Raw genomic sequence first — 288358 nt, 5'->3', positions numbered from 1 at the left:
TACAAGAGTGTATCTATTGTAGGAAAGCATAAGAGATCGTCAAGGGAAAATACTTCAAGCTATGCTAAGAGTTAAGGAATGTTTATTGAAATGGAAGTATGCTACAAGAAAAAGTTATCACAAAGCCTCAAGATGTAGATGTATGAGAGGAGGTATTACTAAAAGCTTTCTATGAGATAAATATTATAGTAAAATGAAGCTTTTAAGAAACTGGAGTTGTAAATCAACAACAAAATATATCTCAACTTCAATTTTAACATCTGCAATTATGACATGAAAAGAGGAAGTCATTTCAAACCAATAAGATGGACTGTTGGTAGTAAAAAATGCATTAGCAGCAAAAGCATTTTTGGATTATGGAATAAATTCAAATGCAATGATAAACACAATATCATTGTATTGTCATAAGCATGAGAAATTGAGAATTATCTGATGATAACAGATGCACAGATTTGGGTTCCTAACAATCTATGGTGTTTTTTTTAAACAAAATGCCACTTCAACTTATGTAGATTTGAAGAACTTGGAATTGAAGCAATTAGTTCTACATGAATTATAGAATTGCAATTATCATTCAATGATCAATTCAATTGCCATTTATGCTAAATAAAGCAATATATAACTTTCAATTGCTAAATGGAAAGCTTGTTAATAATAAACTTCTCATCATAGTGACCAAACTGTAGTTAGGGGCCAGCGACAAGAGTTATATTGATGTCACGAAAGGTATGTTGGAAGAATGAAGATCTTACAAGAAAAGGATGTCATGTAGTGATTGCAGCCAATGGAGGACTAATAAAGAACTGAAATAACAGATACAGTGGTGACTTTGAAGATGTATGCATCTGACCAGCAAACCCAGAATGAAGTTCCAGCTTCAATCAAGTAAATGTTATTTAAAAACTGACACCCATGTAATGAAAAGGAAAAGCAATTGTGCTTGCTGTTCAAACATCAGATTATACAGGTTTGGAACAAAATCTTCAGCCCATGGATATCAGCATGAGAACTTCTCACGAGATTATGCAAATAGTCCATTTTACCTGTGTTACTCTAGTATTGAAAGCAAAGGAGTACTCACAAGTGTTATATTCAACAACATACGAAGGGTTCCATCTTCAACTAGGTCAGTCGAGCAAACCAGATTGACAAGAAAAATTGAGTCATTTGTATTGCTTGGCGTCACAAATGGTTTTGTTATTATTTAAAAGCTTTCAGTACATGCTCCTCATGCTGAAGTGAAATTGAAGCTAATGAAGGAAATAGCTGAAGAACATGAAGTAGAGTGGGACTCATCTAACACAAAAGATGAATTTTTCAAGTTGCATGAAGATTTGCTAGATGGACCCAATCATTTTCTTAGTGGGTCAAAAATACCACTTTCAGATTAAAAAGATCAATCTTAGTTATCAGTTCAACATACAAGCAAGGGTTCCAACTCAGAGACAGCTTCTGATGAATTAGAACTTCCAAAAATTCCTATCCAAGGAGTTGTGAAGGGTACAGAAGCAGAACTATCTGGAGGAACATTGCCTTCCAAGGAATCCTCTCCTATGCTATTTAAATCAAATGATAACAAGGGTAGGAATGACTTTGTTGTGCACTTATCACCCCTTGGTTCAAATGTTCCAGTTCTAAATATAGAATCACCAGTTGGATCGCCTACACCTCCCAACATGTCTGAGGGTTCATTCAAGAAGAAGTATTTTGTGCCATTTATCTCTTCATCTCCCACCACTACATTTTTAGAGAAATCGGTGATGAGTAGAGAGCCAGATTCAAGAGCAACAAGTGAAGGAAACATGGACTTGCAAGATGTTTTGGCAACTGCACAAGAAGATGCAAAATCTGTTGATCTTGCAGCAGCAGTTGCTCACACAACAGCTAATCTCACAAAGGTAAATATTTCTGAGTTGAGTGCAAGATCAGGTTCTAAAAGTTTCAGAAGTGATGATAATGATCATATTCTAGCAGATGACAGCAAGGAAACTATTTATTCTGGTGAGCATACAACTAGTGACTTGAACCTACCACTAGACACTCAATCTGAGTAGATTTCAAAAATTGGACAAAGGAAAACTGATATATTTGATCTGAATTTGGAAAGTTCTGGAAAGAGAGGAGAAGGTGAGTTGGATGAATTTAATCCAATTTACAATAAGAGAAACACCATTCAGGTTGATAACACTCCAGCTCCAAGTCATCCTGAAAAAAATATGGACCTTAATCCAAAACCAATTAGAAGAAACCCTGACAACCGCAAGTGTTCAAGTTGGAAAGCAATGACTTCAACACCTTGGTGGATTCATCTTGAACCTACAAGCTTAACCATTCATGAGCCAATAACAGTTAATGGTGGTTCCATTTTAAAGTTTCTAGTAGATTATCAAACTCACCAATAGCAGCTTTGTTGAAAAGGTCCAGCACATGTTTTCATGGCAAACCAGTGGATTCCTCAACAATGGCGGTGCACAGAAGAATTGAAACCCTTGATTCTCCCTTCACATAAAATGTGAAAAATGAAAGCTTTTAGGGTTCTTTTAACATTTTATGCCCTTTATCTACCCTTTGTTGTTTTGAAAGCTTGTTTGAAGTCCGCAGGTAGAGCATTATATGGGGTTTTATGTTAAAAACAAAAAAAAACATTTGTGTTTTAAATGTGGGGTTAGGCTTTGTGTTTCCTTGCCTTAGGAAACATTTATTCTTATTTGCATATAGTTTTTTTCCTAAATGCAATTGAAGAGGAGGTTTTATTTTTATTTTTACTTTACTTTGCATAGACTTTATAATGTAAAGAATTAATATTTAATGATGTATTATAAATCATTAAATGTTAATTTCTATTTTATTATGCAAAGAGAAAGTATATGGTTTGACCATATGTTTAATGGTTCTTTAAGGAGAGTTATTTTTGTAAACACTAGGAATCCTTCTAGGAAAGAATATAGGCTTTGGGGTCAAATTTGACTTTGCCTTGGTAGTTGGAGGAGATTTATTGGCTGTTAGAGTGTTTTTAGGGCAGTTATTAGTGACTCATTGGGTTCATTATGGGTTAGTAAAGTCTTAGAAGTGATGAGACTTCATTATGTGAGTTATTAAGTCCTCTTTTGGGGCTATCATTCTACATATTACCCAAGGAGTTGGGCATTGTCCTTAATGAGTTTTCTAACTCATTTGGGGGAGTTCTGATTTTATGACAGAGTTTTGGGACATCTTTTGAGTCCTAAGCTTTGTTATAGGGTCTGTAATTCAACATTTTGAAGAAATAATACCAGTGATAGCAGTGTGATTATTCTTTATGATTTAAATTGTTAAGCTCTTTTCCTTTCTATAAATTTTGTGTGTGTTTTTGAATGATTTGATAAGTTAACCTGTGAATGTTTACATTATTCCCTATTTTCTATCTCATTCCAGCACCTTTTTGTGGAAAAGTAAGTCTGCTTTCAGGTTATGATATGTGTTTATAGGTGAAATTAGTCAAAGTGAGGTAGTAATTTATCCTCTTTTTGTAGTTTCAGTATTGAAACCTTATCATAAATCACTTGTGCAAGCCTTTATAGGAAAATATGCCTTATCTCTATTACATAGAACTATATAATCCTCTCTGTTATGTGTGTGTTACATCTTCATATTAAATTCTTGTGTATCACCTCCTTAATTGAAACCTTAGGTTTTAGGTTTGTTTTTCAATCATTTCTTACCTTTTTCCTACAAGTTTTCATTGAGTTGTAGAGATTACCACTAAAAATCCAATAGGAGCCAGCCTAGAATCTAGAGGTTTCATTTCATTATCTAGTTTCACATAGTGAAATGACTCCCATGTTAATTAAGGGTTATTGAACATTACTAGTTCAGTAGGGTGCAAATCCTAAAACTTAACAATAACTTACACTACGCCTACCAAGGATAATCTAGATATTTCATACAATGACACCATATAGAGGTGTAAGCAGAGGCATTTGTAAAAGGTTATTTACTATTCACATGGGATTTTGGCTTATCCACTATCATGTACAACCCGATCTTAGAGAATGCCTTGCTCATTAATATGCATATTTTTATAGTTCATCTTTTTTTAACTTGAGCACCTAAGAATTTTTTTAGCTTGAGCAGTCAAGCCCCTTTGCTCTAGTCAGAAGAGGTCCTTTCTTCTCCAATGGTAGCTCCATTATTTGGGTTACTAATTGCAAGCTTGATATTATGCATTGAAACTAGAGGATTCTCCATTTCACATTTCTAAGTCTTTTGGTTAATAGTAAAGATGGAGATATATATAGCTTATGTTAAGCTTCATTCTCTCATCATATAATATTTCACAGATGCCATTGACACTGAATTCATTACTCACATGGTCCTGTGTCTCCATCTAGTGTAAATGTGACCTATATATATATATATATCACATATTCTATTTAATCATTTGTACCTTTTCACTTTTTCAAAGCTATTGAATTGGAAGAACCTGAGCTTAAATAACAAGATTCTAAACTTGTTGAACTGAACCTGTGGAATGAACAATTTGGACTATCGAACTATTTTGAACTAATTTGAACTTTAGTTCAAAGAGGTTCAAAAACTCTGCACTGACTCTGAATCATGAACTAAGGTTGGACTTTAAACTTTTCTAAATTGACAAATCAGCATTTTGTATTTTTGGAATGGTTAACTTGAACCCCTAAATCTGCATTCCTTCAGATGAATTACTTGAACCATTGAAACCAAGCCACTGAAACATACATGTGAACTTCTTAGAATAGATCATCGAACCTGCATGATCACATTGAACTGTTTTGAACCGCTTTGAACTACTTTGAAATTCAGTTCGAAGTGGTTCAAACTCTACACTTGAAGTTTTAAAATTGTGTCCATATCATGTGCTAACACCATTGTAGCAATGATCTAAATCTCTTAACTAAGTTGGCTTAAGAGCTATTTTTAAATCCTCTAACAAGGTGGCATTTCTAATTGAATTGTCTAAAGACCTCTAACAAGGGCATTCCTAATAGGGTGATTAAATCCTCTAATAGGATCACACCTAAGAGTGTGTTTTGTAACCTTTAATAGGGTTGGCTCCTAAAAGAGCTCACTTCAGAAGAGTGAAAATTAGTAACTAGTTACAATTGGTGATTTTTCACAAATTGGGTTTCCATATTAAATCTTCGTGTTAATTGTGTTCATGATATTTCTTTCATGTGTATGAAACTAAGATAAGTAAGTTTAATCATAGATAATATCTTAAAGATTTTCATGCTTAGCAATGACCAAGTTATTTTAGTATTTATCGAGTTACAAGATTTGCTAGTGTATACTGAGTGAATGTGTGTTGTCGAGTTACAACAGATTATAGTTTAATCAGAGTTTTTATTTTGTATTGACATCTAAGGGATCTAGGATTTATTTTAGTAGTACTAATTCACCCCTCCCCTCTTAGTAACTCCTCTTATATTTCCAACAGAATTATCCACTAGTGTTACCAAGCTAGAGACCATTGTGGAAAATGTTAAAATATTGCTCCACAAGTAATGCGATATACCATTCCTCACAAGTGAAGTTCAAAATAAATTCCAAAAGGTGAGTGAAGACATGAAAGAAAGTTCTAATGCATAAAAGATGATCCTAGTACCACATCATTGCATTACTCCTGACTAATATTTCTTATAGGAATTCAACATGAATTTTTAAGATAAGAGAGAAGATCATGCGAGGAGATAAAGGACATACAAGCATTTCTACTACCTCATCTTTAGTTCATTCAAAAGTATATTCAGATTGCCAAGGACTTAGTTGCTTCCCTAAGCTTTTCCATTGCAGATCATATGATTGATCTGGCAACCAAATTGCAAATAGAGAAGAAAATTTGAATTGATAAAGAAGAATTTGGACAATAAAATGGACATTACAATGAAACATCATAAATATTTTCTTAATAACTTTGGATTACATCCAAAGTAAGTATTTCCATTTTTCAAGTTGTTTGACATAAGTGTCAAAAAAGGGGGACTATTATATGTTTGCATTTGTAAGGAGTTATAAGGGTAGATAAGAAAGATATATTAAAGGATAAAACAAGGAAAATTGAAGAAAAAAATTGAAAATCACATGTCGTATTGAGGAACTATGTGTATAGGGGGAGTTGTAAAAATCTTCAAGTTATTTCTATGCATAATGTTTTTGTCACTCATGTCAAAGGGGAAGAATGTTACTCCCATAAACATTCATGTTACCAATTAGTGCAAAAAATATATTGAAGGAAATAGTTAATGTGTTAGTCAGTGAATACCATAGAATCACTATATTTCCTTAAAAAATAAGAAAGAGAAGTATGTGTTGGCCAGTTATTACCAATTTTTAGTTCATACCAAATTATATATATTGGTTGAGCACTGAAACCATGTGTGTCATGTAAATTTTATTAAGTTGATCAAGGTTAGTAAGAAGAAAATACTAAGAGGTTTATCGAGGTTGAGAAAGTCTAAAAAAGTTATGTGTGAGGAATGTTAGATTGGTAAGATGAAAAAATCAAAATTTTCAAGAAATTGTTGCTCATCTAATTTTATATTAAATTTGGTCCATATTGATCTCTCTAGTCCTACAAGAGTACAAATTAATTATGGTGATTGGCTATTTTTATTATTATTACTCAAGGATGATGTCTATAATGTTTCTAAAAGAAAAGTTGGATGCATTCCATATGTTTAAATGGTACAAGGAAAGAGTTGAGAAGGAAACATGTAAGCAACTGAAGTGTTTAAGAGGAGGTGAATTTGTTGTCTTCTGGAATCAAAATAAAACTCACTGCATTGAGAACTCCACAATAGAATGACATAGATGAAAGAAGGAACATATCAATAGTTGATTCTACAAGAACATTGTAAATTGAGAAAGAAGTTGTATTCACATTTTGGAGAACTAGGTGTTACATTTTGAAAGATGCTACGAATTGAAATTTTGACTCTAAATTAAGGAGATGAAAAAATATTTTTAGGATATTTCACACAGAGAAGAGCTTATAAATGTCTAAATAAGGCTACTAATAAGATTGTGGAAAGTGAAAATGTAAGGATTGATAATTTTGTCGATAAAGATGAAGGAAATAGAAAAAAGGAACCTAAAGATTATCAAACATTTTTATATGTTCGAGAAGGAGTTCCTAACACTTTACCTGAGAATCAAGAAGAAATCAAGGAACCACTAGTTGAACCCCCACCAAGTGAAGAAAGTGTTGAAGAACAAGTAACTGAGTCAGTACTAGCAAAGTATATCAGAAGGAACCATTGATCGAATCAAATAATTGGAGATAAGGATGTAAGAGACATGACAAGAAGTAAGTTAAGAGATAATGAATATTTGATTTATGAATTTGAACCTAGATTAGTTAAGGACACACTAGAAAATGATGATTGGGTTACTACAATGAAAGAATACATTGATCAAATTGAAAAGAACAAAACTTGGATATTCGTACCAAGACCAAAAGATAAAAATGTTGCTAGTACAAAATGGATTTTAGAAAATAAGATAAATGGGAATGAAGATGTAACAAGGAACAAAGCAAGTCTAGTGTGTAAAGGATATGTTCAGGAGGATGGTATTGACTATGGTGATATATTTTATTCTGTTTCTAGACTAGAAGGTGTGAGAATTCTACTCCCATCTTCTTTTCTTAATGGGAATACTAGAAGAAGTGTTCATTAAACAACCATAAGGATTTTTTGTCTAATGTAACAAAATATAGTATGTAAATTGAATAAGCAACTGTTCAATTTGAAACAAACATCTTGAGCATGGTATGAAAGATTCCACTCATATCTAATGAGAATAGGTTCCATTAGAACTAGTGATAACTGTAATCTATACTTGAAAAGTTAATATGAAGATAAGGTGTTAATAGCTTATGAAATATTTTTTGATGATATCATATATGGAAGAAATGAGCTAATGTGTAGATCATTTGTTGATGAAATGAGGAAAGAATTTGAAATGTCTATAATTGGAGAGATCAAAATTTTCATTGAATTGAAAGTACAATAAATCAAGAATGGGCTATACATAACATAGTCAAAGTACATCAAAGAGATCCTAATTTTTTGGGGGGGGCATGGAAGAATCAAGACTAGTTGGTACATTGATGATAACTAGATGCAAATTATCAAAGGAAGATAATTGTATCGAGGTAAATGAGGCATTGTACCAATTAATGATTGGAAAGATACAATTTGTTATTCATAGTAGGCCACACATTTCTCGTGTTGTTGGTATTGTGGCTAGATTTTCTTTTAATCCTAAAGAGACACATATGACTGCTATGAAGAGAATATTTAGATATTTGAAAGGAATCAAGGGCTATAAATTTTGGTACAAAAAGGATGGAGATTTTGAATTGAAAGTATATAATATTGACATTAAGTTTAATTTTTCTATTAGTGACTCAACACTTAGTCAAAATGGTTACATTGCTACCGAGCTCTATAGTTTCTACCAAGCTTATTATTCACTCTACAATGTTAACCAAGTGTTTCATATACTCCCAAGCCAAAGATTTAGTTTGCAATAATTACCAAGTTACATGGTGTTTAACAAGCTTCACAAACAATGTACAATGCTAACTAAGCATAATAGAGGCTACTGAGCTATTCAGTGAAAGTGAAGAAGATCATAGTGTTAGTTGACCTATGGTATGTTAATCAAGTTATATTGTATCTACTAAGCTCGCTATGTTAACAATATGAATCTAGTGTTGACCAAGTCATGCAGTGTCAACTGAGTGATTTAGCAGCCACCGAGTTTCTCAGTGTTCACTGAGTCACATAGTGTTGACTGAGTTTGAGCTACTTGGAAGTAATTAGTATAGAAAAAGCTTCAAGTTCAACCAAGTGCCAAAGATTTTCAAGCATTGGCAGTATTTTTTGTGTATCAAAACATCACTGAGTTTGTCTTCAGAACCTAAGTTATAGTAGTTGGCTTGACTTTGTGAATTATGATAAAATTTGTATTGTAGCCAACTCCAATAAGTTGTGATTTGGACTGGTATTTATGTAATACATTGTATCATACTCATATATAAGAAAAAGAATATATGATGAGTAGAAGTGTGAATTAAAAAAGGCTACAAGTAGTATAAGGAACAACATAGATTTATCTATCACAGTCATGTGATCATTGCAATACAAGGAATGTTAACCACTAAATCAAAGTTGTAGATTAGATATCAGCCACTGGTTCATCTTAATAGGTGCATCAATCAAATCCTTTAATAAGGTAGACTTAACAGTATTTGCTAAATCTCCTCACCAAGTGCATATTTCATTGTATGTTTGTAAACCTTATACTATAGTACTAAATATTGTGGGTATCATCCCCACCCTAGTTTTACTTTCTACTTGAAAGGTTTCTGGGTCATCATATCTTGTGTCAAAGTGTTATGAATGTTTTAAATTCTTTCATTATTTCATGCATGCAATTAGATTAGAATATTATATGAAGGATTGATTGGTGAAGTAAGATTATTTTTTACTGGTTCCTAATTCACCCCTCCCCTCTCAATTACCTTTCCTACCTTATATTTCCAATAAATGGTATCAGACCTATTTGGTTCTCAAATCATAAGTTAAACATCTTGAGATAAAGATCAAAGGAAATGGAGGTATACAAGCTAGATAAGGCTACTGACAATAAAAAGTTGGATCTGGAATTAGCCATTGGACAACTCAAGAAAGCAAAGGAGCAACTCTCTCAGTCATTGAAAAGAAGGAAAGATCTTGTAGTTCAAATGAATGACAATCTCTATACTAAAGAAAGAATTGAAGACATATGTCCACAAATAAATTTAGATGAAGCTAATGAAGCAATCAAAGACCTATTAGAAAAGAATTCCAATCTTTAAGAAGCAATCAGAAAGATGAAAAGAGAACAAGAAATCCACCCAATCAGATTATGTAAAGTCATGGAAGAAAAATACCAAGCCAAAGAAGAGATGGAAGAAAAGAACAATGAAATTCAACAAGTATCTCTTTAGCAAGAAGACTTTATTGATCAACTCACCAATGTAAATGAAGAGCTTATGAATCTAAGATCAGAAATGAAAAACTATAGAATGATCTTAGCATTAAAAAGAAAACCTATGAAAGAATGATGAAATCTCAAGAAAGCATGAATCAATTGAATGAACAAAGTTAGTACAGATATAAAGGCAAAGCTGGAATAGGCTACACTAAAGAAGGTGAATTATCTCAATAAAAATCTCAAAAGATTAAAATGCCTACTTGCAATCATTGTGGTAAGATAGGTCATACATCAAAAAAATGCTAGAGAAATTGAAAAGAAAAATTCAATGGAATGTGTTATAGTTGCAACAAGCATGGTCATAGAACAAGTGAATGCAAAGAGAAACCTAGTTTTGAAGGTAAATGTCACAATTGCAAGAAACAAGGACACAAATCTTCATAGTGCAAAATCAAGAAGTGGAACCCAATAGAAAAAATTGTGAAAAAAATATTTGGATGGGATTACAATACATAGTGTAGATGTCACTACTATGGTGAAATTGGGCATATTGGAACAAATTGTGTGAAACATCACTTGAGCAAAAGAGATACTACAAAAAGATGTTTTATTTGTACATAACTTGAACATCTTGCCAACAACTATATAAATATAGGTAGAATTTAAGCTAAAAAGAAAGCGAATGATGACAATATCATAAAACAAATGAGGCAACAATGGGTACCAAAATCTCCAAAGATGGCAAACCAAAATCATGAAGCGAATGACACCTAAGTCAATGACTTGGGTGGCTCAATCATTTAACTTAGTTCCTTATGGAGATCACTGGAACTATAATTCAAAAGAAGTAATCTAACATCAGTTCTAGCTAGCAAGAAGAAAGATCCAAATCATCATTCAAGATGCAAAGGGATCACTGAGCATAATGAAAGCAAAAGACCTTACTGAGCTAGGCTGAGTCACAAGACCTTAACGAGTAAGGTTAGGTTGCATATTATTTTAGGTTGTAGACAAAGAGTTGATGGTTCCTATCGAGTGATGGTGACTCTACCGAGTTGAAGATATCTCCTCGGCATTAAAGACTGAGCCAAGTGGAGGACATGCTATCACTGAGCAAGTATAAAGTATGAAGAATTAATGGCTATTAGAAAGAGGAAATTCATTAAAAAGAAGAACTTGAATGCATTATCTCACCACAAATTTCCAAAGCTATTTGTGAAGAGAGAATTCAGATCCCCCAAGTGATTCAAGTGTCTACTGTTGAAGAATTTGTGAGTTTTCAGAAACCCTACCGAGCGTGGCATCTTCAAGAAGCAAAACAAAGAAAGGTTCTAAAATTTTGGTTCGTGGAATCGACTACAAGGCACCTAATTTCAAGTTGAGTCTAGCAACTATAGAGGCACTCGACCCAGATAGTGCACAGTCTCAAATTCTACCCAAGGTATTACTCATGCATGAAATCCATTCATTTTACCACTATTTTATTTAGGAACTCAAAACCCTAGAGATGAATTAAGCATACAATGAATTTTGTGTGGATGGTGCATTGAAACCCTAGCATCAAGATTTGGAAACCAAGGGTTTGACCCACATTTCACATATGCTAAGAGAATTTTAGGTCAATTGGATTAGATTTATTCTAAGTTGTGTTCACAATGGGCAGTTATGGTTGGACCACTCCACTCTAATTACAAAGAAAATGATTCATAGAATTACTAGGTTTCCAGTGCTAAACAAAGCTAAGATAATCAAAACCCTAGTTAGGTCAAATTGGCTAAGCAGATTCTTGCTAAGTCAGACAAAAAAGACATGAAGCCTAATGGTGTAACATACATGGAGCTGAAATTTGGCACATGTGTAATTGTACACAAAATATACATCTCTAGTCAGTTAAATGGTGTGTCATGTGAATCTTTCAATCTTTCATACAAGGTTGTGAAGAATAACCTAGCCTTCAACCTTGTTGAGTTGTTGTTGAATCAATTCAACAAGAACATGGAGAGCATCAAATGATAAAAGAATAACCCATGTAAGTTTGGATCTCTTTTGACATGCTTATTCTTCTTTGTTTAGAATTTTTTCCCTTCCAAAAGTACTATATTATGGAGGAAGGATGTTCTTATTTTATATCATATCAATGAGCATATAGCAAAAATAGGTGAAAATTTCCATAGCATCATGGATAATTATTTTGAATCATTCAAAGAGAAGATGTATAATAGATTTAGGAGCCCTAAGAAACTTGTAGAAGATCACAAGGATGATATATGTTGCATGGTGGACTATGAAAAAGTATATTATTAGGTAGTCAGACCTAAATTGGCATGGGTTAAGCCTCTAGAGTATGAGATTAGCATTGATGACAGTAAGGATATCATAGAGGCTCTGTTGAATGAGCATGTAGATCCCAAAGCTACCTATTTTGGTACATATGATGAGGAAAAGGAAAGAATTGAACTTGATATCAAGCTACCTCAAGCAGTGAATAAAGGAAGGAAAAAAGTAGAGAACCTATTGAAAATCACAAAGCAATAAAATTCTCCTCTAATTCTTACTAAGAGAAAAGGTGATGATATAGAAGATGATGATGACGAAGATGAAGAAGAGGATGCAAAATCTGAGGAAGAAGAGCATCTCAGGAAGAAAGGTAAGGTTAACATAACCAAACCTACCAAATCCTCCCCTTCTATATTCACAAGAAGGGCAACTAAGTCCAAGAAGAAGTTCAAGCTAGGTGAAGATGAAGCTGAGAAAATTATCTTCAAAAGAGATGCACCTACACTTCAAGAAAAAATGAAAAGAATGGAAGAAGGATCAGGCATGGAAAATTTCATTTCTCTTAAGTATGAGACCAAGAATGTAGAAGAGAAAAAGTAGATTGAGGATATGCTTATTTCTAAATTAAGAAAATGGAAGTACTTACTAGATGAGCTTGCACAACAAATTCCTAATGAACTTCTATAGGAAATAAAACCTAGATGGGAAAGTGCAACAAAGACTATCAAAGACATCTTTGAACAAACCTTGAGGCAACTCATGTTGAATCTTAATGAGAAGGAAGTTAAGGAATCCTTGAAGAAAAATGAGAAGAAGTTCACTCTTAAATTAATCACATGAATCATATTTCTTAAGGACATTGAATATGTGGTGAAGATAGATACAACAAAGTGGAAAAACATCTATAAGTTTCACCAACCCAGTGACTTTGTTGTATATGTTGATAACAGGGATGATGAAGATGAGGAAGAAGATGTAGAAACAAAGGATGATGAAGAGGAAGAGTAGAAAGCTACTGGAGGAAGCCTTCTAGAGATTCAAAGCATTAAGAAAACTAATGTAGAGAAAATTGTAGCAGCAATCATGGCCTCATTTGCTCACTCTTCAAGAAAATCCTTAGTGCAATCAGGCTCAAAGATAGCTTCTACCAATTTGGTTATATATACCACTAATATAATAAGCACCCAACCAAGATTTGGATATGTTAGTTGAGTGTTACATTGATTAAAGTGTCCAACACTTCATTTTTCAAGAAACAAGGTCATCCATCTTCAGGCTTGACTAAGCAACATCAAGGAATTCCTAGTGTTAGTGTCATTCCTACATTTGTTTCTAGTCCATCAATTTCCACAATTGTTTCTATTCCAAATGTATCCATAGCTAGTACAATGATAGTTGAGAACTAATCTCAACCGAGTACTAAAGTCTTAGAGAAGGGTAAATAAATTGTTTATACCATTCTGAAAGAAAAGGGTAAAGAATTAAATTAAAGCAATTGATTTGGATGAGGATATGGTTATTCCAAATTGGGATATCTCTAGCCTCACCCCTGATCAAATAGATACCATGGGTGAACTACTAAATAAGAGAGCTAAGATATATAAGCTTAGAGAAGAAAAGAACAAAGAAAATCTAGTTCTTAAAGAAATAAAGAGCATATTTATTGATGCTTTGAGTATTGAAGTTGATGGAAAACTGTCCATTCTGGACTAGTTAGTAGAAATTTTTCACAAATACAATGAAGACTTGAATGGATAGGATAAATTGCTACAAAGAGCTAAAACAAAATTTGAGAATAGAGTGTTGGAACAAACTGCATAGAGAATTATAGTAGCTCAAGTAGAGTTAGCTACTATTCTTGGTTCAATGGAAACCTTTGTTAATAATGTATTTTCATTATTTGTCAAGTGATACATCTATCTTCACAAAGGATATCAAGGATAAAATATTCAAGATAGATGAAGATATGAAGGCAAGTTCACACTAGCTATTACTTGACCCAAACCATAGTTCTACATATTACACAATGATTAGATATCTGACAAATTTGTAGGCAGAATTATTGAAGGAAGAAGCCAAGATCTGGGCCACACTTGCAAAAATATGGGGCATGATTCTTCCAAACATGGATGCATTGCAGAAACACATTGCACATGAAAAGAGAATCATCCATGATAACAACTTCTCCAAAGTTGATCAAATGATGTAGTGTCCCCACTTTAACATATAACTTAAATAATAAATAAGTAATATATATTAATGTTTATATTAAAATAATAATATTTTACAAGTAATTTTATATTATAATCATGTAATAATATCATATTATATCATATTATAATGGTAATATGAAAATACGAATTAAATAATAATCTAATACAAAATTAATGATATAATCATTATTATATTTTAATATAGTAATACTATATTAATACAATATAATATAAATATAGTTGATATATTAATTGTAATATAACTATTAAATTAATATAGTATATTATGAAAGGATATGTCCCTTAGACATTCAAGAGATGCAACCTCTTTGATATGGCAAGATATATAATGGACATCAAATTCATTCTTTCAATCATCAATTATTTTCTTATTCCCCTTTACATCCTTAATGGTTTAATAATTTGAGCAAATTGCCATTGGCATAAACTGGCTGGATATATATCAAGTTCAAAATTAGGAAGAACACCATGGTTGTGAGTTTACAAAGACAAAGCAGAACATCACCTCATCACTATAAGCGATATCAATGATATTTAAATATCCATCAAGATAAATCAGGAGCAGCAAATCATCCATTTCTATAAGCAATTGGAAAATATGGCCAAAAGAATATAAATAAAAGGAAAATCATAAATAAAAGATGGACCCCCAAAAAGGGTTCATTACAAGTGGTATCAGAGCAGAAATCCTGCCAACCTATAAAGAAATGTTTATGCAAATCAATCAGAGGATTTATTACAATGAGCGCGGCAAGTTTTAACTTCCTTCTTCCTTTGTTCATTTGAAAGGTCTGTGGCTCTGACTAGAAGTTTTTCAAACGCATAGATATTATTTCAAAATGACAAATTGGAGATGCTTCTTCTAAATGGTCACCATTTATACATCAACTACTAAAGTTTAATCTTGGGCCATGCTAGATAAGTTTTCCACCTTTTTATTAGACCATATCACAATAGGGGTTGATTCAGTAGCTTTGGGAAGATCTGTGATTGGACCCATTGCACTATGCTATCACGGAAGGATGTCGTTTAGTTATTCTCTTCTATGTTATCAGTTATCTTAAGTGGTTGAAGGAAGATGAAAGGATCTTCGCTTGTACTTGCACGTTATGTCTGCAATATGATCAGGCAATCTTATTTTTCCTTCGACTATCTTAGAGAAATCATGTGATTCCTATTATATCAGTTGTGCAACTTATATTTAGCAGAGATCATGTGATTCCTATGATACTAGCAGGGGTTGTGTGTTGCATGTAACATTAGTGAAGGATGTGATAGTTATATTATGTTTTGTGAGTTCTAGATAATAATCACAAGAAGTTGTGTGTATCAGAGTTGGTATATTGTTCTTGGTGTGTTCATATGAGCTCTTCTGAGGTCTTGTGCATTGATTATATTTTGTAGAATATCTCTGTTCAGTTTACCTATTTTAGATCTATATTGCTTGGTACTATAATTACAAAGGAAATTCCATACCAGACACTGTATATGCTCTCGCAGCAAAGGAAATTCTTTATAAGATGTAGCACACTAAGAGTGAAAAATAAAATCTTTTAAAAAGGCGATCATCATGCATACAACTCCCATTGCTAATAATGATATCTTTATTTGATAAATTATATCTCCATTTAGTAGAGTTCATGTGGGAAATAAAGAAGGAAAATAGAATCAGACTCCACCATATTGTGCATTAAGGGAAGTGAGGTAAGAAAGAATATTAAATAGACTATTACCAAAGGAAACTATCAATGAATGAAAGTAAAAGCACAAGGAACATCATCCAATCATAATTATGAACAGAGATACTCCAAGTGGCATCAAAAATGGAAAAAGGTTATTTGCATTCAATATATTCACTTGAAGTTCTGAAATGATACGATGGGAAGAATAGACCACATGGCATCGCATGGTAATAGGGATTTCCAACAGGTTGTACAAAAGATGACATTTCCACATTTTGATGGAGGAGATTAGTGTAACATTTGAGCATGGTATTGAAACTAGACAATTATGTTTCTTTGAAATCCATGACAAAGGAAAAGGAAATTGAGTTTGCTACTCTACACCTGGATGACATAGCAAATGAGTAGTGGTAGCACGGTTTGATTACTTCGGGAAATGCTATATTACCTCCTACAATGTAATGTAAATGACACGCCAACTATATGGATACATCCACAACTCTCGCACAACAAAAGGAAGGAAAAGCTTTACGTGAAACTCTAAAATTAAGAAGATGAGATATGATCAAGGGAACATCAATAACATTCAGTCAATGAACAAAGAGGGAAGACAAGGGAGCTTCGAGGAAGTTCAACCATAGTTAAAATATGAAATTGTAAGTTTTTGTAATTAATGTAATCATAAAGGTGTAAAATTGATTATTTGAGGAATGATTTAGGGATTTCGAGTAGCTTTCCTATGGATTCTACAATCAAGGAAGGTCTATAAGATGCCTTATTGTAGTACTAGTTAAGGGAAAGACTATATAGAAACCCTACCGTATACAACTTTAAAATGGAGTCTACAATTAAGAGAGGTCTATTAAGACACTTTATTGTAATAATAGTTAAGGAAAAGGCCATATTTAACTTTCCTACAGAGTCTGCAATTAAGGGAGGTCTGTTAAGACACCTTATTGTAGTACTAGTTAAGGGAAAGGCCATATTTAACTTTTCTATGGAGTCTGCAATTAAGGGAGGTCTGCTAAGACACCTTATTGTAGTACTAGTTAAGGGAAATGCCACATTTAACTTTCCTATGGAGTCTGCAATTAAGGGAGGTCTGTTAAGACACCTTATTGTAGTACTAGTTAAGGGAAAGACTATAAGGGCATATATCCTTCCTATGGAGTCTACAATCAGGAAAGAGCTACTATGATACCCTATTGCAATACTAGTTAAGGGGAAGATAGTAAGGGAACCCTACCACTTCCCTATGGAGTCTGCAATCAGGGGAGAACACCTTATTGTAGTACTAGTTAAGGGGAAGATAGTAAGGGCACCCTACCAACTTTTCTATGGAGTCTGCAATCAAGGGAGAATAGTTAGGACACCCTATTGTAGTGCTAGTTAAGGGAAAGATAGTAATGGCTCCTTTTCACAAGAACCTTTCTAGCCAAACAAGCAATCAACTAAGTAGACCATCTTGTGTGAATGCCTAACACCACCACCAGGGCCAAGGGGGCCAAAGTTTTGCTCTTGGGCTTAGTATGGAATTGGCTTGGATTAACTTATTATCATTTGAATTTCTTTGAAGTTTATATATATTTACATGCATGTATCGATGCTTATTTTGTGGTTGTAGGGTTCATAAGCCTAATGAAGAAGTATAGTCATTGTACATTGTTATTTTTAGAATCTAATCAAGGCTATGTATGATGTGTCTACATCGTGTCTACTTCATGTTTTCATCTGTCTACATCATGTTTGCTTCGTGTTTTTATTCATTAAAGATGTATGTTTTATAAACCTTCTAGGTCTTTCATATGCAAATATGTGTGTATCTATGACAAAGCTTGTGTATGAAAGATTTTTCTTGAGGGTAAGCAAATTCGAGAGGGGAGGACTATAATGTCCCCACTTTAACATATAACTTAAATAATAAATAAGTATTATATATTAATATTAATATTAAAATAATAATATTTTACAAGTAATATTATATTATAATCATGTAATAATATCATATTATAATGGTAATATGAAAATACAAATTAAATAATAATCTAATACAAAAATAATGATACAATCATTATGATATATTTTAATATAGGAATACTATATTAAAATAATATAATATAAATATAGTTGATATATTAATTGTAATATAATTATTAATATAATATATCTTATTATATTAATTGTTATAACTAAGCTTTAAAATATATAATTATATAATATAACTATTAAATTAATATAACATATTATGAAAGGATGTGTCCCTTAGACATTCAAGAGATGCAACCTCTTTGATATGGCAAGATATATAATGGATATCAAATTTGTTCTTTCAATCATCAATTATTTTCTTATTCCCCTTTACATCCTTAATGGTTTAATAATTTGAGCAAATTGCCATTGGCATAAACTGGTTGGATACATATCAAGTTCAAAATTAGGAAGAACACCATGGTTGTAAGTTTACAAAGACAAAGTAGAAACATCACCTCATCACTATAAGCAATATCAATTATATTTGCATATCCATCAAGATAAATCAGGAGCAGCAAATCACCCATTTCTATAAGCAATTGGAAAATATGGCCAAAAGAATATAAATAAAAGGAAATTCATAAATAAATGATGGACCCCTAAAAAGGGTTCATTACAATAAAATATTCAAGATAGATGAAGATATGAAGGCAAGTGCACACTAGCTATTAATTGACCCAAACCATAGTTCTACATATTACACAAAGATTAGATATCTGACAAATTTGTAGGCAGAATTATTGAAGGAAGAAGCCAAGATCCAAGCCACACTTGCAGAAATATGGGGTATGATTCTTCCAAACATGGATGCATTGCAGAAACACATTGCACATGAAAAGAGAATCATCCATGATAACAACTTCTCCATAGTTGATCAAATGATGGAATTATCAGTAGAAGTTCAGATTGCATTGCATGTAAGTAAGGTACTATAGGAGAATTGGGACAAGACAATGGTACTTATTCTGAAAGTACACTTTGATTTCTTATCACATTTTGGTATTAACATATAGATATTATATGCACCTTTGGCATTTATGTCAAAAAGGGAGACTAGTAATATGTAAAGAGGAAGAAAGTATACTATACTCTAGTTGTATGTATATAGGAGAGATATATGTATGGGGGAGTAATATAGTATTATGAAGACACTTGTACAGTCAAGTAGAAAATATCTTTACAAAAGAAATTTTGAAAAATCAAAAAAATAGAGTATGTTATTGAGCTATAACTTTAGGAAGTCAAAATCGAGTTGAAGACTCAAAATGATCGTAAATGAAGTTTTTGACTTATAGTTTTCAAGTTCAGCTTTTTGGTTTGAAAAGTGTTTTTTTTCATTAATGCCAAAGGGGGAGATTGTTGACATTAAGGTCAATTTGTCTATTAGTACTGAGCTTTGCAGTTTCTACCAAGCTTATCATTCACTCTACAGTGTTAACCAAGTGTTTTAGATACTCTTGAGCCAAGGAGTTAGTTTGTAGTAGTTGTCAAGCTATACATTGTTTACCAAGCTTTATAAACAATGTACAATGAAAACTGAGCGTAGCAGAGGCTACTGAGCTATTCAGTGGAACTAAAGAAGATCGTAGTGTTAACTAAGCTATGGTATGTTAACCAAGTTATAATATATCTACCAAGATCAATATATTTATAATATGAATCTTGTGTTGACCGAGTCATGTAGTGTCAACTGAGTGATTTAGCAGGCACTAAATTTCTCAATGTTCACTGAGTCACATAGTGTTGACTGAGTTCAAGCTACGTGGAAGTGATTAGTATGGATCAAGCTTCAAGTTCAACTGAGTGCCAAAGATTGTCAAGCATTGACAGTGTTTTTAGTGTATCAGAACATCACTAAGTTTGTCTTTAGAACCTGAGTTACAGTAGTTGTGTTGACTTTGTGAATTATGATGAAATTGGTATTGTAGCCAACTCCAATAAGGTGTGATTTGGATTGGTAGATATGTAATGCATTGTATCATATCTGAAAACAAGAAAATAGAGTATATGATAAGAAAAATTTTGATTAAAGAAGGCTACAAGTAGCATAAGGGACATGAGAGATTCATCTATCATAGTCAGGTGATCATTACAATACAAGGAATCTCAACTAGGAAATCAAAGTTGTAGATCAAAGATCAACCGCTGGTATGATGGAAGGGGGAGAGAAATAAATGAAAAATATATCCAAGTGAGAGAATTTTTGAAGTAATACATGATACTCCAGGGGGGGGTGATTTGCAAAATTGAATGGAAGGTGAGTCAAAAAGTCAAGAGAAAGTCTATGTGATGATCAAGAGAATAAAGACCACAAAAAAAGTACAATTGAATAACAAAAATTACTAGCATTGGATAGTATATTTCAGATGTGTTGTCATTTATGCCAAAGGAGGAGATTGTTACCCAACTAATAGTGATCCTCCAAATTGATATTATTTATGAATAAAGTTAGATAACCAAGCAATTATAGGTAGGTAGAAAAATTGGATCAATTGTTATGTTGTCATTGATGTAGAGCCTATTGACTTACCAATTTATGTAAGTTGCCAAATCATTTGAAGTATGCGATGATAAGTAAAGAATTGTTGGTAAAGATAGAAGATGAAATGAAGAAGTGATATTAAGTGTATGAGCTTGAATGAGCAATTGATGAATGTCTAATTGAAAAAATAATATTGGTTTGATTATTTTACATGATTTTATTAAGTGTTAGAATGATGTAAAAGTACTTATATTGGTCGGTAAAAAAGGATTTAATTTGTTAAGTGAAAAGATAAAGAATCAGTGTATTCTACCGAGTTAGAAATGGTGGTTGATAAGAAAATATATTATTTGGTGAAGGTTACTAACACGTGTTAGTAAATCAAGAATGTGGTAATTTCACTAAGCACAAGTATTACTAAGGAAATATCACAACCAAGGAGAAAGTGTTAATCGAGTAGATGGGGTTGTTCAGTTGAACAAGAACACATGCTAGTAAAGGAGAATAGTTTTTGGAAAATCAATTGTGAGATGACATCAAGTGAGAATCTGGATTGGTCTAGAAGATTGTGAGGAAGGAAAGAATTCTATTAGCAAAATCAATAAATAAAATTGATTAGGTAAGATGAAGTGGAGAAGATTTAAGGAAAAGGGTTGTGATGCAAGAAAATTTCAAGATCTAAGGTGAATATACAACTGGCACAATCTAATAAATGTTTACTTGAGTGACAAATTTAATGAATGTGAGTCGAGATTCAATCAAATGAATGAGAGAAAATTAAGGAAACCCTACTAAATGGTACTAAGTGGTAGATATCATCTTTATAAAGGATGAGCAAGAATGATACTATTGATGATAGCCAAATAAATACAAAAGAATATATTGAGAAGAACAAAGTTAAAGAAAAGTATGAATTAGGAGAAGGAAAGTGAATTAGATCAAGGGTGTGTGTTGATTAGCTAGCAAGGAAGATTTTGAAGAAGAGAAAATAGAAAAAATGAGATATGAATAGGCAAAGCTAGTTGTTATTTCAATAGATCATTTCATTTTTACTTTCTAACCACTATAGCAAAAAATATCTTAACCGATTGGATTTAACAATACTATTTATAATTTCTTTATAAGGTGGAATCCCAATGAATGTAATAAGCCCTCTAATTAGGTCACTCATTGTAGAGTCATAGAGCTAGTTGATTTTCGTGAAAATACCCTAGTGTGGTTACATCTAAAAATGTGTGTGTATCCTTTAATAGGGTTGGCTCTTAACCAAGATCACTTCCAAAGAGTGAATTTCTTTGTGGGTGATAATTCTTGTGATGTGTTTTACCCAAATTGGGTTCCATGTTAAAATATGTTGTTGATGTGTTTATGAATGTTTTGCATGTTGGTTATTATTCTCATATGCATAATGTTGTAAACAATTATTGATCGGTTGAATGATGGAATTGATTAGTAAGGATTATCTATGGATAAGTTTAAGAGGTGAAATTTTTCAAAAGGGACCTGAGATAGCTAATTCACCCCCCCTCTTAGTTATCCAACAATTTTCAATAAGATGACCATTTTTTAGGACTTTTTTGACTATTTTTGGATTTCTTTGGGATCAATATGTGTTGTAAAAGTTCTACCCCTAGAATCTCAAGCATAAAACTATTTGAAATGTAGAGTATTGATGGGATCTAGCACAATAACCCCTTCAAGTGTTTCTAGTTGATACAAACATGATCCAAAGGAAGTCGTGGTGGCTGATGGACCTAACCAAATGGGTTCAAATTTTTCCTTTTGTTCTCTATGTTGTTGATACTTTAAATTTTGTCTTTAGATAAGATCACCAACTTCAATTAGTCTTGGTTTCACTTTATTCTCATATACTCTTGACATCCTTTTCTAGTAGACTTTAAGGTGGTGAAACAATTGTTGTTTGCATTTTCAATATCTTTGGCATTGCCTTTGATCCATACATAAGTGCATATGGTGTAGCTTTAGTAGGTGTTATAATGCTAGTATTGTATACCCAAATGATGGATTAATTTGTAAATATCAGTCTCTTCTAATTTTTGTTCGTGGGTCCTTTGTAATATCCTGAATTTTTTGTGTTAGATGCCTCAGCTTGTATGTTATCTTGAACATAATAAATGGAAGAACAATTCTAAGTGGTTCTAAAATATTGACATGTAACTCATTCATAATTTTATTCTTGAATTTCCCTCCACTGTCAGTTAAAATTGAAGAGGGTACACCATGATATGTAGATGATGTAGTTAAGGATAGACAAATTCAACCCACTTAGTAAAGTACTTAATGGCAATGATAATTTAATTATATCCATTTGAAGAATTAGGATATATTTGTCCCATGAGATCAAAGGTCCATTATTGAATTGGCCAATGTGCTATAAAAAAGAATAATCTCCTTGGTTGGAGCATGTATGAAATTATAGTTTTTACATGTTTTAGCACATTGGATTGCATATTTTTCCATAGTGGGCTAGTAGTATCCCACTCTCAACAATATCTTGGCTAATGAAAAATTGTTCAAATGAGGTCTACACACCTTCGTGGACTACATTTAATGCAAGATTATATTCTTCTCGCTCCAGTAATGTAAGTAACATATTGTAAAGAGATCAATTACACAAGTCATTAACAAAATTAAGTAATGCAATGCTACTCTTACAGGAAAATGTTTCTCATTTTTTGAGTAATCTTTAGGGATGGTTTGAGATTTTAAATAATTCTAGGGGTTTTAGGGCACAAACTATCTAAGAATATGGTGAATCATAAGTATGAAAAGGTAGTTCTTCCACCAACAAGTCATAGAGAAATTAGTGTTCTTCTAATTGTAATATTGATGCTATAGTAGTCATTGCATTAGCTACTATTTTTTGTGATATAGGAACCTTCTTATTAGTGTTATAAACAAAATATTTATTGAGATCACCAACCATCCTCTTGAATGACACAATCTTGTTATCTACAATTTGATACTTATTATTCACCTGATTAATGATCATCTACAAGTTTCTATAGATATGTGATTCAACTATCATCCACTTGATTGCAATCTTGAGTCTAATCACTAAGGCTTCATATCCTGCTATGTTGTTAGTACAAGGAAACACCATCTTGTATGGCTTAGGTATTTTGTATCCTTATGGAGTAATAAAGAGAAAATCTACTCTAGATCCTTTTTGTGTGAAGGAACAATCAAAGTACATTTTCTATAGGTGTTCAGTTAAGTGCAAGATTGTTGCATCCAAATAATCTAGTGTAAAGGTTCATCATCTTGCATTGGTGCTTCAATCAACTTGTCTTATAACACTTGTCCTTTTATGGATTTTATGTCAACACATTCAATATCAAATTCACTTAATATAAGGACCCTCTTTTCCAATCTTCTTGTTAAGGTGTCTTTATCAACTAATTGAAAAATGAACCTTCTAATTGATCGAAGTTTTTCTTGCAACATCCTCATTTGACTTATGTTCCTTAGTGTTGCATTTTAATTATTGTCTTTACTTTTTCTTGATTTACTTCAATGCCCTTTTTCGAGAAAATGAAGCATGGCAACTTACCTAATGATATGCCAAATGCACATTTATTTGGATTAAATCTTCAATGTAATTATTCTATTCCATCAAAGATTTTTCCAAGGTCTTTTATGAGGGCATTCCTTTCTCTTGACTTTGTGAGTGTATCATCCACATAGTTTTCCATGTTCTTATGCATCATATCATGGAAGATTTCTTTTTATTTCTCTTTAGTATGTTGCTTTTGCATTCTTAAGCCCAAATGGCATTATGTTCTAGTAGAATGCTCCACATGCACATGTGAATGTAACTTTTTTTTGACCTTCAAGAGTAATTTTAATTTTTTTATACCTCAAGAAGCCATCCATTAGTGAGTACATCTCATAACCTGTTGTAAGGTCATCAATCATGTCAACGTTTGGAATTGTGAAGTCATATTTAGAACAAGCTTTGATTAGATCTATAAAATCAATACACTCTTATGGATTCATCTTCCCTAGAAACTAGAATAATGTTAGATATCCATGCAAATATATTACTTGAATAAATCCAACTTTGAGTAGTTTCTTGAGTTCAAACTTACCTAGTAACGCATTATGAAGATGCATCATTCTGAGTTTTTGTTTTACTAGATTCACTCCTAGAGAAATAGAAAAGTCATACATTATTAATTTTTTGTTAAGTTATGGCATGTCAAAATATAGCCAAGTAAATTTTATCTTCCTTTATTTAAAAAAATATGTAAATTGTTCTTCTACTTCATCATAAAGTGATTGAGAAATATGTATCAATTGAGGATTCTCCATTGTACCCAAGTTTCTAGGTTCTGTAGGTTCAATCATGTTAGAATTAGTAATATTTCCTTGGTTGTATATATTAAATGGGATAAACCAAGGTATCCCTTATGTATTTTTCATTTTTTCCATGTGTAAGGAAAAGTCTTTTTTTGTAATTCCTTTATTAAGGAAAATGGTTTATCCCTCCTTAAGAGGATTATGCCACTTATTATGCACATACATATGAATGTGGCAATCATTCACATAGGAGTTACTAAATAACTCCTCTTCTCATTTCTATATAAGAGATGCTCCTCTCTCATTTTGTACACGAAACACACTGACTATTTAGTGCTTGTAATGAGCTTATGGCTCCATTTCTCTCTCTTTCATTCTTTAGGATTTTACCTTATTCATATTTTACACAAGGGGTTTTCTTTGCTTTCACCTTCCAAAATATTTGTCTCTTCTTGTTGATTCATTGGTGGTTGTTTCTTGGATTTTGATTATTCCATGCTCTCTTTGGCCTTGATTTTATGGTAACTATTTTTATAACAAGCTCTCTTTGATTATTTCATTTCATCTTGTTCTTAATCTTCTCTCATGGTATCAGAGCTACCTAATCCTTATTTAAGTTTGTGTGAAAGTTACCAAATTGGAGATTTTTTTTGAGAGGAGAAGAGAAGCTTGGGCTTCATTACTAATTCTTTTGTATTTTAGTTTTAAATTTATATATATATAATTTTTTTTACTAATTCTCTTTGGATGGCTTACTGCCAGAGACCTATGGTTTGGTTCAAACCACTTTTATTTGTAGTTTTCTTCTTTCATTTTCCTTGCAATTTTTTGGGAAATGGTTTTTTTTAATAGGCTAGATTATCTCTTTTAATGTTTTTATCGTCATTCATTCATATTGGTTTGATATAAATCATTTGAAACCTTTTAGATTTAAATTATTTAAATTTTTTTACAAATTGATTTATAGATCTAATTTGTTTTCTCTTAAAGTTCCAATATCACTATTTTTGTTTATCTTTATACTCAAAGATTAAATTAGGTGATTTATTTTGCATGTTTAATCATCTTACCTGCAAGTTCATGTATGTCATGCCCAAAATACAAGGCAAAAGCACACGTAAATTTTATTTTTATTTTTATTTTAAACTAATACCACTAAGATTAATATGTTTTCTTTCACAAGTTAAAGTATAGGTACCTAGAACACAGATACAGGTTCTCCTAACAATGTCCTAACAATACATTTAGTTCATAATCGTCATCCTAGAATACATCATTAAATTAAACTTTCATTATTAAATTGAATAATTAATTAAACAATCTAATTTCACTTAATTAATAGGTTTAACTCATTAACACCTTTATTTACTTTAGACTATTTGTATCATTCGGATAACCTTTTAAATAATTACCAATCTAATAAATTAATTTCATTAATTTTAATATTTAAAATTTAAAACTTTAACTTTACTACTTTAAAATATATAAAAAATATATACTAAACTAACAAAACATAATAATTACTTAGACTATAAAAAAAAACTAATTTAAAAACTTTATTTAACTAAATTCTAAAATCATTAAACACTAATAACAACTTTACTAACCAATTCCATAAAAATATTTAATTAAAAACAAAATAAACTAAAACTAATTTAATTAAAACTAAATTCTAAATAAACAAATTACTAACACTACTTTAAAAAAATCTAATCCTCAACTACATTAATAAAAATAAAACTAAAACTAAAATTTAAAAAACTAAAATATACTAACTACACTTTAGTTAATACTAATTTCTAACTTTGCAAATTACTACCTAAACTAATTTAATAGAACTAAAACTAATTCATAAATTAAAACATACAATTTGAAATTACTAACAACTAAAATTAACCAAATCTTTAAAAACTTTAATTTAAAACTACTTACTAATCTACTAATCTAAACTAACCCAAACCTACACATCCTACTATTGGATACAATTGTTCAATTATGTGTTTTCTTTGATGTCACACAAATGTCATATCAGTCATTAGATAGAGTCTACTGAGCTCAGAAGGTTAGCAAGGCAAAGGATAGTGTCTAATGAGCTCAGAAAGTCAACAAGGCAAAGGACAATGTCTACCGAGCTCAAATGATCAGCAAGACAAAAGGATAGAATCTACCAAGCCCAGGAGGTTAGTAAAGAAAACTTGCAGTATCTACAGAGTAAACAGTTCTTATTGAGCTAACTCGGTCATCAAAGGAAATGTGGCAGAAATAGTTCTTACCAAGCTCACTTGGTCATCAAAGGAAATGTGGCAAAAGCAGTTCTTACCGAGTAAACTCGGCAGCTAAAGGATTTTATGGATATTGCAATGTTAACCGAGTCAAGAAGGTTAACTTAGGAAATTTTTGGAAGCAGTATTTACTGAGCAGGGTCAACCAATAAAAGATTTCATTGTTTTATGAAATAACTTTTATTTTTTTAGAGTAATATTTGTAGCCTACTGATGTATGGTTTATTGGTAAATGTAACATGTAAATGGGCCGACTTGACAATTTAAATGGTATAATTAAGAGGTCAAGTTGTGAATTCTAAGTGTAAAGCAGAAGTGTGTGTGGAATTAATGTAATATGAAGACCGATTATTGTGGAAGCAAATTGGAAGGATGATCAGAGATCATTGAGGAGCAACAAAGCTATACTTGATCAAAGAGGATCTAATAATGCTAAACAGAGACCTGTAGTTAGTAAATTCAGTTGCATCTTGTTCAGGTCAATTCATTGTTGCTTTCTAACCATTGTAGTAGTGATTTCAAATCTCTTAACAGAGTTGGTTTAACAGCCATTTTGTAAATCCCCTAACAAGGTGACAGTTCAGTTGAATTGTTCTAAAGACCTCTAGCAAGGCCACTCCTAACAGGGTGATTAAATCTTCTAACAAGGTCACACCTAACAGTGTGTATTGTAACCTTTAACAGGGTTAGCTCCTAATAGGGCTCACTTCATAAGAGTGAAAAATTGGTGACTAGTTACTTGGTGGTTTTTCCCATATTGAGTTTTCACGTTAAATCTAGTGTCTCTTGTGTTCATTTTGTTTTCAATTGCATGCATGTTTGCTTGAAAATAAGTAACAATTTAATTTACTGAGTTACAACATTTTTGTTATGTTTACCGAGTATCAGCAGTAACTGGATCTTTAAGACATCTAAGGGATCTATGGATTAATTTTTGTGAGTAACTGATTCACCCTCCCTCTCAATTACTCTACCTTAAATTCCAACACCTACCCCCCTCCTAACACTAAGTGCATTAAGATACCTACACAAGCTTTTCCTATGCAAGTTGCACGCTAACCCAAGCAACATGACCAAACAATAAATACCCTCTCATCTATCTTACTCACCTACCCAAGGGAAAAATTATGGATTAAAGGTTGTCAAATCATCTATATCCCAAGTCTATGCATTTACAACCAAGCCTACACCAATACAAATTTGTCCCTCAAATCTTATTGGTAAATGCACATGGGGGTACATGATCCCAAAGATTTTTTTGCTGGAAAAAATTCACATGGGGTGGAGGGAAATGAAGATTAGTGTTCCCAGGTCAAATCAAGGGCATTTAAGACATTAACTTAAGTTTTTGTTTTAAACACTATGTTTCCTATAACTTCAAACTAATGCTTAGAACAAGCACGGACAGTTATTGTTAAAAGTTTATTTGGTGGGATTGGGATATACTTAAGCAGATATTTTAATTTATAAATTTAGTTATTTGTTTATATATCCTTTTTGGTATTAAATACATTTAGAAATTCAAAATCTCCAAGGAAATCAATTTGGAATATTCTTTGTTCCCAAAAGGGAATTTTATTTGTTTCCCCATACAAATTATAGAGAGTTTTTTTTGCTCTTAAGGGGATTTTTTTTCAAGTGCATAATTTTTCTAAGTGTAAACTCTTTTTTATGAAATTTTTTTTTTTTTATAAGGGTGGTGTATTTTTCTTTTCTAATTGAACTTACTAAATACCTAGTTAAACCAAGGGGTTAAATAATTCGTTTTAACAACAATATAAGATTATTTTAATCTCCTAATAAGCACAAAATTGAATTGAAGTTCAACCATATCAAATTTTTCCTTAACATCATTGAAATCAAAATTGCATAAACTGCATGTCACCATTTTATCTTTTTTTTCCAATACACACATGCATAAACTGAAATACTATAAGACTACAATGCACAAATATTACTTAATCTCTTTTTCAATTAAACCACCTGATTCAAAGGCTCCGCCAGGAAAGAACCAATAGGAAAACCCGACATCATTGCCACTTCAACAATAAGTTTAAGTGTAATATTTTTACATAGGATATCATCCAGAGGGAAAAACTCCCAACATACTTGAAATCCAATACAATTCTGAATTTCCTTCCTGGCCCTTAACAAGGGATCCATTATGAATTTCACAATACATCACGGTGATCGTGGAGAGAACGAAAACTAACCAAGAGACAACCAATCATAACATGAAGACAAAATTAGACATTCACTCCCATCCCAGGTTTTCATAATAGATTCGACATTGAACTAGACTAGGGAGAAGGTGAGTTTTCCAACAGGAGACATCAGACATAACACCAAAATAGCTGCCCTTTCAGGGCTATAAACTCAAGAACTTATGTTCTTCCATTCTTACATTCCAAAACTCATACGTACATACATATGCAATAAAACTGAAACATGAAACACAACATGAACAAAATGCGGTGAAGTATTCCTACCTTCAAAAAAATAGGTTATGGCAAATGAGCAAATTTGAGATGAGCTTGCTTCACTCTCCTTCTCCTTCAATTATGAATTTCACTCTAAAACTAGAGGTTGGGTGAACACCCAAAACCCTCTTAAAATTGCCTCTAAATAAGATCCCAAACTCAACCATTTATAAAAAGAAATAACTCCCCCACTTTCCTAAGAGTTCTAGAGGCTTCTAACTCAACCAAACCTAAGGCTAACCTCATGGTGGAGTTAAAGTTATCCAACTCATGATGGAAACAATCAATTTTCGCAATAAAGTAAAAATGGGGTTTTTGAGTGACCATAAAAGTCAACAAAAGGGGCTAGGGGGGTGGAAAATGCCCCCAACCCATACCCATACCCCTTGGGTACTTAGATTTTATGATTTTAGGCCTTAAGGATTAACTAGAGAATATCAAAAGCTAGGAAAATTTAAGAATTACTAACAACCTTCAAAAAATGTAGATTACTCACTAATCTTGATTAGGGTAATTAACCTTGATTACTAACTAATTAGCAAAAAGGGTCACTAACCTAGTCCGACATAGATCTTAAGGTTACTTAGTTAACCCTAACTATCATGCTGGAATGCATATACAATTCACGAACGTCAAGCAACACTATAAAAACACTGTTGCAAAACATTAACATTTAAAGATTCCAAAATGATACATTCATTCATTCAAACCATGATACAAATAAAATACGAACAACGGGGTTTGCATCTTTCATCAGATTTAACACTAGTTTCCACAAATGGTACATAGGGTTCAGTTTCATTTCTCTGTTAGATTTCTCAGCTAAAATATCCTACACACTCATCACACACATCAGTAGCTCAAGAAAATCACATGCATATATGTATATAGCGTATCAAGGAAATCACATAAATTAAAACATCCATTTTTCAAATAATCAATTGTGTATCTCGTTCTACTCATATACTTAATCATTAAAATTGCATAATCAATGTGTTAATTATGCATTGACTTACTTCATCAATATACATGTTTATAAAGCATTAAATAATGAAATCAAATATCTGAAAGTAAAACATCACACAACATGAAATAATATAATATGTTAAGTCTATCCAATAGTGTCTCAACATATCAAGTCATGAGTATCAAAATAATAATGTAGTAGTTATGCTATGATGGGTCAAGGCGAGGCCTCACAATGTATTAGTTTATTTTTGGAGTTTGATAATAAGTTTTCTCTACTACTCTGATCTATCAATATTTTTTTAAAATCTATTAACTATATACATTTTTTTCAAATCTATCATTATATTTTTCTACTACTTTGAATATGCTCAAGAAGAAATATATCTATATCTGATCTATATGGTTCTAATATTCAACCACTTTGGACTCTGTAGATATCTTTCTTCCATCCAAGTCCTATCTGCTCATCCCTTTAATGACATCTTTGAGCATATTGTGTAATCATTTAATTAATTTTTTATTCAATTTATGATTGTAAACTCAAAACATTTCATTAATAGAAACCACATGCAAAGAACACAAATTTTTAGATCTTGTGTCGTTATGTTGCTTATTTTTTTAGTTCTTCTATGCTAAGAGGTTGTTGCCCTCTTGGTTTGCCTTGTATGTGATTGATGCAGTGTTGATGTTGGTGGCATTAATTCACCTTTTCTATGGTCATTTTTCTATTAGTATATTACCTTCATGGGAGCATTGATAAACACTTTTCATATTTAACATTTTTTTGATATTTTGAGCATATGATTTATCTTAATATCATATTAGCTCCATTGCTTTGTGGTGACAAGTTACATTTACATTTACCACTCTATCCCAATTTACTCTATGACAGTGTCTTATGCTTATATAATTTCAAAAGGATTTATAATTTGAATATAAGATGAAGTTCTCCTTGTAGACAGTTGTCTTGCTCTTTCTTCTATTTTTCAAGTAATCCATCAAGGAACATACAAGACATTATTATTTATTGCACACATCTTATGCATTATGAATAAACTCTAAGATGTAACATATTCAAAGGACCTATCAACTTCTATTGGCTCTAAAAAGATGTACCCACACTAATAAGAGACCTCTTGCACAATTGAAGACATTTCAAAGATCAAACTATATTTTTTTCTATATTGGGTTTGATACCCCTTGTTGTAAATCCTCAAGTAAATATTAACAAGCTGTTAGAATTATTAATCTTTCCTTGGTTGTATTTATTAAATGTGATAAACTAAGGTATCCCTTATGTATTTTGTCCTCTTGTCCATGTGTGAGAACAAGTCTTTTTTTGTAATGCCTTTATTAAGGGAAATGGTTTATTCCTTGTTAAGAGGACTATGAAACTTGTTATGCACACATTTATGAATGTGGCAATCATTCACATGGGAATTACCAAATAACTCACTCCTCTTCTCATCTCTATATAAGAGATGCTCCCCTCTCATTCTTTACACCACACACACTTAGTGTGCTTGTAATGAGCTTATGGCTCTCTCTCTCTCTCTCTCTCTCTCTCTCTCTCTCTCTCTCTCTCTCTCTCTCATTCTTTAGGATTTGCCTCATTCATATTATACACAAGGGGTTTTCTTTTCTTTACCCTTTCAAAATCTTTGTCTCCTCTTGTTGATTCATTAGTGGTTGTTCCTTGGATTTTTCTTATTACATGATCTCCTTGGCTTTGAGTTTATTGTAGTTATTTTCATAACAAGCTCCCTTCAATTATTTCATTTCATTTTTTTCTTGATCTTCTTTCATGGTATGAACATTTGATTTTGTGTGAATGTTACCACATTAGAGATTATTTTTTAAAGAAGAGAAGCTTGACCTTCATTACTAACTCTTTTGTATTGTAGTTTTTATTTTATAGTTTTTTTTACTAATCCTATTTGGATGGCTTGCCTCCAAAGAGCTATGGTTTGGTTCTAACAAGTTTTATTTGCTTTGTCTCTTTTGAGTTTGATTAGTTTTCTCAAAATTTTCCTCTTCTCTAGCTTCCTCTTATTGTTCATTTGTTTTGTTCAACTGATGTTCAAAAGTTTTAGGCATATACAAATCTACTTGATAATCCAGATTTTTAATTTGTATGTTAAGAAATCTCTCATATGTCATGTGAAAGGTTTTTTCTTTCTTCTTCTTCTTCTTCATTGTCATCCTCATCAAAGATGGGTCATTCATTAGAAGGTATAGTTGAATTAAATTTGTGTTCTATAAAACCCACACCTATTTTTTCTTTGGTTTTCTCCCTTCAAAATTGATTATTTCAACTATAGCATCTTTGTGGGATCCAATAAGAAATTTTCCTAAACATCACATCCTTTTAAGGAATTCATACCCTTTTCTATACTTGTTTGGTGAAATTTCAACATGTTTGACATCTTTATAAGGATCACCTTTATAATCCAAGCCAAGCCAAAATGGATTTTTCTTCACTATCTTTCACTAAGGATATTTCCTCTTTTACCATGCCAATTGTTTCATGGTTCACAAGTGTTTTTTAAATTAATTTGATAATTTTCTATAAGATCTTGGTGATAGTTGGAAGTTATCCAAAGATGGCATTGTGTACTAAAATATGCAGAGAACTTATTCATAGCATGTGTGGAAGAACTCACTATCCCATAAGGGAGAAACCAGAAACAACTCTTTAGGAAAGAACTAGCTTCCCATAAATGACTTTCATCAACCTATAGGCAACCCAAAAACTAGAAATGACTTAGGATTTACAAGAAACAACTCATCTATTCTAGGGATACCAAAGGTGACTTAGCATTTTGTGGAAACCACTAAGCTCTTATGGGGATACAAAAAATGACTCTATGCAAGATTTGGATAAGTTCTCCACTATGTAAACATGGAAGGTCAAGTTTGTGATGTCTAGTTGATCTAATTGTCTAATGTGAATGTCTTAGTAGGTCTGATAGTGCTGAAAATGCTTGTGAGGTTGTTCATTGAGGTACATTATCTTAATTTCTAATTCAAGAACATCAAGAAAGTTATTAAACCATCAAACACATCTAACCTTCCTATTTGACCTATGTGGAGATTTAAAGCACTTGTTTGTTGACTTGAAAACACACAAAAAGACTCCTAAACAAATGGAAGACCAATAAACATGCAATGTATGATTGCATCCATATTACCAAGTAGTAACATCAATGGGGAATAAATATGATGAATTTCTCAAGGTGATTACTATTCACCTTGCACAAGTATAACTAACCTTTCAGAAGTGATCTAGGTGGAAATTTAGCTTAGATTCTTAATCAAAGGGAAATTCATTCATACCCATCCCCCATAGCCACACAAGAAGGATTAAGGCCTCTCATCTCTATGAGCACTTGAAAGTGTGTGGTATCACAAAGCAAGATTCAAGTGGCTCCACTTAGTTCAACATCCAAGCATTTCCAAGGAAAAGATCACATTAAGGTTCCTTGGCCAAAACGAATAAGTCTCCCAAGATTTTCATCTCAAGGGAGCATCTTGGTTATAGTGAGATGGAAGGGTTGACATCCACATATTCTCACTTGGGTTGAACCTAGGAGCTTTTAACCTTAGTTTCAAGATCCTCTAAAGGTAAAATAAAGATAGTGGATTAAATCCAAGGGACCGAGTTTATAATTCTCTAAAGATACAAGAACATACTCCTCTACCTTTTTACCTTTTCAAGACACATGAAGCAACGTTCAATTACCTTAGCTAACATGCTTATGAAAATGTCAAAACCTTCTAGCTTTTCTTTTATTGTTTCAAAAAGAGATCATAAACCCCCCACTTCTAACAATATCACTCACAATCAAGCCCTTGTTGCCTCTAGGAACGCGCCTCTCCTAACTTGGTCTAGGTTTTTTATTCACTCAAGGAGATCAACCCCAAGAGAGAAGAGCATACTCCCCTACAAGTTATCAAGAAAGACAAAGAGTGCAATGCTAATTACTAGACTCCTACTAAAATGCTAAGCAAGAAGAACATTTCAATTCTGCTTTTAAGACAACTTACAAGAGAAGCAATAGTAGTCACGATGTTTTGATTAGCAATCTTTGACAAGAATTTTTTTCAAGCATCCTACAAATACATGCTAGGGAATAAATATTGATCAAACAACATTGAATCAACCATTACTCACTATAAAATCTTCAAATATGCAAAATCAATAATAAGAAACAAATAATGAACTTTCCCAAAAACTACACTTCCCAAGAATGACTAAGGTATTCCCAACGGCAGGTCAGAATCCCTAAAGCAAACCAAGATTTACTAGAGGAGAACTTTCCTATAAATGGCTCAATTTTTCCTAGAAATGTCTCATCTTTTCTAGGAACAGACTTAGCTCTTATGGGAGAACTAGAAATGACTCAACTTTTCCTATAAACAAATCTATATCTACAAATCTAATGATTAGGCTATGAAAACAAGCTCAAAATTGATTAGGAAGATCTTGGGCTAGATCCCACGGTGGATGCTACAAATGTGTGTCTTTGAATTAGTGTACTTGCAATTGTAACACAAAACTTCAATAAGACATTAGCTTGTTAGTTCATAATCATTAAATCATACAAAGATATGCAAATGAACATAACAAAAGTTTCTTTTCTCAGTACTCTTTCCTTTGGCTGGGTTGTCACGCTTATTTTCAACCTTTGAACTTATACTTTTTTGGTTGGGCTATCACACTTATTATCAGCCTTCTTATGTACTAACTTTCAGGTTTCGGGTTCCCTGTAAAACTATTTATCTAATCAAAAACATAACAAAAGTGTCATATTGCTCTCTATCTAAGAAGAGTATGATCAAGATCTTTAGAGTGCTCTTAGTACGTAGATCCTAACCAGTGACATTATAATCCTAGAATGAGATATTCAAATTCCATTACAATGTAATTAACATGCACCTAATATGAGTAAATTAAAGCTAAATTCATTGATTCCATTATGTGATTGAAGTGTAAGCCAGTCAACTTAATGCAAATGCACAATTGAGTATGAATTTCTAAAATAATTACTTAATGCAAGTGAGTGGGATCATTTTGACAACATATGGATATGAAACAACTCAACTCTTCTAAGAGAACCATAAATGACTCATTTTTTTCCTAGAAAGGACCCTTTATCTATAAAATTGAGAATTGGGATATGAAAACAAGATCAAAATTGATTAGGAAGATCTAGGGCTAGGACCCATAGTGGGCACTAGAAATGTGTGTGAATTAGTGTACCAGCAAATGCAACACAACACTTCAATAATACATTAGCTTGTCACTTCAAAATCATTAAATCATGCAAAGATAAACAAATGAACATAACAAAACATCTCATTTCTCTCTATCTAAGAAAAGTATGATCAAGATCTTTAGATTTCTCTCATAATGTAGATCCTAACTTGTGGCATTATAATCCTAGAATGAGAGTTTCAATTCCATTACAATGCAATTAACATGCACCTAAATGAGTAAATGAAAGTTAGATTCATTTATTCCAATATGTAATTGAAGTGTGAGCTAATCAATTAAATACAAATGCAAATTGAGCATGAATTTCTACAACAATTACTTAATGCAAGTTAGTGGGATCATTTTGACAACAAATGGATATGAAATGACTTAGCTATTGTAGGAGAACTAGAAACAACTCAACTTTTCTTGGAAACAACTATGTATCAACAAAATTGAGAATTAAGATATGAAAAGAAGCTCAAAATTGATTAAGAAGATCCAAGGCTAGGCCCCACGATGTGCACTAGAAATGTGTGTTTGAATTAGTGTATTTGCAAATGCAACACAAAACTTCAATAAGACATTACCTTGTTAGTTTTTAATCATTGAATCATGTAAAGATAAGAAAATGAACATAACAAAAGTGTCTTGTTGTTCTCTATTTAACAAGAGTATGATCAATATCTTTAGAGTGCTCTCAAAATGTAGATCCTAACTGGTAACATTATAATCCTAGAATGGGAGATTCAAGTCTATTACAATGCAATTAACATGCACCTAAGATGATTAAATGAAAGCTAAATTCATTGGTTCCATTATGTAACTGAAGTGTGAGCTAATCAACTAAATGCAAATACACAATTGAGTGTGAATTTCTACAACAATTACTTAATGGAAGTTAGTAGGACCATTTTGACAACATATGGATATGAATGCAAAATGAGTGGATCAAATGAGCTTGGAAATTGTTCTTTTATATAAAGTGAGAGGAAATGAGTGATGTAGATTCAATCTTAAGGAGTGATTAGGATTAACCCTTGAGTGATCCATGTGAGGTGATCTATGTGTGTCAACTCCCATTGGTACATCTATAACTGATTTGTTTCCTTATGATGAGTTATAATTTAGGTTAATTTATTAATTCCTTTTGATTAATTACTTTAGCCAAAGGATTTAAAGGGTTTTCTTTAATTAAATAGGACAAGGTAATTAATGAGGGTTATTGATCATTTAATGATTATTGAAGGTTTGATTAGGGATTTTGATGAATATTGTTGATGATCAAATAATCATACTAGCATAATTGAGAGGTAGGTGCTGATTTAGAGTGAATAGGGCTCCTAGTTCACTACCCCATTTTAGGGAGATTACAATGGCTACTAGGGTGGAAGATGCTTGATTTATAGTCAAAAGTAAGAAAGCTAAATCTACTCAATCATGTTTTGATAGGGCCCTTTGTTTCCATAAGTGTAAGATGAAAGCGAAATATTAGTTGTGTTTGGTAGGTTTGGGTTGCATGATAGAATCTTGAGTTTTATTTCTTTCTTACACATCTTGTTTTGTTGGGGGAACTTATTGGTTTACCTCCTTTCCTTGGCTACATCCCATCTCATTTTGTGAGTAGTCTTGATTATCTCTAACTATAGGGTTTCAGGTCCCTCTTAAACATGTTTTGTATAGGGTTTCAAGGCCCCTTTAACATCTATTTTTCACTTGATAAAAAATTGAGAGTTTTCCCAAACAAAGTAACAAGTAACCAATCTAAAAATTGTCTTTTGTATTGCTATTTGCAACCATATCTATTGTTTATTTGGATCTTCTTTTTCAAATTTTACAAATCCATACCACTTGTCCTTTATAAACACTATGACTACATCGTGCCATTTATCTATTTCATTCCCTTTTTCCAAACTAATTTTTTTGTAACCTTCAAACTCTAGGACCATGCAACTGCCATGTATCAACAAGAATAATAATATCATCATCCTCTACTTTAAGCCCCAACCCAATACCTCTTCTCCATGGATAACTTCTGCAATTCTAGTTTATTACACGTAAGTGATCTTATAGGGCCTTTATTTCCTATTTCATATTCAAGAAATGATCATTGACTTGAGATTTCTAATTTTTCAACCAAGCCCACTTTCCCTCATTTCTTGTTGTCTTTACTTTTTTCCCACTCCTTGGTTCCTCTTGTTGAGGAAAAGTTAGATCTTCATCTAGATAGAATTGTGTTCCTCTAAGCCCTTGACTTTTAAAAGATGATAATTTTATCTTCTAGGAGTCTTAAGTAACTCTTATGTGTTTATCCCTTCCTCCATCTAACCTTTTACTTGTCCCTTGCTAGAATGTGTGTTCTTTATTTTTTCTCCAAAGTCTTTCAAGCCTTTGATAATGATATGTGCAACCTTTAGTTGTTTGTCATGTTCTTCCCTTATTTGAATTTTGATTTGATGTTCAACATTTCTCAATTTTATTTTTATTTTTTGGTTGAACCATTTACCAATTATGATCAAGATTTGGCCTCTTCTATCATTTCCCTTTAATTGAGGTTTTTTAAATTATGTCTGCTAAGGCTGATTAAATTTCATTCAAATGTGTGGTGCTTTTTTTTTCACCACTTCTTTTCCTTTACTACTTGTTCATCTTAATTGACCTAGGTCCTACATTACAAATTCAAGTTCTTCTTGTCCTATATCTATTTTGATATAAGATAAATAGGAGACACTATTGCCAAATGTAATGAATTTGCAAGGCCAATGCATGGAAATGACTCTGTTATCAATTTACCATGCCTCTTAAATTGTTATGTTTTACGCTAAACTGATTATGTTTTATCTGTTAACTAAGTGTGTTTAGCTATTGAGAGTATACAGTACAGAACAAAAAGAATGCAGAAAACAAAATACAGGAAGCATAAGAAAAAGAGAATTGATCATTTTTTCAGGATACAAGTACTGAAATAATATTCGAAGTATTCAAAAAATATTTTTTTTACAAAGTGTTCATGTTTACACAGTACTTGAATACAATGCATTCAGATATTATTAGTGCTCTCAAGTCCTAACATAAATATCTGAATTAAACACATTGTACAAACAGGAAAGTACTGAAAAAGAGATAGAAAGGAAAGGCATCCATTGCCTAAATGGAAAGTTGTTGCATTGAACGTTGGAGGGCTGATCCCGCATCTCCATCTGGGAGTAAAACATGCAAAAAATGAGTAAAGAAATGGATCAGTTCATACGAACTGAGCAATGGAAAACTTTCCTATCATCTATACTCTACTGTTTATACAACATGGTTATCCAGATAACTATGCTAAAAGGCGAGAAGGCAAGAACAATTCGAAGAAGATAAAACCTGTTTTCACTAATAAGTTTGTTCCATGTGCAGATATAGGTATGAAGACTTGAGGCTATGGAAGGATCATGTGTACATTACATGCATGAAGCCTTTTTGGCTGAGATTGTTCGGGCAAAGACAGAAGATATTGAGGAGGCTGTTGAGGGGGCATACATAAATTACAAGTATGGGACCTTCCAGTTAAACAAATGTAGCTGATTGAAGACTTTGAGGAGATCATTGAAAGGACGTGCATAAATACAAGCATGAAACTTTCTGGTAAAATCATACAGCGGCAAAGGAAAAAGACGAGAGGAGACTGTCGAAGGAGCATACATAAGTTCAGGTATGGAACCTTCCGATTGAATCATGGAGGACATGTTAGGTTGGCAGTCTTAGGCTAAAGGAGTTTCAATTATTTCTGCAAGTATATTTCAGCGTATATCAAGAAAAGTACAAGTGCAATCAGTCACAGGGTATATCAGAATTACTTTTCAATGCCAAATAAAATAAGAGAAATAGGAGTATCAACATCAGAAAATCATTAACTTATAGTGTTGAGTAGACTGTGAGATTTTTATTTTTTTTGGTAACAGAAAACAAGATGAAAATACAAATCCTGTTGAGTTTGATTCAGTCTTCAATAGGAGTAAGCACACGTACGCTACAGGGAGTCCATATATTTTTGCCTATTTTCTATGGAGGGTTAAACCACTGCATCTGGAGTTCTTATCCACATGAACATACACATGATATGCCTACACCCCCTGCATGGGACCTTAAAAGCATAGAGTGAGTAGATGTTAACCAGGCAGATATTTCTCCTCTTATGACAACTCTTATGGGCTTACCTTCTCCATTGAACTCTGTTGTCTTCATTATTTTCAGGCATATGTTTGGTTTGCTTTGATGACAACAATTACAATGGGTTACCTTGGCTGGATGGTTTATATTATTCTTCATGTGTTAAAATGATATACATCTTTCCTTGCAGCTTTGTATGAGACAAGACTAAAGATTGGAGCTAATGAAGTCAGAAATAAAAGATGACAGTAGTTTTATACAAGCATTATGGAGAGCTCTACAAGTTTCTAGATTGATTTTAATTGCAAAGCTTATGTCAGTGTGCATTGTGTCTTATCTTATTCTTGAACTTCTGATATCAAGTTTATTTGAAAGAACGATCAGAATAGAATAAAGTGTATCAACAGGTTGAATTTCACAAAGGATCACTTATATCCAAAGGCATCTTTGAGCAAGAAGTATAACTATAAAGTTTAAATGATTTATATGTTCATACAAGTCTAAATGTATAGATTTAGATGAAGCTTTACAGTTTAGGTACATATCAGAAGATTGTCACAATGATATGAAACTAGAGTTTGAATTTAAGAAAAAATTGGTGTCCAGCTATGGTAATGGGTGGAGGAAACAGTAACACCTTTTAGATATATATAGTAGGTTTACATCAAGAAAATCTTCTTGCTGGCAATCATTCAAAGAACATGGGGTTTGATTCATAAAGAGGAGCCACTTAACAAGTAAAAGGAAGATTTTCTTAGAACACAGCCAACAGATATCAATGAAGGTCGATCATCTACAATATAGATATTATCAACAAAGAGAAACCCTTATTTGCAGATCTAATAGCATTATCTCATATTTATGAGCTATTTTATGCATAAATCAAACTTATAAATGAAGGATACTTTTAGTAACTTATGGCTTGTATATGACCATGAATTTTTAGCAAACCCCAACAACAACAATAGAGCGCACAGCAAGTATGAATGCGCAAAAATGAAGATATGCCCAACAAAAGAACAAATCTTTGTATCAATATTGCTCAGTATCAACTAAAATCTGTTGTCAAATATCAAAATATGGCGTCACAGCAAGCTGTCCAACAATAGAACCAAGTGAATCTGATGTCTCAAAAAGTATGGAGTCGAGTCTATAGTATAGAAGCAAGACAAGAAAGAGCCCGCAACAAAAGGAGAAAAAATGAGGCCTAGAATAACATGAATCCGCTGTCAAAGAAAGCAGAATATGGCATCTCAACATTGCCTAGTACTAACCAGCAAACTCACTGATGGAAGAAAGAATGCCCACAAAAATCCGCGGCCAGGATGGTAAACTCGCCCATCAGCACATAAAAATAACCACTACTAACAGAGAAAGCAAAAAATGATGTCCAAAGCCCACCAGTAAGAAGAAAATCATAGCATACACCAGTCATGCGGCTAGGGTTGATAAAAACCCTTCATTCTTCCTCCACGCAAAGAGAGAACAATACACAAAACATGCCTTTTTCCATCACTTTGAGTGTACTTCAAAATCCGCCCTTTTCTATTTTTAATAGAGTTTCGGGTCCGGGCCATATAAGTTTGAGCATTTTTTAACTTCATATAGATTTTGGATAAATCTATTATATGTATTATGCCAAATCCATTAAGGCATATAGATACATTAAGAATAGTTAAGATACATATTATAAATATTATATATATTAAATAAATTATGACTCAATATTTATCTAATATATATAATACTATATATATATATATATATATATATATATATATATATATATATATATATATATATATATATATATATATATATATATATATATATATATATATATATATATATATATATAATATTCCCTTCGTTATTTTTAACTAATACTGATATGTTTTAAATAAGAAAAAAAAAGAAAAAAAGTTATTAAAACATATCAATACTAATTAAAAATAATAAAAGAACTTTTGTAAAATTAATAAATTAAAAGGCTATAATTATAAGGCCTTTAATTTTATTAATTAATTAAAGGGAATTAAAAAGAAGTTTTAAATGCCTAAAAACGGGGGAAAGAAGAGGTTCAGTTAACACTTGGAGATGGGATATTTATGAAGGTCAAGTGCGTTTCAAGATTCTCATGCATTAATGGGATTATTTAATGATATTTTTAGCATCCTATGGGGCAGTTGGCATCAGTTATGCATGCAGTTCAGATGGAGGGCTTATTTTATGCATATATTGCATAATTTGGAGCATTTTCACATGCTATTTTTGAGGGTTATTCAGTTTATCCGAGTTTGAGTTTTTGTGCATGATTTTGGAGAGTTAAAGGCAGTTTTGAGTTATCCAACAGTTGTGCAGGTGGTTGAGTGCAGTTTTTAGAGGCTCTTTCATTGTTTTCATCATTTTTTGGTGATTTTTCCTAGGCATGAGTTTGGAATCCGAGTTAGGGTTATTCTTCTATATATTGTACTTTCACCTCATTATGAGGGGCCTTCTTTTGGATTCGAATTTTTTGCAGATTGCAAATTTTGAGTTGATTGTAAGGGCACTTGTTACAAAGATTTTTCAGCATTGATTATAGAGATACAACAATTCCTTATCATAGATTCTTGTGCAAATTTTGTGAATTCCTTGCTTTAATGTTGTGTTCGCCTTCATTATAGTTACATTCCTAGTTGCAGATTTGAATCGTGATACATGTGATTGTAGGTATATGTTTGTGATTATTGTTTTCTTGCAGAAAATCGGTGAAACTTAGGTATCCCTTTGAAAGCAGGAGATCCCAATCCTTATATAGAAACACTATTGTGATTACGTGATTGTCTGATATTGTGAAACAATTGTCTTTTTTGTAGTTTGTGCTGAAGTAATCAAAATTACATTAATAACCATTGGTGTATCACCTCACTTAGATTAGTTTTAATCATTCATTCATTCATTTCTTACCCTTATTTCGAGTACAATTTAGGATTAGGTGATCACAACTTAGGAATCAGCCTAACTTTCGGAGATTCTTCTCTCATTTTAGGACAACCCACCACCGAGAGAGTTTTCGTTGTTTCACAGGATAGCTTGATTTTACATCTTGCTAAAGGCACAAATCCTAATTGACAACAGACTCTTTAACATTCAGCCAACCATTGATAAGTGGTAGTGTCCTTGTGTCCACACCTACACAACTCTCTAAAATCGTTCACCTATTTTTTCCTTTCATTGCAATGCTTGTAGATTCTAGAGATTATTTTGTATGCCAAGACATCACCTTTCGAAATATAAACAAGGAAATGTGTATGTTTGATTTGGGGGTTTGCCTTAGAGAAGACCCTCATTTGGCATGTTTTAGCTATTAAGTATTGGCAATATCTATGTGATTTGTATGGTTGTGAGTTAAATGTGATGCATGCATGGGATGTGAATGAACCCCTAGGAGGCTCAGTACAAAAATGGTGGTGTTTGTGGTTCTATGGGAGAAATATTAGGGTGGTGGAAAATCACAAGTTGTCAAGGAGCTTGATAATGAAGTGCGTGTGTGAGAGAGGGAGATGGGAGCAGTTGTAAGGTTTTGGTAATGTAGCATGAATAATATGCAAGAGGTACAAATTGGGGGAGAGAGAGGGAGAGAGAGAGAGAGAGAGAGAGAGAGGGAGAGAGAGGGAGTTAGGTGTGAAATTGTAAATCTCCAAAAAATATAGTAGCGTGCAAAATGTGCGAGATAGACTATATTAGTATTTCTTTTCATAACTATAAATTTAACTTTTGTCTTACACACCATTCACTCAATCCCTCATTAATATGATTTGGATTCATAGCTATAATAATCATAAATGATAGACATTTGATTTCATTTAAACAAATTTTTCACTACCCTGATATTCACTAATTGACATTTGTACATCATTAAATGTCTCCCCAATAACAAATAATAATAATAATAGATAAATCTGATCTAGAACAGAGTTGCAGATTGTTTGGCGAAGTGGGCTTCGGAGAACGTGGATAATTGGGATATTAATGGAAGGGATGAGTTACCTTGGGAATATCGTGAGATTGTTGATCAGCTACTTTTGGAAGATAGGAATATATAGTGTTGTTGTGGGCCTCTGGCCTTTGCTTTGTAATCTGGATTTGATTGAATAAATTTTTACCCCTTTTTTAAAATTTAAAAAAAAAAAAAAAAAAGATAAATTTTATCTAATCAAGTATCCTCTTAAATTAGATTTAAGATAATCAAATTGTACTTGTGAAGGCTCTAGGGGGCCTTCTTCTAGTTGTGACATCACAACACTAAAGATCTTGACTTGAATTTCAGGACGTAATCATATAGTGCTAATAACATCTCTAAATAATTCCCACATCACCTACCTTATTGGGAGAACAATCAATTGTTGCATAGTGAAACTAGGACACTTGATCAGGAGACTCTCTTGTTGAAGTATAGCATCAATCAAAGTGATATACTCATTACATTGATTATTTGTGTGTGTGTGTGTGTGTGTGTGTGTATGTGTGTGTGTGTGTGTGTGTTTATTTATAAATGAGTTTACTTAACTAATCGAGCTCTTATAATCAGAAGAGACTATTATGTTATTGGGTTCCTAAATGTAATTGTTTAACAACCGCATGATTGTCGATTGAGAGGCAAACTAATTGTATTTTCTTATACACTGACAATGATCAATTATGTCCATATAGGGACATGATCCTACGTGGGTCTTTGGCCACACAAAGTCATGTCTCTATGGGGAGATGACTATTGTTAAAGTTGTAGTTTCTGTCAAATTGATTTTATCATGAGATACCTTATTGATAGTAAATCATCTTTAAGCTAAATATCTTATATATATTATATATTATTTATTATTATATATAATATATTATACATTATATATTATTATATAATAACATATAATAATATATTACATATATGGTTAATAGATTAATATTACATAAATGCTTAAAGATATGTTATACATATGGTTATTTATTAACTAATGATGTTTAACTACAAGAGACATGTCTCCTCTCATATTTATGAGTCTTCAAAACTGCACTTGGAAATCATCAATCACATCAGCAACCTTAGTACATTTGTAGAAAACAATCCTAGAAAAACATGGTATCAAAGCTAGATTGCAAATATAAGAACAAATTCAACACACATATACATGCTATTATCATTATATGACATGGTTCAGTCATTAGCATTGTTGTTTGGCAGAGAATATTGTATAGTGACTAAAGAGGCATCGAAAGAGAACAGAATCAGGAGGAGATAATATTCACCTCAAACAATAATATCAGCCTTGGCAATAAGTTACTCGTAACTAATAGAAATGAGGAGATGATGTAGAGAAGTAACATGGGAACAACAAGTTCAAGCATACAGAGAACGAACATGAGTAATGGGAAAGGTAAAAATGACAGATGATGAAAGGACATAGCATAGAATTAATTGCCACAAAATTTGGGGACATATCATCTATTGCAAGTCAATACAAACAATATTGATAGGAAGTATAGGATATATCCTACACAGAATAGAGGAGAATATAATGGAGTTCATAATTGAGAAGACATACACATAACAGAATCCCTAAATTTATATTGGCTACTAGAGATGATAAGTCACGGGAGTACCGTTGCATTCCTAGATTGACTAAGGACAAGAAATGAACAATATTTCTAAATAGAAGACCAGTGGATGAAGCATAGTCAATAAACCAGCATACAAAAGTAAAGGTTGTGATGAATGTATTCAACAAATTGTCTCAATATCAACTACTACTTGTGTGTTGGATGACATATAAAGATATTAAAATTAAAATTGTTAATGTTGTATATATGGCAATGATATCTTAAAATAGAAATCATTGAATCATGTGAAGTGAAAGCCCAATAAAATGAATGACCTACGTAAAGAGAGATAGGTCCCCATTAATAAGGAAGTTGTATCGTGTATTATGCCCCATAGATTTTATTGTGCCTACTGGCAATAGTTATATGGCATTTGTCTTCCTTTATCTTCAGATGTTATTTTATTTTAAGCTAAAGGCTAAATAAAGACTGAGATGAAGTGGATAGAAATTGTCATGAAATGTAACTGTTGCCAAGTTTTTTTCAAGTCTCATGTGGTGTTTCTGTCTATCTTTGGTTTGGTCTTCTTCGATGGTGTCAAGCATTGGCAAATGTTGGATAGTGGTGTCTATCGAAGCATGCCAATAACCCTCCAAAGTACATAACCTATGGAATTATGTCTAATACCATTTAACACAGAAATCACAAGCCAACACAAGAAGGAAGAAATTCAATTAAGAGCAATGTGAGCAAGTAGACCAAGTGCCTTGGAACAGATAAGATGGCGTGAACGTAGGTCAAACACGAGCATAAGGAGATCTTAGAGCTCTTTGTGGATGACATTGAAAATCTCATGCTGCCAAATATTAGTGAAAGGAAGAAACTTATTTTGCATCATTTAAAACATGGATGCATCCTCGTGATTTTGAATGAAATCGATTATAAGGGACGAAGACCTTTGACCCAGGCATACCCACCAACAAGGATTGAAATGATATCGATAATATGTTAGGACCGCCTTCCTTCTATTTGACAAACTTTCGCTAAGAATGGAAGAAGAGTATGTCTGTAGAAGTATAATTGTCAAAATTATTTATATAGAATTTAGATTAGGATGTCACCTACATCGATGCCTCATTTCCTTGTAGAATGGACATGATTTATCACACCACCAAAAGGGTTACAAGTACCAAGTATACCTGTCACCTTAGTTTAGAAAGAAAAATGAGAGGTCGTGCCAAATAATGAGGGTATATTAAGAACAGAACAGGTATAGGGACCTTTCAAGGTAAAGTAATGATATATTAATTAAGTTTCTTTTACATTCTTATGAAATAGATTACATAAGCTTGTTTACCACACACACACACACACACACACACACACATATATATATATAAGAATGGTAGTTTTTAATATAATAATGATATTTGATAAATTTGACATGATTAAATTGATATGTAAATCAATATTTATCATCATTTAATATTTTATCTTAATTAAATGTAGTGTCTCTTATTTTTATTTGTTCTATATGAGCTATGTGCCTTGATCCTTTTTTAAGAATGTTCTTACAAGAAAAAGAGGGAGATTGAGATTAAGAGGGAGGTTGACATTTGAGGAGTATATAAAGGATATGATTCAATCAATTGTTGGCAATATTGATCATATTAATTCAAATGGAGTAAATGATGTTGAGATGGATTCTCTAGTATCGATAGCATAAGTTTAGTGATCAGGGAGGAAGTACGAAATGAGAATGTAAATTCAGTGAATGCACATTCACTGTCAAAATAACATATTTGATTTGATGCAAAATTGTTCAACAATATAGAACGAGTGGGAACTTTACATTGTGGGGGGAATAATAGTCAATGTTTCATTCCCACTTGAACCTTATTTAGAGGGCAGATGTTCCATTCTCAAATAATTTAAGAAGATAATTAATGAATCTTCATGTGTAGTAAGTAGTCTTATTTTTGACATTTGACTCTCTTATTTGTAATTTCTATGCATACTATAAAGGTTATTTAGCTTGATCTTTTCCTTTATGTTTGAGGATGTTCTGATAGGAAAAGAAAGTTGGTACTTTACACATGCTAGCAGATATTGCGTAGACTCAACCTAATGATAGTAACTCCAAAGACCCTAATGATCAAGATGGATAAAATAACGCTCTCGTCTTTGAGAATTGAGATTATAAGATTATTCTATATTAAGAGAGAGTATAACAGTTCTTCAAAGGCAATGTAGGAGCCCAGAAGTTTGATACTCAAAGGCATCTAGAAATACATGTGGGTGACTGCATGATGTTGATGGGCCTACTCCTACATATATCATGAGGGGTTGATGAGTTCGACAGGCATCCTTGGGTAAAGAGAGTTTTTGAGGAAGTAACTAAAAGAACTAAATTTTTAGGATCGATGTTCAAAGGGAGAAATTTTGAGATGCAATCCATTGTGGATGATATCTTCTCTATGAGAAGTTCTAAGAGAGATTCTTTATAATCAACCCTCCTCTATGAGAGAAGTATGAGGTGAAAACCCTTTGTACCACCCTCTAACTGAGTACATGGTGGTTACTATTTTACATATGATATGTAATGAAAGGTAACGATCTTTCATTGACATATAAACAAAAGGTAACCATTATAAGATGATCTTATAAATAGTAGACCTGTTATCATGACAAACTTTATTAGATTGTTGTTCCCAAGTGTTGGAAATCATGATAATGAACAGACAGAAAGTAATCTTTGTAAGATGACGATCTTGCAAATAATAGGCCTGTTATTATGACAATTTTGTTACAGATACGTCGGAAGTCATTGATAACAAAAGCATTATGATTACTCTAGATATTGTTTCAAACAATTTGAGATCATAATATATGTTATGATAGTGTTCATAACATTGTGATTGTAGTTATTTGACAAGTCATTATTTTAGAGTGTTAAGCCAGATAATGTGTTGTGTATAGATATCCTTGATAATAATATCTCATAAAAAAATTGTCACTCCTCCCTTGCTAAGTATAACATTAGTCGAAGTGATATACTCATTACATTGAGTATTTGTATTCATGCTTTATATGAACATTGTTTTATATCTTATATTATTGATAAGATATATATATATATATATATATATATATATTTTTTTTTTTTTTTAAATTTTAAATTTATTTATGACTTTAATTAACTAATCAGGCTCTTATAATCAAAAGAGACTATTGTGTTATCGAGTTCCTAAATGTAATTGTTTTACCACTGCATGATTGTCAATTGAGAAGCAAACTAATTGTATTTGCTTATACACTGACAGTGATCAGTTATGTCCATGTAGGGACATGATCCTACGTGGCCCTTTGGCCATGTAAAGTCATGTCTCTATAGGGACATGACTTTGTTGTTCAGGTTGTAGCTTCTGTCAGATTGATTTTATCATGAGATAAATTGTTGATGTTAAATCATCTTTGAGATAAATATCTTATATCTATTATATATATGATATATGCAATATAATAATATATTACATATATGCTTAATGTATTAATATTACATATATGCTTAAAGATGAGTTATACATATGGTTATTTATTAACTAATGATGTTTAACTATAAGAGACATGCCTCACTCCTCTCATATTTATGTCTTCAAATCTGCATTTGGAAATCATCAATCGCATTGGCAATGTTAGTTCATTTGCAAAAAACTATCCTAGAAAAACATCTCTTTCCATCTAAAACAGGGTGTTTGCGAGACCCATAAGAGGAGTAAAAAAAATTACTACTCTCGTCTCAAATACAATGATGGTAAAGATTTACTAGGATAAGAACTACATTAAATTGTAAGAAATAAAGAGCTCCTGAAACAGAAAAATATCTAGTTCATATATAGATGAAATGCCGATAAAGCCTTACAACCCTAATAAGTACAGCCATTCAAAGCTGGTTCCCTAAATACAATGTTACGAGATAGGGATACTAAAAGTTGTACTACAAAAACATGCAATTCTAAGAGTGAATCCTGCACAAGCTACAACAAAAAATAATATTACAGCTGAATTTACAAAAGATGAATCAAATCACCAAGGCATATTGTGACATACAGAGCATTCCTCTCTTCCTCTCTATAGATTTCAAACATTTCCAAACAACGATTAGATGCTGTATTCTCCAGTATTTATACAAAATTGAAAATAAATTATAACTGATGCTTAGGAAAACATAGTTGAAGAACCATCAAATTTGAAAAGTGGGAAATATTTTCCTCAACAAATGGCAGCATAAAATAATTATTCCAATAGATTCATATAATCATCTTCGACATGACTAGAACCTGCAATTGAACTTGAGGAAGATTCACTTGTTTTCCCATGGTATTCAGCCTGCATTTCAAGCATGGAAAGCTTTGTCAAGTACTCGTACAACCCTCAAAAGTAAGAAAACCAAGCAAACAAGATTGGAAAATTAGATAAATCAATTAAACTGACAATGCAAGTTAATAAGAGCATAAACTTTAAGATACTGGCCACCTTGAAACACAAAGCTTGGTATTCAGAAAAATCAATATATAAACATATTGCATAAGAGAGTAGATTTTTAAATGGAAACAAGTGTGAATGTTAATTAACAAATGGTAGCCAGTGTCTATGCAGCCATCAAAAACTTAGGCGAGTTGAAAAAAAAAAGCTATGTCCCTCTTTGGTAAGCTTTGAGTTTCTGATGCCTGCACAGATGATCCCAAATGGTAGAGGTTGGTAAACTCTTTGGTTCTAAACATATCGCATTAGAAAATGTAATGGCACTGCAAGTCCTTCTGGAGTCTTTGGACTAAAAAGGCAGAGCATCTGCACATAACTTATTATCTTGATTGACGCAAGGAATGAAACATGGCATAGTTTGACTGGTGTGCCCAAAAAGTCAGTATCTCCCTACTCTTCTATAATGAAATGATTTTTCCAGACCCGTGTTTAGAAATATTCCGGGGATTGTAAAATTTTTGTAGCCATTGAAAGAGCATATTACACTAAATATTAAGGGAAAGGGATCTATAGTGGACCTGGGTCCAATAAAGGTGATAGTAGCTGGAAAAAAATGACTCGTGGTGCATTAAAATATTTAAGTGTAATGTCAATGCTTATATCTAGAAAGATTACTCTAAAATAATTAAATAGCAATCAATTATCTGGTGCTGCATCAGCGCAGTGCACACCAATAACCATGACTTAGTAGACAACTATTGGTCTTTTTTTCTTTTGGGACCATTCCAGACACTCAACAAAAAAGCATATGCTAACACCATCATAGTTGACCATGTGGAGACGGAAAACAATTTTTTTTAAAGTAGGGTATTTGTACAAAATTGAGTGATTTAATAAATATCCACATTGGATTTTGTGGATTTCGAGAGACACAAAGTTCAACTCAAATGTGAGAGTTCATCCAAATTGACATGCTTGTAAACAGCCAAAGACATTTCACTAGAACTTAATGACATGAGAAAGTGGTCCTTACAACCAATGCATAGGTCTATTCTACAAAGATTGGATACGAATTAGATATTGATACATATGAGGAAAAGAAGAGAAACTTGGAAAGATAAAACAGTACCCTACTCTAGCAAACGAAAATAATGTCACGTGGATGTAATATCCCTTGCCCAAACTGACTGATTTTAGCTCAAGGAGTATTGTCAAACACTTGTATTACTGCCTTTCAATGCTAAGAAATTTAGAATGTTCGCAAATGATATTACAATGCCTCTTACAATGAACTAATATGCAAGTGCAGTTCTTTTGATATCTTCAATGCATATACATGGAAACTAGGTATGGAATGCATACCTACAGCCAACTGACATTTTGACAAACAATTGACATACAACTATTATGCTGATCATATATGCTATTAGATGGACATTTCGTCAAACTAATGGTATGCAACATGTTTTTCTTTTATTGAATTCATTCTCATGTACAATGTTGCTATGAGTTTGCCAATACAAATGGCTTACGATAATGACTACAATAATGCCAAAATCTGATTCTAAATTAGCACAGCAAAATCATATGCCCAAAAAACATTACAATGTTAACTACTAATAGCTGCAAGAGGAACCTAATAATAGTGATGCCAAGGATGAAAATGAATCAAGCATAACTACTGTAGAGTGGCATCACTCTTGCGTACTGTAGCAGCCAACAATAAATGTATTCTCCAATTTAAGCACAAATAGAACTCCTGAATTGAAGCTCTCCTGAATACCAAAATTTAGTGGACATCTCACCACCTCAAATGGTTGCAACATTCAAGAATTGACGTTCTCCAATGACTGACTGAAATTAGAAACCTTAGTTTCTTCTCCCATGTTCTTATCAAATGCAATTCACAATAATCAAGTGATTAACAATGAAGCTCTCACCTCTATTTATTCTTTTTCTTCACCCTTCTAGAAGGAAATAAAATATTATTTATTTGCATTCTCGAGAAGCTTCCCCCTTTCCTGAATAATTAGTTGTATTTCTAGAAAATGCACTCTTTAAAAGCTTCTCCCTTGCAATACAATAATCAATTGTACTTATATAGAATTAAATTAATTAAATATAGTCACCTTTTAATTTTAATTTATTTAATGACTTTATAAAAAACTAATCTAATCAATTTCTTCTCATTTCTCCACTTAGCCTTCAGAGAATGTAAAGGCTAAGAGCTCCACTGAGATGCTAAAAAGATGGGGACATTACAGTCCGCCCACCCTGAAATTGCTTGTCCTTAAGCAACTTCAAGTCCAGATACTGCAAAATCTCCTCATTCTCCCATGTCGCATCCTCTACTAGTGAGTCCTTCCATTTCACCAAATACTCTCTTATAGTATGCCACCTCAAGTTCCTTTCCCTGAAATCAGTGATAGCCTCTGGCACCAATACCAATTTTCCCTCATCATTCAAGGGTGGAAGCACTATAGAAGGAACAATATGATGTCCTAGCGCCTTCTTGAGGCATGACACATGAAAAACATTGTGCACCTTGCTCTTTGCCGGAAAATCTAACTCATAAGCCACCTCTCTCACTTTCCTAATAATCCTGAATGGACCAAGTATCGTGGCTTAAGTTTCTTGACACCACTCTTCTTGAGAGTGGATTGACGATAAGGTTCCAACATAAGATATACCATATCTCCAACCTCAAAAGTCCGCTCAGTCCTCTTCTGCTCTGCATACTGCTTCTGCTGATTCTATGCCTTGGTTATATTATCCTTGAGAGTCTTAACAATGTCCTGACTCTCCCATAACAAATCACCTGCACTGGGCACTCTGCTGTCACTCAAAAGCGGATCCATAAAATTCGGTGCCTCATACACACACAGGGCCATAAAGGGTGACATCTGAATAGACATGTGATAAGTGGTATTGTAACAATACTCACAAAGATAAATCCACCTTACCCATGCCTTCTGTTGCCCTACTATATAATTTCTGAGATATTCCTCCACCCATTTAATCCACCTTACCCATGCCTTCTATTGCCCTACTATATAATTTCTGAGATATTCCTCCACCCATTTATTCACTATCTTCGTCTGACCATCTGTCTAAGGGTGGTAGCTAGTACTCGGAGTGAGCTCTATCACACACAACCTGAATAGCTCCTACCAAAAGTGACTTGTAAACCCGTTGTCTCTGTCACTCACAGTGCTTCGAGGTAAGCCATGTAATCTAAATATCTCTTTGCAAAACAACTCTGCCACCTGTGTAGCAGTGTATGTAGCAATGATCGGAAAGAAGTGTGCAAACTTTGTAAGGTGATCCACAACCACATATATGCAGTCCTTGCCTTGGGCTCTAGGCAGTCCTGTGATGAAGTCCATAGATAAACACTCTCACTTCCTATCAAGAATTAGAAGTGGCTGAAGTAAACCGGCTGGATAGGAGTGTTTCTGCTTATTCTGTTGGCAAGTGGGACACTCCCTAACATACTGAAGTACCTCTGCTTTGAGCCCTTTCTATGTGAAGCGTTTTCTAATCTGTTAGTATGTCTTGTAGAAACCAAGATGTCCTGCCATAGCTAAATTATGAAAAGATTTCAAAACCATCCTTCTCACTATTGAGCCTAGAACCAAAAATATTCGCCCTTTGTAAATGATGCGCTCATTCACAAGGGTGTATCTGTTGTCCTGAATAGTTCCATCTATGAATCCGACTGTCCACGCATCCTTTGCATACTCTACAAGGATCAAGTGTCTCCAATCCTTCGATATATCTGCCAATAAGCTAAAATGGGGCCTATGTGATAAAGCATCAGCAACTACATTCTGTCCCCTTAAAATATGTAATATCAAAGTCATAGGACTGTAATTTGCTCACCCACTTCTACTGCCTATCATTAAGATCTCATTGCCCCAAAAAGTGTTTTAGGCTATTATGGTTGGTTTTGATACAAAATTTGCTACCTACCAAATATTGCCTGAATTTAGCCAAATCATGCATAATGGCTAACATCTACTTATCATATATACTGAAACTCCACTCTAGCCCTCTTAATTTCCTGCTCTCATAAGCAATAGGGTGTTTCTCTTGCATAAGCACCGCTCCAATGCCCTCTCCGGAAGCATCACAATGTAGCTCAAGAGGTTTGTTGAAATCTAGTAATGCTAATACTGGACAGGAAATCATCAACTCCTTAAATTTCTCAAAACACTCTTGTGCCTCAAAAGTCCACAAGAAAGCTCCCTTTCTCATCAAATCTGTCAACAGTGCTGCATGCCTGGAATATCCATCCACAAACCTCTTGTAGAAACCAATAATCCTAGAAAGCCCCTTAACTATATAAGGTTCACCGATGAAGGCCAGTCCACAACGGCACAAATCTTTTCAGGATTCATGCGTACGCCTTCTGCACTAATGATGTGACCCAAATACAACTCTATCATACCCAAATCACATTTCGACTCCTTCGCATACAAGGACTCTCTGCCCAATATATCCAACACTGTGTCAAGGTGAACCAAGTGCTCCTCCCAAGATCTACTGTACACCAAGATATCATCGAAGAAGATAAGTACAAATTTCCTCAACTAAGGATGGAAAACCCTATTCATTGTTGCCTGAAAAGCAGCAGGTGCATTAGTTAGCCCAAATGGCATAACTACAAACTCAAAATGGCTACAATGACATCTAAAGGTTGTCTTCTCAATGCCTTGCTCTCTAACTCTAATCTGGTGATAACCTGATCTCAAATCTATCTTTGAGAAGAAGCAAGCTCCATGAAGCTCATCTATCAACTCATCGATCCTAGAAATGGGGTACTTAGTTTTAATTGTCTTCCTATTAAGCACCCTATAATCAATGCACATCCTCAATGTCTCATCCTTCTTCTTTACCAACACCACTAAAGAAGCGAAAGGAGACTTACTTCGTCTAATGTGGCCCATAGCAAGTAACTCCTTTATGGTTTTTTCAATTTCATCCTTCAACCTCTTCGGATGCTTGTAAGGTGTAATCATGATGGGCTTAGCCCCCTCTTGTAACTCAATGATGTGCTCAATACTCCTGTCTGGTGGTCTACCTAGTGGAATGTCACTAAACACCTTAGAGTGTTTGAGCTCCTAAATATCAAGAGGATATTCAATCTTCTACTATCTTGCCCGTGATGGCATTAACATGCACTTTGCTGCCCACTCTACCTGATCTTGTCAAATCAATCCATCCTATGGAAAGAGACCATTTTGAAATCGTCCTTGTTTGCCTTAAGAATCTGTCTTCCCATTCACTTTAAACCTCATCTCCATCTCCTTGAGATTAAGAGTGAACACACCAAAATCATACAACCAACTCATCCCAAGGACTATATCTGTATCTCCCATTGGCACAATATAGAAATCTGCCTTAAAGGCATAATTATTAACTTCCAAAGAGAGTCCAGTGATCTTATGATCACAATTGAGGACATAGCCATCAACTACCCTCACTCTAATTCCCCCAAAATCCTCTATTTGTATGCCACGCTTCTCCACCAACCTAGCATCAATGAAATTATGAGTGGCACCAGTATCAACCAAAGTTATAACTCGTTGTCCAGCAAGTACTCTCATTTGAAATGATCCTTCCTACTTAATACTAGTGAGACGAGCTTCCCTAAGTTTCCCATCTCCTTCCCCATCCGTGGACTCCATTTTAGACAAATTTTCAACCTTGTCTTCTTTTTTTTCACCATCTATTTCCTCTATATCAAACTGCTGGTCTAAATTATCTGATTTTGATTCCTCATAGTATGCCCACATAATTCTGTTAGCTTTGCCCTTTGGTCTAAGAGGACAATCATAGTTTGCATCATAGGGTCCCTTACAGTAGAAACATAATTTTTTCTTTCTCAAATCATTTAATGTTTCCCTATCAAAAGGTGCTGGAGTTTTATCTTTAGAATTATTTTAAAAATAAGTCCTCTCTGATTTTTTATAAAAATGGTTTGTTATCCTTACTAGAAGATGCTCCTTTGGACTAAAATTTGTTTGTTGGGACTGCATGTTCCATACTTACTGCCTTTTTCATAGCTTCCTGTAAAGAAATGGGATCAAATGCCTTTATCCAACCTCTCAATGGTTTGAATAGGCCCTTAATGAAAGAACTATCAATCTACGCTCTGAAATGTTTGGCACCATGACTGCCAACCACTGAAATTCACCAATGAAATGCTCCAAGTTGCCTGTTTGTTTCAGTTGTGCTGATTCCCAGAAGTAAACTTCTAGATCTTTCTTGTCAAATCTTTCAACCAACCTATCCACGAAGTCCTAATACTCTATCACCTGATTATGCTGAAGTGTTACCACACCATGGTACCACTAATCATGTGCTACTCCCTCCAAATGCAAAGTGGCATATTTGATAGCTTCAATCTCTTTTATTGGCCTCAGTGCCAAGAATGTGTCAAGTTTATGAATCCAAGCTTGAGCTGTCATCTTACCACTCCCATCAAATGTGGGAATAGTAAGCTTGCCTGTAGCCCTCTTCAACTTACTATTTTGACCCCTAGGCCTCCTATCCTGTCTGAGTGACCTCTAATGTTCTCTCCTCTGATTTACAAAGCGCTCAAGGGTCATGCTCTACCGAACCTGCAGTGCCAATAATTCTCATTCATCATTTGTAGCCATAAGGATATCTGCAAATGTCTCATCCTCAACTTCCTCTGTTGGTTCTTGTATTGGTTCCTCTCTAACAAAAGTAGGACGTGTAGGCCTATCTGCTGTTCTAGAAAGAGTTTTATGAGTTCTAGGTGATCCCACTACACTCTTGTTATCCCCTTGTTCTCGATTTCGTCTGTCTTGTGGGTTCATGAGCTCAACCATGGTGGTGAGTGCTTACAAAGCCAGAGCCATTCGCTCTTGTCCTATAACCATTGCTCTGAAAAATTCCCTCGTTTCCTAATCCTCATTCCTATTGTCTCTTGGTGGGCTATGCTCTTGCCAATCACCCATGGTGTCTGGCTGACTGATAAAATCTTATTCCCTGTCAAACAAAGCTCGCCTGATAGTGAAAAATCTATGAGAGCCAACCCCAAGTGGTTTGTGATTGCTAAACCCTCAGGATGGTAGGATTTAACTCTGATACCAATGTAATATCCCTTGCCCAAACTAACTGATTTTAGCTCAAGGAATATTGTCAAACACTTGTATTGTTGTCTTTCAATGCTAAGAAATTTAAAATGTTCGCAAATTATACTACAATGCCTCTTACAATGAACTAATATGCAAGTTCAGTTCTTTTGATATTTTCAATGCATATACATGGAAACTAGGTATGGAATGCATACCTACAGCCAACTGACATTTTGACAAACAATTGACATACAACTATTATGCTAATCATATATGCTATTAGATGGGCATTTCGTCAAACAAATGGTATGCAACATGCATCTCCTTTTTTGAATTCATTCTCATGTACAATGTTGCTATGAGTTTGCCAAGACAAACGGCTTACAATAATGACTACAGTAATGCCAAAATCTGATTCTAAATTATCACTGCAAAATCATATACCCAGAAAAAATTACAATGTTAACTACTAATAGCTGCAAGAAGAACCTAATAATAGTGATGCCCAAGGATGGAAATGAATCAAGCATAAGTACTATAGTTCAGCATCATTCTTGCATACTGTAGCAGCCAACAATAAATGTATTCTCCAATTTAAGCACAAATAGAACTCTTGAATTGAAGTTCTCATGAATACCAAATTCAATGGATATTTCACCACCTCAAATGGTTGCAACACTGAAGAGTTGACATTCTCCAATGGCTGACTGAAATTAGAAACTTTAGTTTCTTCTCCCAAGTTCTTATCAAATGCAATTGACAATAATCGGATGATTAACAATGAAGCTCTCACCTCTATTTATTCTTTTCCTTCACCCTTTTAGAAGGAAATAAAATATTATTTAATTGCATTCTCTAGAAGGTTACCCCTTTCCAATACAATAATTAGTTGTATTTCTAGAAATTGCACTCTCTAGAAGTACAATAATTAATTGTGCTTCCAGAAAATTAAATTAATTAAATATAAAGTCACCGTTTAATTTTATATTATTTAATGACTTTATAAGAAATTAATTTAATCAATTTCTCCTTATTTCTCCACTTAGCCTTCGGAGAATGTAAAGGCTAAGAGCTCCATTTAGATGCTAAAAAGATGGGGACATGACAGTGGAGTCCAATATGTAAGAGTGTGAATCAATTACACAAAAATAACAATAGAAATTTACGCTTACAAATAATATAAAAGGTCTATTCACTACATTATGCAATTCAAAAGGTAGAAACATATCCATGCAAACATTTAATTCATTACATTATATCTCTACCTGTATAAAATACTAAGTTATTGGTTCGGGTTCAAGGATGGGTTCGGATACAAGAATCCGGTACATGGGTTCATGAAATTTTTTTCTCATTATGGTTCATCTGGGTTTGTGTACTACACACATATAAAATTGTAAAACTAAATCATTTCATAGTATGCTGCTTGATCATAGATCAATGCCAAATGCCAGAGATAAATATTAAAATACGATTCTATTGAAAATCATTACATTGAATTGCTGAATTATGAAAATGTAGTTCATGAAAGTTTGAATGCTGAAACATGATTCAATGTTTAATGTTCAACAATCAAAGTGTTCAATCATCAAATGGATTATCAAAATAATTATCGTCCATGGCATTTTCAGCAGGTGCAAGTAGATCCTCATCATCATTAGAGTAACCAAAGAGCAAAATGAGAGAGCAAATGTGAAATATAAGTGTTTGGAGGCTTCATAATGGGCTGCTTTAGAGTTTTAAAAAATTGATTTTTTTATGTTTTTGGAAACACTTTAGAAGCTGGATGCCAGGGGTTCTCATAGTCTGCGTGGATCCCTGCTTGGTCCTCTCAAGTTTGCATTGGGTCCGCACCTAGCCCTGCAGGTCTATGGACCCACAGACCTGGGCAGACCCATAGGACTAAGTGGGGATCCTGCCTTAACCGAGCTTGAACCCCCATCTGTACCCAAACCCAATTTGCACACAAATCCGCTTTGAGGACCAGAATGCAAACCCAATAACTTAGATAAAATGCTGTCACAGTCATTAACCGTACGTGATCCTAGCTTTGAAGAATTCATAAATTAAAAGTAAAAGCCCCTCATGGAGCGCAAGATTCCTAGTGTGCTTCTCCTGGTATTCATTTATATTCTCATTCATTGAAGAGTAAAGATAAAAGGGGATAGAAATTTGGCCCCATACCTCTCTTTGCAAGAGCTTTCTTCTCCTCTTGATCCTTAGTAAATTCCACCACCGCTTGGCTCAAGATTTTCCGGTCTTTGTAAAATTTCTTCCCCATGAGGGGAATACCAATGACCGCAAAAAATAACATCCTCCGTCACAATAAATTTAACTCCATCAATTTTCACGATGCCCTCATTCCAGCTTTTCACCATAGCCTTGGTGACTTGAGGGTTTCCATCCATGAAGCCTTTCTATAAAAGTCGTGAGATCCCCTTTTTTTAAAATTTCCAAGACCTTCAACCTCCTGCACCATTTCTGGGCTTCATCCTCCGGTTCCCTCCTGTGCCTTTCCCCAACCATCTTGCTCTTGTTGCTAACTTGAAACTCAATATCAAAACCCCTCAGAGTAAATGAGCTTCTTCTCATTTTCTTGAGTCTGTTATCAGTTTTATTGTCTAGCAATCTGTAGTCTATCATTGAATTAAGAGGATAGAGATGATTGATGTGAGAAGTACGAGTAATATTGCACTTCCACATTGCATTTCTGCACATTCCCATAAAGCACTATCATAATTAATTTATACATCAAATTTCTGACCCTCCCCCAAGTCGTATTATCTATCATAATGATTTTAAATTATACCCAATCTTCCTGGGATCCTTTCCCATTCAATCATATCTTTAATCTCTGATGGGAGATTATTGCCTTTTGTCCACTTAGTCATCCCATTGTACTTGATAGCCCAATTAGCCAAGCTGTCAGCCACTTGATTGGTCTCACAATACTCATGTGCCACATGAATTTCTTCAAAAGATTTGAGGAGAAGAATGCAATCTTCTATAATGTTCTCTGTTGTCCAGGTAGGTTTATTCTTCTCCTTAGGGTAATCAATAATGTTTTTTCGAATCACCTTCTAGCTATAGTTTTCACACCCATATCTTTAGCCAATTTAATGCTATAATGAGCCGCTATAGCCTCCACATAATGGTTGGTTTGAGTTCCAAGGGGAGCAGCCACCGCAGCAATACCTTTTCCAAAGTTGTTTCTAATAACACCACCTGCTCCAACCTTTCCTGGGTTGCTTTTGGCCTCCCCATCAAAGTTAGCTTTACACCATCCCTCAGGCGATATTAACCATATACACCCATCCCTCTTGCTTTTCTTATTTAAATTGGTGCCAATAGAGGGGATAGGACCTTTGATAGTAGAATAATTCTACATAAGAGAATTAAAGCATTTGTGGAAAACAACCTCAACCTTGATTTACTTGTCCCTGAAAATTCTATTGTTACACTCTTTCCTGACTCCCCAGCAAACATGGGGAAGAGTCCAATTCCACAAAACCCTATCATCACACCCAAATCTACCATGGATCAACTACTCAAACACATCAAGGATGTTGGAAGGAAAACACCAAGATATGTTAAAAAAAGACAGGAAAAGAGACCATATATTGTTAATGAAAGGGCAGTGGATGAAAAGGTGATCAACACTCTCACATTGATTTTTACAAAGAATGCATCTGTTAGGCATCATATTTCCCCTCTTTATGAGGTTATCCACCATCATGATGCGATTTTGAAGCATAATCCAGAAGAAGATGTCAATTTTTGGAGTGAGCCTCGAGAACCAGGCTTTGGCCCACACTGGGGAAGGACCAAAATTTTGAAGATTCTCATAGCCCTAGGCCACAGTGTAAATGCCATTAACAATCTCTCCCTAGATGATGGTGTCTTTCTTGTGAGATAAGGGAATATGCCTAATCAGGTCCATGAGTGCCTTGAGATCCAAGGATATCTCAACCAAGTCAATCCATTCATTTTGATTCCTGTAGTCTCTTACCCTGCTCCCAACCCTGTTAATGCAAACATTAGCCCATCTGCTGAAAGGTTCAATTTTGCAAATAGGGCCAACACTGAGCCAGTCATCATGCCAAAAGTTGATATCTTCTCCATTGCCAAGTTTCCATTTAGCTTTGTTGAAGGCAAAACTATTATTCCTCAGAATTCCATTCCAAATAATAGAACCCCTAGGATAATCAACTCTGTTAATGAATTGTATGAGAGTAAGGTTTGCCATGTACTTGAGCTCCATAATATCTCTCCATTCCCCTTTATAATTGAAGATTCTCCAAATTTGTTTTTCTTGGAGTGCACTGTTAATCTGTTTCAGCTTTCTAATCCCCAAGCCCCCTTTATTCTTGGGTCTACATATATTCTCCCAAGCCACCAGAGGGTATTTTTTGTTCTCATTGGTTCCAGACCACATGAAATGCCTCCAAATGCTCAGCAACCTTGGGAGGGATAGTAAAGAGACTGAAAGCATAAGTAGGAAGGTTTTGGAGGGTGCACTTGATCAATGAAACTTTACCAGCCTAGCTAAGAGTAACACCTTGCCAACCTACCAGTTTTCTATTAAACCTGTCAATGACATTGTCCCAAAACCAGTTAGGCAGTCTGGTACCCAAAGGAAGGCCTAAGTAAATGGAGGGAAGAGCCCCAATATTACAACCCAGGATGCTAGCAATTTTCCTTTGTATATCAGGGGGAGTATTGAAGAAAAAAACTGAGCTCTTATCCCTGTTAATGAGCTGACCAGAGGCCTTGGAATAGGTGTTGAGAATCCCTTTGACATTACAAGCTTCTCTAACGGAGGCCTCTCCTCCCAAAATCGTAGCATCCACAAATTGTTGATGAGTAAAGACCAGAGGACCTAAAGAAGGTTTTAGTCCCACCAAGTCCCCCCTACTTCTTTTGGAATTAATTAGTCTGAGCAGACATTTAGCAAGGATGATGAAAAGAATAAGAGATAAAGGGTCCCCTTGGTGAAGACCTCTAGAAGATTTGGAAAAATCTGAACGGGTACCATTAACAATAACCACAAAGGTAGGGGAGGAGATCAATTGAGAAATTAACTTTCTCACTCTGGAATTGAACCCAAAAGCTTCAAGCACCCTATCCAAAAACCCCCAATCCACCCTATCATAAGTTTTAGAAAGAGCAAGTTTAAGCAGGAAGCCCTCCTATTTACCAGCTTCCAGAGAATGAATAACTTCATGGACCTCCATGATAGAGTCAAGAATTTGTCTACCAGGCACAAACCCAGATTGTTGCAGAGCAATAATCCCAGGAAGTAATTTGATAACTTTGTTGGTTAAGATTTTAGCAAAATCCTTGTAGAGGGAATTGCAAAGGCTAATAGGCCTAAAAGATCCAAAAGAATCAGCCCCTGTGACTTTCGGAATCAAAACCAAAAAAGTAGCATTAATTTCTTTAAGCAGATTCTTAGCACCAAAGAATTCCTGAACAACTTTGACCAGGTCATAGTGGATAATATCCCAGTACATCTGGAAGAAAAAGGTAGGAGATCCATTAGGACTAGGGGTCTTTTCAATAAGCAAAGAAAAAATTGCCTCTTTAATTTCCTCCAATTTGGGGATGGCCAGTAAGGCCCTATTCTGAGCCTCATTGATAACCAAGGGGATAGTATCAATGATAATATTTTGATCCTCTTTAGCTAAATTGAGATCTTTAGAGAGAATAGAGGAAAAATACCTGATGGCCTCCTCAGCTATCTCATTATCTTCCCTAATCAAATCACCTCCCTTTTTAATCTAACTAATTCTGTTGGCCGCCCTATGTTTCATAGTGGAAAGGTGAAAGAACCTCGAGTTTTTGTCCCCTTCTTTGAGCCAAATCGACCGTGACCTCTGCCCTCCAAAACATTTCTTCCTTTCCAACAATATTGTGAAGATCAGCAAGGATATCCTTCTCTGTATTCATCTTAATTTCATCATACCCCCATGTCTGGATCTCTTCTTGAACCTCCGCAAGATCCTTCATAACCCTTTCTTTGGTTTGGAAAACATTTCCAAAGTCACTTTTGTTCCATATTCTAATTTCAAATTTAATGAATCTTAGTTTTTTGGCCACCTTCTACATAGCTGTTCCATCAACCTCTATCCCCCACCACCCCTTTATTTTATGATATAGGCTAGGGTGTGCCGACCACATCTTCTCAAATCTGAAACGGAAAGCTTTCTTTCTATTAATTCTATCAATCGAGAGAGAGAGATTGGGTAGTGATCCAAACCAAGCCGAATCAACAAGGAAAGCTTGCAATGAAACTGACACATCCAGTCCAAAGTTAAGAGAGCTCTATCCAGTCTCACCCGAATACAATCCAATCCTATTCTCTTGTTGGACCATGTGAACTTGTATCCACCAAGATCCACATCCACAAGAGCTAAGTCCCTTATTAGATCAGCTAAATGTTGCCTACTATCCACATCAAGTGGAAGACCTCCTTGCTTCTCAGTAGCCAAAAGGGGGGTGTTAAAATCTCCCATAATAATAAACAATGACCCTCCAAACTAAGAAACAAGGTTCAAAATTTTATGCTAAAAGTTTCTTCTGTCATTCTTAGTATTAGGGGCATATAGATTAAGAAGAAACCATCTCTCTTAAGTCTTTGGATCAAAAAAATTCATGAGTATGATATTATCTTCATCAAAAATGATATTAGCATCTAAGGGATCTTTCCATATAGTAAGAAGACCACCAGACGCCCCATCTGAGTTAGTGGCCGAGTTTCTCCACCCTTTACCAAAGGATATCTTATAAACTTTTTCCTTCTTCATTTTAGTTTCTTCAATTAGAAAAAGCTCTGGTCTATGTTCCCTAATCATATTCCTAACAATTTCCCGTTTGTGGATTCCATTAAGTCCACGAATGTTCCAAGATATAATCTTCATACTTTAAAATTCTGGCAAGCTTCTTGGATGGTCTTTTGAGATCCATCCAAAATATTCCTCCTTGCTTCTTCTTTTCTGATTTGTTTCAAGCTCTTCCTGCCTGGGTTACTTGAAGATCCTCCAGTATCCGCTTTGACCCTGCCCCTTGTTGTTGCTAGTGAGACTGGTGACGGTTCTCTGCTGTTTTTCTTTGTCTTACGGGTAACCTGGGTCCAAGAGTTCTCCTTGGAGTCCTTGCAACTATCAAAGAGTGATTCCAAACGAGATAAGTGCTCAGGTGAAGCAGCTGAGACCTTGTCTAGGAATCTACTTACCATCGATGGAGAGAACCCATTACCCTAAGAAGATTTATTCTCCCCTTCCACAAGAGTTCCATCTAGAGAGTTTGTGGATTCCACAACAATCTGATTCTCAATAGTATTGGCTACCTCCATTCCAACTTTGTCCTCCTTTAAAGATATATTTCCAGGAAGAACCTTTCCTGCATTTTCCTCCTCATTGTTGTTCTGCTTTGGCTCAAAGTCTTTCAGTTGCTTATTATTATCCCCCAAAGGGACAATAGGCTGTGATTACTTCATAGATGCAATATCCCTAGCGTTTGCATTTACATCCAATGTGTTGGGTTCCTTAGGTGGAGGCACGGAGTCCTTTCTCCCTTGGTCCTTTTCATGTGAGGTCTTTTCCTTCCATACCTTTCTTGGTGCCTCAACTGAGACCATTTGGTTGTGTTTTCCCTTTTTGAGATTTGCTTTTCGGTTCTTTTCTTTGTCTTTGAAAACTGGGCAAGCCTTGGTTTTGCTTCCAGCCTTTTTATAGTGGAAGCAAGCAAAAGCAACTGACTCAGTCGATCTGTTGCATTCTATTACCCAGACGAGACTGCAACTCAATCACCTAAGGCATATCCTATCCTTCAACCACACCCACACATATCCTAGCATATGTTAATCTCTTCTTGGTTGCAGTGACCGGATCTATAGACAAACATTCCCCAAAAGAGTTGGCAATGCCAACCAAAACATCTTCATGCCAATATTCTAGGGGAAGCTCTAGAAGCCTAATCCAAACCGGAGCCTAGGTAAGAAAATCATTGTTCAAATCCAGATTGGAAGTTCATTTTTGAAGAATGAGAATAGATTTACCCATTGCCCAATTCCTTGCACAAAGAACCCTAGAGTAATCCTCTTGACAAGAGAACTCAAAGGACATAAACCCTTTAGCCATAGCCGTAACTTCAACCTACCCTTTCAATTCCCATTTGTTTCTGGCAAAGGTCCTCACCAAATTTATATTAGGTCGGGGGCCAATGAATTTACCCACCAGGGTAGCCGCCATTCCCAAAATGTTATGGTCTATGATTTCAGAGGGAACCTCAACAGCAAAAACCCCTTTATCCTTATTTGTTTTATCAATGATCTTGGGAACAGATGACTTACTTGTGGGCTTAACACCAAAATGATTATTCCATTTACCCCAAGCTCGAGGGGTCCCTCCTCCAAATGCTCTATGTACCAAAACATGAGCAAGAATCTCGCCTGGGTGTGGCTGTAGGTCACGTAGGTCCCCATCTTCCACAGCTTCACCCTCCCTGTCGTCATTGACCTGCACAAAACCCGCAGACTGGGATCCTTGTGCCCCTATGGAGTTCCCACTCAAACAATTCAAACCCCCCACCCTACCCACTCCGCTCTCCCATACTTTGAATCTAACATACTCAAAATGTTGCTAAAGTCAATTCTCACCTTTGCTATAAGTACCTTGAACTGATAAAGAAAAAGAAAAAAAAACCTGAAGATTTTGCTCAATTTTACTCTTCAACATGGTCCTAGACAGACCCACAGTCCCAAATTTGAACCTTACCTGGACCCGCCACAAACCTAGGCACCAATCTGGACCTGCACAAACCCGAACCCAAATCCAGGCAACACGATTTGAACTCGATAACACAAGCTTTTTCTCTTGTAGAGTTTGCTTTACACCATGCAATGAAAATATAGTTCTAATCTTCAAACCTTTCCACTTCCAACTCAAACTTAAACAAGCTAAATTCTACTCCTAACTGTGAATGTGAGGAATCATGGACGACTTGGACTCTACTAGATGTAATCTCGCCAATGACTTCACCCACCTAGTGCAAGCTTCTAAGGATCACATGAATGGTTTTCAAATTAATATCTTCTCTCCAATACCATCAAATGGATGCAAAATAAAGATTCAACATCAATTAAAGTTAGGTGCATTCAATCACCAACTTACCACACAAGCCACTCCTACCATCAACAAGAGGCTAGTGGCCCGGATTTGTTCGACTCAAGCAAATAAACATCCCCAACAACTTCCATATAACTAAACTAGTTCAACATGAAAAAGAAATCTATTCCAAGTGAAAGATTGAGGAAATCATGTGACACTTCAAAGCAATATTAAGTAGTCCACCATGAAAAACCAACAATGAACTATCAATTACTTTAGAAACAACTTCAGCAACTCTCTCCCTTAATTAGCCTATTTTAGACTCACATACTAATAGCTCTCTCCTACTCTAATCTCCTACACTCATCAATTACAAATGAGAAGGCCTTGTCCTTTTATAGTAGTTTCATTACAATGAAGGCCAAGATTAGTTAAAGATCAAGGGCCGAGATTTCTTCCTGCAGACCCTAATTAAGATTGCCAAACGTGTCATTAATAACATGAAGGTACCAATTCTTGGTCCAATAAAAAAATTACAATGATTTTTCCAATCAATGAGAAAATAGGACAGTAGGTATATTGTGATTGACTATGTTTGAATTTGGAATTTTCTAATTGGAGGAGACAACCAACTGCCCCCTCATCATCCTTATCCTATGCTTGGAGTCTTGGCTTAAAGAAGGTGTTTGTTAAAACTGCAAATATTTCTTGCTTGACTCTTAGAAAGCAACTATTGATTAACTTTGCAACTCTTTGAGGATGTTGGTGATGGCATATGCTTTCAAATTGCTTCTCTCCAATCTATTCCATCCCTTTGAAATCCTTCCTCATGGCTTGACTTGAAATGGATTCTACATGATTGCATTTGTGGAATTGATAAGGTTGTCTTCATGTCCACCTCGATCTCCATTCACACTTGCATTTTAATTGTTCTAAAAGTTGATCTTTCCTTCTCACTTGCAACCTTGAGCTTGATCATCTCCTTGTAGTATCTTCTTTGAGGCCTTGATCATCACCTTGCCCTCTAAATTCTCTTTCTTGAATTTGCCTTGAAAAACTAAGGAGAAAATAATTAAATTACCAAAACTAATAAGAAAACATGAAAGTTTTCATAAAATTACATTGCATCAAATAAGGAGGCAAAAGTGGATATTCTCAAGTTTAAGATCTTTCTCTTTGCAAATTTTAATATTAAAACATGGGAAAACAAATGAATTCAACAATATTATATACCCAGATTTGGTTCTCACCCCTTATCTTTGATTGAAACAATGAAAAAATCCGGAAAATAAATTGGTTTTTTCATCCTTAACATGCCCTAGAATTATTGCCCTTCAAGAAGTTTTACTTTCCTTATGTTTATCGGTTGTTGCTATGGAGAAAATCACCTCCAATCCATGGAGAACTCACTACCAAATGGAGAAGTTTGTTGCTTATGATGCAAAGCTATTATTTCTTTGGAGGGACATTGAAATGACTTGCAAACACCCCCATTATATAGGCAGTCAAGGGCCCTAAAGGAGACGTCTCCCTAGGGAGGTGACCTAGGATCGCAATTTTTTGATTTCCAATCTTTGGACTGTGAAAATAACCAGTGTCTTGGGTATTTCTAGAAGCTTGGAAGAAAATTTTCCTTGGGTGTAAATCCAAAGGCGAGAGGATTTCTACAGTGGGAATTCTCTACTCAGAGGATTTCCACCAAGCATGATAAAAAAGTTCATCCCAATTTCAATCACTTAGCATTACAACTCCACTCTCACAACTTACCAATCTGCCTATTTGATTTGTCTTTCATTTTGCAGGAGGAAAATAAGGCTACAAGGAAAGTGGGACATTCCAAGATGGGAGAATAGGGGTGGAAATCCTGTGGAGAGAGGATTTCCATGGTGGGAATCCTTTGGTCAAAGGATTTCCACCATGACTTGACATCTCTTCTTTCATTTAAAACATATTATTGCTTTGTAGACTTTACCCCCACTTACCTTGTGGTCACTCGAATGACCTGCTTTGCACTAATTTAGCCATCCCAAGGATGCAGAGTCTTGGAGTTGGGGGGGTTTTCTAGGGTGAGAATCCTCTAATGAGAGGATTTCAATAGTGGGAATCCTCTAGAGTGAGGATTTCCACCAAATTTAGTCAGTACTTAATTGCCTTACAACTTTCCCAAACTTCATCATTATCAATCAGTTTCACTTCAACTCAACATCCCTCACCTCTAATACTTGCTTGAAATCAATTTTGGTGCAAAGCGAAAACGGGGAAATTTGTGTTTGAGAGGATTAAGGTAGTGGCAATTCTCTAGAGAGAGGATTTCCACGGTGGGAATTCTTTGAAGAGAGGATTTCCACCAAACATGATTTTGCCACTTAGACTTCCAAAGCTTTCCATTTCGCACCCCTCATGTTATTCATTTCCAAGTTTTCATGCCTTAGCATAATTTAGGATCAATTTTGAGTCCTTGAAGAGAAGGGTGGAAATCCTAAGGAGAGAGGATTCCCACCAAACATGATTTCAACAATTATCCTTAGGAAAATTGGTAATTTTCCTTCTCTTCATCGTTTTAAAGCGCAACCAAGTTTGTAGCCTTAGCAAGGATCCCCCACAACCAAGTTTGCACCATATCCCCTTTAACTAAAACTCTAAGGATAGCAGGTGGAAATCCTGAAGTTTTGAGGATTTCCAAGAGGGAAATTGTTTGATCAAAGGATTTCCATCACTTCCAAATTTGCTTAAAGCATATAAACATTTCTCACTTAAACTAAAACTCTACTCCTCCACCAGGACTTAGGCTACAAAAATCCCTCAAGAGGATATCAAAACGCTTGCACAAATCTCAGACAAATATTACTTCCTATTGGGCCAAAATTGCTCAAACTCATCCTTGGACTTGGAGACTTACACCACCTAGGACAACAACTCCTACTTGCTAAAGCAAAAGAGGGGGTCCCCATTCTCAATGGGGCGATTGTGTGAAAACACCACAACAAAACACCTATAGGTTCTAACTTTTAACTTGGAAGTTTGACATTTTGTCAAACACTTTGCATGCAAACTAATAGGTTGGTTTCACCAATAATCTGCTTTTCAATAAGATAAATTTGCAATCAGTTATGTAATATTACTCAACTTTTCTTAATATTCAACATGGCTTTTTGTCAAATACATGGCAATTATATCATTTGTAAAGAGCACCAAACTACTCGTAGGCAGTTTGTCATGCAATTTGCATACAACCAACTAATGCAACTATTTACAAGAATTCTTCTTTATTCAATTTCTGAAAATGAATTACATACAACAACCAACTAATACTTTGAGGTACAAATTTATTGCAATTAGAGAAACTTGGAACAAGATCACAGATTTGATTAATTGGCTCAGAATGGATCGCTGGATATGTCTGATAGCAATTAATCCTTACACACCAATGTGGAGTGAACAAATGGCACCCAAACCCTCAAAATGTGCCTTCTCAATGCTTGATGTCACCTTACAAAGGCTCAAGTGGCTCTTGGGAAAGAGTGTGGCTGCTTCGTTTAATGCCAAGCTGGTCTTTGGGCTGTGATTTGGATTACCAACTGACTCTTTTCTCTGCAAACATATCTTAATAATAACTATGAAATCAAACCCCAAGTCCTTCACCATTAAGCACAAACACGGCTTCTGTATAAAGCCATCACTGGATTGCACAATTAGTTGGTTGTTCCACCAATTCAAAGTGCTGAAACCTGTGAAGAATTCACAATTCCACCACATTGAAATTCTTCAAACCCTAGTTTCTTCACTTCAACCAAATCAACAAAAGCACTTGCACAAAAGATTAATCCATTTCTTCCTTTGAAGGTATTTATAAATCTCCAAATACCAATTGAGCTTGAAGCTTCGAGCTTACACCCCATATAACTTATCATATGATTCTTGCAGGTTTGAAAAATAATATTTTATTATATTTCCCTATATTCCTTCTCAATCCAAATCAACTCGTAGATCCAAATCAACTTCTAGCTTGAAGATCACATTTTACGTAGCTTTAAATTCCAAATGCATTTCAAAGTCTGAATTGTAATAAATTATTTTAATTCCCTCCAAAATATTGGTATCACAATAATTTCATTAAATAAACATCAAATGCTCATATCACACTTTATAATAAGCTTTAATTAATTAGTAATTAAGTGTAACACAATTACTTGTTATTAAACAAATAACAAGCTTATTAATTCCTTTAATGATCAACTCGAATTCCAATATATCCTGCCAAGGTCAAACATTCTAGTGCCTTTCCAAGAGTAGTAATTGGATGTAATTGACTCACTATAAAAAGTAAGTCCCTCAATCTGAGCCAACCAACGAATGAGTCAATAACCATGCATACCATAAGTTTAGGTGTCCCTATACAAAATAACTCTAACCATCATTTGACCTATTATAAATAGTAAGTCCCAAACTGGAAGCTCCGGCAAAGTCACCATTGCTCCATACAGCTAGCACACTATTCAGGTGCCCTGCTAAAGATGAAGACTGACTTACCCAAAATATACACTTCCTATAACTAACAAGTGTGTCGACCTGACTCAAACAAACAGCGATCCTGAACATCCTTGACTTCTGGAGTGAGAATTGGCCTCCAACTCTGCGAATTGGACCCTGCAAACAACTCCATTAGCCTATGAGGGTCACGAATATTATAGCCTAGCCCTCCAAAAGATGATACTCATGAAAAGGGGAACATTACAATTGGATCCTAGAGAACTGATTACATGCGATTAATTGTGCATTTAAGGCTACATTTTGGTCTTGGGAGGAAAATTATAAGCAAGGAGACATGCACGTGTTGCAAGAGTAATTGAGTCTTGAGGACCCAATTACAAGTAAATGGTATATGATATGCATGAATATGGAAAAATGAATAGAAAAAATCAGTTTCTAGGGATGTATTATAAGTGGGGAAGAACTTTGTTTTTGCTTGCAAATGGGTTTTGAGGACCCAACTACAAGTAACATACTTACAGTTTCAATTTGTAATGGAAACTCATTATAAACCTGGTTATTTTATAAAAAATGTGATGTGCAAGAGGAGGGTTTTGCAGACTGGCCACCAGTAATGCATTTGCACACAATTGCAAAGGAAATTTGCAAAAAGACTGTATAAACCCCAAAATGCAAGTCCAAGAAAAAGTTTGCCTATACCAGCTAAATTTCTTAATCAGATGTTTAAGAATCCAATGCAAAGATGAAATCCCATTACCAACATGAACGAATGTATTAAGACTAAGATTGGTCTTGGGGTGTGCCTTAGAAATAACTACTTCATCAATGCATTAGGAAATTAAAATGGTGCTTCAAGCTTAAATACAAAAGAAAAATCATCAATACAGTTGCAAGAAACTTGCAAATATCAACACAAAAACAAGAAACCCTAACAATAAAGGAAAAATATAATAAAAAAAGACAAACGAAAAAAACATACATGAGAAAAAACGGACGACTTGATAAAATGCTCAAAATGCATAGATATTTGCTTTAAAATGCAAAAGATGGCCTCCAAATCTGTTAATGCAAGTTTATCGAGTTGTTTGAAAGAGTTCCAATTTGATTATGAATCAAATATATAACAATAAATGTGATATTTCATTGTAATTGGCTTTCAAAGAGAAGATTACAACTTGTTCATGAGTTTCAAACTTGCAAGCAAAAAGACCAAGCACACTTGTAAGAGTGACTTTCAAACCCTCAATGACAAAAGACAAGAAACTAAATTTAAGTGAAACACAAATTGGTCCGGTTTCAAGGAACACATTGCAAGTTCTCATGAATTTCAAACTTGCATTTTGATTTTGATTTACAAGGCCCAATTTGCAAGTTTTCTATATATTAAAACTCAAACAAATATAAAACTTTTACTTGTAATTAGGTTCGAGAGACCCAATTACAAGTTACTTTACTTACTTGCAATGATGGTAATGCACTCATGACTTGTTAGCTAGAAGTCTTGTACGTCACTACGACTTACAAAATTGTGACTTTAGGCAACATTTCATGAGATTTCTCTCTCCTCTCAGCAATAGGGGAGGCTCCCTTCTTACCATACGTAGCTTCAATAGGAACTTAACTGAAATCACAAAAAAGATGGTTGTCTTCATTGATTCCTCTTTTTTCAGGAATGACTCGCATACAACTCTAACTTTCCAACTTAACAAAAAGTGTCTTATTGCTAGGATAATACCAGTGACCTTGGAATTGACGTAAAAATAACACCAGGAGCAGCAATTTACTTTTCATTGTGAAACAAAAAAAAGAACCAAAAGTCTCCTGCATTTGTCTCAAATAAAGGATTCAAGTAGAATCAACAGTAAGGCACAAAGTCTATTACTGATTAATCTCAAATTTAATAAAAACACTTACAACTAAAGCCCAAAGTCTTCAAGTCTAAGTAATCAGCCACTATTATATTTTACAATTTGTCCTTCTGCAGCACAAAGTCTTCAAAAGTTCAAATTGGCTTTTAATGCAATGTCTGTACGCACGATCAATTTCAAATCCTTTTTGATCGAAGCTCCATAACTCACAATCAATATCCAAAAAATGTCATCACATAACACCTTGAATCAACACAAAGTTTGAAAGAAATCTACCTCTTTTATTGATAGCAATTTAGATTTACATCCAAGCACAAAGTCTTAGAGTGCACACATAAACTAGCCGAATTTTCTTGCCTTGCCAAAAGACGATTATTTATAATGAACTCTCTCGTTTATATCGGAAAATAGGAGAGAGAAAGGTGGAGGAAAAAGTGGAACAACCTCAACCACCCTGACTTATATTTGACGTTATTCAAAGTTGCATGCCTAATGTGATTGGAACTTAACTACATGAGCTGGTTGTACAGGTGCATATTATCCTTTACTTACAACATAGATGCTCTTTACATGTAGCTTTCTTACTACTATTCTACTTAAACCACATGAAAATATTATTCGAAGTAGTCACGTGGTATCAACCAGCTCTTCAAACTTCCCTAGGGACTTGCGTACAACTGCAGCATCTGGTTCATCAATGTGTTGCGAGATCATTGTAACCTTCCTAAGTATGCTTGCTACTCTGGGATCTCATTGTTACAAATTTCCATTTGATTTTGTGGATTCTTCAATGAATACTTCCAGCTTGCAAATGTATCTAGCACACTGATGTTGAAGTCATCCACTTCGAGTTGTAAGCGAATGGCCTCTATGAACTTTGTGAGAACATCTTCTTGATTCTTGAGTCCATTATCTTCAGTGATGATTTTGCATGATAGCCCTCTAAATGCTTCTCTGATCATGCTTTCTTGGTTAGTAATCTTGGGTACCATTGCCTTTGCATCTTTTACAAGTCCTTGTAGAACTTTCTTTTGTTGGTCATCACATGTGCATAATCATTGTACATTTCAACAGACGTGATGACTTCATACTCACACAAGGCGTCCAAATAAATCTCCATCATGTTGTTTCAAGCACAAAGATCTCTATATAACAACTCGAGTTGAAGATTGAGTGACTTGAGAATGTCATTCAATCCAACAGTAGTCTCTTTCCCATTTGCTGATGTAGCTTCTCTTGACATTGCTGAATGGTGTGCATGTGCAACTATCACATGAAAGTTTCATAGTGTATGAACATCATCATGTGAGGGGTCCATGGCAAGCATTTAATGTAAAAACATGGATTTTAGGCAAGGTATGGATAGGTATAATGGATGAAATAATTGAGGTTAGCGAATGAGCAAATGGGTCAAACTCAGAATGGCTCAAAAATAGCTACAATAGAATATATGCGGACAGTGAGTTTTAAAATACGCAAATGAGGAATAATTTTTAATGGAATATAAAAAAGTCATACTTTAATAGGTGTAAGTCATACTTTGTATCCGGAGCATGTGGGAAATTCTTCTTCAACCATAGGGCAGCCATATGGAGATTCATGGAATGCATATTGGTGGGGTTTTATCTTGCATTCGCATGTAAGGAAAACGGCGAGCTTGCCTTCCTTTTGCGAACGGGATTTTACACCTGACTGCATATGCAAGTAAGATGAGACCTTGCATATGAAACTTGGAGAAGAAGACAGAAGATAGAAAGAACAACTTCAAGAATGAAAATCATACAAATCTGAAAATAGAAATGTCAGTGACTTGAATGAACATTCAACCAAAAATATATACAAATGCCTTCGAGAAAATAAGAAAGAAAAATTACCTCAACTCCACCAAAAATGAGAAAGACAAAAACCTTATCCAAATCTTGAGCAAATCTAAAAATATCCAAAGAGGTTCGAATTTTAGATTTGCCCAACCCAAAACATAAATAGATTTTGAAATCCTCAATACATGGTTCGGATTTGGACATGTGGATATAGTTAGAGAAATGCAACGCCCGAAATGTGGAACAACTTTGACCAAATCAATGCCATATGCAAATGCATTCAAAAATGGCGTCCAAAGCATATCAAATGATTTAGAAGACTTGAATGCAAGTTAGGAAGGATGGGAAATGCTTTCAAACTTACCTTGATCCAATCGCTTGTTGTTTTGGTGCAAATTGCTCAAAACTAGGGCACTTTTGAGAAAACACGTGCCCTAGATGGGTTGAGAAATGAAAAAAAACTCAATAAACTCCATTTTTTAGTAGCCCAATGCGATCTTTGGGTGATTTTAAGCAAAAACGACCCTTAGATCATCAAAAATGACCAAGAAATGTTCAAGCTATGAGCATTTGAAAGCTGCAAAATCTGTTTTTGGAGAATAACACCCAAAAAGTGAAGTTTTGGGAGCCAAAAACATGTGTTTTTAGGCTAAAAATTGCCACTTTTGGGTGTTTGATCAAAAAGTCTCATGTAATGAAGTAAAAATGCACTTTTTGGTTGCATTTGCATGTGAAAAATGTGCCCAAAACCCCTCTAAATGCAAGCTGCAAGTTTAAAACGGGATTTCTTTATGCAAATGCATATATTATAATGCATGCAATGTGCTCCAAAATCACCATTTTGTCTTATAAGGTTTTAAAAGTCACTTAAACGCACTTTTGGAGACCATTTACATGTTTTTGAAAGACATCCAATTGCGCAAAAAATCACCGCTTTGCCTTGGTGGAGTTTTAAAACATGAAAACACATTTTAAAATGCATGTAGTTGGGCCAAAAAATGCCACTTTGGCTTATGCTAAGTGAAATGTGTTTTTAAATATTTCATACACATGCAATTGGGTCCAAAATTGCCACCTAGTGGATTTACATGTTATTAAAACATGTATTTTAACTTTAAAAGTCCATTAAGTGGTAATTTTAAAAGATGCATATGCAATAGGTTAGAAAAACCCCATTTAAATGCATTAATATAATTAAAATAACTTATACATGCAACAACATATGTAAATGGGTTACATTTTTCCACTTACATTGATTTAATAAGTTTTAAGTAGAAAAATGCATTAAAATGTGTTATTGTATTGAAAAAGTTAATTTAAATTAATGCTAGGACTTATATTTTATTGGAAGCGGGTTTTCACACAGTGATTTGCATGTTGATGTATGCAATGTGTAATAAAAATCCCACTTTATGCATTTAAGTTGTCTTATATAATTATATTTAATCTTTCACTATAGCTTTTCATAAAATAACATGAAAAATAGTCTTGATAAAGGCTATTTTCATAAAACATAAAAAGCTATGGCCAAATCAACTTTTAGAATGAGCTGAAATTTCAAAATGGACCACAAAATCCACTTTAATTATCAAATATAATCTTATGTCGTGCAATTGCCAATAAAAAACCCACTTTCATGAGGTTTTTAATAAAAATATGCAGTTGACTCGAAAAACCCCACATTTTCCCTTATAACTTGAGCTAGACAACTCCAATTTGGACCTAAGTTAGCCCAAATCAAGCAGAATTCCAAGGGCTATTTGTAATAACCCTGACTTGGTTATACTTAAACCACATCAATTTCCTGCATTAATCAGTAATTTGGCATTTTATCAAACACTTGGCTAACAAACTTAATCTTTAAAGCATATGAATTCTAGATATAATTGATACATGGATGAATGCTAAAATAAACATCAACTCTGATATATAATTCTACCATAAGAATTTGTTCATTTAATTCTGAAATAATAATTGGCTCACAACAAATTCTAAGTTTATTCATTTACATAATATGCTGCAACAATTCATCAAACTTACATAAAGGATGGAGCTCGTTAATCTCAAAGATGATGCCCAATTTGCAAAACCATTCCCACTCAATACTGCCCAGAAATTGTAGATACATAATCCCAAATATATACACCCAGCACCAGTAAACATAGACACTCAAGTACAAGGGGAAATGATGTCTTATGATGCAGCAAACACACGCCAGAACATAGACACCTAGCACCCTTGGTAACAACAAATGAAGTGCCAAAATTGATGTGCAATATATGTGAAAAGATTGCCCAACTAGGCAATATATCAGACCCACGTTAGGATTTTAAATACGACCCAGAAATCAGTATTTTAGACGCTCACAAATCAAAGGCCAAGCGCCCTAATAAGCTGATACAATTTCTCAAAAAAAATGCAATGACAAACATTCAGCAATGTACCATTCTTTCTCACCAATTTGCTGATTGAAACTACGCCCGGTAGCAAAGATGATTGGCATGCACAAAGAGATTTCTCAATCACCATATTCTCAGAAATAATGAAAAACCAATTTGCAACAGCACCAAATTAATTCTCCAACAAACACCAAAGTCTTCCCTCCCCGAGATTGCTTGTCCTCAAGCAATCCAGCAATACAGTGAACTCCAACCTCCACCTGAATCCCAAATGAAGAAGTGCATGACATCCCTACAACACTGAACCAACTGCATGTCAATATCATCGTGACCGTCAACATCGCCTACAATGTAGCACCCACTACCTGTGCTAATAATGTAAAAGTCAAGGCATCACCAAAAGACAACTCCACAAAAAATCTCAGCATACCCTTCTTCCCAGTCACCACCCACATAATATATACTGGAGTGAAATCTTGATCATGTCCAACAATCCCAAGAAAGGACATAGCTACAGGAGATCCATATGCACTCATGCCAACTGTATCAAAAATAGGTGTAGCCACATCAAAATCTGTGGATGTAGAAACATCACCAACTGTTGAAACAAAAAACTAAACCGAATCTGAAGATTGTGAAAACGGAGTCCAACTCTACTCAGGTGAGTGATCATTATCAACCTCAAATAGTGAATTGTCATAAGATAATGCTACATCCATGTCAAACATAGGATTGTACACAAAGTGAACCTCGCCACTATGTTCATCTGAACTATAACATAACTCTACCTCGACACCTCTCACCTCATCATCATTGACATGTGTAGTATCATCACAACACACATCTACAACCTCTGCATGCATACTACTAAACTCCTCGCTAGATGGCTCAACCAACACAGATGTGGTTGTTGATATGACAATATACTCATATGCTCCTACTCCCACTATCACTGCATTGCCATCAAATACATGATCCTTGGAACTCATGCCAACAACTGCATCATCTGACTCAACCTAACATGAATTCTTACCACATTCCACCTCAACTATGCTTAGCTCATGTGGTGACTCATAAAAAATGTCCTGCACATTTGTAGCTGCAACTATATCACCACATTTAATTCTTCGAAAAAGCGATATCATGCTCAACTCAAATCTCGGATTTAAAATCAGTTGGGTCATCCATTCGTAATTTTGATTCAACTTATTCACTAGCACATCCAATTGTTTCACAATACCTTGTATGTTAGATTCTCCATCCCTAGGCAGACAAGTACGCCCTCTACAGGTATATTGAATACCAAACCTCGTGTAAACATCCATAACACTGAAAACCGAATCACAAAATTAATCTAACAATCTATGAAGTAAGCATTGACCAATAATATAACTGAGCCCAATTCATGCAGGCTGGTAGGAAACCACTTTGATAGCATTATAATAACCCCTGCTTGGTTATACTTAAACCACATCAATTTCCTTCATTAATCAATAATTTAGCATTTTGTCAAACACTTGGCTAACAAACTTAATCGTTAAAGCATATGAATTCTAGATATAATGGATAGATGGATGAATGTTAAAATAAACATCAACTCTGGTATATAATTCTGCCATAAGAATTTGTTCATTTAATTCTAAAATAATAATTGGCTCACAACAAATTATAAGTTTATTCATTTACATAATATGCTGCAACAATTCATCAAACTTGCATAAAAGATGAAGCTTGTTAAAGATGATGCCCAATTTGCAGAACCATTCCCACTCAATACTTCCCAAAAATTGTAGATACGTGACCCCAAATATATACACCCAGCAGCAGTAAGCATAGACGCTCAAGTATAAGGGGAAATGATGTCTTATGATGCAGCAAACACAAGCCAGAACAGAGATACCTGGCACCCTTGGTAACAGCAAATGAAGTGCCAAAATTGATGTGCAATATATATGAAATGATTGCCCAACTAGGCAATATATCAGACCCACGTTAGGATTTTAAATACCACCCAGAAATCAGTATTTCAGACACTCACAAATCAAAAGCCAGGGGCCCTAATAAGCTGATACAATTTATCAAAAAAATGCAATGACAAACATTCAGCAATGTACTATTCTTTCCCACCAATTTGCTAATTGAAACTGCACCCAGCAACAAAGATGATTGGCATGCACAAACAGATTTCTCAATCACCAAATTCTCAGAAATAATGAAGACCCAATTTGCAGCAGCACCAAATTAATTCTCCAACAGAAACCAAAGTCTTCCTAGCCACAATATGAGCAGTAAGGAAGATATCTAACAAATATCAAGTGCATTATACTTCAGCAGTGGAATGAAAATCACTTCTCAGCTTAAAAACCCTTATACCTCAGCAAGGGCATCAAAATTCAGGACCTCAAAAAAAGCCACAAAGGCAACAAAAGCAAATATATATCCAAGCATGCTTTTCTCAACAAGTGGGCTTGTATTTATAACCTCTTGATGCCCTTTTGTTGCCAAAATGTAATTTCACTCAAGAAGCTTCACCACACAACGTTAATTAGAAGCTTTCATTAGATTCTTTCACTTGACTTGGCTTAACTAATTAATAAATGGCTCTTTCCAATGATAACTCAACTCTCAACTTAAGTGAATTATAAACTTAAATTATAACTTTATAATAAGCCATTTAATAAACTAACAATAATTTGGCCACTAAAAATATAATATCTCTCAAAATACTTATAATTTAAATATGTTGTTTGAAATAGGAGTCATACCTATTATTTCTCCATGTGACCAAATGCACTTTCCAAAAATAGAAAGGGTCCATCTCAATCAACACCCAACTTACTACAAATAGTAAGTACACAAAACTAAGCCCAAACGAAGTCCAATCTGAGCCAAATGAAGACCAACCCATAGCTTACTAAATTGTGGAGAAGACAAAACCCTCTCAAGCCAAGCCACTACCTCAAAAGACCCTCTATCCACAATAATTAGCTTATGAGGATCACAATAATAGGCTAATCCCTAAAACTCCAATGCTGGAAAAAATGGGGACATTACACTATTCACCTAAGGCAAAAAACAAGACCAAAGATTATTTACAACACAGAGAAAAACAAAGAAACGAAATGGAAGTTTGCCAAAAATTGAGTGTTTGTAGTTAGAGAAGAAAAACTCTTACTAACAAACAATTTCGGATTCAACTCGATGGAAACCTTCAAAAGAACGCATAGATAGAGCAACATAAAGCACAATTCAGAGATACCAAAGTGTCTTTATGATACTTTATTGATGTGGTAAAACAAAGAGAATGCACCTACGAATCCATGAGAAAATTGTGTAGGGTTGCCTCAATTTTATGATGTCAAAATTGAGGACAACATGACTGCACTAACCAAGCTAAACAAATAAGAAAACTTAGTCAAAATCGGGTACTAAGAGAGTGAATGCAAGTGCAAGTAATGTGAATTTGCAATTGAAGTCTACAAACCCAATTTTGAACAAAAAGCTGAAAAATTTAACTTAAAATTGAAAACTAAGCAAAACAAAAGCTAAAGACTGACTATTGATGACAATAGAATCTCACACTTATGGGTGCTGGCCTTGTACCCCATAAAGCATTTCTAGAAAGGAAAAATTGTGGTTTTTATTAAAAATTTGTTTGGCTTGCTCTTTTGTCACCATCTGAAATCTGAGACAACAAAAGACTCCAAAATCGACTAATTGCAAATATGTCGACTCAAAGACAACAAAAAAAAAGAAAAACTATTACAAAATTAGACTGTTTGCAAATCATGAATCCAGGAAGCAATGGGTTCATAAATCATGATTTCCATTACGACTTTACAAATAGAAGCTTCTGTTACAGAAAATAGAGAACAGGAGTCAGCCTATGGATTAACTCTGTCATTCATATGCTTTTAAAGAGTATAAATTTGCAGATCTGATACACAGAATCCTTGCAGCTATTTGCTCAGACTGCATTACTAACCTAATGCAGATGTGGCCACAGTCCAATCCAAGAAAATGTAAATGGCCTCTTGTTTCTCTGCTACTTAGACAACTTTCCGTCATTCACCTTTTTGGTAACTTCCAAACGAAAAACTTGGCCAATGAAATTTTCTTTTCCTCCTCTTTAACACATACAATTGTTTTATAAAATAAATCTAATAAAAACAGTACCTTTGGAAGAAAATGAGCAGAATTTTTCACATAACATGGAGTATAAAACTTATGGCTTAATTTTTTTGAGGACTGCAGAATGAATTTCTCTCAATAAGGAATTTTTTTAAGCTATCTCATGTTTACATTCTAAAATACTTATCAAATATAAGGATAAGACTGTGCCAATAGGCTTCTTGTGAGAAGTTTCATATATCCTCATTTCTAGAACAAATATACAGAACTGTTATGTTCTATACAGTAATATTCAAAATAGGCAGTCAAATGATATAATGACCAACTACTAACATAGGTATTACAAAATTGAACAATAGTTAACCCTGATTTTGGTGTGTCACAGCTCCTAATTAAGGAATCTCAATATCTACAATATTAGAACCACATTTTTGAAGACTGCAGTCGCAAACGATCAGTATTTCTTTGCTTTGAATTCTAATACCAATTAAATTATGATAATAATATGATATTTTAAAGATGAACCATTCTGATTGCACCAAAAATTATTTATAAACAATGCATTTTTTTCTTTAATACATTCTTCAATGTTTGTACTCATCCACTTTTGGAAACTAACTTTTACATCAAATGGTCTAGTCAGTCTCGTCACTAGCAACATGGCATTCAGAAACGTAGCTATTATGTTAATGTAAACATGTCTAAAAAGCCTTTATTCTTCTTGCTTTGTCAAAAATCACAATAGAACAATACATTACCTTGACTTCTTGATATTTTTCAAGCATACGTCGATATTGGAGACGTGCTTCTGGAGAGTCAACCATGTGCAGTACACGTCCTACTGCTTCATCCAGTGCCAGTGTCACCTTTTGTTTCCTAAATACCTTCAGAATATCCTCATCTTCTTCTTCTTCATCCATCTCAGTTGCTTCTGGAAGATCTGGTTTGAAACCACGTAATCCAGTGCCCTTCCTGCGCCATCTTAATATGGCTTTATCCAGAACACCAACGGTCCAGAGAAGCATTTTGTACTTTTTGCGTACTTGGTGTCCACGAACATGAGCCTGTTACAGAATAAGGTCCATAAAATGAGTGTTACATCATAAAGGGTTTTTAATGTTTCAAACTTTCAGCACATGCTTTGTTAGCAAATTGAAATTCTCACTGGTTGTAAAATCAGAATCGCATTAGTACTAATGACATTTTCCATTTATTAGCTTTAACAAATGAATCCGATTTAACTCTATATAAGTTCATATACTTCTAATATATCTATGAATAGATGATCGAAGAAAAATGGTTTAGAATTGGGGGTACAGATATTAGTGGATATCCCAAAGGTAAAAAGACAATAAGATCTGGAAAGTTTTGAATAACTGCTGAAGTGCTAAAATATTCCTGAAATAAAGGATATCACGTCACGCATCTTTCCCACCAAAGAAGGAATATAGAGAGGGACCTCAGAACTCACAACAATGAATCCCACACTAGAATACTTGAAAGCTCCTGTATTGCATACTGGTCTAACTATTTCCTAGAAACTTTTTTCTATAATTCTTTCAAAAAAATTGATGGAACTGGATTAATAATGAGAGGTCACTGTGCTTCTCTTCCCTTCCACCCATGTTGATCCAGATGCTGTACATACTTTGCAACCTGCTGAGCCTTTACCCATGTTTATACCACCTAACAACTTTAGCACTCCCAGCTCTTCCCACTGATGTCAAAAAAGTTAAAAAACAAGCTCTTCTTCGATTTATAAAACTTCAAATAATGGGAATAATATGATCTTACATGCGTCCCACTCTCATAAAATTAATAACATTAATAATTTTTCTTCTGCACTACAGCACAATATCTCATCCTTATACCATTTGTTTTATATATGAATACATCATGCAGGAGATTACGAATCCTTCTATGAGGCGTTGAATGCTGCAACTAAATGGGAAAGCCCCTAAGAAATGTGAATGGGGTGTTGCAGGCCCTACTCTTGGACCTGGGACAATTTAATGGAAAGCAAAATGTGTTTGATGTTGTCCAAAATTTGAATTCTCCAATAATGCTATCTATGAGTGCAAGTGTCGTCCTGCTGCATAAGAATACTCAAGGGCTCAGATAGATGGTAATATTTGATAAAAAGTTTTTAAATCATAATCTCCTGTTTTTTAGACTGATAAAGCTGTCCAAAAATATGGAAGAAATTGTTTGTTCATTCAAATCTGAAGTTGTCTTAAGCAGTAATTGTATAGTATATAGATTGGTTCCCTTCTGGCTGACGAATCTGTGAAAAAGGTTATAGTTATGCTAATGTTAATTGTACGAAAAATTTGGAGAGGCATAAAAAAGTCTAATTAATTTGCCAGTCCAACCTCAAAAACCATCTGCTAGTGATACAGGAGAGAATTACGGTGATTTTCACCTTCTCATGGAAAAGCATATGGCTTTGACGGTCTGATAAATATCCTCAGCTTTCTATACAGAAAAAGGATTTGGGAGAGGGGCAGCCTATGTAATTTTCTGGACCTACCTCAAAACTATCTGCTAGTGAAATGGCTGAGGGACCCTGGTGATTTTGTCTTTCCCAAGGGGGAGGAACTCATGCCTGTGGATTTGATGGTTAGATGATATCATTATTTTTCTATATAGCAGAAAGATTTGTGGGCATTTGGAAGCAGTGCTGTAGTTTTTATAAATCAGAAAGATCCATGGGGTTTTTGTGCTTTGTTCAGTTGTGCTGTTCCTAAAAACAATGGAGCCTGTCAAGACTGTTAAAACCCTCTGTTTGGGGTTTGAAGAGCCTCTGTGGTTACAAGAATCCAGCATTTCAATGGCTACTTTTTGTGGATTCCGGGTTGCTTGCCCAAGTGATACTTTGAGAAAAACATAACACAAGGTGATGCATTTCTTTTGGCTCATTTCTTTTAACATATTTCTTCCCATTTATAATGGAGAGTTTTCTAGCAGTTCTTATAATCAGGTTTAACCCAACTTTGGTAATGCTGTTGTAAATAATGGTAAGGATGGATACTATCTTGAGAAAAAAATCTAGAAGCTTTCTGTTGCTCAAATCAGGCAAGGTGGACACCTCAGCTTACAATTCTTTCGGTTATTTCATCCTTTCATAATGCATGGAAATATAAGCTCCAGTTGCATCTGATGTCAAGGGATGTTCAACAGTTGAAAATGTTAACACTCCATTCTGTTCTTTTGGAAAAATAAAAACCACTGCAACTATGCATTTCTAGAAGCTTGTCCAAAATAATGTATGAGGTATCTGCTGCAATGTTCTGTCGAAGAGACTCTATTTCTTTATATATAGACACATATAAATGAGTCATATAGAGCTCATACTTGAATGTGTTGAACATCACATATAACCCCAGCCGCTTCCTTTCACGTTGAGGAAGAAATTGTAAAATTGAGTTGTGTACTGATTTCTTTGTCATACAGAATTCATACTTTTTCTTTCTCATTCTTAGAAGAAAAACATTCAAATTATCTAAACAAATATCTAGAAAAAATCAAATGTATGCCAACATTCAATAGACGAGCAAAATACAAATAAGTTTGATATCATACACCGGATTAACTAAGAATCAGTTGGAAAAAACATAAATGAATTGATCTACATCTGGGGAACTGACACAGTATCAAAACTTGTCTTTGGTAAACGCTTCTAGAAAAGGATATCTATACTTCTCAGAAAAGTATCTATACTTTAAGATTTTTAAACTGGTAACTAACATAGATAACAGCCGCACAGTGTGACAAAATTGAGATAACTGGAGAAAGTACAATAACTACAAAATGTTCATTTAATGCCTTTCTAAATATAGAACTTGACAATATTGACAATGAAGGGAAAAACATTAAGATGTAGCTAACAAATACACAAGATGGATAGAGGTAAATTGAGAGGTAAATACATACTTGAATCTTTACTACATGCTGACGCAGAGCAAGAAACTCTTTACGATTTTTCCAACCACGAAACTTTCGCTGAATACAAGTAGCTGCAGTATTTAGCTTTTGATCGCGATGATGGCGCAATGCCCTTTGAATCTTTGATACAGCGGAAATTTCCTGTATATCTGCCTCAGTTATACCATATTCATTGCATATGCCATCAGATTTTTGTTGCCGCTTTCTAAAAGAGTGAGCACGAAAAGCAGCTTGTATACGTGCTGCTGCTTGAGCAGAATTTCTAACTGCTGCTAAAGAATCTTTCAAAGAAAGTTGATCCTCTGTTACACCTACTGTTTGCTGGACACTACTCCTATCTGTCACAGATTCAATAGCTCTGTCAGCCTCTACAGCTGCAGATGCCTTTGAAATCTCATTCTCACCAAGAGTGAGAACAGATAGATGACTTGTCAGAGATGCCTCTGCTAGATAACCTGCAATCCCTCCATGTCCATTGGCTGCAGCAATGTCAGCTGCAGTTCTTCCGGATGGATATTGTGGCGTAGGATCTGTGACTGCTCCTGGTAATGCACCATTGGCTATAAGTGCTACCACAGTTTCTTCTCTATAAAAAAGAACAAAATCTTGTTCATTATTACACAAAAAAAAAAGAGATTCCAAAGTATTCATTTAAGCATGCCTGCATTTTTTGTTTAAAATGAAAGTAAGGCTAAAATTTAGTTCCTGTCAGGTAAGGACCTCTTAGCTTTTGAAGATAAAAGATATTAGAATATGCAAGTACTAGATGAAATCTTGCATTTCTTTATTAAAATAATCACAATGCATTTTCATTGCTGATTTTCCAAAAACCACAATTATTCCTTGAAAGATGGATTTACAAATAGTGAATGCTAAAACGATTGAAGAAGAAAAACAGAACATCAGGTGACAACAGTTTATGTTTCCAGTTAAAAAACAAAAAACCACCTGCCATAGCGTGCAGCCCAATGAAGAGCAGTCCATCCATGTGCATCTCGAAAGTTTATTCCAACGCCAGTATTCAGTATTGGACTTATTGCCCACTCGTACCCAAGTGCAGCCGTCATGTGCAAGACACTATGCCCATGTTTGTTGAGAACTGAAGTACCCTTCTCCCCCTCTTTAACTTTGTATCCAAGCCACTGACAGACCCTCTCTTTTAGGAAAGTTTGTAGAAGCCATTCCTTTGTGTAGGCAAGAGGCTCACCACAATCTTCAACTGCATACTCAATTTGTTCCCATTGGTCATCACTCACACCTTCCAACCATGAACTACAATCTTTGCAGTCTGAAAAATCTCTCTTCTCAATCGACAATGGCAAATCATAGCTCCTTTCAGAAAGAATCATGTGAGCAAGTCTGACTTGCAGCAAAATTTCTTCGTGGCCTGCCTTTGCATCTACTGATGCTGGAACACTTTCACTGTCATATTTTTGAGACTTATCACGGTATTCAAACTCTCTAATTTCACTGCATGCCTCTCGATTACCACATGTTACACAGAAAGGTAACTTTCCAGATGCATGTACAGGGGCCTTGCAGCGAAGGACACCTTGCTGAATGATCTCTGCAGGAACCTCAATGTCACCAAACATACAGTACCATGTCTTCTCTGATGGATTCCCAATAAATCTTCCTATTATCAGAACCTGTAACAAAGATTATATCAAATAATTTATTAGGATATCCAGTAACTTATGTTTTGTTGTAAATAAGGCTCTTCAGATCCAAAACAAAATCAGAGGAAGGTAGTGGCTTATAATTTATTCTCTTCAAACTAAAGCTGGAAGCCAGTAGATATTCTTATTTCCTACTTTGTTCAAAGTTCAAGAAGCCCGTGTCTGTATTTTCATGCAAAGCTTCTACTTCTTCAACAAAAAGCAACTGACATAATTATATGAGGAAAAAAAGAAATATTTAAAATGGACAGCTGATGGGAAACTCAACTATTTTAATAGCTGGTATATAGATGATTGTGTGCTATGCAAAGACTTTTTCTTCACATCAGTTAAGTCGCCTTCCCTCCTGTTTCATTATTTTTTTTCAAGTTCATTCTAATGTCATATTTTCAAACATAATTGGTTTGTGAACAGTTAGTATATTTCCATGTTTCCATGCGGACTAGTTAGTGAACAAGAGAGAACTCCAAAGTTCTTGGAGTTTATTGGAATAAGTCAAGCAGAGGTGATGTTCATGGTAGCGAGTTCAAATGATCTTTTTAAGCCTTGTAGTGTTTTCAGAATGCAATACCAGCCTTTTGGGAAATCCCCATACTTCTTGGAAAAGCATCCTATTTTCTAGAAAGGAGCCAAGATGCTTTAATTGTCATCATCCTAAATCCTCAAAAACATATTGCTAAGATCAAAATATGAATTTGTTTAATTTCAATGCTTTTAACAGCTTGGGTAATTTATTTCATTAATTATAAAATTATAACTTAAGGCATCCTAAGGAGGAAATATAAAAAAACGTAACTTAAGTATAATTATTTATTTAAAATTGGGTTAAGTTGCACCTATAGGAGGACATCTAAAAAATTTGAGAAAAGAGTTTGTACAAACACAAGGGAGAGTATTGTTTTATTATTAGTTTCTCTACAAAATGTTATAAAAAGAGTCTGAGACCTCATTGTTGGTTAGAATAGATATGATTTTTGCTTTGCTTTTAAAAGAACTTGTGCTCATCTTTGATTTTCTAGAGTACAAAAGCCTCTTGAAAATACTGGATTGGAAAATGAGAAAACTCCCTAGCTGGCCTTGGAAGTTTTATATGAGAGTCACAATTGTGCCAACAAGTGAACTTTCCAATCTTCTTTTTGACAATGTGTTTGTCTCAAAGAACCAAAAATAGGAATCAGATCGGAATCGGCAAGGCCTACTCGAATTGTGAATCGCCTATGAATCGCTATGAATCGGCAATAAATCGGCAAGGTGAAAAAAGCCTTGAAATACAAATATTTTAAAATTGGTGGTTTTTGGCAATTTGTTACCAACTTGCCGAGTTTTGGTGCCAATTTTGCTGATTTCTGGCAATTTTTGAAAAAAATTGCCGACTCAAGCGATTCAGGCAATTTTTGGCTCAAAAATCCACAAGCCAATTCTCACCATGAATGACATGCCTTAAGTCAGATCACGAAATCATGTGAATCACCTGAATTGCTGTGATTCACGTTACTCTGGTTTGTCTTGATGAGTTGATTTGCAAAGAGTATTTGATGTTTTGGCGAGATTCCTTTTTAGCAAGTTTTGCACTGACAGAGTCGTTGAGCTAGCCATTTTGTCCACTGTGCTAGTTGTACTCAATGGGTCATACCTACAAGAATTTTTTATCTTGTTTGAAGTGTTCCTATAAATCATCATTATTCCTTGGCTTTACAAATTGTTTTTTGTGCCTGAGCTATAGGGAGTGAATTTTGAAGTTCTAACAGGTTGTACCATTGTGTTGGTTGCCTATGCTAGCTCATGAAGTGACGGTTGCCTATATTACCTCGGCTTTTCGCAATGTAGCCTTCAATGGATAACTGTCATCCATGCTCTCCAACCAACTTTTGCATTTGCTTCCAAAGAAACTTTCAAATATGACATTTTCTGTTGTAATTGCTTCATCCTTGTCTTTGCCTTTGCTCCTCTTTTTACTGGAGGCCACCGTGCCTTGTGTTTGTAATTGTTTCCCTCTTGATGATAGCAAGTACGAGGCTATCAACATTCGTACATTTCATATAGCCCTCACCTACCATACAAGGTATAGTCTTCCTCTTGCTTGTACTATGGCTACTCATCCTTCGGCCCGTGATTATTTTTCTGCTTCATGTCACCCGTGCAAATGATTGTCTCGTCCTGCTTACAGTACATCATGTACTTCTGCACGGATTGTTGGCCAACCATGCAACTTTGCGTCCTCTGTCTTCTCGTACTCTGATCCGCATAGAGCAAGGTAAATATTGATTTGTACTCGTATGGGGTATACAAGAATGTTGGCATGGGAGCTCTCCACCCATACAGATTTCCCTCATACGGAGATGTCTTTGTATTCCTTTAGCGCCTTCACACTTTCCTCTGCTAGTTTGTAACTTCACACTTACTTTTGCCCATGATGCTCCTTCATATGGCTTGCTTCTGTATTGATGTATGGTGCCTTCTTAGTATGGCACCCAAACTCATCCCAATGATTTTCTACTTGTCGTGGGGGCTTTTTGTAATCTCCCTTTAGGGGTTAGGGTGGACATACCTGAACATATTCTACAATTCCTTTTTCCTTTTCTTCCATTATTTTTTTCCCTCTCTAGTTGTTTAATTATAAACTTCTTTTTTGCCTTTCCCCTTTTCTTCCCATTCTTTTTAATGTTTTTAACTTAACTTTTGCTCAAGTAATTTTTCGTCAAAGCCCTCCTTATACCTCTTGGTTTGTCTTGCTTTCATGCTCCAAGGTGGTGGTGTTTTACTTTTACACATACTTATTGTATATCATAATTCCTATCTTCTTCCTTACCTATCTGTTTTTCTTCCTATTTTGAGTTTCTTGGTGGATCTTTCCTTGTTTGTGTTTTCTTTCTGAACTTATTTCCTCCTTGTTGCAAACCTTTACTTCGAAGGCATACTATTATATGCAGGTGCTTGGAGGTGTCTTGTAACATTCATTCTGACCACATTTCCTCAAGTATTCTAAATCAAAAGATTTATCCACTAAGGGGGGCAGGTCCTATTCCTTTAAAACTTTAGTCTATATATCTGCTCCTATAGTTTTGGTACCAAACTACTTCCTCCCCTTGCATTGTTGGGGGTTCTGCTGGATTAGGTATTACCCTCCATAGAGCATTTGGTTTCTGTTTGTAGGGTGCCTCCTCCCCTTCCTTGGTGCATTTTCTAATTTACTCATCTGCATAACCATCTCCTTTGTAGATAAATAGATCATCTACCTTTACCACAACCTTTAGGCATGGTCCCAAGGTTTCCCCATTCTCCTCCAAGTTGATCTTTTCTCCTAAGTCTCACTCAAGAGTATCATTATTAGCCACTTGGCTCTTCTACTGTTTCGTCAATGTCATACACAATGAACCTTTCTCTTCCTCCTTCATAGGGTGCTTTCAATGTCCAGTACCCATTTATTCTCATCCAGAGGATTGGTGGACCAAATAGAGCATTAGTAAGATACTTGTGTACTCTAGGGACTACTACCCCTTATCCATCATGTTTTCTTACAAGTCATTCCTCGAAAACCATTATTCGCTTGGCCCACTCTCTATTTGGTCCATAAGGTTCTTGATTTATTATAGGATCCTCTTCTATCTTTATCTTGTGGATAATGGTCCACTCACCTTTGGTTATATACCCCAACATATTGATCCTAATAGTGTACACCTTCCTCTCCTAGTAAAATTTTAGCTTGGACCCATTTACAAGTTCCTTAATAGGTCGATCTTCCAATGTTACAAGTTTTACAACCCCATTATCGCCTACTTCTCTTTTATTTGATTGGGTCCTAGCCAGCGAACTTTAAACTTCCCCAATTTGATTTTGTCATGGTTGTTGTATTTTAGAACTAGTTGTCTTGGCTAACAGTTTATCTGGCAAAGATATTTATTGTGCCAAAAAATTCTTTGATGTTAGGCTACCTTTGTTGCCCACTGTGTTGTCAACCTCCTTTCCTCCAGTTTGACCTAGTTCATTAGCCATTCTTTTAGATTGGCTGCATCTCCCCATCTATTTTCTACGATCACCCTTAGACTTGGCATGATGCATTCCATTGGTACCACAGCCTCATGACCGTACATCAACAGAAACAATTTGTGCCCCGTTGTTGCTTTATAAGTTGTCCACTAGGTCCCAATCTCATGCCTCTGCTCCACATGTCTCATACAATACTAAGACCAATATTTTATTAGTGGCTTCTACTTGTCTACTAGCTCAGGGATAGCATGGTTTGACAAGTTGTGAAATATTCAAGACTTGTAGTCATGTTCCTAATTACTTGGTTGACAATGTGTACTCCCCAATTACTTGTGATGCATATGGGGATTCCAAATTTTGTCACAATCAGCTTGTAGAGAAAATAAGTCGTGCTTGTTGCAATATCGTATGGAAGTGCTATTGCCTCTGTTTATTTAGCAAGATACTTGTAGCAACCATAATGTATCTACAATGTTGAGTTGCTCTTGCTTTCAGGGGTCCCACAAAGTCTAGCCCCATTTTTCAAACAACTCTTGGGGTTATAAAGAAAATAATGGCATGAAATCCCTCTTGAGGGGTTTTCTCGTTCCCTAACAAGTGTCACACCCCATACTCATTCCCTTGTGTCCATGTGTAATGTTGGCCACCATAGACCAACTAGGAGGTATTTTTGTGCAATAGCATTAGGCCCTATGTGCCCACCTGTGAGACCTTCATGTGACTCTTGTAGTACATTGATGATCTCTTCCATAACGCACTTGCCAAGCACATGATAGGGTCCCATCTTGTAGAATAGTCCTTGGACGAGTTAGAATGTCCTTTTTAATGACAATTTCCTTTGCTCACTTTGTGGCATTCCTAAAGGGAATGAGGTTGTAGAGAGGTACCTGCCAATATGTTTGTACCATGAGGGTAGATGGCTATCTGAAATAGGTGAGTGTTTCGGAAGTCCTCATTCGTCCCTTTTGTTGGTTCACCTAATTTTACTCTCGACAATTGATCTACCATAAAATGGCCCTTTCCTAGCCATATAATGATAATAACAACAATTTGTTGGAGTAGAAGTAGCCATTTGCTTACCCTCCCTTGTATAATTGGCTTATTTATGAGATACATTAAGGCTTGATGATCTACATAGAAGGTGAAGGGTGCGGCTAGGAGATAATGTCAAAACGTTTGTACAACATAGACCATACTCAGTGCTTCCCTTTTAATAGTGTTGTAGTTCCTTTTGACCTTTGACAATAAATGTTGGCCACCATAGACCAACCGAGAGGAATTTTTGTGCAATAGCATCAGGCCCCGTGTGCCCACCTGCAAGACCTTCATGTATTGAGGATCTCTTCCATAACGCACTTGCCAAGTACATGATCGGATCCCATCTTGTAGAATAGTCCTTGGATGAGTTAGAATGTCCTTTTTAATGACAATTTCCTTTGCTCACTTTGTGGCATTCTTGAAGGGAATGAGGCTGTAGAGAGGTACCTGCCAATATGTTTGTACCATGAATGTAGATGGCTATCTGAAATAGGTGAGTGTCTTAGAAGTCCTCATTCACCCCTTTTGTTGGTTCACCTAATTTTATTCTCGACAATTGATCTACCATAACATGGCCCTTTCCTAGCCATATAATGATAGTAACAACAATTTGTTGGAGTAGAAGTAGCCATTTGCTTACCCTCCCTTGTATAATTGGCTTATTTAAGAGGTACATTAAAGCTTGATGATCTACACAGAAGGTGAAGGGTGTGGCTAGGAGATAATGTCAAAATGTTTGTACGACATAGACCATACTCAGTGCTTCCCTTTTAATAGTGTTGTAGTTCCTTTTGACCTTTGACAATAACTGATTGGCAAAATATATTGGATGGTGCAATCCCCTTGCACTTGTTTGGGCCAAGATGGCCCCAATGAAGTAGTTTGAAGCATCCACGTGTATATAGAATTCTTTCTCCCAATCCAGGTAGACCAGAATTGGTACACTTACCAGCCTTGACTTGAGTTCTTTGAATACAATTACTTGTTGCATTCCCCATGTAAATGATTCACCCTTCCTTGTGAGTTTCTCTAGTGGTAAGGAAATCTCTACAAGCCCCTTGATAAATCACCGATAGTATCCCACAAGGCCTAGAAAGGAGTTGACCCCTGTTACATCTCCTAGGTCTTCTACTTCAATAATTACTTTTATATCTAGGTCAGTCTTCACCCCCTCCTTACCAACAATGTAACTAAGTACTTTGCCTTGTGGAACCATAAATTAACATTTCTTTGGATTGCATGCTAGGAAACCCTTCTAGCACCACTTCATGCATTCCTCCAATGTTGTGAGGTGTGTTTCCATCTCGTTGTATATTGACCAGTCATCCAGGAATGCCTTAAAATTTCCTATGGATATTTCATCGAAGATGAGTATAACCCTTTGGAATGTGGTAGGGGCATTGCATAAGCTGAATAACATCCTATTATAATCATACACTTCATCTTCTACCACAAAAGTCGTATTTAATTTATCTTCCTCTACGATACTAATCTAGTTGTAACCCAAAAACCTGTCCATGAACGAGCATATCTCATGCCCAAACACCTCCTCCAATATGCTATCCGTGAATGGAATCAAGAACAGCTCTTTGATTCTAACTGCATTGAGACACCTAAAATCTACACAAATCCTAATATTGTTGGCTTATTGGAGATGACGATTGGTGACACCCGCTCGCTTGTTTGTACTTTAAAAATAATTCCAATGTCCAACATCTTTGCAATTTCTTCCTGTACCTTAGCGGCATAGTTTTTATTCATATGGTATGACCTCTTTTGTACTGACCTTTCTTCTAGGACTAGAGGTATTCTATGTAAACATAATTCTAGTGGTACACCCTTCAAGTCTTTGTATGTCCAAGCAAATAGATATTTATGTTCCAAAAATATTTTAAATACCGTTTCCTTCAATATGGGGTCCCTGTCATCCCCCACCAAGATCACTTTTAGGTCCTCCTCTTTTCCCAAGTTTCTTTTTTCTATACTTGGTTCTTTGAATTTCACTCCCTCATCCCTCTTAAATCAATGAGCGGGAGTGTCATCTATGTTGGCTACCCCTTCCTTGTATACCTCATATTCTATTGGGTATGTATCCATATCCTCCATTTCTGAAATTTCCAACATGTGCAACTAGGTTGGAATACCTCATTATCCTCCATCTGCCAGTGGAACAACACATTAAGGGAGTTGGTTTCATCTTCAAAAAAGCTTCCCAATCTCAGGACACCCTCACCATCCAACTCCATCCCTCCATTCGTACTTCACCTCCGCCTCAGAGTCGGATGCCAACTCTTGGCTTACTATTTGGCTTTTGAGGTCAATGATGTATTTCTTCCCTTCACTCTCAATGGATAGTGTATTCTTTTTCCAATTATGGTTGGCTTTTGTTGTGATGAGTCAACCTTGCTGAGGGTGTTGTACCCCTTCTCCAAAGTAATAACCACAAAATCAAGAAAAAAAATTGTGTTCCCATGATCACTTTTTGCACCATAAGCCTCCGCAATGGCTTTATGCCATGTTGGTTTGCTCCTACTAAATGGAATGTTGCTGGCCAAAGTGTCAGTTTTCCCAGTGCCCCCCATGCCTCTTTTGGGAGTACATTTACTCGTGACCCTCCATCTACAATAATATTGGTGAGTGTGTGTCACATGATCTCCATTTGTACTATAGTAGGGTAAGGACTTCAACTGTGAACAACATTGGTTCGATAGGCATAGGATCCTCTTAGGCATTTCTACTCTCTCCTCTGTCATCCATATTCTTATCCTTCCCTTGACCGCCATTGGTGTCTTTCATGTTGCATATTGCCACTTTCAATGGTGGCAATATTTCTAGTTGGTCTGTCACTCATACCAGTATAATGCCTGGCAACATCTCTTTTATGATGTTGACCGAGTCAGGGTTCTTGTAGCCTCATGGGTTTGTTTGTGTTATTTTTCCATTTCCATCTGCATTTCCCTTCTAGCTTCCTTCAACCTTTCCTACTCTGTGTGTGGACCTGGGTACGTACCTTTCTTGGTCTGGTAATTGCCAAAACTTCCTCAGTTGGATTTGCTACTGCTATCAAGTTCACGATCTTTACCTTGGGACAATCAGCATCTTCATGGATCCCCAACCCAGACCATTTGCACAACATACTTTCACCACCTTGAATGCTTTGACATTACTATGCGAAGGGGCCCCCATTCACTGCATCTCATGTATTGTACCGCTGGTTGCCCTTCAGATTATACTCGATGCGGCTTCGTGGTGTACTGTTGTTGTTGTTGCCTCCAAGCCTCTTGTTCCAATCAGTTCAAAATAACGTTGAAAAAGTGGCAGATATAGCAACTTCTCATGAGAATTTGGAGGTGCCAAGAAAATAGAAGGTTATTCTTGGCCAGGAAATTTGAAACTTCTCACTGAGAAACTGGAAAATTATTGCAAAGATACCAACATTTTCTTGCTATAACTTACTATTTTCTCGCAAGCAACAATACTTGAAACGGGATGCCCAACAAAGTATCTCATTTCATTTTATTTTTTCATTCAAGAGCACTTGAAAGAAAGCAGAAGGATTTTGGAGGACAAAAATAGTGTTTGGCAGCCTTATAGATTGACTACAAGTGAATTTCAAGCTCTTTTCAAGAAAATCGGGATTCACAAGTACGTTTTCTAAATTCTTTTCTTCTGAGTTAAAAATCGTTTTATCTTGCCTTTGTTGCATGTAACTTTATTGAATCTCTAGAGGACCACTTACAATGTTCTCTAACACATTTTAGAATGTAATGACTAAGATCTAACACCATTTTTTCGCTATTTTTCCAAATAAAGTTCTTACTTTTCTCAATAATTTCGTAACCAAAGACATTTTTGGTTTTTTGTTTCAAGTTTCAGCTTGTGTCAAAACTTATTTAAAGGTTTTAATCTAATTTAGTTTGTTCCTATATATGTTTAATAAATTTCTAAATCTGTGGCTTCAATTTGTGTTTTGTATGTGGAGGTTGATTTTACATTAAATGGCAAATATAGATTCTTCTACAACAAGCTCAACTGCAGCATCTGTCAATGGCCCCATAGGTGCATGTCCATCTAGATTTGTAGGCACACACCCTAAAGGGGCTAGAGACAAGGCACAAAAATATGGCTTCGAAGGAATCAAGTATAATAGCATGATATGCATAAAATGCAAAAAACGAATTCGTGGAGGCATATCTTGTCTGAAGTACCACCTTGCTGGTATAAAAAAGCGTGACAAAGATTTGTGGTGCGACCACTGAGGAAATAAAAAGAGAGACGCTTGCCTTGCTCAATGCCCAAGAACACAAAAAGTTGAGAAGGGAAAGGGCTAAATTGGCCTTGAGGTCAGTCATTTCTGAATCGCAAGGTATGTCTCCTTTTTGAGAGCCATTTATTATATTCTAATCACCACTATAAGTTTTGACTTTAGATTGTGCTAAACCAATGATCATAATGAAATGAAGTGTGTTGTGACCAAGTATCCCAATCAGCCTTGATGAAAAAGAAGTAGCAGCTGAGGGCATATTGGGCTCTCTTTGTGGTCTAGGGATCCATGCACCTACCATCCACTTAGCTTCCACTCCTGTTGGTTCTAGTAGACCACAAAAATCTTCTCTTGATGGTTTTTTTGTGCAGAGAAGCACGCCTGGAGCACAACCATCACTGGAGGGTACTGGATGGAATAGTGATGTGCATCAGCAAGTTGACATTTAATTTGTTGTTTGTTGGTTTTTAACAACATACCCTTCAATGTTGCAGCAAGTACATATTTTCTATTTTTGTGACTAGTTGTACGATAGCGGGAAAGGGCTACAAGGCACCTACTCTTGCAAACTTGAGTGGGAGGTTAGTATGCTTGTTTCAAATTTTAATACTTTTATAGTTTTGCAATTTACTTATTTTTGTTGAATGTAATTTTTTTTAAATCAAAGTTGTGTACTTAATGTCATTTTTTATTTTGTGCTTGTAGACTGCTCAAAGATGTTTCTAGGGCTAAAGATTTGGTTGAAAAACAAAAAATACAATTGATTCAGCATGGCTACACCATACTTTCAGATGGATGGATGGAAGAAACTGTATCATCATCAATTTTTTGGTTTCTTGCAAGGATCAAATAGTCTTTCTTAAATCCTTCGATGCCTCAAACAAGGTAAAGATGGCTAAAACTTTGGCTCTAATGCTAGAGAATGTTGTGATGGAGGTTGGGGCTGAACATGTCGTGCAAATAATAATTGACAATGCAGCAGCATATGTAGCAGCGGGTAGGATCTTACAAGAAAAGCATATCACACTCTTTTGGTCTCCTTGTGCAGCACATGTTATTGACCTACTTTTGGGGAATGTAGGGAAATTTTACTGGGTGAGACCAGTTGTAGAGGATGCAAGGAAGATAAAAAAATATATCTACAATAACCCTTAGTTCCTTAGCTTGATGAGAGGCTTCACCCATGGGAAGGAGTTGATTAGACCCGCAGTCATAAGGTTTGCAACAATTTTTTTTAACATTGCAAAGTGTTCTTTCTATGAATCCTTTTGAGGCAAATGTTTGCAAGTCCACAATGGCTAGAATCAAGTTATTCAAAGAAGCTCGATGGACAGAGTGTTGTACGCATTGTCTTTGATAGCCACTTTTTCAATCTAGCTTCAGAAACTGTGGAGGTAACTTGGGAACTTCAAAAGTTGAATATCTTTTTTTTGTATTCAATAATCAAGGCTTCCATTATTAATTTATAAACATACTCTTTGCTTAATGATAATTGTTTTCTACATCCCAATTAGAAGTGGTGAAGCCCTTGGTTAAAGTTCTCCACTTGGTAGATGGGGAAAAAACCCCAATGGGGTCCCTTTATGAGGCCATGGATAGGGCCTAAAATGTTGTAAGAAGTAAATGCAGGGGAACAACCTAAAATTTGAGCCCATATGGGAAATTATTAATAGGAGATGGAGCATTCAGCTCCACCAACCCATTCATGCGGTGGGGTATTTCCTCAACCCTCATTTTCGCTTCTCTCCATCATACGAGGATCACAATGGAGAGGTCATGGAGAGATTCAATGAATGCATGCAAAGGATGGTACTTGACATTGAGGTGAGAGACCTCATTGTGCTCAAGATGGAAGAATAGCAAAATGCAACAGGCAAGCTATTCTCCTCAAATGTGGAAAAGAGAGGCTAAACACTCAAATCTTAGGTACAATATTTGGAATATTGAGCCTTTCACATGCATGATAAGTAGATAAATACTTAGCAACAAAAACTTGTTCTCAACTTGCTTTCTAATGCTTGGTGGCAAAATGGGGGTGGAAATGTCGCAAACTTGCAAAAAAGTGCCCTTCACATCTTACGTCAGCCATGTAGCTCATCCAACTGTGAGCATGATTGAAGCTTATTCAAAGTCATTCACACAAAAGAGAGGAACAAGTTGGCACATAAATGCTTAAATGACCTTGTCCTTGTGCAATATAACCTTAAGTTACGCATAAGAAAGGTAAAGTTATCAACAATTGAGCCACTTCATCTAGATGACATAGATCCTTATGTTGATTGTACAGCACAAGAGCAATCTCCATTATTCATAAAGGGTGACATATATGATTTGAAGAGGCAAGCTATGGAGGAGGGTTTTGCACCCGGGACCAGATGATATTCAAGAGGAGGGCAATGAGAGCAAGGACACTAATAGTGAAGGCAGTGACAGTGGGGATTCAGATGATGAGGAGTCATTGTTAACGCTAGCATTGGCACTAGTTACATCATAGATGACTGCCAGGGCTAGAGCTTCTAGACCCCCTCCCTCTTCCGTAGGTTTTGCTAGAGCTACTAGGAAGGGGAAGAGAAAGATGTAGACTAGTTTCATAATATACTTGACATTTGTATTTTCTTATCTTTTTACAAAGAGAATTTTGTATTTAAAGTTTGCTTCGGAGTTCAAAGTCTCCGACTACATTGGCATTCCACATGAGGATGTGATTTTGTTACTTATTGCATTTATATATATCTAGATAAGCTTGCTTGGTTTGTTTACTCATTAAAAGACTCATTAGATGCATCTACTTATTGAATTTTGCCAAAAATAATGCATTTTTTATTAAATTTAAGTCATTTTTAAGATACATGATATTTTCCCAATAAGTCATAATTTATCTCTAATATTTGCCAAGAATTTTTTTTGCCTTGCCGATAAGTGGAGAGAACGAGATTTTGAACTATGGTTCCCGTAAACTCCTAGGGAGGCATTTGAGGTAGTGGCTCTTGGTGATGTGATGGGAGTGGCTATTTGGATGTTAGAAGTACTTGGGTATACCTTACTTATAAATTATACAGGCACTCTTTCAATGAGTCCCCCATTACTTAACAAATGTCATAGTATGAGTTTTTGGGACAATTAGTTGTTGTATGCATTGCATTCTTGAGCTTAGTACACCATATTTCCTTGTTTTCTTGTCTCCTTTCCACCCTCATTTCCTTCATAATCCTTAGCATGTACTTGCAGAGTGTCTAGATCATTCATGACTCCCCATCGCTATCACCATCTGAGGTGTCAACATCACTTTTCCTCTTTTTGCCTCACAAAGTCTTGTTCTCTCTTTCAATATCCCTCGCACTATTGCACACCTCTCTATATGAGGATGACGATACTACCTTCATCTTCTTTCTGATAAATGGTGTTAACCCCTTTGTGAACCATCTATTGTTTAGACCATCTGATGATTAACTTTCCAATTTGTCGATTAGTTCCTTTAGCATATGATGGTAGACATGAATTGTCTCATTCTTACCTTGTCGGGCATTGTATATCTTGGCTAGTAGTTCGTTGTCATCATGGAGTACACTAAATTCTGCTTTGAAGACTTTTTTTCAAATCCTTCTAGGTTGATTTATCCCCTGTTGGAAGGTTTGTATACCAATCAATTGCTATGCCCCTCAAGGTGACGAGAAATGCTTTCAACCAATAGTCCCTGTCCTCTTGTCCTCCTACTTCCTAGATGCTCACACCCGTTTTACACTAGTGTGCATGATCTTTTGATCCATCACCACTAAATTTGGGCAATGTTTGCTTATCCAGGGGGTTTTCCATTTGCCATGAGCAGTAGGTATCGAGCACATTAGTAGACTTTGGTGCGTTGGTTCCTCCTCTGCATCCATGTGCATCTTTCGCACCATCGGCAATGCACGGATCTTCTACCCCTTCACCTCTGTCGTTCACGTCTTGGTTGCCACTTCATAGTCGTGCCCGCATTCTCTTCTCCCCAGAGTCTCTAGTTTCGATCTCCCTATACTTGTGTATAATATAGCAAGGCTCCCTATTCTTTATAAGATGTTCTCAAAAAGGTCCACCACTTGCCCTTCGAGTTTTTTTTCTTTGTCTCCATCCTCTAAGCACTCAGATGGTTCTAATGATGGGGGTTGCTCTCCTCATTGTCTCCCTCTTGCCTCCACAATACACTTTAGAGGGGTAATTATCGTGTCCTTCTAACTCTGGGTACTAGGATTGAAGGGCATCTTTGCCTTAAGTTGCAATTGTTGTCATTTTCCTATCTTCTCTTGGATTCTAAGTGATCTTCATAGGGAAGCTTTTACTTCCTTCTTAGTATGCCTTCTATCTTTGTTTGGCAAGAAGGGCATTGATTTTTGGAATTATTGGGGCTACAACATCTACTAGTGTTTCAGGATTCATCCTCCCTTTGATTCCTCCCTTCGTACCACTGTAGTATCCATTGTCTGTGTCATTCTCTTTCTATTTCTTCTTGTTGTCTTTCAACTTCCACTAGTGTGTGTGCCAATAACCACAAAAGGCTTCCCAGGAGATCATATACTACCTCATTCACTATGAGTTGGACATTAATTGTACCAGTGGAAAGAGCCCTTTTCTCTGCCTCACGCCCTACATAATCATCTACCACTACATCCTACGCTTGAACGAGGTCTTGTGTTAATTGATCCTCCTAAGTTACTTCCTCCTCAATTTAACTATCAGTAACTTGTATTAGCTCGTCAAAAGTACGGTCCGTTATGCCTCCATCCTTCCACCCATCATCCTTCCAACCTCCAGGTTTGAACTTTAGGCAACAACCAAAATGTTATATGCCAAATGTGGATGTGACATTGCTATAGTCGCCATTTACTAATATTATACAACAAAGAACATTAATAACAAAATGACACTAGAGCAGTAACCACACAACACATTTGAATGGCAGAATATTATTTTCATTGATTATACCAAATTCTTACATAAATCATAAGCATAATCCCCCACTAACATAGTGCAAGGTAGGAGAATCTCCAAAGGAGATGTCCTAGCCCCCCAGCAATCAACCACACATTGGAACATAAACAACAACACAGAGATTTAGATGCACAACAAGGCCAATTCTCATAATAGAATCATATGATTTTATTCCAACATACCCGATTGTAAAGCCTTCTGGGTTACGGCCAAATACATAATCTAATACAATGACAGTTATGCAAGACCTCGCAAGATCCAACCTCTAGTTAGCCCAAATTTGCAATCTGGTAGAGAACTCCAAGAAAATTTAAACTTGTGCTCGTAAGCCACCAAGCAACCTTCTTGTTTCCCAAGCCCACACTTAGCTACTAGCTCTGCTAAACTTTGCTCCTCTCAGCTACTCCATGTTGAACTCTTAATCCGCCAATTTCTCAAGACAAGACAAGACTCCTTACTTATACTAAACCAAGCCACAAGTCAGCCTAGCAAGTTACATTAAATAAACACTCACATATTAAATAAACCCTCAAGCCACAAGTTGGCTTGCCAACAAACATTAAATACATGAAATAACTAAATACTTAGGACATGCCCTAAGTTTACAATCCATAACTAACTCATATGACAACATAAGAGTACATGCCCTCAGGCATAGGTCCACATGCCATCCAATGATCCAAATCCAAGAGCACACATGCCAACTCCCTCGGATCAAAGCTCGCAAATATAATCTCCAAAGTCAAATACACGCAACCATCAGTCACCAAAATGGCTCTAACTCCAAACTCTATGCACACTTAGGACAAGGTTGCCCAATATGCCTTGAACACATCCCCAACCGCGCAAACTATAACTCCACAAATCCAATCTCGATGCCCCTACATATAGGATTGTTGACTTCCCTGGATGCTCTTGCATCGCCCACAATCTTGGTAATTCTTTACATATAGTACTCTCGGTGGTTAAGAATACCAACTGTTGCAACCCTCTAGCACAACCAACTTATTATAATCTTGTACTAACAAGTATTAATCTACTAACAATTATTAATCACCTACATAAATCCTCACATGCAACACCCAAAATTCAACGTGTTATAAAAATTGATATATGGCCATCTAGATGTTTAGTACCATTTGTAAAAGAATTTGAGCAAACCCACCCTTGACACATGTGGGAGTTCCTTATGTCTTGCTAGAACCAAAGGTCTGATATTATTTACTTGAGGCAGGGATTGTGCAAGTTGGTTTGGAATCTAATCTTGATTAGTTGTGGTTTGAATTAGTTGCTCGTGACTTTTCTCTATGAACTTGATCATTAACAATTTATCCTCCTTGATATTTTGCTTTATACCTTGACTCTTAGACTACCCAATAGCTTGTGGAAAACAAACAAGTTAAGAACATAATGGGTCAATGTAATAATCTATCAAAGACCCCTGAATTGAAGGTATAGCTCCCTTTTGAATGCAAGATATGCAATCAATTTTGTTTTTCGAGTTTTGAGGGTATGCTCTTAACTAGAGAGCAGAATAGGTAAAAACCAAGTTGCTCAAAACTTAAAGTTGAGAATTTATCAGGTTGCTTACGATGGTGCGATAGCTGTTTTTATTTAACTGTTAAGTTGTCTTCTCAGCTTCGCAATCATAAAACTTAACTACAACCTTGATCCCGTGAAGATGCGAAAATAAACCTTTCGCTGCCTCACCACCTTTGCAAATTTTGCTTTATCAAAATAACAAGATACTGCCTCATTCGATCACCGAACTCCTTATCGCCAAAACCTATAGCGACATGAGATTTCTCATCGCCATTCGCTATAACAAAATATCATTTTGCCGATCTCCAATGATTCATTTCGCCATAACATATAGCGAAAAACTTAATATCTGGCTTCCTTTACCCATTGTCATAACTATTATCGATAGCATCATCAATCATTGCCAGAGTCAAATCCACAACATCCCAACTGCTGATGATCTCTATAAGTTACAGCGATATACCTTCCTTTATCACTCGTCACCATATCGAAAATGAGCCTTCTCCGCACATCGATTAACCCAATCGCTATATGCTATAGCGATATCATACAAATCCACGACATCTCAATCATCAGTCATTGCCATAGCCAAATCCACGACATCCCGGCTGCCAATCATCACCATAACTTATAGTGATATACCTTCCTTTATCGATCGTCGCCATATCGAAAACGAGCCTTCTCCGCACTGCGATTAACTCAATAACTACATTCTATAGCGATAACATATTCAACTTCAAGCTTACCTTACTGTGCTTGCTGTAGGATACCCCGATATTTTATCCTTCATCACTAAATCTCGAGCATTCCTCATTTAAGAGCTACGAATAGTTCATTCAACATCGTGCTTTTACTGCTTGTATGTAAAGGCTTGGATTTCACATAAATCAGTGTAGCTTTGGAAGCAGAACCAAACACCTTCGCTTCCATTAGTTGCGCAACGAAAAACGCATAGATCCGCTCTGCATTGTGATGGTAAAATTTACCTTTGCAATATGAATGGGCTTCTTCCTGACTTTGATCCGCAGCTTCGTGGGTCTTTTTCTTCATGTCATAATCCTACACACAAGTTTATAAATCACTTTCATCGGTTTATCCTTCAGATACGCACTTGATTAAGTTCACCAATTAGGAAAATCAACTCGATTGCTCAGAATCTGTAGGAAAAAGGATGCTAAGGCAAGATAGCAAATGGTTTTCATGGATAACTTACTTCTCATCGGAAAGATGCCAAAACACATCCCAACCATGCCTAAATCACCTAGACCCCTCGTGCACGGGAAAAACAGAAATTTCGCGCAAAATGATTAGGTAGAGGTAATGCAAAGGAGACCCGGAAAGCAAGGAGAGTAAGGCACTCAGGAAAGATGGGAAGTAAGTAACCTAAAGTATATTTAGACATCACACTTGAACACAAACACACTTATATACCAATAACTTCAAGCTTTTCAAGGGTAGGACTAAAACTTGGCAACAGAGCTCATATAAGTTTAATTTTCCATCAATACTATTTAAGGTTCAAGTTTAACTCAAGTATAAGAGCATCGCTAAGATGGTCATTCACTTCTAAGGATGAATGAGCTGAAGCTTTTCATGCTCCACAATGGACACCATAAAGCGTTGGAGTTTTACTTGTTTCCCTTTCAAATGACCAAAAACAATAAAATGTGTGAAGACAATGCTTTCTTTACATTAGACAAGAGTCTCTCTTGTGATTTAGAAGAAACAAAATCCTAGAGCTCAATAAAGCTAGCATTTATTTATTGTTCCCAGGTATGGGCACAAGACTATACAAATCTTCTATAGAAGATGAGACTACAAAATCTTTAAACTTGATGCAAACAATCTAACCTGTGGCAGCTAAAACATGGTCATATTTGATAGCTAAAAACAAAGACCAGAAACAAGTGCACAAAAGAATAGCAATGAATATAGGCAAAGCTAACAATGCTCAAATTAATAAAGATTTGCAGTACAATGCCTTCAAGAATCATTAAATTCTATCCAAATCACAAAATCACTTACACAAGATGACACAAATCAACTTGAATAGCTATACAAATGATTCATCTTTAGTACAAGGGCAGTTAACTACCACAAGGTGAATAACTGGTTGAATCTTTGTTTGGTCAATGAGATCCATTCCTGACATCTCAATAGACAGGATTGTTAGGAAGTATAATTTCAGAATGAGATCAACTTGATGCTTGATGAAGCAATGTGTTTGAATGCATCTAGGTTCTTCAAAGATATCACCATATTTTTCAATGTTACTCAAGCATGTCCTTGGGAGTTTTCGGATGTTTCTTGAATAAGGTATATTTTGGGGACTAGGGGACAAGGGCAAAACATCTCAACCCCGTCCCTTTTTCTCTGGAAATTTGGTGACATTTCTTGACACCCTTTCAAAAAAAACTCTAAAAGAAAATTCAAACATGAAAAAAAACAGACATTGTTTACTGCTATATCTGATAAATTAAACACATGAAGTAATAATAAAGATGATGTAGATTCCATCTACATCGACCAGCTTTGTTACCTTCACCATCAGCAGCTTGGCTGTATTATATGTTTGTGGGCTCCTTCGCAGAGGGCATCCTCCTTCAAGTCTAAACTCCTCAACAAATCAGACGTGTCAACCGGTCGAGATTTCAGATGCCTCCACTTGAAGCTTCTCCTCAACAAAGACCGCTAGGGAAACAAAAATCCTATGGCCAATTTCACTTTTCAATGGGGCCACCAACAGATATTCCCAAGGATATGCTATATCACATGATAACCATGGCTAATTACATTTTACACGTGTCAAAAGGCATCTAGTTGGTTAAGTTGGGCAATCATGCTCATCTCTGTATAAGTCTGCCACGATTGCCTTTCCTATCCACAACTAGCAAACATGTTGCAAACAACAAATAGAAGGAATACACTTGTTCATGTCGTGGAATCAAGAAACTCATGCCTGATTTTTCAGCTTGCCCTTTGACTGTAACAGAAAAACGATCATTCTATGACCAAAAATGCCAGAGGTTGCTGGCATAAAACCCAATGGCTTACATTATATTCGATGATGGTTGGTTATGGGAAGATATTGAACTCTTGTTCAGTTTGTTATGAAATACTAGTAGATTTGCAGAGGGCTTTATTCCTGTGAAAGGACTCCTTGGCTTTTCAGCCAGTGGTGTATGTTGTAACATCTGCATCCCGGAGCTTTCTATCCACCCTTGGCATGTTTTCTCTAAATGAATTATGGAGACTGTGCCTATGCTACCTTTCTCCTTTTCTTAATCAGTGTGTCCTATGCTAATATTTTAGGAGTTTGATCCAGTTTGCTTATATGGGTGAGATTATTTTCTGTTTGTTTAGACGTATTATATAATCATGAATGTTTCTTTCTCCTTATAGTGCATCTAGAACAAAGGACGAATTGCACAATTTACAGCCTACTCCTGAGGAAGATTTGTTTTGGGGTTGTTTTTCCTTCACTTGACCCTTACAGGAGCTATTTTTGTCTAGAAGCAAGAGCACAATCTTGGTGACTCTTGTTTTTTTTTCTTCTCAGAGATAATGCTCTTATACTGTGTCTTGGGATGGAGGCATCCACACCTTCCTTAGGAGTTTTGTGTCTTTATTTTCGGGCCCCTGTAGGTGCTTCCCAAGGTTGGGATCTGAATATTAAGCCATATGTCTCTTTGACTCTGGCACTTTGTTCTACCATCCAACAATTAAAGGTCTGTGGTACATCATGTCTTTGTGGGCACATACATGAATCTCTAACCAGGAATGGTCAAACCTCTCTGGATGTCATCTTATACATTCTTAATTTTGTCCCAAAAGCTTTGTTAAGGCGATTTGCCCCACCCACTAGCTTACTATTCTCATGAAAAGGCTCCCTTCTTCTTTCTTTCAAGCCCCAACATGAAGAGCCAACTTCTAAAATCTCCAAGGTTGCTTTGCAAGGTGCACATTGTCCCACACCTGTAAAGCTTACCCACTGCCCTTATTTAGGCGTGAGCCTCTTAGGGATCAACAGATAACAATAGTTACCAGATACACTAGTAAAATATCTTTATTTGCGCATTGAATTTTAGAAAAGACAAGAGACGGCCAAGGATTACAGTTAATCCCCCTACATCATATTACCTTCCTTGACAATGCACAATATATTTAAAGGACCCTACAAGCTCCAAGAGGAACACAATCATCAACCAACCGATACTTAAAGCTACCCGAGAATGACAAACAATGAATACATTGTCAAATAATCAATATTATCAAACATATAAAATGAGTAAAGATTGGTTTGTCCTTACTATTGAAATCCTATGGCTCCTTTGGAAGTGACGAAATGAGGATATATTTCAAAACAAAAAGAGGGTGCTTACTAACTTCAGTTATAGACCCCCACATTTTTACATCATGTCTCAGGTTTCTGCAGTTCTGGAAGTGCCGAAAGACAGGTTCATGGTCCTGGTTCGAGAAGGAGCAATGATCCTTTACAGGGAAGACATACTGTCTGCACATACTTTGATGCTTAATCTGATATGCTGAATAAAGGAGCAGGAGAGTCTGAAGCAGTATACTAAAGAGAAGCAAATTGAAATTGACAATGAAAGCAAACTGATTAAAGACGAGAGAGGCTAGTGGACCCAGCTGGGAAGATGTACCTAATACTCAGCCAGCAGTTGATCCTCCTCTCAGAAATTTTGAATGTAACAAAGCTGAATGTAGCAACAATATTATAGGCCAATGGGAATAGGATAGCAAGGTCTTACAATATGTTTCATTTTTGTAAAATCATGTAATTACTATGTAGTATATACTATATGCAGTCCAGCATGGACAGAAATACTTGATAGTTCATTTACTAGATAGATGCTATAGATAGATATATGATTATCTTGATACAGTTAAACTGATGATGCTTTCAACTCTACTTTGATATTTTGTTGTGATCAGTTTACAAACTAATTTAACATAAATAAATAAACTATCAACCATAACAATAGACATCGTATGCTGTCTAAACTTATTAAATTCATGCTACTACTCCCCAAACTGGGTTTTCTACTCTTTGAAAGTTATTCCTGTCATTTTGTGGTGGAAGATGCCTCTGTATGGACATATAAGACTGAAATAACTACGTTTATTCTGCTAATTCTGTTGAACTGTCTTTACTCTTCTGTTACCTCCTGTGAAAGGTAAGTGTAACAAAATAACAGAGATTTTACATGTATTGATGGCACTTTTACCCATAATCTGTTATGGCCCATCCTAATTCTGCCCTCAACAGCCAGGTCAGCTCTCCAAAAAACCAGTTTTTTGTCCATTTGAAAATACAGTAACATAACATGTTAATATGTATTGAACCTGGTTTTTGACCTATAATATGTACTCAACTTTAAATTTGATCTCTATATCAAGGAAGTCGGTAACCCTAATTCAGTAATATAGATGTTTTTAAGAATATTTTTGAAGATTTATGTTGAAACGTATAAATATACATGTGCACAGACAGGAACATAAGCACGTACACAAACACCAATGCTTTCAATTTTGTTTTTCATCTAATCCATTCAATCCATATGCTGATGAGTATCCCATAATCTTTGTGCTAATCACTGGAAAGTATGATTAAAACCATGATATATTTTTGGAAAGTATGATTAAAACCATGATATATTTTAATTGCAAAAAGAGAAAACCTCATCGTGAAATTAGTACTTTCAATCTTGTGCTCCTACCTTTGAGATTAAAAAATAGATCTAGATTGTTTCTTTCAAATATTATTTTCATGTGCAAAACACCCTAATAGTTATTAATATAGCATGCATATTCTTCAATCTTATTTACATGTTTTAGATTTTTGGAATAGATCACATCAGAGCCCTTCCTAATTAGAAGAGAGTATTTTTTTTTTCCCATACCATTCCATTCTGTGTTGTTATGGAAGGGACAAATTAAAACACTAACGAATTGTAAAATCAAAGGAAAACCAAAGGAACTGATTGCAGATAAAGCATCTTATGTTTGAAAAATATAAGAATTAACTACTACAAACAGAATTTCTTTACTATAGCTTGCAGAAAATTCAACCTGTTTTCTTGTATTTCACTACAAATGCCCCCTGATGTATTAAAAATGATAAGAATATAAGCCTCATTCAAATTTGCTAACCCTGGTGACAACCTTTAAAATATTTGCTAGTCTTACTCTCAAACGCTAAAAACTCATATCAATGATGTCCAACTCTACAGACAGGCAGTAATAATAAATAGCATGTTACAATGTGCAACTCTATTCTAAAGGGATACTGCAAGTTTCAGAAGAGCACCTTTGAACCTTCCTCTGAGTAAGCCCAGTCAGGGCAAATCTCATTAATGCTAAAATTCTGTATTTGAGCAACTGTTACACTGGAACATTCTTCCAATTGACGATCTCCCATATTATTTGGCTGCTCAAGTAGTATGCTATAGTAGTCCGATGGGCTGTGAGTAGTATTCATACTTATCTCTTCATTTTCTAACCATGTAAAACTATCTAATTTTCTAAACTTCTCAATGTCCTGTGGAAAAGAACTGCTTTCAGTGGGCATATTCTGGCCAGATCCCCATTCTTCATACTCTTGAGGCAATGAAATATCTGTGGGATATGTTAAGGTGCTGCTAGTGCTTTGTGTTTCATGTTCCTTGCTTTGACAAAGAGATTTGTGTTCAATACATCCATTTCTATTAGGCATTCCTTGACTCTCTCCTTGCAAGCATGGTTCCTGCTTCCATCCAACATTTTCATCCTGGGACATAAACAACTCCGGCAATTTATTAGAATAATCAAATCATTAAATTCAGTGCTGTTTAAAAGCTGTAATTAATACACAGGAGCCATACATTATCTGAAACAATTTTAAACCTATATTAAATAATATCCACCATCAGGAAAGTGCAATATGCTTTTATTTTTTAGAGGCAAGTTATCATTTTGCTATTTGCACAAGATATCATTACTGAAATGGTAAGAAGACCACTCAGAGAGATATACATTGATTTAATAGTATAAAGGCAGCAATAATAGATTCAAATAATAAAAATATTAACAGAACAGTGTCTTCACTCATACCATGTTCCAATAAATAAGATAACTGATTCATTGAGAGTTGAGAATCCCTGATTTGAGGGAATAAAATGTGCTGTCAAACAATTGCATCACTTTGTAGACACTTTGATGATGTTGGAATTGTTAATCATAGCAAAACTTGTTATCATTCAACACTCCAATTGAAGATTAGCATTCAAACCAAACCAACAATTAACTTCTCCAGGTTCATGAACATAGACATAGAAATGACTTCTCTACTGACTTCATCGTCTAGAAAGTTACCTGAGATTTTTTATGTAGAGGATATAGGGGAAGAGATCCAGTAGCCGTTAGGGGGTCCAATGACAGTGATAAAGTAGATGTCATAGATACCCTCAATAGTCGATCACACATATACAGTGTAACAGCAGTACTGGGGTACATCGGGACAAGTTTTTGGGACGGGGGGAAAATGGGCCTCATTTTTGAGACAGCGGCAAGGGGAGGACAGGGCATGGAGGGGTGTTGTATAGTATACATATACAACATGAAATGCTAGTTATGAATGATGTTTTAGTAGAACATACCAAACTAAAATACTTGAACATAGCAAAATTTCAACATGAACTAGAACCATTGAAAATTCAATATAGTAACATATTACATACCCAATAGTAACATTCAAAAATCAAAATTCAAATAGAAATTCAAGTACCCATCCCAGCGGCGGCATGGTTGTGGGATGGTGGAGGTGGGGGTACTTGGGTACTCAAGTATCAATTGCAGGGACGTCTCAAGGACAAGTACTTCAAGGTTTGGAGGGGGGTGCGAGTCTCCATGTTATACTACACATATACTAATAGTCGATCATTTTTCGGATTGTTTGGTTGGTGATTGACTCATTTGTACACCACTATTGGGACATTTCATAACAACTACTGGGACATTTTACCACAAGTACTTATGTTTTTTGGTGAGCGACTATTGGGGTGTGAACATAACAAGTATTGGTCAAGTGTCTTAAAATGACAATTTTCGACCACTTTGTACTCCACGGCCTCTACAAAGAGATTCATAAATGCTCAAATGCCAAAACCTTAGCTTTAAGCTCTTGAGTCACCTACGAAGGTACACTAAAAAATCGTCATAACTCGACTTACGATTTAGGAGATCTAGGTGTGCAAAGTTAGCCTGGGCGGCGCCTAGGTTTCTTCCCATATTATGCACAAAAGAAGTTAAGTCCTAGGGGATTCTCTATTGACCCCTTCATTATATGAAAGAAGGCAAATAAAGATAAGATACATTTATTAATGTCCAACAAGAACCTCAAAGAGGGTCTAGGGGACTGGAAAACAAACACCAAGGCAACAACCAACAATTTGAACACCAAACCTTGCCTGGGAAAGAGAAAAACACAAAAGAACCAACCTAGAACCCAGAAGAAATGAACAAAGTACAACTAAACCCTCCTAGCCAAGAAGACACAGGTCAGAATAGAAGTATACGGTCTAGGGGGAGAGTAGGTCTTCAGTCGCCTCAAGGAAACGCTAGAGGTGGGATGCTACTACCAAGTGTAGCCTTTACAAGGCCTCACAGATCTAGTGCATCTAGAAGTAGGAGGGTCAAGCGACCGCTCCGCACCCCAGGTCGAAGACACAAACGTGAAGGAGGTGATAAGCTGATCCGAAGCCTTTCTCAACGAGAACATAACTTCCAAGCTACAATCGTGAAGCCACATGGCCTCGAGGTACAGAGAAAGATATCATTGATCGATGTATCTAAAAAAAGAAGAAAGAGACCTACATTCTCAACATGCAGCTCCCCTTGATCTCATAGTAAGTGGGGCAGCAGAAAATGAAATGTGACTCATATTTTGCCTCCCTTAAGGAACAGAGGCAACAAGTCATATCCTCTAAGCGAATCTAATAATTTGTCTAAATATGAAGCTTGTGTGAGCCCACTTTGAAAGAGCCTTGGAAATGTAGAGGGCGCCAAGCCAGTGGCGAGCAAGATACCGAGGGCACCTAATAATCCCCTTTTGAATATCCATAAAGTGCTCAACATAAAATACAATCCTCGGATAGAGTCCTCCAAGGGGGTTAGTCTGTGTCGTGATAATATACTGATTGTAGATGTCAAGTTTCACGTGCTCATTCAACTCCTATATAGAAGAAAGGAGGTGAGTGGGGTAATCCAAAGAGAGTTGGAAGAGGAGAAGGTGATCCATCTTAATCCCCACCAATCTCAAAAGAGTGGAGGCTTGGGCATACCAACAATGAGCCCTACTAGTGGAATCGGTACCAACAACCACAAAAGAGCAATCTGTGGCAACCCTTGGCCGAGTTAGCAAAGCCTTAAAGCTAATGAAGGAACCAAACCAGATCGAAAATAATCCTAAGCCTAAAAGAATAGGCCCCAAGCTCAATGAAAATGATACTCTGGGAAGTGGACCCGTGGCAACCGATGACACGGTGAAGGAGCGGTATGTGAACTCTCTAGACTCAACCCATATCCAACTTTGGAGACGAGACATCTTGGACATGGTGTCTAAAGCACTACCTCTCCAGCATTGCAAGGGAACACAACCCCCTATTAATACAGGGTTACATGGTGTTGTCCTACATTTTGTCACCACAAAATCTTGTTAACAGTACAAAACGTTTTCAACCTAGTTTTGCATCTCTCTAAGTTTAATTTGATACTCAATTACTTAATGTTGATCGATCAATCAACTCCAACTTTTATATCAAATTGTTTTACTGAAGACTTTCATCAAGTCCTTTTCATTTTTCTTTCTGTCAAGCCTATGCTTGATTTTTTAGGCCTTCATCATCCTTTCCTTTGCTTTTGAGTGTATGTTTGTTGATTTCTAGTCCTTTGGTCTTACTCAAGTCATGGCTTTCAGTTTCCCCTTCGATTTAATCTAACCTAAAGCATAATAGGAGTTGTCAATCAAGCAATATGGTCGTTTTAGTGCCCAAAAAGTGGACATTTTTTATGCAACAGCACGAATTAATAATATCATGTTATATTTTTTGTTTGACAATTCACTTTTTTGAAAAATATAACTTAAATTCACTTTATGTTATGTTTGTAAGTTACTTTATCATTTAAATTTTCACTTTTAAGTAACTATATGTTACATCCCAAATTTTGCCCTAAGTTTTAAATTTGATCATAACCATTGGTTTAAAGAATTATTTCTTTTCTTGATCATGTGAAACAAGTTAGTTAAATATATACGTTGTACCAATTGATAACGAATTATTTCTTTCATGATCTTGTGAAATGAGTTAGTTATTATGGATGTTTCTGAAAATAATCGACAAATGTTTGATTGGAATTTACGATAAATACATTTTTGAATTAATGTCTTGGCAAGAATGTTTTGCTTGAGTGATTGCAGATAGAAGATTGAAGAGGGGGGAAGCATTGTTAAACGGGATCATCGAAAGCAGATGGTCAAATGTTTAGTCATCAGGATCAACAGGTATGACCTAAGACTACCTTGGAAAGGATACAAAGACTTGACCAAAGGTTACATTATGGTACGACATGAGCTATTTGGAAAACAATATAATAAACACTTAAAATAATCTAAATCAAAAATATAATTCATACCTTTGAAGATTTATTATTGAATTTCCTTATTTAATCATATTATAAACCCTTAAATACGAACACATATATGTAAAAATAAAGTGACACCAATAAATTATAATTTTCTAATCTAATGGTGTCATTTCATCAATATATACACGTGAACATATATAAAAGCGTATAATAATAATTAAATTAAATTAAAACTCTTCAACTCCTTATTCCTTTTCCTTCTTTATTTTTCTTTTTTATAATTCGAATTTGTGATGCATTCGAAGGGCCTTCTTGACAACTGTAGGTAGCCGAGAAGTCAAGGCCGATGATTTAAATGAGTACAATGAATCGTGTTAGATGCAACTCTTTTTCTTTTTGCATTGCCTCTACCCTTACATCCATCTTATATTACATCTTAGCCAGCCGAGTGATATTCTCAAAGCGATATTGGTTCAAAACTTACAATCCGATTTGTTCTCTCTTCCCTTTTTATCCATCAACGGGTACAGAGAAAAGGATACCGTGGGTGACCATTAATTCTAGCCGCGGGAGGAAGAAAATATCTTGCTACATGTCACGTGATTTTTGCTAAGTCCAATCCAATGCTTGTCTGATCTTTCTTTACTTTCTTTTCTCATTGTTATACCAAAAGCCTATGCTCTATTTTGTACGTCTACCTTTAATGATGTTAATGTTGCTGTCGAATTTAAATACCAGTTTGAATAGAATGTGTGCTATAAAAAAACATAGCTTCCATCCTTAGTTGGAACTTCTTAGGGACTGATATCATATCTCCTGTTTTACTACCAAATAACCATGAGATTGTCTCAGTTATGGATATGTAAGATGGAAACTATAATGAAATCCATGAGTAGATAATCATGTCTGCACTATCACTATTTCTTTTACACAATTTGCAGAGGTGTAAATAATGTCACGATGCTCAAACACCAAGGAATTCACCGGCAAAGAAGCCATTAATGGTGAAGAGGTGTAAATAAAATAGAATGGATACAATCTCTCAAGCACCCAGGATTCACCGGCAAAGAAGCCATGAATAGTGAAGAGGTGAGGATAACCTACAAGAATCAAGAAAGAAATCAAATAACTATGCTATAAAAAGACACATAAATAGCTCATGCATGTCCTAATAACGAAATCAGTTGTCAAGTCGAGTGGTGGAGATCGGGTTTACGAACCCAAATTGAAATCCTTGGCCAAGGTAGTTAAAGGCATGTGTCAATCATGAGATCTTTTTGTTTGTCCATAAGCATCAGTTATTTAGGAATAACTGATGGGGCACTCAAACCACCGGGTAGCTCAGATGGCTTGAGTTAAGAACATCCCAAGCCCAATCCCAAGGTAGGGAGGGTCGTTCTATTAAGTTAAAATGTGCGGGGATAAGTATGGTCTGGGGTTGGGAGGTTAAGCCTATATCAATGCTTGTCCTCTCACCAATGTCGAGGCTTGAATAGCATGACAAAGGGATTCCTCCATTATTTCTATATGTTTCTCTTGCGCTTTTACCTTTATATCCATTGAAGAATAAATAGATAGTTTAGATTTCTAAAAAGCATAAATTGAATGATTCTATTAGTTGATAAAGAGGATAGTTGTTACTTCACTTTCAGCTGAACAAGTTATTAGTTAGAAATGTTTAAGATGTTAGCAAAGTATCCATTTTCTTATTTCATTATATCAGTTGAATATAAATTGTAAATAGAATAGAAAACAGTTACTTCTTTCTAGTTAATGGAAATCATTGTCATGTGAAATGGAATCAGTTATTTGTCAACTAGGTGTTTTGAAATAGTTAGGAAAATTCGTTTGTTACACTATAGTGCACTTTAGTTATATTTTTAAAATGAGTTTACTTTTTGATTTTTCACTTAAGTGACTATATTAAACTATATAGTTCAATTTAAATTTTAGCATTTAAATCAAATGCTCTAGTAAATATTACTTTTAAATGATATTTATATGTTAAATTAGTAATATGATATGTAAATATAATTTATGTCCCGCTTAAGTAATAGTTTAATGAATTTAAATTGACATGTGCTTATTAAAATCACTTAAAACCATCAAAAGTAGACATTTTATATGTCATTTCATGTAAAAATCCATCAAAAGTGGACCTTTTCCTTGACTCTACACATAAAAGTCATCAAAAGTGGACCTTTTTGATACCATTGCATATAACTCACTTGAAATGTGCAATGACATCAAAAAGGTGAGTTTTATAACATAAATATGCTATTGCATCTAAAATGTGAGCTTTCACTTAAAATATGCAATCAACCCAAAAAGGTGAGTTTTCAAACTAAATGCATATTTTACAACATGCCATGCCTCCCGAATAGTGAGTTTTCAAACTATGGAGGGATTTTTAAACATGCAATGGACACCAAAAGGTGTGATTTTCACCTTATGTATATTTTAAAACATGCTATGAGTATGGACACCAAAAGGTGCATTTTGCACTAAAGTTCATGTTTTAACTCTTGAAGAACACATGCAAAGAGCCTCCAAGAAACCAATTTTGAAGATTGTGGGAAATTTGCTTCATGGCTTTTCACGAAATCTTCTCTACTAAGGTCGTTTTTGCTAAGCCATAGGTTTTCAAGCAATGAAAATCGATATATCTTGCTAAAAAACATTTTTTCAAACTCCTTCCAAAGGCCCGTTTTTGAAAACATCTTCAAAAAACACCATTTTTGGCTCATGCTTTTGCCCAGAGAGGAATCGATTTGGCATGTTTTTGTGTTCTCATTGCATTGTGATACACATTTTGGCTTTTGGAAGCCTAAACGTTTTTCTCTCTCACCTTGAAGAATCACGTTTTTAGTCAAAAACATCCCACAAGCATGTGCAACCAAAAACGTTGGGATTTAGAGCAAAGATAGGACACGTTTTTGGCATCTACCATTAAAAATGCCTCATTTGTTGCCTTCTCCATTTCGAATTTGCAAAGGTTGAAATAGTCCAAGTGTTTTTGAAGAAATTTTCAACTTTGGAGCATCTTTTTCCATCATTTTTGGCACTTAATCTTCATGTAAATGGACATTTTTTTTCTCGCTATTTAAATTGTGCTTATCTTGTTGATTTTATGCACATTATTGCTTGATGTTTGCCACTTGTTGAAATTGATACCATGGAAAGTGCATTTTTCCTTTAAAAATGATGAAATTGTTCATTTTCATGTTTTTGATTTTCCCCCAAACTCCAAATTCGAATTTGCATATTGAAGTGCTTTGCTTGTTGACATGTTTGAGTCATTTGCCAAAAGTACGTCTTTCTTTTGAAGTTTGTGTATTTTGTGTGCTTGTTTTCCGGTTTTCTCCACTTTGGAGTAGTTTAAAATTCTTTCCCAAGAACTTGTTCTTGTTTCATTTCATGCGAAAGCACCATCACATTCCATTTCCATTGTCCATGTCACAACACTTTACATCTCATCTGAAAAATGCAATTACATGTTTTTCATCTCATTCACCATCTACACATGCATGTAATCACATTTTTCGCTTCCATTTTCACTCATCTCACTTTCTGTATTCACTTGCACGACACGATTACATTGAAAAGTTTTACATGTAATTGCATCTCAAAAACCCGTATTTGACTTGAAGACACTTTTTAAAAGGTCAAAAATGTCATATGCATGTTTTTCCATGTATATTGACTTTACTTTTCCTCAAAGGCGTCTATAAAGTTCACTTCACCTCAAGGCACATTGCATTCGTTCCTTCCATATGCACTTACACCTCCATGAGAAAAAAATGTCATCTCACTTCCTTTGTCATTATGCATTTCATCTTGCCAATAGTGGCATGTTCTGATGGTTAAGTTGTTAATTGTTATCCTCGCCATCAAGGTTCAAATCCAATGGGGATGAGGTCCCCCGTTTGTGGCCTCACTGGTTCATAGCTCCATCAAAGCGTTTACCCCTTTAAATATTAAAAAAAAAATTATGCATTTCATCTTATTCTTCATACGCACTTACACGTAAGCCCATTCTCCATCCGCATTCACATGTCATCTCATTTCCCATTCCTCATTACATGTTGCATTTACATGTAATTCACTCTACCTGTAATGACATCCAAAGAACCCATTTTTGACTAAAGGTCACACTTTTAAAGTCAAAAGTTGTCATTTGCAACGCATTCCCATGTGCCAAGCACTTTACTTCAAAGAGAATGAGTTAAAGGTGTTGATGGAAAGTTATTCTAAGTTTACATCTGGACATCATCAAGAAGGTTTTCAAAGAGTCAGAGAATCCAAAATGTGTCAATCTCCAAAAAAGAATTCATGACAAATTGAATAAGAAAAAGTTTCATCACATCAAGATTTCAAATGACAACGGACAATTCATCAAAGAGAGTCAAGAGGTTATCAAAAGATGCAACACCATGGTTATCAAGGTGAATGTAGTTGCACAAAATACAAGAACTCTCAATCGTTTATCATTTGGGATTGCATCGCCAAGTACAAGGTCCTTCAGAATAATCTCTAGGATTGTTTCAATTCTCTTTCGTCTTTCTTCTTCTTCTTTCATGTTTGTAATTGAAGAGGATGTATTAAATGAAAACATGCAATTACATATAATACGAATTACATGTGTAATTACATGTAATGCGAGTTGCATGTGCACTTGCATGAAACCCAATAATTTCTCTCTTAATTAGACTAGGTCAAAGTTGGTTGAGTTACTCCCACTTTTTCGTCCACTTTTTTCTTAACTCCTTTGCCTATATAAAGGAGTGCCCCCTCATTGTAAAATTCATCTTTTGTTGTATGCAAAAAAGTGCTACCACATTTGTGCAAGCTAACTTTGATTGTGTAGTACGAATTTGGGAGAAATGTGAATAAAAGAAGCAATTGGATTCGAAGCTTTGATTGGAAGGAATTGTGATAGAGCAAATTAGAAGCTTTGATTGTAATTAGTGCCTATTGTTTTTCATTCATGTTACTATTATGTGTTCAATAATAGAGCATAGTCATTTAAGAAGCAATCGGATTCGAAGCTTTGACTGGGAGCGGTTGTGGCAATACATAGACTAGGAGCTTTGACTGCAACTTGTATTACCATCTCAAATTGACAAAAAATAGTTAGAATTCCCTACTTCTAGAAGTCTTCGTGCCCCACTGGTAAAAGTTATACTTTTAGCATAGCTTAAATCTAGACTTAGAGCCAAACCGGTACACTTTCAGCTAGTCTTTGAGTTAGTGTTAGTTTATTGGTATCACTGTTTCTAGCTTTAGATAAATGTGTAGTTAGAGATTCATTCTGGCCATTACTCACTCCACGAATAAGTGGATTCTTTCCTGAAAGTTAAAAAGAAAGAATATTGGTAACACCTCTTTTACAAAATCTCTCAACTTCTTGCTAACCTTAACTTGATCCAAGGAACGGTGAGAAGGGGGATAACAGAATAATGTTTCTTCAACAGTTGGAGGAACAAAGAAAAGAAGTGGTTAATACGATTGCTGCTCATCAGCAACAAGTGAAAGTTCTTTTTGACAAGAAGGCCAAGTATCGAGAATTTCAAATTGGTGATCTTGTCCTACTCGGGGACAAGAGGCGAGAACGAAAAGGAATGCATGGTAAATTTGATTCTCTTTGGCGAGGGTTTTTCACAATTCATCAAATTGTGGGTAAAAACAGTTTCTGGCTTGCATATCGTTATGGAACACCAATGCCACTACCTTACAGTGGACGACATCTGAAACATTACTTCCACTAATTATCAGATAAGTACCCCTTGTACATAGTTTTGGTTTTTGAGTCGTTAGTTTAGTTTTTGTTTTCTTTTGTCGCCTGACTTTATTGCCCTATGGAGTGGATAAAGGCACTTAGAGAACTAGATTCTATGCCACTCTTTGTTTCCGAGAACAAAAGCGTAACATTCCCCAAACAGAGCCAGCTGTTATCTTGCATTTTGTCACCACAAAATATTGGTAACAGCACAACTTTTTCAAGCTAGTTTCACGTTTCTCAAAGCTTGAATTTGATATTTAGTTGTTTAATGTTGATCGATTGATTCATTTCAATTCAAATATCAAATTGTTTTACTAAAGGCCTTCATCAACTCTTTTTCGTTTTGCCTTTTGTCGAGCCTTTCCTTGATTTTTGAAGCCTCCATCGTCCATTTGTTGCTTTTGAGTTTGTGTTTGCTTGTTTTTAGTCCTTTAGTTTTGCTCATGTCATGTCTTTCGTTTTTTTCTTCGATTTGGTCTAATCTAGAGGTCAATCTGAGTTGTCAATCAAGAGTTAGTTCCGTTTTAGTGCCTCAAAAGTGGACATTTTAAGTGCAACAACACGAATTAAAAATATAATGTTATATTTTCAATTTGACATTCACTTTTTGAAAAATATAACATTATATTCACTTTTTGTTATGTTTTTAAGTTACTTTTACTTTAAATTTATAACTTAAAGTGACTATAGTGCACTTTATGTTATAATTTTAAGTTGAGTTACTTTTTAATTTTTCACTTATAGTAACTATATAACTATATAGTTTCATTTTAATTTTTGGTTTTAAAAATAAAATACATATTTAAATGTTACTTTAAAATGATGTTTATGTATTATATTTAATAATATGATAAATAAATGTTGTTTATGACCCATTTTGTAACAGTTTTATAATTTTAAGTGAATTAAATAATTTAAAGCCTTCATAAGTGGACATTTTATATGTAAATGCATGAGAAATCCATCAAAAGTGGACTTTTTACATGCTATTGCATATAAAGTTTAATTTGGTGGACCTTTTTGATGTCATTATATCAAAAGTTCATCATAAGTGGTCCTTTTTGATGCTATGACATGAAAAGTGAAGTTTTTATGTCTTTGCATCTTAAAAGTGAGATGTAATTTAAATTATGCAAGTGACACAAAAAGGTCCAATTTTGATGACTTGAATGTTTTAAAACATGTTATTCACCCAAAAAGGTCAAATTTTTCTTGGTTGCATATTTTAAAACATGTTATTGAACCCAAAAGGTCCGATTTCAACTTGTTGCATGTTTTAAAATGTGTTGTGCCCTTCAAAAAGTCTCATTTTGAAAAAATACATGCATTTGCTCCCTAAGAACCTGATTTTGCTCATTGTGAGCGATTTACTTGGTGGATTTGCATGAAATCCTCTCCATTCAAGGCGTTTTTTCTTGGCAATGAGTTTACTTGGTGGATTTGCATGAAATCCTCTCCATTCAAGGTGTTTTTACTTGGCAATGAGTTTCCTTACATCAGAAATGGATTTAATATGTTGAAAATCGTTTTTGGGAGCTCAATCTTAGGGCACATTTTTGAAGAAAACTCCAAATACCTCCATTTTTTATCAATTGCATGAGGATGAATTGATTTGCTCTTATTTGGTGATTACATTGCATATAAGTTGACATTTTGGTGTTTAAACACCAAATCGATTCACCCAAGCTTCTTGGTGAAACACAATTTTTGCCAAAAACGTCCCATGACTTTTCATTTGCAAAAACATTGGATCTTGGAGTGTTTTTAGGGTACGTTTCGGCATCTTCTAACAAGAAATCCTTGCTTGCTGCCCTCTCCCATTCAAATTTGCAAAGTTGGAAAAAGTCTTCACATTTTTGGAGAATTTTTCCACATTGGAGCATCTTTTTTCTTCATTTTTGGCAATTAATCTTCATGTAAGTGGACTTCTTCTTTCTTGCTATTTAATTCATGCTTATCTTGTTGATTTTATGCATGAAATTACTTGATGGTTGCCATTTGTGAAAAAAATTGCAATAGAAAGTGCATTTTTCCTTTAAATATGAAATTTTTATTCATTTTCATGTATTTGGTTCTTTCCCAAGTCCCACTTTCAAATTTGAGTCTTGAAGTGCATTGCATTTTGGCATTTTTGAGTTATTTTCCAAAGGTATGTCGTTTCTTTTGTGTTTTGTGTTTTGTGCTTGCTTGCTGGTTTTCTCCACTTGGCGAAATTACAAGTTATTTTTCAAGAACATGTTTTTGCTTCATTACATGCAAAAGCATCGTCATATTCCACTTTTCGTTTCCATGTCACAACACTTCAGCTCTCACTCAACAAAATGCAATTAAATGTTTTCCATCCCATTCGCCGTCCACATATGCATGTAATCCCATTTTTCACTTACATTTTCACCCATCTCACTTTCCGCTTTCATGCGCACAATGTGTAATTGCATCGAAAAGGTCTAATTTTGATTAAAAGTCACATTTTGAAAAGTCAAAAAAATGTCATTTTCACTTCCCATGTACTTTGACTTCTTTCACCAAAAGTGACTATAGAACTCATTATCTCACTTCCATTTTCCATTTCCATCCCTTCGTATGCATTTGCGATTTCATGAGCAAATACATGTTTCCGCATCATTTTCATGCTTTCCATCTTGACCTTCATTCACACATACATGTGAAGTGTATTTTTCACCTGCATTCACATCTCATTTCACCCTCCACTTTCCGTTACATGTTGCATTTACATGTACTAAATTTTCATGTAGTAATCCCTTGAAAATGCTAAGTCACTTTTGAAATCAGAAATTTTCATTTGCACGCATTCCCATGTGTTTCACCTTCATGCATTCTCATTCCATTCTATTTCATTTCATCTTCCATTTTCTCACTTTCATTTCATTTCATTCCGCTTTCCGTACCATTGCATATGCATATGCTTTCTCTTTGAAGTTACTTTGACGGATTTGTGAAGTCTCCAATCTATTTTCAAATCTTCACTATTGATCCAGAATTCACTTGTATGGAGATCCCTCCTAATGATGTATTTATGTTTTGGGATTTTTGTGTTGCAGCGTAAGCACAAGACATGTCCTTGCCATCCAAATCCAAAGGCAAAATGAAATATCAATATGATAAAGAATTGGCTCATGCAACTCCTTCAGTCATACATATTTTGGATAATGTGTTGGACAAAAAGATTGGTCATGTTGATGTGACTGATTTTCTACAAAGAGTTGAAGCTCCCAATAGTCATGAAATGAATCATATTACGAGAAGTAACATTCATTTGGTATCCACATTCCCTATGGTGGCTATAGAACCTGACTTCGTTTATGAATGTGCACGGCAATTTACTCCCAAGACGAAAACTATCAAAGATGCTAATGGCAAGGTTATCATTAGCCTAGATCCTAAGGTTATAGAACAAATCTTCAAGGTTCCGCACAAATCAGAATGTGTTGATTTGACTAAAGGATCATCATTGGCCAGTTGGAATCAGTAAGAGTAATTTCAGAAGTCTGTCAACCTTTACAGGTTAGATAATAAAAAAAGAAATTTCTCCAGATGGCCAAAGACTGTTCATTAGTCAAATTTCAAACAAGAGTATAAGGATCTCATTATCCTTCTTAGTCAGATTTGTGGCCTTAAAAATTCTATTGATTTTGAGTCATGGATGTATAAGTTCATGTTTCAAATTATGGAGAATAAAGAACATATCTTTTGGGGAGAGCTTATTAGTATTGCACTATGCCAGCAAATATGCAATGTGGGAACATCAGTACCTTTCTACATGAATTCTTATCTAGTTTACATCACTGCTGCTATGAGATCTTTCTCTCGTCTTTCTACCAAAGGTGATCGTCTTCAAATTCCTATTTGGAATTACTATGACCAAATCACTTTGGCAAATAGTAAGTTCCATTATAGAAGAGTCCAAGATACCTTCTTCAGACATTTCCAGTGCTTGTTTGATAAGCAGTTGATTATCAAATGAGTATCTGATGCAGCATAGGAGAAGGTGAATCAATACAACTTTATTTTTCTTCAATTTCCCACTTTCACAAACTTGAGAGTTGGATATTTCAAGAGAGAGTTGTATACCTTACCTAGGTATGCTACAGATCAAATCATCCTGATGGAGTGAGCTAGATAGCTCATGGACGTGCAGAGTGATCAGCATGCTTCACATAAGCCTAGTTTTGGCATTACCTCAACTAAGTCTTTGGCTATTGGCAATTATTCAATCATTTTTGTGCCTTAAGCAAAAAATATAAAAACAGAGTTGCAGTTGATCACCTTGAAGAAGTTCAAAGTCAGATTTGATTTTGACTATTGAGAAATGAATTCTCAGATGAAAAGAGCTTACACTCATGTTCATCGCATTAAAGACATTTGGATAGACATGAGGACAGAACTTAACATCATGAAGATGGATTATTGCAGATTAATCTTGCAGCAAATAATTGATCTTAACATGTTGGAAATCCCTTCAGATTTCCAAGTCGAAGATGATGGCAACATTCTTGATCCGGAGTTTCATCAAGCCAGCTTTGATAAGAAATGCCCTTTTCCTATCCAATGGCAACAAAAGGAAGGTACATCTATCATTGAGAGATTTCAGTCCATCCTAGTAAACACTAACAAATGGTTGAAAAGTAAAGGCCTTAAAAAAGTAAATCCTAAGATGGGCTTGGATTGTGGAAGTTTTGATCCTCCTGGTAGGAAATCACAATTGGAGATTACAGGGAAAGATGGTGCCTCATCTTCCGATGCCAAGGGTTCCCTCAAATTCAAATTGAAGGGTAGAAAAAGAACATAATCATCTCAAGTTCTTGAGCCAATTCAAGAATCAATAGCAGAATCGAACGAAGAATTGTAAACAGAATCTGATAATGGAGATTCAGATGAAAGGCAAATCATGATCATATCTTGGCGAAACCCTGCACAACCCTGTACGTCTTCTATACATGAAGAACCCTTTTTGCATGAGGTTGATGACAATGTGGATTCTTTTTCCACTGTTTTCACTCCTTCCATTCTAGTCTCGGGGGTTAATATCATGTCTCTTCCTATTTCTTTTGTTGCTCCTTGCGTCCCTGTACATGGACAATATGATCACTTAGCAAATATGTTTGAGGATTTTTTGACTCTTACCAGTGGTCAAGTTTTCCAACTTGATACATCTTTGACAAGATTTAAACTCTTCATGATAGAGTCTTCTCAACATGTTTCTATGCCTTCAACAGTACAGACTGAATCTTGCTCAGTCACTACAGATATACAATCTGGATCAATGTCAATGCTCTCCACTGTGCCTGCTTCTACAAATCAAAGTTTCAGCCTACCTACATAGTTGAGTAAAATAACAACAAAGAGAAGAAAAGTGGTTGTTCCCCCTGACAATCTTCCTATTAAGAAGACCAAATCCAAATCTTTGAAAGATAAGATTGTTTCTAGAATTTTGGTTGATTTTGATAAAACCAAATTTGTTGAGGTTGTTGAGCCCTTGGCAGATAAACCTGTTGAGGAACTTACTCGTTCTAACTACAAGTTTACTAAGGTTGAAGTTGGAAAGCAATAATGTTTGAGTTCTTTGCAAGATGCTCAAGATGCAATGGCCAATGTATCAAAAAGCAATCATGAGCTTTGGGAAAAGAAGAATCGGCTGAACAAGAGATCTCTCGTTTGCATGAAGTTATCCAAAAACAATCTTCTCAATGTGTTGTTGTTATGTCTCAAATGTCTAAAGAAAGAAAGCTGATTGAAGTTGCTAAGTCTTGAATACAAGAAATCATTTCTGAAGGAGTTCAAGCCATCACAAAGACATTTGCAATTCTTAAGCATGTCAAAGAGATGAATGAAATGGAGCAAAACTTAATTTCTTCTTTGACTCTAGAAGCAAATAACTTGAAAGAAATCCTTGACGATTGGGATGAAATGGTTAAATTTGATTTGGATGCCTTGGTTTCATGTGACATTCTTCCGTCATATGAAATGTTCTTTAGATTTCAAGGGCTCATCAGTTACAAGGAGACATTAAGGAAGCTGATCAGAAAGTTGTAGGTGACTTTTGGAGATTGTCAAGCAATTGAAACAAGTGTGATTTGGAATAGATGGGATGTCATGTTACTGATGAATCTGATAATCTTAGTGCAGCAAAGATAGTAAATTCAAAATATACCAACAGGATCAATGCTGATGTAGATTCTGAAGATTTTGGTTCACATACGATAAACAAGTTTGTTTTGTATAAATCCTTGACAAAACACTTGTTGGATACTACAGTAGTGAATTCCAAAATCGTGCAATCAGCATATGCCAATGCAATGAGAGTTGAAGCCATATTGAAGACTATAGAAATTGTTGATCTTCCCACAATGCGTGACATCATTGACAAATTCAAGGCACTGAGAAACAATCTCTAAGATTGTTGTTTTGTTTTTATTTCATGTCAGTTGTTGTAAAGAATGCATTACATGAAAAAGCATAATTACATGTAATGTGAGTTACATGTATGTAAAAGATGTAACGCGAGTTGCATGTATAGTTGCATGTAACCTTATATTTTCTCCTATAGTTAGACTAGGTCAAAGTTGGTTGAGTTGCTCCTATTTTTTCCTCCATCTTTTTCTCAACTCCTGTGCCTATATATAGGAGTGCCCCCTCACTGTAAAATTATCATTATCTTTATCCAAGAGAGTTCTGGAGAAATTGTGTCAGTAGAACTTTGTTTGTATAAGCACTATTTTGAGAAAAAGTGAATACAAAGGAGCATTTGAGACTTAACTTTGATTAAGAAAGATTTTTATTTGTGTGAATTGTAAGCTTTCTCTATAATTCATCCAAGTTGTCTTTGATTCATGTTATCTTGTGTTATTGGTAATTGTATCTCATGAATTGAATAGAAAAGAGTTAAGAAGCAATTGAAGCTTGAGCTTTGACTAGGAGCCATTGTGAAAGTGTATAGCTAGAAGCTGTCTATAACTTATACTTCTCTCTTAATTTGCAAAATAGTTAAGTTAGTTTTACTTTTAAGAGTCTTTGTGCCCTAACTGTAAAGCTTTTCCATATAGAAGTACAACCGGACTTAGAGCCAAACCGGTACATTTTCAGCCCGGTACATTTTCAGCTAGCCTTTGAGTTAGTGAAGGTTTATCGATATCATTGTTTCCAGCTCTTGATAGAAGTGTAGTTAGAGATTCACCCTACCCATTACTTGCTCCACGAGTAAGTGGATTTTTTTTTTAAAGTTAAGAAGAAAGGATATTGGTAACACCCATTTTATAAAATCTCTCGACTTCATGCTTACCTTGAGTTGATCCAAGGAACGGTGAGAAGAGGGCCCTTCCCTTTAAGGTAGGAGAGACTCTATCTCACATGTTGTGGCTGGTTATCCTATTTTGCAACTGGATTTTCACCAAAAACTGTCGGTTACAAAATACCCACCCAACAAGTCTGCAAAGTCAAGATGTGGACCATGGTCAAAAAGTTTTTCCAGAAGCCAACCTATCTCCTTGCCCGACAACAACAGCAATCAAGCTCCCTAGAAAAGATAGTGTTTAACACTATGGAATAAAGCTTAGCAAAAGTGTGCCTAATCATGATGGTCCTATAGCTATCGGGGTCTACAATCAGTCGGGTCTTATAAATCAGATAGATAATATGTCACGACAATGAATCAGGGTAGCTAGTGCAAACCACCTCGTTAAAAAGCACTGTGAGAAAGGAGCCCAAAATTGTGATACCAAGCTTGAAAAGTTTCTCTTGGAACCCGTCCTCATTCGTTGACCCTGCTACTATTTAGGAATCTAATGGCCTCATAGATGTTGGAAAAAGTGAAGAGATGGCAATGGGGTGAGGGGGTGAGCTAGAGAGGAGGTTGGTCGGGGATATCATAGGGAGTGGAGGTGTGTGAGGCAAAGGAACTCTGGTTCAAGGTGGAAGGGAGAGGGTGGTGGAGGAATAGTGTATGTTAGAAGAGCTTGAGGGCTATAGGAGAGAGGCACTAAGGGACCTACAGTACATCATAAAAAACAAGCGATTCTTATGGCTTCTAATTTAGCTGTACAAATCGATGAGCCTATGGTAGGTGACCGGTGTGGATGAGGTTGGAGCTTCCATAGAACCAGCCCCATGTATGCAAGCTAGCACTGTTGCAAGCCCAAAAACAACCAACATAAATGAATGAAAAGATGGAGAACCAAAAAACCACTACAACAATTCTGGAAGCGCATCTATTTCTCTAATTGTTGCTAGCTTGAGTTTGGGTAGTCTAGTTGAATCAAACACCCTAAATTGCAAGCTACCAAAATGGAAATCATTGCAAGCACAAGCCAAATGCACAAGCGGGAGGTGCTACAAGGAGATGCAATGAGCATGGTAGGAGTGATGATCACAACAGCAAGCAAAGAAAGAAACACAACAAAAAGTGAAGACTGGCGAAAAGTGGTTTAGACCAACAACGACATTTAAAGCTGAAGGTGGATTGAAAGAAGTCCGAGTGCAACGGAAGTCCAATGAAAGATGACTATAGAGACAAGTGCGTGAGAAGCCACCAGATACTAAGAAAACCCATTATGGAGCCCAACGAAAAAATAGAAATGGCTAGCCACAGACCATAGGAGACAAGAGACTAAATGGGTGAAGCAAATACATAAGTGAAATGCTCAAATGAAACACAGGCGAGAAAATCCATGAGGGAAACCTAGCGGAAAAAGATTGCTAGCAAGTAAATGAAGAAAGTCAAGCACACATAGGAGGTAAAGAGGTGAAGAATGACAAATGAGCATTGGGAGCACAAAAAGCACACAATGCAAAAATGGCAAAGGCAAAAGGCAAAACACAATGGTGCAAATGGAACACAACTAGATGAATGCACACACTCACAACACACAAGAGCAGCTATGAACTCCATTGATGGAACGAGATTGTAACCTCGCAGGAGCAACACGAGAGGCAAACACTAGTATTAGTTCGCAGAAGCATCGCCGAGAGTAGAAGAAATGGATTACAATAGTATAAACCAAAACTTTGGGTAATAGAAACATCAATTACAAATTTTAAGCATAGCATACTATCCAGAAAATCTCACATTCAAGTTACTTATAGATTAGATTATGAAAGAATACCAAAACTAGTATGGCAAAGATTATGTCACATTAAATCATACTCAAAAAGTACAAAGCTTCAATGTAGCTTTTATTACATGATAAAATCCAAACATATGATAATCACATAAAAAACTAGGGTGGAATGCTCAGATGGGATTTCTGCGAGTAGTCAAAATAAACCACTGCTATCAAAATTATAAAGTGAGGCTAACAATTACAAATTGAAATGTAGGTTGAATGTGCAAATGGTATGAGTCTAGGACAGGATTTATCTTTAGTCATCTAGAAGATGTGATTAATAGATGGCCAAAGGTCAAGTCCTAGTCTTCTTTTGCACAATCTGCCTTATGAATAACTCATTTCTTTGCCTACTAGTACATAGTTGTGAATTTTTTGACAAAAAAGTCACATGATTGGAGAAAATCCGAAGCACAAACCAAAGCCCAAAACAGAAGAAAAATCTCAGTTCATAATAGCAAAGCATTGTGTGTTGTAACAAAACCAATTTGAATATGATTTCCAAAAAAAATCCATTCTTTCCACTTTTCTACAAAGCCTAATTTGAAATTTCACATCTTTGATCCACCTCACCATACCAAGCTCAATTTTGGAGACAGAAGCAAGAACATGAAAAGCAAGCAAATATGACATAATAAGAGATCCCAAAGTAGTGAAGGTAGGAAACAAACAATACAATGGAGGTTTATGCACCTGTTCACCCTCAACCACTTTTAATGCCTTTCATGTTGTCTGTCTTTGAATGTCTTCCTTCTCATAGTAGTTTTCAAACTACCTCAAAGTGAATTCACACCCACTGTCAAATCTTTAGATCTTTATCCACTATCATCTTTGATTTTCAGCCAATATTTTAGAAATGACAAACTTTCAAAAGCGACCAAAACATTTTTTGTTCCTAAGATTTACCCATATTATCATTGAGAAATCATCAAACACTAACTCAACCACAGGTTGTTAATGATTTCAAATGAGTCATATAGATTTGTATGAATGAAATTTAATTCCCCTTTGCACACCATACCACTCTACTTGGAAATGGTTTTTTGACTTCTTTTAACAACTGAACACTCAACACATATAACTTATTTCCCCTTTATAGATTGCAATCCTTGAAAAAATACCAACGCTATTTTGTTCAGCCAGCTGCCAAATACTTAAGATTGAATATTCCATATCTCCAATGCCAAAAAATGTTACCATTGTCCCCCACAATTAAGGCTAGCAAATTGATTTCAAGAAAATCAGCTAACCACCTTGCCTAACGAAACAATTTTGTCTTGCTTTCCATTAGTCCCAATACACTTATTTCCCTTGAATTTCACAAAAAACATTGACATTTTTTATTATCTAATTGATTAAAAATAGATTTTTGTACACAAGGCATAACTTTGATATACCTAACTATGATCTTTATTGCATCATTGAAAGCAATTTAAACATTCACTATCCCTTCAATACATGTGCTCTACCGTCATTTAAAGAAAGAGAACATATAGACCTAGAAGCAATAGTAAATAATAAATATCACATACTAAATTTTATGGTAAGCAAAATGTCAGGATGCAAAAAAATCAAAGAACCAGCAATTGATGTCACGAGAGTTATCTTGGATGCCATAAATCCTATTATTTCTTCTCATACTCTTGCTTTTCCTCAAATACCCTACTAACCTAAGTCATCGACTTATTATGTGTAGAACATATCACCAATTTTAGCATTCTTTTATAATATTCCCAAACTTTGGCAAATAATAATGCTTCACCTTTTGTTCGATTTTCTAAGAAATCAGGTTCACACCCTAAAGCTCACGTCCGAGCCCGAGTCCGCGATGGGTCTAGGCAAGGTCCCTATTGGAGACTGCTTGCAGAGACCCGGGCAAACCCGCAATCCCTAACAGGGACCCTGTTGTCCTACATTTTGTGGTGACAAAATGCAAGTAACAGTACAAAACTTTTTCAAGCTAGTTTTGCATCTCTCTAAGTTGAATTTGATATTCAATTACTTAATGTTGATCGATCGATCAATTTCAATTCGTATATCAAATCATTTTACTGAAGCCTTTCATCAAGTCCTTTTGATTTTTTTGTTTGTCGAGCCTTTACTTGATTTTGAAGCCTTCATCGTCCTTTTCTTTGCTTTTGAGTTTGCATTTGTTGGTTTTTAGTCTTTTGCTTCTACTCATATCATGGCTTTCAGTTTTCCCTTTGATATGGTCTAACCTAAAGCTCAATCGAAGTTGTCAATCAAAAGATATGGTCATTTTAGTGTCCAAAAGTGGACCATTTTGATGAAGCAACACGAATTAAAAATATCATGTTATATTTCTAATTTGACATTCACTTTTTGAAAAATATAACTTAAATTCACTTAATGTTATATTTTTAAGTTACTTTATCAATTAGATTTTCACTTAAAGTAACTATAGTGCACTTTATGTTATATTTTAAAGTTGAGTTACTTTTTGATTTTTCACTTAACTATATTAACTATATAATGCAATATAATTTTTAGCATTTAAATCAAATGCTCAAGTAAATATTACTTTTTAAATGATATTTACATGTTATATTGTTAATATGATATGTAAATATAATTTATGTCCCACTTCAATAATATTTTAATGAATTTAAATTAACATGTGCTTATTAAATCACTTAAAGTCATCCAAAGTGGACATTTTATGTGCCATTACATGTAAAATCTATCAAAAGTGGACCATTTACATGTCATTACATATAAAGTTCAACTTGGTGGACCGTTTTGATGTCATTACATCAAAAGGTTATCAAAAGGCTATCAAAAGTGGACCTTTTTTATGTCATTGCATCAAAAGTTAAGTTTTTATCTATGTTACCCCAAGTTTCTGGGACGAGGGGACAGGGAAACAGGTTTCCGAGATGATTTTTTTATTTTGCAGGAATAGGGGACAGCCGGGGATGGCTATATATATCTGAATTTTCAAAAAATTCATCAATTCTACATTCATCACAGCAACATAGTTAAAAATTATCAATTCCATTTATCAAATATTGATTCATCAATGATCATAGGGCATAGCAATCAGCATCTAATTGAGTCGTCATAGAAAATCAAAATTCTAAATAGCATCATTTTCAATTATTTAAGAAAATTCAAATAATCACTTTCAATCATCATCTAAGTACTTACAATACCATTAGTAAGTCATGAAATGAATCAAATGAGACAATGAAAACCATCAACTTTCAACAAAATGAAAACATTGAAAAGTTAAGACTTAAACAATTAAACTTTTAAATTAAACTAGATCTGTAATAAAAATTAAACCATAAAAGAAAAAGATATATGTATGATATCTGTGGGGATAATGGATCATGTAACAACAAAAGTATATAGTTATTATTATCATTAATGGACGCAAGGTTATGATTATATATAATAAAACATTAAGATAGGAAATGAAAACATTGAGTTATTATTATATTAACAAACCTAAGTCTATATAAAAAACATTAAAAGTTTTATTTTTTAATATATTTGAAGTTGCGGGGTCTGCAGGTGGCTTATTTAATTTTTGTGGTAAAAATCGAAAACTTCTTTAGAAGTCCTGGAAACCTCTAGGAAACAAAAATGTAGTCCCTGAGACAGTCAACAAGTTTCCAAAACTCGTTGATCGTTTCTTGTGTTTCGGGGACGCATTTCCGATTTTCCTATCTAGGTGGGGACGGTTTGGAAACGTTTCCTCTTTACATCCAAAATGTGAGATGTAACTTAAAATGTGCATCCTCCTCCAAAAGGTGTGACTTTGCTTGCTTGCACATTTTAAAATATGTTATTGACACAAAAAGGTCCAATTTGCCATGTTTGCACATTTTCAAACATGATATTGACTCCAAAAGGTCCGATTTTAAACTAAAGGATGTTTTAATGTGTATTGGCCTCCAAAAAGTCCAATTTTGAAAAAATACATGTCTTTCCCCTCCAAGAACCCGATTTTGATCATAAATGGAGATTTTCTTGATGGATTTGCATGGAATCTTTTCCATTGGAGGAGTTTTTGATTCGCAATGAGTTTTCTTGCATTCAAAATGAATCTGACGAGCTCAAAAACATTTTTGGAAGCTCAAATCTAGGGCACGTTTTTGAAGAAATTAGCAAATAACTCCATTTTTTATCCATGTTTTTGCTCCAATACAAATCAATTTGGCTTTATTTGGGGATTGCATTGCATGTTGATGCATATTTTGGTGTTTAAACACCAAATCTTTTTGAACTTGCATCTTGGTGAAAAATGTCTTTCACCAAAAAAGTCCCAAGCACATGCATCTCAAAAACGTTGGATTTTGGAGCAATCTTAGGGCACGTTTTGGCATCTTTTAACAACTATTCCTCAATTGCTCCCTTCTCCCATTCGAATTTTTAAAAGTTGAAAGATTCAAACATTTTTGGAGAATTTTTAAACGTTGGAGAATCTTTCTCCTTCATTTTTGGCACTTAATCTTCATGTAAGTGGACTCTTTCTTTCTTGCTATATAATTTGTGCTTATCTTGCTGATTTTGTGCACTGCCACTTGTTGAAATCTATGCCATCGAAAGTGCATTTTTCCTTTAAAAATGAAGAATTTGTTCATTTTTATGTTTTTGGTTCTTTCCCAAGTTCCAATTTCGAATTTGAGTGTTGAAGTGTTTTGCATCTTGGCATGTTTGAGTCACTTTCCAAAGGTACGTTTTTCTTTGTGTTTTTGTGTTTTATGTTTGCTTGCCAGTTTTCTCCACTTTGGAGAAGTCACAAGTTCTTTCCTAAGAACTTGTTTTTGCTTCACTTCATGTGAAAGCATAATCACGTTCCACATTCCGTTCCTGTGTCACAACACCACACCTCTCATTCAACGAATGTGATTACATGTTTTCCATCTCATTCACCATCCACACATGCATGTAATCTCATTTTCCATTTCCATTTTCACTCATCTCACTTTTCGCATTCATTCACACAACACGATTATACGAAATGTCTTACGTGTAATTGCATCCAAAAGGTTTGATTTTGATTAAAAGTCACATTTTGAAAGTTAAAAAAGATGTCATTTTCATCTCCCATGTACTTTGACTTCTCCTTTTCGCCAAAAGTGACTATAAAGCTCATTGTCCCTCTTCCATTTTCTATTTCCATCCCTCCATATGCATTCACGCCTTCATGAGCAATTACATGTTTCCACATCTTTCCATGCTTTCCATCTCATCCGTCATTCGCACTTACATGTAAAAGCTTATCTTCCATCCGCCTTCGCATTCCATCTTATCCTCCATTCCTTGTCACATGTTGCACTTACATGTACTCATTTTTCATGCAATAACATGTTGAAAGCCCAAGTCACTTTTTAAAAGTCAAATGTTCTCATTTGCATGCATTCCCATGTGCCAAGCAATTTGCTTTAAAAAAAACAAGAAAAAGAAGTTAAAGGTGCTGATGGAAAGTTGTTTCAAGTGTACATCCAGACACCATTGAGAAAGTTTTCAAAGTGTAAGCGACTCCAAAATGTGCTAACTTACAAAGGATAATTCACAACAACTTGAACAAGAAAAACTTGATCAAATTCATGAAGGAGACTTATAGGCTATCAAAAAATGCAAAACCATGGTTATCATGGTGAATGCAGTGGCACAAAATACAGGAACTCCCAATCCTGTTATCATTTGGAATTGCATCGCCAAGTACAAAGCCCTTCAAAACAATCCCTAGGATTGTTCCCTTCTCTTTCGTCTTCTTTCTTCTTCTTTCATATTTGTAGTTGGAGAGGATGCATTGCATTAAAAAATGTAATTATATGTAATGCAAGATGCATGTACATGAAAAGATGTAATGCAAGTTGCACCTACAGTTACATGTAACCCTATAATTTCTCTTTTAGTTAGACCAGGTCAAAGTTGGTTGAGTTGCTCCCATTTTTTCTTCCATCATTTTCTCAACTCCTGTGCCTATATAAAGTTGTGCCCCCTCTGATGCAGAGGTAAAACACAATGGAAGCAAACACAATAGCAATAGGAACTAGCACCAACAAGAGACAGATTATAAAATTCTTCTATTTAATTTATCAAATGAACCGTACATACATTAGCTCTTCCTGCAGATTTCTTCTCTTCATAACTTTGTTTCCAGAAACTTTGCTCTCAAGCCTTGACCTAAACCTAAACCTAAGACTCTACTTATACTTGCTAAGATGGTCTACGGAAAATTCTAGATTATTACAAAATAGAAAATTCTAGATTACTATAGAATGGGGAAGAATGACCCCACAATGATCTGTACAAAACCCAAGAAGATTATCTTATCCTAATTACGAAATCAAGATAAATTTCTCAAGTCGGCTCATACATAACTTGACCTAAATACATAAAACTTGACCTACTTGACCTAAATACTTTATGTGGGTGCTCCTGCACCATACTCCCCAGGAAATTTTATCTCAAGCCCACTTGAGATGAGCTCTTGTAGAGTGGTACCTTGCTTCTTGATATCTTGTTCAGTCATCCACACAGCATCTACATCCGAATAACCTTTGAGTTTTACCAAATACTGATTGGACTCCTGTCCTTTTCGCTGCTTAATCACTTTGTGTCAAGTATCCTGTCTAGTTGTGGTGTCTGCTTAAATGGTAGATGTTGAATGTCTTTTGTATCAGCAATCTGTCCTGTATCAATTTCTTCAATGGTTGCTTTGAATGGTGTGAGGTTTGCTATGTTGAAGATGGGAGAAATGCCAATCTCAGGTGGCAATTGAATCTCATAAGCATTTGGTCCAAACTTCTTTAATATTTTACAAGGACCTAGTTTTCTCAACATAAGTTTGGTAGATTTACCTTTTGGTAGCCTCTCCTTCTTGAGATTTGCCCATACTAAATCTCCCACTTCAAATTCTAAATGTCTCCGTTTCTGATCTGCATGCTTCTTATACTTGTCAAAGCTGTTTTGGAGTTTTTCTTTGACTTCATCATGGATTTTTTTTATGGCAATAGCAAATTCTTCTCATTGGGCACTAACTTGTTGCTGTGAACTCATATCCCTTAACTCAAAAATCCCTCTAGGATGAATTCCATATACCACTTGGAATGGTGATTTTCCTGTACTTCTATTGATGGAGTCATTATATGCAAATTCAGCTTGGGGTAGGATTACATCCCATTTTGCTGCATGTTGTCTTGTGAGGGTTCTTAACAAATTGCCCAATGTTCTATTAACTACCTCTGTTTGGCCATCAGTTTGAGGGTGGTAGGCTGATGAAAATGATAAATTGGTTCCAAGTTTCCTCCATAAAGTTCTCCAAAAGTGTCCTACGAACTTCACATCCCTGTCTGAAACTATATTGAGGGGTAGCCCATGAATCCTTATGACTTCCTTGAAAAAGAGATTTTCTATATGAGAAGCATCATTGGTTGACTTACAGGGTAAGAAGTGAGCCATTTTGCTATAACCTATCTACTACAACAAATACACTATCATACACCTTTTGTGTCCGTGGCAGCCCCATTACAAAATCCATTGTTATGCTTTCCCAAGGTCTAGATGGTATTGGCAAAGGTTGATAAAGCCCAACATTTGTAGTCCTTCCTTTGGCCCTTTGACAAATCATACAAGTTGCCAGAAAGTTTCTCACATCAGTCTGAAGTTTAGGCCAATAGTAGTACCTTCTAACCAATTCTAAGGTTTTATCCAAACCAAAATGTCCACCCATTGTTTCACTATGCTTCTCTTTGATAATGTTTGTCCTCATAGAGCACCTGGGTACACATAGTTGTCCTCTTTTGAAAATAAGTCTGTCTTGTATCAAGAAATCAGGAAAATCAGCATGGTATCTCTCACCAAACTCCATACATACCTTGTACATGTCACCAAAATCTGGATCTGCTACATACATGTCCTTGAGTGTTTCAATGCCCACACTTTCTAGCTGTATCTGGGAGACAGTCAGATTCCTTCTACTAAGAGCATCAGCAATCTTATTTGATATGCCCTTCTTATGCTTGATGGTGAAGGTATAGGCCTGTAAATACTCCATCCATTTCATGTGCCTATGACTTAATTTGTCTTGGCTATTTAGAAAACTAAGCGCTTGGTTATCGGTATACACAACAAACTCCTTTGGCAATAAGTAATGTCTCCACCTTTTGAGAGCTTGAACCAATGCATACATTTCTAAGTCATATGAAGAGTATTTCTACTTGGCTTCATCGAGTTTTTCACTTGAAAAAGCCACTTGTTTTCCTTCTTGACTAAGAACTGCCCCTATAGCAACCTTGCTAGCATCACATTCTACTTGGAAAACTTTGTTAAAATCAGGTAAAGAAAGAATTGGCTGTTCACTAACCTTTTTCTTAAGCAACTGAAAAGCTTCATTTGCTAATTGACTCCATGCAAACTTACACTTCCTTCCTCCTTTAATAGTTTCTAACATAGGAGCACATATATGACTGAAATTTCTTATGAATTTCCTATAAAACGTAGCAAGACCATGAAAGCTTCTAACATCTCCAACTGTTTTTGGGGGTGGCCAGGATAGTATAGCACTTACCTTTTCTTTATCCATCTTCAAGCAACCTTGAGAGATCACAAAACCTAGATATGTCAGCTCCTCTTGCATAAACAAACATTTTTCTAAATTTATTACCAATTTCTCCTCATGAAGTCTTCTCAAAACCATGTCAATGTGCTCTAGGTGTTCTTCCTTTGTCTTGCTGAAAATTAATATGTCATCTAAATATACTATGACAAACTTGCCATTGAAGTCCTTGAGTATTTCATTCATAAGTCTCATAAAGGTACTAGGAGCATTAGAGAGTCCAAATGGCATTACCTTCCATTCATATAATCCATCATTGGTTTTGAATGCTATCTTCCACTCATCTCCAGCTCTTATCCTTATTTGATGCTACCCACTTTTTAAGTCAATCTTGGAGAAATACTTTGCACCTCTCAAACAATCAAGCAAATCTTCAATTCTTGGCATTGGAAACCTATACCTGATTGTAATCTTATTAATGGCTCTAGAATCAATGCATAACCTCCAAGTTCCTTCCTTCTTAGGTGCCAAAACAGCAGGTACAGCACATGGGCTTAAACTTTTCGTAATCAAGCCAAAAGCGAGTAACTCCTTTACTTGTCTGGCAATCTCTTCATTTTGTTGTGGTGTCATCTTGTATGCAGCCTTATTGGGTAAAGTAGCTTCAGGAATTAAATCAATACAATGACTAATGTCTCGTATAGGTGGTAAAAATTTTGGCATACCTTCTGAAATCAAACCTTCATATTTATCCAAAAGTTCTTTCACTTCATTAGGAATTGCCTTCTTTGTTTCAACCTCCTTTTTGTCTTTTCCAATGAGTTCTTGTGGTTCTGGGTTAGGCATCAAAAGAAAACAAGGCTTAGGTTCATCCTTCATGTCTCGTAAGAATTCTTTTTTATTAACCATCATAATGTTGGCTTCCCTCTCCTTATTTACTTCCTCATGATCAGCAAATGGAATCAATCTAATCACCTTTCCATCCTTCTTGATGGTGTATATATTGAGTTTTCCATCATGTTGTGCCTGTAAATCATACTACCAGGGCCTACCAAATAATACGTGGCATGCATTCATATCAACTATATCACACAAAATTCTGTCCTTATACTTTCCAATCTGACAATCAACCCATGCTTGCTCATTTACGAGAGTTTGTTGACCCTTTTTTAGCCATGAAACCTTATAAGAAAAAGGATGAGGTATTCTCCTAAGTTTTAACTTCTCAACCATCTCAAGAGAAACTAAATTCTCAGTAGATCCTGAATCAATAATGACTTTACATACCTTACCTCTAGATTTGCAAGCAGTCCTAAAGATAGTTTTCCTTTGTGGTGGTTCCATGGTAGTAGGCACTTTCAAAAGTGTTCTTCTCATCATTAAACTTTCTCCTCTTTCAGGTACACTATCTGAGTCAGCCATCTCCTTCTCTTGGTAGTCATCATCTTGTACCAAATGGGTTCTTCTTTCACCTTGTGAACTTGAACTTGCTCTATCTGGACACCTAGATGCATAATGTCCCTCCTTATTACAATTGAAACAAACAATTGAACTTGCCCTTCTACCACCAAATCCACCTCTTGAATTTCCTCTTCTACCTTTGAAGTTACCTCTGAAATTTCCTTCACTTTGACTGGTTTCTTGCTTTATCTCCTTACGATCTTCATGGTTTTGTCCTCTTCCTTGGAAATTTCCTCTTCCCCTTTGATTTCTTCCTCTTCCTCTACTATTTTGTTCTTGTCTTCTTTTCAATTTGGCTTCCACCTTCAATGCTAGTTGATAACATTTTTGTACTGTATCTGGACATAATAAATTAAGTTCTTCGTGAATGTTCAACCTCAATCCATTGAGATATCTAGCAACTTTTATACTTTCACATTCACTTTGCTTTGACCTCAGGCTTAATTTTTGAAATTCTTCAGTATAGGTAGTGACATCTAGCTCCTTTTGTCTTAAACTTTTTTTCCTTCGATGAAGTTGGATTTCATAATCCTCAGGTAAGTATGTTTCTCTCACCTTGGCACACATCCTTTCCCATGAAGTTATCATGTTCTTACCTTCTTTGACCCTTTCTCCTTGAATGAAATTCCACCAAGTGAGGGCTGGTCCCTTCAACTTTGACTTGGCAATTTTTACCTTATCCTTCTCTACTATATTTTCACATTCAAAATGGTTGTTCAAGGCTTCTATCCAATCCACAACAACATCAGCATCCATCTTTCCTAAGAAGATGGGTAGGTCACCTTTGGCATCCTTCTTACCAACTCTCTCATGGGCTTCTATAAAGTATCTCTGATCTGCAGGTAAGTTAACCACCTCCTGCTCTGGCGTATCCTCTTCTTCCCCTTCTTCCTCTTGCTCTGAGGAGACCTTTGCTTTCTTTTCAACCCGGCCCTTCATCTTCTCAAATTCATCTAATAACCACTTATTGATTTTCTCTTGTTCTTGCATCTTCTTTGCCAGTTCAGCATTAGTGACCATGTTTGATGTTTTAGCTTCTGACTCCGATCCAGACATAAAATCTAATTGCCTCAAGAGCTTTCCCCAAGCTCTGATACCAAAAATGATGCAGAGGTAAAACACAATGGAAGCAAACACAATAGCAATAGGAACTAGCACCAGCAAGAGACAGATTATAAAATTCTTCTATTTAATTTATCAAATGAACCGTACATACATTAGCTCTTCTTGCAGATTTCTTCTCTTCGTAACTTTGTTTCCAGAAACTTTGCTCTCAAGCCCTGACCTAAACCTAAACCTAAGACTCTACTTATACTTGCTAAGACGGTCTACGGAAAATTCTAGATTATTACAAAATAGAAAATTCTAGATTAGTATAGAATGGGGAAGAATGACCCCACAATGATCTGTGATTCTGTACAAATCCCGAGAAAATTATCTTATCCTAATTACGAAATCAAGATAAATTTCTCAAGTCGGCTCATGCATATAACTTGACCTAAATATATAAAACTAAATACATAAAACTTGACCTACTTGACCTAAATACATAAAACTTGACCTAAATACTTTATATAAAACTTTGACCTAAATACTTTATGCGGGTGCTCCTGCACCACCCTCATTGTTAAAATCATCTTTCTTTGTAATCAAGAAAGCTCTGCCACATTTGTGCAAGCATAACTTTGATTATGTAGTACAAATTTGGGAGAAAAGTGAATAAAATAAGCAATTGAATTCAAAGCTTTGACTGGAAGCAATTGTGATAGAGCAAATTAGAAGCGTTCACTGTAATTTGTGCCTATTGTCTTGATTCATGTTATTACTGTGTGTTCAATAAAAGAGCATAGTGATTTAAGAAGCAATCAAAGCCGAAGCTTTGACTAGGAGCGGTTGTGGAAATATATAGCTAGAAGCTTTCTCTATAGCTTATACTTTTTTTTTAATTCGCAAAATAGTTAAGTTATTCTTACTTTTAAGAGTCTTTGTGCCCTAATTGTAAAGCTTTTCCATATAGAAGTACGATCGGACTTAGAGCCAAACCGGTACATTTTTAGCTAGCCTTTGAGTTAGTGAAGGTTTATCGATATCACTGTTTCCAGTTCTTGTTAGAAGTGTAGTTAGAAATTCACCCTGCACATTACTCGCTCCACGAGTAAGTGGATTCTTTCTTGAAAGATAAGAAGAAATGATATTGGTAACACCCATTTTATAAAATCTCTCAACTTCTTGCTTACCTTGAGTTGATCCAAGGAATAGTGAGAAGGGGGAGCCTTCCCTTTAAGGTAGGAGAGACTCTATCTCACATGTTGTGGCTGGTTATCCTATTTTGCGACTGAATTTTTACCCAAAGCTGTCGGTTGCAAACTATCCACCCAACAAAACTGGCAGGATTATTCTAGGGAGTTCAAATCAGGACTGTGGGCAGTAATTTAGTGTTTAGGGCCTGCATAATTTCCAGAAAGGCCTGCAATTGCAACCAAGGGCTGCGGTCGGGAATATTGGCCTATGATTTGAGGTTGAAGTTAGTGTTTGGGTCAAGGCTGACTTATTCTTGCAAACTGAAGCAGCGATCTGTTAAGGAAAGAGAGCATATGCATTTGGCGGCTTGATCCTTACAAATATTCAGGTGCCATAATTCTGATTTGTATATTTTAACTGCCTGAAATTGATTAAAGTTGCATGGTGGATTATCAAGATCAATCGTTCACTTCAACATTAATTTCCAGTACTTTCTTTTTGCAATTTATTTATTTCATGGAATAATCCAAAAAACAAAGAAAGAACAAAAACACCCATCTATATTTCAGCTTTTTCAGTCAGCCGTAAAAAAGGGTCTTTACACTGACATGGACTGTAAATGCTGCCCAAATTACTTCAGAATGCAGCGCCAAATGTAGGAAAAAAGTGTGGATTCACAAGGGAAAGGTGCACCTGAATTGCAGAAGAAATCACCCCAGCTGTAAGGGCAAACAAGACACCAGCAGTCCAAGGGTTTGCTAGCCCAACTGCAAACCAATACCCAATCCAGGCGTCCAATTTCAAAGAGGAAAAATGCCCACGATATCCAATAATTGAGTGCTCAACATACAGAATGAAAGGAACACTTACTAATGCTGATGTAACACACCAATTTGCAGAGAAGTAAACCCAGAATTTTTTGATACTCTAAACAAATAATACCAGGCTCCAGATTTAAATGCAATTGAATGCCAAATTCAACATTGTCTTCCCAGTTACAGAATGTACAGTAGGGAAATCCCTTAATTCTCAATATCAGTCCAAATTCTTCAGCAAGCAATTAGCTCCCTAGCCACGGTAGAAACATCAAAAGAAGCTATTTGAATTAAACACTCAAATCAACCCCTTCACAAAGACCAATAAAAGCAATTGATAATTGGATGCTTCTCCCTTCACAATGAGCTTATATTTATAATCCCCGAATGGCGTTTAGTTTCCCGAACGCAACTTCACTTAAGAAGCTTCATCAACACAACATCATGTTATTACATAAAATAGTAAATCCACAACTGAGAGCCTCAAATCTCCCTTCAGCTTACGTGGGTTGCTATGATAAACTAACCCAATGAATTGCAGGTACTAGCCAAAAATGGAGACAATACCATTACCAAACGATAAATCACACATTGATGACTGCCAAAATAGATGTGCCAAAAAAATCGTCCTCAAATGCATAAATACATTGAAATGCATTTCTTGTAATGGTTAATGCATATTTATTATTTACTTAAAATAGCTTGAGCATGAATGTTAGTTTCACTATGGTAACAATCCAGCCTGTTGCAGAATTGCGCTTTGCAAGTGTACATTATGCCAGCTCACATATCATATTCATATAAGTTTGGATAGGTTCTGACATAGGTTTTTTTCCATGTTAGGAACGATGCATTTGATTTATCAATCATACATTTCTCAGAACTTCTCTGTACCATGTTTTCAGAAGGTGACCTGGAACTTATTAATAACTTCCATAATATACATCGCTTTTGATCATAGAATATAGACCAAACCATCCAAGTGACAGTGTATTTAGATTTCAACAACATTCATGAGGCAATAAATGCCTTTGACATTAGAAAGTCATAGAGAACCCTTTAAGATATTACAATCAATCAATCAATCAAATGATGTATGGAATAAAAGATGCGCAGATAGACAGAGCAATATAGGCACTAGCATTATGGAGAAGAAAATGCAAAGATTGAATGTTGTAAAAATACCTTTCTTTCTGTCATCCCATGCCTAAACTGTTCTGAAGAAACTTGCAGTGCATTTGTCCGAGTCTCAGGTGATGCATCTGCTGTTGACTCATCATCCAATATATCAGATATACTACTAGAAGTTGGAAAAGTTACATTACTTTGCTCCTTCAAAATTGATGATGAGAGAACATTATCCCTGCTAGATGTTGTACAAAGCTCCAGCATTTCCTTCCAGGATGGTGAACTGGATTCTGCCTTTTCTAAGTCTATTGGAGAAAATGCAGTTCCTCCAGTCAATTGTTGACCCAAGCGATAGTTTCTGAGGTACGTACCTGCAGTCATGTACCATTTATGAGAACAAAAAATAACAAGTTGTTGGGCTACAAAAAGAAATGTCTATGAGCAAAGGTAAACAAGTAACTGAACATTATTCAAGGCAAACACCAATAGAAGTAATTCACTGATAATAGCATTTTCTGAAAAGCAATAGACAAAATACCAAAAATATGTAAGCAAGGTGCTGTAAACATATTGACAAAATTGCACGAGTAACATTTTTGAACAGTAATAATATGTAGAGTATGTAAGATAAAATACACTGATATGTGCAGTCAATGACTATTGATTGGATACCTTCCCACTTTCCAAACCATATAAACATGCAAACCCCAACATGAAACGATCATATCAAAGCCACCATTTTCATTTCCATGAGCAGCTACAAATTGTACCAGAGCTGAAGGTATCAAATTCCAAAAATTGAAGAGACCGTCACCTCATCTCGTAGGAAGTCATTTCACACCAATCCACTACGATCTATTAAGAGGATCTGCAATGTTTCTTCAACTACCATGCCCAAAGTGCAATATCCAAGCCCATTTATCCATTGCAGAAAGAAAATGGATATAGATAAAGCTGGGAAATACTCCAAAGGGATCCTTTTCCAGAGTAAGTGGAAGAACATCTATGACAGCTCAAATAACATATCCTTATCTATCATTTCATGGGAGCATTCTTTGCGCTCGAAAAATCCCGAGCTTGGGCACAATGAAACTTTAAACCAGATGTACCTGTGGAACTGATATCAATGCCTGCAGTTTTTGCCACTGAACTGCAAAGGAACTGGATCTTCCAAACAGAACTCTAGTTGATGAAGAAATAGAGTTTATTCAAGAAAAATTGATCAGCATACTTCAACCATACATATGACTTACCAAGTACAATGACAGCTTAAATAAGACTGCCGGTACTCCAGAGTGAATGGAAGCCAGAAATAGCACTTGAGAAATAAGGATTGACCATAAGAAAATATATATCAGCTTCAAAAATTCCTGTGAACCATGCTCAAAAATAAATCTGGAGAAGTAGCCACCCAATAGAATTTCAAGAGGTGGGAGGAATTGCATTGAAAGTCCAATAGACAATGAAAATATCTCATAATGCACACACTATCATGGGGAGGTTCTGTTGGATTTTGAAAAAGCCTAAGAATAGAATGACCTTTGTGCTGGATTTAATGAAAGCTTTTCAAGGATTCTTCTACTCAAATGGACGTTAATAGCGAATCAACTGATCTCATTGATCTGCAAAGATCAATTTGCCAAGAGTGTCCTATTGCTCTAACTTTGATTGTGTTTGCTGCCGATGCACTTCACTCTGTTTTGAGAATTAGAATGATTAATCCCGTCATGTCCCATTCTTGAAATAGGATTTGATAATAATCAAATAAAAAAAATTAAAGAATAAAATTAAAATAATTAAAATTCTGTAAAGTTATATGAATGGTCAAAAGGCATGAATTGATAAGTTATCTCCCACAAACACAAGATAGAACTTCATTTGAGGAGAAGAAAGGCAGTAAGAATGAAATGCACCCCTTTTGGGACATTAGGAATTCTGAAGTTAAATTCATATATATTAAATTTGGCTTATGAAAGTTTAAAACAAGCTTATAAAATGGGTCAATTTAATATTATAAAGAGGGTTATAAAGTGACAAAAAAAGAAGATGATGAAAGATAGAGAAGTGGAAACTGAAAAGTCACAACTTGATGCATTCAAAGAAGGGAGACTCATTTTGGGGATGCTTGGATATTGATTTAGGTTTTGAGATTTCTCTTGGAGAAATTAAGGAAGCTTCAGCTTCTATTCAGGGTCCAAGAACGCAAAGCCTCTGGTTCTTCTTGGTGGATTGGATGTAGTCTTGATTCATCAGCTGTGGTGAATTTGCGACGGAGTTCATGATCGCATTTCAGGTTCATTTCCGATTAATCAAATCTGACTGTCATCACTATTTGTATGATTGTATTGTTATTGTATTGTTGATTTATAATGCAATAGCGAATTCTAGAGTATTGGCTGATTCTTTACAAGTTAATGGTGTTGGTTATTTACTGGTTCTGAAAATTATTTGAGGAAAATTGAAAAGGATATCTGCGTAGGTTATTGCAGTGATATCAAAGCAGTGTATCCTGCATTCATGTGTGGTTTTGGGAATTCTGAACATTAAAATTCCATTAATATGATCCTTGAAATTTTACTTAATGTCCACACTGAAGAGAATTGGGATGCCATCAGCTCTAGGATGAATTAATGTATTTACCAAGGCATCAAATTAAAGAAGGAAAATCTTTACTTCCAATTGGGCACATTAATTGGAGCTCTTTATCAGTTGTCTTTGATGGAAGTCTGACAGGAGGAGAATAGTTATACTTGAACCCTGTAGGAGAATTGATACTGAAATATGATTTGTAGCTATTGTAAAAATTAAGTTAACTATTACATGGTGCGGCCAATATATTTATAAAAGAGCGGAAGAGTTTATTAGTATTTGCTGGGTGTAATTGAGGACCGTGTATTGTAAGGAAAAGATTTGTAACCAATTATTATCTAACGGTTATGAGAAGAGTTATAATGTTATGAGAAGAGTTATAATGTTCTGAGAAGATGCATAGTTCTCAGACGGTGATATTACGGCATTCAAAATCCATTTCAGTTGATAGTATATTTGCAAGATTGAGCATTTTAGACTTAGATGAATGTGTTGGGGAAGAACCATTACCAAAGAGACAGTTTCTAAATAAAATGTGAATAGTCGTGGAGATATTGCATAGGAGAAGAATTGTGCCAAATGCTACGTGGAAAAGACAAGAACAAGTTGTTGCTACAGGACAAGTATCAATTGGTGTCTACACATTCAAAACTCTAACGCGTCAAATGTTTGGAGGGAATTAGATTCTTGGGTAGATGGAACAGACAGGTTTGAATGTTGACAGAGGGAATTGGTAGCCAAGAAACATTATTTGAGGAGTTGATAGGAACAAGTCACCCTTCTATTCTTAGCGAACCTGATATTGATACAGGTACTCCATTTAAAGCTCAAGATATTATTCCAAATCCTCCTGCATATGGAATGATGAGGGGAGGTTGGAATAAATTAAATGCCAAACTATAGTCGGACAGAAAAAATATTTGAAACGACCTTACAACTAAATGTCGACGTGTCCATTCGAGCTATATGATTTTAAAAAATTGGTAGGTGTCGAGTTAGTAGAACTTAATATATTTATAAACTGTTGTTACACATAAACCTTTGTCGTGAAGTGGACTATAGTGTCGTCGTCATTGTAAACGTTGGATGAATATATATAATATGAGCCTTACCAAGAATTATTTGCGGGTGCAATGGTACGAGCAATAAACAAATGCCAAAGTGCTCAGAGTATAACAGGTAGAAGGAACTGAATCGATAACAGAAGTATTGGCAGGATAACTCAAGAACATCACAAATATCATTTGAAAGAGAAGGCGGGTCTAAAACAGAGAATTCTCCAACAATATCGTTTAAATAACCATCTATTTGAACTTTCAACAATAACAATTGCTCTTCTACAATGTCGTTAATGGTTCTCTAGGAATCGCAAGTCTCGGTACTTGACCCCACGGAATTTATGGAACATATTAAACAAGCCTGCATCCAAAATATTTGGGTTTGAATAATAATAGTTGGTAGGATGCTATAGCGAGATCCGATTCAAGGAGGTTAGAGCTTGAATGTTATTTCCATAGTTCTACCAATTATAGTAGTATGGAAAATTGATAACGCAAACTGAGTTTGTTTATCCCTACTTGGTCTAAGTAAGCAGTGGACTTCAACTCAAGCGGAGGGAAGATTGGTGTTGTCAGGGACCTATCTAGACAACTTGGAGGCATTGGTTGTAGCTGCAACTATTTATAAACAGGCATGAGACAAGAATTCACGTAACAGATTTACGAGATTGATCAAATGCAGAGGGGTGGGTGCTTATTGCAGCTGGTAATGCAGGGCATGTGAAAAAAAGAAGCCACTGACTAGGGAGTTTTTATCTGGTTAATGCCGACTTTGACTTAGGACTGCAATGCTACAGATGGAGTCTCTTTAATTAGTCCCCGACTGAGGGGTTGCGTGTGGAGTGGTGAATCAATTACTGTAAACACCACATCACACCGGGTAGTTGTAAGGACTGTTACATGTTGTTGGCTGGAGAGTATTTTGTTATTAATAAAATAGGATGTAATCAACAAAGAACATCGTTGTTAAATTCCTAGTCCATATAACCGTGGAAACATTGGGACACCAAAAAAATGTTTTGATATTGGTAGTGAATCTCCTGTGAGCACTTTGTCGTGATAAGAGTTTGTCTTTTGTATAGAACCAAAGAAGATTGACAGTCATTACTCAAAAACATTGTAAGTCCTGGACACATCATTGGCATTGTCTGAAGCACGCATGGGAGTTGGATATATACCTATATTTTGGAAGTAATTGGCATTGTTGGTGAAGAGTTTAATTCAACTAAAATGTAACAATTGAACGAGGAGTTAGTTGGTTCGAAACTGAGATTGTTTTTCCTCAACAACCTGGAGGATTTTTAAAGTTTTCAACAGTTTCTATTCAATGCTTAGAGCAGATAATCTGTGTTACATCCCTATTTTTTTATTTTTTTAAATAATCTTATAACCGTTGTAATGGTTAGTTAAAAACTCTCAGATATCATGATCTTGCGAAATGGAAGTTATGATTAACCAAATTGATTCACATGAAAATGATTTGTTAGTTGATTATTGTTATTTCATAAAAAAAAAAATGAATGCTTATATTTTAAGATAAATGTTAGTGGTGGTTAGCCATTGTAATAGTTATCGGTTATTGTGTTTTCTTAATATTTCAATTTAAATGGAGGAACATGTTACTATTGTGGAAATATGCATTTTTGGTTCCAGGAGTAGATGAAGGGAGGAAGCATTGTTAAACGAAATTTAAGGAATGGGGCACCAATTTAGCCCATCATCAGACCATCAGGTATGGGTTTTAACTACACTGGTGAAGGATTTAACGGCTAGGTAATAGAGTATATCTTGGACAGTCATGAGCTACTCAGTTGGTTCTTAAATATAAGGGAAACATTAAACATTTAATATCTGGAGAGAAACTATTACCTTTCTTTTATTTATGAGACTGTGGAATGGGCAACAATTGTAACTTTATATATATATATATATATATATATATAACAACACCATGTTATTTGCTAACATCTATAAGTTGCACCTACATGTGTGTGTATATATGTGTGTGTGTGTGTGTGTACACGGGTAATATAATGATAAAAAGAATTATGCGTACTCCCAAAATTACACACGCATATACATATGTATATGTGTACATAAAACTATACATAGAATTCAATACCCTGGTGACATTATATTTATATGTCAAATATATATATATATATATATATATATATATATATATATATATATATATATATATATTTTACATAAACCATGATAAAGTATAATCTTTATGTTTTAATTATGGCTTCATTGACGAGCGTTTGCCACCTTCATTCGACATCATTCATTTAAATATTGAAAATTATGAGCAATTTTTGTAACTAGTGTTTGGCCTTGATCGATCTTCCTTTCTTGTAACCGAAGAAGCCACGAGAGGCCTTATTTTATTCTCCCCGCAGCTGAGGACTAAAAACGACAATTCATTTTCTTCTCCACATGCGATTGCTCTGAGCCGAAGCTCTTCTCTTTCTTCATAATTCCTTCGAGCAGTATTCCAGGATCATATTACCATACCTCAGCTACAATATTGGCCATGCTTGTAAAATTTTTGCTAAATCCTTATCTATTAATCAGACTTTTAATCCAGTCTTATACGCTGAGAATGATCTTCTAAGTAGTATGAATATTGATGAAATTAGTGCTTATTATAATGCAGATACAATACTTAATATTTAACCTTTCATTGTGATAAAGAATCTTAGATATAAATTGCAAGATATAAAATGCTTATAGGAGCAGACTGTTGTAACTATGTGTCCTATAATCAGCATTTACAACCTACTTACATATCCTTTCTAAAGGGTATGTCCCTCAAGGGACATAAACCTTCCTAACTTGGCACCTATAGGAGAGACATATATATATCATTAAATGCCAACATTAGAGATATATTACTATTAAGAGGAAGTACGGTCTGTACTGTCAGACCTGTAGGTTTATCTCGGTTAATATTCTTAACACTCCCTCTTAACCTGATAATCCTACAAAGAGATATTATATCTAGCAACACCAATACAAATGAATAAGCAAGAATTAATACTCTATATCTGTCTGTCTCTTCTTAGTATGTGGTATCATAGAACACATGATACAAAGTCATATTACTAAACATGTGATATGAAAAATCACTGCCACTAGTGATATTATACAAGATAAATCTGAAGAGTAATCTCTTCATTTATCCAAGTTATGATTTCATAGAAACTGGTATTTCCATATCACAACATAATCCTGAGTTTTAAGATCTACCAGAATGCAGGATAAACCCGAAGAATACTAAGATTCTTCCTTTATCCAATTTGTGATCCATGAACATAGCAATGTCAACATCACAATATGATCTTGAACTCATCTAGATCTTACAGTAGAACTTTACTATTTAGCACATTATCTAAGAGATCGTCACCTCTCATAATGTTTTATTCAAGTGTTCATTATTTTCAGAGATCATCACCTCTTAAATAATGAATACAAATAGTGAAGCCCATAATAGTCAATAGCCTGAAAAAATAAAATTATTTTATTAATAATGAAGAGAGTACAAATGGATTACAACTCAACCATAACAAGTCTCCTCCTGAAGTGTTCTATCTTCACTCTAGATAGAGGTTTGGTGAGTATGTCTGATGTTTGATTTGCAGTGCAAATGTATTCCAATTTTACAGAATGCTTGTCTACCATATCTCTTACATAATGGTAAGGAATTTCAATATGATTGGACCTGTCATGGAAAATTGGATTCATTGAGAGCTTGACGGAACTCTGATTATCACAATGAATAATTGTGGGATTCATAGCTTGCCCTAATAATCCCACAAGTAACTTCCTCAACCATACTACTTCTCGGGAGGCCATCGCTACTGCAATGTATTCAGCTTCTGTAGAACTCTATGCTACTGAAGACTGCTTTCTACATATCCAAAATATCATTGCTAATCCCAAACTAAAATAGCATCCTAAAGTACTTTTCTTGTTTTTAACACTTCCACCCCAATCTGAATCAGTGAATCCATGTACATCTAAAGCAATTTCTCATATTTGAGTCTGAGATTAAGAGTGCCTTGTAAGTATCTCATAATGTGTTTAACTACGACTAGGTGAATCTCCTTCGGTTCACACATAAACTGACTTAAGGCATTAACTACATAGCAAATATTCGGTCTTGTATTTACTAAGTACATAAGAGACCCAATCATCTGTCTGCAGAGAGTAGAATCTATGGATGGTGATTCTATAGCTGCTTCCTTAAGTTTATGTAGAGTAGTCTCCACTGGAGAAGACATAGGTTTGCAATTCCAAATTTCTTTAAAATGTCTGACGTATACTTCCCCTGATTTAGTTACTTCCAGTCCTAGGAAGTAATGAGGGAGTCCCAAATCTTTCATCTCAAATTCTCTAGTTAGATCTTTCTTGCACTGATCTATGAGATTATCATCACCTATTATTAGTAGATCATCAACATACAATATCAAAATTACCATATCATCTTTATCTCTTTTATAATATAAATTTAGATCAGCTTCATTCTTGGAGAATCCTAAGCTAGTGAGATACTTATCAACTCTTTCATACTAGGCCCTGGGAGCTTTGTTTAAGCCCATAGAGAGCTTTCTTGAGCCTGCAAACAAAAGCGTTAGGATCATGAGTTTCAAATCCTTCAGGTTGCTCCAAATATACTTCTTCTGAAATCTTTCCATTTAGGAATGTTGTTTTCACATCCATCTGATGTACCTTCCATCCCTTTGATGCGCCAATTGCTAATACTGCTCTTATGGAGGTATATCTGGCAATAGGAGCAAAGGTTTCTTCATAATCAATCCCTTCTTTCTGAAAAAATCCTCTTGCTACAAATCTGGCTTTATACTTCTCAATACTACCGTCAACAGCATGCTTTATTTTAAATATCCACTTGGAAGAAACAACAAATTTTCCTTTAGGTCTTGGAACAATTTCTCAAACATCATTTTTCATGATAGATTGGTATTCTTCTAACATAGCTTCTTTCCAAGCTATATGTTTAATAGCATCAGAGGGATTGGTTGGCTCTATTTTGGATAAATCACTTATGTTAGCTATATAACCAAAGAATCTTTTAGGTCTTTTGCTTTCTCTGGCTGTTCTGGAAGTTGCAGCAAAGTCTTGAGCTGCTTCAACTGTTTTAATGGCCCAAAGTGGTCTTTTCTTTGAATTTTCTTCAAGGTTCATATTTTGAATTTTATCTTTGATTTCTTCTAGGTTCTCCCTCTAGGACCCAGATTCACTATTTCTTTTAGAACTAGATAAAGAAAAAGGTTCATCAGAACTTATGGCTCTTTTGAATGCAAGATCTTCTTCAAAGATTACATCTCTGCTAAGTTCAATAGTTTTCTGTCTAGGTATGAAAATCCTATATGCTTTAGAAGTTTCACTATAACCTACAAAAATACCTTTCCTCCCAGAGGGTTCTAACTTGGTTCTCTTTTCTTTTGGAACATGGATATATACAGGACATCCAAAAATTCTAAGATGACCTATATTGGGTTTTACTTTAGTAATTACTTCTTCAAGTGTTTTATCTTTAAGATAGGAGTGAGAACTTCTATTTTGAATATACATAGCAATACAAGAGGCTTCTGCCCAAAGATAACATTCTAGATTTTGGTCAAAAATCATAGCCCTAGCATCTTCTATAATTATCCTATTCTTTCTTTCTACTACCCCGTTTTTCTCTGGGTTATAAGGAATAATGTACTCCCTCTTAATCCATGATTCTTTACAAAACCTTTTAAACAAGTGTGAGGTATATTCTCCTCCATTATCAATTCTAAGGGCTTTAATTTTATGTCCTAACAAATTTTCAGTTAATGCTTTGAATTCTTTAAATCTTTGTAGGATTTCTTCTGATTCCTTGCATTTTAAAAAGTAAATCCATGTTTTCCTAGAGAAGTCTATGAACAAGATATAATACCAAAATCCTCCAAGAGAAGGAACAGACATAGGTCCACATAAATCTAAATGAATTAATTCTAGTACATTATCTATTTTCCTAGTACTATCATGAAAGGGACTTTTGGTGCTTTTACCCAGAGCACACCCGTTGCAAAATCTAGGGTGCTCTTTATTTAATTTGGGTAATCCAATAACCATCTTTTCCATAATCGATAAAGTTTTAAAATTTAGATGCCCTAATCTTCTATGCCATATTTCATTTGAATCTTCAGCTCCATGGACTAGGGTTTGAATGGATCAACTAGATTCTATATTCAATTCATACAAATATCCCTTTCTTTGACCAATTAACTTTGCTTTCTTAATGGAAGAGTTCTTAGCCCAAGTTAATACTTTGCCATCCACGAATGCAACATTGTATCCATCATCTTCAAGTGTTGTAATTGAGATTAGGTTTCTTTTAATCCCTGGTACATAGAGTACACCTTTAAGAAGAAGAGTATTTCCTAATTTTAGTTTCAAAGTACAATTTCCAATTCCTTCAACAGAGTGTGTTGAGTTATCATCAATGGTAACTTCATCATTAACCTTCTCTGATAAAGAATCTAGAGTTTCTTTGTATCCCGTTATATGTCTGGAAGATCCACTATCAATTACCCATGCTTTATATGAAATTTCATTTGATAGAGAGGAATACAAAACACGGTTCTCAAGATCATAAGTATCTTCTTCTCTAATGACATTTGTACAATTTGCCTGTTGCTTGGAATTTTCAGGACAATTAGATCTATAGTGTCCAAAATTTTCACATTTAAAAAACTTTATTTTAGATAGATCTTTCTTAGGCTTTCCATTCTTTTGATTTCCCTTTTTCTTCTTGAAATGCTTCTTCTTGCCTTTATAGGAGTTTGTATTAAGAACGTGAAGTTCTTCATCTTCTACTTTTGGTTTCCCTCTTTTCTTTAGTTTTCTGCATTCCTCTTGAAGACAATCATTCTTGAGTCTATTAAAGTCCGGGAGCTGATCTCTGGCACTTATTCCTTGTGCAAATGTCTCCCATGAATCTGACAATCCATCTATAGCCTAAGTGTTAATTATCTGTCACTATTGATGGTTCCTATGCTTGATAGTTCAACTCTAATGCCGGCAACTCTTAAGAAGTAAGAATTTATCCATTCTCCTTTCTTTATCTGAATGTGATTCAATTCCTTTTTAGTGTAAGAATCCTAGTTGCATTGTTTACTTTATAGGCATTTCGTAATGCATTCATCATATGAAAGGCAATTTGATGTTTTCTAAGCATAGGTACAATATCATTTTTAACTCCATCCAAGATGATTTGAACAGTTTTTCTATTTCCTCTGCTCCAGATAGATTTGTGAGGTTCAACTGGGGGTTGTTTGATGCTCCATCAAATGAATTGTTTTACATTGTTCTCTTCAAGAATCATCATGATTCTGAACTTCCGAGCTTCAAAGTGCTCTTTCCCATTTGATTATGTAAGCCATGAAAGATAGAAGATTGTTGCTTGATGTGTACAAAGTTTGATTACTAAAATTTAGTAGAGCCTAAGTTTGATTACCAAAGCTCTGATACCATGTAATGTTTCTTCTAAATCCTTATCTCTTAATCAAACTTTTAATCCAATCTTATATGTTGAGAATGGTCTTCTAAGTAGTATGAATATTGATGAAATTAGTGCTTATTATAATGCAGATACAATACTGAATATTTAAACTTTTATTGTGATAGAGAATCTCAGATATAAATTGCAGAACGTAAAATGCTTATAGGAGCAAACTATTGTAACTGTGTGTCCTATAATCTGCATTTACAACCTACTTATATATCCTTTATGTCCCCTTCCTAACCTGGCACCTATAGCAGAGATATATATATCATTAAATGTCAACATTAGAGATATATTACTGTTACGAGGAACTACGATCTACATTGTTAGACCTGTAGGTTTATCTTGGTTAATATTCTTAACACTTGTGGTAGTGATTCCGCGTGGAGCTGTGTTATAAGATCACGTCAACAAAGTATGAGTTGCATTTTAAGTCATGAAATCATTTTTGCAAGACTTATTTCATATGTCATATGCTATGCCTTTTACGATGCATCTTTTCTTTTTGAATTCCACTATAGACTGAAGGAACATTATGATAATGTGTAACCACGATCTTGGATATGTACCTCGAGTGTAATCAAGGTTCTGATAAGCATCAATATTGTTCTCCTTTGTTTACCGTATGGGTAAATAGATTAATGCACACAAACAATAGACAAAAACAATAGTACTCCTTTTATTATTTGCATATGCCAAAGATATTACACAATGATTATGATGATGATTACAATGATCTCGAAGGTTGTATAAATACTTTCTGACGAACCTTCCCGAAGGGGTCCGTCGGCTACATGACAATTCCCGAAGAGCCCATCGGCCACATAATATTTACCGACGACATACATCCTATCAGCTACACAATATTTACCGATGACATCATCCCCCCCAAAAGAAAAAGTCGTCTCCGAACGACAATTAAAAAATATCCAAGACAGATTGACAAAACGGAATACATTAATTGACTAACTACAACAAGATAAATCTATTTCTATCACACCACTTTCACATTCGTCCTGTGCCTGCACCAAACTAGTGTCCAGACCATGTTGCATCTGTAGCCTCTACTAACACAATATTGTTTCCTTAGCTGACCTTGATAGCCACCCGTGCCACTTTCTCTGCTTCCAACTCCTGGGTACCCTGAGCCAAGTGTCATTGTACTGCCTTCAACTAGATGATCAGCTCCTCCCAAGCTCTCTATGCATCCACCAAAACAACTTCACGTCGAACACCTACTCCAACTGCTCCAAAGCGTATCACCCCTCTCTAAAGGTTTACTCCGTTGATCTTTCCACCTCTGGCACACTATGCCTGCAACAGCTCCAGGTCTCATCAACTGGTCAAACTTCCCACGACTGATAACCACACCGACTAGAGATGCCCCCCCAACAAAGTCGAAGGGCAACACCACCACGAGAACACACCATTTTTAGCACTCTCAAACCCACACAAAACTCCATGGAACACACCATTTTTGTGATTTTCTTCTAATTCCATACTCTTTCAGCCAACTGTTTACATTTTCTACCTGTTTATGTCTTTCCCTTCCCTTCGGCATCATACGTTACTCATTCTGAACTATTTTGATCTATTGTCGTTTTTTTTCTTTCTTTTTTTTAGAAAACCTCACATCACCCTTCTTCTGCACCTACCAGTGTACTGCAATCTTCTTCTCCCTGGATATTATCACGAAGAACTTTCCTCTATTACTTACAACAATTTACTAACCTCCATGGAATACCCGTACGGCCGTACTAGCTTCTAATTGATCACTATCTTCTCTATCGTACTGGTCTTTGTAGCAAGCGTACAGTCCTTAGTCTGCTTCTACTTGATTGCCTTCAAAGCATGTCGTACGGCCTATATTTTGCCCAACGTACCTTTTTCCTCCTTCACTGTAAATCGTACGACTGTCGTTCCTCACTCCTTCCCTTATCACCATACGGTTACCTTCTGTCTTGCATGTGCGAGCTTCATGTTCTATTTTCCTTTTCACCATACGGTTTTTAATAATATGTCGAAATACCGTACGCCGTACGGTCTTAGGTTGCCCCTTCTCCGTATGTCGTACGGTTCAAACTTGTTGTGCATTGCATATTACACCAAATACTCCTCCCATACGGCGTTTGCATGTATTGAAGGGGCCATATGGTGTCTATGTCATACAATGTCTTCCAGCTTTGCTTGAATTTCCGTACGATGACTTTATAACTCTTTTTCTTTTTTCTCACTTTTTCTTTTTCTTTTTTCTTTTTATTGTTTTTTTTTCGGACAAAAATTCTACTGCTCCCTGATATTCGTCGAAGACAAAACAGGTCGCACTTGATATATTTTCAATTTCAAACCGTTCACCGTTTCTAGAATTTCCTCCCCATCCAATGTACACAACTTTATTGCTCCATTATCACCTACTTCCCGGATCTGGTATGGCCCGACCCATTTGACTTTAAACTTACTCGGTTTGATTTCGTTCCATCCGTCATAATTCAACACCAGCTGACCCAGTTGGAACTTGTTTGATTTCAGGTATCTATCATACCATGTTTTGCGTCTGTTGTGTGTCACCTCCGTGGCTCATTGTACCTGCAATCGTCGCTCATCAAGTTTATTTAAGTTACATGATCTCTCCCTCCGATTTTCCATATTGCCAAGTTTATTCTCGACACTCGATACCATGACTTTCGTCAACTGCCACTCCTTGCCATCAATAACCATATTCTTGATTTTAGAACATTTACTTCATAATGCTGAAGCTTTTATTAAACCCCTCCTTGTTTCCTATGCAAACTGTATGATGTGTTTTCTTTGCTGTCGGCACCTTTCTACTCTATCTGTGGTTCAACATAACATTTTATTTCCACGCGGTCCGTTCACTATGTTCCGTATGGTGGGATTTTTCCTTTTTCTAAGTTCGTACTGTATGTTCTTCCCTTCAGCTTCAGCCCTAACCGCCTTTCCTTCTTCCGCTTCTCTGTATTCCTTCGGACATTCATTTTCCTCTTCTTTCTCACCTTCGTTGACCCTTAACATATTACAGATCGGAAAGAGCTCGTAATCCATCTGCCAGTGGACAAGGCCATTCACTGAATCCAAATCATCGTCTGTCGATCCACCTTCCAACCGTAGGACTCCTTCCTCATTAGGTTCTAGTCGCTACTTTCCGTCATCCTCTTCTTCGGAATCAGATGATACGGCTTCTCTGCCCACCATTTGTGTGTAAATCAATAGTGAATCGGCATCCCCTGCTTTCCATTGATAGTGTATTCTTCTTCCAATCATGCTTAACCCTTGCTTGTATAAGCCATCCTTAGCCCAGAATGGCGTCATATCCTCTCCTTTTCAACGAGATGACAATGAAGTCGAGCAGGAATGGTTGTGTTTCAATCATCACTGGTTGTGCCATCAGGACACCGAGAGGTTTAATGTCATGTTAGTCCGTTGTTAGCAACTCAAATGTAGGTGGCCACAACATCGGCTGTACCAACCTCTTCCAAGTGTCCTCCGGTAACACATTCACACCAAACCCTACATCCACAATTGTGTCTATCAGAACAGTTCCCAGAATTCCCATCTCTACTACCGTCGAATGCCGTCCGAATGTGAGGGCTAGTAGCATCGGGTCCTCCACACATGCTCCACTTTCCTTCTCCCTTCCTTGTTTTCCTGATAATTTAGCAACTGGAGCAATATTTATGAGTGCCAATCGGAATTGAGGCATTGTGAGCAACAAATCATTTATCTTAACTCGCACTTCGGTTTGTAATATTTGTCGTACGATGTTCTGTTCTGCGCAATTCTTGCTGAGGTACTAGTAGTCTCCTTCAAGTGTGCTTTGTCCACTTGCGTTGCCTTCTCAATTTCCACCCGTGCTTCCTCTAATCTCTTTTTTTCCTCCGTAGGGTCGGGGTACAGTTTTGCTTGCTTCCGTGTGATTACCAAAACCTCCTCTTCATCCATCCCGATGGTGATCAAATTCACTTTTGACTTTAGGCACTTGGCATCTTCATGATCTCCAGGACTGCAGCATCTGCATAACAACTTCGATGCGTTTACCATTGTACAGTCTCGAGCAAAGTGGCCCCACAAATTGCATGCTCCGCATTGAACCATCAGGCGGTCGTTTGCATCGTACTGAATTCGACTGCGAGTTCCATTATTATTGTTAGCATTGTTGTTGTTTTGCCCTCACCTATTATTTTTGTACCCTCCTAACGTGCCACCCTCGTTACTGGTGTTTCCGCTCCTTCCTGATGGGGAAGCCTCCTAGGTCAGGAGCACTTGTTGAGGTCCTTTTGTTTTCATATTAAAGGGGCAATCTTTTGTGGAATGTCCCATGATCTGGCAAATCTCGCAAAACTGGTTCTTTGGACAAGATCCCTTCATGTGACCTTCTATCTTACATTTCGTGCACCAAAGGTTGTTTCCCTTCGTCTCTTTCTGTATGTTCTTAAATTCTTTCATCATTCGAATCATATCCTCCTGGAGAGTTCAGACCTTCTTGCTGCCCTTTTCGTCATCGCTGCTCTATGAAGACGCTTCGTCATCTGACTCAGATGAGCTACTCTTCTTTTTTGTTTTCTGCTCACTTTCCAAGTTCATTGCCTGATTGTATGCTTCAGTGTATGACGAAGGCGGCACAATCCTCATCTTCTTCCGTAACTTTGGGCGTAGTCCTTCAATGAACCATCTCTTTTGCAACCCATCCACCAGCTTACTTTCCATCTTGTTTATTACGTCTTTTAATTTTTTAGCATATACTCCAACTGTTTCATTTTTCCCCTGTTGTGTTGTATATCTTTGCTACGATCTCATTGTCGTCGTGGAGCAATTGAAATTCGGTAGTAAACTCCTTAACGTTGTCCCAATTGGTTAATTTCTAGGGATCCGTATCGGCCAACCAATCAATTGCTACCCCCCTCAGGGTTTCCAAAAATTGTCAAACCCATTCATTTGTATCTGTTATGCCATTTGCCCTCCAAATTGTTTCTCATGTCTTACAGTGTTTGATTAGATCGGTTGTTCTATCACCATCAAACTTTGGCAACTTCTCATTTGGTCCAGCCATTATTGTTTGAGGTTGAAGGATTTGTTGCGTACCCGCACTGTTCTCCACACCCGCATTGTTTTGCGCACCCACGTTGTTCTGCACACCCGCGCTAATCTGCACACCCGCGTTGTTCTGAACAGTCGTTTTATTTTCGACAATCGTGCTATTTGGTAAAGAAGAGTTTTCGTCAAGCAAAGCTATCCGTTCCGGAAGTGTATCTTGAACGAAGAGTTCACTCCACGCTCGTGCTCCCTCGGCACTCCGAGCCATGCGAGTTAATTCCCTTCAATCTGGATTCTCCTCTCTCGGCATATGCAAGTTAAGAAATTCCTCCTTTACTTCTTCCACCAAATCCAACTGCTGTCGAGTTTCTTCCAGCAATTCCTCGGTGCTTCGATGTCCGTCGGTAATCTGTTGAAACCTTCATCTACGTTCATCCTGTTGTGCCAAAATTAAATTCCCTTGTGTTGTGCGTATTTCATCTTTTTCCTTCAGTTTATTCTTATTTCTTTTTCAGCTGATTTGGCATTTGTCTTCATTCCTCTGCCTTCATTCCAGGTCCATCGAGCAACGGCGCCAAATGTTTACCATATGGGTAAATAGATTAATGCACACAGACAATAGACAAAAACAGCAGTACTCCTTTTATTATTCGGATATGCCAAAGATATTACACAATGCTTATGATGATGATTACAATGATCGCGAAAAGTGTATAAATACTTTTGGAAGAACCTTACCGAAGGGGTCCGTCGACTACATGACAATTACCGAAGGGCCCATCAGCTACATAATATTTACCAACGACATACATCCTGTCAGCTACACAATATTTACCGACATCCTTTATACACAATAGTTATTTTATCCATGCATATCGAGTGCTAGTATAGACCCGTAGAGTATGATCCGAAATGGTCCCATTAAGAATGTTGAACAAATATTGTATAATACATTATATTGTACGTTTTGCACAAGGATTGTTCCTCCAATTTTCACAAAGTATATATTTGGCTTGTACACTGATATTAGCCATATACTAGTTCAGATAAGAATCAGATTGGTACACATAAATTCTGATTGATAAAGAGCACATAGTTACTAGCAATCTCCCAGGATACACCCCAAACCAGCAGGGTCGAGTATAAATGGGTGAAGAGGAGAGGTATCCTTGCAAGAACAAACTATAAATCAATAACTAAAGTGCATGAACATTTGAAAAGAACCGTTTAGTCCAAGTCAACTCATGATTGTCCAAAGTATATTCAATTGTCAAGTCAAGTAGTGGTGATCGGGTTGTTCGTTTGCCTATCTAAATCCTTGGCCAAGGTAGATTAGAGGCATGTTCGCCAAAATTGATCACTAGAGGTCACACTGCAAGCTAACAGAATGAATGAATGAAAGATTTTTAATAACATCTGTGAGGCCATAAGCCTAAGGGACCCACATAAAACTCCTAGTTAGTCTAATGTGATTTCTCCAGCCTGTCTCTTTTGTTGCGAATTTGCATAAGTAAAATGGCCCCCTTGAGGAGTCTTGGTCTTTCAAAAAGGTCTTTTATGTTGTTCACTTTTAACGTTTCTTTGTGTTGGCTAGGACTGTCTCCATATGTTTTACATCCTTCAGATAGTGTCACTCTATTTCCACCACACCCTTGTTGCAAAATCTACAAATTTTGTCCTTCCACTCTTCCTTAGGGACCATCCATCTACCAATTTCACATCTCAAATGGTGGGAACCAGATCTCAATTGAGCAATTAGGATTTTTGCCTTTTCGTTAATCCCAACTCCTAAATATTCTTTGTCGTGATGTTCACATGTGGTATCAAATTCTTCGACATAATAGTTTTTTTTCCTACCTAACTAGTTTTCTCATATGATAGATCTGATTTTTCCTGCCAACCATTTTTTTTATTTCAGAATTTTTTTTCGGGCACTCTTGGTAGTCAATGTTCCACTTGTTGAACTATTTATCATTTTGTTTCTTCCATGTCTTCTTCCGACGAACTAGTTCTCTGTCAACCAACCTACTAGGCCAGCAATGTGCATCCATTTTACTCACTTTTTTTAGATAGCTCAACAATCTAACAATTGTCGAGGCCTCCACCAGGAACATGCCCGCCTTTGCTAAAATAATCTCGTATAGAATTGTAGATTTGATTTTGAGATTAGTTGTGATGAAATGTTTCTGAATTCTTTCAATTTGTTGTCATTTATGGTTTGATACGCTACTCCCCCATACCTCGCTGCCATATAAAATATTTGGTATCACCAGCAACCCAAAGAGGGTTTTTTTAGTCTTCCAATCCCATAACTCTACTGTCCTACACTTGTTTTGAAGAAGATAAAATGCCTTCCATCCCCCCTGTATCCTTTTTGATCTGCATGTTTCCCAATTGAGTCAGTAATGGAAATCTATCTCCAAATACTTGTATTCTTCTACAATTTCTAGCGCTTTGTCATTAAATATGAAAGTGCATTGTTGTTTTCTTTTCCTCAAGGAAAAGACTGTGATCTTGGTCTTAGAAGTGTTGACCTCCATCCCTACTTCCGTGCAAAAGGTTTCTAAGTTCTTCAAATGTTCCCTCAACCCTTGTGCTGTTTTAGCAATGAGAATGAGGTCATCAACATACAAAAGCAATCTGATCACATATTCAACCAGCTGAATTCCCTCTCCATTGGCTTTGTTTAACCATTCCTCTAACTTGTTAGTATAGAGGCGAAACAAGGTAGGAGATAACGGGCACCCTTATTTGACCCCTATGTCGCTGCCAAAACATTCCGACATGCCCACTTTGATTCTGATTTTTGCTTTAACCTGTTCGTAAAGTTTATAAAAAGCAGCGCTATACTTATTGGGACCTCCAATTCTTCCATCCTATTCCATAACTTATCCCTAGGGATGGTGTCGAAAGCTTTCTTAAAGTCAACAAAGTAGCAAAAAGCCTCTTCCCCTTGGTTATCCCACACTTTTTCGATGAGGAACCTTAGGGTAATGCAGTGATCAATGGTGGAATGTTTTGGTATGAAACCCGCCTGTCCCATAACTCTTTTCCCTTCTTTTTTTGCCCATCCACTGATTCTCCGCTCTACCATATTCCCATAGATTTTGCTTAATAGGGGGTTCACCATGATGGTGAGGTAGTTGGAAGGGTTGTTGACATCCCTGCTCTTATGGAGAGGAATAGCTACACTGGTGGTCCATTCCGTGTGAAAGCAACCTTGCGTGACCATATGAAAAATATTCCCGATGTGTGGAGTTAACAAATCTGTCTCCCACTATAGAAATTCAGCCTACAGCCCATCAATATCCTAAGCTTTTCCACCAACTAATCTCCTTATCCCTAGAGTAATGTCTTCATCAAAAAAATAGTTCATCCAAATTGTTGGTTGTGGGGACTGAAACTTCCTCCTCTGATCTCTCATAAAGAGTCTTTGCATACTCTAACCATTGAGAACCCGTAATTTTTGTTTCAACCTATTTCCTAACTTACTCTAACTTCCTCCAAAAATCTTTAAGATTGTGCTTTCCTAACATGATTAGCTCCTTCTTCCGATTAATCACATATTCTTCTTTTTTGGATTTGATCAGCTATTTGTATTCTCTTATGATTGTTTTGTTTTTCTTTCTCCTTTTAAATTTCCTTTTTGCAGCCTTGCACTCTGCATCATACCATGGGTTAGTCGGAAAGGTGTTTGAGATGCTCTTCTTTATCCTTGTTCTCTTCCAACCCCTTAGTGCTTCCTAAATTAGTGGGATTAATGAGCTGCTGCTAATGTGACTTTTCTTATTACTATTTTCCTTGATATTCGTGATGTCATGATGCATTTGGATCTGTTGTTCAAGAGTGGTGCAAAATATCTTTTTATTTTCATTGTTTATAAGAATCTTGCCCTCTTTATGTCCTTTTGTGCTTTCATCTAGGACCTAATTGCTTTTCAATCTGTTGACTTTTATATTGTATTTAATACAGAGAGGCATATGGTCTGAATTTAGCTCTATAGGACATTGTTTAATTCTGAAATCAACTACTTTGGTGATGATTGATTGTGAACATAGCATATAGTTTGCTATACTTTGTCCATTATACGTTTTACAAGTAAATTCGTTTGATTTAGGCCACATCTTTGTACCATTACACACAACTAACCCATGGAGGCTGCATAGCCCTAAGAGTTCAGCCCCAAAGTGAGACACACCACAAAGGGGAGGATGTTGGAGGAATTCCTCAACCTTGTCTGCTACTTAGCCGACACTCTACCACCGGAATACTCGGATAGCAAGACTATGGTGCCCCAAGCCTAAACCCAGGGTAGGGAGGGCCTTTCTCGTAAGAGATTGTGTTGGGATATGTTAAGGTCCGCGGTTGGAAGGTTAAGCCTATGTCAATGCTTATCCTCTTCACCAAATGTCGAGGCTTGCACAAAACATCGACAGTTATTACGTTACATGTACGAATTCTTAATCTTTTATTTGTACATACTTTTTATTTTACTTTGACTTGCATAATTGTAAATATAGTTAAATTATTAGTTTCCTTCAAAATATAAGTGTAGCAGTTGTATATGGAAGTTATATTAGTTGTCTTTCATATGAAATGGATATAGTCGCTGCTTAAATTCTGATTACTTATCTTTGTATAATGAGTTCAATTGATAGCTTTCTATATGATGTAATGGATTTCAACTACTTTATCTCATTCCGCTATGATAATCGGTTATAATCTTAGAATATGTTCTCTATTTTCAGCTTAGTAAAAATGGTATGTTACAACCTGTTTGGCATACAAATAAATTTGCGGGACCAATTAATAGGGAGGACTGCATTTGTATTATCTGTGAAGCTGGATTTAACAGTTAAACAGGGGAAAAATTGATGCAAGGTGTGTGTGCCTGTAATAATGTAACACAACTGTATTGGGATGATGGATTGGGCCTTGTTCAAAATATATTGGGAAATTGCAGCAACAGTAAGAACAAATCGCAGATTAAGACAGGTTATTTCAATCTGAGTCTGAATTTGATCAACTCAAAATTTGTGTTTTTGTCTTAGCTTGGCACATCACATTTGTAAAGAGACTCAACTTGAAGCAAAATAAGACGATGGAAAATCTGAAACACAATGTGTTTTCCAAAGATTTTAATGACACATTTAACGGTGAGCAGCCAAGAGATTTGAAGAAAGAAACTGAGATAGGGAATGGATTATATATCATTGGGTGGCAATTAGAGTCTCTAAATTGTATGGATGGTCTTCTTTCAAAATTAGAAGAATTGGATTCGTGCATATCCAAAATAGACCAGTCTGATTGTATGTTGTTGTATTGGGCCTTGCAGCCCTCAATGGTTGCTTTACTTTGACATAGGTTAATGGAGCATCCATGAAAATATATGAGATTAATAGTTGTTACGTGCCTTAGCGAAATTATGAGAATTACAGCACCGATTACACCTTACAATGACAACATATTAAGAAGGGGATTACAGCTGATTGTGTGGATAGTCTATGTGAGTTACATAATGACAAAGACCAAGGTCACCGGGAGACGGGGAGACTTCGAGGTCTCCGGTACTGGTACTGGTACCGGTACGGCAATTTTTCAAATAGGAGCCGGGGGTACTTGGAGACGGCAATTTTTTTTTAAAATTTTTTTTTTAATAGTTTAAAGAGTAATAATAAAAGTAAATACAAAATTTGAAAATAGTAATACTGTAAGACTAAAGTAAATAATAATAGTAATGTCATATTAAAAATTAAAATAGACTCAAAGTCAAAGATTTCAAAACTCACATGATCACAATATTGTATCTCATAGACATATTTGTTTTTCGAATATTGCATATGATCACCATCATATCAGATTGATAATCGCTGAGATTATCATTACATATTGAAATTTTAAATTCAAAAAAGTATAGTTTGAAGCTGAATTGCCGATATGCAAACAAAAATGAAAACTTTGTACAATAAACAAAAAACAGAAATATATCTAGTACTAGTATGTCGATGGTACTATCATCTACTCCACAAGGTTGTGATCATCCATCTCAAGGTCTTCAGCTATCATGCTCTCCAAAAAATCATCACTCTCCAAAAACATTTTAAATGATTTAATCATTTAAATTGTTGAATAAAAATAATTTTTAAAAAGTTTTCTAATGTTTTAAAAGTTATTAATTTATTAAATAAAATATTTTAAATGATTTAATCATTTAAATTGTCGGTGGTCTTAATTTTTGTATTAAAAACATTAAAATGAGGGCTAAAATATATAAAATTATTTAATATTATATTTTACATTTATATTTTACTAGGAGACTTCGGGGAGACTTCACTTTTTGGATTAGGAGACGGGGAGACTTCAGGAGACTTCGTCGTGAAGTCTCCAACCTTTTTTGAGGTCTCCAGAGACGCAAAAAGTCTCCGAGACACGACTCGGTCTCCGAGACGCGACTTTTAGGGGGGAGACGGGTCCCCTGGTAACCATGACAAAGACCCTACTTGTGGTAAGAAGGTAAAGATTCTAGAACTCGTGGCAAAGACCAAATATTTCATTCCTATTTGGACCTTGGTTGTGACGGAATGATTCTCCAGCTATTTCATTGTTTTTTAAGTCTAGGTCCTAGGAAGCATCATATGAACAATGTCAGAGTGTGCATCAAAACCATCGTGTCATTGTTAATGGATGAGAATGATGACATATGCAAACTCCTAAAATTAGAAGTGTTGGCTATATGGAGAAAGGAGATTAGAACCTCATCGATGGCTCACACGCTTATGGAGGAATTGATTGAACATAAGTTTGACAGGTTCAAGGAATATATGACTGAAAATAGCTAAGATCAGCAGGCATTCAGGTTGCAGAATCTTCGAAATTGAGCAGAAATCAAATGAGGAAAGAGCAGGTTTGTTTTACTTGCAGGTATTTTTGGTCCCTTGGTCACACTTGAGGGGAACAAGGAGGAAGAGTCGGCTCAAGAAGTGCAGATTGGCATTGAGGAAATTGAGGACTTCTTAGTTCAGCTTCAACATAATGAAGACCATGAGAGGGAACACAATACAAATGATAGTAAGATTTATGCTAGCATCTTATTTGGTGATTTGGAAGCGATTATTGACAAGCATTTTCATGAAAATGCACCCTCCCATGAGGATGGATTAATTGAAAACAAGGGCATAGAAGTTGATGAGATAATGCAATTGAAGATAGATACGGAAAAGGGCGCAGCTGAAAATGAATCTAGTATTCAAAGTCTAGACCAAGATGATGTTACTGTTGTCACCAGAATTTGCACCCTCAAGATAAGCGTCTAAACACTTAGAAATTCTGGTGAAACATTGGAACAATCACGAGTTTGTGGGTAAACTATGCAGGTGATTGAACCTCCAGATTCTAGGCCGGTTCTTGTATGATGTTATGATATTTCACCTATGGTATGAACTTGTGAGGGAAAAGGAAAGAGAAAGAGAAAATGGAAATTATTTGAACTAGAAAGGTGATACACCAAAGATGATAACAAAGGATTTTATGTTTAACAGCACAATGAAATGACATGCAGTTGAGAATACTATTTTGATGAAAATCTCTGCATAAAAGTGTTTCAGAAGAGGGCTTTAATGAGTAATATCAAAAAGATATGGACCATAATCAATATAATTTCATTAAAATGCACAACTTATGACCTATGCATAGAGGTTTTACTGAGACATATAGGTGTGAAAATGAGACATAAACTTTAGAGGTTCTTGGTAGAACACAGAAAAATAAACATCAAATCACTAGTATTGCACACAACAATGAGTCCCAAAATAGATTCTGCCAACTGTATTATGCCTTCAAAGGTTAAAAAAAACATCACTTCAAAGATACAACTTTCAGAAAAAATGAGTATACAAAGGACAGTAAGATGTCACAATAGTCTATTCTCTCTCCTGAACTGTATCCATCTATCTCGTTTGTTATTTAAATCTTTACTTAACAGAAATTCCTTTACACTTGGGTGGGTTACCAAAATGTGCACTTTATTGGCAACAATCAGAGGCTTAAATTTTTTCAGGCTACGTACTATAGCAAGTACATGTTTTTCCACAAATGTGTACCTGGTTTCATAATCAGTTAGAGATTGACTGAAAAAAGCTATGGGCTGCTCATAGTTTTCATTATTTTTCTGTACTAGCATTGCAGATATATTATCAAAACTACCAAAGGCATACAAACTGAAATCTTTGGTAAAATCTGGACTGACACGAGTCGGTGAGGTTGATATTGCCTCCTTAATAGCCTGAAAACTGTCTTTCCCTTCCTTAGTCCATTTGAATTCCATGTTTTTCCTCAACATCGCTGTTAATGGCTGCTGCAACCTTGCCATATCTAGAATAAACCTTCTGATAAAGTTTATCCTTCCTAGAAAACTCTGCAAACCTTTCTTGTGACTAGGCAGCGGTAGTTCTAAGATAGCTTGTACACGTTCAGGGTCAACAGTGACTCCTTCCTTGGACACAACGTGTCCTAACAACTTACCTTCATGCACTATAAAAATGCTCTTTTTCGGATTCAAAGAAATACCGAACTCTTTGCACCTTTCAAAAACTTGCCTTAGGTGAAGTAAATGGTCAGCTGTAGATTTACTAAAAACTGTTACATCATCAAGGTATACTAGCTAAAAATCATACAACAGACCTTGAAATGCGTGCTCCATTGCCTTTTGAAATGTTGCACCAGCATTAGACAGCCCAAAAGGCATCCGTTTGTAGGCCATAGTGCCCCATTTTGTTGTGAAAGCTGTTTTGAACTGATCAGCTTCATTTACATGCACTTGGTTATAACTAGAATAACCGTCCAAAAGAGAAAATCTTTTAGAACCAGCTACCAGTTGAAGAATCTGCTCCATAGAAGGCAGCGGATGACGATCCTTGAGGGATGTCCTGTTGAGATCTCGAAAATCTACACACAGCCTGATTTCACTGTTCTTTTTCCTTACTGGAACTAAGTTGGACACCCATGATGTATGCTTGATTGGAAAAATGATAACTCCTTCAACAAGCTTGTTTAATTCTTTGACCATTAGTGGTTCCAGCCTAGGATTTATAGGTCTTTGTTTTTGTCTTACAAGTTTCGAATTTGCATCCAAATCAACTGTATGTTCTACTATCCTTGGATCAAACCCTTTTAAATCAAAATACTGCCAAGCAAAAACCTCTGGAAATTCTTGACACAAAACTTTAAATTGCTGTTTTTCTTCAGCTGAACAGACTTTTCCAATTTTCAAAAATTTACCTTCTGCTATTTCCAATTCTTCAAAATGATCATCTTTCACTTGTATCCCAGTTTTTCCTTTCTTCAGTTGATCATCACTGTTGAAATTAGATTCTAATGCCACTAGTCCTTTTGGTACTTTATTATTCCTCAGCTAAATAATCTGATCATCATATTGCTGTTTCAATTTATTCTGATTTGTAACAGCAAAATGCTCTTCTTCTAACAAAAAAGTTAGAATCTGCTCATCACTATCAAAAACCTGCCAGTTGACATCATTATCAGGTATAGATGGTCCTATAACCAGCTTCACATGTGCTTGTACTTTCTCTCTTTTGATATCCTCAATTGGATCAAACTGAGCCCCAATAGCAACTAGTCTATCTGCATATTTATTTTGATTTCTAGGCACTGAAATAATATTAAAAGCATCGAAATCTTCAATTAAATCCCACACTCTATTTCTGTAGCATTTTAGAGCGTGATTTTTTGCAATGCTTAGGCCTCTAACCTGATTTACTACTAGCTCATTATCACCACATACTTTTATAAGGCTAATACCACGTTTTTTGGCCCATTCAAGACCAACTATCAAGCCTTCGTACTCAACTATATTATTTGTACAAGAAAAAGCAAAACGAAAAGTTGAGTAATACCTTTCTCCAAAAGGTGATATAAGCATAGCTCCCCCTCCAACACCATTTTTACTACGAGAGCCATCAAAGTACATTTCCCACAACTCATTTCGCTGATTGGACAATTCTGTATTTTCCTTTTCCAAATTAGGAATCATTGCATCCAGCTCATGAATGACATAATTTCCCATGCTTGCTTCCACAATCTTATCAGAAGGATTGTCAACAATGTTTTCTTCTGCCCATTCTCTTAACAAAACATCAGGAATACTGCTATTTTCATAACTGTCATGAATGACAGCAGCTGGATCACCCTTATGCTCAGTATTCACTGCTGTTACGTCTGAAATTATATTTACAGTGCTAGGACAGTATGGTTCTATATGATTTCTAGCCAATCTTTCAGACTTAATGGTAACTTTAGTCGCATAACGGGTCCTAAACAACATATGAGACCAATCAGCAGATAGATAGCCACCTATTTTAGCTGTGAAATCTCTAGAAAGACACATGGCAAAATATGGGGGTAAATCAATTATGCAAATATCTTGGGGGACAGCAAAATTAGGACAAGCATGAAGTGTAAGATTTAAACCCTTAATGACCCCTAGAGTATTTACTGTTGTTCCGTCTAATTGGACAACACCTTTCTCTAAAGGTTGGTATTTGATTCCTAACTTATCAGCTATTTCTTTGGGCATGACGGAATTACTTGCACCACTATCTACCATGCAATTGTGGACTAGCTTATTACCTACAATCACCGTTAAGTAGAAAGGAGGGGGTTTAGGGTCTTTGATTACCTCATTGCTTGATATATTGTTGTTGTCTTGCGGATGATTTGTAAGCACACTGCCTCTTGCTGCTGTTGCGGACATGCTTTTACCTTTTATTTCCTCTTAAGCGACTTGCAGCATATCTTTTTGTCCTGGAATTGCTAGCGTGTCCCATACTAACATATTCACTTTCAGTTTCTTCATGCTATCCACGATATTAAATGGCGCAGCAAATTTTGCCTTGTGGTGAGGTTGCTCCATATCACGATCAGCTTGCGTATGAGGCTGTACTTTTGATACAATGGGTGGATTGCTTTGCAGTACACGTATTTGTGAATTGGATGGTTGTGTAACTGCTTCTTCCTGATTATTTGTCTTGGCTGGTTTTTTTGCTACACCAGCTACTTTACCGCTGCATTATTGAGCTCAAAAGCTTTTTTTTTAGTTCTGGTGTAAACAGCAGTTGCAAGGTCATCCATATTCATACCACAGAACTCCTCACCTTGCCAATTCAAGAGTCCAGTCTCACTTGGATGTTGATTCTGATGTGGAACAGCGTCATCATGAGGTGTATCTTGCTGGGCCATTGGCGTATTCTGTACCATTAATGCTTGGTTGATCACACCATTTGCACATGTACTTTGATTATGTGGCTGGTTGCATGGAAAACACCACTCATAATCGACAGCAAGATTATTTTGAGCAGGTACTATCTCCTTTGAAGTACTGGCTGTAGCAGGATTATATGGTTGGAATGGCCTTGAATTTACATTTTGCCTATTTCCTTGGTATCCTCCTTGATAATTCTACTTGTAACCTTGATACCCACTTTGATTCTGCTGCTGGAAATTACTATTTGGCTGGTAAGGCCTTGGGTTTTGGAATTGTTGTTTTTTTATATTTATCAACTCATTGTCGAATGTCTGTAAAATGCCTTTGATTTCATGCAAATCATTCGGTTGAGCTGACATACCACTTGCAGCTACTGCTGGCTGTGAATTTGGAGCTGGTACTGGTGGTATCATTGCTAACGAGACCTCTTGTAGTGGTACCGTAGGCTGTGTAATAGGAAAAATAGGCATTGGTGGCCTTGGAGCTATCTGACCAGCTTGTATCAAATTATTCTCTACTCTAATAGCCAGCTGGTAAGCTGCAGGTAACGTATTGCCACCCAATGTTTGGATCATAACAGCAATACTACTATTAAAAGCTCTTAGATAATATAAAAACGCATGTTCAGCAAGTCTTTTGAAATCTGAAATTGAAATCAGAAACTTGCTCATATGGTGCCCTCTGAATGGTGGCCAGCTGCTGAACTAGCGATAGATGATCAGAATTATCTTTAAAAAATTCGCATAATGCTCCACCAAGTTGATCCCAATCTGTTATTGATCTTGCAACTAGTCTTTTGTACCATTCCAAAGCTTTTCCTTTGAAAGACGCAGCTAACAGCCTCACAGCAACATTATCGTAAGAGGTAAAGGACTATGCGAGGAAATGGTAGCAGGCCCAAATGATGAAAAAGATGCAGTCACAGTTTCTGTTTTGTTCAACAGCGATGATACTCAAGCTGATAAATTATCAGAAAATAAAGGTTGGATAAATGATATCACTCATTTTTTAAAAACGTGTGAATGTCCTGTACATTTGGATAGAGCTAAGCGGAGGTATTTTCATTTACAGTCTATTCCTTATGTTCTATTGAATGATGTGTTATTCAAAAAAGATGTCAATGGTGTATTGTTACGGTGTATTGACGCTGATCAAGTGAAAAGAATACTTACAGATTTTCATGATGGAAACTCAAGAGGTCATTTTGCCCCTAGAACTACAGCATGGAAAATTATGCGTGCTGGTTACTATTGGCTAGAATTATTCAAGGATTGTTACGCATGGTGTAAAAAGTGTGTTAAGTGTGCACTTTTTGCAGGGAAGGAAAAGCTTTTAGCTATGCCTTTGCAGCCAATTCAAGTTGATCAGCCTTTCATCAAATGGGGATTGGATTTCATAGGACCAATAAATCCACCATCCAGTGCTAGACATAAGTGGGTACTCACAGCAACAAATTATTTTACAAGGTGGACTGAGGCCATTCCCTTGAAGGATGCAACTGAGTTATCTGTTTTGAGTTTTTATGAAGATATAACTATTAGATTTGGTATACCTGAATCTATAATATCAGATAATGCTTTGGCTTTTGTTGGTTTGAAGATAACAGAGTGGGCTGTAAAAAATGGCATTTACCTAAGTACATCCTCAAATTACTATCCCCAAGGAAACGGTTTGGCTGAAAGCACCAACAAAAATCTGATAAGGATTATCAAACGAGATGGATGGATACAGTTCAGGAGAGAGAATAGACTATTGTGACATCTTACTGTCCTTTGTATACTCATTTTTTCTGAAAGTTGCATCTCTGAAGTGATGTTTTTTTTAACCTTTGAAGGCATAATACAGTTGGCAGAATCTATTTTGGGACTCATTGTTGTGTGCAATACTGGTGATTTGATGTTTATTTTTCTGTGTTCTATCAAGAACCTCTAAAGTTTATGTCTCATTTTCACACCTATATGTCTCAGTAAAACCTCTATGCATAGGTCATAAGTCGTGCATTTTAATGAAATTATATTGACTATGGTCCATATCTTTTTGATATTACTTATTAAAGCCCTCTTCTGAAACACTTTTATGCAGAGATTTTCATCAAAATAGTATTCTCAACTGCATGTCATTTCATTGTGCTGTTAAACATAAAATCCTTTGTTATCGTCTTTGGTGTATCACCTTTCTAGTTCAAATAATTTCCATTTTCTCTTTCTCTTTCCTTTTCCCTCACAAGTTCATACCATAGGTGAAATATCATAACATCATACAGGAACCGGCCTAGAATTCGAAGGTTCAGTCACCTGCATAATTTACCCACAAACTCGTGATTGTTCCAATGTTTCACCAGAATTTCTAAGTGTTTAGATGCTTATCTTGAGGGTGCAAATTCTGGTGACAACAGTTACGATAGGAGCTGATTTGAAGAACCAATCAGAAATTCTATCCCAGATTGATGATTTAGGAGGGTATAATTTAGAGGATAAGCTGAAAGTATCAAATGATATGGTCATTGCAGACCCATAAAAACATTGAAGAAACCTTGTGGGAGGTTAATAATGTTGAAAAGGATAAGGGAATAATAGATGAAATCAATAGTGCATACCTTCACACTCTTAAGAGGGCACTGGAAAAAATGAAATCAGACTACTGGAAGTTGCTCAAAAATAGAGATATGGCAGTCAAACATGTTGAATATAAAGAGAAGGAGATAGATGAGTTATGTCTCCAACTTAGTATGACACGATACACGTTACACCAAGTTGAAAATCAGATTTTGCAGCCACTCACCAAGATAACGATCAAGAACCTAAGACTAAGGAGATCATACAAATAATAGAAGAAATTCATACCCTTGGTGAGAATGAAGTGGAGCATAATAAATACACTTCACCTTATCGATATGAGGCTCATTATAATGATAAAGACTTTAAGGACCAGCAAAAGGTAAACCATGAGAACTCTGATTTTTATGACAGCAGTGATATATCTTTACAATGTCGTGAGTAGATATGAAGCAAATGAAAATAATTCAAAGATTTCACTTCATAGTGACCATTTCATTGATGGAGATGTTGATTCAAGTGTTGGTACTTATGGTGATGCTGATGGTTTATACCGCTTATCCAGAGACATATCACCAAGTTTTCATGAGATGGAAGCTATTTATTTACTAGCTGGTGATTTTATCTTTATGCATACTCCAGCTATCAATAGGTTCTACATTTGGTCTACTATTATTTTTTCAGATTCAGCTTTGCCTACACAGGTTAGTGAGCTTCGTGTGGATGAGTGAGAACTACACATTGCAATATATTCCATATGAGATGTTTACCCTTCCAATTCAACAACATATTGAGGACAGCATTGTCATTCTTGATGCTAATCTGAGTTATACCAGCGACATCTTGAGTCATGATGAGTTGGTTTCATTGCATATGGGCAATGTGTTAGAGTATCTATTTATTCAACTGGCTGATTCAGGAGGTTGGAGATTCATTGTGTAATGTCCCCACTAACTAGGACATTAATACTTGCAAAACCAATGTTAGAAGTTATACAATAATCAAATATATTTTACTATTCTACCCTCTATCCTAACCCAACCTTAAAGACGTCTCTAGATCGGGTTACCTAGTTATTCAACCTTCTTTTCTAGAGTGAACCCTTTAAGGTTCACATATGCATATGTTGACACCATTAGAATAATCTACCATTATATTTCCTTAAGTATGTTGATGGGACGGAAAACTCGTACATATCAACATATCTTGGTGCTTGGCCAAATAGGTACACTACCTATCTCTGATACCAGCACATATTTCTGTTCTTAATAAGTTGGCCAAATAGGTATAATACCTATCTCTAGTACCAACACATATATCCATCTCTATTTTGTCAACCAAACAAGTAGCTATACCTATCTCTAATACTGACATCAATAGATTGCCATTTACTTCATCATATTTGCCAAGTGGGAGTTCACCCACCTCTAATACAAATATACGAAGTTATAATCCTTTCTTTATCTGATACTTCTTAATTTCCATTAACAAGCTAACACTAAATGTAAATTAATTTATAATCCATTAATTAATATCAATTTATGATTTTCAATAATATACCATTCAATTATATATAGCTATCATATCTTATTTCATATCCTGTTGACCATAGGTGATATGGGACATAACTCACTGTACGACGGCTACTTTCTCATGGCCTCTAATCCTTCCTTGAGAACCTATGACACCATGTTGTGCTTGGTTGTTGGTCATATCTCCTTGTGTCGGGTTGTGTGCCAAAGTGGAAAGCTTATCTACGTGGCTCCTTGTTAGGGTTCGATCCTTTGGAGACCCCATGCTTGACCTACTCTATAGTTTATGCCCGTGATGTAATGTCCCCACTAGTAGGGTTAGATTGGGACACTAATACTTGCAAAATAAATGTTAGGATTAAATACTAACAAAGTAGAAATATATTATTCTCTCTTTAATTCTAGCCACTATCTTGTTCTCATCTAGCCATTTATACAGGGCTACTCATCTCCCGCACTGGCACGATAGCCATTTATACGAGGATCTCACTTCCTGCACTAGCACTATAAGATTTCATCAAATCCCATCTTAGCCATTTATATAAAGACAACTCTTGACTCTATACTGGCACGAAACCATTTATATAGGCGAGTAAAGTCCTTATACTGGCACTATGGAACTTTTATCTATTAGTTTATATACTTAATCAATATCATAATTTAAATGATCATTATATTGAATTCAATTTTAATGATTTTTATCTAAGAAAGCCATTATTACTACACCTCCTTAAGGATTCCTTCAATCAAGCTCCCTAATCCTCTGAGAGGATCCCCTGTGTTCTAAGGAACGGCCCTTGATTATTTAACCTTCCTCCTTGATACTACCTTCCAAGTTAGGCCTCATAATCCTCTAGGAAGACCCTTTGGGTTTCTTAGAACGACCCTCGATTAGTTAGCCATCTTCTTAAAGGGTTACCTTTAAGGTCTACGAGATTTGTCTATCCAATCTTCTATATTTGATCTTGTTGTAATCAACCATTATTCTTTATAATTCTCAATCTCAATAATCTAATCTAATTATATTTATATATATGATCTACTTTCTTGTTATAATATAACAATTACTAAACATTTCTAATGATCTTAATAATCCTCACATTTAAGTTATATAAAATAGATTAATAATACTACTACTACTATGTACTAGTAGTAGTACTATTATAAAATAACCAAATATAACTCACACAATTAATAAATATTACTACGTAAACTAAATATTCTTACACTCCCATTATACATACTTACCTCATTATCGGTGATGTGGGCCTCTAACTTGCTATGATGTGGGCTCTACAAGATTATTTCCCCCTTTTCCAATGATCACTTATCTCCCATGTACTACCTTTCTTCTCGTGCCAAGGGTTGACGTCCCAATTATGAAGGGTGACAGTGTTTGACTGATGGCGTGGACCCTTCATCTATGCAATAACGTTCACTCTTAATCGTTGGGTGAAGTGGTATTTGCCTTGAAGTTACATGTGTTGTTCCCTTCGATGATGTGTTTTCCTTAATTAACATGACCACCTTCCCTACCGAATGTCTTTGTCCTATTTGTCCTTTGGTTTGATTGTGTCTATGTGGTCTTCTTCATACTTCCCTATGTTTGATCTTCATGTGTTCCCTTTTTTCCCCCTTCCGATTACCTTATATATATCCCTATTTATATGGAACGAGGGCTTGGCTCACGACCAATAGGTTTGGGACCCCCATTTAATATTAAATATATTATTTTCCTTAATCATTTATTAGTGACTTATAGTCATTGCTTATTAGTTAAGTAATAAATTCAATTAGAATTTTCAATTTCCATTTTATTTATTTTTAACTAATGTAAATATTATTTGGACACTAAATAAATTTATCAATTATGATAATTAAATTATATTTCAATGTTAACAACAATAACACATTACTAGATTTATTTGATTTATTAATCTTTTATAAATATGTGTGTGTGTGTGTGTGTGTGTTAATTGATTAAATATAGGGCTTATGACACGTGACTTCCCCATGTCCTTCTATTCCTTCTTTGTTTGATATATATATGCATTGCTTGCGTGGACACCACCCTTGGAGTTGTCGATTGGTAGGTGTAGTTTCGTTTATTAATAAAATCAGTTAGTGTTTGATATGTTGGGTAACATAGATATGTTTGGCAATAATATTTAGTGTTTGAACGTTAATGTTAAATATTAAAGTTCAACAATACTAATTTCATATATTTTGTTAAATTTTTTTATATATTTATATTTATAATAATGTTGAGATTACCATTAGTTTTATGTCATTGTGGGGTTATGACACATTGGTCAATTATTTCTACACCCAAGATTGTGCCGATAGGTTGGTTTGGAATCCAAGTGTTAACATGATGTATGTTTTACATTTTGTGGATTATGTTGTAATGCTACACAGTCGGAGATTTACGATCAAAGTTGTGCAACCTACAATCATAGCAGAGATTCAGAGATTGACATAGGATCCAGGGATCGTAGTGATAGTTGGGTTGCATTCTCACTTTCAGTACCACAATATGAAAGGTCCTAACGTTAAAGTTACCAATATGGGCCACAATGATGCTAGCAGATGGATATGGGAACTCAGTATCGGCTTATGGACCCATGATTGCTTGAGGGCAAGCAATCTCAAGGAGGGAGGACTGTAATGTTCCCTTTTTGGGACATTAGGAATTCTGAAGTTAAATTCATATAATATAAACTTTGGTTTATGAGAGTTTAAAGCAAGTTTATTAAATGGGTCAATTTAATATTATAGAGGGGGTTATAAGGTGAAAAAAGAAGATGACGAAAGACAAAGAAATGGAAACTGAAGAGTTGCAGCTTGATGCATTAAAAGAAGGGAGACTCATTTTGGGGATGCTTGGATATTGATTTCGGTTTTGAGAAGTCCCTTGGAGAAATTAAGCTTCAACTTCTTTTCAAGATCCGAGGACACAAACCCTTTGAATCTTCCTGGTGGATTGGGCGTAGCCCTAACTCATCACTTGTGGTGAATTCGTGACCGAGTTCACAATCGCATTTCAGGTTCATTTCTAATTAATCCAATCTATTACTATCATCGCTGTTTGTACCATTGGATTGTTATTGTATTGCTGATTTATTATGCAATAATGAATTCTGGAGTATTTGTTGAATCTTTACTGGTTAATGATGCTGGTTATTTACTGGTTATTTTCTATTTATCATTGTGTAAATTCTTATTTATAGTTCTGAAAATTATTTGAGGAAAATACAAAAGGATATCCAAGTAGGATATTATAAAGAAAGAATGGAGCATGGGAATCTGTAGATAGGAAAATACAAAAGGATATCCAAGTAGGATATTATAAAGAAAGAATGGAGCATGGGAATCTGTAGATAGGAGTATCACACTTTCTCATAGACGTACAAAATAATCCAATTGGTACATAAGAAGTGAAACGTAGAACGTACCATTCATACCACAATACCAGTAGACAAGGAAATAATTTCTTTATTAATACCAAAATCAACATAAGTACAATACTAATGTTCCAACCATTTATAGAAGGGTCCGTTAGTTGGAAACCAACCGATGCATTTCCTTACCACCTAACTACCCAACCCGACTAACAATAACAAGTACTACCATAACATATATTTATTCCAACTACATCTATTCCCCCCCCAAAAAAAAGAAAGCATCTTCCAAAAGATTGTAGAACAAGAAACCAACCAAAACAACTTTGACTTCAAGAGGAAGGATGGGAGGACATCCCTTTGCTCGAAGTTCCCCTTAGCCGTTGCAAGTCTCGCTCAGCTATCTTCTGCTTTGTCCGAACGCCCTACAATACTTGTAGCACGTCCATCTTTTTAGCTTCTGTTGCGGCAACTTTGCTCTCCAATTCCGCTTCTTCTTTGTTCCAAGCTTCCTGCATAGCAACTTTTTCCACTGCCCACTGCTCGTGAAGATTCTTCCTTTCTAGCCCCCAAACTTGAGCTAAATTTTTCTCTTTTTGAAGTTGCAAAAAGGTTCCTTGGAAGGCAACCTCCATTGCTCTCAGCACCTCTAGAAGAGGTGATTGTTCCTATCCCATTGAAATGATAGAGTTGTCCGTCCATGTAGTCGCCATGTTCTCCTCTAAATAGCCACCCTGTTCTAGTAGTCCCCAATCTGTGTGGCAATCAATCTTCATAAAGGAGGCCAACACCTCTGCTGCGATGATTATAGTCCCCAGATCCTGAGCCCTGGCCTGCTCCACAATCTTCTGAGTAGACCATTCCATGGCATGAAGCTCCGCAAGGAACAGTTCGACCTTGGCCGTAAAAGAGGTTGTGTTTGGTGGTTCCCCGCTCTCACTTTGTGTCTCAACCTGCTCCTCAACAACTTTCGCAATGGGTGAAGACATCATACCTTCCTCCTCTAGTAACCTATATGCTTCCTCCAAGACGGTATCTGGGTGGGTCACATCCACACCATCTAGCGTCGCCATGTTCCCAATTTTCTCCTCTCCTCCTATTGGATGGACCACAAGAGCAATCAGATGAACTACTTTTGGACCAACAGGTGTTTGTAACCTGACTTTATGGCCACACTTTATTTGGCACCTCAAATTGATGACTTTAGCACAGGATGACTATTCGAGAAAGATAAGTGGCACCATTTTCGGAACTGATATCCTAGAAGTCCCCCACATCGGAATCTGTTGCTGGCCATATGTTCCTTCCTTGACTCTCGCAGAATTTGAAGTATTTGTTGCCTCAATTCTGGCGGGATCACTAGGTGTTTTCTGGTAAAGTTCAAGAGGGTCGGCTACCCTCGCTGGAAGTGGCCCCTCTGTAGGTGGTAAAAATGTCACGCCCTGTGGAGTTCCCTGGAGATGACTCAAGCTGATCTCTACCTCCTGTGAGTCAAAGCAGGATGACCATATCACTATCTTCTTCTGAACTTCCATCATCCTCATCCTCTTCTGCTTCTTCAATCAACAGTGTTTGTTTCCATTTCCTTTTCTTCGGTTCTCCTTCACTATGAGATCCCTCAGTATCCATATGCAGCCAGTATGTCATAGCCGGATTGTAGGGCTCCACCCTAGTAGCTGGTACTAGAATTCCTCAATGCTCACTGCTTACCTAAGTGCGTATTGCTTCTAAGAATAAGGCAACCGTATGATGAGGCATATAAAAGGCTTTATGTTTCAACTCCATGAACTCGCACAACCTATCAAAAAGAAATTTGGCCCAGTTATATACCTGTCCTTTATACAATCCCTCTACTACGGGCAACATCCATAGGGCAATGTTAGAAGTGCGGCTACTCGCAGTGAGCTTGCTTTTCATCAAATCTACCACACAACGCCATTCATTATTTGCTATGAAAGTTTTCTTCAGAGCCCGACTGTTCTTCAAGATGCCTTCCCATTCCGAATTTGTAAGATCTTTCCGACACAATAATTTCAACCATTTTTTCTTGTCATCTGCTATCATAGAAATTTTTTCTATTTCTTGCCCTCTACTAGGGATTTTGAAAACCCTACTTATTTCTTCTGATGCATAAGAAACTGTCACCTGTTGCTGGAAATACTATACTACAGATTTATGACCAGATTTCTCATACCCTGAGATTAAATTCCGCAGTATAGACTCAAACTCTTTCAATTCAAAAATGGGCATGAAAATGATTTTATCTATTTCTTGCCCTAAGGCTTTCTCCAGAGGATGGTTTGCTGCTGTTTTTTCCCACCAAGTCCTGCACTCGCCTCCTATCACACTTTCAAATGTAATATTTTCAATAGTGATGGTGACTTTCTGTGCCACTTTTCCTGTACTCTGTCATCTTCCTCACCTCCCTTGCTTGCAATACCACAGATTTCTTCTTTTTAGAGTCGATAATGTTCCCCTTGCTCGGATTGCCAATGCTCAATTTCAACATTGTGTGTTCCTGTGTTAGTTCCCAGATCTTTTGAACTGGATGTGTATGCCGCTTGTACCAACCATCCTCCGGAAGTGATGGCTTGTAACTAACGTCGACATGTTCCTTTGTCTGTCATACTCAGCCAGACTGTTACCGTACTACTCCCTCTGAAAGTGATGGCTTGTAACTAACGTCGACATGTTCCTTTGTCCGCCATACTTGGCCAGACTGTTGTCGTACTACCCCATACAAGATTTCTACTTATGCCCCATACAGAATTTCTATTTATGCTTCGCCGTATAGATGGAGCCAGGCGTATGGGTGTGAATATGTGACGTACGGAAGTAGAAGAAACTCGTACGCAGCTTATCGACTTTTGTCATACGCTAGTTTGAACATGTCGTACGGGTGTGTTCCATACAAGTGTGTTCTCTTGTTCAATGATGCTTTGTTGTCGTACGTACTTAGCCTAGTATGGATGTGCTCTCGTGTTCCCATACGAACTTGATCTAGTGATGTCCTACCGTACGGATTTCCTTATACCCTTTTGCATTGTTCGTACGGCTACCTTTCCTACAACTGCTTGTCCTTTTCGTGGAGCCACTTGTTCTTCCCTTCCAATCGTCCGTACAGCTATCTCTTCTTCTATAATTTCCTCTTTGTCACTTCCTTCTCCAATTCTACAGGAAATGTTTTGGTTAATGTGTTGTGCCACCCTCTCTTTATAAGGACTTGGTTCGGTTCTTTCCCTTTTTGCTTTTCGTCCTTTCTCTTCTTTTATATTTATGACATAGCTACTTACCAGTTTATCCCTTCTCTTATACGTCGTGTACCCTTCCGGGTATTGTTCCTCTGACTCCAATTCTTCTCGAACTTCCAACATATTACATTCCGCATGGAAAACTTCATAGTCTCCCATCTGTTAGTGGAATAATCCGCTAAGGGAATTTGAGTCGTTGTCTGAGCATTCTCCTAGTCTGAGCACCCCTTCCTCATCTGGTTCCATCCATTCATAGTTTTCTCCTTCAGAGTCTGATGCCAAGTCCTGACTTACTGACTAGTTCCTGAGGTCTATGATGTACTTTCTGCCTTCTGACTCAATAGAAAGTGTGTTCTGTTTCTAGTTATGGGTAGCTTTTGTTGTGACCAACCATCCCTTGCCTAATAAGGCATCATACCCTTTCTTTTCTAGAGGGATAACCACAAAATCAATATAAAAAAATTTGCGTACCAACGATGACTTTTTGTCCCATCAACATTCCTATACTCTTGATTCCATGTGGGTCCGCTCCTACTAGTTGAAATGTCAGGGGCCATAGTGTAGGTTTTCCTAAATCCTTCCATGTTTCTTCTGACAAGACATTTACACTAGAACCTCCATCCACAATAGTATTTGATAGTTTGTACCCCAGTATCTCCATCTCTACTATTGCGGGTGTTCTCCCCATCCCTATGGTGAACAAGGAATTATCTTTTTTGCGTACCTCCACTTCCTTTTCTTCCTTTGAGGTTGTTTCTTTTAGTTTTGCCCCCTGTGTGAGTGCTACCTGCAATTGGGGTAATGTTTCTAACAAATCGCCTAATTTCACTGGGATAGCAGTTTCCAGTACTTGCCTCACAATATTCCTTACACCCCTACTGGAAACAGGTTTTTCCAACGTTGTCCTACCTCCCTCCTTTATGCTATCTTGAATGTCTTTCTTTGCTTCGTGAAATCTTTTTGTCTCCGTACTAGCCTCTGGGTAGGTTAATTTTTTGGCTTGCATCCTGGTGACCACACGAATTTCGTCTTCTACATCTTCAATGTCTAGCATATTTACTCCCTTCTATCTCAAGCAATTTGCATCTTCATGATTGCCTGGCCCGCACCATTTACTATTCAACATTGCAAGGCATATAATGGAAATCAAATTCATTCTTTCAGCAATCATTGATTACTTATTGATGTAGTGCAAGGCAGGTGTACCTCCAAAGGACATGATCTATCCCCTAGCAAGTAACCACATAATGGAATATAAACAATAACACAGAGATTTAGATCCAAAACAACACCAATTCTCACAATAGAATCATAAGATTTACATCCAACATGCTCGGCTAGAAGGCCTTCTGGGTTACAGCCATTACACACAAGAATACAACTCAATCCTCATATGTGAACATCCACCTCCTCGCTATCATCCCTCCACATGCTCCTAGTTACTCCACGCTCAACTAAATCAACCCCCAACTGATTGAATGACTCTAGACATCACAAGACCCCCTACTTATACTAAACCATGCCACAGGTTGGCCTAGCAAGTTACATTAAATAAACACTCAATGTAGTACAAAATAAAGTAATATTGTATTTAGCTCTTGTTAAGCTTGAGTGGTTTAGATAGTTAGGTAGTGAGGGAATGCGTCGGTTGGCAAGTATTCTTCACATGGGGAGAGCAATCCACACCACCCTCCACCCCTCCAAGGTACACAAATACAGAAGCCTCACCTGGAGGATATCGAAATAATAGAAGAGGGAGTAATAATAACAGCAATAACAACACACCTCGGCAAGCAATTTATTATGATTCTAAGGGAAAGCCAACTGACGCATTCACTCACTACCTAACTACCCAACCCACTTAAGCTTAACAAGTGCTAAATACAATATTACTTTATTATGTACTATACTCAAGCCACATGTCATCCTGGCAGATTAAATAACACTTAGGACAGGCCCCAAGTTTACAATCATAACTGACTCATCAAATAAAATAACAATGTGACCTTATCCATAGGCCCACACACCATCCAACAATCTGCATCTAAAATTGCACAAGCCAACTCCCACGAATCAAAGCTCGCAAAAGCAATCTCCAAAGTCCGCACAAGATATAAGGAGCACGTTACCAACAGCCACCAAAAGAGCTCTAACTCCAATACAATCCATCCAATCATTGTGCGTAAATAGGACTAGGTCCACCAATATGCCTCGAACATAACCCTAGCCGCGCGAAACACAAGGTCCACAAAATCCAAGCTCGATGCTCCTGCATCGCGAACATACAAGATTGCCAACTACCCTAGGATGCTCTTGCATCAAACACCCCAAGTGCTAAAAGATGTTCTTAATAGCCGAAAGAACATCTACTAGGATTCAGCACGTAAACCCTGAATTAGTTCTTCACATACATGTCCTCCAAGTTATCAACTTGTACACTCTTGCCTTTGTTCCACTTTTACAAATCCCTTCCTGCAACAAACAACTTTACATTTGTCATCGGTGTGTCACAGGCCTATTTCCCATGCTGATCTCTAGCCCTTCAAGAATCCTTCAACTCAACTTGCCTACCAATACTCAGTTTCCTCCTATCGAGTTCTACATCCTGCAAAGGAATCAAAGAAAACTTCTTGCAACCCTTCTCAACAATAAACACATTCTTGACACAATCATGCACTGTCGTTCAAGCATACTGCCAAGGTCTACCAAGTAATATGGGACAACTACTCATGCCGACAATATAACACAACACTTGATTCACATACTTCCCAATCTGAAAATTAACAAAATACTGCCTCACTTTTAAAGAATGTTCATCTTGCAACCAACTGATTCCTATAAGGACAAGGATGTCTCAATCTCTTCAAACCATGTTTCAGAACCATCTCCTCTACAACTAGGTTATTAGTACTACCACCATCCACAATCACACCTTCGCTCTAATACCACTTAATGTAGTGCAAGGCAGGAGTACCTCCAAAAGAGATCACCTATCTGCCAACAAGTAACCGCACAACGGAATATATACAATAACACAAAGAATTAGATCCAAAACAATGCCAATTCTCACAATAGAATCATAAGATTTAAACCCAAAATGCCTAGCTATAAGGACTTCCAGGTTACGGTCAATCCTCATATGCGAATATCCACCTCCTAGCTATCATCCTCAAGATGCTCCTAGTTACTCCATGCTCAAATGGCTCAACCCCCAACTGATTGAATGACTCTAGACATCACAAGACCCCCTACTTATATTGAACTAAGCCATATGTTGGCCTAGCAAGTTGCATTAAATAAACACTCAAGCCACAAGTCGGCATGGCAGATTAAATAACACTTAGGAGAGGCCCCAACTTTACAATCATAACTAACTCATCAGATAAAATAACATTATGCGGCCTTAGCCATAGGCCCACACACCATTGAACGATCCACATCAAAAATTGCACAAGTCAACTCCCATGGATCGAAGCTCACAGAAACAATCTCCAAAGTCCACCCAAGAAATAAGTAACACGTTACCAACAGCCACCAAAAGAGCTCTAACTCCAATACAATCCATCCAATCATTATGCGCACATAGTAGATGGTCCACCAATATGCCTCGAAAATAACCCTAACCGCACGAAACACAAGGTCCACAAAATCCAAACTTGATGCTCCTGCATCAGCAACATATAGGAATTCCAACTACCCCAGGATGCTCCCACATCACTTCTCTTTTCTATTTATTAATCCTTAAATGGGTCTGCTCTGTTTAAAGTGAACTGCCATTAGCATTTTCGTGCAGGCATATATTGGCAAATCAGAGATGCATCTAAGAATTGCAGAGACTAAGGATAATATATCAGACATGGCATCCATCATTGATTGCACGTAATAGATAGACATCCAAAACAGCATCAGATTAACATTACAAGAATATATATCCATATTTGACACTGCAACTCTATCTCTATATCAGACATTGCAAGTACAAAACTCTGTATCTGAAAGAGCAATATCATTGTTATAAGCAACATATCACACTCCATTGCATAAATTATAGAGATAAGATCAGATATAGAAATTGTATCGCCATAGGCGACATCATCTCATCAATTGTTGGCTATATACTTTGTCCTATCAGATATCACAGCCATTGCTGAAAGCAATAAATCATTTGTATAAGATTGTCGACTACATGAGATACAGCAGCACATTCATATCAATATAAGTGATAAACCATATCCATAAGCATATAACACTTTTATATCAGTCATCACATTTATTTCATTTTGTATATAGAAGTCGATCCATGTGTAACTTCCATTACTTGCTTATTTTGCATTTATTTGGCATAGTAGAAAAGGAAGTATAGATAACTATCCATATTTCCTTATCCAAAAATGGGATATTACCTCTATAATTTATCAAAAAATATGTGTGTCCATATTTTCAGAATTCCCAGAAAATCTTTGCATAAGGTGTCCAGTGCTTATTTCAACCTAGGTCCTATGCAACAGCCCGAAATACTGCATTGCATCTATCGTTTTTCTTTATTATTCTAAAACCCCAGAACAAAGCTTGTGATCATTACGTGTCAGACATATTTTTATTTTTATTTTACACAAGGAAGATGTCCCTTTCAACACAGACGGAAATCACAATGTTTATACTTATTGTGATCTTCCTATACACTGTCCATGAAAATTGTTGTTGCCCATTGGATAAGTCACATGCAATTTCACATAAGAAGGAGGTGACATTTTCAAACACTAACATATTACAAAACCAATAACTAGAAATATCCAGCAAGGGACAACTGTTTTATGCTGGTAGTATCATATGTTCAGATCAGCATTACAGGACTCAGCGAGTCCCGAGGCGAGCCAAGCAAAACGAGGCAAACTGCCTCTGGACTCAGACTTGGCCGAGTTCTGGCCAAGTCTTAGCTGATTTGCCGATTCCTGTCAACCTGACTCGGCCGGCGGGCAGTGTTTGGAAAAGACAAAAAAATAAATTATCAATGTTTTTTTTTGTTTTTTGGGTATATTAAGCAAGACTAAGACATAAAAAGGTCATTCTATCACTTGCAAACACAAAGAGCAGAGAAAGCAGAGTTGAGGGAAGAGTATTGGGGTTTTGGGATCCGACAGTGGCGATGGCAATGGAGGAGGCTAGAGCACGAGGAGACCCAATGCAGTACCCTGAGGCCAAGAGTGATGGATTTGACTCTGATGATCATGATTATTGTGTATTTGATGTTAATTGGCTAAATGATGCATGAAAAAAACTTAAAATTCTTAATCTTTGAATTTCATTGGTTTTTTTAATTTGCCAAGTCCTCGCCAAATCCTTGCCGAGTCCAGCTACCGAGACCAAGTCCGAGGCCAATTTTGGCCTGACCAAGTCCGAGCCAAGTCTGAGGCGGGTAACACTCATTCAGATGCCATAAGTTTTTAACCAAGCATTCATATATTTAAGTTCACAAAAGCTATGCGCTTTACATGGAAAAAACATATTAAGATTGGAAGTCTACAAACAGAACTCTTAAACAATGTTATAGATACTCAACCAAACTTTTGAGCTGGTTCTAAGCCAAATCCAGAGATTTTCCATGAGATAAGGAAGTACTCAGTTCTAATATCAACAAAAAAAGGAAGTACTGAGTTCTTAGATTCTTAAATAATCCCTCTATATAACGAAGAAAATAAAATTAGCATCTTTGAAGAACAAATTTCAAGTCCTATCTAAAGAAGCCAGTTGATATATATAAACAAGAATAGATTATATGAATGGAAACTTGTACATAAAAATTAGAATATTATTCCAGATAAAAGAGCACATTCAGTAGCAAAACACATAATGCATTATGTGTTATGTTATTGAGATATGCTTGTAGTGAAGATTAACACTCATATAAAAACTAAGCCAAGAAGCTGTCCCTGTTGATGAATGAATAAAATCACATTTTGAGCAGCATATATTGTGAGGGAAAAAGCTCTTGTAAAAGGAAAGTGAACCTGGATTTTGAAGCAAAATGTCAATGTTCAAATTCTTAGGATTCCCCGAAACTTCCCTCCCTTGTTCATTTTGTCCCTGGTATTGACTTCCCTGTACAAAAGGTACAAGCATATCTTGGTTTGGTAGATTATTTTCTGAGGTCGGAAGGGCAGAATTTGTTATTCCTGTATTTGATGGATTCCAAGAAGAAATATTATCTTCATAGTATGATGAAAGATCGCCATCTATGCTTAATTCCTTTGTGAGATGTTGAAGATATGAAATATCCTGGTGTCCTGAATATGTCCCATTATGTGTCAAGATATTACCAAAACCTCCATTCTTGTTTATGTTTTCCACAGAATCCAGGTCATCAGTTTCAAGTACTAGACTAGAACTGACTTCGTCCACTGATCCTGGACTAGAAGAAGTCCAAGGTGATGTATGTATTCCACTGGTTCCAATTCCATCACTTGAGTTTTGCACTTGTCTGTAACTTAAGTTTTGATTCTGAACAGAATCTTTTGATAAACCAGGAAGTGAAGAACTGAATCTTCCCTGCAAAATCAGTTAAATAGAAATAAGATATCAGGGTTTTTAATCATGCTTAAAATTCATAACACCTAAATTCCATGTACTACAGAGGGAAGGAATTTGCAATGCTCTTAAAGACAAATGTAAATTTGTTAGATATGTTGACAGATGGAGTAAGGAAAGCTGACAAAATTCTTAATTCAATATAGTTTACAAAATTCTTAAATCAACACCAAATGTTAGATTCGGATGATTCCCAAAAAAGGTCTTCAAAAGGTTCCAGAGAATCATAGTAAAAAGCTGCACAAACTTAACAAGCATAAAGGACTGAAAACCTTATGAATAAAGAAAATATGTATTGCTTTAACTACAATGTCATTCACTTGATGATAGCTAGATAACCAGGGAAACAAAATAATATCAGACAAGTAACCCATATCTTTAAGTGCCTGCCCTCCTGGTGGGGCAGCCATATTTTCTGTTATGGGCAGGCACATGGTACTGCTTTTCTTCTTCCTTCATCATTCCATCCAGAATTCATCACCCTGGCTTCCCTGCAAAGTATTCCACTGGTTGGCAAGAACAGTAGAATCACTGAATGTAAGACTTTTTGGTACTGAAGAGAAAGGAATTTGTTTTTCTTGATTTGTCACCAAGTAATCGTTCCTTTGCCTCTTTATGCATAAATTTAAAAAATTATTTCTATTCATTCACTCCTATCAAGGGCACCTTGGTGACAATGCTAACTAAGACAAATCAAATCAACTTCATTTGTTGATATTGATTCCTCGTGACACTAATCAGCAGCTGATTGGAGTGTAAGGACCCTTACCTAATTGCAGACGAAAATCGCTCTTTCCCCAAAAGTCATTTCGTCAAACAGTTCCCATGTAATCAAACCAGTAGTTTGATTGTATTCTTTATATGCATAAATTTTGAAAGGAAGATACCAGTTTACCAAACATATGAACTTGTAATTCTAAATTGTACGTATAGGCAATTATTGATGTACAATAAAATAAAAATTACTGATAACCTTATTAATAAGAATTTGTTAAATTTCTGAGCAACATATTTCAAGAAAACTGATTTCTTCCCGCAAGAATACAAGATTCTGGCCTTGTTTGCAATCTGAACAATCCTTAATCTGCAAATGGTTTTTGCAGTGTAATGAAAGGAAAATAACATAAATCTGACATTTAATTGCATAATTCCCTTAACTCAGATATATAGAAGTAAATGACAGTGTTCATCATTGCTCACCAACTACCAGCAACAGAAAGGTCTAACTTCATCCATCTTAAAGACTTCTCTCCCTAATCATATCTTCATCAGTAATGCTCACAAACAAGTGAAACAACTACTGTCTTCTGGTGTAGCTGCAATAGAAGGCTCTGGAAATGAATGCCTCTGAAGATGTATACTACTGATTTCTCACAAATGTGCCCGTCCATGTTCACCAGAAGCATGCACTGTACCTTCTGAGCATATGCACCCCCTACCCGTGAGTATTCTCCAATTTATAGTCATATGCACACTCTATTTGTGTCATGAGTATGCTTCCAGATTCCAAATGCTCGGTAAAACTCTTCGATGGTGATTCCAATATGCTCCCAATAAATGAAGGAAATATGTTTCCCGTCAATAAGCTGGGATCATATGAGACTCATCATTGAATCGGCTCACTTTGATCTTTGCTGTAAAATATTAATCAAGCCACCAATTCAAATTGATAATTGCCCATGGGGAAAGACGGCAGGTATCAATATCAATCTTTGAATATCAACCCAAGCATTAAGCTGCTTACTATATTATTTATGTGCCATAGACCTATAGAATGTTCGGTGACATTATTTGTTCCTTGGCTCCAAATATTCAAAAGCCCCGTGAAACTTGGAAGTTTGAATTCCTAAATCCCACGGTGTTAAAATTATTTTTAAAAGTAATCTTTGGAGTCGGGCCCACTCAACTACTATGCCAGGAGCTATATAGTAAACAATATTAACCTTCAGCTCCATACTTCTCCTGTCAATAATATAATAAGCCAAACAAGAATTGGCAGAAGCTCAGATGGACGCCACATATATCAACATAGATTAATTAGAATAAAACATTTCTTTATTTCCTCAATATCAAAAATAAATTTTTCACACCCGATACCTTAAATCTCCAAAATCGTCTCTATGAGATACTAAAATTCGGCTCAAGTGTGAGTTTCGGCATGAATCCACTTCCAGAAAGAACCAGGTTTCCATCCAGCTCTTCAATCAAATCCCTAAAGGTTTTCGTCTTCGGAAATTCAACTAATGCAAATGCAAAAGGAATTTTTTTCAAATCAAAATAATATCTTAACATGTCCAAATGAATTGCAAAACCCTGCTTTTATAATAATTTGAGAGAAGACGGCTTAGCATACTAATTCCAAGCTAATTTGGCTTCTAGACTGAGATTCCTAGCATGTAAGTTATGAATGCCAGCACCTCACTCCACTCTAGAGTGACAAATGGCATCCCATGAAACGAGGAATTACTTTTGTCATCGATATTCCCCTTCCAAAGTAAATTTATAAGATATTTATACAAAGTTAGCACACCAAAACTAGAAGCTTGAAGGAAAAACATTAGATAATTTGGTATTGCGCTAAAAGTGAGAATTGATTTAATCAGCAAGATTCTACATGCCAAAGACAGCCATCTTTATTTCCATTAAGATGTCGTTTCCTTAAATAAGTTCACAATTTTCAACAAAAAGGAGGCTTTATTAGCACCTCTAAAAAATGGAATACTAAGACACATGCAAGGTAGTTGTGCCTCCAACAGACCTAAGAACCTTTGTGAAGAAAATTTTACAATATTACTAACATTAACGAAAAACACTTTCGATTTTGCTAGTCACCTTATGACCTGATACATTGCAATACTCATCAAAAGAAGATTTTATTACCTTTGTTTCCTGCCTTGTTGCTTGATCAAAAAGAAGTTTGTCATCTACAAACAAGATACGAGTATTTGGAATTGACACAACCATCCATAATGTCAATGAATGTTTAAAAGTAATAAATCTGCCAAGGCCTTCGGAAAAATTTATAACTAGAAATGGAGATAGCAGATCTCGTCTCACCCATTGAGAAGGAGAGAAAAAACCACATGGAACCCCATTCGTGAGAACTGAGAACTCTGTGCCTGAAATGCAAGAGTGAATCTATTTGCACCAGTTCCTCTTGAATCCCATTTTTTATAATACTTGTACGAGAAAGTTCAATGAGACCCTGCCGTATGCCTTCATCAGATTCAATTTTAGAATCATCGTGGATAACTGATTTGAATGAATAAAATGCAAATCCCCATAAGCTACTAAAGCACATTCTGTTGTTTCTCTTCCTAAAACAAAACCTCCCTGCTGAAAATAAATAATATATGGAATTATGGCTGCCAGTTTCATAAAAATTGCTCTAGTAAAAAAATTGTATATTGTGTTACAAAGAGAAAGGAGGTACTCTTGCCATTGATTCTCATCCTACCAAGTACTGCAAAAATTCAGCCAATGCAAGCATGGTGGCTAAAATCTCCTTATAATATATAGAAAATATTTCCTTTATTTCTGAGATTCCCACTCAAGTGCAATGTGGTGTTTGTTTGCATTATGCCAACTACAATGCCCTCGCCTAAATCATCACACTCTAACACGAAGTGCTGAGAAAAAAATATGGCAATGATAAAACTGGATATCAAATCATGATCTCCTTGATTTTATCAAGAATTTGTTGCGCTGCAACTATCCAAGTGAAAGACCCTGTCTTTGTCAAGTTAGGGGTGCTACCAATTGTGAAATTCCCTTAACATATCTCCTTAATCGAGAAATCCTTTCAAGTATGTTAATGTCTTAGGTGGCAGCTAATCCACAATGGCATGAATCTTGTAGATATCAACCTTTACCCCCTCTGCCTCTGCACAAATCACATACCCTAAATATAGGATCTTTGTTATACCGAATTCATACACACATTTTGGCACATACCATTGTGTTTCCATAATTCCTAATTCCTTATCCATGTGCCTAAGACATTCTTCCCAAGTCTTTCTATGAATCTAAATGTCATCAAAGAATACAAGCACAAACTTGTGCAGCCACTTGTTAAAAACGTGATTCGTACACAACTGAAAAATAGCAAGTGCATTAGTCAACCCAAACAATACGAACAAAAACTCATAATGACCATACTAGCATATGAAGGTTTGTTTTGTGAATGTAATCTATAACTTTGACAGTGACACCCTAATAGAAGATAAATCTTCAAAAACTCAATTACCCCATGTATTTATCAATCAATCCATCAAGATTAGGGATAGGGTAACAAATCTTTATCCATTTTCTTATTAAAAGTTTTGTAGTCAAATCATCAAAATTGAAAGGACTAGAACTAAGTCTGATGTGACCCCTATCAAGCAACTCTATGACGACTTTCTCTGTTTCCTCGTGCCTTTTTGGATGGTGAAAATGAGTCATGATGATCAGATTGGCCCTAGCCTCTAACTTGATCACATTCTCAAAGTTTGTGTCCTATGGCCTACCTAGAGGTATGCCACCAAATGTTAGACTATGCTTATGAGTAGAGAATTACTATCAATGTGGCACGCCCTCATATCTTCTAAAGAAATCGTGGAAGAAATAAGACATTGGACTACCCATGAAAACTCTATTGTTGAAAAAGAGGCTCCATCTTCTTTGCAATAAATATCTTAAGTGTTCCATTTTCCCACTTAATTTGAATTTCAACTCTATGTTTCATGAGTACTTTATGAGAAAGTGTACCCATTATACCCATAGTACTACATTTGTTTCCCCAATAACTACTACATAGAAGTCAATAGTCACATGGTGGCTATCTGAGTGCTTGAAATCATGAAACCCTCTACAACTATAACTAAAAGCCTCAAAGTCTTCTACCTCAAAATGACTCTTTGCCACTAGGCCTTTGTCAATGATGTTGTGGGTTGCCTTACAATCTATGACCATTGTCACTATCTATCCCTACAACACTCCTCTAACCCAAAGTGGATTGTATTTGGTTGTACCTATCAAGTAGCAAAACTCTCTCCTAGAACACATCCATTATGATGGTATTTAAGTTTAGCTTCTTCTTCCAATTCACTCCCTAAACCAACATCCTCTCTTTATTATTAGAAATGATCTCAATATAATGCGCTTTGCCTTTGCCAAGGAACTTGTGACATGATTTCCACAGGCTTTTAAATGGAAAGCACAAATTTAATGTTTACAACTGATTCTCGATTTCATCATCCATGTTATGTTTGATGTCCAATGTGCCTACCACTTGAGACCAAGAGGGTGAGTGTCCGCTCTTGGGCTTAGTGTGAGTATTGCTTTGAGCCAACCTATCATGCTCTCAATCATTAAGGAATAAGGAAACATGGATAGGGAGCGGAGATGCAAGCATCCCACTAGGTCGTCCATCCCATGCCAGATGTCCAATGTGACTACTGTTAGACATTTTTAGCCCCCCCTTGTTTTTTCTAGTATTGCCAATCTACTAAAAAACTAGGGTGGTAGCCATGACCACGTTCTTTGAATTATTCATTTATTGCCATGCAAGCATGATAGAGATATGTAAAAACCTTATTCCTTTCTTTTATATCCCTAAGTCCTTAAATTCTTCATATTGCATGTTATGTTCTTATGAATATATCAAGTTGTGATCATGCAACAACCTTTCATCACTTTGTCACTTCAGGTTGTCACTTAACCATCAGTTGGGCTACGAGGGCGTGACATGGTCAAGTTCACGGTTGGCGCAGCTTCGCAACAGTTAGCACTAACGACCAGGTTCATGTTGTGAGGTTGCAAAAGGTTATAGGGCATTTGCAGTTAATCTTCCCCGGGCATCAAATCTTGTTAGATCAATGGTTGGCATTTCCCCACTTTTTGAAGATGCACAAAGTTTAACCAAAGCGGGGAAGCGAGCGCTCACCACGTAGACATGTGGGACTGGATTCAATATGTGGGCCACAAAAAGGAATTGTCAAAGCAAGTGATAGATTGTCAGTGTTTGATTGGTCAAGGGTGCTAACATGGCAAAGGGTTTTCAATTTCATAGCGATCATTAGATCTCAGTTGATCAACGCTTGGCATTTCCTTGGATTTTGAAAGTGCTCAAGGTTTAACCAAAGCGAGAAAGCGGCATGCGACACGTGTCATGGTGGGCCAGGCGCATTTGAGTTCTCTTCATCGCATCGTCGCAAGGGTTAGAAGGCAGTTAATACGATCAGTTTTGAAGGAGTTGTTTGTCAAATAATGCAAATAGATTCAATCGATATCACTCCATCGACATGCAGTCAGATGAGCTCTAAGTTTCAAGTTGCAAAGTTGCAAAAGTCAAACAGCCACAATCAAATACAGTGTTTCGCATCGTCACGCATGGTTAAGACTAACCTGGGGTTAGGGTGCAGATGATGCGAAATGCCTTGTTTGCATCTTCCCAAGGTTATTACTGTGGTTAAGGTTTAAGGCTGCAAGGTTGCGAGCAAAGAAGATGTTAAGTCCAAGACGACTAAAGCAACATCGCATGGATTTAGCTGCAGTTAGGATTTTTGGTTGCCAAGCTACGAATAGTAGTAGTGGTCATCAAGGGAAGCTTCGCATCATCGCACGATTAAAGGTTGTTAAGTCCAAACCGCGACAAGGGTGCGAAGTGGTCAATTCTATGATGTTCACATGGTCACAACAGTCAATGAGCTAAGGTGATTTTTGTTTACCGTACAGGGTAAAGGGTTTATTAATGCATTCAAACAATAGAGAAGTACACGTAACATAGAAGTATTCCTTTGATTATTCGCATGTATGCAAAAGATACTACAATATTCGATATGATTGATCACAATGATGATTACAAAATCCATTCCAAATGGTGTACATATACCTTTCTGAAGGGGTGACTCAACTGTCACATCCCCGTTCGGATACTATTCTACCCATCGGCTACAATTTAGATTTTACCGACAAAACCATCCCCCCCAAAAGAAAAGTCGTCTCTGGATGACAATAACACAAAACTCAAAAATCACAACTAATTATATTAATGCTAAACTAAAGGATGCGTCCCTGAGTGCGTAGACCGGCTTCATCGCAAATACACTTGCTCGGTACGGACTTCTAAATCAGCTCTGCTCTGGGAGTTCTCTTCCACTACCTCCTTCAGCATCATCGTGACCTCTTGGTATTCAACTTATTTCTGGTCATATGTTGTCTTTGTGATTCCTTCTCCTGTAGTGTTGCTGCAAGTTGTTGTTCTGCCTCCTACTTCCTCGAGTTGTGCTAATAATGTTGTCCCCTCTGTTTCCCATGATATCTGCTAGGTGGCAAGTCAGTTGGCCATCTCCTCTCGAACCTTTTCTGCAGCCTCCCGAGCTTCTTGCCCAGCCTCTGCTCGTCATCTTTCTAAGAAGCACCAACTCTGCTAGAAGCTTGCTTTTTTTGTGAAGTCAGTGAGGCACAAACAAATATCCTTATCCTTTTCCTCTGCTATTGGTATAGGACCCTCTGTCCGTATCCTCCTTTTTGCTTTCTCCGATGCCACTATACTCTGATCTCCTACCTCCGACAATGAAGGGATCTCAACAACCTCATCGTTCGACCATATTGCCTCTAACTGTAGGTCCTCTCCCATGGGAGATGATGGAGCTCTATTTTTTGGCAAAAATAGGGCATCTATTTATGATGTTGAAGACTTTGGGAGGTTATTGATGCCAAGGATTGGTAGAAATTCTAATAAGAATGTGGACCAAGCAATAATGTGCAGCAGACATGTAGATAATGACTTGGCTGATTCAGATTCAGTTGGACATCACAGGGGAATTGTTCCTATGTTAGATTGATGAAAAATAGAGAACAGAGAGAGTCCAATACAGAAACACTGTATAGGGACAGTTCATTGTTACAATCTTCACCATATCTGTGAAATCTGGAGATGATATCAAAAGCCTAAATAGCTCAGAACTGTACAAAGTTCTATGTGGAAGCACTAGTAGATTGTTTCCATACTAAGAAGAAGTGATCCTCCATTTGTTTCACCTGCTGCTCTTTTGCAACAAGGACTCTCATCATTTGTAACTTTTCTTGTTATGCATTTCAATGCTTCAAGAACAGCAAATGCAGACCTAAGGGATGTTCATCTACAGTCTATTTCATGCTCTAATTACTCATAAATGCCTTGCTGCCTCTCATCTCTCTAAAGTGATTCAGTATGCAGTTGATGAGCTTCAAATTCTCATGCCTGAAGCATCTATGCATTATGAAAGCAAGCAATCACCTATTTACATTCAGTTCCTGCAGGCCCTTCAACTTCGAAATATGGTCAAATATTTATGTGACCTAGCACATTCCTGTAGATTAGAAAGATATTCAGAGGAAATAAGTACACAAAATATTAGTGTAGGTTCTCAAGAAGCTGATGTTCAAGAGAGGCTTATTCTAAATGATGATTTCACAAGACTTGTTTTGGATGAACATTTGTTGACAAGTATAAGTAATGGAGGCAATTTAGAGAAAAATAGCAGCATTGTAATTTCTCATCCTACGGATTCAGTATTGATGAATGGCAAAACAAAATTCCATTGGTAGATTTGCAGCTGGCTTGGATTTTTGGAGTTGTTCTTATGAGCTTCGGCCCCTGGGATGGATGCAACTGAGGGAGGAGAAAGCATGACAAGACAAGGAAGTTCTTCGAACACTAGACAAATAAGTTTGATCTTTTGCAAAAGGAAATGTGAACAGTTGAGTTATGAGGAGGCACTGATTGCTGAAGAAAGTCTTTACCTTGAAGATGCAGCAGAGAAGGATGCGATAGAAAAATCTGATGCTGTACGAGCAGCATTTTTGACAAATGCTTTCAGGAATACAGCCTTTCCATACCAGCCGTATATACTTGAATGGGTATTGGAGAGACGTTACCAAAAGCTTGAACAGATGGAAATGTCTGGCGACGAACAGGGCTGAGTTCGTGGGGGGATATTGGAACCTTCCTGTGACAGCGATGACCATATAAAGGGATGTTTTCATCCCACGTGAAGGAGTCACTATTTGGATTGATTTCGCCAGAGGAGAGCCATTACAATATTATTCTTTATAAATTGTTGCCCAGCGGCTTGCTTTTGATATGTTTTCGTGTGTCTTGTTACAGGTATATGCGATGGAAATTGGTTCGCGCAGAGAATGCATAGTAAAGCACCCAGGTGAATAAGGATCATAAACTTTGAAAGAAAAGGGCATGTTACGTACTGGTTCATTAGCGAATGGGCCAAGCGACCAGTGTATTGCCGATGCTTAAGAATATGTTCTTTCTCCCACAATGGTCTTGGCCAGCAATTTCACGATAAATTTGTGCCATCGGGAATCATTCTTCAGCTTTTATATGGTTAAAATAATTATTAGAGGTATATGAGCGCTTCTTACAGTTGAATATTTTGGAGGAATTATTAAAATCATCAGGAGTAATTGTTTCAAAATTTTAACACTGTTTAGTTTTTATAAAGGGTCGCAACATTTGGAAAAGTAACTGTTGCCCCGGATATTTATATATATGTGATGTAAAACAAAAGGGGGGGGGTGAGACAAGATAATTCAATATTCATATTTTCAATTTTTTACCTATGCTATATTTTATGTTATATTTTTCATTTGAAAAGAAAATGACCTTTTGAACTAAGCCTCTGGATGGTGAATTATGGAATAAATTCATGTGCGATTCTGGAGTTGAATTATATTGGATGGATCACCTGTAGGGAATGTCTCCAGTACGATTTTATTTCCAGATCAGTAAGAAGTATTTATTTAATTTATTTGCATTAGAGTTTTAAATTTTTATTAATTTGTGTCCTTTATAAACGTTTTTTATTATTTTCTATAAATATTTTAATATTTGGATAAGTGGACTAGATCGTTATTGCATTTTAAATCTGATAAACGTAAATATTGTGAAATATTTTATTGTTTCCATATTTATGTCTAATTTGCCTCGACAGGAGTTAAAGTGCATTTTAGACTAATTTAAATTGCTTTTATATAATTGATTCGTCGCGTCCGAATTATTAAATTTGTTTATAGTTAAAATATATTAAACTTTATAAAGTTGTATGTTTCAACTAATAATATTGACTCTATTGCCCATTTAATTAGGCACTGGTCTTTTATTCTTAATTCATAATCCATACGCTGGCAAATGTTTCATTTCTTACCTTTGCGGAATTAATATACTCATATGTTGCATTAATCTATATTTATTTTTTATCTAAACAGTATTTCAATCATTTACTTTTGTTCTCAGTTAAGAAATTGCAAGTTTAAAGTTTTCCTATATTTCTTGCCATTTGGAAAACTTTTATCATATTCGCGTTCTAATTGATCTGTTTTAAGTGTCTTGGATCTAAGTGTTTCGTCCAGGATCAGGTACACCAGCCTCAGTCTTGCAGAGCCAGAAGTGCAGGGTATTTAGATCACATTGATCAATCCCGTCAAGTTGGCCTCAACCAGTTGGATATCCCAGCATCGAGCACGCAAGGCTCGTAGGATTCCAATCTACGGTTTTGGGAACCAACAGGAGACTGGATGGAAGGGCCTCTGGCAACATGGGAAAGTAGTCACCAACTCAAATACTCACTCGCACGACTCGATGAGCTAATCTATGCAGCTATTGGCACCTGGTGCTCTGCTTCCGGCATGCTCAAATCAGCACCCTAATCCACTGCATCATCCAACAGTGTATCGGCTATCGTGACTATTTCATCTGTCCCAATCACCTCTAATCAGACCTGCTCCTGTGCCCTTCCCTGACCATCTCCTCCCTCCGTGGCTGTCAACTTTGCTACTAGATGTGGCTGAGGCATACTCAATCCTGCTAACTGGAGTAATCCGTGCTCCTATGGTACAGAGGTTAGTTCTTCCCTCCCCTCCTCTAGCTGAACCGCTGGCTATGGCTATGTCCCTGTGTGTGTATCTGTTGGTGATGTTGTCCCTCGACTTCCTAAGGGTTGGATGGCCACTAGCTGTGAAGATACTCCTGCTACTGGCCATGGTCTAGGGTTTAGGGTGACTAGGGTCATCACCGCTGGTTGTCTAAACTGCTCGAACCCTAGAATGTGAACATCTGCCATAGTGTGCACATGTGGTGTTGTGAGAGATGGCGTAGCTGTCACTGGTGCAACTATCAACTAATGCGGAAAGCAGAGTGGGGTTGTTGTGATCACCCCGACTTCCTCATCATCTTGCTCCACTTCCTCCATTTCCTCTGATTCGTTCTTCTCAGAAGATGTTTCCTACCGGCCACTATCCGTGTTTCCGGATTCATCTATCTCTTGCTGCATCCTCTTCTAACCAATGCCTTTCTACCCTCCAGGTATGTCTAAATGTCTCCACTGCATTATTGGAGGCTCGTCGGGTATTGTCGAGCTCGGTTGGATTTCAAGCTTTTCGTTCAATATCATCCTTGCAGTCACCTCCAAAAAGAATCCGATGGCATAGTGCGGCATGTAAAATGTTTTATGCCGCAATGTCATGAACTCATCCATGTGTGTGGCCACTAGAGAAGCCCAATCATAAACCCTCCCATTCATGAGTTCGTTCATCATACTGACCTGTGGAAAGGAGATGTTTGATGCCCTACTTGACCCTGTAAGTCGGCTCTTTATTATGTCCATGAGCCACCTCCAATGGCCTTCCCTAATGTCTGATTTTCGCAACCCTCCTCCCCTCGAGGTGTCAATAAGGGCATCTTTCTTATGTTGTACCTGTTCCCCACACACTAATTACACCAGCTGCAATTTTCTCTCTTTCTCCATCTTTTTTGGTTTGTCAATTTTCTTTCCTTCCTGTGCCGCCCCTGGTATGCCGAATACCCTAGTGAAGTCGGTTGGCTGGAATGATATCACTAAGTCATATCCCAAGTATGGAACCAAACTTTTACAGGAATGTTTATCATATGCCTCAATCATGGTATGCAAGACACCTTCAAAATCCTGTATACAAAAAAATGGCATCCAAATTGCCCACTCTACCTATGCCTTTTGTATGCTTGCTTTGATGAGGTGGTCATCCAGACTTTTATTCCACCACTTTCTGCACTCCAGCCCATTCAACCCTTTGAATGCTACATTCTATGGTGTTAGCTGTACATCTGGTTGGTTCTGCACTTTGGCCCTTTGTTTCCCCCTGTCTTTTCCGCTTACCCACCTTCCTGAAGGCAATGTCTGCATATTTTGACTTATGGCTAAATCTTGGTCCAGTTTCTTTCTCCAAGCCCTTTTTCCGGCTGACTGCATACTTATCACTTCTTTATCATTTTGCTAGATAGATTACAAACCATTAGGTTAGTTGCTTCTCCATACAAACTTGTTTCAAAAATTCCTCTCCTGCCTTAGCATCCGTACGGATCCATATGACCTTCTCTTGGCTTTGTGAACAGCTTCTGTTGTATGCTTAAAACAATTCCTCTTCCTCAGATTATACGGCTGATTGATATCGACTCCTATAATTGTACAGTTGTGAAGCATATGGCCCTTGCTTCTTGCAACGTAAGGCTCTTATTTGCTCATTACTTCATCTCTTGAAATAGTCGTAGGCCAATATATCTCTCTCACTGGCCGTACGGCCCTTACTTTTCTCCTTCTCCCAGGAAATGCCCATACGGCCGTACAGTGTTTAGATTATACCTTTTCTTGTTTTGTTGCTTCGTATGGTGATCTCTGGCAGATTTGATTTCTGTACGATCTTAGTGTCTCCTTACCTCCTCGTCATACGGATTTGTCTTTCCCCTTTTTTGTTCCTGATTTGTATCTTTGTAGTAGTTGTATCCTCTATGGCCGTACGGTGTCCTTTTTTATTGCTAACCGTACATCTGTACGATCAAGACTTTCTTCAAACATTCGTACGAGAGCTCCTCCTACACATACAATTCCTATAATGTCCGTCCATACGGTCTTCTTGGCCATGCGGTGATAGCTTCCTGTCCGTATGGTTTCCTCAAGCCATATGGTGACCTTCTGAATCCGTACTGTGTCTTCCTGTAGATGTACGATGTCCTCCCAAGCTGTCTGGTTCACTTTCTTTCTCCCATTCAAGATCCTGAGGCCGTACGGTCTTCAATAGTGTTTCTTCCTTTGGTTGTACAATTAGATATGCATGCCTTTTGAGGTCATACGGTCCTATTTTCTTCTTTTCTAGGTCATAAGGACCCTTATTTGACTGTGTTCTTCAATAATTGCTTTCATACTACTTTATGTTCAATTCGATATATTTTATCTGCATATTTATTTTATATATACACTTTCTTTCTTCCTTTCTTCTTTTTTCAGTTGTCTGTCAGCGGAGGAGCATTTCTCTCATGATATATTTTTAACATCGACCTGTTTACTACTTCTAGTACTTCTTTCCCGTCCAACGTCCATAGTTTTATTGCCCCATTATCGCCCACTTCTCGTATCTTGTAGGGTCCGAACCATTTAACTTTGAACTTTCCAAGTTTGATTTTGTTCTGCCCATTATATTTCAACACTAACTGGCCCAATTGAAACTTATTTAATTTTTAGTGTTTACCATGCCAAGCTTTGCGCCTATTCTATGTCACTTTTGTGGCCCATTGTGCCAATAATCGCTTTTCCTCGAGTTTATTCAAATTATGCAATCTTTCTCTCAGGCTTTCCATGTCGCCTAACTTATTCTCAATCGCAATTCTTAGACTTGGTATCATAAATTCTACTAGTACCACTGCCTCTTGCCCAAACATCAATTGGAACAGTGTGTGTCCCATTGTCACTTTATGTCGTTCGGTATGCCCAGAGTGCAGATGGTAGTTTTTCTTCCCAATTTTCACCTTCTACCGCACATGACTTGTAAATTCCTGCTACTAAGATTTTGTTCGTGGCCTTCACCTATCCGTTCGCTCTTGGGTAGTACGGGCTTGATAAGGAGTGATATATTTTGAATTCTGTTGTTAATAGTTTAATGACGTGATTGACAAAATGCCCTCCACGGTCACTTGTTATCTGCAACGGAATCCCATATCGGGTGATTATCTGTTCATATATGAATTTCGTCGTACTAACTACCGAGTTGTCTAGTAGGGCCCATGCCTCTACCCACTTCGTCATGTACTCTGTGGCTATGACTATATATCGACATCGGTGTACTCAGCCTACTTTGAGGGGTCCCACGAAATCCAATCCCCATCACTCAAATAGTTTTTGCGCATGTGAGGGGCTAAGCGGCATAAAATCTCTCTTCAACGGCTTTCCCACCCTCTGGCAAGTGTCAGAACCGACGACCCATTCTCATGCGTCGTTGTACACTATTGGCCACCACAATCCTGCCAGTAGTATCTTTCGTGTTGTTGTATCAGGTCCCATATGTCCTCCCGCTGGACCCTCATGTGCTTCTTTCAATACTCTTGGTATTTCCTCTTCTAACACACACCGTCGCAAAATGTGATCAGGCCTCATTTTGTACAATAATCCATTAATCAATTGAAATGTACGACTTCTTAGTATCAGTATCCGTCTTTCATTTTGTGACATATCTCTTGGTGGTTGTCCAATGGAGAGGTATTCCCCGATACTCGTGTACCATTCTGGCAATACTGCGATTTAAAATAACTGCACATCTGGAAAATCATCATTCACCCCTTCAGTCGGTTCTCCTATCTTAATTTACGAGAGATGGTCTGCACTAACGTGACTCTTCCCAAGCCGTACTATGATTTTAAAAATGGTGTCGCCAGCAAGTAATGTTGGAACTTTTGTACTACATTCACCATTCCTAAGGCCTCCCATTCCATTGCGCTGTAATTCTTTTCTACTTTTGACAATAGTCGGCTAGCAAAATACACCAGATGATCTAACCCATGGTTACCCATCTGCACCAAGGTTGCTCCTATTGCGTAGTTAAATGCATCTACATGAACATGGAATTCCTTACCCCAGTCTAGGTATGCCAGTAACGGTGTTGTGGCCAATCGTACCTTCAGTCCTTCAAATGACTCATTCTATTCTTTCTCCCATTTGAATGGTTCCCCTTTGCATGTCAATTTGTCCAATAGGTATGATACCTTTGCAAAGTTCTTGATGAACCTTCTCTAATACCCTATGTGCCCTAGGAAGGACTTTACTTCCGATACGTTTGTAGATGGTTGCATTTCCATTATCACTCTAACTTTGTCTAGGTCTGTTTTCAGTCCTTCCTTACAGACTATATGTCCCAATAATTTTCCCTGCGGGACCATGAATCTACATTTCTTTGGATTTAGGGCTAGTCTAGCCCTTCGACATCTCTCCATACATTCTCCCAACATCGTGAAATGCTTATCTTCGGTGCTGAATACTGACCAATCATCCAGAAATGCTTTGAAGTTTCCGACGGACCTTAAAAATAATACCGGTCTCTAGCATTCAGTTGATTTCGTCTGTAACCCGTGCCGCATAATTTTTATTCATCTTGTAGGGTCGCTTCCGTACGGGTAGTGCACCTTCTAGCAGTGGAATGCGGTGAACGCACAACTCAGGTGGGACTACCTTCAGATCTTTGTATGTCCATGCGAATATATCCTTTCATTCCAAAAATATTTTGAATGCAATTGCTTTTAATACTAGACTCCAGTTATCTCCCACCAGTATGTTCTTTGGTTTGGTATCATCTCCCAAATTCACGGTTTGTATCGTGGCCTCTTCATATTTTATTGGTTTTTCTTCACTAAATACATGTTCACATGTTTCATCCAACTATGCGTTCCCTTCTTTTATTTCCCTAAATTCTTTTGGAAATCCATCTTCATTGCATTCTTCCTCTATCGTTAGTATGTTGCACCTTTGGAAGAGTTCATAATCCTCCATCTGCCAGTGAAATAGTCCATTCACCAAATCCAAATCATCGTCCTTCGATAGGACTCCTTCTTCATCTGGTTCCATCTACTTCTTCCCTTCGTCCTCTCCTAAATCGGACAATCCAACTTCTTCTCCCACCATTTGTGTGTGTAGATCAATAATGAATCTCCGTCCTCTGCTCTCCATTGATAGTGTATTCTTCTTTCAGTCGTGTTTAACCTTTGCTTGTACAAGCCATCCTCATCCCAGAATGGCATCATATCCCCTTCTTTTTAGCGGAATGACTACAAAATCGAGCAGGAACGGTTGTGCTCCAATAGTCACTGATTGTGCCATCAAGATCCCTAGAAGCTTAATGCCATGTTGGTCTGTAGTTAGCAATTGGAACGTGAGTGGCCACAACATCAACTGTCCCAACTTCTTCCAAGTATCTTCTCATAGGACATTTACCCCCGAACCTCCGTCCACAATTGTGTCTAAGAGGATCGTTCCCAATATATCCATTTCCACGACTGTCGGATGCCTTCCTGATGTGAGAGCTACCAGCATTGGGTCTATTGCACTTGTTTCACTTTCCTTCTCCTTCCTAGGTTCTTCTGGTAGTTTAGCAACCGGAGCCATGTTTGTGAGTGTTGTTCGTAGTTGGGGCATTGTGAGGATCAGATCATTTAATTTCACTGGTACTTCAATTTGTAATATCCACCTTATGATGTTTTGTTCTACGCAGTTCCTCATTGAGGTACCCACAATGTCCCCCTTCTCCATTTGTGATTTCTCTATCTACATCCCTTTCTCAATTTTCGCCTGTGCTTCTTCCAATCTCTTGTTTTCTTCTGTCGGGTCTGGGTACAGCTTTGTCTGTTTACGTGTAATTGCCAGGACTTCCTCTTCGTCCATTCCTAATTCAATATTTGATCAAATTCACTCTTGATTTTGATTTCGGGCACTTGGCATCTTCATGGTCTCCAGGACAACAACATCTGCATAACAACTTCGGTGTGTTCGTCGTTGTACAATTTTGTGCAAAGTGGCCCCACAAGTTGCATGCTCGACATTGAACCATTGATCGGCCGTTCGCATCATACTGAATCCGACTGTGGCCCCCGTTATTATTGTTATTATTGTTGTTGCTAGTGCTGTTGTTTTGTCCCCTTCTGTTGTTTCTATACCCACCTGAGGTGGCACTATCGTTGTTTGTGTTTTCATTCCCTCCTAACGTGGATGCTTCTTGTGTTAGGAACACTTGTTGATGCCCTCTTGTTTTCATATTGAACAGGCATTCCTTTGTGGAATGTCCCGCGATTTGGCAAATGTCACAAAACTGATTCTTCGGACAGGATCCCTTAGTGTGACCTTTTGTCTTGCATTCTGTGCACCATAGCTCGTTTTCTTTGGTCTGGCTATTCCCTTTTTGCATATTCTTAAGCTCTTTCATCATCTTGATCCTATCCTTCTGAAGAGCACAGGCTTTGTTACTACCCTTTTCATCACCACTACTATCTTCTGAAGAGGATTCATCCGAGTCAGATGATTTGTTTTTCTTCTTCCTTTTTGTTTTCTGTTCACTTTCTAAGTCCATCGCACGATTGTATGCTTCAATATACGACGATGGTGGTACAATCTTCATTTTCCTTTTTAACTCTAGGCATAGTCCTTCTATGAACCATCTCTTTTTCAGCCCGTCTGCTGGCTTACTTTCCATCTTATTTACTAATTCTTTTAACTTTCTAGCATATACACAGACAGTTTCATTTTTCCCTTTTTTTGTGGTATAGATTTCTGCTACTATCTCATTGTCATCTCGTAGTAGTTGAAACTCTGTAATAAATTCCTTCTTTATGTTTTCCCATGTTATTAGCTTTGCCGAATCAGTGTCAAAAAACCAATCAATTGCTACACCTCATAAGGTGGCTGGAAATAGCCTTGCCCATTTGTCTTGATCGTTTTCTCCATTCGTTGTCCAAATCGTCTCACAAGTTTTGTGTAATGATCCCATCTTTTGGCCTTCACATTCTCCAAAGTCTAAGTGGAGGATAAGAAAATTAAAGTCATTCAATTAAAATTAAAAGGTGACTTTGTATTAATAGCTTCTAGGGTTTGTATTAATTATTGGAAGGACGGAAGCCTCTCGTGATTTAATTAATTATTGCCAAGGAGGAATTTCTAGGGTATGCATTAATTATTGGAAGGAGGAAGCTTCTAGCTCTTGCAATTAATTAATGTTTTAGTTCCTTCCAAAAGGATGAAGAAAAGGATAAATAGGGCTGAAAGTCTCATTGCTGAGCATCGGATTATTGTATCAGATGATTATGACTTGCATTTGATAAGAGCTTGGATGTGTGAATCACACTCCTTTTTGGGCAATAGAGGACGTTCATTCTCTGTTGTAACATTCTAGACGTCATTCCCTTAGGGTTTGGCCTTTGGAATACATCTCTTTGTACTTGATTGCAGCATTTTTTAGAATTAATATAATTTCAGTAGTTGGTTCAGCTTTTGGGCATTCCTGGAGACATACGTGCAAAGTTAGGAGACCGCATATGAAGCCTTGTCAGGGGATGATGATGTAGCAATAGTGGAATTAGGAGAATGCAAGCGAACTGTCATATCAACAACCACTTCTATGTCAGTTGAACCATCCAATGAGGAGTTTGGTAGTAAGCATGCGGTTGTAGATGTGTGCTCTGATGATAGTATACTTGTTATTGCTAATGAGGTGAGCAATATAGTGACAGAGTCATTTTATACTATCAATCAACAAAGTGTTAATGTTCACTCTTGGGATAGTACTATGTTCAACATGGATACAACATTGTCTCATGACAATTTGATGTTTGAGGCTGATCATTCGCCTGAGTGGAGTTGGGCTCAGTTTTCACCATCTACAAAGATTCAGTTTTGTGTTGCAGCAGTTGGGAGGAAGAGGTTTCATAGATCTTCTATGGAGCCGCCTTCTGGTGACATCGAGACTTATACTTCATTAGCACAAGTTTTGGGAGCTAACTTGCAGGACATGTGGTTGATCTTAATGATATTCATTTGTAGTTTGTTTAATATGGATATCACATATTACTTCAATTGGGATCCAGGTGGAGGTTGGAGTTCATTATGTTACTTAATTGCTTGAGGACAAGCAATTTCAAGGAGGGCAGATTTGTAATGATCCCATCTTTTGGCCTTCACATTCTCCAAAGTCTAAGTGGAGGATAAGAAAATTAAAGGCATTCAATTAAAATTAAAAGGTGACTTTGTATTAATAGCTTCTAGGGTTTGTATTAATTATTGGAAGGACGAAAGCCTCTCGTGATTTAATTAATTATTGCCAGGGAGGAATTTCTAGGGTATGCATTAATTATTGGAAGGAGGAAGCTTCTAGCTCTTGCAATTAATTAATGTTTTAGTTCCTTCCAGAAGGATGAAGAAAAGGATAAATAGGGCTAAAAGTCTCATTGCTGAGCATCGGATGATTATAACTTGCATTTGATAAGAGCTTGGATGTGTGAATCACACTCTTTTTTGGCAATAGGGGACGTTCATTCTCTATTTTAACATTCTAGACGTCATTCCCTTAGGGTTTGGCCTTTGGAATACATCTCTTTGTACTTGATTGCAACATTTTTTAGAATTAATATAATTTCAGTAGTTGGTTTAGCTTTTGGGCATTCCTGGGTGTCCATTACATTTTGCAGTGTTTGATCGGGTCAGCCGTGCCATCCCCGTCAAACTTTGGTAACTTTTTCTTTGGACCGGCCATCGGTACCCTTTCTTTCTTTTGTTGTGTGCTGTTGTCTGTACCCACATTGTTTTGTACTTTCGTGCCGCTCTAAACCCTCGCGTTACGGACACCTACATTCTCAAGTGGCGTGAAGGCTTCCTCAAGGACTTGGTTGTTTCGACCAAACTATATTTGCTCATTAGGTGTATCAAGGACGAAGAGTTCACCCCACGCTCAAGTTCCTTCGACACTCTGAGCCACACTGGTCATTTCCCTTCCATCTAGATTCCCCCTGGGCGTATACCAGTTTGCCAATTTTTCCTTTGTTCCTTCGATCACCCTTCGCCTTTCTCCGGCTTCTTCTATCAACCTTTCCCTTGATCGACTTGGCAACTGCACTCTATTCGACAGTGCTCCCATGGTACCGTGGTCACCTCCTGTGCCACCACTGTCGTACCCTTCAATGAGTTGGAGTCTGTGCCTCCGGTCGCTTTGTTGTGTATGGTTTAATACTTCTCGTGCCACCCTTATGCCCTCATCTTCTGAATTCTTATTTCTATCTTTATTCAATGTGTTCGGCATTCATAGCACCCGGTCCTTATAGGCAACGGCACCAAATGTTTACCGTACAAGGTAAACAGTTTATTAATGCATTCAGACAATAGGAAAGAACACGTAACACAGAAGTATTCCTTTTATTATTCGCATGTATGCAAAAGATACTACAATATTCGATATGATTGATTACAATGATGATCACAAAATCCATTCTAGATGGTGTACGTATACCTTTCGGAAGGGATGACTCAACTGTCACACACCTGTTCGGATACTATTCTACTCGCCAGCTACAATATTGATTTTACCGACAACAATTTCAGGTTGCGAAGGAGCGATAAGGAATAAGATGAAGACATTTCAGTTTGGCAAGGCCAAACAGTTAATGAGGAAAATGAGTTGCGAAGCCGCGAACAGAGGTAGTCAACAAGTCAACATAAAGATAGAAGCTGGACAAGGTGGCAAAATGCTTAAAGGTTATAGGGCCACATGGCCAGTTTGACAGTTGATTTTTGTTGAATGATGACACAACTGACTTGGCATGGTCGCAAACACGGAATCAAGCAGCTCTTTAATGGCAAACAGATCCTTGATCACTTGCAGCTACTATTTTGAGTGTTCTCCATGCCTGATGAGTGCAGATTTTCTCCACCACCGCCATGGTTATCCATCTACCAACCAAAGTGGTTGTGGTCATTGTTTCTGTCTCTTCAGGGCTCGATTTGCACACAAAGATCAGATTTTCAGCATGGAGACATGCATCTGATCAAATTTCTTTCTAATTCTCAATTATTGCTCTGCTTTGCAATCTCAACTCCACCTGGTTGGAGTTTGAACTCAATGTAATATCAAAGTTATGCCTGAACTCTATAAAAGGCACTTGTAAATATGTTTCAAGGGTTCTTCCCTGTTTTGTCATGTTTACTTGCAGTAGCCTTATGTTCTGCAACTGTATCCCTTGCTTTCCATTAATGAAATAGCTCTCTTCTTTACCACTTCTTGTCATTCATTATTTGTGCATGTATCTTGCCTTGTTCTGAATGTTTCTTTCTAATTTTTAAGGTTTGTATGTTGTGTTCAAACTGTTGATGATTGTTGTATTCTAAAGATGTTTTTCCGTTTAGCACTTGATCAGTTCTAAACGTGCATGTGGATTCTTTGAAAGTAGAATAGACTCAAGACTTGTGCATTTGGGTGTTTCATTAATGTGTTGTGCATCCCTGAGCAGAGTTGTAACCATTTCAATTAGGTGCATCACCCCCCTTTCCCTTTCAACAATTTACTTTCTTGCATCTTCTTCTCCATTTTCCTCTCAAGCAATAGTTAGGTGCATCTTGATTGTAAGGAAGCCGGCCTTCTCCGGAGACTCGATCTCACAGTTCAAGTCCCACAACTTGGAGATTGTTTCCATGTTACACGAGGTCGCTTAAGGGTCATACCTTAAGCAAGGGTACAGACTTTTGTGTCAACAACTACCACTTGGGGCCAAGAGGGTGAATGTCCACTTTTGGGCTTAGTGAGAAGATTGCTTCACGCCAATCCTATCATGCTCCAACATCTAAACTCTAACGTGATTGGACACTAAAAATGAATATGGATGTGATATGACCTATCTAATGGATTATGATTTTATATATATATATCCAACATTGTTCAATATGGTTGCAAGACTCGAATTAGGGTTCATCCTGCTAAAAGGCATTTTAATGGCAAAGCTATACCTCTATCTATCTTAGATTTCTTGTTTGAATGGAATTTATGATTTTAGGGCAATCCCAAATAGGAGACATTACACATGTTTTATGACTATTGACATTTCTTATTTGTTCAAGATCTTTTCCAAGAAAAAGGAATTTGAGTTTTCCATGTCACTCTACCTTGGTACATAATATGGCTCCTAAGCATACAAGTGACAAACAAACTTGTATTATCTATCCCTCTATTTTTCCTCAACCATTCACAACATAGTCCTAAGAACCTTCTGTCCTTTTCTTCATCTACCATTTGCATCTAAGTCATGAGATATTATATTCATTTAATTAAAAGGGTTAATGATTAAAACATAAAGACAAACCACCAAGAATGTGTTAGAAATCCAGTTGAAGAAAAAAGAGCACAAATCAGCAATGCACGGTAAAAATTAAGTCCATAAAAATATCTGAAGTGATTTGGATACGTGTAGAAAATTTGATTTTGTATTTTCCAAAACAAACGAGGCAAACTTTTTATGAAACAAAGGAGGAAAAAATCACAACAAAATATGTAACAACATCCTGTTTCAACGAGTAATTTGGCACTTCACATTTTTTTTATGAAGGAATTTCCCATTTCAATTAGAAAATAAAACAGAAAGGGTCAAAGGCACAAACTATTCTTAGACATTTACCCAAAAAATATAAAACTATCTATCAAAGCACTAATATTTTTCCATGCTACCATTTTTCACTCTTCAAACTATGACTTTAACTTTCCAACATTTTTAGAAAACAAAAACTTTCAAATTATGCACAGCTTCAAAGTTGAATGAAACATACCTCTGTAACTTCTCTGTAGTGAACAAGGACAATATTCTCATAAGCCCTGCAAGACAGCACGTGTATTAAACTATATTTCCACACTGTGTGAATTTAAGATGTCCGTAACATATTCTAAAGTGAGAACCAGACTGATACAAAAAACTATTACAACCCTTAGATAGATAGTTAGACAGTACATGAATGGACAGTAGCTTCTATGTGAAAGCATATTAGGCATAACTCCTTTCAAATAGTGAGCTAAACTAGTTAGTTATCATATCAAGGAATGATTGCAGGAAATTGTTCAATGAGAAATATGATGTTTATATGGCATAACCCAAGAAAAATAAAGTTATGGAAAAAGATGCTCATGGTATCAAATTGGTGAAGTACTGAAAAATTTCTTACCATCCAGCTTTGACAAAATGAGTTCAATGAATTATCAACATTGTGACTCAAGATAAAGAGAAAAATATTTTAAGCTGTCTCCAACCTACACCTAGCACAACACAACATTTCATATGAGCAACAATGACTGCTCTAAATTCCATAACATGCTTAAGTTATGATGGGCACTATAAACCAAGTCTTCAAGGTTTTCTTTGTAAACTTTTGAGGTCAGAAAAATGGAAGGTGGTGAAAGGCTTCCTTTTGCCAATCTGTCTGTAGCTGAAACCTTAAGAAGAATTTTGAAAAGTTCAGAAATCAACCCTGCTATCATGGATTTCACTATGACGAATAGTATCCATTATTATATATTAAATGAGTTAACTTGTATTTATTGTTTGCCTTAACCAAAACTAAATAGTTTTCATAAGAATCAATGCATAGGCCACTCTCATGCTTGCAAGAGTACCTAACATGCAATAAGTTTGATCATATCAATTTTGAAAGCAACTTCCTATGTGATAGACCACCTAATAAACCAATATGCAAGTTATAGAATATCACAGTTCCAAATGTCTCAAAAGGTGATTCCTTTAATCCTTAATAAATCCTTAACATTTCACTTTTTGAAACCCAAAAATGCTTAGATCTACCAGGTTTTATAAAATTAAGAAAATCAGTCTTACTCCTCAAGCATCCAGTAGCTTCGACGCTGAAAACTTGGATTATCTTCCCCATGGGCATAATAGCAGTGCAAAGCATCTGCATTACCTGCCTGCAAAGACGTTTTACCCAAATAAGACACTCATACTATGGAGATGATAACATGCTACATATTTATAATAGATGCACAGTGGGTATAATATAAGTAGAACCAGTCTGCTTTGAAGTCACAATATCTGACCAACCCCAAAAAACATGATAGCATGCATGTCATTTAATTTCATACAAAAGCATGTGACGCAGTTTAAACTTAAATTGTGAAGATTCACAAAACATCAGAGACAAAATGTGGTTATACAGTAAATGAAATACCATAAATAAAAAGGAGTCTGCTTTGAATTCACAATATCTTATCAATCTCAAAACACATAATACAATGCTTGTCTTTTAATTACATGCAAGAGCATGTTACCCAGTATAAACTCAACTCGCCAAACTGCTATAACAACACAACACAGACAAACCATGGTAATGCAGGAAATAGAAAAGCATTAGAAGAACTTTAATTCATAATGAAGAGCAATGTTTCATCAATGACGAAGCCATGAAAATTTTGGTTTTACTGATGCCTATCAAGTGATCTCCAGATTGAACATTGTGGATAAAGCTAAATTTTAATAAAGCAACAAAGGATAGATGATTTAGGCCAAGTTAGAGGACATAGTTTTTCAAGACCCTTAGCATAATCAAGACCCTTATCAACTGGTCTTCAACTTGCCAAGGTTGGAGCATTGTCAACAATGAAGACGACTCTGCAATCACTATAGAAACCATTAAGAAAGAAAACAGCTGAAATTCGTTGATGGTAAGAGTTATCAAGGATATATATTCTTTAATAAGCACCATGCTTAATCGAAGCCCATCGTATGCTGAGAGTGGGTAACAGCTCAGCAGGTCCTCTGGCTAACAACAGGATCAGATTATACAGGGGGAATGAAAAAAGTTTCATGTACCTAAAGATGAATCATATAAATAATTGATCATATATGTAGATTGTTTTTCCAATCAAAGCTTTCCACAAGTATCAAAAGGAACTACAATCTAGAATAGCAACTTATGTCCTGTACTATTGGCACAATGTTCTCAAAAAATTGTTGGCAATGATTAAGAAGTTGGTCTGTTAAATGAGAAACACGTGGCCAATAATATAATCCCATGATTGTCTAATTTAATATTTGAGAGCCTTATTCCTCAGCTCCTACTCTCCCCTTATGGGAGGTTGGCATATTAATGTGCTCTCATCGCCCTTTGGCATTGGAGGTATTTGCTTCATCTGGAGTGAGGTTTGCAGTTGAATAGATGCTGTTCTGATTTGTAACACCAGCTTACAGTTGTCATGTCCCTTGTGTTAAGTCTTCTTTTAGATACAATATTCAATAATAATAAAATATAATATATAATTTCATTGTAAAGTAAATATGAAGGTTATCTCACACAATCATATTTTCATAATAAGAAACACTGTTATTTCATGGGCAGCAGAGACCTTCGTGGGTACTGCCAAGAACTATCAAATTGAAGAAAACATGTAATACTTAGTCATCCTTCCAAATAACTTAATAAGCAGTGAAATATAATTTTATGACAATAATGAATTGAAAAGACTAAGCTATATCAGTTAAAATATATCGAGTATGAAAGAAAGCATTAACTACCCTTTTTAGCAGATCAACATAAGACAACCAGCAATCACTATATGAAGGTGACAAGACATATATGATTTCCTCAAGTTTGAACAACCATCATAGATGATTAAGGATGAATACGATAGTCGCCTTGATGAAATGATCAAACAAAGGAAGAATGAATAGTCAAAACAAAGGGTATTTTAGTGAGCAACTCTCAAAAGATGTTTATGGGGAAAATTCCTTCTCAGACGCCGTTACCATATATAACAAGACATATCATACTGAGACCAAAATAAAGGTAAAAAATAGACCATGAGGTAGTAATGGGATTCATTGTAATTTTTAGCATCATGACTAAGGGGCAAGCATCAATCAAATCTAAAGACCAGGGTTAATATTTACAACTAGGACTATGTACAATCAACAATCATCTCGACAATAAAACTTTGAAAACCAGTCAATCCTTTGGGATGTTTAGACAATGTTAACATGAAGATACACAATTATAGGTAAAGGATGCAATTGATAGGGAAACAACAACTTTAATAATCAATATTGATTTAAGGAAAGACACTGATAATCAAAAGTTCAAGTTTAATAGGAAGGTGACAGTTTGATTAATCATGAGAACTGATGACAAAAAGTATTTTGGTAGCAATTACATAGATTTAGCCTATAGTGTTGTGAGAAAGAATCAGTACTTAGTCATAGATTATTGGATGTGGTCCAAACAAATAACAAGAACTGATAACTGATAACAGATTAGCAATTACTTAGTCATGAGAACTGATAACAAGAAGTCTTTTGGTAGCAATTACATAGAGTTAGCCTATACTGTTGTGAGAAAGAATCAGTACTTAGTCACAGATTATCGGATGTGGTTCAAACAAATGCAAAAATCGGTAACCAAGGTATGCTCAACTATTGATCACAGCATCGATTAACGATGATATCTATCAACTTGCTGACATCCTTAATAAAAAGGGATGATGTTAACTAGTGTCAACGGTTATAATAGTCAAGACACCAATTATAAAATAAAGACAGCGATTAGTATTGAAGAGGTGTTTAGCGCGAAGAAAATCATATACTAATGAGACATCTTTTGACATCACAAATTCTCATCCCAAATGCAAGGTACATGAGAAAATTGAACATGGAATAATGGAGGGAGGAGAAGATAATGAGTACAAAAGAACACAATATGTAGAGTTGAACATATATAAGCCCAAATACAAGAAGTAGAAAGGAAGATTTTTATATAATATATCTAGCATTCTTCATTATTAATCTACATGGGTTTGCAATCAAATAAATTTAGAAGGGAAACCTCATGTATATGGGTTAATGATGAAACAAATATGAAGGGAAGAATATGATACATATGCTTAAGTTTAAAGGTATATACACACATAGCAACATAGGAGCTTACATGCATACATACATACATATATATACATATATATATATATATATATATATGTATATGTATGTATGTATGTATGTATGTATGTATGTATGTATGATAAAAAATTCCATTTATAAAAGATAATCAAAATACAAGATGTATGAGTAGATAAAAGATCCTAGAATCGCCACAATTTAGGTGATTATGGTGATTTGGTGATGCGAACAAGGATGGGCCATATTTCCTGACCCAGTGACTCACCTTGGATATCTTTTTTCAGAAATTGCCAATTTAGGCAATTTGGTCAAATATCACAAAAAATCACCAAAATCGGCCACAAAAATTGGCCGCACTACAGCATACTTAGACGACTTAAAAAATTAAAAAAGGACGTTTTTTTTAACATTTATTTTTTTTATAACCCTAGAAGGCCTTCTAATTATTTAGTATGAAAAGAAGAGAGGAGAAGTGAGAGCGAGGAAGAGAAAAGAGAAACCATAGATTTACAACCAGCAAGAAAGAAGATCATCAAGGAGATCACAAATCAATTTGGGGAGGCCATAAGTTTTCATTGGGAGCATTAAGGAGACAATAGCAACACTCAAACTCATTTGCAAGAGGTAAGTGTTAATTTTTTTTGTGTATGTTAATGTATTCTTCATTTTTTGTTAAACAATTTTAGTTTTAATTTGTAAATCTTGAATGTTTTTTATTAAACTACAAAGTGCAATATTGCAAACCCTACAATGTTTTTAGATGTTATTAGAACATATTTGCAAACATGTATTTACAATTTTCTTGAAAGAAATGTAAGGTTTGAAGTCTTTTTTTAACTAGTTTAAGTTTTCAATTGAATTTTCTTATCGCATCAGCCTTAACTTTCATTTTCCACAATGCCCAAAAAGGATAAAGCTTGAAAATATACCAAAGAATTTCTTGGAAGAACAAAACATCAAACAAAATGTATGTTTTATAAAGACATAAATCCTGGTGGCATCTACAGATTCAAATACCATATTGTTGGCATACCTGGACATGATGTTACCTTGTGCACTCAACAAACTATTAGGAAAAATGCTTTTGCTATACGGCAACTTGAAGAGTTAAGTGTTATTGGCTCCCATGCTCTTGCATTTGTATCCATAGGTTGTGTTGGAGAGGGTTCTTCTAGGCCTCACTTTCGTCCTAGTGTTAGTGCTAGTGCTAGTGCTAGTCATTTTGCTATTGAGACTAGCCCTATTACATTTGGACCTAGAGTGTGGAAGTCCAAATTGGATAGTTACTTTGTGTCGTGCACTACTCTTGGCACACAACCCTCACTTGAGAGCATGGGTTGGAAGGAGATTCATGATGCTACCAAATTTACCACATATTACTCAATCAACCATTCCTCCCCAAGGTTGGTTAAATTCCTTTATTCAAGAGATTGAATCCTCGGGAGAAGCCCGAGCAATAAAGGTTTAGTGGGTGGGAACGGATCCAACCTAACCTCGACCGAGAACTGGGATGAGAGGCGGGTGAGAACTATAATATATGGTGGGATATTGGGGTTGGGATGTAGGCGGAGAGCCACTATCGCCTATTATTGTGAGAACTATCTGGATTGGCCGAGCCTTGGAAGGAAGGGTCGGGCAATATTCCATTTTATTTATTTCTACTTGTGTAATCATAGATTCATATTACATAATGATTTGTCATCTAATAATAATCGATTTGTGATAGCTCTCTTTTTTGGCAAGGCATGATAGATGTCGTAATTGTTTGTGATCCAAGGTTTAAAGCCCCTACTGAGGTTGAGTTGAGTGACTACCTCTTAGATGAAATGGTAGAGGATTTGAAGCTTGAGCTAGAGGACTGTTGAAAGGTTGGACTCAAAAGGGTTGCACCATCATGACTGATGGTTGGATGGATAGGAGGAACATAACACTTCTTAACTTTCTTGTTTCCTGTGGATGCGATTGATCATTCTACTTTCCTATATGCATTGTGAATTGTGACTAAAAAAAATTAAATTTTGATTTGTTGATTGCTAATCTGTCGATGATCCATTATAATGAATTATTTTGCTTTATTTAAGTTTTGTAGGATCCACCAAGTTCTCAAATCTATCAATGTTTCCTCTCGTGTCAAAAACGCCATATACTTATGTGAGATTATAGAGGAAGTCATAGCAGAGGTAGGGGAAGAAAATGTGGTGCAAGTGGTGATGGATAATGCAGCAAGTTATGTTGCTCCAACTAAACTTTTAAGTTTTAACTTTTCGAGTTTTGAAAATAATTTTATTTCAACTTTCTAAGTTTCTTAACGTATGTAAATTTCTAATTAATTTAAAATTTTTGCAAGTAAACTTTTGATAGAGGCACCCCACAATATTTTGGTTTCCTTGTGCAGCACATTGCCTTGACCTCATGTTGGAGGACATTGGTAAGCTAGAATGGGTCAAATCATGCATAGAAAGGACCAAAGATATATGCAAGTTCATCTACAATCAAGCATTCATCTCAGCACAATGAGGAAACACACGAGGAAAAGGGAGTTAGCTCGTCCTGGCATCATGAGGTTTTCCTTGAATTTCATCACACTGTAGTCCTTGTTGACATCAAAGGAAGAATTGAGGTGCATGTTTGTTGAGGAGTGGACTTCCTCTTCCTATGCTATGACCACTGCAGGGATAGATGTGGCGAATTCCCTCTTTGATGAGGATGGTTTTTGGCTACCTACTAAAAAAATATTGAAGACAAATTTCTTCCAATTTAACATTTAGTATTTATTATTTAATTGTTTAATAATTTAGTTTTACTTTTAGTTTTATATTTAAGTTTTGACTCATGTTTTTAAAAAAAAATTAAATTATATGCAAGTCAGTGAGCCGCTCATATCTCTCATATGAACTGCTAATTGGGAGAAGCCCTCTATGAGCTACATAGATGAGGGCATCGATAGGGCCAAGGAGGCGATTAAATCCCAGTATGCAAGAGTGTAGGACAAGTATGCCCCATTTTGTGAGATCATTGATAGGAGATGGCAGAATCAGCACCACAGGCCCATCCATGCGGCAACTTATTACCTGAATCTAGCATTACATTTCTGTCCTAACTTCAAGGCGAATGAGGAGGTTCTAGCCGCCCTATATACAATGATGTAGAGGATGAGTGGTGATGGCAGTGCCTCAACTGCAACCATCGAGCTAGACAAATTCAACAATCAAGAAAGGCCGATTTTCTCTATTAGGGTAGTCATAAATGCTTAGACATCATTACAGCTAGGTAAGAATAATATATTCTTAAAGTTAATTGTTAAGTTTATGGCTTATAAGTTATGCATTTTAATTTTTGATTTTGTAATATAGCCTAAAAGTTGTACTTGTAAATGAGACTGATTGTTTTTCTTTTCCCTTATTTCAAATAGATGGTGGCAAATATTTGGGCCCTCATCCCCAAATCTTCAGAAAATTGCCATCCATATTTTACGTCAGCCAAGAAGCACTTCTAGATGCGAACGCAATTGGTCCATATTCGAGCATATCCACTTGAAGAGGCGAAATAGGTTGTCTGTATTGAGGTTGAATTATCTTGTCTTTGTTCATTACAACCTTCATCTTAGGACCAAACAGATCTTGGCCACTGACTCCTCTCCAATCATTCTAGAGGAGATTGATCCAAAGTCAAAGCGGCTCACTAAGGCTACCGATGCAGTCTTCACTGAGGCAAACCATGAGTGGGTTGGCTAGGCAGACACAGAGGTTGAGGCTTGGGCTCTGGCAAAGGAGGAGGCAAGAGCATGATCAAGCACTAGCAAACTCACACATGCATGCACAGACATAGGCCCTACTAATGTTGTTCATGAGTCCATCTCACATGTGAGGGCTATGGCTACTCGGTCCTCTAGGACCTACCTTAAATGCCTTTGTAGAAAGCGGATGAGATAGAGATTGAGGGTGAGGCTGTGGCTAAGCTTGAGGATGATGATGAGGATTGAGCTAGAGCTTGAGCCAATAGACTTATTTTTTCATTTATATACAAATAGACATACGTTTCATGGATCTTCATCCTACATACATTTATGATTTGATGTCATTGTTTTTATGGATCTTCATCTTACATACATTTATGATTTGACAACATTTATAATTCTATATATCTGTGTCATTGTGATCCTATGATTTCTATTTATTTCAGCTACAATTTACATTTTACGTACGTGATGGATTTATCATTTATGTCCCTTGTTTATGTATGTTAGCTTCTATTTGATGATGTTATAGTGTGTTTAAGTTATATTCAATAAAGGGTGCATGAAATAAGTTTTAAATCATTAAAATCTCTAATTTCAAGGGTTTTTCACTTTGCCAATTTGTGGCTGAGTCAAAGCCGATCCTCGAGACAAGTCGGCCTTGCCAATTCCAAGTTTTGGTTCTTTGGAAAAAACAAATGTATATATATATGTGAATAAACACATATATATACTACATATGTATATATATGAATAAACACACATATATATACTACTTAATGAAATCTATCTATTAAAGAATGCAATAAGGGGTTAGTTATGGCACTCAAAAGTTGTTTGAAATCTTCTAGTGTTGAGGTTAGGGTTTCACACCTTCATCGACTACCAAAATGAAGTTTTGTAGCTCTCCCAACCATCGTCAAAATGGTGAGCGTGAGTGAAACAAGGGTTGTGTAATAATGTGTCAAAGGATAACATGATCAATAACAATAGAAAAAATGACCATTTGAGGCACGCATATGAGTGCATGTTCAGACCATGTTGTGAAATCTTCAAAAGAGACTCCATTAGACTAGCAAAAGGAGGCTGCCAAGGTTGAAGATTGTTGGTTCACGGTAAGGAAGAAAAAAGACAAGATTTCAAACAAAGACTCTTTTGATATGGTCCTTTGATCCCATTCTAAAGGTGGAGCAATTTTGAATACATAATTTAATGTTTTTTGAGCTATTAGGTTTTCCTATCTTTGGAGATCTTCTAACAGGTCTTGTTGAGGGTGGCAGTACCCTTGGTCATTACCACTCCTAGTCCTGATGAACTTTTGCCTAGTTCTTCAAAAGAACAGAACAATTACAACCGACCCAAAAAAAAATGAATTATATCTATTAAGACAATTAGAATACTATATAAGATGTATGAGTATGGGTATGTGTGTGTGTATAGTCCCCAAACTCGGACTTGGCAAGGTCGACTTGACTTGTGACTCAGCTTTTACTTGGTAACAACTCGGCTAAGACTCGGTAAAATGAAAAAAAAACCCTTGAAATTTAGAAATTTTTAACGATTTTAAACTTGTTTCATGCACCCATTATTGAATAAAACTTAGACACTATAACATCATCAAATAGAAGCTAATTTGTCATCACATACATAAACAAGGAACATAAATGATAAATCCGTCATATACATATAATGTAAATTGTAGCTAAGTTTGTTAGCAATATGGAATTGAAACCAAAGGGATCTTGGATGAACTGAGTTAAAAACTTGAAAACTTTAAACAATCCATGTTCTAGATTCAACTTGACCTAAGAAAGCCAAGACAGTGTTGAAGACGTGTCGAATCTTAGAATTTGGTTCAATTTGGAATTTTTTGGAAAACCCCAAAATCTAGATTTTGCATCTTAAGTCTTATGAAGCTGAAACCTATCTCAAATATCCTGACAATAATTATTATACAAATACAACGTAAAGTATAAGAAAGGAAATAATGTAACTTAAATGTTATATTTGTATAAATCCTCTCGCCCCCTGAGCCAAGTGTTGAATTGCAGAGTAAACTTACAAGCATATGCTCAGACTCGACAAGTAGGTGAGTTATGTCAACATGTCAAGTTAGGTGAGTCATGCCCGAAAACTCGATGATCCAAATCAATGAATTGGCATAACTCGGTCGGGTTGACCCAGCCTGCCAATTCACCAAACTTCCTAACTTGCAGCAAGTTCGGGGCTTCAAATATATATATGAGAGATAATCAAGCATACTAATATAAGATCATTAATCAAATTGAATTGCTATATTTTTTATTCATTCATTATTTGAATAAAATTCTAGATTATACAAATTAGAAATGTGAATAGTTTATGTATATAAGGGTTGACTAACTTTTAAGACATTATCTTAATCACAAAAAAAAATAAATCTAATAAAAAAATCACCTTATCATAGTTGGAGGGAGAGCAAATAAAAGGGTATAAGGCTGATCTCTAAGTGAAGCCTGCAGGTACAAGTTTCCCTTTTGGACTTAGACTTATCGAGGTGAGGACCCTCCTACGATCTCCCTAACATTCCTTTGTGATTAGAAAAATACCTAAGAGGGAGGCATGCTTGGGGAAGGCAAGCACCTACTAAGCAAGACACCTTGAGGGAAGCTTTTTGTAATAACCCTGACTTGTTTTATCTCAAATTCTACTAAAGTTGTCTTAAAGATATTGGATAATGCATTGGTGGTAACTTGACAAACAGTTTGCAGGTATGTTAAAATATCCCAGTATGATAGTTTCTCCAAAATTTCTCACAAATAATTTTCAGAACATAACAGATAAATTTTGCAATATAACCCAGCAAAATAAGTTGAAAAAATGGACCAGTATGCTCAATAAAAGACTCAATTTTAACACTTCAGATTTGCTAGTGTAACATAAACCAGTAATACAATAACATGCATAGAGTCCAACCTTACAAACAGCAATAACAGTCAGATTGGAAACATATAAAAATAACCTGTAAACCCAGTGTGAACTCTGTCTTGAATCCACAGCAGTGATGAACCGGGGCTTTGTCCAATCCACTAGAGATGGCCTGAAGGTTTGAGTCCTCAGGTCTGAAATGGAACATGTAAACTCTCCAAATGTTTCTCCAAGAGAAACTAAAATTGTCTAAACAAACAATAATACAAGTCTCCTGAAATGAGCTACTCATCCTTCTTTTATGCTCAAAACAGTGACTCCTCAGATTCTTTCTCCTATCCTTTCGAATTTTTCTTTTTTGTCACCTTTAACTCACTTTATAATATTAATTTGACCCAATTTATAAATTTGCATTAAGCCCCCTTAGCCAAATTAATATTTTATGAATTGGGCTTCAGAATCTCTAATGTCCCAAAAAGCGGACATTACAATTGTTTATAGTTTTAGTTGTTTTGGCAATATTCCAATGTCTAGAAGTTTACAGCTGATATGTTTATTGCACCAGCAAAATAATGGAGAAATCAGTTATTCACAACAATTTCCATTAACCATCCATTGTTTATATTCATAGAACTCAAAGAAAGATCTAGAGGAAAGGCTATTAGTGAATTTTGAACTTTTGAGGGCCCAAAACACGTCTCTTCCAATTTAGAATGAACAACATGAATTCGATCTACATTATAAATCGCTTCAATGATGTACTTATGCTCAGGGAAAGTAATATATAACAACTGATAAACACTACCTCCCACGATGCTCAGTAGGAGATACTAGCGATAATTTGCATCTGGAATACTCCACTCCACTCCAACTGCCAACTCCAATCCACGTAGCAAAAATCATCCCAGGTTTTGACATCAAGCAGCACATATGAAGCAATCAATGTGCTATACAAGGAAGCTTATATAAACAACACAACTCTGTCATTGTTTGCAACTTTAAAAGACTTTAAATTTAATTATTTATTCCCTTCTGCATATTCAGCGATATTAATTGTTGCATTACTAGGTTAAAACTTTTGTGTCGGTTGTTAATATTGCTGCTAATGTGAATAGGGGACCGACAAATTAGAGGGATCGATTTCAAACAACAGAACTGTTGCCTTGTCTTTCATTCTATTGAGTGGATATTTTGCAACCGATAGTTTTAAGGATCAAATGTAAAATGGTCGTTTCATCCATAGTGTATGAGACACAACTTCTCCTACTTCTAAGGGAAGGCTCCCCTTCTTATTGCAATTGGAATCGACAAAACACTCAACTACTATTTACACTAAGCTAAATCAAGAAAAGACATTCAACCTGTTCTCTTGTTCCAAAATAAATGTTATCATTAAGGGACAATCTTTAAATAATGGTGTAATTCACTAACAAAGTATTTATTGGACCAAATAATTCTGATAAACAAAAGATTAGACATAAGAATAATCTTCAGCGTACCAGCATTTTATGAAGAATTTTGTTCGTGAAATCTTGTGAATTGTAACTGGTGCCAAAAAGTGCCCACCACATGCTAGACCAAGAAAAGACTCCAGTAATCTGACTTGAGCTTTATCAACACAATGCAAAAATGTACCATCAATGGACCATTTGTACTAAATGTTGTCCCAAAGAACAAAGTGTGCAGCTCTGAGCTTTAGACTTCTCTCCTTAAAAGTTGAATGCACTGTGACTGGACATTCACCTTACATTAAAAAGTAGGCAATGTCGGAATACCATTCATCAGTTGTATTGACGAACAAAACCTTAGGTACAACTTCAGGAACATTTTGTAGATCTGGATCATTTTCAGCAATTAGTTGACATAGGCCTTTACCATGAAGCAGCTTTGTAGGTCAAATCTTTATATCATACTCCTGGATTTTGGCAATCCAATTGCCCCGTTTTGTTCCAGACTCATTGATGCAGAGTAGGCAGTAAAAGAGCAATTCAGTACAATCCTCACAAATTACAGTTCCACAACAGCAACGGTTCTTCAACTTCCTGAAATTTTCAGGTCTTCACTTTGAACAACCTTTTCAAAATTCAACGTTCTCCTCTAAGAACATTAGCAAACAGTCTGCAACAAAGTTCAAACTCTCACCTTTCACATTATACCAGCACCTCCAAACCTGAGACTTGAAATTGCTGCTGCACTCTTTCAGTTTGAAAAGGGACTTGAGCCCAAATGGCCAGTTTGAACCAGGTCTCCCTAATAAACTTTTAAGAATGGGTCCCCAATTTCAAGTGATGATTTGAAGATGTCTAGTGACTCCACAGGGATTCACGCACCAGGATCCAGGCATTCATCTCACTCCTAGTGTTGGCTGCGCTGGTTTTTCCTCTTCTTGCAGGTTAAACACATGGAGATGTTTAACCTAGAACTCATTTGTAACAGAAATAAAACACTCTGCCTAGTCCGGAAGGTCTGTAATATTAGAGAGTGCTCTCCTAACTTGCATTCCCCTTAGGACCATTGGATGAAATGGGTCCCCAATTTCAAGTGATGATTTGAAGATGTCCAATGACTCCACAGGGATTCACGCACCAGGATCCAGGCATTCATCTCACTTCTAGTATTGGTTGCGCTGGTTTTTTCTCTTCTTGCAGGTTAAACACATGGAGATGTTTAACCTAGAACTCATTTGTAACAGAAATAAAACACTCTGCCTGGTCCTGAAGGTCTGTAATATTAGAGAGTGCTCTCCTAACTTGCATTCCCCTTAGGAGTTAGGGCCATTGGATTCCCATAGTTGAATAGCAAGTTAGAAGTCTATCTCTTTCAAACCTCTGAAATTTGGTTTCACAGACGAGTTAGTAATAAATCTGCTCTAACTTGAACAAATGGAGACCAAATCCATTCAAACCAATGCACTCAACTCTTAACAGATTTTAACAACTTGCCCAGTCACCTTTGCATCAACATCTGACCGTGCAGAACTGTACAGCATAAAAAAACACCGAAACTTCAGGGATTGTAGAACACAGAAAACACAAAAAAGTTCAGAATTCCACAATATTTCTTATTAAATTTGCAATTTCTTCACACATTCCCCATCTCTCTGACCATGAGATGTTCAAATAGCCTCATTCCAACGGTTAGAACTACTTTCAAATAGTTATTTCTGGTCTTTAACCGTTTTTTTCAATTTTCAATTTAACAAAATCCTATAGATCGTTGTTTCTACACAATTGAACCTCATAGTGCAATTAGTTCTCTAGGTTTATAGAACACCTTAGAGTTAATTGACCTTACAAATTGGTTCTTATTACTTTATATGATCCAAATGGATCCAAACACCTGTCCTACTTTTATCAACCATGTATTGGCCCAAGAGGGTGCCCTGCACCATACTCCCAGGGTCAATAAAACTCAAGCCTCTTGAGTTGGCAAGTCTGCAACTTTGAAACCCATCTTCTTCATCATAAGTTTGGTGTACTTCTCTTTAGGAAGCCGCTCCATTTAAGATGAACCATTACCATGTCTCCAATTTGGAACTGTAGATCTCTCTTTTTCTTGTCTGCTGCTTGCTTATACCTTTCAATGGTCTGTTCTAATCTGCTTCTCACATCTTGATGAATATTTCGCATGACTTCTGCAAAGTCCTTTGCTTGAGCACTTCTCCATTTCAATTCCTTTATATCCCTCAACTCCATAACACCCCTTGGGTGTGTCCATACACAATCTGAAAGGGACTATGACCAATGCTTCTATTCACCAAGTCATTGTATGCAAATTCTGCTTGGGAAAGCACAACGTCCCAAGTGGCTCCTTGGTCTCGAGTTAGACATCTTAATAGGTTTCCCAATGACCTATTAATGACTTCAGTCTGCCCATCTAACTACGGATGATAGGCTGATGTAAATGACATACTTGTGCCTAATGTTTTCCAAAGGGTTCTCCAAAAGTGCCCTATAAACTTAGGATCTCTGTCTGGTATTATTGACAAGGGTAGACCATGGAGCCTTACTATTTCCTTAAAGAAGATTCCTGCAATATATGAAGCATGATGGGTTGTTTTGCTAGGGAGAAAATGAGCAATCTTAGAGAATCTATGAACAACCACATAAATTTCCGTCATAGCCTAACTTTGTTCTTGGAAGTCCTAAAACAAAGTCCATGCTTACCAAATCCCATGGTTTGTTTGAAATTGACAGTGGGGTATACAAACCTGCATTGAAGCATTTTTGGCCAGTAGTAAAATCTCCTTACCAGTTTTAAAGTTTTGTCAAGCCCAAAATGGCCTGCTAATCCCACACAATGTTACTCCTTCACTATGTTTTCCCTCATTGATTCTTTAGGGATACAAAGTTGACTACCCTTGAAGAGTAATCCTTCCTGCAACACATAATCTGCAAACTCATTGTGATATCTGTCATTCATCTCCTTGCACACTTGGTACTCTTTGAAATATTCATCATTCTCATACATTTCCTTCATAGGATTGATTCCTATGCTTTCCAACCTCACCTCTTGAATCACCAAGTTCCTTCTACTATGGGCATCTACAACTCTGTTTGCTACACCCTTCTTATGCTTTATGGTGAAAGTGTATGCTTGGAGATACTCCATCCATTTCAGGTGCCGGTGGCTTAATTTGTCATTTCTATTCAAGAAACTTAATGCATGATTGTCAGTATAAACCACAAATTCCTTTGGTAACAAATAATGATGTCATTTCCTTAAGAACTGTACCATAGCATACACTTCTAGATCATATGTAGAATATTTTTGTTTTGTATCATTAAGCTTTTCACTGAGGAAGGCTACTGGTTTACCTTCTTGGCTGAGGACTCCACCGATTGCCCTGTTGCGAGCATCACATTCAATTGTAAGCACCTTACGAAAATCAGGTAAAACTAAAATTGGTTGTTCGGCAACTCTCTTTTTCAAATACTCAAAAGACTTATCTGCTTCACTAGGCCATGCAAATTTACATTTCCTACCCCCTTTTATTGTATCAATCATAGGAGCACAAACATTGCTAAAACCATTGATGAACTTTCTATAGAAGCTTACTAAACCATGAAATCCCTATACCTCACTTGCATTTCTTGGGGTTGGCCAGTTAAGAATTGCTTCTACCTTAGATGGATCCATCTTGAGATTGCCCTTGGAGATGAGAAACACATGAAATACTAACTCCTCCTGCAAGAAGACACACTTGTCCAAATTGATTCTCAATATTTTTTCATACAACTTTTTCAAAATTAATATTAGATGTTCATCTTTACTTTTCCTAAAAATGAAAATATCATCTAAGTACACAACTACAAAATGATTAATACAAGGTTTCAAAACTTCATTCATGAGTCTCATGAATGTGCTTGGGGCATTTGAAAGGCCAAATGTCATGAAAAACCACTCATAGAAGCCTTCATTAGTCTTGAATGTTGTTTTCCACTTGTCTCCTTCCCTAACCCTGATTTGATGATAGCCACTTTTCAAATCAATCTTGGAATAATACCTTGCCCCTCTTAAACAATCCATCAAAACCTCTATTCTAGGCATAGGGAATCTATACCTGATTGTTATTTTATTTATGGCTCTGGAATCCGTACATAGTCTCCATGTACCTTCCTTCTTGGGAGCCAATACTGCAGGGACAGCACAAGGGCTAATACTCTTCCTTATGAACCCTTCCTTCAACAGTTCTTACACTTGTCTTGCTAGTTCTTCATTCTGTTCTAGAGTCAACTTGTAGGCTGGCTTATTAGGTAGTGTAGAGCCAGGTATGAGGTCAATACAGTGACTCACATACCTGTATGGTGGAAATGTCTCTGTAGCACTATCTGCAATCACATCCTTGTATCTTTCCAACAGCTCTTGTACCTCCTTGGGTCCTACCTTCCTTTCTTGCACCCTGTCTTCTACCTTTTTCTTTTCTTCACCTCTTGGCTTCACCACAATTGCAAAACATGGAGTATCTTTCTCCTTGAGAGTTTTCATTAACTCCTTTTCTCCTGCCACCAAAATGTTGGTTACAAGGTGACTTTCCTTCCCATCATCTGGTAAAGGAGTCATAGTGTATTGTACACCATCCTTGGTCAACTTATAGACACTCTTCCTTCCATCATGTCTCGAATCAACATCATATTGGTAGGGTCTTCACAGCAGCAAGTGACAAGCATCGATCTCTGCAACATCACACAAAATCTTGTCTCTGTATTCACCTATCTGAAATTCTACCCATACTTGTCATTCACTAGGGTGTGTTGTTCTTTATTCAACCATGAAACATTATAAGGGTTCGAGTGGGGTATCCTTTTCAGTCCAAGTTTATCAACCATTTCAATTAATACAAGATTAGCCGTTGAACCAGAATCAACAATTACTTTACAAACCTTACCTTTTACCTTGCAAGTGGTCCTGAATAAATTTTCCCTCTGAGGTGGCTCCTTTGCAGCGGGTACCTTCAATAGGGTCCTATTGAACATCAAACACTCTCTTTGTTCTGGGTCAGCAGGTCTTGTAGGTGTACTAACACTTGGGTTTCATCTTCTTGTGTTTGGTGTACCCTCTTTTCTCCACCTTGGTTATTAAAACCTTGCTTCTCTAGACATTAGAGGATTGGTGACCTATTTGATTACAACTGAAGCATCTGCCAGTGAAAACTCCTGGGTTCCTACCACCAATTCATTCCCTACTATTTGATCTCCTGCCGCTATAGCTTGATTCTCCTTCATGACTTTCTTGGCTGTTACGCTCTCCTTGAAATCTGTTAGATGGTCCTCTTCCATTGAACCTTCCTCTTCCTCTGAAAGTTCCACCTCTTCCTCTGCCTTGTGGGTCATTTCTCCTCTTTAACCCGTCCTCAATCGTAAGTGCCATTTGAAAACATTTGTGCACTGTTTCTGCGTTAAACAAACTGAATTCATCTTGAATGGTGTATTTAAGTCCATTCAAATAACTTCCTAGTTTCTGCTTCTCATTTTCGATCACCTTGGCTCTTAGAGTGAGTTTGTGAAATTCTTCCATATATATACTTACATCTTGGTCTTTTTGCCTTAGGCTATGTAGTTTCTTATGCAACATGACCTCATAGTCTTCAGGGATGAATTGTTTCTTCACTTCCGCCTTCATCCTTTTCCAAGTAGTTATGGGATTCTTTTCCTCTTCTACTCTTTCATTCTGAAGAAAATTCCACCAAAGGCTGGGCCTTTCATCTTTGATTTGGCTATCCTCACCTTCTGATTTTCTAGTATATTATCACACTCAAAGTGATTTTCTAGTGCCTCTATCCAATCCATACAATCATCAGGATTCAATTTTTCACAAAACATAGGTAGTTCTGACTTACTATCCTTTCTTCCTAGCCTTTCAAAGCTTCAAAGATGGCTCTCTGATCTACAGGTAGTCCTTGTCTTTCCTGCCAGGGGTCTTCTTGTTCTTCATGCCCTTTCTCTTCTTCTTCTGAATCTTCTTGTCTTCCTTTGCCCATCTTACCTTTCAATTTGTTTAATTCTTTCTTCATGGCCTTATTCTCGGCCCTTATGGCTTCGCTTTCTGCCAACTGTTCCTTAACTAGCTTTGCTAGTTCCACATTAGTGATCCTTACAGAGATCTCCCTTTCTTCTTTTCCTCCTTCAGATATCTCGCCTTAATTGTCTTTCCCAACAGACTTTTGGTGGTTCTGATACCACTTGATGCAGAGTAGGCAGCAAAAGAGCAATTAAGTCCAATCCTCACAAATTACACTTCCACGGCAGCAACAGTTCTTCAACTTCCTGAAATATTCAGGTCTTCACTTTGAACAACCTTTTCAAAACTCAGTGTTCTCCTCTTAGACTAATAGCATACAGTCTGCAACAAAGTTCAAAGTCTCACCTTTCACATTACACCAGCACCTCCAAACCTGAGACTTGAAACTGCTCCTGCACTCTTTGAGTTTGAAAAGGGACTTGAGCCCAAATGGCAAGTTTGAACCAGGTCTCCCTAATAAACTTTTAAGAATGGGTCCCCAATTTCAAGTGATGATTTGAAGATGTCTAGTAACTCCACAGGCATTCACACACCAGGATCCAGGCGTTCATCTCACTCCTAGTGTTGGTTGTGCTGGTTTTTTCCTCTTCTTGCAGGTTAAACACATGGAGATGTTTAACCTAGAACTCATTTATAAGTTTGTAACAGAAATAAAACACTCTACCTGGTCCTGAAGGTCTGGAATATTAGAGAGTGCTCTCCTAACTTACATTCCCCTTAGGGCCATTGGATTCCGACGATGGAATAGCAAATTAGAAGTCTATCTCTTTCAAACCTTTGAAATTTGGTTTCACAGATGAGTCAGCAATAAATCTGCTCTAACTTGAACAAATGCAGACCAAATCCGTTCAAACCAATGCACTCTACTTTTAACAGATTTTAACAACTTGCCCAGTCACCTTTGCATCAACATCTGACCATGCAAAACTGTACAGCACAAAAAAAAACACCAAAATTTCAGGGACTGTACAACACAGAAAACACACAAAAATTTTGAATTCCAGGATATTTCTTATTAAATTTGCATTTTCTTCACACATTCCCCATCTCTCTGACCATGAGATGTTCAAATAGCCTCATTCCAACGGTTAGAACTACTTTCAACTCGTTATGTCTGTTCTTTAACCATTTTGTCAATTTTTAATCTAACAAAATCCTATAGATCGTTGTTTCTATGCAATTGAACCTCGTAGTGCAATTAGTTCTGTAGGCTTATATAACACCTTAGAGTTAATTGACCTTACAAATTGGTTCTTATTACATTGAATGATCCAAATGGATCCAAACACCTGTCCTACTTTCATCAACCATGTATTGGCCCAAGAGGGTGCCGTGCACCACTCATGCTGAGTCAAGATGGACTTGACAGTTGTATCTAGAACAAGAACAACAATATGTGAGTTTGAGATGTAAAATCAGAAATGTTTGATTGCCTTCACTATTGTGTAAGCATTCTTTTCTATGGGCGAATACTTTAGTTCATGTGACTTGAGCGGGCAACTTATCAATGGAATAGGAGATTCAATGCCTTTTGCATTCTTCTGCATAAGAATGGAAAACATGGTATGCTCAGAAACATAACTATACATGATAAAATCTTTCATGTGGTATGGGCAGACTAATATTGGCGCCTCTATTATTGCTTCCTTGAAGGCGACTTTCCCTTCAGCAGTACAACGAAATCTTGCTGCTCCCTTCATCATATATGAGTTATGACAAGTCTTCTCTGCAAAGTTTGGAACAAACCTTTGCAAGAAAATCACCTTTCCGAAGAAAGAATGAACAGCAGCCTTGCTGGTATGTAGTGAAAGACTTTGAATCAATTTGACCCATTCAGGATCAACCTCTATCCCTTCCTTAGACGCAATGTGTCCAAGAAGCTTGCCTTTGGTAACCCCAAAAATAGACTTCTGAGGATTGAGGGAAGTTTCCTGTTAGCGACACCTTTCTAACACCTGCTGCAAATGGTAAAAATGATCTTGTTGTTACTTTTAGAAAAAGGTGAGATCATCAAAATAAATTACACTGAATTCATCTCTGATGTCGTGAAACGCCAAGTCCATAGGTCATTGGAAAGAGGTGCCAATGTTTATCAACCCAAAGGGTATCCTATTATAAGAAAACATATCCAATGGAGTGTTAGTGTTAGTGTAGTTTCAGTTGGATAAAACTCACTAGAGACATATAAGGAGATACATATTTAATTAGATATATTACATATATATATCATATTATATATGTGATATTCATAAATAAACAAATATATCTATGCGTGTGTTAAATAACAAACTATTATATTAAATCCTAATGAACAGACATGTCTATCCATATTTCATCTAATATAAGAGAGATGGCTGCATTTGGAAAGTATATACCAAGAAGGAAATAAAATTACATTTGCAACAATCCAAGAAAATCAACATGTTACCAAAGGTAGGCTGCAGATGAACACAAATAGAAATATGATGCAACAATTTGGCACTGCTCACCATCGGCAACAGTGGAGCACAGTTAAGCATGCAAACACTTGCATTTAAATTAAATTTCTTAAATCTTAATGACAGTGGGGATGTATTGATCGCATTGAAACAATGATCAAGAATAAAGAATTCACTACCATAAGGAGGTATTCTATCCATCTCATCCAAACACATATTATCGAGCGCTGGTATGAAGCGGATGTGCCATTTCATCGAAGGACCACCTAGAACCCAATCGCACAGGGTATAAGTTATAGAAGTGGAAAAATACCGAAGGTACAACCCACATCATCGAGCAAGAAATATGTAGATTACTCGCAGTGAGGAAATATAAAACGAAATTGGGAGAAAGGCACGAAAAGAAATGAGGGGATACATGGAAGGTTTCCTACCTTGGAACTACAGCTACGGCTGAGTTGGAATTCCTATTTTAGAAGTTTATTATCGTTTCATAAAAAGTACATGGCAATAGTTTACGAATGCCACCAGATACAGACTAAGGGTAATATCTTATGAGCTAAAAAGTGAATAAGTATTGCAAAGACAAGAAGATGATAAATCGTGGGCAAAAGCGGTCGGTCAGATGATGACCAATAAGGTGGAAGGTATCTTATATACAGCCAACAAAGACTTTGACTTATGCATCATTTGATTATTAAGGAAGCTCGTGAACGCATGGAGTTGGACCATAAGAGATATAAATCAAAATAGCCAAATTATATCGGATACTTGGGTGTAAATTGAGCAAAGCCAACACGTTGGACAAATCACAAAAAGGGGACTACATGGTAGGGTAAGACCTATGACTCCCAATTGTGCAGAAAAGGAACTTCATGCAATCCACCAAAAGATCCTTAAAAGAGCAATAGCTATGAGTTAATTACCGAATAGTATATCTATGAAAGCACACGTTTTCAACATATGATGAAGAAGAGACTATTGACCCACTACATATCTATGGAGACATAAATCAGACAAGTAGTGAAGTAGAAAAATCAGAAAGAAGTATTTTCAGATTCTTATATGGAGGCTAATGCTTATATGGAGGCATTTTCAGATTTGATGTATATGGGTCCTCATTGGAGCAATTTACATCAAGGACATTGATGTACAGATAAGTTCTCATTTTCCTTGTGAATAACATTTAAAATACTCATTGTAGTCTCTCTTTTATTTTTATTTCTATAACATACTATAAGTGCTATTTGCCTTGATCTTTTCTTTCCTCCGAGAATGTTCTTGAGGGAGAAATGAGAGAGTTTGGGACTTCATTAGAGGCCACCTTGGAAAGAGAGGGAGCAGATAGAGGATATGATTTAGTCATCCTTCAGTGATCTTGATCATATTGATTCAAAGGGAGTAGACTATGCTGAGATGGATTCTCCAGTGATGTGATTCATGAATATAAATCATGACTATTTGGTCCTGCCCCCTGTGTACATCATGAGGAAGTGACGACTTCCAAATGATTATCAGTTGTATTTGTATAAGTTATTGAAAGGTGATGATCTTACAAAAACTTAATTTTCTATTATGATAGATATCTTATGATGTCTATGCAAGTCATCATAGATTATATTTTGCATGTTGGATGTTCATATCGTAAGCATTATGAGAATGCGCCTGCACATACCTTCTGAACATTTTGAGTACATGGTGAGTGTTATGCAAATTGATGCTCAGGAGGCCATTACACAAAGTCTGTGGTGAATATCATATAAGATGACATTCAGGAGGCCATTACTCATAATACTTGGTGAATATCTTGCAACTCGACATTCAAGGAGTCATTGCTCAAAGAGTACACAGTGAATGTCATATGAGATGACATTCAGAAGGCCATTACTCCCAGTATCATTACTCAGAGTATTTGGTGAATATCATTTGTTGATATTCTAGAGGCCAATGCTCATGATATCAAATGCAATATCAAAACATGTTGAATATCTTCTGATCAAAGATACTACATTGAGGTAATATATCGTTCTTTGTTTATCCTCCCTAACTAAGAGGGAGTGTTAATTTTAGTGTAGTTTCAGTCAAATAAAACTAACTAAAGATATATCTATATATATATATATATATATATATATATATATACAAATGTGTTAAATAACAAACTATTAGATTAAATACTAATGACTTCAAGGGTCATGTCTATCCATATTTCATCTAATATAAGACAGATGGCTGCCATTTGAAAAGTATATATGAAGAAGGCAATACAATTACATATGTAACAATCCAAGAAAATCAAGGAGTTGTAAAAGTCGTCTTGTAATGAACATCCTCTCTAACCTCAATATGGTTATAACCAGAAAAATCAACTTAGACAACATTTGGAAACTAGTCATTGTTTGCAACCTATGATCCATGATAGGTAGTGAGTAGTTTCCTTTCAATGATGCTTGATTTGAAATGCAAAAATCCACACAAATGCGGATTTCACCATTCTTCTTATCTACAATAACAATATTGACTATCCATGTTCAGTGCTAGATAGGAAAGATAATCCTGGCATCCAACAATGTTCGGATTTCAAACAAAATGATGCCAAAAAGCTTTGGATTATAATGTCATTGCTTTTGATCGAATCAAACAATGCTCAATTTAAGAGGAATGTCATGTTGCACCATCTTAGGCCAAAATGACTTCAGGTCATCATAATAATAAGTTATCACATCTATACATTGATGTAAGAGATCAACAAATCTATCTCTTTCCTCTGGTGTACATCATTTGCCAATGTTCACAAACTTAGGATTGGCAACTGAACCAAGATTGTACCTTTCAACCTCCATGGTTGAGTTAGATCCAACCTCTTATTGCCATTTGACATAGCGGTCATGTTTATCAAACAGTTGCTCCAATGAGACTTGTTGGGTGGATATTTTGTAACTGACAGTTTTGTGAAAATTCAGCCACAAAATAGGTAGACCAGCCACAGCGTATGAGACCAAGTCTCTCTTACATTGAAGGGAAGGCTCCCCCTTCTCACTGTTCCTTGGATGAACTCAAGGTAAGCAAGAAATTGAGAGATTTTGTAAGGGGTGTTACTAATATTCTTTCCTCTTAACTTTTAGGAAAGAATCCACTTACTCACAGAGCGAGTAATGGGCAAGATGAAATCTCTAACTACTCTAGTAGTTGGAAATGGTGATACCAATAAACCAACACCAACTCAAAGGCTAATTGAAAGCGTATCGGTTTGGCTCTAAGTCTTGGTTGTCTAACTTATAAGAAAAAATCACTACCATTGGGGCACAAAGACTTCCAAAAGTTTTAATCTCTATTCTATTAGAAAAGCCTCTACCATTGGGGTGCAAAGACTTCCAGAAGTAGGGAAATTCTAACTATTTTTCATGAATTTGAGATGGTAACACAAGCTACAGTCAAAGCTTCTAGTCTGTGTATTGCCACAACCACTCCCAATCAAAGCTTCGGATCCACTTGCTTCCTAACTCACTATGCTCTATTATTGAACACACAATAATAATATGAATCAAAGACAACAGACACAAATTACAATCAAAAGTTCTAATTTTCTCTATCAAAATTGCTTTCAGTCAAAGCTTTGAATCCATTTGCTTCTTTTATTCACTTTTCTTCCAAATTTGTACTACACAATCAAAGTTATACTTGCACAAGTTTGGCAGAACTTCTTGCATACAACAAAAAATGATTTTTACAATGAGAGGGCACTCCTTTATATAGGCAAAGGAGTTGAGAAAAAGGAGGAAAAAGTGGGAGCAACTCAACCTACTTTGACCCGGTCTAACTAACAAGAGAAATTATTGGATTACTTGTCATTACACCACATGTAAATCGTATTACATGTAATTACACAATTTCTTGCAATACATCCTCTCCAACTACAAATATGAAAGAAGAAAAAGAAGAAAGAGTTGAGGCTATTGATTCTATGTGAATCAATCTTGTGGATCATTGGCAAAGGCCTTGTACTTGATGATGATCATGGGATCGGGGATTCCTATATTCTACACCACTATATTCATCATAATGAGTTTCCAATTGTGATTTGAAAACTCGAGGCAATCAAGCTTTTCCTCATTCCAAGTTGTGAATTATCTTGTGAAACTTGCACATTCTGTATCTTCTGGCACTTTGAAGACCTTCTCAATGATGTCCGAAGGTAAACTTGGAACAACTTTCCGACAAGCATCTACAACTTCTTTTTTTTGAAACAAAGTGCTTTGCACATTCCCACACGAGTTCTCAAACAACCATTGGGAAAATGAAGATCAAATGAATTATTGCTTCTTCAGAATCAAAACATGCTTTCTTGATGAGATATCTCTGTTCTTTGAAGAAGTTTTGACATATCTTGAAGAGTGTGTTGCAACATGAAGATGATAACATCTTCCAATGAGATTGAATCCTTGAGAACTTTAGGCTTTGACTTGCAATAAAGAATCCATGAGAGGTGGGTATTCGAAGTATGGATCAGACACTTATAGAACACATATGATGGCTAGAAAGCATATGTATTTGGATGGAAAGGGCCAAAGTCGGACTTGGAAAGATGGATTGCATATGGGCAATGATGGGCTTTTGTGGGTATGGCCAAGAATGCAAGTTGGGATACATATGAATGCGTGCAAATGATAACTCTTGTTAAAAGTGTGACCTTTAGTCAAAAACGGTTTCTCTAGATGCAATTACATGTAAAGTGATTTATATGTAATCCAGACTTGATGTAATCATGCAATGAGGTTCAAAGAGTGAGATTACATGTAAGAGGGTTTGGAAAATAGCCTTATTTGTAAATGTATATGAAGGATGGAATTACATGTAAATGCAGATGGAAGATGAGATTACATGTAATTGCGGATGGAGAATGAGATGTAATGTGCTATGGCATGTAATAATGTATGTGGAATGAAATGATGCACTTACATAAAATAGTGAAAGGTGGAGTGAAGTAAAACATGCTCAAGTTCTAGGGAAAGAACTTGAAATTTCTTCCAAATGAAGAAAAATGAGAAAGCAAGCAACCAAACAATGAAAAAAAGCACAAAAGAAACATGTACCTTTAGTCTTAAACTCAAACATGTCAACAAACAAGTTACTTTAAAATGCAGATTCGAATTTGGAGTTTGGGGAAAATCTAAACGTATGAAAATAGGAGTTTTCATCATTTTTAAAGGAAAAATGCACTATTCATGGCATATATATGGACAAGTGTGCAACTTCAAGCTAAAATATGCATTAAAATAGCAAGGCAAGCATGAATTAATGAGCAAGATTAAAAATGTCCACTTACTCGGAGGTTAAAGAGCGAAAATAGAAAGAATTATAGACTTGAAGACCAATTCTCCTCCAAATCCGATTTATCAAACAATAATATTGACTTCTTCAATCTTGCAAGTAATGAGTATTCAATGGTCGGATTTGGCATGAGAGTGCCAAAAACATGATCTCAAAAGGTAATAGCATGCATTAAAACTCAAAAACAACCCCTATGGATCCAAACGTATGGGCTGGAAATGTCATTTTTTTAGTGTTTTCAACAAAAACGTGCCCTTTTCATGCAAAAATCTGGGTCGTTTTTGCAAAAACATGGCTCACAAATGCATATATATTGGTCATTTTTGGCTTGGCAATGCAAAAACATCTTCCCTAAATGCTCATACATGGATCCAAATGCAAAAATGTGGCTCCAAAATGCAAAAAAGTGAATCAAAACCCAATTTTCTAGGTGTTTTAGCAAAAATGAGATTCATAGAGGGCATGAAACGAAGTGTTTTTTTACCTCTGAAGGCAAAAAACATGTCCTTCAATAGCCAATATATGGATCAAAACTTCAAAAAAAACTTCTATTTGAGCCAAAACATAATCAAAATTGCCCCAAATATGGTCGTTTTTCACCAAAACGTGGCTCAAAAATGCAAAAATCTGGGTCATTTTTGTCTTGGATATACAAAATAATGACGCCCAAATGCATGTATATGCATTAAAACTCAAAAACGTCCCCCTTGTGATGGATTTCAAGCCATTATATGAGCAGATCTAAGCATTTTGATTTTTTATGAAAAATGTGTTCTTGGAAGAGGAAAACATCAAGTTTTTTGCCCTTGAATCTTCAATTTCGGGTTTACCATTTGTAAATGCATGAAACATATGTAAAACGCATTCTCCAAGTGCCATTACATATTTTAAAAAACTCAAATATGCATTGCTCACTCTAGGAGGGTGATTGCACATTTTAAAAACACTTGAATATGCATTGCTCACTCTAGAAGGGTGATTGAACATTTTAAAAATACTCAAATATGCATTGCTCACTCTAGAAGGCCAATTGCATATTTTAAAATGTATTTATTTACAAGTGTTTTAAAAATGCCTTCAGTGCAAACTCGCACTCTCTAGGGACCATTGCATGTTTTAAAAACACTTGAATATTCAAGTCTCGCTCTTGGAGAGTCTTTGCACATTTCAAAACCCATGTATTTACATGTTTCAGGTGTTTTAAAATTGCCGTTTAGCTCAAAATCGTGGTGTCTAGAGGCAATTACATATTTCCATGTTTGAAGAAATATTACTTAAATGGGGCATAAATAATATTTACACTATATATATTTAATATATAATGTGCAAATATCATTCAAAAAGTAATATTTACTACGATGTTTGAATTAAAATTCAAAAGTTAAATCAAACTATATAGTGAAAAATTAAAAAGCAACTCAACTTAAGAATATAACATAAAGTGCTCTATAGATACTTTAAGTGAAAAATTAAAATGATAAAGTAACTCAAAAACATAACATAAAGTGATTTTAAGTTATATTTTTCAAAAAGTGAATGTCAACTTTAAAATATAACATGATATTTTAATCCGTGTAGTTGCGCCTGGAAAGTCCACTTTTTGAGCACTAAAATGGTCATAACTTTTGATTGCCATCTCCGATTAAGCCCTATGATAGACCGAATCAAAGAGAAAACCGAAAGCAATGACTCGAGCAAAACCAAATAACCAAAAGACAACAAATACATACTCAAAAACGCAAACAAGGGCGTTGAAGGCTTCAAAAATCAAGCTTAAGCTCAACAAACAAAAAAACTAAAAAGACTCGATGAAAGCCTTCAGTAAAAGGATTCATTATATCAATTGGGGTCAATTGATTGATCAATACTAACCAATTAAAAAATGAACTAAACTTAGAGAAATGAGAAACTAAGTTGAAAAGTTTCGTACTGTTACCTACATTTTGGGGTGAGAAAATGCAAGACAACTAGACTAAACCTCGTGGAGATTTTATTACCATTGAGCTAGATAAATTCCTCGCCTATCTCAAGATCTTTCTCTAAAATGTTCTCTTGAGGAGATGAACTGCTGCCCTCAAAATACAAATCATCAAAATCCACCTTTGTCTCAAGAAAATTGATAATCTGAATATCATTATTGTAGGCTAACCCAGACCAGTTATAGATTGAACAACATCAATTTCAATTTATAAATCAACAGTTTGGCATTTTGTCAAACACTTAGCAAACATGCTCTAATAGTGTAAGGACTCTAACTGTCTCTGCTCAAATGCAAATTGTTTGTTTTATGTTTCCTTGTGTTTTGGTTTTTCTTTGGAAGATGTAATTGCATGAATGTAAATACTAAATTGAATGGGCGAATTCTATAATATGCAGAATACTGAAATAAAATGCGATTACAGTGAAATTGAAGATGGACTTGCAATTTATAAATTACCCAAATCGGGCTGCAGAAATAACAAATTACGTAAAATTGGAACCTGATTATTGTAAGCCACGATTCCACAGTAGACAAACGATCACTTGTACAACCCCAAACTTCAAACGAAATTCACCATTATAGGCATATATTGCACAAACCTCTGATCACAAATTGGCAGCTCTTTAGGCACCCGACCATAGAAAAATAGCACTGTTATCGAGAAAGCCCTCACCAATGATGGCATTCATATTATACAGGAAAATCACCCAAATCCTAGCATTGCAGGCAGACTGATATGTAGTGTAAACACTGCCCAGATTACTTCAGAATGCAGCACCAAATGTTGGAAAAAGGTGGTGTGGATTCACAAGGGAAAGGTGCACCCGAATCGCAGAAGAAATCGCCCCAGCTACAAGGGCAAACAAGACACCAGCAGTTCAAGGGTTTGCTAGCCCGACTGCAAACCAATACCCAATTCACTCATCCAATTTCAATGAGGAAAAATGCCCAAGATATCCAATACTTCGGTGCCCAACATACAGAATGAAAGGAGCACTTAATAATGGAGACTTAGCACACCAATTTGCAGAGAAATAAACCCAGAATTCTTTGATACTAAATAGATAATAACAGGCTCTAGATTTAAATGCTATTGAATGCCAAATTCAACAGTGTCTTCCCAGCCTACATAATTACAGTAGGGAAATCACTTAATTTACAATCACTCCAAATTCTTCAGTGAGCAATCAGCTCTTCAATCACAGTAGAAATAGTAGAGGAAGCTCTTTGAATCAAACACTCAAATAAAACCCTTCACAAAGACCAATAAAAGCGATAGACAATTGGATGCTTTTTCCTTCACAATGAACTCATATAAATAATCCCCAAATGGCACTTAGTTTCCCAAACGCAACTCCACTTAAAAAGCTTCATCAACACAACATTATTTTATATTATAAAATAATAAAGTGCCTTATAATAATGTTAACATAAATTATTAATTAATAAAAATGAGCCAACACAATAAATAGCCTCATGCAATGCAGGTGATGACCAACCAATGCCACAATTTGCACTGCCAAATATGGCAACTTCCCGAATTAGACTTAATAAAAATAGTAAATCCACAACTGACACCCTCAAATCTCCCTGTCAGCTCACAAGTGTTGCTATGATGAACTGACTCAATCAATTGTAGGAACTCACCAAAAATGGGGACATTACAAAGACCTATCAATGATTTAATGATCAAGCACACTTGGGTGATATACACAAGGTCAATGGTATACTTATCTTTCTCAGAACTCTTGTGAGCAATTAAGTACGTTCCCAAAGTCACCAGAGAATCAACATTGTCCTTGAAAACTCCCTTGGGAACATCGAAATATTGAAAGTGTTTAATGCCTCAATATAGTCCCAAACTAGATTTTGTAGTCTCGTTTCTTGTCTGATATTGATTTCGATCTTGACATAACACTACCTCAGGATCACCTTGAGCATACAAGTTCAGAATCCCTCTTTTGTGTGCAATTTTAATAACCAACAACAAAGCTCCAAATACAACGATATTGTTAGTGTTGTTAAACTGCAACTTGAAAGAATAGGGAAGCATCTCTCCTTGTGAGGAAATAAGAACGACTCTAGCACCAAAACTAATTGATGCACATCTACCATCAAATCCCAATTTCTATACTTCATTACAGTTGGAAGTACTTGCAACATCAGATTGTTGGGAAGTAACTTCAACACTGTCGACCTCCATGGTGGGAAGCATAGCTTTTTCAACCATGCTAGAAGATGTGGCAATGACATTAGTCACTTGATCCTCACTTGCTTCAACAAACCTATCAATGTTAAAAAGACATGACAAAGTTGATGCATTATAAGGCCAATCCTTAGAAAACCCTAAGATTTCATCAACATGGATATAATAATTCCCCATTCCTGTTCATTCAAACAAAATTTGTGCATGAGGATCATCAGACTTCACAACTATATGCTTGGATTTCCTTTCTAGAAGTAGCTTTTACATGACACTTTTGACAAGTATTTGTCCATATTGACTTCTTTAGCTACGTCCTTACAAAAGTTATGGCCAAGTAACATATTGTAAGGAGGAAGGTTTAAAACTGAGACAGTCATCTTGATTTTCTTATTTAGGAAGGATGCAAATGCAAACTATACATCGTTAATTTGCCCTAGAAGAGGCACTTGCTTATTCTCCATTGAATAGCAATTTCTAAAGGTCTTTGTCAAGGTAAGACCCAACGTATCTACCACTTTGTCTAGCATGACGTTATCAAAGGCACCTGAATCTATAACACAGTTACTAAGATTGAAACCATTTATCAAGAAGAAAATGTAGAAAGGTTCTAACTTTCTAGGAATAGATGACAGAATAGTAACTAATTTTTAGGCTCCAAGGCAACAGTAAGAGCTTGTGCAGGTTGGGATACCTTAACAAACTTAGCAAGCCTTTCCACTTGATCTGGATATACTTGAATGTATTCTACTTCAGACATCTGGATTTTGGTCTTCTTGGCATGGTCAATGATATCAAAAGCTTGCAAAGAACTTGGCAAAGAAGAAAAAAACTCCGACTGAGGCTTTGGATTTGACATACTAGATTTTGGTACACTAGATGAAACAGCAGTAGGTGCACTTACCTTGTTTTCGATGCATCCTTAGAAGGGTAGACAACAATGTTCTTCTTTTTGCAATGATGACAGGTCTTTGCATATCATCCTTTTCTTTTGCAACTTCATATCTTTGACAAGCTAATATTGTTTGAGAACGTGTCATAACTGCATATGCTTGGTCAAAATTCTCCTCAAGATGTGTGTCCTCATAGTGTATATGCTCAATGCTAGAGTTGCCAGTTGTATTAGTACTCAAATTCTTGAGTGTACCATGTCAATTTTTTGCAATTGAGACCCTATTTGAGCTTTTATGCATATATGCCCAGCTTGAGTTTCAATGCTTTATCATGAGTTTCATGTGCTCCTCACATTCCATTTAGCCTATACATGCATTATGAGTCATTAGTTTGCACTTTTGAATCACTTTGTGATGCATCACTTTGAGCTAGTTTTCAAATCTGCACATTGCCCATGTCAAACTGTTATGAGATGTGTGCTTTGCATGAGTGTATCTTGCACACTGTTGTGTTTCATGACACTGTTTCGGGAATGTTTTTAACTTTTTTATTGCATATCAGAGTGCCTATGTTTCAAATTTCAAGTCTTTGTGATTAGTTTTGATAGGTTTTTTAATCCCTCAAGTCAGATGTTTCAATTTGTTCTGCTACTTTGTCACAAATCCAAGTAACCCACTTTGAGTGCTAATAACTTTTGCCCTATTAAACATATTGATGAAATTCTTTCACTGTTGCATTTTAGACATCAGAGACATGTTACATGTCGAGTCTCAGCTCCCAATGAATCCATTTGGTGTGCTTCCTATGGCCAATCCAAATGCAATTTATTTGGGTATAGTGCTGGCATGATTTGCAGAAATCTAAGTGCCCCTGTTCATGATGTCCTAGTTTGAAATTCGTGATAGATGAGACCAAAGTGATGGTACCTCTAATATCTATATTCTACACTTAACATACTTTCCTCATGCTAATTTGCAGATCTTCATGAATTCATTTGCCCCATTTGCAAGTGTCTCTATTTATCAGACTGTCAAGTCCTGCAAATTTAAGTTGTTCGCTTTGAGAGCTTGCAAAATGTGCCCAATTTGCTTTCAAGAGCCCAAATTGCAGACCTATATTCTCTATATCAGAGAGAATGTTACATCCCAAATTTTGCCCTAATTTTAAACTTGATCATAACCGTTGGTTTAACAAATTATTTCTTTTCCTAATCATGTGAAACAAGTTAGTTAATTATATACGTTGTATCAGTTGTTAACAAAATATTTATTTTCCTGATCATGTGAAACGAGTTAGTTAATTATATACATTGTACCAACTGATAACGAATTATTCCTTTCATGATCATGTGAAATGAGTTAGTTATTATAGACGTTGATGAAAATAATTAAGCAACCTATAACTGTCATTAGATGATTGACAATTGTTGGATTGGAATTGACTATCAATATATATATTTTTGAATTAATGTCTTGGCGAGAATGTTTTGCTTGGGTGATTGCAGGAAGAAGACTAAAGAGAGGGGAAGCATTGCGAAACGGGATCATTAGAAGGGGATGGTCGATTGGTCCAGTCATCAGGATCGACAGGTATGACCTAAATTGCTTCGGAAAGGATACGAAGACTTGACCACAGGTTAAATTAAGAGACCACATGAGCTATTAGGGAAAACAATATAATAAAAACTTAAAATAATCTAAATTAAATATAATTCATACCTCTGAAGATTTATTATTGAATTTTCTTATTTAATCATCATTATAAACCCTTAAATACGAACACATATATATAAAAATGAAGTGGCACCAATAAATTATAATTATATAATCTAATGATGTCACCTCATCGATATACATACATGAACGTTCATAAGAGCTTATAATAATAATAAAATAAAAGATTAAATCTCTTCATTTTATCCTCATTTTTCTTCCCGCTTTAATTCTTTTCAAATCGAAAATTCTTGATGTATCTGAATGGACTTCTTGAAAACGAATGGAAGCCAAGGAGTCTCAGCTTAGTTATTTAGGAGCCGTGATCGGAATTGGAGGATATACCTCTTGCATTTACTGTTCTTCCCATCATTTACGTTGCATTTGATCACTCTTTCTTTTCCGCTGAATTCCATACTCCTCTTGCGTTCGAATCCCTGCAGTACATCATACATTTCATCTGCTATTGATTCCATTATATTTTATGCTGTCGAAGTGAAGCCAGAACAGAGCCTCAAACTTGCGAAAGGTCAAGATACAACCGAACTCGCAGGTCATGAATTTGGTTTATTTCTTGTTTGGTATTTCATGATAAACCGTTTTGAGTAGTATTTGCAATGGCAAGATTAATACATTGAAGCAAAGATAAACATGAATTGATTTATCTGAACTTAGCCGATAGTGAATAAAATGCATATGTATTTCCAAACCTTTATTTTTATTTCTTCTCTCTCATTCTGGTTCGACATTTCCTCCTCAGCCAGTTAAGACTGATCAATAGAGATAAATCCATTATGTCATCTGATGATAACTGGGATGTGTATGAAACCAAACGCCAGGATGATTCTGAGCTTACATTAAATATACTGCCCATTGGAGTTGTGATAATCATGATTGTTGAAAAGAATCCATATCATTACACATGCTCTTAATATATTACCAGGCATAATTCAGAATACTTTGACACCGTGGAATTCACCTGGCAATGAAGCCATAGTAATGGTGAAGAGGTGTAAAACCAAACCAGAATCATGAGGACACCGAGGAATTCACCTAGCAGAGAGGCCAATGAATGGTGAAGAGGTGTGAATTAAATCTACAAATAAAAATCAAGAAATCAGATTGGAATAAATAATTAAATAGCTCATGCATGTCTTGATAATGAAATCTGTTGTCAAGTCGAGTAGTGGAGATCGGGTTTACGAACCCAAACTGAAATCCTTGGCCAAGGTAGTTATAGGCATATGTGCCAATCATGAGATCTTTTTGTTTGTCCATAAGCTTCAATTATTTAGGAATAACTAATGGGGCACTCAAACCACCGGGTCGCTTGGATGGCTCGACTTAAGAACATCCCAAGCCCGATCCCGAGGTAGGGAGGGTCATTCTATTAAGATAGGATGTGTGGGGATAAGTATGGTTCGCGGTTGGGAGGTTAAGCATATGACAATGCTTCTCCTCTCACCAATGTCGAGACTTGAACAACATGACAAAGGGATTCCTCCATTATTTCTGTATGTTTCTTTTGCACTTTTACCTTTAGATCCATAGAAGAATAAATAGATAGTTTAGATTTCTAAAAGCATAAATTAAATGATTATATTAGTAGATAAAGAAGATAGTTGTTACTTTACTTTCAGCTAAACATGTTATCAGTCGAAATGGTTAAAATGTTAGCAATGTATTCAATTATTTATTTTGTTATATCAGTTGAATATAAATTGCAAATAGAATAGAAACAGTTACTTCTTTCTAGTTAGATTTAGTTAATAGAAGTCATTGTCATGTGAGATGGAATCAGTTATTTGTTAATTAGGTGTTTAAAAATGGTTAGGAAAATTCGTTTGTTACAGAGAACCATTTCCCCAATTTCAGGTCTTGACGTGATCATTTGACTTGTTTTTGAAGTCAATTCCAATTGCAATTTATATTTGTCTCCTGCATAATCAGCTAGTATGATTGCAAGTGCCCAAGTTGAAGCAGAGATATCTTTGAACCTACACATTGTCATAAGGAGCAGATCAATGATCTATAATGTTTGTGCTTTCATGTGCATACCTGCCAAGTCTCAAGCCCCGGAGTGTTCACTTGATTTTTTATCAGACTACTATGTAATGCAAATTATTATGTTTCAATGTATTCAGTTTAAGATCAAAATGGAAGAGGCATGTTCGGTAACGAATATCTTGTGACCTGTCTATTGTCGTGAGATGAATATTTGCAGAGTGATTGTCTGTGGACTAGAGATCATCCTTGGTAGAGGCCACGACCCGATTATGTATTTTTGTCAGTATTTGTGACTGGCCAATGTGGCGGTTTTATTCAGATTTTTCCCTCTTGTTAAGTGAGTCAAAGTTTGGGTGATCAAATGTTTTTTTCTACTTGAGTTCAAAATTGCAAAGATTTGATTGCCTATTGCCTATAGGATGCAAGTATGCGGTCCTTTTAATGATTGTTGAGTACTTTGCAGCAATATGGATACATTACAATGTGTTGATTGTATCCAACCAAAATACAGGCCCCCAATTAAACTAGGCCTTCGTATGGCCCAGCCGCTTTTGCTTAAAAATGATTCAAATTGATGAGGAAATCAATATTTTCTACACCACCTTGGAGAGTGGGGGTTGTTTCATGCATGTTCACATGGCAGTGGATACCATTAAAAAAACTAGATGCCCAAAGAAAAAGGTCCACGCTAGCAGGGTCACGCTGCCCAAATGGAGACAGTTACAAACAACTTTGGGCATCATGTCAGTTGAAGCGCCAAGAGCATTCCTTGAAGGGGGAGGCCTATGTTTTTGGGGGGATGATTGTTACAAGACTGTCATTGTGCAATAAGGAAGGCAAAACACAGATTAAGGGCCGCTTTTTGCAAATTTGATTAAATATGCAAAGGGGCAGCATTTGATTGGAAACGTAATTGTTGAGGTGGATCTGATTTGAAGTCACAAGGGTGCACATTCAATTGTTACTTGGGCACCTTTTTCTCCAATGATCAGGGGTGATGCATGTGCTCAAACATTAAAATGCAAATGCAGTAGTGATTGAAATTTTAAAATATTGAATGGAAGGCAGTGATTCCCAACTGATTGGGTGCAGTTCGAATGAGCTTTGGCGCCATAAGTTTTGCATTAAATGTCGTGTAAAGCGCAGGAGCTGATCAAGCTAGTTGGGCAATCGAGTTGTTGGACACGGGCCCATGTCTTAGCAGAGAGTATACATTTTGGCCAAAAGGAGGTGCTTTCTCATTTAAAGAAATGCCATGATTGGCAATTGGAATGTAGGAGTCTCCATAGTCTACAAAGGAACCATGATAACAGGGGCACGTGAATTTGGTGTTGGGCGCCAGATCCACAATGGGCTTCCACAATTCAATGTGGGTAGCACCACAATCTGCAGTTGCTTCATGTTTTAAAGGACCAAACAGCAACAGCCAAGTACAGCAGGGAACTTGAATGTTGCTGAGATGATGTGGTGTCATTCTTGACCATGGGAATCACAAACAGAGGGGGCTTATATGATCCACGATGGCACAAGTGAAGGTGATTTTTAAAACAAGCTGCAACAGGGCATGTTGAATGGGGAACATTATTTTTTTAAAACAGCGGTCTGCACATATGAGGTCGACCTGTTTGAATGGCGTTCTATTTGCAAACTTCAAAGGGCTTCCATTAGAGGGCCACCATTAAAGGTTGCGCCTAGGTTTTATCACAGGGATTACTTTGAAGCATTATCCCACATTGGGTAAGGAAATTCATTCATAGTTTTATACGAAAACACACCACTCATTATATGTCAAAGACAATTGGTCTTTGGGTATAAAGAGTGGCTTGCACATGTGCGGCTTGTTGACATGGAGGATGATGTTGTGTCCGTTAAAGACAGATTTTGGACAACCATGTAGATGATGCAAGCGATGATGTGGCAATCTGGCAACCATTTAAACAATGACACATGGCAGATATTACAAGGCTCCAAGGTGGACCAAGTTGCCAGGTTTCGTGCTCACTGGCTCTTAGGTTGTTGGTGGGTCCCTAAAAAAATTGTTGCGAGTGTGCGAAGAGATGACATGTGCCAGTATGCGGCTAGATAAGGCGGATTGATGAGCCAACCAAAGAGCTCCATATGGCATGCAGCTCGAGGTGGTGATATGGGCTTGGGTAACACGTGGTGACTTCGTGTGAGTTCGCCAGATGATGGGCCCATGATGATGTCATTTGTGACTGTGCAAAATCGTGACACGTGTCTCGGGCGGCCTCTCGCAAGTTCATGGTCTGGGGTGAGTTGTGCATTGACATCAGCACGACTATGCAATGTGGTGACATGTGGAAGGGTTCTTGCAGAGCAGTGATGGGGTAGGTTGATGGGGCATCTGAGTAGGTGGACAAGCCAATCAGGGCCCACCACATGGCACTGACAAGGCAATCAAAGGACACCAACTGAGGATGACTAGGCAAAGAATTTGGAGGGAAACCAAAATTTGAAGGGCTCGAGTTAATTAATAAAGATAATATTTCCATAAGTTGAACATGCACATTAAGAGATAAAAAGGGGTTGCTTTCCGATTAAAAATGAGTTTAATTGGAGATAAAGGTTTATTTAAAAGAAAAAAGACAATAAGTGCAGATTTAATGGCCCAGCATATTATAATATTAAAATCTAAAAAGGCATATCAAAGTAAAATATCTTCTTGTTTATTATACTGGTAAAATCAATTTTATAACAGCAGAGGGATAACAGCAGCTACAGGAAGGCAGTTAACAGAGTGTTTTGGAGAACTTTTGGAGCATTTTGTGCAAATCCGGTATCTGGGTTTTTCTCCAAACTTAGTAGTGCTTCTTTTATGTGTTTTCTTCTACTGCTGTGATACTTTGGAAGGTTTCTATCAGAGGTTTTTTCAGTAGTTTGGTGGTTGTTTTGAGTGGTTCTCTTCATCATTTAGTGTCATTTGAAGTTTTTTGTAACAGTAATGATGAAGGCATCTTTTCAGTTGATGTGGGATGAGTCAGGAAGATATTTTTCAACAAGTGGAAAACGAATCAAGTGGACAAATGGCAAGATCAAACCAGATCTGGATTTCTCGTCTTCTATTTCTTCTCTTCTTTTCTCATTCTCAAGGGTTGGTTAGTTCCAAACTTTTGACAAGGCCCATTTCAGTGATTCCACATTCCAGCAAGTTCTATTGTATGAGCAACACTTGTATAGTTTCTTTGAGCAGATTTAATGGATCCTTCTTGAGTCTACATTAGTTTTTTGAGTATTATGCGATGTATTCATGTTGTGTAGCAGAGATGGCAGGAATTTTAATAAAAATAAAGTTCTATTTGAGATCTCTTCTTGGTGTTATTGATCTAGTTTCAAGAAAATGAATCGAGGGTTTATGTTAATGTCTTGTTATGAGATATGTAAATATTTGTTGTTGCTTTGATTCGAGGAGTCAATTAAAAGTGCTTGGTAGAGGTTGCAGGTTGATCAAGTTTTCACAAGGATTTAATAAGAAGGTTGGTCTGGAATGACAGATTATGGGAATGTTGCATGTCTTCATTTCTTAGTTCTTAGGCTATTGGATAAAATCAGTTATGCAATGTTGTATGTCTCATGACTCAGTTGCCCAATGTGAATAAGGCACTGACCTCTGCTGTGCAACCTTTACATATCTTTTTGTTGTCTCATTTATATGATCTTGCTACAGCTTAAAATAAATTACCAGATCCACCTTTACTTTTTGTTGTTGTTCCTTGTGATTTCTACATCTCATGCTCCTTGAAGATCAAAGTTCAATGGGTGATTAGCCTACACTTAGTTGCTCTCTTCATTTTTTATGCCTCTTTATGGATTCAGTTTTATGTTTAGTACTGGTTTATTTCATGAATACAAGGTGCACCAACCCAGGTGTTGCAGAGCCTAAAGTGTAGAAGGATCCTAAGTCCTTGTTAGTTGGTCCAACCCTTTAGGGAATTTGAGCATTGGAGTTGGCTTTCTCCTTAGAATTTTTGTGAAGTGTGTTGGTAGCTTATAGAGCATGTCATTTTGGGAAACAAGCTGCTTCACCATTTTCGCTGTATAGGGCAACAATGTCCCTGTTTCACAATCATCTAGTAAGTTACCAGTTTGATCACTTCCATAATATCTCGTGGCTGAATTGCCTGCAGGTCTTCAAGTGTAACCTGCTCTGGAGAATTGGGAAGTTTTGTCTGATTCTTCACTGCATCTTCAAAATCTTGGTATTCAAATATTATCGTAGCACTGCAGTGCTTCTGGTTGTGAGTGAAATTGGAGTACTTTTGAGAACATATAAACAAACAAGTGCAATAGGTTGACTCTGAAGCACTTGAATGACTTGGTTTATGTGCAGTACAATCTTTGATTGCACGAAAAGAGGGTGTCAGGGCAGGCTTCATATAAAGAACTTAACTTCTATGACATTGATCCATATGAAGCAGATTGGATAGCTTCTCCTGATGGTGATGATGTGGATGTGCATGGAGATCCTTTGTTGACTGATGAGCAGCTAACTGAGTCTGAGATGGAGGCAAATGATTGGGATGCAAAAGTGGGAGCACATGAGGAGGTACGCGAGCGTAGTTAGGGACCCATGGAAGCACCAAGGGACCTCTTGAGGATGTTGCAACTACTTTAGCAGCACCCACTCAGCAGCAGCAATCTCTTTTGAGCTTTGCTCGTAGGCGCAATTTATAATTTCTACTTCTTTGATCACACTAAAACTTAATATGTATTCAGAAATGTAGTTTCTTGGAGTTTGATAGGTTTTGAACTTATGTTTATTTAGATGTCGCATTTGTTTTTTGGTAAAAGATTTTATGTTAATATACCAAGTTATAATTGACAAATTGTTATGCATTGATGTCGAAACTTTGATTAATGCATGGTGTATATCTCATATCAGTATATGTTCTACAAATTTGGTATATATGTGTGTGTTTTTAAGATTATTTTTTAAAATTATATATTTTCAAACGTTACCGAATTTTTGGTGATTTCAAGATTTTGAATTTTTTTTGGTCAGCTGAGATATTGTCTAGACCGAGATTTTAAACTATGGTTTAATCATTAAGAACTCAAAGATTAGTATATGTTCTACAAATTTGGTATATATGTGTGTATTTTTAAGATTATTTTAAGAAATTATATATTTTCAAATGTTGCCGAATTTTTGGTGATTTCGAGATTTTGAATTTTTTTTTGTTAGCTGAGATATTGTCTAGACAGAGATTTTTAACTATGGTTTCATCATTAAGAACTCAAACAATCACTTGACATTGAAAACTCAAACAAAACCCTTGCAAATAAAACTCAAAAGAAAAATATGTATCAGAAAAACCAGATCAGATCTTGGAGGTGATCTTTCAAATGAACAAATGTTTAGACATGCAATTGCTTGATGGCAAGCAATTCTGGAGAGGGAGGACTATAATGTCTCCATTTTAAGAAAAAAAGATTTGGGGACAATTAACCTATTTTCCAAGATTCCTTATAGGTGACTAAGAGAGAACTGCAAAGTTTTTGGAGAGCACAAGCTCAGTCTTGTGTTATTCGTGGCAGTAATTTCGTTGGTCTAGGTGACCCTCACATTGCTTTCAGACTTGATTTACAGCCTTTTGGGAGCTCTGCAAAAATTCTTGGAGAGAATATTTTTATTTAAGAAAGTCATCTAGTTGCTTCTGATCATCATTCTAAATCTTTAGTATACTTTGGCAGGGTCTAAATTGCGTAATTATGTCATTTGAATACTTTTTGTATGGTAAGTTATTATTAAAAAATTGTTCATTTAAGTTGTATAGTGTTGAAATGTTAAAAAAGACAAGTTAGTGTTACTCAAAAAGGTATTTTAAATGGTCTCAAGATGGTAGGGAAATAGACCTTTGCACACTGAAATAATTTTTATTTTTCGACAAGGTCAAAATAGAGATAAAATGAGTTATTATTTTAGATTATTGTTATTTAATATTTCCCTTTGGAAATGTTATAAAAGGAGGATGAAGCTCATTTAGAGTGTTACTGCAAATGTATTGGCACTGCCTTCTTGTTATGTGTTTTCTAATTGGCAGCAACCACTTGTATTTGTATGAGGAATAAACCAAGAGGAGACATGTCCCTTCATGGGACATGTTTATTCATTAATATAAAAAATATAATGATAATCTTAATTATAGTTTTATACATACATACATACATACATATATACATATATATCTGTGTGTGTGTGTGAGAATCATATTATACTTTTAAATCTCACAGGTTTATCCTACTAAAGCTACCAAATATCAACACTCCCTCTTTGCTAGGGAGGATAAACACAAGACATATATTACACCATTGGTAATTTTAGGAATGACAAATAAAAGAAATCTTTGATAAGATTTCCATTATTCTGATATCGACACATGATATTTACCAAATACTCAAAAAGGTTTGATAACACATCTGATATCGTGGGTATTGGTCTCCTAGAATATCGACACATGATATTCACCAAGTACTCAAAAAGGTTTGATATCATGAGTGTTGGTCTCCCAAAATATCAACACACAATATTCACCAATTACTCAAAAGGTTTGATATCACATCTGATATCATGAGTATTGGTCTCCCAAAATATCAATGATATTCACCAAATTCTTGGAGTAATGGTCTTCCAAGATGTTGAGATGCAAGATATTCACCAAGTACTATAAGTAATGGCCTCCAAAACATCAAGTTGTGTGATATTCACCAAGTACTCTATGTAATGGCCCTCCAAAATATCAATTTGCATAATCATTCACCATGTACTCAAAAAATGTTTATAAGGTATGTGCACACACATTCTCCTAATGCTTACCATATAAACATCCACCATGCAAGGTATAATCTATCATGATCTACACAGACATCGTAAGATATCCATCATAATAAAAAATTAAGTTATTGTAAGATTGTCACTTTTCAATAACTTTTGCAAATACAAGTGATGATCATTTGAAAGTCGTCACATCCTCACGATGTACACAGGAGGTAGGCCCATTAAAATCATAATCACTCACAAGGACTTTTGAACTCCTTCCGATTTTGATATGATCAAGATCATCAAGGATCAACTAAAACATATCCTCTATCCACTCCTTTAGACAAATGTATTAGACTTTCTCTGAACATCAATCTTCTAAGTTCTTTTACCTTTGAAAAAGTGTCAGAGTCCCTCTAAATCTAATACCAATCCTCCTTTTCCTACAATCAAATTCTCAGAGGAAAATATCAAGGCACGTAGCTCTTTTACTATGTATTGAAAAATAAAAATAAAAGAGAAAGACTATAATAATACTCAAGGATAATACTTATCTACATATCAACATCTATGATGGAATCATTTATACTTCTTTCGTTCATCCTCTTGATGTTAATATCAATAATCCTTGAATTCTTGTAAACTCTTTGTCAAAACTTTAATCTTCCATTTCCATTCACATATCATCCTTATATAAATCATTTTGACTCGATTGTTATGTTACCTTATATTATAGGTAAAATCATCTTACTTCTCAATGCACAACATCATAACCTTCAAAACAATCTCTTCCTTTTGTATTCTCAATTTCATTTTAATTTACTTCCCACCCTTTTAATTTACATCTATTATGATTGCTTGGTAAGTTTAACAACACCTTTTGAAGAGTGTAAGAACCCCAAATAGGCTCTACGCTGATCACTGTTTGTTTCCCTGGGTGTAATGATTGTTTTTGGTTTGTTTTTGAATGTTTTAAGATTAAAAACATCATCATTAATAGTTGAAAAAAACCTGATTTTTGTCTCCAATATGCAACCACGCTGCTGGTTGCTTCCTCCTTGGGCAGCGCCTATCAAAAACCGCAATATTAAATCTCTGATTTTTAATTCACTGTAGCGTTGTACTATTCACAGCACTGTAGCTGCTGTTATAACCCCTTCCAACCTGTAAACAGATTCATCCACTTTTTTCCTACTGAAACACAATATTGACTCCAGAATGAAGTCAACTCACAGGCAAAATTCAAGTGATATTTCACACCCTCAAATTCTACGTTCTCCACTGTCTGAATTCTTCTCAAACTTGTAGAAACCCTTGTTGCCACAACTTCGAGAAATTTCACAAGGCAAAGTTTTTAAGCAATTCTCATAACCTCCTCTTGAAGGAAGACAAGGTTTGTTTACAAGGACTCCTCAACTCCAGAATGAGTCTCCACGCTCAATGTGGGATAAAAGATATAATAATAACATAAAAAAATGTTATCACATTAAAACTTAGAAAATTCCTTTTAATTTTTCCATAAGCTTGGACCCACAATTAATTGAAACGATGGCCCCTTTTATGATATCATGACCCTCACTTAAGTTATATATTATAACTTAACAATATAGGCTTAAAACCAATAATGTTTATTTTAACTAAATAAACATTAATATCTCCATTATTACTCAACATTTTTGAATGTCGTTTGGACTAGGAGCTAACATGATAGAACTGCATATGACCATACCCCTTTTCTAAAAATAGCAGGGGTCTATCTTTATAACTCCAAAACTGCTAAAAATAGCCTGACCAAGCCAAACTCAAAGGAAAACTCATCATAAACAAACTCTGGCAACCCAGAAGAGTACTCTGCTCTGGTCCTTGGAGGATCTCCACACCAAGGTGACCCTCTATCCAATCTTATTAGCCTACGAGGGTCTCTGATAGGCTAATCACCAGCTAAAGTGATGTCTCTAGCTAGAAGGGGACATCACAGTCCGCCCTCCTTGAAATTGCTTGTCCTCAAGCAATCTCAACTCTAGATGCTGTAAAATCTCCTCGCTCTCCCAAGTAGCATCCTCTACCGGCAAATCCTTCCACTTCACCAAATATTCTCGGATGGTACGTTTCCTCAAGTTCCTCTCTCTAAAATCCATGATAGCCTCCGGTATCAAAACAAGTTTTCCCTCATCATCCAGGGGTGGTAGTACTGTAGAAGGCACAATATGATGCCCTAGCGCCTTTTTGAGGCGTGACACATGAAAAACATTGTGCACCTTGCTCTCCGCCGGCAAGTCTAACTCATAAGCCACCTCTCCCACTTTCCTGATAATCCTAAATGGACCATAGTATCGTGGCTTGAGTTTCTCGGCACCACTCTTCTTGAGAGTGGATTGACGATAAGGCTGCAACATAAGATACACCATGTCTCCAACCTCAAAAGTCCCCTCAGTCCTCTTCTGATCTGCATACTGCTTTTGCTGATTTTGTGCCTTAGTTAGATTATCCTTGAGAGTCTTAACAAGGTCTTGACTCTCCTGTAACAAATCACCTGCACTGGGCACTCTACTGTCACTCAAAAGCAAATCCATAAAATTGGGTGCCTCATACCCATACAGGGCCATAAAGGGTGACATTTGAATAGACATGTGATAAGTGGTATTGTAGCAATACTCACAAAGATAAATCCACTTTACCCATGCCCTCTGTTGCCCTGCTATATAATTTATGAGATATCCCTCCACCCATTTGTTTACTATCTCTGTTTGACCATCTGTCTGAGGGTGGTAGCTAGTACTCGGAGTGAGCTCTGTCGCACACAACCTGAATAGCTCTTGCCAAAAGTGACTCATAAACCTGTTGTCTCTATCACTTACAATGCTCCGAGGTAAGCCATGTAATTTGAATATCTCTTTGAAGAACAACTCTGCCACCTGTGTAGCAGTGTATGTAGCAGTGATCGGAAAGAAGTGTGCAAACTTCGTAAGGCGATCCACAACCACATATATGCAGTCCCTGCCTTGGGCTCTAGGCAGTCCTGTGATGAAGTCCATAGACAAACACTCTCACTTCCTATCAGGAATCGGAAGTGGCTAAAGTAAACCGGCTGGATAGGAGTGTTCTTGCTTATTCTGTTGGCAAGTGGGACACTCCCTAACATACTGAAGTACCTCTGCTTTGAGCCCTTTCCATGTGAATCGCTCTCTAATCTGTCGGTATGTCTTGTAGTAACCAGGATGTCCTGCCATAGGTGAATCATGAAAAGATTTCAAAACCACCCTCCTCAATACTGATCCTGGGACCAAAAATATTCGTCCTTTGTAAAGGATGAGCTCATTCACAAGGGTGTATCTGCTGTCCTGGATAGTCCCATCTATGAATCCAGCTGCCTAAGTGTCCTTTGCATACTCTGCAAGGATCAAGTGTCTCCAATCCTCCGATATGTCTGTCAGTAAGCTCAAATGGGGCCTACGTGATAAGGCATCAGCAACTACATTCTGTGTCCCCTTAAAATATGTAATGTCAAAGTCATAGGACTGTAACTTGCTCACCCACTTTTGCTGCCTATCATTGAGATCTCGCTGCCCCAAAAAGTGTCTTAGGCTATTATGGTCGGTTTTGATACAAAATTTGCTACCTACCAAATATTGCCTGAATTTGGCCAAAGCATGCATAATGGCTAACATCTCCTTATCATATATGCTGAAGCTCCGCTCTGGCCCTCTCAATTTCCTGCTCTCATAAGCAATAGGGTGCTTCTCCTGCATAAGCACCGCTCCAATGCCCTCTCCGGAAGCATCACAATGTAGCTCAAAAGGTTTGCTAAAATCTGGTAATGCTAATACTGGACAAGAAGTCATCAACCCCTTAAATTTCTCAAAACACTCCTGTGCCTCAAGAGTCCACAAGAAAGCTCCCTTTCTCATCAAATCTGTCAAGGGTGCCGCATGCCTGGAATATCCATCCACAAACCTTCTGTAGAAACCACATAGTCCTAGAAAGCCCCTCAACTGTGTAAGGTTCACCGGTGAAGGCCACTCCACAATGGCACGAATCTTTTCAAGATCCATGCACACGCCCTCTGCACTGATGATGTGACCCAAGTACAACAACTTTGTCATGCCCAAATCACACTTCGACTCCTTTGCATACAAGGATTCTCTGTCCAACATACCCAGCACCATGTCTAGGTGAACCAAATGCTCCTCCCAAGATCTACTATATACCAAGATATCATCGAAGAAGACAAGTACAAATCTCCTCAACTGAGGATGGAAAACCCTATTCATTGTTGCTTGAAAAGTAGCAGGTGTGTTAGTTAGCCCAAATGGCATAACTACAAACTCAAAATGGCCACAATGACATCTAAAGGCTGTCTTCTCGATATCCTACTATCTAACTCTGATCTGGTGATAACCTGATCTCAAATCTATCTTTGAGAAGAAGCAAGCTCCATGAAGCTCATCTATCAACTCATCGATCCTGGGAATGGGGTATCTGTTTTTAATCGTCTTCCTATTAAGCACTCTGTAATCAATGCACATCCTCAATGTCCCATCCTTCTTCTTTACTAACACCACTGAAGAAGCAAAAGGAGACTTACTTGGTCTAATGTGGCCCATAGCAAGTAACTCCTTTATGGTTTTCTCAATTTCATCCTTCAACCTCTTCGGATGCCTGTAAGGTGTAATCATGATGGGCTTAGCCCCCTCCTCTAACTCAATGATGTGCTCAATACCTCTGTTTGGTGGTCTACCTCGTGGAATGTCACTGAACACCTTAGAGTGTTTAACTCTAAGCTCCTGAATATCAGGAGGATATTCAATCTTATGTTGTCCCTCCTGTGATGGCATCAACATGCACTCTGCTGCCCACTCTACCTGATCATGTCGAATCAATCTAGCCATTCTACGAAAAGAGACCATCCTGAGATCACTGTCCCTGATTGCCTTAAGAATATGTGTCTTCCCATTCACTTTAAACCTCATCTCCATCTCCTTGAGGTTAAGAGTGAACTCACCAATATCGTGCAACCAACTCATTCCAAGAACTATATCTGTATCTCCCATAGGTACAACATAAAAATCTGCCTTAAAGTCATAATTATTAACTTTCAATGGGAGTCCAGTGATCCTACGATCACATTTGAGGACATAGCCATCCGCTACCCTCACTCTAATTCCCCCAAACTCCTTTGTTTGTATGCCACGCTTCTCCACCATCCTAGCATCAATGAAATTATGAGTGGCACCTGTATCAACCAAGGTTATGACTCGCTGTCCAGCAAGTACTCCTCTCATCCGGAATGACCCTTCTTGCTTAATACTAGTGAGACGAGCTTCCCTAAGTTGCCCATCTCCTTCCCCATCCTTGGACTCCATTTTAGACAAGTTTTCAACCTTGTCTTCCTCTTTTTCACCATCTATTTCCTCTATATCAGACTGCTGATCTGAATTATCTGATTCTGATTCCTCATAGTATGCCCACATAACTCTGTTAGCTTTTCCCTTTGGCCTAAGAGGACAATCATGGTTTGCATCATAGGGTCCCTTACAGTAGAAACATAATTTTTTCTTCCTCAAATCGTTTAATGTTTCCCTGTCAAAAGGTGCTGGAGTTTTATCTTTAGAATCATTTTTAAAATCAGTCCTCTCTGGTTTTTTATAAAATGGTTTGTTATCCTTACTAGAAGATGCTCCTTTGGACTGAAATTTGTTTGTTGGGACTGCATGTTCCATACTTCTTGCCTTTCTCATCGCTTCCTGTAAAGAAATAGGATCAAATGCCTTTATCCAACCTCTCAGTGGTTCGGATAGGCCCTCAATGAAAAGAACTATCAATCTATGCTCTGAAATGTTTGGCACCATGACTGCCAACCGCTGAAATTCACCAATGAAATACTCCAAGTTGCCTGTTTGTTTCAGCTGTGCTAAGTCCCGGAAGTAAATCTCTGGATCTTTCTTGTCAAATCTTTCAACCAACCTATCCACGAAGTCCTGGTATTCTGTCACTTGGTTATGCTGAAGTGTTACCATACCATGGTACCACCAATCATGTGCTATTCCCTCCAAATGCAAGGTGGCGTATTTGATAGCTTCAATCTCTGTCATTGGCCTCAGTGCCAAAAATGTGTCAAGCTTATGAATCCAAGCTTGAGCTGTCATCTTACCACTCCCATCAAATGTAGGCATAGTAAGCTTGCCTGTAGCCCTCTTCAGCTCACTATTTTGACCTCTAGGCCTCCTATTTTGTCTGAGTGACCTGTAATGCTCTCTCCTCTGATTTACAAAGCGTTCAAAGGTCATCCTCTCCCGAACCTGCGGAGCTAATAATTCCCATTCATCATTTGCAGCCATGAGTGCATCTGCGAATATGGGGTCTCCTGTCGCCTCCTCTACCGGAGCTTCTTCTGGCTCCTCCGGAACAAATGTAGGGCGTGTAGGCCTATCAGCTATTCTGGAATGGGTCCGTTGTGGTCTCTGATTACCTGCAGCACTCCTGTTATCTCCCTGTTCTCCCGGCTCCCCATTTTGTCTAACAGGTGGGTTCATCCTTTCTACCATAGTAGTGAGTGCCTGTAATGCCTGTGCCATCTGCTGCTGCCCTGTAACCATAGCACGGTAGAATTCTCTGGTATCCTGATCATCATTATTCCTCCTGTTTCTAGGTGGACTACCATCATGCCTCTCTTCCATATTTCCTGTTTCCTGTAACTGTTCTCATTCAATCAGAGCTCTCCTACGAGTATGGTACCTATGTGGTCCAATTTCCAGTGGCTGCATATGACTCCCCAAACCCTCAGGATGGCAGGAATGAGGCTCTGATACCAATGTAAGAACCCCAAATAGGCTCTACGCTGATCACTGTTTGTTTCCCTGGGTGTAATGATTGTTTTTGGTTTGTTTTTGAATGTTTTAAGATTAAAAACATCATCATTAATAGTTGAAAAAAACCTGATTTTTGTCTCCAATATGCAACCACGCTGCTGGTTGCTTCCTCCTTGGGCAGCGCCTATCAAAAACCGCAATATTAAATCTCTGATTTTTAATTCACTGTAGCGCTGTACTGTTCACGGCACTGTAGCTGCTGTTATAAACCCTTCCAACCTGTAAACAGATTCATCTACTTTTTTCCTATTGAAACACAATATTGACTCCAGAATGAAGTCAACTCACAGGCAAAATTCAAGTGATATTTCACACCCTCAAATTGCATCAACTCTGAAGATACTACGTTCTCCACAGTATGAATTCTTCTCAAACTTGTAGAAACCCTTGTTGCCACAACTTCGAGAAATTTCACAAGGCAAAGTTTTTAAGCAATTCTCATAACCTCCTCTTGAAGGAAGACAAGGTTTGTTTATAAGGACTCCTCAACTCCAGAATGAGTCTCCACGCTCAATGTGGGATAAAAGATATAATAATAACATAAAAAAATGTTATTACATTAAAACTTAGAAAATTCCTTTTAATTTTTCCATAAGCTTGGACCCACAATTAATTGAAACGATGGCCCCTTTTATGATATCATGACCCTCACTTAAGTTATATATTATAACTTAACAATATAGGCTTAAAACCAATAATGTTTATTTTAACTAAATAAACATTAATATCTCCATTATTACTCAACATTTTTGAATGTCGTTTGGACTGGGAGCTAACATGATAGAACTGCATATGACCATACCCCTTTTCTAAAAATAGCAGGGGTCTATCTTTATAACTCCAAAACTGCTAAAAATAGCCTGACCAAGCCAAACTCAAAGGAAAACTCATCATAAACAAACTCTGGCAACCCAGAAGAGTACTCTGCTCTGGTCCTTGGAGGATCTCCACACCAAGGTGACCCTCTATCCAATCTTATTAGTCTACGAGGGTCTCTGATAGGCTAATCACCAGCTAAAGTGATGTCTCTAGCTAGAAGGGGACATCACAAAGAGACGTATCTTCGATGTCTTTTTCTTTTTGGTATAACATTAGTCTTCGATGAAATAGCTTTGCCCTTGTTAAAAGCTAATTATACATCGAAAGATAAATATATTTTGACAAAGGCTTCACACTTGTTTCTTCATTAACTATACTAGCAAGCCAATGTCTATTTATCCGTGTTTGGCCACGTCATCGATCTTGCACTTTGAATAGTTTTGAACAATCTTATTTATTCAATCCCAATATATCATTGCTATCCATGTGTTTTTTTTTCTTGTAACAGATGTTTGGAGCAGAAAGTTTTATGCTAATTTTTGTAGCTCGAATGATCTTTCCAAGCGCAGGAAGCAATACAAGGCATAAGACTATCCTCATTCAACACTCTCATCTCCTAACGTCACTCTGTGTGATTTGTGAACCCTACTTATGAGTTGCAACCTCTCAGGTATCAATACTAGTAGATACGTTATTCATAATATCTACTCTCAATGTTGATGTTAGATCTATTATGGTATTTCAACTGAATGTATGCAGTACTTCAATTGAAGCTAATCACTGAAAGCACACTCACTACCAACATTCAATTGAAATGCTACATGCATCCTTGCATCGTCCAACAACAAAGAGATCTCAACCTCGAAGTATGGACGTGCATGATATTTACTATGCTTCAGACGATACCTTCTTCACGTGAATGAATCCAATTTATAGTTGATAGAAAGGTTGTCACAAACACTGGTCTTGTGCTTAAACCTTAGTTCCTTGAGTCCAAAGACCATGCACAAATGGTGTTCGGCTATTAGTATAAGGGGGCTGCATCCCTCAAACTCAATATGCAATCATTGATGGCAAATCTCTACAATTCGTTCTTCTTATATGAAATCGTTGTTTTTCAAATGTATGCCTTGATGCTTATGTGATGCTACTGCCAAGCTTGAATGGATTCACTCTTTATAAATTATATTGAAACTAAATTTCTCCTTTCACTGTGGCCAGGATTTTCACATAGCAGAATCAATACCTCTAAGAGCCCCTTTGGATCTCTTGACTTTAGTTTAGGAGCAAACGATTCATGATTTTGTCTCATAATAAGAAATTACTAATGAATGGAACCGGCGAAACAAAATAAATCACCATTGAAGATTTTATTTGATAAGAATCTCTAACCAAACTGGATTGCTGATGAATGTCACAAAGCCACATCCTTTAGACTTCTATAGTTTTTGATTGCCAAATAGGAATTCACTTGTGTAAGTCATCTTGAAGTATGTAGCTGATTACTATCTCTTATTTCCACTGATACTAGAGATAATATCTCTGTGATTGTTGGTTCTAAATTTGAGTGTCTACCTAATTGAAAGACGTTATTGGTGGATTATAAAATTTCTCAAACCTGCTCTAGTGTCCCGATTGCAACTTGGCCAGAGCTTTGACCAAGAGCACTTGTGAAAGTGTATAGCTAGAAGCTTTGCCTATAGCTTATATTTTCTTCTTAATTCGCAAAATAGCTAAGTATTCTTACTTTTAGGAGTCTTTGTGCCCTAATTGTAAAGTTTTCCCATATAGAAGTACGACCGGACTTAGAGCCAAACAGATACATTTTTAGCTAGCCTTTGAGTTAGTAAAGGTTTATCAGTATCACTGTTTCTAGCTCTTGATAGAAGTGTAGTTAGAGATTCACCCTGCCCATTACAATCTCCATGAGTAGGTGGATTCTTTCTTGAAAGTTAAGAAAAAAGGATATTGGTAACACCCTTTTTACAAAATCTCTCAACTTCTTGCTTACCTTGAGTTGATCCAAGGAACGGTGAGAAGGGGGAGCCTTCCCTTTAAGGTAGGAGAGACTCTGTCTCACACGTTGTGGCTGGTCATCCTATTTTGTGACTGGATTTTTACCCAACACAGTCATTCTAGCTCTTGGAACTATTTTCTTGACTTTTTAATGGATCGGGGATGTAATAAAATCCTCAATTCCAACAAATACTATATGCATCAAAATGTGACACACATAACAGGTATAGAAACAGCCATTCAAAAATCTACTGGTGTTAAAAGGAAAAGCAAGGTTTGTCTCAAACATAAAAAGATAGATCTGATTTGTCAATAACAGAATATGGGCATCTCTAGGGATAAATAAAAGATTGATCTGGAAGTTTTTCTATAATCAGCAAGCTTTATAGAAAATTCTGGATTGGTATATCACTCAAGTCTGTAGAGATGCACTGAAGGTTAGCAAATTATAAGATTATCATAAATAACCAAGTTCTATTTTTAGAAATACTTCTTTGAAAAACCAACTTTTACAATATTATATATAATAGGAGAGTAGATAGAGTAGGATGTGTATAAAAGGAATTAATTTTCATCTAAAAGCCAATAGAAATATAGAAAAACCATTCAATTAAGTACCTCTCTTGAGCAAAAAAATGTTCATCTATTTATTTTCTGCTAACAAACACAACCAACTTCTGTTGGATATACCTTCAGCCGTTCATGTGCTTCTCGAACAGTTTTTCCATCTTTCTTTTTTCGCCAGTTATGTCCATCCTTTCGGAAGAAACGAAGCGTTTTACGATCAAAGAGAAACAGCGACCCACCTAAAAAAATATCAAAAACAATTATTTCTACATTATGATTAAAAAATCCACCAGCATCTATCTGAACTGTAAACAAGTCTTCAATTTATGGTAGATGTCTCCAGAAGCTTACTCACACATCAAGAACTATAGTATAATTGACTGAAGCATTCATGACCCAAAATGGAAAGATACAGAAGCAAACAACACGTTGCAATAAGAGAACCTTAAACCCTCAAGAGAAAGAAAGTTAGATGCATACTCTGTGGCTTGTTAGGTGGATCTGTACTAAGTTTAAATTTCTGATAATTCTGCAAGATATAGAGAACTTCCACAGGCCGCAACCACCGACCTTGTGCCTCTTGTAGAAGCTCACTGAAATTAAATTCTGCAATATCAAAAAAATCACAAATTCTTAGGTAAAAGTTCCTCAATGAGTATGCAAAATAAGAAAAGATATCTTGACAAGTCAAAATTAAAAGAAGATAATGGTCGGTAGATTTTTCATTCTGTTTATCTTAACAGAATTTCCATCACCTCTTAAAAAGCTGTTCTGATACTAAAATCACATATCCCTAAGTTTATATTTTATCTTCCAAAATATAATAGGGATAGGCACTTGTAACATGCTTGACCTTAACATTAATCTTAATATATCTTAACCCTTATTAACTAAAAAAGGGTTTTGTCCTTGTACAGTTATCTCTATTGGTAAGGAAGCAAACTACCAACCATATTATCATATCATACAATTTTTAATTCATACATAATTATCTGATTATTGGACATCACCCCTCAAAGTCGTCTGCTTTATTTCTAATTTTTAGATTTACTTTCAAGAAATATCATAACAAATGGTATTAGATCTATGACTTGGGCCACCATTTTTGTTTCCATCATAACCTTCAATTCACTGTGAACTTGGCCCTGACATTTTTTGGCTTTTTAGGTATGCATAACACAAGCTCCAAAAAAGAATTTAACAAGAAATTTACTTAAACTTTATTTTTGTTCTTTGCTGTATTTTCTCGGTAGATTGTGTTCTAATCTCTGCATCAACATTTTGGATCACACTCTGTGATCCATCATTAGGATGAGAGGGCTACAAGAAAAATATTTTCGTTCTCCTTTTTAGGCATGCTTCATTATTTTGTCTTTTTTTCAGTTTTTTCTACCCTGAGTCTTTGCAATATTCATGCGATGAACTTTTCAGGCCCCATTAACATATTTTGACCGCTTGTCATTTTAAAATATATTTTTCTTTCCAAACATTCATTTAAAAACATTGATTCATTCATTCAAACACTTATTTTCACCATGATGTTCTTATTAACAGTACATTAATTGGTGACTATCATAACTCTCATTCAGCGATCTTATTCAAGTCATATTGTAATGATATATGTAGTTTATCTCATACATTGCATCTTTCTATTGATTTCTTGCTAGTTTAAACCCATGTTTCAGGCACAGAGATACAGAGTTTGGGATGACGAAAAGTTTCCAGATTTTTCAGACAGCAAGAAAGCAGGTATAAAAATAAAATATTAAAAAAAATGGATTTTTCAGATACATGTAAACTAAGATTGCCTAGAATTGACTGAAACAAACTATAAGAAGTTGAGATTTTAAAAACATGAACATTCAAATATAACTTCTAGAAGTCTTTACGTGAGCCATTCAACATAATGAAGTCTTTGTATGTGTCTATGTAATGTCCACTTTGTTGGTTCCCAAAACCACAAATTGGAAACCCAAGAGCCTACCACTTCTCCGATAGGATTCCGCAATCAGTTCTGGCCAACAAACGGGAATACTTCTCAATTCCCCTGCACTTCAAGCTCCGCTACACCTAGGTGGGTAGACCTTCTCCTCGAACCTAATCACTTGGTTCAGAGCTTTTCTAAAGCGAATTTAAGCTTTGGTGAGTTCTCCGGCTAGCAAGGTCCTTGAACTCGATTAAAATGAAACTGAATGCTGAGTAATGGTTGGACGTTTTGTATAATGTTTGTTAATAATGAATTTGATGCTTGCAGGAAGGTAGTTATAGATTTTCTGACTTCAATAATAAAAAGACCAGTGCTTCTGCTCATCCAAGCAATAGAGTCAACTTCAATGAATTTTCATGTTCAACTTTATAAAGTTCTTATGCACTTATACTGCCAACAACTAAATAATCAAAATGCGACAGATCAAATATATACGCAATCTTAAATTAGTCCAAATTGAATTTTAACTCCTCTAGTAGGGAGACAAACTAGACACAGATATGGAAACAATTAAATATTTCACAATATTTGTGATGATCTAAGCTCAAGATACTAAATGAATATGTCCACTTATCTAACATTTATATTGTATGCAAAATTCAAAAAATAATCACAAAGGACGATTCATCTGCAGTTTAAATCTCCATGTCATTTAAGAATAAACATAAGACATTTTATTTTATTATAAAAATAAAATAATAGAATTCATATTACAAAGCCATATTGAGCCCTTATTTCTCCATACAAATATATATAAAATACTTCTTGTGAATGTGAATGTTCGAATGTTTCTGAATATATTTCTTCTTATAATACAACTCTTATTTATATCTTTTGATTTTGATATAAGAGTTATGTCTTTTCACCAAGAGACATGTCTTACATAATAACCTTTTATAATCACATCTTTTCACTTTTCATAAATAATTGGAAATTACCGGCACATGATGAATATTTTTAAACTTTAATGTTATTGGATCCCTTGTTTTAAAATATAGTTGCTCCTGCCGAAATATGGTGTATTGCCGTCTTTATAGTTTTGTCTATCAATCCATTGATATGCATATATTTTGTTCTAACCTGCAATGCTTATCAATTTATCTCTGACCAGCATATGAGTCGCTCGATAATATATGGATCCATTTTTCATTTAGCTGAGACAGGGATTGTCGTGGATGACTGGCCATGTTTCCATGGCCAGTGATATGGCTAGAATTATCTGACGTGGAAGATTTGTATATCACCGTTCTACTGCTCTGTCAATATCCAGAATCCTTGTTCTATATCCACCAAAAACATTTCTTTATAACATTTTGACAATTTAATTTTATGGGTTCTGAACTTAATATGCAACCCAGCTAGTCACAATTATTGCCATAAAACTCCTCTCGTTTGTCCTCTACATATGCCAGACTCACGTTATTGCTGAAGGTACTAATCTTTTTACTAACTATATTGTTGCCCTTTGATAAATATTTCTTTTGTAACGGAACCCACCCTGCTTTGGAAAGAGTTGATCCTTAAGTACCAGATCTCTGTGATAGCATAAGTCTTTTATGTCTCTTTTACTGCTTACTGCTAATATGTATCAATCTGAATATACTCCTCTATTCTGAAAACATTGTTTTTGCCTAATGGTTTGGAAATTCCTCATGATACGTATGACATTAGGTAACTCTGTATAGTGCTGAAGCAGTAGCTAGTTTAATATAAATGTATTTTTTATTAATTTCTTTTGGTAATTTCAACATATCAATCAACCAATCCTCTCTGGGAATTTCAGTCATGAAGATCTCCAGTTGAAGGGCCATATGCTTTCATAATTCCAGAATGAACATATGATGGCCAGGCTGCATCGAAAAGAGAAAAATCTTTATCTTTATTACAGAATCGGCATGTCCTCATGGAGTAACTACTTGTTTGTCAAGATGACCACTGTATGTCATAAAATCCACAATGTCCATGACTATGTCAGCATCAGCCTTTTGTTTTAAATGTATAATTGAACTTGTAATAGATTGCAGACTAGATGAAACATATGTACTGGCCCATACTGAAAATGAGCACAAATGAAGGCTCAAAAATTGGGCTCCATCACCCTTTTTGTAGATGCCCTAGTTTGTGCCGTAAATCAAAATTTTAAGTAGAACGATAAAAGAAATAGAATTAGCAACATCATTTAATTGGCTGAGATCCTGCAACATTTTAGGATATCGTTGAAACATAATCCACAAAATAAATTTTCCTTATTAGAGACATTAAAAGCATAGATCATTTCAACTGGGGTTAGGAACATTAAATTAATTATAAGATATATTTAATTCATTGATGGAGCTAAACCATAGGAGAGCTAGGGTAAGAGGCATATTAAGGTGACTTAATAAATCTTATGCCCTAGGTCAAAGAGCAGATGCCATCCCTCTTGGCTCCATGTGGTCCTTGCCATCCATATGAGGGGGTATACCTAGTGAGGAATCCATAGTCCATTAACCCTCTACCTTGGGCCCAAGAGCGTATACCACCTCTCTTGGCCAGATGTGGCTCTTGCCATTCATATGCAAGGGTGTACCTAGTGAGGTGCCCACAATCTATTTATCCTGTACCCTAGACCCGAGAGTGGATACCATCCCTCTTGACCTTGTGGCTCTCTGAAAGATTCCCGCCCGAATCTGATTTAATTTTTCTGTTTTATCTGGTTTGATGTGTGCCTTCGACTCTTGGGAATGGTGATGTTTCTGAGTTTGATAATTCTGATCTGAGTTTGGCTGAGTGTGTTTTGATGCCTGTTTATGATAATATATTGCATATAATGAAAGGAAAGCACTGTGCATGAAGCAAATCATGTATACCTAAATGATATGGCAAAATGCGAGTTTATCGTTTGCTGCTAGAGCTGAAATGAGAGATAGCAGACCTATTATCAGTCACAAATCAAATTGTTACAATGCAATCCATAGAGTTTAACACTGTATAGTCAACATCTACCATACCCGGATGGTAGCTAGCTGTTGTAGGTTGATGTAGAACACTTTGGGACTGGTGAATGACCACTTTCAGGTCTGATATGATGTCTGATCTGCAACAGAAGGTCTGATATGCAATTTCCAGCCATCATGTTCACTGCCACAAATCTGATACATTTTCCAGCCACTATATAAACCACTACATGTCTGATTATGATTACAAACCCTAACACCCAGCTTTAGTAGGTTAAATTCTCATTAGCAATGGTACGTCAGGCTGGTTTTGCTGCTGAATGATGATGGCATGAGCCCAAACGTCCCAGATCTACAACTTAATGGTGAATGCTAAATTCAACCTGCTGTTACAGAAATGTCTGATTTACATCTGACAATAACTCCAAACCTGCATAAGGATCTCTCTAATGAAGCTCAAATAGGAACCCTATGTAGATTCCCCTCAACTATGAACTGTGTTTTCATCTGGTTCACCATTCTCCAAAGGTTTTTGTTCTTAGAAATTCTGATCTGCTGTTTGAAACCAGCTTGTTGCCATAGAAATGAATCATTGAATGATGAAATGGCTACCCTCCAAGTTACTTCGTTCTCTCAAAACCCTACTTTGATTAAATTGTTGCCTTCCCATTATTTTATTCTTTACTAGATACTTTATTTGATTTTTCAATCAAATTATTTCCTCTTCTAGGCTGATCGTTTATCTTTTCCCTATGCTACCCTTTTATTATTTTAAGTTGTTTTCAAAAATAAAAATAAAAAATCTCCTAATCAACATGACATACGGTGGTCCCCTTTATTATAATATTAAGATAATTTAAAGAGCACTTTAATCAATTAAATGGAATTATTAAAGCTATTACTTTAATAATCCACATTTGTTCCTATATTCACTACATGAACTCCTATGAAACCCAAGGCGCGCACCTGGCCCAAATCCTAGGAGTACCCAATGCAGGGATCTCCCAGGGATGGGCACTTGGAGTACCCAAGTACCCCCACAGCTGTCCAAACATCACTGCACCACGGCCACACCCGCTGCTACACTTCTTTGGTACTTGGGGATCTCGGATGTCCCAAGACGTCAAGGAACTCCCAAACAGGGACTCCTAGGCGTCCCTTGACTGTCACAAGGACGTCTACGCATCCCCTATCGGCGGGTGGCAGATAGACCCAATGAAGTGGGTTTTCTTTTTCTTTTGTCTAATTGGTTCTATTTGAACCCTAAAATATTGTGGGTCCCATATAGGGCCCTCTAGGCCTTCTTAAGCCCAAACTTCATTTGTTGGATTGTACAATTTTGTTACAGCTGAGAGAAAAGAGTGAAAAGGAGTTGGAAGAGTGATTAGAGAGAGATTAAAGAAGTGGTTGATTACAAGATCAAGAGAAGCAAGAACATCAAAAGGAAAAAGATTCATCAAGCACAAGGTAGGGTATTTAGAATTTTTTACTGTTTTATTCTAAGTTACCGATGCTGGTTCTAATGCTGATGCGGGCGCGGGGTACTGATGCGTGGATGCACAGATTTTTTTTTATTTTTTTTTGGGGGGGAGGGGGAGGGGGGATTTTGGATGTGTTTGAATGTGTCCATACATAAATATTTTTTTTTTAAAATCTATATGTATGTGTATGTATACTATAATTTACGTATGCAAAGAAATACAATATACAAAAATAAACCATTCTGTAGCAATTACAATAATCAAGAAATAACAGTAATAGGAGAATGAATGGCAATGAATGGCCTCTTTTATGGCCGTTTTAGGGTTGTGAGGTAAATAGGAGAAAAAATATAATAATAAAACCTATTAAACACATGTTTTAATTAGTCACTTACATGACTAGGCGCTCAAAATGGCTGGATGCTCACAAGATGCACCCGGATGCTCAACAGATTCTCTCTAGATGCTCTCCCAAGCATCCCGCGCGCATCCGCAAGAGGGAAGCAAGATTCCTGGCAGCATCCATGATGCATCCTAATGCCTTCGTGCATCAGAACACATCCGCACCTGCCTCTACCCTATTTCTAGATGCATCAGTAACTTAAGTTTTATTTTCTGGTCTTCATTTCTAAAACTAAATGTTGAATGCATTGTTGATTGTTGTTTCTAAATTCTTTTTCATTGTTTCAGATTCTTGTTGAAAGTATTTTCATTTTTGTTGTTTGAACTTTGAATGCATTGTTGTTTCTAAAATTCTGAATGTTTGAATGCATTGATTTGTTTTTATTAACGTATTTGAATTTCTAAATTAGGCTGAAACTTCAAACTAGTTTCTTAACAATTTATTTTAATTTTTTTAAATTACAAATTAGGCTGAAATTTTATCATTTTGTGAAATGTGATGCCTAAATGGCCTCTCATAGCCAAGAATATAATGCAAAGACATGGAAATATATTCTGAGGGTGCTGGTCTTGTTATCCTTCATTTTGTATCCGCAAAATGGAAGCAACACTACGAAATTTTCGAGAAATTTGAAGCCCAAATTCACTAAGGTGCTCAATTTTCAGAAACCTTCAAGTCTTAGATCATTTTTTCTTGGTTTTGTTTATTTTCAGTTTTTCTTTCATCTTAGATTTGTTGCTTTTTTTATTCCAGCCATTTCTAGCTATCATAGGCCAAAATCTGAGCTATATTATAAGAGATAACAAAGGAATTAATTGACCTGTAAGTAGGGTTTTTAAGCCTGGCTGCAGGTCCTTGTTCTTTGTTTTAAAGCCTGCGATGTGGAGAACAGAAGTCCAACAAAGCCTCTTAAAGTCATGAAATATAGGATTTTTGTGAGTCATTGCAACTTGTCTTGGGTGTCATTCACTTCTGTTAAGGGAAATAAAGTCCACTATTACATTTTTGAAAGGAAAGATGTAAACTTAATAGAATTTTTAAACATGTAAGTCGGCTTTTAAGCCTAAGAACATGTTTTCTCCTTAACTCAAATGCTTGTAAAAGTCATTTTAAAACCCACCATTTGCATGAAGACATTACAAGTCTTCATTTTAAAAATTTGAATAATGTATTAAATATCCTGCTAGGGTATATTTAACCCCAAATTCTCACAAATAATTTCAAAATTGTAAACAAATAGATTTATGCAATAGTTTTAGAAAAACTAGTAAATAAACCAACAAATACTCAGATAAACAACCTCAATGCAATAACATAACATAATCCAATCTTAAGAACAACAATGCAGTCAAATTGGAAAACTACAAAGGAACCTGAAATGCAATTGTGGATTTCGTCACGAACTAGGTCTCCGTCCAATCCACCAAGAACCTTAAGGTTTCCATCCTCAATTTCCAAAAATGAAAATTGAAAGCTTCCCATGTTCTCCAAGAGAAAACTGAAATCCAATCAAAATTCCAAGCATAACCGAGCATGTCTAAAATGAAACAAGCTTCCTTCTTTTAATGCTCAAAGTTGTAACTTTCAGTTTCCCCTCTCTTGTGTTTCGTCTTTTTTCTCTTTTGTCACCTTTTACCCTTCTAATATTAAAATGGCACTTTTCAAATTATTTGCATTCAACTTCCTAACAAGTCATTTTTAATATTTTGAAGTTGGCTTGTAGTTTCCTAATGTCCTAAACAGGGGACATTACAGTCTTCCCTCCTAGAGATTGCTTGTCCTCGATAAAATGGGAATTAGTAAAGCAATATCAGGACCCATATCAATCTGCAAGTAATTCTAAAGCCCAATCTGGAACAACTGAAATAAAATCATATCATACTGCGAAGCAAGGTGTCCAACTACAACTCATCCATCTTAAAAAAAAAAAATTGCGCTACTATGAACATAACTACACCAAGCCTCAAACAGTGAAGCAACTCATCACAATCCACAAAATGCAAAACACTCATCCTATCAACTCCTGGACCCCAAATTGGCCTATCAACACAATCGTTGGAGTAGGAAGAAGTGTCCATCAATCAACTATCTTCTTGTATCAGCCAACTTAGCAAGTCGAGCACCATAGGCTTGTGAAAGACAACTCCAATATGCACTGAAATCAACTCATTGGACCTCCAAATGTCATTCTCATAATCTGGGTCAGCAAATAAATGAGAACCTGTAAAGCAATACCAGAACCCATATTAGTCTGCAAGTAATTCTAAAGCCCAATCTGGAACAACTGAAATAAAATCGTATCATACTACGAAGCAAGGTGTCCAAGTGCAACTCATCCATCCTGAAAAACACTGTTGCATTACTATGAACATATCTGCACTAAGCCTCAAACAACGAAGCAACTCATCACAATCCAAAAAATGCAAAACACTCATCCTATCAACTCCTGGATCCCAAATCAACATCAACACAATCCTGGGAGTAGGAAGAAGTGTCCATCGATGAACTATCTTCTTGTATCAGCCAACTTAGCAAGTAGATCACCATAGGCTTGCGAAAGACAACTCCAATATGCACTAAAATCAACTCATTGGACCCCCAAATGTTGTCATAATCTGGGTCGGCAATATGAATGATAACAATGTCGTCATTGTACCCCTATATTGAATGGATAACCATCTCATAAGGTATGTACCCCAAAATGAAATATCTCCATGAAACTATCTGCAGCTCACTAACTCTTGTAGGCCAGGCCAAATCATAAATATACCAAGCAGGGAAGCCACTAAGAACTTAAGTATGAAGATAGAATCAGCAACTGATTAGTGAATTGCTGTCACGTTATAAGGACACAATGACAAATCTCTAGACAAGTGGTAGGAGCCTTCATTACTCATCAAAGCCAACTCTAAATTTTTTTGATCCACTACAAGAGTTGTCCATCAAATCAACCTCTCCACCAAAGAATTGATCATCATCACATGAAGTTTCAGAATTAGTATCACTAGGTTTATCCTCATCCTCATATGGAAATATTGTTACCTTGTGATTTTGTGAAGGCATACAACTGTTGTTGTAAAAATCAGAATTCTTGTGGTTGACTACTTGTTGATCTTTTAGGCCTTCTTTAGCATATTGCATCTCATATGGATGGGGAGAAGTGGAAATATTATGTTCACCTTCATTCTCACCAAGGGTATGGATCCCTTCTACAATCTGTATGATCTCCGTGGTTCTAGGATTAAGATCATCTCCCTTGTGCATGGCTGCCATTGAAATCTAATTTCCAGCCCGGTATAATGAGTAGAATGACATACTCAATTGAAAACAGTCATCTACCTCCTCTTTTATCTTTTGCATGTTCGATGGCCATGTCTCTATCTTTGAGCAACTTCAAATAATAATCATTACCAAGGCCCTTTTGAGTGTGAAAAGGTAGATACTATTAATTTCATTCGCCATCCCCTTTTCTTCAATTTGAACTTCCCAAAATGTCTCTTCAACGTTTTTATGTATGTTATCAAAATGCACTAAGGCTACAACAACCATATCAACCAAAAATTTTATCTTATCTTCAAAATTATATGCTTCAAATTCCTCAATTAGAAATAATATTTTGGATTGATCATTAAATTCAGCCTCTATGTTGTCATCCTCCTAGTTTAGCTCTTATTTACAATTTTGAACAGCCCCTTGGTTAGAAGAAATTCCATCATCTATTGCACTATTTTCAAATTTATTAGAGTATTTTCCTCTAAATATATGGCCTCGCATACTATCATGTCATCATTTTCAAATGGTTCATCCCAGTGGAAAAAGTCATTTTCTACCTCAGAATTATCTTGTAAATAAACATCCTCATAAAAAGGCTTGTCAATTACCACTTCCAAGTCACCAAATAAGATGCTAGAATATTCCGCACCATTACCTATAGCTGATTCTATTTCTTTGCAAGCTTGGGTATGTCATGTCCCTATTTTAAGATAGAATTTGAATAACAATTAGATAATACAATATTGAATAAATAATGATGATAAAGTCATATGAAAATACGAAATAATAATTAAATATATATAATCTATTATCATTTAAATAATAATTAGTAATGATAAAATTACAATAAATAAGTAAAATATAAAATAAGAGAGAATATTGTAGAAAGTATGTTACTTTTCTAAATAGGATTTAATATTAAATAATAATAAACACAAAATAAATAATATAAGTTAAGTAAATCTAATGAAAAATCAAGAGATTTGTAATAAAGAGATGTGACTCCTTCAAATTAATATATAACAGGGAGGATAGTTCATTTTAAAGAGGAGAGAGGAGAAGAAGATTGAGTCAAAGAAGGATTAATGGAAGAGGAAAGGAATGAAAGAAAACAAGGAAGTGACCTTTTATCGGTGTTGTCAGTGTATGCAAGGTCATGAAGTCTCACAATGTTGATTATTCCTGACTTGGACTAGAAGCCACTCAAACCTTTCAAAATCAATGGCGTGTCAAATGTCTAATAACCTCAAAGACATTAAAAGGTCAAGACTGGACTTAGGAAAAAGGGGGAGACAACTTTAAGGGTATCAAAGTTCACAAGGTGCTAGGAGTTTGACAACGTTGAGAACACCAACATCTCCGAAATTGATTGCTACTCAGGCAGAAAGTACAAACTCTACATGGATATACACAAAATTTCTAGGCTTATTGGAGTGTTAGATGTTCAAGAGTCTTGACAAAGTTGAACACACTAAAGAAAACAAGGACTTAAGCTATAAAAAATAAGAAAAAGAGAAAAAAATCCCTACAAGATGAAGGTAAACCCTAGACAAAGGTGAGAGAATGAACATAATGTTAGAAAGGCCAGGTTTGTCATTACACCAAAAGATCAACCTGTCAATGCCTAATACAACCAATAGTCTTATAGAACCACAGGAGGTGATTAAGCCATGTTGCGAATCCTGCGAGGGACATTGGCCCACTGCCAACAATCCCCCTCCCAACGTCACTCGCCATGGCTTACGAGATTCAAACATGTGACCAAGCTCTGATACCAATTGTTAGAAAGCCTAGGCTTATCGTTGCACCAAAAGGTCGACCTATCAATGGCCAATACAACCAATAGTCTTCTAGAACCACAAGAGGCGGTTAAGCCATGTCGTGAATCCTGCGAGGGATGTTGGCCCATTGCCAACACATAAGAAATATAGAGGAAACAAATCCTACTTTCTCGATAAGAGGGATACAATAGCGAAAAAGAAGATGTCGTCATAGAGCTCTAGACACTGAGAAACCCTAGATATGCGAAACTCTGCCAGACATAAGCATGGTAAAGCCGACACTCAAAATAAAGGGGCACAACCAGGTGCAACAAAGATACTCACCACCAACCTCACCAACATTTCATCACCACCAACGTCAAAGTCAAATCAATGGATCCCTATGAGATTCTTTTGGCTAAAGTAGGCATGTTCCTAGTGGAAGCCTATGCATTTATTCACTTGATCAACTATCTAAAAAAAGTAGAAAAGATGGATGCATATAGCTGGCCTAAGTTAGTGGTGGAGAGAAGCTAGACCGTCAAAAGAAGACATGGAGGAAACAAAATAATAAATGGCTCAACAAATGGAACATTGATTATCAAGAGTGCCCGGAAACCAACACAGAAATAAAAAAGTGGGTATTAGAAAAAGTTAGGACTGCCATGTGGACAAATCAGATAGGTAGAAAAAAGGCTTACTATGTCAACAAATTTAACCACACTTGCGAGCACGGTGACAAAGAATACCTAGGAGTCGACATCAGAGGAAAGGCAAGAATCTTGATAGCTCAATTGAGGTCCGGTTCACATCACTTGAGGTGTGAAACCGGTAGATAGAAGATCCCTAAAGAAAGGTGGGAGGAGAGAATTTGTAGGTTTTGTAACGAGGGCGTGATGGAGATAGAATGGCACTATATCAAGGAGTGTACGGCATATGAAGACATCCGGGTCCAATTCATGGACACAATACAAGTGGACAATATACAAGAGCTTTTTGAGGGACCAAGACTTCACAAAGTGGTCGCCTTGCTAATACAGCTCCACAAAAGAAGGGACAACCTAGAAAAATCCCAACAAGATATTTAGTGGATCCCCTTTTTTGGTCCCATAGACCTTTGGTCTCGTGGACGTTAGTAAAATCATTTCATTTCATTTCACCTTAGAACGACAAGGAGACCAAAAGCCAAAAACCTTGAATATCGAATGCACTTGCAAAAACCCAAAATGAGAAGACTCGTAGCGAAAAGATCAAAGAAATCGCTAGATAGAATGAGGAAAATGAAAATTTGATGCCTCTTTTATAGGAAAATTCTACTCATGTCACCCCCAAACAATCAGAAACCATGCGGGTGATGGTGTTGGTGGACACCGCAAAAGCCAAGAGAGTCAAGAAATCCCCAACTCTGATTCAAGGTGCATAACGGCCCCGCTTGAGGAATCTTGCAATTCTACCAACTAGAAAGGTGAGCCCCACCTTCACAGATCTTGTTTTGGACTACTTCACTGTTGGTGTTCCTCTTTTGGGCCTCCCCCTGCCTCTTCCTCCCCTTTCCATCACAACCTGCACCAACAACACATGAACTCTGTCAATAACAACATACCGTGACTCAATCAAAGATAACAAAACCAACAGTACCTTGTTAAAAAAATAGCCAAAGATTGAATGAATTGTTGAATAAGGGCAGCGGGAGAGGAGGAAGATATAGAAATTTCTGTTTAAACATTAAGATTATGACAAGGCTTGGGAGGCAAGCCGAGCGTCTTAAAAAAATGAAAAGGTGCGCTAAACAAAGGCTCCTCATATTACCCTGTTCACTTCATTTTTATTAATATTATCCACCTGTTGTGTTATTACCATCCTTCATAAAATCATTAATTGTTGCTTGTAATCATCTTTGGTCATGTAGGTACTTGATATCTATGAATCTTTATACATTACCCTTTACCTATCATCAATCACAATTCATTTTGACCATCAATCTCCTCTAAACTTCTATGTAGTTTTTCCTTTAAGTAGGATTGAGATGCAAGGATGATTACTTAACATGCTTTCTCCATCGGTTCTATGTGATTAACCCCCATAATGGTAGTTGTAGGATTCATATCTTCGGTTGTGTAGGCATTTGATATCTATGAATCATTGTACATTACTCTTTAACTACCATCAATCAATATTCATGTTGACCATCAATCTCCTCTAATCTTCTATGTAGTTTTATTTTAAGTAGCATTGAAATGCAATAATGATTGCTTAACATGATTTCTCCATCAGATATATGTGACTGACTACCATTATGGTGGTTGCAAGATTCATGATCAAGCCATCTGCTAGTCTCACATCAGTGACAATACTTAATAGATGCTCAGTATGTCTTGGATAAGATAAACATATCGTCTTCTTGATGATTGTATTGCTCGCTTGTCTCTTTCCCATATCCAATGAAGATTCTCCCCTTACTTGGTGTGATGAACATGATGCTTGCTATCTTTATTTGAGATAAAGACTATTGCCATGAAGGTGTTGATGGAGACATCATTCATCTTGGATTCTAACTTATCCCTTATATCTCATATGATTACTAAGGAAAAATTGTCTTATTCGTAAGACTTCACGATTTTCAAGATATCTTATTACTCTAACTATTGCTATATAAATTTAGTTAACTATCTTCTAACTAGCTATAGGTGCTCAAGGTCTGCCACCCGTTAACTATAAAAAGTATTTTATTGCTATTATGATATTAGTACAAGGATGGGTGCACTGCAGTAAGTATTCTAGCCATGTGCAACACTCATAATGCTCTTAAAGTTGACTTCAATTAGCTTTCCTGACTTTGGAATATTCTTTTTCTTACTTTGATTGTATTAGTTAACAAGAAAATTGATAATTGGCAATCTTAATAACAAGATTGAGGTTTTTAATACAAGGAAAAGTTTTGGAAATTCGTCAAAAGAATCTGTAACCTATACCTTGAGTCGTAGTTACCCTAGATTTTTCAAAGGCAAAAATTTATAAACTCCATAAACTTTTGGAAATTACTATGAAGAGTCTAGCTGCATGTAAATAATCCAGGAAGCTCTTTTTAAGTCCAAAAAAGACATTCTTTACCTAGTCAATTAGTCTTCAAGGCATGACTATTGGGGACCTTCTACACAACTCACTTTTCCCACCCATTCCCTTTTTATAAACAAGATAATATTTAGATCGTTAGATTTTGTCTTTGCTATGAAACCCAACAATACTGAGTCATGTTATGAGAGGGGTGCTTTGGCAGTGAGTTTGCATTGCTGAGAGTTCTTGAATCTGCTTGCATAAAACATTTAATCACCGATGGTTTAGGTCTCCGTATTGGACCCATCATTGGATTGGTCTGTATGTTTGGCAAAGACAAATTTTCACAGGAAATTGTCCTATAAATTTGCTACTCTGTAATATTCATTGTTGGTCCATGGATTTTACCTCCTACTAGCTTCAAAAGGTGGAATTCTCCATACAGTTAGAAAAGATCACAATAATGGAATGTACAATCGATATTATGTTTCTAACTCTGTTGATTCTTCTGAAAATGTACACAAATTAAAATTGAAAATCAGGTAGATATATTCTTATGTTGCTCATGAGGTCAATATCGCACGTAATGTCAATAGACTCCTATATGAGGAGGTTCAATCTACGTCCCACAAAAATAGTAGGGGCCTCTCAAACCCTTGTTAGAGAGGATGGAGAAAGGATAGAAGTGTGTGGACCAGATGACGACCACCCCCCACAGTTTGCACTCCAATTTGTGTGCCCATTTTGTAATACTCCTACCTACCTTTCCAAGAGCAAAAAATACACTAATATGCTATCAGCTATGTCCTAGTCATGAACTAATCAACAAGACAACTAGAAATTCTTTGCCTTTAAAAATCAACCAGATTGGAATGTTTGAGCTCATCCTTTCCAAGCAATGATGAGAAGTTTCCCTCCAATTGAGGCTCTTTAGATTATCTTACTTGAGGAGAACCAATTGGAAGCCCACAAGCACAATGTACTAAACCTTGGTAGGATATGTCAAGAAAGGATAGGAATGTGTCATCAGGCTGGCAATTATGTCTCACTAGTGTCGTTCTCCTAAAATGGACCCATTCTGCAAAGTTCTAGTCCACTTTTCCAAATAGCAAGAAGCACTCTCATATTTTATAGGCTATCTCAATTGTAAGACGTACTGAACAAAGAGACTAAGAATCCCTCATATCAACTAGTGAAGCTAAATGGGACTCATATTAGTGTAGAAATGTCAAAAGAGTAGTTGCCCTCAATATTCCCGTGCTTGAACATGAGAAGAGCCAATTTGAAGCACATGAACACAATTGAAGCCACTCCAAACCATGGTAGAAGGGCATGAAAAAGATGGCATGTATCATCTAGTCGGCAATTCCCTCCCCACTGCCTCCTTGTTGAGCCCAATCTCTAAAGCTCATGTCAACATTTCAAAACAGAAACAAATACCCTACTATGCCATTTATTCAACAAGATAGCAAAGAATCCCTTGCCTCGACAAATATTTTCACACAATATTTTGGTTTTCCATGGTGCTCAAGTGTTTTTGCACTATGATGCAGTTTTTCAACTATTTCTAAGCCTGGTTAAGCTGTGTGGAGTTGCTATTTTTCTTTGCCATGCTTAAATTAATGAAAAGATTTCACGAAAAAAATTATTTAATCAGATTTGTGTATTGGTGATAAAAAAAGCAAAATTCATGCTGGGTTCATCTAAAAGAATTTGGGCAGACTTTGAAGGTCTGCAGCAGACTTCCAGAAGAATGTGACAAGGACAAAACTTTTGCAAGAAACAGAACAGACTTTGGGGTTGCCAGGGAAGAATTTGGCACCATAGCTCTCTGATATTAAGCCTGTTAAATCATAAAGAACTTCCAGCCCAGCTAGATAGTTCATTGTGGACGAATTGCTTGTGAATTCTACATCTAAACATGACAATGTAAGTCAGAAAAGATAATATTTCTAGCACATCTCATAGTTCACTGTTGAAAATTGGTTGTAAATTATCAGTCTAAATGTGACAATGTACAACAGAAAAGATAATATCCAGCACTTCGAGATAGTTGTTGAAAATATTTTGCAAACTCTCAGCCTAAATGTGACAATGTAAGACAGAAAAGATAGTATTTTATCCTAAGTTTATTAATAGAATTTATTTTTTTGGTGTCAAACAAAAAAAACTCTCTATGAACACATGCTTTTAGAGTTTGTAGAGCATGGCATAAGAACCCAAAATTTTACATGCTCATAAGGAATCTAGATACCAGCTGGGTAAATAGAATATATGATCCAGAGGAAACCGCAGTAGAAGCCTCAGCTGGCCTATAAAAGAAAATCAACTGCTAGCTAAATGGAAGCGTCCGCTAAAGAGGATTTCATCTCACTGGAGCCTCACTGATAGCATGATAGCTATTCCAACTGAGATTATTTTGTATTCCAGTTCTGTGGCAATTTGTATGTGCTTGGCCTAATTCAGCCAGCATATGTCCTCACCATTGAAAATCCAATTGACCATGGTAATAAGAAAGTGTACAACGTGATGTTTTGGGGGCTAATTCTTTTTTTTCCTCTCTCATTCATATGAGGATATATCAAAAATCCACAGGATAGGAATACTTACAAATTAAAGCAATCAAATGGTTTGAGGCTGCTGCCATGGTTCGATTAATATGTTATTTAAAGAAAACTCAAAGAATGGAAAATCAGTGATAGCCTAAACTGATCATAGAAGAAAGACTTGACAGAAGAAAAAACACGTGGATGAAACAAAATGGTAAATGGATGGAAAAGTCGAATATTAGTAGGCAAGAATGTCCAAATAACAATGAGAAAATAAAAAAGTATGTGAATGAAAATTTCAAGAATCTAATATGGTCAAAACAAAAAAGACGCAAAAAGGATTATTATATCAAAGAATTTAATCTAAAGAGGAAGCACGTGGAAAAAACATACATAGGAGCAAATATCAATTGGAAAGCAAAATGCTCATAGCTCAACTTAGAACAGGTTCCCATCACTTGAGGTGTGAAATGGGTAGGTGGACACTACCAAAGGAAGAATGGAAGGAGAGAATATGCTTATTTTGCAACATGGGAGTGGTGGAGACAGAACGACATTTTATCATGGAATGCCCAGCATACACTAACATCCGCTCCAGCTATGGCAATATCCTAGCAACCGGCAATTTGGACTCTATATTTGAAGAAACACAGTTGGAGAGGACAGCAAATTTAATTATCAGCATTCATTGTAGAAGACCTAAAGAAGCAGTTTCAAAAGACTTAGGGTCCTCCTGCCCTCTCGGGTGGTGTGCTTTTCTAGGTGGTCCCTTAGGCTGCTTTGGCCTCGTGGACGTTATTAAAATCATTCATTCATTCATTCAATGAACCCAATACAGATATATGTAAAAACATGAATATATTAAGTCGGAACATGCTTGGGCTCTCAAATGGAATATCCATTAAATATGCCGTTTGTCAATTGGGTAAAATGAACGCCAAATATTAAGCTCTAAAATGTAAGGTTGTCACCGAAGTTCTGCAAGGAAACCCCAAGATTTTATGCTATAGTGCACCGTGGGAGAGCAGAACAAACTCTACATGGCGATAAGATCCATTACGGCCAGTTTTACTTTGAACTGTTGAAAAATTAGCGAGCCACATGTCCTGTGCAAGGGATTCACAGCTCAATTCAGTTCAACTCGCTAAGGTTTCGTTAATTTATATTTCTTAAGTTTGGCACATCAGTTGAAAGCCAAGCGGGGCAGCGTCGATTAAGCTCTGTTCTTTGTTTAGTCAATCATTTTAGCTCTAAATTTGGAGTTTGGAATCGTTGAGGACGTCGTTACAAGATTATCTGCGTCGACGAAACAGGAAGGCTTCTTGGTGTCCACTGTTTAAAGTAAAATTCAGACGCACATGAAATTCAATTGCTCTCACAAATTGAACCCTTCAAATAGTAACATAAGGAACTAATATCCACGATTTCACCCTCCATAGGCAAGTAAAGGAAAGCAGATTGTGAATTACGGGACATGTCGTCTTTTTTAGCCGGCCTTGGACTTTAAGTACGACATATTCTACACATAGTGCCAATTAAGACTAGAACAGCAGCATTCGAAGTCCGTGATCATTTTGGATCAGTGGGAGTTTAAGCTGACCTTGAATCATTGCTCAAGGAAACACAAGATGGAGAGAATAATCCGATCCAACAGTTGTATAAAGGAAAAGTTATGAAATTCACAGTTGGTCCCTCTTCTGTTCCATTAAGCAATAAAGAGTCGAAAAGCTCCGGCTAAAGTCTGAAAAGCAAAAGAGCATACCTTCTTTAGGTGGAAACATTGTGCTGTGCGCAAATTTGCTTCCCCTTCGCCGAGGAGAAAGAAATTCACATCCGTCCGTGATTCGAATAGTGAAGAGTGGAAAAGACAAAAGACTGTGAAAGGAACGTAGAGCAGGAGTTTTTGAAGTGGACGAGGCCAAACGCAGCTTAAAGACAGAATTTTATGTCGTACTGAATGGGGAAGCTGCGAGGAAAGTTGTTTGTTCCCTCGATTTTCCTCCCATTTGCACCAATCCACCAATCGGAAAGACCAAACAGTCTAGTGCAATTGTGTAAACGTGAAATTGGCTGTTTTAAGAGCTGTCAGACAGTGTTACACTTATCGGACCGCACTAAATTGTTTAGCGCGTTATTTGGCATTCGTAGATTATATACCAAGGTCCACGCTTTGTGGAAGGAGACCCTTAACAAGTATGAAACGGTCGTGCGCCTCCTTTTAGAACATAAAAGAGTTGAAGTAGTTGGATTGTTGCAAAGAACAAATTGGTTGGACTTGCAATGGGCACTTCTTTGTGGTTCTACTAAAAGGGGGCTATGTCACTAAGGCTCTGTTTGGTGAACGAAATAGGAATACGTATTCTGCAATACATATTTCAAAAAATTTGAATTCTTTGTTTAAATGCACCAAAACGAGATTGGAATACAAAGTAAAAATGGAATATGTATTCCATTTTTGGTCCAAAAATGGGGTTTTGCAATTCCACCAAAATAGGTGTTATTGGAATACGTATTCTTATTCCATTTTTTTTTTCTTTTCGAAAACATAAATTTTCGGGTCCGCGAATACCCATCAAATATTGGCTGAACCAAACAGAGAACAGGAATATGTTCTATTCCAAAATATGTATTCCTATTTCGCTCACCAAATGGGCCCTAAGGGAACCGTTTTTTTGGGTGAATGAATAAAGGATTTTAATGATGGTTTATGGGACTACAAACTAAAGAATTTGAAACTAACTTTATATTCTTTTCCAAATTCAACCTCTTCTTATAATTTTTGATAACCATTATGGGACCACGAATCAAAGAACCTTAACTCCATATTCTTTTCGAGATTCAACCTCCTGCTATGGCCTTTGATAATCAAACTCTCGCTGACTATGATGATTTCTATTACTGAATTTAATATTTATGATGAAGACTCAAGAGTTCTTCATTACTTTCCAAGCATGTTTGCTCCTTATTGGTCTTTGTTGGTCCTTTGTTGCGAATGGCCACATTTGGCCCCTTACGTTCCAAGTTATTCAATGGTAAAGAACCACTAACTCTATTGTTTGGGTGCTAGTTTTGGTACTTTCTCATTTTTTACGGCACTTGTGTCCATGTTATTTTTACCACACACCTTAGAGTTTTAGTTGTGTAAGGGTCAACCTCCTTGTTTGGTTGCATTTACATATGAAAAACATAAAATAATGCTAACATTCGTTCGATCGAAGATAGTTTGAGAAATTTAGTTTTATTAGTACTTAGTAGATATTTAATTGATAAGTAAGAAGTATTTAATGTTAATTTTTTTAGACTTTATAAATTTATCTTAATAGGAATAAATTGTCTTTAAAGAGATTGTTTTGGAATGTCCTTCCTTATCTTAAATTTGAAGTTGACTTGACATGTTTTTATTTGGAAAATAATTGTTAAGCTGTCTTTATCTTATTGATGTTAAAAATCTTCTTGTCTATTTTTTATCTTTGAAAAATAAATAACAAATTCTTCTTTTCCCATTTACCTAACTCAAAGTAGCCTATTTTTTCACATAACTTGTTAACATAAATGTAATGAGTATAAGAGTATAAAAAAATTTATTAAGATGAAGTGTGGAGGCCTAGTGAACCATGAAGGATTAGTGTCCAAATGTAAGAGAGGAAAATCAAGAATCACTACATGTTAGAGAAACCACCTAACTAAATGCATACAAAAATCGTTTCCAGCTTAACCATTAAAGTGATGAAGGAAAAGTGCATTAAAGATTGAAAACAAATTCAAACAACTCTCCTCATGAAGCTCCAATGCCTTTCTTTTTTCTTTCAAATTGATATGTAGCTCCCATGTAACAATATGCACGGTTCAAAAGGTGTGTGTGCAAAAATAAGAGAAAATGAGCCCAATTTACAGAAATTGCAAGAGAAATTGCAAATTTAGCAATTAAGTTTGGAAAAGAACAATTGTCATAAATTGTGGCAATTGACAAATTTGAAAGAGGAAATTTGTTATTAATTAATGACAACTTATGACAAGTTAGATGCACAATTATAAATGAGTGAGTAAAAAAATAGAAAATTTGTCATAAACTATGACAAATATAACAAAAGGAAAAAATGGAAACTTGTCATGACAATTGTGGCAAAAGGAAAAAGGAAAAGTGAAGGGTTAAAAAGAGGAAATGAAGCACAAATTAAGGGATATGATCTCATTTTTCATACGGAGAGAACTTTTGAATTAGAAAATTTGTTTATTTCCTTAAATTAGTAAAGTGGTAAATTAGGATTTAGGAATTATGAAAATTTCATAAAATTAAAAATTAGCAATTAATTAATGTCAAATCAATTACTTGTGAAACTTAGTGAAAAGGGATAAATAAATATTATATATATTTATCAAATCTTAGGACTTAAGAATAGGGGATAAATTAATAGTTTATATCCCTAGAAGGATGAATTAATTGACATGATCATTTAATCAAACAAGTTATTATGCAAATTAAAAGATGAGCATTAGTAACTAAGTAATAGTTTTTATTATTCAATTAATGAGGAATGACACAATGTTGGTGATTGATAAAGATCAAACACACAATATAGAAGACATGTTAGGGCGAGGAGGGGGCTACATGCATAAATAATTATTTAGTGTCTACAACAATAACGGGTGTATAGGGTTTCAAGCATACATAAATGGATGTGACTCTACACCCCTTGAGTAAGGTTAGAACAAGCAGAAAAAAAAAAATTAGGGCATGGTGTCCTCCTAATCTGTATTGGGAGGATATGCATGATAGAGGTTTCAATAACCTTACTTCACTCTATCAAAAAGAAACAATTAGAACCAATGACCTCATCCCCAGTAGGGATATGTCAAGCTTCTCTCATGACCAAGAGTTACTTTCAAAAATCTAGAAAGAAAAGTGTGAAAGTCAAATTTGATTTTTATTATCTATTGAATAGATATTTAATATATAAGTTTTAGACTTTGTAGATTTATATTATAATAAATAAATTATTTTACAAATGATTATATCTTTGTGAGATTGTTTTGAAGCATCTTGATCCCATTTAAGATATTTGCAGTGTCTTTGTTTGACAAATACTTTATCAAGTTATTTTCATATTATGATTCTTAAAAATCTTCTAATCCATTTTCTTCTTCTAAAGAATGCATAAGAAATTCTTCTTTTTCCCATTCACCTTCCTTTCACTAGCTCAATTTTGTCCCAAAAAATACTTACTATTTAGTGTAAATATATTGACTGGTTCAAATAAATAATGATAAGTTAAGAATAAATATCATTTGTAATAAAATATTAATTAATTTATTATTTGTAAAAAATAAGTCTTTATTAATTTTTGATAAACATGTTGAGATTAAATCAATTTAACTCAATTAATGATAAGTTAAGCATGTAGGTAAATTTAATTAAATGTTAAGTTGTGAAATCAAATGTAAATGGCTATGTTGTCTACATTGACTATTCAAGATATGTAACTTAACATAAATTTTAGATTGTTATTTGTTACTAATTTGGAAAATATTACCTTTATCAATAAAACACTTTGATTTTTTTTGTGGAGCTTGTACTCGGATAAAGTTGAATATGTGGGTATAGATGTGTTTCATTATTAAAATGTAATGCCAAGCCATGTGACCCAAAAGAAGTTAACCTAAAGTTTTACTAAGTTTGACAAACATATTTATTATTAAAGATAACATACACAACAATAATAGAATAGCGGAAGCAATAATATACACTCAATTATTAACAACACATAATCAAGTTACAACTCTTAAGGATCTCATGACGTTGAATCACATTTAATTTAGTTAATACTAAAACCAATATATAACACATCCATTTTAAAGAATAACTACAAGTACATATCCATTTAAATAATATAAAATTATACCAAATGCCACTTGGCAGTAATCATAATGCACCATCATCCATTGTACAGGTCACAGGGTATGAAGAGCTAAAAGAATATACAACATAAAAATAGATTACAACATATCATAAGATCTATGAAATCAAATACAATACACTAAGTATAGCCATCCATCATAGAAATACAAGAATAGATAGAAAGGAACATTTACACAAACACACCCAGCAACAACATCCAACAGTCAGATCTCAATGGTAAAAGAAAAAGCACTACCACCCAACCTTGTAGAACCCAAAAAGGCCCACTCCCACCACGCTGAGGAGATAAACTCAAGTCTCAAATAGGACAATAAACTCAAAAGTCAAAACCAACAGCTAGGTTCAAGGAATTGCCTAAAAGCAAACAATCTCAAGGTACCAAGATCCAAGTATCAACTGAGGCAACACAGGCACATAGGAAATATATTATGCATGTGGGCAAGTGTCCTTGCATGAACCAACTCTAAGGTTACCTAGCTAGTCTTTTAATCCTTCAGCCTCCTAGTGACTCTATGTGGCACTAGTATCCTTTCGTACTAACAAAGCATACTAACGAAGCATGTTCACAACCAAGTGTCCTCTCTACTCCCATCCTAGCCTGTACTAACACTCGAGGCATGGGCGAGAAAAATAATGACTCTTATTAATTAATTTTAAACCCATTTAATGAAATGTTATCACTTATTAAATAACCTACAATGGGTTACCCGTCAACCTCTTTAGGGCCTCGACCTCCATTGCAAGCCACTTCCCAACATGACATACAGATAACTTGCCCCAAGCTTAGTAAAATCAAAAGATCACAAAAGATCACATACCATACATTAGTTCTTAAACAAGTAACTGACAAGTATCAAAATCACTAGTCAAAATACAAGCATCACTAAAACGATCATCCTAACAGGAATGATCTAGGAAAGTACACATAAACCAATCCACGTCATAACATGACATAACCAAGAACAAATCATACAAACACCTCAGTCCTATACAAGTGACTGAAAAGCAATCCAAATACAAATTTGATCGAAGACTCAAAGGTTATATCAGATAGGTCACACCATTCACCTCAATTTTACACAAGAACATTGGAAAGCAATAATAATCAATAGATCAAAACACCTCATAGAGCATATAAGAAACATTAACATGGTTGAGTATAAAAGATCAAGATCAAAACATCATCATGACATCACAAAACAGAACTCCCAAGCCTGTAGTAACATCCTGATTTGGTCAAAGCTAAGTCAACCTGACACCCAACAGTAAAATCATACGTCATAAAAAGAGTACATACAAAAGTAACTTTCACAAAATATTAGGTTTTGAAAACACACCAATTCCATTTTCACTTATAGATTTTCAAGTTTTCAGTTTCGTTATCAGGTATATTAGTTCATAATGTTTATCAATCTTAATAAGGGTTTCAATTTTCATTTCTCTAATTGCTGGATTCACTAAGGTTTTTCGAGTTCACTAGAATTCCAAATGATTTAACAAATCATATAAAGTTATTTAAACATAGTTTCATAGTTCAATTCATTATCAAACAAACACAAGATTCGATGTTCAAAACTAGGGTTTCAGTTTCCATTTTCTCAAAGTATTATAATTACTAAGGTTTTTGAATAATAATTTTTTTAATAGCATTACAAATCATTTTCATTTATTTGAACCATATAAACACATCCAAGTTTATAACAGAAAATATTAATTCTCTCAATTAATTTCTTTGATTTTTAATTTACTTTAGAATTATATCTAAATAATGAAGTAAAAAACCAAATTTTCAAATAATAAAATTTTAAATTTTAACAACACTTATTAGAATTAATTATTATTATTATTATCAATTATTACCATAATAATTTTAAATTTATTAAACTTTGGAAAACCTTTTCTCGAAAAGGAAACTGCTAAAAATAGAAACTTTCCAAAAATGGAAACTTACTAAAAATAGAAACTTTTCAAAAATAGAAACCTACTAAAAATAGAAAATTTTTCAAAATAGAAAATTTTTAAATATGGAAACATGCTAAAAATAGAAAGTTTCCAAAAATAGAGATTTGCTAAAAATAAAAACTTTCCAAAAAATGGAAACCTACTAAAAATAGAAAATTTTCAAAAATAAAAACCTACTAAAAATAGAAACTTTCCAAAAGTAAAAACCTACTAATTTTTTTTTTAAATGAAAACCTACTAGAAATAGGAACTTTCCAAAAATAGAAATTTACTAAAAATGGAAACTTTTCAAAAATAGAAACTTGTTAAAAATGAAACCTTACTAAAAATGGAAACTTTTCAAGAATGAAAACTTAGTAAAAATAGAAACTTTCCAAAAATGAAAACTTACTAAAAATGGAAACTTTCAAAAATAGAAACTTACTAAAAATGAAAACTTTCCAATATAACCCTGATATAGAAATCTAAACCAACTAGTCAAATTTTATAAAACTAAATTTGTTTTCTTTTCAGAATCCAGAACCTGATTTAACAAATCCATATACGAAACCTCAATTTAACAATAAGGGTTTCAATTTAACTCTTTCACAGATGTATTCAAGAACAGATAACAGTAAATCTTAACACAAGGGTTTTCTAATTTTCAATTTGTATACAGATGTTTCCTGAGAATGATGAACAACCAAATCCACACACAAGGTTTTCAATCATTAAATTGCTTACAAAAGTTCTCGAAAATGAAGAACAATAAATATGCAAACAAGGTTTTCAACATAGAAGAATTCTAAAAACTGAAACACAATAGACAGGGAGAAGACAGGAACTCAAAGGACGGAAAACCATTGTACAAATAAACCATGAGATCCTACCTAGAGCTGATGCTAAAACAATAATCGCACGAAACATGCAAAACAATCCTCTTTCTCTGAAAACTTCCTACAAAATTACTCCTCCAAAACCTGTGTAATTGCAAAATGAGCTCTAGATCTCTAATAAGAGTTCTCCCTAAATTTGGGGCTCTGATTGTGCAATCAGAGGAGGGAACTCGCTGATAAATTACTATTTATTACCTTTTACTTTTTCATGCACAGCTCTTTTAGATATTTAATTATAAAATATCTTTATTTAAATAATTAACTTTCTCTTTTTAATTAATTTACTATATTTTAATTTCATGCATACACTTCATACAATTTAATTAAAATAAACCTTATTAAATAATTGCTTACTCTCTTATTAATTAGGAGATGTTTTAATAATATATTTATTAATTCAATTAATAATATTATTTAGAGTTTATTATTAAAATAAATATTATTAAATTAAATAAATATAA

General features: G+C 36.0%; 1 protein-coding gene across 2 annotated transcripts; it reads right to left on the bottom strand.

Annotated features, from left to right (window-relative positions):
* Positions 1-49616: 49616 nt before the first annotated feature.
* On the bottom strand, positions 49617-281268 carry LOC149534835 (Calmodulin-binding transcription activator protein with CG-1 and Ankyrin domain). Of its 2 annotated transcripts, none has more exons than XM_089805658.1 (12): positions 280906-281268; positions 262181-262306; positions 261824-261939; positions 210853-210941; positions 209798-209843; positions 186596-187133; positions 142365-142678; positions 108913-109371; positions 86055-86755; positions 85095-85692; positions 81920-82225; positions 49617-50137 (listed from the first exon to the last, which is right to left on the bottom strand). In XM_089805658.1, the coding sequence occupies exons 1-12, from the start codon at positions 280922-280924 to the stop codon at positions 50045-50047; spliced, it is 3405 nt and encodes a 1134-aa protein (XP_089661784.1). In that variant the 5' UTR covers positions 280925-281268; the 3' UTR covers positions 49617-50044. The 2 variants fall into 2 exon arrangements, with proteins under 2 accessions (XP_089661784.1, XP_089661785.1); XM_089805659.1 differs by lacking the exon at positions 280906-281268 and adding an exon at positions 280744-280884.
* Positions 281269-288358: the final 7090 nt, after the last annotated feature.

This window comes from Cupressus sempervirens, chromosome 10 (assembly GCF_028749045.1).
Source record: "Cupressus sempervirens isolate cs-2001-9-10 chromosome 10, ASM2874904v1, whole genome shotgun sequence".
Lineage (NCBI taxonomy): Eukaryota > Viridiplantae > Streptophyta > Pinopsida > Cupressales > Cupressaceae > Cupressus > Cupressus sempervirens.
This window is presented reverse-complemented; position numbering and strand designations above follow the sequence as displayed.

What these genes read in the sequence shown, in the direction of transcription:
- LOC149534835 (XM_089805658.1), bottom strand. An exon ending in TGGGCTGCACGCTATGGCAG is followed by an intron (nt 85,693 to 86,054) that starts GTGGTTTTTTGT and finishes TCTTTTTTATAG; the next exon opens with AGAAGAAACTGTGGTAGCAC. An exon ending in AAAAATATCAAGAAGTCAAG is followed by an intron (nt 50,138 to 81,919) that starts GTAATGTATTGT and finishes CTTGAAATGCAG; the next exon opens with GCTGAATACCATGGGAAAAC.